General features: G+C 37.0%; 1 long non-coding RNA gene and 1 pseudogene across 1 annotated transcript; one reads left to right on the forward strand and one right to left on the reverse strand.

Annotated features, from left to right (window-relative positions):
• The first annotated feature begins 134,887 nt into the window (after positions 1 to 134,887).
• Positions 134,888 to 135,553, forward strand: LOC149148303 (uncharacterized). The gene is made up of 2 exons (XR_016262315.1): positions 134,888 to 135,084; positions 135,218 to 135,553. It is a non-coding gene; the product is annotated as an uncharacterized LOC149148303 (long non-coding RNA).
• A 12,724-nt stretch (positions 135,554 to 148,277) lies between these two features.
• On the reverse strand, positions 148,278 to 151,928 carry LOC149148304 (F-box protein At2g02240-like; annotated as a pseudogene).
• Between the last annotated feature and the right edge of the window lie 136,430 nt (positions 151,929 to 288,358).

The raw sequence follows: 288,358 nt of genomic DNA on the forward strand, positions 1-288,358 counted from the left end.
GATGTACCATTCACTTCGCACTTCTTCACTAGGTTTAGAAGTAGTAGGAATTTTATTCAATAGTTTATTAAAACTCAAGTTAAAATATTTGATAAGTTCCTTTGACTCAGCCCTAAGGTTAGACAGGTCATTGATTAATGTCGTAGTGGATTAATGTCGTAGTGGACCTGTCATCACCAAACTTAATCAAGAATCGTTCTTGGAAGATATCCCAACTAGTAATAGACCCGGATGGTAGTGAGAAATACCATGATCCGGCTACTCATTGCTAAGTGTAAGGAAAAATCCGAACGACAACGTCTTCATTAGTGACCCCATTGAGATTTATGGATAACATAAAGTTATTTATGTGTTCTTCTACTATCATGCCTGCTTCAGGATTAAACTTAGCCAGCCATTTTTCGGGATGGGCTCGTAATTGAATCAAGGGCACAGGAATTAAGACTGCCCCTGGGTTATTCCATGGCATTTGGGCCATCGTTGAACTACTAACAGAGGAAAGTGCATAATATGATCCCTACGGTTGGGAAGATGAGGATATTACAGTTCCAGATGTTTGAAAAGGATATGTTGAAGTTCTAGTGGTTTGGTGGACGATGATTTGAAGTGGAGGAGTGGATGGTTGGCTTCGCGGTGGAGAGGTTGAGATGGATGATGACGATGAAAGAGTCTCACTATCAGACCCTTTAGGTGATTTCCTTGCTCTCTTCCTTGTAGGTAGAGGTAACTCGGTTGGCTCAATACCAAACTTTTCGCTCTTTAATCTGGTGGGAGGATGAGCAGGGTTATATTGCAAAGTCACGTTGCCTTGAGATTTATCAGATTTTTGAGGAGATATTGAAAATCGCTGAAGTTTATGAATCAAAGATTCCACTTCAGGAGGTTCAATAGTAGATTTGTCTGAAATGTCAGGGTTTATGGTAGTGGTTGTTGTTCTTTGGACTTCTTGCTCAAGATTTAAATATTCTAAGTGTGACGGAGAAGTCGGGGGAGATGGTGAGGGCGATTTACTCTCAGAATGGTATTTAGATTTAGACTTACTTGCCATTCACAGTTCGAGGCCCTCCTTCTAGCGCCAAATATGTTGAAGCCCCGAAAATCGGGTCTACAACAAGGGGGATACCCACACGGTTCGAACCTTGGTTAGCAGCTCCTTTTACATTTGGTATAGTGGGTCCGACTGGGGATATTGGACTAGTTTCCCAATATATGTGTGTGTGTGTTGAGAATTGATATTTCTTTCTTAATGTTTCCTAAGTAAAATCCTTTTTATTCTAAATTTAATCTAACAACATGCAATTGTATTCTAATAAATAGAAATATCTAATTCTAAACTAACTCGAGATATAATCTTTCCGTTATGCGATCTAAAATGATTTCAAACAATAGTCGGTAATAAAGATCATTCAACTGCTATGAGAAAAGAATTCAATAAAGATAAACCATTTCATATAAAAAGTTAGACGAAACAGTTGCGAAAAACATATCGCATAATAAGCTACTCATATACTAAGCATAAATAAATAGTTATCACCATACAAAAGTGCCAAATGATAACTCAAGCATTTAAGCATTCATATATAAATAACTGAACATGAATATCACCATAACACATAAGAAGAAATAGTTAAGAGATAAAAGTACCATTTATAACTAATTCTACTCATGAGCTCCAACAATAATGATCTATCTCTTCTTAATCCAACATCCACTAAGAGTACAAAAGTGCAACATCAGTAGTAGATATTAAACCCAGATATCAATAAATCTTGTTCCATCCATTCATCAAAACCTCCTCGGAGGGTGCAAAAGTGCATGTTCTGAGGACAAGTTTTTGATAAATTTCTGGACCATTCTCTAAATTCATGAGAAGGGTTTAAATACTACTAACTAATTCTAAAAATAATTTATTACAAAAATGTAGGATGTGATTTAAATGACCATCCTCATTTCAAGCAAAAATAAAGCAAAATTAAAACTAAAACTAAATCTATAACTAAAACTAATAACTAACTATCTATGTATCTTTTCCTTGAAGTCGCAAGCGTTCAGCGTTTGCTTGAGGAGAGTTGGCTGGCCGACTTACGACTTTAGCTGTCCTACGAAAACCGAATCGGTAAGAGCTGGCGCCATTTTCTCGGCAAAATTGATGATACATTTGAGAGTCATGCACTGGCTGTGTGGTTTTACCAAGTATGTCCAGTAAGAATCCCAATTCAACTTGGTTAACCTTTAGATTGACTCTGCCCTTTCTTGAGCCTTCTGCCTCCAGCTTGTTTGTAGATGCTTCCATCTTTAGCACCTTTTTCCTACAAATTTCTGAGCTTACAAGCGACTGAGCAATTTGAGGCTTTCCATCTCGAGGGGTTTTGCCTGGCATCGTGCATTAGAAACTGCCTCCGTTTCACTATCTGGGCTTCCCTAATGCAATTTTAGCCTCTTGTTCACTTTTTGTTAGAGGATATAAAGCTTAAATTTTGTGGAAAGAACGACTTATACGTTCTTGGTTCTGAGTTTTGAATTGTCTATTTGTGATATCAACACTATCTAGTATCCATTTAACCATGTCCGTGTATGGGAGAATTTTGGGCCTCGCCGCTATCCTGTGCAAGAATGAACATGCTAGATCTGTAATAGATTCCTCAGAAGACCCGTGTGAGCTTACAGTAGCCGTAACCTCCATTACCTTGGGATCTTCTTCCTGAAGTAAACTATACATGCCGTCCTAAGTAGTAATACCAACATCTTTGTTACAGGTGGTGTCTGTGTACAAGGGAGTCTTCTCTTTATCTTCAATACTGGGAGCTTTACCCTTATTTCCCATAATATCTTGAGCTCTACTCTGTATACTTCTCTGCTCTTCGCTCCTGTAGTTTACAAATGAGGTGAGAACGATGATAAGAAAAGATGATAAGAAAAAGGTGACGGGAAAGCTTTAAATGTGGAAAACATATAAAATATACCACCTTACGTGAACTAGCTCCTTGATAAGATCAAAACCATATTTTATTAATGATTGCCAAATAACTCATTAATTAACATAAATGTGCATAACTGGGCCTTGGTTTTATGAAGAAAAATTTCTCGAACAACGGGCCCTGCAGATTTGCGATAAGACGATTTTGCAATTTGCTTCGCAATATCGTAGATCTCAGTATCGCAGATCGCAATATCGTAGATCTCAGTATCGTAGATCGCAATATCACAAATCGCAATATCGCAGATCGCAATATCGCAGTTCTGTTGCGTGTGGTAATCATCCGTCAATGTGTTTTCTGCGAAATACGATTCACGAGATGCGCCATCGCATATTGGTGGTTTAAGGCATTTTAGCGTAAGTGATGTTTGAGGCATGCAATGCGATGAGGATCTTCTGATGCGTGATTTCGCATCGCAATTTCGCACTTTTAAAATTCCGCTTGTAGGAAGGCATCCATTACCCTTTTTGCGATGCGACATGTTTTAAGGAGTGATTTTATTCTAACTTATCATAAAACTTAAGTCTTTTTAGATTTTTTGAGAGTATTCTCCTAAGTTTATGATAGTAAGTTTTAATGAAAAAAGGAAATACAAGCATTAATTGACTTTTTAAATTTTTGAATAAGGGTCCCCACTTATTTAGTATTAATGATAAAACTAAATAAGAAGGGGGGATGTTGCTGGCCATAATAGAACCCAAGACAATAATAGTCCTAGAAGGTCATACTCAGTGAACACCTGGGTGGGTATGTACCTTGAGAGACAATCATGAAGGTGTCTATAAATCATTGGTCTCGCCAACATTGTAACTCATGGTCTCGTAGAGAGATGGAGCTATTAGTCAAGGCCTTGCACTATGACAATGTTGATGGATATGATGTTATAATAGATGGATTGCTAATCTGATTTCTCTTATGTGAATTCTTCAAGATTGATAATAGCCAAACACCTTGTAATGTTGTATGAATACTTCCCTAGTTAAGAGGTAGTGTTGAAGGAAATGTAACTAGGTTTGGTCTTCATAAATGTACTTTTGATATTTGTATTTAATCAAGAAAAGAAATATTATTTTTATAATATATGTCAATGAGTTTCTTACTCATTGAAATAGGTCTAGCACAATTTAAAGTGATATAGGTGAGTCAAATAGAAATGTTGAAGGCCTTAAAGGCATGTTACACCATGTATAATTATATATTGATTCAAAGGGAAAAAGATCCAAGAAAATTCAAGTCTACTCCTATGCAATGGCACCATCAAGAAGCTCCTTCAAGCATGCTACATCACCATGGAAACTATTCGAAGTCTGCTCAACAAATCAGCCTCCTAGAAGTCCTCAAGTTGGCCCTCTTGACAAGTCGGCCTGAATGTAGGGACATACCTCTATATATAGAGGTTGTCCGCTCCTCTATAATGCTATCATTCAAGCTCTGAAATTAGCAAAGAGACATGATAAGAAATGAAGTGAAAGGAAAGTCTATAGGGTGTCCAAGGGCAACGAGGAAGAATGGTATAGAACCAAAGTTAAGGAGATCAATTCTGGAGCAGCTACAACCACACATGCGAGGTTAAGGAAGGCTACCTCCGGTTATGACAATAGTCACTAGCAACTCACCAAATCTCATTGCTTAGGGCTCAATTCAAGCCTACAAGACCACTCTCTCAAGCGAAGGATCAAGGAGGAAAAGCGAAGGAAAGAGGGCTATTCTAAGGTCCATTACAGTCACACGTGAGAAAGAAAAGGAGGCTGCTTATGCTATCATAACAACCCTCCCATTATAGTCATCCAAGTTAGTTGATTGGTGACGAGAATAAAAGGAACCATCATAGGAAAAGGGTCTCATCAAAGTTCCCTTCTCTAGAGCAAGTACAACAAGGCTTACTAAAAAGTTGAAAGAAAAATGAAGTGTTGGAAGAAGGAGGAAGAAGTGTCGAGAAACAAAGTGTTGAAAGAAGTGCTAGAGTATAAGGTGAAGAAAAGGAGGGAAGACTTGACTTGTGCTTGGAGGATTCTCTTGTCAGGGGTCTAGGGTTTCGCATTGATCGATAGAAGCTTCAATAAGATAAATTCACTAAAGAGCTTTCCTCTCAAGAGAAGAGAGGTTTTGGCCCTGGCAAAGAGGCAATATCTTTTGTTCTTGTTTTTATGTTTTGGTAGCAGCTTTATGAAGTAATCACATATGAACTAATAAGAAGAAGAAGAAGAATAAGCTAATAAGGAAAAGTAAAAATACTCCAAAAATCGTTATCAAGTAACCAAAGAATCACACTACACTACTTTGCCCTAGATTCTTCAACGTACCCTGTTCACAACGCACCACTAGGGAAGGGTGAGTCACCCTATGGTCACTTATTGATCCAAGAAGTACCCCAAGCCCCCCGGAACTCCCAAATCTCACTATCCATCTTATATAGGACCATCATAAGAGGGTCTCTCCACGACTTCGAGTTATTCACAAAAGGTTAAGAATTTGACCTTCTCGAGGGGCTTCGTAAGAATACTGACGACCTGCTCATCGGTCCCAATATAATGGAGCCTTATTGCTCATTGTCTTACCATATCCTGGATAAAGTGGTACCTGATATCAATATGCTTGGAGAAATCATGAAACATAGATTATCAGAAAGACAAATCCCACTCTAGCTGTCATAGAAAATGACACATGTTCAAACAGCTCACTAAAGAGCTTCCTTAACCAGTTTTAATTTTAGGTATGTTCTTGCTAGAGAAATTTATTTAATTTATTTTCCATATTAGCAATCACATCAGCATAAAGTAAACTGCATATATTACATAAATATAAATCGCAGAAGACATGCCAAGACAAGAGGACACAAGATGTGGCACTAGCCAGGGACAAACCCCATAATGTGTGGGGAAACCCTTCATCAATTCTTCTTTTATGTTCTTCAAAGTTCAGCAGAGAAAGTGAGAGAGATAATACATTTACATCAAAAGTCAATACTTTGACTTATCTAGATCTGAGCATAGATCATCTCTTATAACGATGATACATGAGATCAGTTGAAGACATTCTGCTTCAACTAATTCTCTGAGGTGACGTCTTCACCTATCTGTTATGAATCCAGCTCAAGAAAAGATAGAAAAGATAGATCAACACCTTAGAATTCAGCCTCTTCGAGGGGGAAACCTCCTTTACATTACATAAATGAACAATTCTTGGATGATACAAATGAAAAGACCTCCTTTCTATATATAGGAGTCTAAGGGGTCATAACATAATCAGAGCCGACATAACAATAATAATGTAAGGGCACGATAATAACAATAGTGGGCTTATATGGGGCACAATAGTAACAATATGGGCACTACATGGGTACATCAATATAATAAGTGGGTTATACTAATAACAATAAGGGGTTAAACTAGTAGTATAGGGGCCTAACATGCCCCTCTCCTTCAAAAAGCGTTGTCCTCAACGCTTGAGTAGTTCTTTATGCTTCTGTATAAAATTCTTGTCCTCCCATATGGAATATTCAACAGGTAAGTTCTTCCACTTGATGAGATACTCTGAAATTGATCGATTTCGTAGCTGTTGGGTTCTTGTTTCTGTGTCTGCTCCAGGTTCCAATATGATTTTTCCTTCCTCTTCAATTTCTGGCAATATTGTTTGAATTGGAATCTTTTGCAACTTTTGAATAAGTGTCCATACTTCTTCATCCTTCTTCCATTCATCCCTTGCTTCGTTTATCCAATCTGGTTTGATAATATAAATAGCACAAAACAATGCTTCCACATCCTCATCCTTGAAGAGTCTTCCCATTCAGTAAGGTCGCCATTTTTTAAGTGCATGTAGTATTGCCAACATTTCCTTCTCATAAATAGCTTGCTTGATATGTAGCAGTAAAAATACCCAATCACCTACTTCAAAACATTTTTCACTACAATATTGATCTACCTGTTGTTTAGTTTGACTTTTCACCAAAGTGGCGTTATCCTTTAAAAGTTGGAGAAATTGTTGTTGATGCTCAATGTGATCTTTCACTGCTTGAACCTTTTTCTTCTTGATATGTCCTTCTATCTCTAGAGCTTGAGGAGTGGTAATTTCTTCCAATCCTTTACAAGATATGGTCGGATTCATTTCTTGATGCTCGATGTGATCTTTCACTTCTTGAACATTTTTCTTCTTGATACGTCCTTCTATCTTGATAGTTTGAGGAGTGGTAATTTCGAACAATGAATTACAAGATATGGTTGGATTCATTTCTTCTTTCTCGATGTGATCTTTCACTTCTTGCACCTTTTTCTTCTTGATATGCCCTTCTATCTTGAGAGTTTGAGGAGTGGTAATTCTTGCCAATGCTTTACAAGATATGGTCTGATTCATTTCTTCTTTCTCTGGGGTGGGGTCCTGGCATATATCTTCTTCTTTTAATGTTTCTTGATCCTTTTCTTCCTCCTCTTCATATTCTATGTAAAATAGTTTCTTCTCAGCACACTTATGACCTTTAGTGCATTTGCTATCACAATTGTAACAAGGCCCTTTTTCTCTTTTTTCTTCCAATTGTTGTGGTGTAACCCTTGCAGGTTGTGGAAGGCTAGGAGAAACAACACTTCCATCTTTATAGTTGTGAGGGATACGCTTCCTTGTTTCCATAATTTTGCTTTCCACTATGTCACAAAGCCCTTTTACTCTTTCCAATTGTTGTGGTTTTTCTCTAAAGAAGGTGTTGCTCTTTGTATCCTCATAATGTGCTATCATTTCCTCTGTGAAAATTGACCATGTAACAAGTTGTTTACGAGAACAAAGCCCTTCGTACCATAAAAATTGATCTGGTTCCAAATATGAAGATGCAATACATACCTTTTGTAACAATATTACACCATGTAGATCAAAATATTGCTCCATCTGAAGTATTCAATTTACCGGATCCTTGCCATCAAACTTCCTCATCTTGCGTTTTCTTGATTTTAGGAGCTCGACCTTGAAATGACTGTAACTCTGTACTTTTGGATCTTTAAGTTCTGAAATTGTGACCTATAGTATCCCTCTATGTCCTCTTTCCAATGCCACTAGTATGATCCAAATTGGATTCTCTAAGAAAGAGTTATGCACAATCTCCCAAGATGACCTGATTATAGACCTTTCCAGAAGAGCGAAATTATATGAAGTGCCACGTCTCACTGTTTCTACCTTTGGATTTGAAAAATGCATACATTAAACTAGAACCCATCCTCTTTCTGTACCTTGTTACGAAATTTCAATCTGATCCCCAGAGAGAAAGTTATGACGATTTTCCCCAGGTCACCTGTTTGGAATGTAATTTAGGAGTCTACAAAAAGACCAAACTTCTTAGATCATATATCCGCAAATATAGCGCAAAAATCTCTGAAATTCAGATCCAAGGTTCAGCACGATTTCTTCTCAAATGGGTTTTTTTTTCGACTTCTGAAACGTCACAGAAAAAAAGTTATAGTGAAAATGCCACGATGACTTGTTTGGAGCAGCGAAACCCTAGAATCCAAAGCTCTGATACCAAATGTTATGAAACCAGCTCAAGAAAAGATACAAAAGATAGATCAACGCCTTAGAATTCAGCCTCTTCGAGGGTGCAACCTCCTTTACATTACATAAATGAACAATTCTTGGATGATACAAATGAAAAGACCTCCTTTCTATATATAGGAGTCTAAGGGGTCATAACATAATTAGAGCCGACATAACAATAAACAATGTAAACTTTGAAATGGGAACTATAAACTCAAAACGGGAACTCTGGCCCAAAAACCCCAAAAAAACCACAAAAACAGTGCTCAAAACGAAAAGTGTGTATACTGGAACGATGTTTTTTTTTTAGGTGTCAATTTTGCGGCTGTTTTAAAAATGGCAGTGACTACGAAATTTTCTACGAAGTTTTCCTGCAAAATATAGCTTCAGAACGAAAGTGTTGATACTGGAATAATGATTTTTTTTTTAGGGTCAATTTTCATACTTTTTAAAAAATGCTAATAAAACCAATTTTTTATGTCTCAAACAAAGTTAAATTTTAAGGAAAAAACACATTAATGTTTCTGGTAGAATATCATTTTTCTTTCCTAAGTATAAATTTAACATGTTTTCAACCACAACATGCTAGATACAAAAGAAATTGAATTTTTTTCAACTGTAAAACTAAAAAAACATGACATTATGAACAAATTATATCACTGAATGAATTCAAAAGTCTTTATTTGTACACTGAATAAAATAGACATTATATCTCTAATTTGATATTGCATTGTAGATATTTAAACAATAAAATTTATCATACTTAAGACATAATCCAACAACATAAAAATGCTTCATAACTTCTCATTTAACAAAATATGGAAAACATTAATTTTACTTGAAGATACGATGCATACATCAGTTATATAAACTGTCTTAAACAATTATTCAAAATCACTCATATTTTCTTGCACACCATCAGAATTCACATCTTCAGATGAGTGACTGGATGCTGAAGAAGATGTTCCATATTCTTCTCTTTCATCAACTAGTGCCCCATCTGAGTCCACATGCATGCCCAAGATTCCAGGTTTCAAAAGTCTTCTAGATCTACGACTGGTTTCAACAGACTCCCATGTCAACACTGTTCCTTCTGGTAACAACCTTTTCAGAATCTTTGTCGTCTTAAGGCCTGAGATTCTATCCCCATAATATTTCTTGGGAAATGAGACTCTTTTTTTCTCTATACTAGACCTTACTTACATGCATGTATCCTACTCCCATGGTAGAGGTTCCATATAGATGCCTTGTCTCATGGTATATGTCCCCATTCATGGATCATTCTTTCACAACAACTCCTTTCCAATCCAAAACACATTTTGGAAGAGGGGGTCATGACATAGTTCCAATAGAGGTAGTTTAGTAATGGAACTAACCAATAGTGTTTGTCTATAAAACATGTTTCGAGAAATAATACCCTTTCACTAAGGTGTCAAGCCTCATAATAAAGCTTGTATTATATTAAATCCAATTAGAGAACCTATTTTTATGGTCTAGGGCCCCATGTATAGCCTATGAACTATAAAAGTTTTACCTTTAGGCTTAAGCCCTATAATTTGGTCTCAAATCAAGTTCTCGATGAGGAGCCCATTTCCCAATATACTAAACTTTAGAATGAAAACCATATCATAGTCTTAGAGTAAGTAGCCATTAGAAGATATTATTTCATAGTGTAGGTCCTCATCCATGCTCTATGTTATTAGGAAGAAATTCCTTTAATACCCAAGCCCTTGGATTTCGTGCTCAATAAACGTTATGTGAGAGAAAACCATTTCCCTAGTGCCACATATCCCACAGTTCCATGATAGGTTTTTTTATGACATAAAAAAAGTGATGGCCTTGCCACAATTAATTAGGTCCACTCAAATACATCATGAGTATGAGTTTTACACACTAAAACCCACTTTACATATTAGGAACTAGTTTTCCTAAGTTATTTCCATGTGTTAATTTACCCACATGAGAATAACTCATAAATTCATTAATTTGATATGTTAAACATCATCCTTAATATGTTAAACAAGTCTTTGTAGTTGAAAAGTCATCCTTAATATGTTAAACATTGAAATTATGGCTCTATATTCATATTGATGATGCTTGTACCTTATTTTTCTTTTAATATATTTCCAAAATTTCTACACTATTAAATTCAAGGTTCTTATTATATAACAATTTGATATATCTTCTCCAAAATACCACATACTCAATTTAAATATAATAATTAAAAAAATATTTAATATACAAACAAAAATCAATATCACTCTTCTCTCACAAGTTTGAAAATTATATATATAATACATTTTTCTCTCCATACAAAATTATATATACCTCCTCTAATCACTCTTAGATTTGTTTATGATTACCCTTTTGTAAAAAATAAATGAAAATTATAAGTACTTAGTTTAATCACTCTTAAATTGGCTTATGAATATCCTTTTGTAAAATGTAAATTATAAACTTGTTTTTTAATCAAAATTTTGAGTTATGCTATAATTTAATTTGAGTAACAATATTGCCGTAATTTCATTTACATCTCCCAATTAATAAAAAAATATGCATTTTTTGGGTAAGAGAGAAGTGATTTTTAAAAATTATTGGTTTTTATTCACTTGAGTGTCTATCAAGTGATAGCTTGTGCTAGCCGACTCCTCTAGAACAGGCCACACAACAACATTGTACAATGTCGTATATAAGTGAAAGTCAAAAGTAAAATACACTCGGCAAAGATTTCGCATTCGATTAATAGAATGGATACTGCGAACTTCGTAATGGATTCTAAAAGTGATAGTGAATTTCCAGAAGAGTATGTTGATGCATTGTTTGGAGAATTTGCTTGTGATCCAATTCGTTTACCGCTTCCTAAAGACCGTGCTCAGAATGTTTACAACCGTAGGACATTGGAGAATATTTGGGATACAAAGCACGATGAAGCCGACGACCCATTCACCCGCCAGCCCTTCGATATTAGACATGCAATTCCCAGTCTGAACTGAGGCAACAGATGCAGCAATACATACTCCACAACACAAGCTCAACACTAAGGCTACAGAGACTAGAGGTCATTCCCGACTATACTAGAATCCTTAGCGAAAGAGAGATGAAAAATCTGTTGAATAAATTGATTACAGATTGTCAACGTATAGTTAACGAGCATTATATCAACGGAAACGGAACTCTCGAGCGATATTGGAAGGTGTTGAGAATATTAATTTGATAAGAGTATCTCTTGGTCGATTCTGGGAATCGACCCGCCGCCGGTCAGGCGGGGCGGGGCGGCCTGGGGGTGGCGCTGCGGGGCGGGGCGGCCCGGGGGTGGCGCTGCGCACCCGCAGCGCCACCCCCAGGCCGCCCCGCCCCGCCCGACCGGGGCCCCCGGGGTGGTGCTGCGCCATAATTGAAAAGTCAAGATAATTGTAAAATGTTATATGAACCATACACTTTGAAACATCTTGTTACATTAGGAACTCAAGATAATTGTAAAATGAATCAGTGTTACAATTACCAATATTACGATCTCACCTCATCTTAACATAAACGATTTGGAGGAAGGCATTACCAAATAAATTAAAATATTAATACATCTCATTTATTTAAGTTAGATATTTCACTGAAGTGTGTAGGTTATTCAAACTCCTAGAATAAGCTATAGTCGTCCAAGAACCAAAAACTTGTAGTCGTCAAAGTATATCAGTGAAACGTGTTTTCAGCCCAGAAATTCGAGAATTTCAGCGAAATTTCAGAGGGAAACATTTTTTCTACCAAGATTTTCCAGAATTTCAGCGAAATTTCAGAGAAATTCCGAGAACTGACAGAATTTACAAATTCTACCAGAAATATTTTTGAATGAAATGAATGTTTTTGCAGTGATAGCACGGCACTGGTTATCAATCATATGATGAAATGGCTGATTTTACGGCGAATCGCGAGTAACTTAGCAAGAATGTTATAAATAGGTAATAAGTAGTGCCACTTTTCATTGAGGAGTCGAGTCGAGTCAAACTATAATCCGGAGACACTGTTTTGCCTTTGTTGTCTCTTCTCTGTTGTGTGCATTGTGTGTGTGGAGAGAAATGGGAAAACTCATGGGCGTGTCCATGAATGTCAAAATGTTATTGGGCTTCCTTGCCGTCATTTTCTTGATTTTCGCTGCCCATGGTAACGTTCATCTTCTTCATTTGATTTACTTACTATAAGTGTGTCATTTAATGAATAAACGTTAAATTGTTCGTAATAACATTTAATTTCATGATTTTTGCAGGCGGTGAGGGTGTGACAACGACGAGTGTGTTAGACTACCATTGTAATACGAATGCGCACTGCAATTCGGATCCGGACTGTCCAGCAGACACACCTCGATGTGAACTTGCAGCTAATGGTGGTATTTGCTGCAGTAACATACCGCCCAAGATGCCATGAGGGAGCATTAAATGTTGTAACAGAGCATGTTGTGTCTATTTAAATAAATAAATAACAAGTGGTTGCCCATTTTCAATTACATGAGTGTCTGTTTTGAGAGGAAGCTATGCACTTTCATAATATATATTTTAAACTATCACTATGATGGAGAAGAAATTTCATTAAAACTAAAAACTTTTATATTCATTTGATTGGAAGAACATATATGTTGTTGTTTTTATTAGGTGATTGTTTGGAATCTAATTAAAATAAATTTATACTTGTACTTTTTATATTGAGTATTCTATTCTATTTTATTCTTTTATTTTTTTTAAATAATTCTATCTTGTTCGTTTTGGAGAGAAAAGGTTTTCCAGCCGAGCGTGATAGGCTTTGGTGCGTAACGAATTTACAATGGAACTCAACTGTCCACGAGACGTCGATTTGAGTTTAGTGCTACTGGTGGTGTTTGCTGCACTTATTCGTTAGTGAAAAGCATTTCCCATTTCACACTATGGTCCTTGTATAAATAATAAAAATGTGGTTAACCATTTTTAATTAAATGAGAGTTTTGAGAACGTTTCTAATTTCATAGAATATATTTTACTAATAAGTATACAGTAAAGGAAATGCTTTAAGGCTATAGCATATAGAGTAATAATAAAGATGAAAAATGATGTGATATGTTATGTGATCTAGATGTTGTCAAGTTTGGAACTTTCCTTAATTACTTATTAAGAAAAGGTAATAAATAAATTTAACTTTACTATAGGAGCCTCATGAATGGAGACCCCAATTCCATTTAATAATTATTAAGTTTTAATTTATAAAATATTTCCAATCAAGGAAATAAATTAAATTAATGAAATTTAAAATGTAAACTTTGAACTTTGAATTGATAATTGAATCTTTACAAATATGAAATTTAAAACAATTATCTTCTTGGTTGCTAAGAGAGAGACCCTTGACTTTATACTTTTTGAATCCCACCTTGCTTTTGCACCTATTTTATCCATAGGTTTATTATTATTTTTTGACATGAAATTCATAAAAAAAAACTATTATTTGACCATTTTTAGTTAATATTTTTGTATAAAAATTGTGATTTTGACATGTTAATTCTAGCAAACAATTATCAAAACGTTTAGTTTTTTTGTTATATTTATGTTAAAAATGGTTATTTTTTATGTCCATTATTAAAAAATGTTGTTTTTTAGAAACAATTATTTCATGTGGATTGAAAAATTAATTAAGGATGTCTAAATATGTAAATTATCTAAAATTCAAACTATCGACTTTCTAATTTAAAAACGCAAAACAATAAAAACCCCACTAAAAAAAAAAAATTAAGATAGAGAACAAGAAAATATGAATACAATGACGACTTCAAAAACTATCAAATTTAGAAAATAATTTTTTACATTTCACACACTAGAAAATTTAAAGTCAAAAAATAGGTCTTTTAAAAAAAGGGTGTGATGCAGAATACTCACTTTTTAAAATCAGGATGAAAATCACTACCATTCACTACCATTCTAAAACTTAATGCACATGAAAAAAATTAAAGTTCCAAAAACCATGTTCTAAAAAAAACATGTGTATTCTGCATCACCACTTTTGAAAATCGGGTCATTTTTTTGCCACCTCTACAAAACGGGTAACAGTATCAGTTCCCGTTTCAAAGTTTACATTGTTTATAATAATGTAAGGGCACAATAATAACAATAGTGGGCTTCTATGGGGCACAATAGTAACAATATGGGCACTACATGGGTACATCAATATAATAAGTGGGTTATACTAATAACAATAACGGGTTACACTAGTAGTATAGGGGCATTTGCTGCACCTTACTGTGTAGCACCATCATGCTGCATCATGCATCATCATGCTACTCATGATCACTGTGTTGCCCATACATCAAGTTGTCCATGACCTCATACTTCATGATGCTTCATGATTTCATCATACTGCCCATACTTATGATTATATTTATCATGATACTGTCCATGCTCCATGTATCATACATCATGCTGCTCATAAGGCTGCCCATGCTATCCTTCTGTTGCTTCATCATGGAGTTCATACACATATCAGCCTTAGCTGCTTATTATGGCTTGCAGCCTAGCAAAGCAGTTAGGCTATGGTTCCACGCAAAACTTCACGCAGTCCCATTATTTCCGTATAGGGTTTGATCAAGGATATGACTGTCTATATGACTATATTCCATACATTGAACTGGACAACGTATTCCGCGTGTTTCTTCTTACTTTGCTGCCTTGACTACGTTTCATCACTTGTGACTGTGTTCCATATATTGGACTAGTTAGCGTATTCCTATGTTCCTTCATTCCCATATTACATATTATATGACTGCGTGATATATTATATGACTTTACAACATGTAAGTCTCCAGCGTTGATTGCATGATATATTATATGACTGTCCAGTGTATATATTTATGAATGCCCAACGTATATATATGTAATGCCCAATGTATATATATAATGCCCAGAGTATGTACAACCATGACTACGTTCAGCGTGTAAGTCTCCAGTGTTGACTATGTGATATATTATATGACTACCCAGCGTATATATTTCTGAGTGCCCAACATATATATATATATATATATATATATATATATATATATATATATATATATATATATATATATATATATATATATATATATATATATATATATATATATATATATATATATATATATATATATATATATATATATATATATATATATATATATAATGCCCAAAGTATGTAAAACCATGACTGTGTTTACCTTTACAACGTGTAAGTCTCCATAATGAATAGCATGTAAGTCTTCCTAATCTTACATATATTCATGACAATGTATAGAGTATGTGCGTATAGGTCTCCATTGCCAATAGATTAGAGATTGTTGTGCATATAGATGATAGTGTATCTTTTCATTTTGGATATAGTGGCTGCGTACTTTTCCTTTGTTGTGTTTAGGGCTTCACGAGACTGTAATTTAGGGTTGCATTTAATGCCTTCTCCTTTACTGTGTTTTTCACTATGGCTAGGGCATTGTACTGCTGTTAGGGCATCATTTAAGGCCATTGAATTCTTTTTTGTTCTCTCCTCCAAAAACCCAAGACATGGAGAGGAGATCACCTGAAGAATACATATATAAAATGACTTCAAGTCCTCACCAATTTATACTAAAATTTATATGATGAATAGTCATGATGTTTGGGCTTCTTGAGCCTACGTAAGAGCTAGTTGGCTAGATAATAAAACCATAATCTAAATAAATTCATATCTCCATAAATACATATCGGAATCGGATGATCTTTGGATCAATCCTACACCTCTCGATGAGAGGGATCCAATAAAAATATCAGCTTCTATAAATAAGCTGACCCACATGGAGTTTGGCCCTAGTTTCCAATTTAACACTCCCTCTCAACTAGGGAGAACTCCATCTGCTGATCCATATGTCTGACTGTACTATCTCTACCATTAGTGCCCTGCGTTGCACTGTCTAGCTCTGCTGTCTCAGCTGGCTATGCTCTGCTCTGCTCAGCTCTGCTGGCTCTGTTCAGCTCTGTTAGCTCTGTTTAGCTTTATTGGCTCCGCTCTACTCAGCTTTGTTGGCTCTGTTCAGCTTTGCTAGCTTTGCTCTTCTCAGCTTTGTTGGCTCTGCTCTGCTCTTCTTAGTTCTGCTCAGCTCTGCTGGCTTTGCTCTACTCTGCTCAACTCTGCCGGCTCTATTCAACTCTGCTCTACTGTGTTGAACTATGAAGAAGAAGAATTGATTGAGAATGTCTCATACCATTCTCCATTGACCCGAAGTCAGTCTCAGAGTGCGTACCACTGGTCCGAGACCAGTCTCAATGACCCAAAGTCAGCATCATAGTGGGTACCACTCCTCCCACTGGTCCTGGACCAGTACTACACTGACACGAAGTCTATCTCAGAGTATGTACAACTGGTCCCAGACCATTCTCAACCAACCCAAAGTCAGCGTCATAGTATGGTACAACTCCTACCACTGGTCCCAGACTAGTATCGCAGTCTGAGAGAGTGTACCACTGGTCCCAGACTAGTCTCAACCGGCCTGAAGTCAGTGTCATAGTATGGTACAACTCCTACCACTGGTCCTAGACTAGTATGATTGATCCCAAATCAATGGAGGCCATCCTAGCATAGGGAGTATGATAGATATAATGATGCGTCCATCGGTACTACTATGGTCCCTAACTTCATTTCCCTGCTCATTGATCAAATGAGAGGTACTTCCCATGAGTCCCAGACTGCATGGGTAGGATGCCTTAACTGGAGAACACACCAATCCTGATACAATCACCATGGAGAACACATCAATCCAGGCCTCACAGGAGAACACATCAATCCTGCTACAATCTCCATGGAGAACACATCAATCCAGGCCTCAGAGGAGAACTAATCATCCTGCTACACAGGAGAGCGAATCATCCTATTCCACAAGAGAGCAAATCATCTTGTCTCATAAGAGAGCGAATCATCTTGTCCCAGTGCGCACCACCATGGGAGGGTGAGTCACCTGTGGTCGTACATTGCTCCAGTAATAACTGCAAGCCCCCAGAGCTCCCAGGGCTCAATGTATGCAATATGTAGGACCTTTGTACAAGGGTCTCTTGACGACTCCAAGTCGTTAAGGAAAATCATAGATTTGATCTTTCCCCCGGGGCTTTAGTGACCTATACATCATCTTAGTGTGATGGAGCCTCCTTGCTCATCGACTTACCATATACTAAATAAGGTAGTATCTGATGTCTATCTACTGGAGCAATCATCGAATACGGGATTCCTCAATAATCGAATCCCACCTCTAGTTGTTACAGAAAATCACAATGGTATGTGATCAAAACGCTCACTGAAGAGCTTCCCCAACTAGGCAGCTTCATACGAGATCATACTCGTAGATATGTATCCGGTCTTGGTGGTGCTTATGGCAACCAAGTTCTGCTTCCTTCTCATCCATTATATCGAAGCAGAATCCAAAGAGAAACAACACTAAGAAGTGCTTCAGTGATCCTCCACACTACCTACCTAATCAAAATTCGAATAATCATGCAATTTCATATTTCTAGCAGTGTATCTCAATCCATGAGAGATTGTGTCCTGAAGACATCTCAGAAGATTCTTGGCACAAATCTAGGGAGGCTCAACCAAATATGATCTCACAATGCTAACTGCAAAAAATATGTTCAGACAAAGGTTCACCAAGAACATCAATGCGAATGAGTTTTCTTTTTGAAACTCAGAGGCATTTCCCAAATCTGGTTCGACATCACTACCATATAACTTCTGAAAGTTAAGATCCTCGAGGTAGTCACAAGCTAGCAATTTATCTTTCCACATTCGGAATCCAACTCCCTCTGTCTTCTACAAATGAGAGGGTTTGAACCTATCAGACATAGGTGTCGGTATGAGAGGTCTTTCATCCACAACCTTCAAATGGTTTGGATCGATTTCACTCCTAGTGAATCTCAGCTTCGTCAGATAGTTGCTGATCCTCTCATACTATGATTGGGGTGTCTTACTTCAAGCCATAGAGGGCTCCTCTTGCATGAGATTCCCGATCATGAATCAAACTCCTCGGGTTGTTCCAAACCTGTGGACCTGTGGAATGAGGGGGATGGTCCCCTTATAAGATTTTCCTTCGGTACATATCAGACATGTACCTTCATTCTCCTTTTGAATTCAGGCTTCCCTGTCACCATCTGACTCACAGACCTCTGGTGCTATGTGTAAATGGACTTCCTGTAACTTAATACAACCCTGAACTCAAAAGCATCTTTGAAAATTTTATTTTAAACACATACCTTTTCATCGACGAATGCCACCTTAAAACCTTCAACTTCCATTCTTAGGGTTCCTTTCTTCCTTTGAGAGTCGGCCATGTCCTTAATGACCTACATCTCTGCCTTTCAGACACTCCTTCGCATAATGGCTGAACTTATTGCAACTAAGGCATCCGCCTTTCCTTCCACCCTTAGATCCGAACTTCCCAATCAAGTGATTTTTGGGTAGGCCATCAGAAACTTCCGCTGTGCCATTCTAATAATATTCTCTACTTCGACTTCACCCTTAGTGAATTTGAAGAGGGATGAGGAATCCACTGATCCTTTTGTCCTTTCCCAATTGTCTTCGGTGATTGCTCTTTCACTTTTGCTTGGGCATTGTCTTCACCTCAACCCTGATACCATGTTAAGTTTAGGTATGCTCTATGCTAGAGCAATTTATTTAATTTATTTTCCATATTTGCAATCACATCAGCATAAAGTAAACTGCAGATAGAACATAAATATAAATCATAGAAGACATGCCAAGACAAGAGGACATAAGATGTGGCACTAGCCAGGGAAAAACCCCACAATGTGTGGGGAAACCCTTCATCAATTCTTCTTTTATGTTCTTCAAAGTTCAGCAGATAAAGTGAGAGAGATAATACATTTACATCATAAGTCAATACTTTGACTTATCTAGATCTGAGCATAGATCATCTCCTATAACGATGATACATGAGATCAGTTGAAGACATTCTGCTTCAATTGATTTTCCTAGGTGACGTCTTCACCTATCCATTTCGTTCATCTGCTGCACCTTACTGTGTAGCACCATCATGCACCATCATGCTGCTCATGATCACTGTGTTGCCCATACATCAATTTGTCCATGACCTCATACTTCACGCTGCTTCATGATTTCATCATACTGCCCATACTTATGATTATATTTATCATGATAATGTCCAAGCTCCATGTATCATACATCATGCTGCTCATAAGGCTACCCATGCTATCCTTCTGTTGCTTCATTATGGAGTTCATACACATATCAGCCTTAGCTGCTTGTTATGGCTTGCAGCCTAGCAAAGCAACTAGGCTATGGTTCCATGCAATACTTCACGCAATCCCATTATTTCCGTATAGGGTTTGCTCAGGGATATGACTGTCTATATGACTGTATTCCATACATTAAACTGGACAGCGTATTCAGCGTGTTTCTTCTTACCTTGCTTCCTTGACTGCATTTCATCACTTGTGACTGCGTTCCATATATTGGACTGGTCAGCGTATTCTCGTGTTCCTTCATTCCCATATTACATATTATATGACTGTGTGATATATTATATGACTGCCCAGCGTATATATATAATGCCTAGAGTATGTACAACCATGACCGCGTTCAGCGTGTAAGTCTCCAGTGTTGACTGCGTGATATATTATATGACTTCCCAGCATATATATTTCTAAGTGCCCAGCATATATATATATATATATATATACATATAGATAATGGCAAAGCATATATATATAATGCCCAAAGTATGTACAACCATGTTTGCATTTACCTTTACAACGTGTAAGTCTCCATAATGAACAGCGTGTAAGTCTTCATGATCTATAAGTATATGCATGACAGTGTATAGAGTATTTGTTGTGCGTATAGGTCTCCATTGCCAACAGATTAGAGATTGTTGTGTGTATAGATGACAGCATATCTTTTCATTTTGCGTATAGTGGTTGTGTACTTTTCCTTTGCTGCGTTTAGGGCTTCACGAGACTATAATTTAGGGCTACATTTAATGCCTTCTCCTTTACTGTGTTTTTCATTGTGGCTAGAGCATTGTACTGCTGTTAGGGCATCATTTAAGGCCAGTGATTTCTTTTTTGTTCTCTCCTTCTCTAAAAACCCAAGACATGGAGAGGAGATCACCTGAAGAATACATATATAAAATGACTTCAAGTCCTCACCAATTTATACTAAAATGTATATTATGAATAGTCATGACGTTTGGGCTTCTTGAGCCTACGTAAGAGTTGGTAAGCTAGACAATAAAACCATAATCTAAATAAATTCATATCTCCATAAATACATATCGGAATCGGATGATATTTGGATCAATCCTACACCTATCGATGAGAGGGATCCAATAAAAATATCAGCTGCCATAAATAAGCTGACCCACATGGATTTTGGCCCTAGTTTCCAATTTAACAACCAGACAACTTCATAGGAGGCCAAACTAGCAACAATGTATTCAACCTCAGTGGTGCTTAAAGAAATTGACTTCTTCTTCGTGCTCATCCATGATATTAAAGCAGAACTTAGAGAGAAGCAACATCCTGATGTGCTTTTGCGATCCACCACACTTCCATCTCAGTTTGCATCAGAGTAACCATGGATCCTCACATTCCCGAAAATGTATCTCATTCCGTAAGTGATTGTTCCCCGGAGATATCTCAAGAGATTCTTGGAAACAATCCAATATATATGATGAGGCTTGACCATAAACTAACTCAATGTGTTCACTGCAAAACATATGTCTAGACGAGAGTTCACCAAGAACATCAGGGCCCTTATGGGTTGATGATACTCAGAAGGATTTCTCAAATCGGGCTCGACAACACTTCCACATAACTTCTTGAATCTAATTTCCATCAAAGTAGTCACGGACTTGTAGTCCACCATCCGAAATCTTTCAAGTAACTTCACAACATATTTTCCTTGAGAAACGAAAATCTCCCCTGGCTTTTCCCAGACCTCCAACCCTAGGAAGTAATGCATCAATCCTAGGTCTCTCATATCAAATTTCGAAGCCAACTCTCTCTTACATTGATGAATAAGAGGGTCTGCAACTGTTAGAAAGACATCGTCCACATAGGAGTACCAAGATGAGAGGTATATCATTCTCAACCTTAAAGTAAAGGTTAAGATCAACTTCAATTGTAAATCCCAGCTTCACCAGATAGCTATTGATCCTCCATACTAAGCTTGGGGCACTTTCTTCAACCCATAGAGGGATTTCTTCAACCTACATACATGTGTCTGGAAATCATGAACTTCAAACCCCTCATGTTGTTCCACATAGACTTCCTCCTTAAGTGAACCATTCAGGAATGCAGTCTTGACATTCATTTGGTGCAGATTCCATCCTTGCAAGGTAGCAAGGGCTATATCGAATGGATGGTGGTGTAGTGAGCAACGGGTGCAAATATCTCATCATAATTTACACCTTCCTTTTGAGAGAAGCCTCGAGCAACAAATATGGCCTTGAACTTCTCAACACTTCCATCAACACCATGCTTGATCTTGTAGAGCCATTTAGAGGTGACAACAAATTTGTCTTGGGGTCTAGGGACCACATCCCGAACATCATTCTTCATAATTGACTCGTACTCTTCATTCATAGAATCCTTCCATACTTGTTGCTTCACAACTACTTCAAATGAGCAAGGATCAAACTGAATAATGGTGATCATAGCAATTAAGTACCCTTGGTACCTATTAGGCTTCTTGCTTTCACGAAATATCCCCCTCAATGAAACTCTTGTCATCTTCGAGAGTTTCCCTTAGCCATGAGGGTCTACTTTTGGAGGAGGAGGGCTCATGAGGAGGAGGATCAATGGGATCCATTGGTTCTTCAACATCGGGCATCGACTCATCTTGCGAATCTCCCTGACTTCCCATATCTTCTTCTTTTCCCTTCCTTGGAATAGGAAGGTTGCTAATCTTCCTTAGGGAAACATCCTCATCGAAGGTGACATCATGACTCGATTCTACTTCTCTTTGACCAGGCACATAGATTCTATATGCCTTAGAAGTTTCACTATAGCCCACAAAAGTTCCTTTCTTCCCAAATACTTCCAATTTACTTCTCTTTTCTTTTGGAAAATGAAAGTATATGAAACTACCAAAAATTCTAAAATGAGAAACATCGGGTTTCTTACTGGTGAAAACTTCTTCGGGAGTTTTTAAGTCCAATGCTTGATGAGGGAATCGATTTTGAATGTACACAGCAGTGTTGGCAACTTCTCCCCATAGGAACTTTGGAAGTCCTTGATCATGAAGAATGGAACAAGTGGCTTCTATAATGGAACGATTCTTCCTTTCAACAACACCATTTTGATCATGAGTATATGCGTTAGTAGTATCCCTCTTAATGCCAACATCCCTGCAATAGTCATTGAATTCATTTGACTCATACTGGGTTCCATTATCAGTCCTCAGTATCTTGATCTTCTTCCCTGTTCGATTTTCCACCAAGGCTTTGAAGGCACAAAACCATGAGAATATTTCTTCCTTATTCTTCAAGAAATATGTCCAAGTTTTGTGAGAGAAGTCATCCATAAAGACATCATAATATAAATATCCTCCTAATGATGTCACATGCAACATACCAGATAGATCAGAAAGAACTAATTGCAAAATGTTTGTGGCCTTGCAATCACTTGAGGGGAATGGTCCCCTTGAATGTTTTCCCTCAACACATCCCTGACATACACCTTCATGCTCTATTTTGAATTTGGGCATACCTATAACTGTCTTCCTTTCATCGGGTAGAGCCTTGTAGTGAAGATGAGCAAACCTCTGATGCCATAGTTCGGATTGAAGAGATGTGTCACAAGACATGGCTCACAGTGGACTTCCTCCAACATGATATAAACTGTCAACCCTGAATCCAAGAGTAAATTCTTCTTTGAAATTTCTTTTCCACACATGTACCTTTCCATCGACGAATGCTACCTTGAATCCTTTGTCTTCCATTGCTGAGATAGACACTAGATTCTTATTGATATTAGGTACATATAGTACTTCTTGAATATGAACAATGTTACCTTGATTCAATTGAAGGGTAACATTCCCAACTTCCTTCATGGGATAGGTGGCATTGTCTCCAAGTATAATTTCCAAATTTGTATCCTTCTCTATCAAATTTGAAAGAGCTTCCTTGTACCTGGTGAAGTGCCTTGAGGCACCACTATCAACCAAAAAATTTCCCAAAGTATCCGGAGGAGAGGCAGTAGAGAGGAAAATATAAAATAAAATTCCTTTTGATTAGAATTTACAACATTAGACTCATCATACCTAGAGTTTCTTGTTCTTTTAGAAGATCAAGCATTTCCAAGTTGAGTAGCAGAAGCATTCCTTTTCCCTTTGATGTTGAACTTGCCATTCCTTTCATTGTTGTTGTTTCCCTTGGAATGATTGTGATCATCATCATGAGATGTGTCCCTTCTATTTGGACACTCCCTGAAATAGTGACCAAACTTGTTGCAAACAAAGCATCTTCCCTTCCTTCCATTTTTGAATCCCAATCTTCCTTGACTTTTCTTCTTTGAACATGCATTTTTCTTCCTCTTGGAATGAGCGGAGAATGCAGTAGGATTATTTCTATTCGAAGGCATCACCAATTCCATCATCCTTGTTTCTTCTTGAGAACATCTATTCAACAATTCTTCACATCCTGGAATTTTGTCGTTATTGAGAATAGTAGTGTTGAACACATGCCATTCAGGAGGAAGACCTCCAAGGACAATGAGAGTGAGCTCCCTATCAACAATAAATTCACCAATCGAAAGAAGATCATTTTTTATCTTGGTAATCCTCATGAAGTAGGGTTGAATATCCTCACATTTTCCCTTCTTTATATCCTTTAGCTTGTTCTTGAGGAGAATAATTTGATTTGCATTGCTAGATTTGAACATGCCAACCAAGTTGTCATATATCTCCTTTAATGTATTCAAATCGGATATGTAAGCAACTAGGTTCTTATGAATAGAATCCATGATGATCTTCTTGGCTTTGAATTCACCTTTCTTATACTTTGTCTTAGTAGCAGTAGGTGCATTTGAAGGAGCTTCCAAAATCTTCCCTGCATATAATCGATGACATCTTGCTCTTCTAAAGTCAAATCAAGAGACATCTTCCATGCATGATAATTAAACTTATCATGAAGCTTATCATTAGACTTGAAGTAGGATGTGGAGGCCATTGAGACTTGTTCTTGATCAGTGATTTCTCCTCTTAGTGATTGCTCTTCACTATTGCTTGGGATTTGTCTTCACCTCAACTTTGGTACCATGTTAGTTTTAGGATAACAATGGTACGTTCTATGCTTAGAGAAATTTTACTTCAATTTTCTTTATTAGCCCAATATCATATCCAGTATAGAAATCACATCAACATGATAGTAAAATGCAGATAGAACATAAACAATAACAATAGAAGACAAGCCAACACAAGAAGACACAAGATATGGCACCAGCTAAGGACAAACCCCAATGTGGGGAAACCCTTGATCAATTCTTCTTATAATTCTTCAAATTTAGTTCAATAGAGAGAGAGAGTACAATTTACAATATTCACTTGCCCAAATTGATCAGTCAAAACAACAGAAACAAAAATCCCTAACCAGAAAGTCAATGTTGGTCAACAGGGTTGAAACTGACCTTTGAAACATCTCGGTCAACCTTGGTCAAATCAACCTCCAACAATAAGATAATGTAGCCCAAAACAATCCAAAAATAACCAGTCAAATCTGGTCAACAAAAGTCAATGCAATAACCTAAATTAGGGTAGTCAACACTAGTCAACACAGGGGTCAAACTGACTCGATTTTTGTGCCTAGAACAACGGCCTGCCCAAATAGAAGTCTCCCTCACAAAACCGAAATCAAACAGGGTCAATGCTAGTCAAAATTAGTCTTCTGAAATTTCGGCCTCTTGAAATTTTGGCCTCCTATAATTTCGGTCAAATCTGGTCAATGCAACAGCTATCCTTTCGCACATGTGGAGAGAAAGAGGCCCAGAAATCCGTACGAAATCAAGATGAGAGAGAGAAATATGAATGAGATGATATGCCAAAATGAGGAGACACCTTGTGTTTATATGCAAAGTTGAAGGCTAGAGGAGGCTAATTTGATGGCTGGCCGACCTTGACAATTTTTCCATAATCAAAATAAATTCATAACTTCATTTATGTCAGAATGGGATGATATTTAGATCAATCCTACACCTCTCAGAAATAGGAATCCAAGAAAAATATTGGCTGCCTCATAAGAGCTATCCAAAGTGATATTTGGCCCTATTTGCCAAATTTAATAATCATCCTGCATCAATAGAAGACAAAAATCATAGTCACTCAAAGGAGGCGAAGTTTGGGTCAAAGAAGGTCTATTTAGAAGGCCGAGTTGACAAGAGAATAATTCAAGGTCAAGCGATGTCAAAAGAAGGAAATTTTTTCCATATTTCAGCCACACGTGTGACCTAAGGTATCTAGAGAAGGAGCCGAAATTACATATTTGCAACAACTAGCAGAAATTCTGTGTTAGGGTTGAAATCTGAAACTATAGTACAATTTTGACTAGTGTTGACTTGGAAAAGGAGAAGCTCATTGAGAATAAGCATTGACTTGGTCATGGAGGGGTTGTTGGTCAAGGGTATAGGTCTTGGAATTCGTGAATTGAAGTTCCTATAAGAAGAAGAATTCATTTGGGTTTTCCTCTCAAGATTGGAGAGGTTTTGGCCCTGGTTGATTGCCTACGTCTTGTGTCCTATTGTCTTATTGTTCTTTTGGTTTTGGTAGCTGGTTGATGATAAAATAACACAAATAATAATAAGGAAAAGAATAATCTAATCAAGTAAAGTAAAAATACATTACAATCAGTTGTCAAGTAAGTGAAATCACTTATACTTGTTGCCCCTAGATTTCTCAACATGGTATCATAGCTAAGGTGACAAGTCAAGGAAGGGAAGCTTAAAGAAGGACACTCAAGGATTGAAGCATTAGAAGATCATCAAGGCCATCAATCATCAAGAATCTAGACTCATCTCAAAGGCTCCTCAAGGACAAGGAGTACATCATCATCTTGAAGGCAAGTCACTAAAAGAAGAATTTTTCACTTGAAGCATCCTTGGGAATCTCACATAATCATCACCTTGAAGAAGAATACCTCAAAAAGACCCTACCCCTTCTAATGGAGAACTATACATTGAATCATATTGAAGTCTAAATATTCAAGGAAAGCAAGAAGAAAGACACCATCAAATATTCAAGGTAATCTCCCTCTCATTAAGTCAAGGACCACTTTTGAAGGAAATTATCTTCATCAAGAAGACATCTTCCACTACCAATATCATCATCAAACTCAAGAAGGAAGCAAATTGAATATAGTGTTATCAAGGAGTACCTTCACAAGTAAGTATATTTATGTCCACATATGAATCTATCAAAATGTCTTTTTGTAAGGAAAACAACAAGTTGGTTGGGGCATCAAACATTCTTGCTTGGAAGAAGAGGACAAATTTAATCCTCATAGGAAATGAAGTTGTGGAACATGTTAATGACTCAATCACTAGACTTCCAAAGGAATAAGCTCAAGCTCTTGCAAAGTACATGAAAGGGGAAGTAAGGGCTCAATGGATTCTCATAGAATCCATCAAAGATCCCCTCATTCCCTATGTGTCAAAGTTAGAGGCATCAAAATAAATATATGACAAACTAGTAGAATTGTTCTCCGTAAGCACAACTCAGGAAGTGATATCTTTGAGACAAGAACTATACAAGATGAAGATATCGAAAGAAGAAGGAATAACATCATACTTCATGAAGATATCTGAAATAAGAGACCAACTACAAGAGCTAGGAGAAATAATGTTTGGTAGAGAAATGACTACAGTTGTGCTCAATGCACTACTTAAGGAATGGGGCAACTTTGTATCTAGCATATATGTAAAGAAGGAAGCTACTCCATTCAATGAACTTTGGTCACTATGTAAAATTTAAGAAACCAAGTTAAAGTCAAAAAGTGATGTAGGATCAAGTAACTAAGCACAAGCATATGCTGCCATGGCTAAAAGAAAAGGAAAGTTTGGAAAGTTTGGTCCTCAGAAAAAGAAGAGGAACATGGAAAAAGTTCAATGCTATAGCTATAGAGAATATGAGCACAACAAAAGAGGAATGGAAGAAGCCCATCTCATTGAAGAAATGGAAGAAGCTAAAAAGAAGAAATCCAAAGAAGAAGTAAAATATCTTTACTATGATTGAGATAATCTTTTTCACCTAGTTATTTTCAAGTCTTTGCTTCAATTTTTTGGTAAAGTATAACTATCATGGTAGAAAATACTAGAAACATGATGATAAGAACATATGGTTAAAGAAATAGCTCATAACTGTTATCATAATAAGTTTGAAAGATAATTGAAGTAGAAGTCTATGGAAGTCATCATAGAAAGTAGGTAGCCCTTGGTAACCTCATTAAAAGCGTAAGAAGTACTTATGGGAAAATAAAAGTCATCTAACATAGAAAGAGCCCATCATCATCATTAGGAAGGAGCATTTGCAGGATGAGGATAATCAAGATCATTCATTGGAATCTTCATTATAAGGTTCACCTCTCTTGGAAGAAGCATCTCACTAACAATTCCATATTGTATGGGATTCATGGGATGATGGCATGATGAGAAAGGAGTGTAGCGGGTCAAGATGGTTGAAGTACTTTCAAATCAAGGAAGCTACCGAAGGAAGTCTAGATGACCAAAAAGAAGAAATGAGGTATGGATGCATGTATTTGATGAAGATTAAGTCATGTCATCATAAAGTTGTAGATAGCATGGGTAAACACTCTACCTCATGAACATGATCAAAGAAAAGGGATCTCTTACATTGGAAAGATGCACAAAGGCATGATTCACATATTGACTAGATGAAATCAACATAATATTTCCTCATATGGAATATGAGGTGGATGAAAAAGATGAAGGAACAATGGATGGAAGTTCCTGGAAAGCAATATGTGAAAGAAGAAAGAAGAGATCATGAAAAATGTAACTATGGTCACATAAGAAAAGGAATCAACATCTGATGACGAGAAGGAACCAATATGACATCTCCATAGAAAAGGTATGAAGACATTGATAAGGTCTATAAAAGAAAGGAGACCTATTGTAGTGGATACAACCACCCTCCAAAATTTTTCCATAGCTTCGTTTTGGAGCCTCCCTACCAACCTTTCACAACAGCACGTCTTGATTCGTCAAGTACACAAGCTTCAGTGTTTTTCTTGTAGAAATGGAGTGTGTCTATCAGATCTTGATGCATTCCCCTCACAGGCTATTTCTCTAGACTTGGTCTAGCTATAGGTTGATTAGCTCTTCCAAGAAATTGCGCAATTCTGGAGGGTAACTACCCTTCCCTCCAAAAATTGCACAATTCAGTCTGACAGCCTGCCGGGCTTCAAAATTTTGCAGTTATGCATGTTAGGCTTCATCCATAAAATTGTGCAATTCTTCTGAGTAGGGATGCTCAGCACATGAATTGCGCAATTCTGGGCAACAGTCAGCTGCTCTGCCCAAAAATTGCGCAAAACTCTTGGGCAGCCAGCCCAACTCCCATCTAGAAATGTGCATTTTCTCCCAGCAGTTGAGTAGCCTCTTGCATGTGTAGTTGGGTTGACCAGTTCCACCCGGGACCAAGGAAACTTGACTTCCATGCATGGCTCGCTTTTCCCGAATAGCAAAAGGAAACATGCAAAAAGCATCCCTTGATTCAGGGAGCTATTTTTAGCAGCTGGAGGTTACATGCAAAGATCGTTTTAGAATCTTTCCTCCAAGTGTTGCTTTTCCTAGATCTGTGGCATGCGCGTCATGAGCCCAAACTTATTTATTCGATGCATCAAAGCTTATTCTTTAACATTGATCTTGGAGCTCTGACATCCCACAACAAATCTAAAACTCTTTGACACATCCAGCTCATCTATTCATGGGTAAGTGGTATCAACTTGTATTTTTTAGCATTTCTATCGCTTTTTGTGTTTTTTCTTGTGTGAGTGTTGTTTTCTTGATTTCTTTGAACACTTGCTAGCATTTACATGCATACTAGCTTGTACTAGTACCGTTTCAGTTTTCATTGCTATCTCACTGTTGTTGCATGCATGAAAGTGTTTTGCATGAACGGTCGCCGATTCGGCGACTCGCTTCAACCACATGCATGTTGTTCTGGTTTCTAAATCTTTCATTCAATGTTTGCATGCATGATCATTTTATTCTACTTACACTTAGTATCGCCATGCATTCACTTTCACATTTGCATTCAATTGCTCGTTGGTGGGTCTGGGCAACCTTGACTCGGACTGTGCCACACCAAGACAACATTGCACAATCCTGAGAGGGAAGGCTCATCCTTCCTCTCCAAAAATGCGCATTTCTGCCCAACAGTGCTTCTCCAAGCCCGCTTTGTGCAATTCTGAGGGACAGTGGTTGCTAGCCCAAAAAATTGTGCAATGCATTCACTGAGCCTATAGTCATTGCCAGCTGGAATTGCGCATTGTGCAATCCCAACAGTCAGCAGTTAGTCTAGATTTCACATTGCACAAATCTAGTAGCTAGTCTGCCTTCCTAGATAGCCCAAATTGCCTTTTGCGCAGTTTTGGCAGCCAATCACCCAACCTCCTAGAAGAAATTTTGCAATCTTTGCCTATCAATCCCCAGGTATGCGTTATGTTGTTCCTAAATTTGATTTGGTTTTTAGTGACATATTTCTTTCCATGCATGTCGCTTTGTCTCCAAATCTTTTAGGTGTTCATCTGCCTCTTAGCAGTACAGGATCAATGGCCTCCAAGAGAGCAGGATCAAAGGACACTGACAGAAGTGCAACTGGAGCAATGGTTGAGCGAGTGTCCTCAAGTCTACCGATTTATGAAGATACCAAGTTGTTTCTCGACAAGGACATCAAGGTGAAATGACAAGAGGCCAATGATGCATTTACAACCACATTTGGGGGAGACCTTGAAGACTGTTAGGTGTACGTGAACATTCACAAGTCTGACTTGTACCGGATTTCATGCAGATACCCTGTGCTCCCATGCGTGGACATGATACATTAGATCGTCTCACACACTAATCCCGAGACAATGACCTTGAGCAGTGTCATTGGGACAAATATTGCAACCTTCAGGGTAGAGGATTATGATGAGATGTAGCAGATGTTAGAGCCTGTGACTATCATGGAGACTCCCTTCAGCTTACCCAGCAACAATGCCAACCCCAAAGACATTCTAAAGAATTGGGTAAAGGAGCTGGCTACATTCAGGATGACACCCAACTAGATCTACAAGATGAAGATACTACGAAATGCGTACCGATACTTGGTCATATTTGCATGTTGACTGTATGGCCAAGAAAGCACGAAAACCTTCCCACTGAGTTGGGTGATAACACTGGACCAAATGGATAGAGAAGGAAAATCATGTAACTAGTCTGGCATGTTGGTTCATCGACTGAAGGAACAATAAAAGAAGGATTGACAGTCACCTGAAGGTATGCAAGCAAGAATCTACATGTCCACTACATCTTGGATGCAGTCTGTGCTCGATAGGATTTCCCGGGCTTGAAGTGGGCATGGTCATTGGCGGAGATTGTTGTTAACACCTATTGTAAGATGTTGTTTGAATGCAGCTTCAGAGGAGTTATCACATGACTGTTCGATCATTTTGTCACCTTGTTTTACAAGATGATATTTGAACAGGATCCACCTTGCATGTCAAAGGCAGCAGTGGAGGCACTGATATACATAGCTGATTGGTATGCCTCATCGTCTGACACCTTCATATGAATGTACAGTGTGGGGAAGCCTCTGCATGTTCTATCGAATTTTTCCTTGGACGTGCTCATCATGTAGGAAGTAGCATATCACATCTCGATAGGATTGACAACTAGGTTGCACTGGAAGAAGAAGGCACCTTGGCCCGCTCTTCCCGCTGTGCATTGGGTTATATGAGATCTGAAGTTTCAAGCCTGTAGATGTCAAAGCAGAGCAGATGAAGAAGTATCCATTTGACCTTCGAAGTTACAATCCGTATGACCCACATGGTCTTGTGAAAGATCGCTTCATGAGAGTACAGTTCAACTGGATCCACGGGGCATTTCATTGGGTGGAGGAGGACCCATGGAGATATTGCTGCAGTTTCTCCAGACCCAATGAACAGGTCGGCTTCATTGTGGAGTGGTTAGTGATGCAACGTGAAGCAGCATCTCGGAGAGCACAAGAAGCAGCAACAACAACAAAAGTAAGCATACCAGTGCATGACAAGGGCAAGAGGAAGATTGTTGATGGCATGGAGGAAGAGAAAAGTTGTAAGTTCCGAGAAGATCCACTTGTGGAGAAAGAAAATTTTTCTATAGAGGCAAAGATGCAACAATGCCACAAGTGAATCACACAAAGGCATAAGGAGAAGAGAAAAATGGATGAAACAGAGATGGAGTTGCATGAGTTGAAGGGGAAACTCCAGAAGGAACAAGAGTTGCACAAACATGAGAGGGAAGTGTAGCAACAACATGTACAACAGGGGGTGCAACATGTGAAAATAAATGAAACAACACCCGTACAGGTAGTGGACTCATCAGAACAACTGGCATCAGGGAGACAGGGTGAACCATCGCAAGAGCAAGACTTCACTCCTGAGATAGAGAAAGCACTTCAACAATTGGATACGAATATGGAGCAACATGAATCAGAACAAGACATTGACCTCATGCCTCATCACTAAGAGGTCGACTTACCCACTTCACCACATCTAGAAGATGAGCAAGTTTCAAGCAACTGAGGAGGCCCTGAGATCCTTGGGGATCAACTAGAAGGAGAGATGCACAACATCTCATTCGATGAGTCTCAACATAGAGTTGTGCAGTCTCGTAGAGTGTCAAATCTAGATGATCATACATCTCCTATGCAAGTTGAGGAACGAGTGATTGTGTCTGACGTGTGCAAACATTCAACAGCCTTGGCCGATGCTACCAAAGTGTATGTCGAAGCCACTAGCTCAAGTGTTCTCTTTCTAATAGCTGAGAATGAGCGAATGGCTAAGGAACTACAGATAACCAAGCAAGGAGGAGAGTTGGTGACAACGTCTACCTAAGCTGAATTGAAGAAGGAAATACTAGATGAAGTATTGTCCCTTTACATATTTTTTAGAGTGTTGTACTCCAAGTTTGGTACTGTGCATAAGGCAGTCGTCCATCTCAACAGATGGCAACAATGATGTGCTAGAAGAACATGTATCTTGGCAAACTTGCATGTTGTTGTTGATTACATGCAAACATGGATGACGAGATACAAGGGAGCCCTACTTCACTTTCCTAAGATGATGAAGGCCAAAGCAGTCGAGCTGAAGGCATGCATCCGAATTTAGTTCCGAAACTATGAAGAGCTCCTACAGTTCATCACTAGTATACAACCTTCCCATGCATGTGTATTCAAGAGTATGGATGTTGTGGTGCACGCACATGCGATCCCATATATTGGTACTCTCACCCACGGGAAGACAAAGGCACGGGTTCGACTAGAGCTTGACTCGTACTTTGACAAGTTGATGTGCATTGCCACCAACCCAGGCTTGCCCATCAGTGCAGACATCATGCACAGTATGTTGCTATTCCGGCTGCAATGAAGACAATGATGCACATGCTTTCAGACGAGTTGGACAGAGGAGCCCGAGCAATGTACCTGAATTCTATGGAGGCAAGAGTCAAGTTCCAGAAAGATGTCACCTTGGAGCACACAAACACCATTGCAGACTACCGATTTTGGCATCAATATGTTATTGTTGATCATCACGAGGATGTTTAAGAGTTGAACTTCCATGGTTGTCGAAGTCATAGTGATGTCTAGCATGGCTTGCTCAAGCCATTTTGTCTCACATGGGTACATTTGCATTGTAATGTAATGTCTTGTCAAGTGTAAGTCAAGTGTCGATAGTTGGATGTAACAGTCATAGAGTAGATGAAGAGTCATGAGGGTAGATGAACTGTCACAAAGGGGAATTTCAAGGGTCACCCCACCCTTTGCTATAAATAGTCCCTCATAACTCATTGCAAAGGCTTTTGGTCGGCCAAGCTTCTGATAAGACTATCTTAGAGAGAGCTTGGATAGTATTGTAACGAGCCTTGGCTTCTCCACTGCGTAGAGCTAGTACATCTCTTTGGAGGAGTAGGCAATTGTGGCTGTAATGTTCTGCTATCAGAACTAGTGGTTGGACATGGATGTATTGTATGATTGGAACTTACACTTCTTAATATAACAAAGCCATCACATTTCATGCATATGTCATATTGTATTCCAACTATCTTGTTTACTCTAAATGGTATATATATCAATTTGCTTACGCATGCATGTATGAACTATTCTGTATAAGTATGTATGAATCTTACTGAAATGTGTTGATTGGTTTAACCATCACTTTGGATTGTTAGCTAACTTGCTTTCCAGTCTGTGATGCACCTTCGCTCGTGTGTTCCCTAAGCCGCGTGCTACCACAGGTTTCCAAGGGGCACACTCACCCAACTCTTCGTGTGTTAGAACCATTCATGCACCTTCCTTGTCTCACTCCAAGTGTCACATCCTTACCACCAACCAAGTTATCTTACTTGCCTCTGTATGAAATCATGGTCAAGGCATTACCATACAACCCATTGTTGGGACTCTTACACCAAATGGTCTAAGGTCTAATTGGGACTTCTTATCGGAGAGATCCCTTGACATATTGGCGGGTCCAACACCGTCAACATTTTTGGCGCTAGGAGGGCCAGATGAGAAGCTGTGTCCTTTCATCCTGTTTTGAACCTTTTCATATGTATCATGGATTCTTGCACTCTTCTCCTTCCACAATGTTTTTTGAATCACGAGGATGTTACCATCATGAGGGAGCTTTTCGATCACTTGTCCACTTACACGTATGATGGTAATGGCGAAGTGGCCTGGCCTAATTTCTTACATGAATTTCTTTCCATGCTTCATAAGGAAGATGGATGTTTTGACGAACATTCCAATTTTCTGCTTGCATATACACTTCACGAATCTCCGCATTGGTGGTTGTGTAGCATACCGGCTGACAGTGTGCACTCACTTAAGCACTTATGTGATCTCATTGAAGACACTTTATATCATTTTGATATAGACCATCTTGACCAAAAACATTTACAACAATGGAAGGCTCAACATGAATCAATTATGGATTTTTGGAGCGCTTATGTGATTTGCAGTTTCAAGCTCTGAAGAGCCAGATGAATTTTTTCTATCTTTGGGACCAATTCGAGTACTGTGTTAAGAAATTTTCTTGTCCCAAGAAGAAATTTGAAATCAATCCTCGCTTAGTATTCTTTAGTGATGGAGTTGTACAATTACAGATGGATGCCATCACTATCACAAGTGATTGTCCACCATCCCCTCATCAAACAACTCCACCACTACAGAGTGATGTGGGAGAACATGCTTGCACATTTGTTCAACTGTCACATTCTCCCAACATCACTTCGCTTAATTTTCACGCATATTTGGTTGTGAGTCCATCGAGTTGTCATATGCATTTTGTTCCACAACCTCCATCTTCATACTCGGTTGTTCCTCTGGATGATATTATCTCGTGTTCTTCCATCTCAGACTCTACACTTGTTATGAACGACGGACAAGCCACTGACGGAGTTGGTGTTACAAAACCAACATGCGCTATCATTCATGAAGAGTACGACTGGGAGCTTCATCATTGACACTAGGCGAAGGATGACTCCCTTTCGTCCAAGCCTCCTCTGTTCCTTCCTGACATCTTTGGTGAACCTGCCATCCATTCTTTCGCATGTGTATCCTCATCTATGGATGCACCCATTGTTGATCACTCACAGGACACACCGAATGTTAGTCCTTCATCTGACAATGGAGAGGATAAGTTATTCATTGAAAATCCACTTGATCTTTCATCTGCCTTTTCCGAAAACATTTATTCGCTTCTCATCTACCCCTCCGTTTGATTCATCATATCATGAGGATGCCAACGAAATCATTGAGTTTTCTAATCATTGTTGTCGTGATCCATTTACTCCCATATTTGATCATGATCATGATTCTATTGCAGTCGATTTTTCGAAGTCACCGGTTTATGATGATCTATCTGATGATGAAGTAGAAACACCCAAGACTGTCGAGGCACTTCAGCCTGAGATGATGGTTATGTCAGGCCCTCGCTCTCTTGGGGTTGGTTTCACTTCCGATCAGGAAATTATTCAATCACCCAAGGCTCCTCATCACTCATCTGTATGCATTGAAGATCCATCTCACACATAGATCATACTTCCTCCACTCGAACTACACGATCCCATCGCTCATGCATTGGAGGAATCTTACATTGCAAGCACACGTGCACGATGCAAGTTGTCTTTGTTTCTTTCATTTTCTTGCTTGTCACAGTCAAGAGTGTGCTTATTCTTGCACACTTGTGACCTAGGGCTTATGCAAAAGGAGACAAAATTACAGGTGTGCAACAACAAACCAAAATTTTGAGTTAGGGCTGAAATTTGAAGTTGTGGTACAAGTTTTACTAGTGTTGACTTTGAAAAGGAGAAGCTCATCCAGAAGAAGCATTGACGTGGTCATGGAGGGGTTTTTGGTCATGGGTCTAGGTCTTGGAATTTTTCAATTGAGTTTTCTATAAAAGGAAGAATTCATTTGGGTTTTCCTCTCAAGCTTGGAGAGATTTTTGCTCTGGCTGATCACCTACATCTTGTGTCCTATTGTATTATTGTTCTTTTGGTTTTGGTAGCCGATTGATGATAACAAAACAAAAATAATAATAAGGAAAAGGAGAAGCTAACCAAGTAAAGTAAAAATACATCACAATTAATTATCAAGTTAGAGAAATCACCTATACTTGTTTCCCCTAGATTTCTCAACACTACCAATACGAGCCCAATACACCTTCCCAATTTAGAAAACCCCTAATTTTAATGGATTTTGTAGGTATTCATTTTTTCATTAACATTATTTATACCCCTTTATATTTTTTCATTAACTTTGAGCTCCATTTTTTATACCTGGAAATATAAAAACCCTTTATCGCCTCGTTGACGGTGCTGGAAATCCATCAACCAAGGGGGTCTCCCCGATGTGAAGTCCCAACTAGACCTCACACTATTTGGAGTAGGAATCCCAACCAGAAACACAGTTGGTTTCCATTGTCCTTAGGAATTTTCCTTGGTTGCAATTATTAACGTAAGAGGTTACACAACATTCTTCAGAAAAAACAAGTAAGTTGACACTATTAGGCATACAATTGCAATGTGTACAAAGTACTTTCGTGACAAGGGGAGAGAGAGTGAGCCTCTAGAAGAAAAGTAATAGTATTATCCTAAAAGAAACATACAAGAGAAAAAGAGTATTACAAGTTAGTCCACAAAGTATTTCACAAGATGATCGTGATCATAAAGCCAATTACAACACACTTTCAAAGATAAGTACCAATGCCACCGAAATAGTTCAATTTCATTAATAGATGTGAGAAAAACATATACCACAAACATATAAAGAATAACTTACTATATTTATGATACATGCATGAAATTTTTGGCTCGTCGAGCTTCATATATTAAGTGGAAGTGCCAAGACATAAAAGTACAATGATACCACACTAGCCCCAATAGTGGAACACTAATGTAGAAATTCCTTGTAGATTTAAACTGCTAATTGTAATTTACCAAAACAATAGACTTGAATCTACTCTACTCATCATCAGAAACAATTAAACAATCATGAAATCATGAAGCATACAACAGAAAGAATTCAATTGACACATTACATAACGATTTCCTTGGGAAAGCCATAGCTAAAAACACATGTTATCTATATATTGCATTACTTAGAAAATATGAGAAGATTACAATGCTTTTCTCAAGCCCGAGCAACCTTTGCACTATCTTTGTCTGTCTCACTTCTTCGTAGACAATCCCATGCCAATACTTAACCAATTTTCTTCTTTTCAAAGTCCTTATTTCCTTGCGTTGTTTCCTTGGGAATTAGCCCCTGATTAATTAGAGAAATTCCTCAATTGAAATTGCCCAATCCTCATAGGCCTTCCTATGACTGCATGCACCACCTATACAATTCAGATGATTATACAACTGATAAAACAATGTCCCTGAACTCCAATCTCAATTGGGTCTCTAAGATTTGACATGCACGAGTTATTTATGAGTGAGTCATCATTTTACTGGTTGATCAATGTAGGCCGCACCACACTACATTGCAGGTAACACCACACTACTAGACCTCCCACTAATTCCTCCAACAGTTGAAACTAGTTTAACAGAATTTAACTCAGTTAAACTGAATTAATTAATTACAACTCAAAATAAACTCAACCAGGGCTCCTATAATGTAGGAGACACTCTACATGACTCAAGTTATACCCTCAACTCGAATTAACTGAGCCAACTATTTCAAATTAACTTAGTTAACTAATATAAGTTGTCATGAGATGTGGAATTACAATTTTATTCCCAATTTAATTTAAGGACAAAATTAAATTAGGATTTTCTTGTTGCATTTTCAACAATTAAGTCACCACTTTCTTCTCCAATGAAAGATATTTTCTCCTGTGCCAATGCTAGAGAAGCCAAGGTGAAATTTCAAGTCCCAAAAGTTCCATTTTCTTGAGTTGTGAGGGTGTATTTATACAAATGAGGTGACTCTTAACCTCCCATGTGACTCTATACCTGCCTCATGACTCTTGGGCTTCCACATTGACTTTTTGAATTCTTACATGACCTTTAAGCGACTTTAGAACTCACTAGTGACTCTTCACATTCCATGTGGGACCCTTGGTCTTCCACTCATTTTGCATTACATAATTACTTTCCACAAATGATGTGGTAAGGCACCATGACACATGTGACTCTTGAGAGGGCTCTTGACAATAAGGACATGGATCTTCATGATGATGTAGCATTTCCAAGCTCCTCCTTTTATTTCTTTCTTTGCATCTTCGTGATGGATCTTGCATGTCCTTTATATTCACCCTCCAAGGGTCTGATTGATACAAAGTCTTCATACGATCATGATCTTTGATCTTCTGTCAGAGCTATTGTCTTTTGATCTTCTTGCTTGATGGCTTCTTTAGTGGTCAACTTCTCTTCGTAGCCACATAGGGGTCTTCTAGCATAGTATCCTTCTTCTTCTCCTCCATCATCATCCTGTCATGACATGATATAATACCTACAGATGAAATCCACTCATGACAAGACAAGATCAATTTGAAAACTCCTAGTCTATCATGCTTCATGAAAATCGTCGACTGAGCTGGAACTGGGTGTTGGACTGAGAGGCGGGCTCAGGGATTATGCAGTTGTGCAGTTCAAGAGGTTAAGGGCCATGACTAAGGCTTGAAGCTACATAGTTCATAGTTCTGGAGGCCTAAGTAGAGAGACTACACAATGGAGGGGCTCAAGAGGTCAAGCCTAAGGCTTGAGGATTGAAGTTTCCCATTTCATAGTACAAGAGAGAGAGAGACCCAGGGATTGCATAGTTGAGGGGCTCAAGAGGTCAAGCTTGAGGCTTGAAGTATCCTAATGCATAGCTCTTGAAGGAAAGCAGGCTAAGTGACTGCACAATTGAGGGACTCAGGAGGTCAGGCTTGAGGGTTGAAGTTTCCTATTGCGTAGTTCTGGAATGCCAGGGTTGGATGACTACGCATTTGAGGGTTTGAGGGGGTCCAGCTTGAGTCTTGAGGCTTGAAGTTTCCTAATGTGCAGTTTTGGAGCGAGAACAACCTTAAGGATTGCACAGTTCAAGGAGTCAGGATGGAGGCTTGTTGCTTGAAACTGCGTAGTTGAGGTTGACTGGAAGGAAATGATTGTGTAGTTTTGGAGCTCAAGGGTCAAGGCTAGGCATTATGACTGCACAATTTGCAGTTCCAAAAGGAAAGGTTAGGGATTGAGGGCTAAGACTATGCAATGTGCAGTTCAGGAGGGCTAAGTGAGGTCAAGTTGGTTGGGAGTGTATTTTATAGATGAGGCTAAATGTGGGATTAATGAGGCTCAAGTGAAAAAAGGAAAAACTATATCTTGATCACATGCTCCGAAAATTCCACGACACAACATTGATCACTCAAAAAACAAGAACAACATAATTCCTTGAATGCAACAAGAATATAGCTTAGCTCTCCAAGTTGGACGTTAAAGGTACACTTTGAGACGACAATGATGACACTTGTGTGACAATTCATAAAACTTTGGGGATGATTATAATACATGCCTATATGATTAGTAGGACTCATTAACACCAAAGTTACCCTTTCAAACAATCCAAAACTCCTCTTATATGATATGCGACATTTCACATGCCAAAAGATAACATTTGTGACAACACTTGCAAAATGCGAACGGCATTGAAAGTGACACATGCCAGAGCGAAGATAACATGAAAGTGCCACTTATCGAAGTGAAAACAAGTGAAAGAAACAATCATAAACATGAAAGAGACTCTTGCAAAAGTGAAGGTGTGCAAAAGTGGCGATTGGAAAAACTCATTGAAATAGAAGTACGATCACAACCAAAAGTGAGAGACTATCAACTGAAAGTGTGCACTGACTGTTGACACAAGTTGAACATCACACATACATTGTCTTGATGGACTTGTGCTATTCTTGTTTAAGCTTGCATAAATGAGTGCACTCATGAATTTGTGGCGAAATGAGCAAGTGTGAGCATGCACCTTTGATGTTGTGGAACAAACGATCACAAGATCCATAGTAGACTCTAAAATTCAAGTGTAGACCAAATTTTGGAGGATGTTTGTCCCAACGAAAACACCCCTATATATCCCCCAATATATTATGTCATTTTTTCCTCAATATATATCCCCCAATATGAATGCACATGGTATGGTATTGTTCCCTAGTGAAGCCCCCGTGTTGATATCTTCCATCATTTGAAGTAGAGTTTTCTAGTTTTGAAGAGTCACAACTTTGGTTGGATGTCATGATGGATGAGTACAACTCCATCATGAAGAATCATGTGTGGGAAATTATGCCTAGAAAATAAAGAAAGTCAATTATTGGCTCCAGGTGGATGTACAAGGTTAAGTTTGTAAGAGATGGTGACATAGAGAATTTCAAAGCTCGGTTTGTCATTAGAGGGTTCTCCCAAAATCAGGGTATTGACTATGAATATATATTTTTCTCTTGTTGCCAAGTATACCTCCATATTATTTATTATGTATTTAACATCAACCTTTGGTTGGACTTTATATCAAATGGATGCAAAAATAACATGACTTAGTTATCTAATTAAGGAGGAAGTGTACATAAATTAACGAAGAGGATTTGAAGGGCATGGGTATGATACCCATGTTTGTAGGCTGAAGAAAATTTCCATATGAGTTGAATTCGATACCACATGCATGATACTCTAGGATTGACAAGTATCTTCCAAATTTGGATTTCTTTATGATGTATATAGATTCTAATGTTTACGATATGGTTGATGATTCTAACATGCTAATTTTATCCCTATATGTAGATGATCTTATACTTATAGGAAGTTCATTAAAACTCATGATATGGTGTGATTTAGAGTTTCCTAGGAAATTTAATATCATAGACATTAGCTTGATGCATTAATTCTTAGGTATAGAGTTATCACAAAGTCCAATTGATGTTTTCCTTGAACATGTTAACCATGTAGTTGAGGTTTTGAAGATATTTTGAATGATGGATTGTAAGATCATGACTACTTCTATGGTAGTAAATATAAATTTATTTACCAATTTGAATTTAGATTTAATTGATCCACATTTATAGGTACCTAGGTTTGTTAAAATTGGAAAATAGGGAAAAACTTCATGTGGTTCATCTTATTCATGGCTGATAATATTTTTATTAGATTCCTCTCGTCTAGAGGTGTAGGATTGATATAAAGATCATCCAATTCCGATAAGTATTCATGGAGATATGAATTTATTTTGATTATGGAATTATTATCAAGCCAACCTACAACTCATGTAGTCTCAGAAGCCCAACAGTCGCATCTATTCAAACACCAACGTTGTGTATAAATATTGGAGGAATTTTCCTCATTTGTACTCACTCATCACCTCACATCTCTCTCTCTCTACTGCGCAGAAAAGAGTCTCTTCTTTACTATGCAGAAAAGGGTTTCTCCCTCACACATGTGAAGTTGGAAGCTACTGAAATTGAAGTTGCAACTGCAGAAGTAAAGATTGACATACGTGGACTAGAAGATCTCCTCATTTGAACTACACTGTAGGTTCATCTAAACCTCCTTTGAAAGCCGCAACTTTTGGTGGTGGAATCAAGCCAATCCGACGGACGGTTTGCAAGATATCGACTGCCCTAGTTTGAAGCTGGAAGCTGCCGAAACTGAAGCTGCAAATGAAAAAGTAAAGATTGACCTATCTGGACTAGAAGATCTCCTCATCTAAACTACGCTATAGGTTCATCTGAACCTCCTCTGGAAGCCACAACTTTTGGTGGTGGAATCAATCCGATCTGACGGTCGGTTTGTGAGATATCGTCTGCCCTAGTTTTGATGATGAAGCCGCTAATGCTAATGCTGCTGATCTAAGGTTTGCTATTGTTGATATAAATCAAATTTATTGTACTATTTCTCTCTGCTGAATTATTGAAGATAAAAGAAGATTTGATCAAAGGGTTTCCCCACACATTGTGGGGTTTGTCCCTAGCTAGCCACCACATCTTGTGTCTCTTGTCTTGGCTTGTTTTATGTCGATCGTTTAATGTTCTATTTGCACTTTACTTTATGTACATGTGATTGCTAATCTGTGGAATATAATAAGGAAAAGAAGTAAATTTTTATAAGCATAGAACATACCATAACTTAACATGGTATCAGAGCTGAGGTGAAGACAAAGCCCGAGCAAGAGCAAGAGCAATCACCGAAGAGAAGATTCGCAAGGCTATCCTAAAAGAACGATGGGGTCCTCAACACTCTTTCCTACAGAAGAAAAGCTCCATGAGAAAGCTGACTATCACGGATGAAAGATGTCTATTGATCTAACCCTTGAGGATCAAGGAGTGTTGGATCATGTGAGAGGAAATATTGTTGAGCCTTTATCAAATGCACCTCCTACTGCCAGGAACAAATGGAAGAATGGAGAAATTAAAGCGAAGAAGATCATCCGGGATTCTATTGACAAGCGCTTGGTGGCCTACATCTCTGAACTGGACACCTCCAAGGAAATCTACAATAGATTAGTGAGTTTATTTAAAGTTAATGATGCAAATCAAGTTTTGTTTCTTAGAAATAAGCTGAGCGAAATCAAGAAGGGTAAATATGAGAGTATGCAAGCATACTTCTTAAGAATCACTGAGATCAAGAACGATCTCCTATCTATTGGGGAGACTATTACTGATAGAGAAATGGCACTCACACCTCTTGGAGGATTACCATCCGAATGGTACGTGTTCAGGACTACTCTCCTGAACAATAATGTAATTCCTGGTTTCCAAGAATTAATGGCTAGATGCATTCAAGAAGAAATAAGGGTAGAAGAGCAAGATATTCCCATGCCTAAAGGTCCTCCTACTGCCTTTTCTTCTCATGCTAAGAAAATAAATAATTCCCGGACTAAATCAAAAGGAAAGGCTGGACGTAAGGGTGGAAGAAAAGGACGATGTTACATCTGCAATAAAGCAGGTCACTATGCAAGGGAGTGCCCTAATAGAAAGGACTCACACCGGGATGATGATCAAAATCCCTTTGATGGCAATCAAAGGAATGACAAATTCAATAGCAAAGGTAAGAGGAGAGTTGGGAATCAAGGAAGAGGACAACCATTCAAGAAGGCTAGAAATTCCAGCATGTATTAAATGCACGTGACCTCAAAATGAACCTATTGTCCATCTCGACAATGGAAGACAAAGGCTACAAGGTAACCTTCAGCGATGGCAAGGTATGTATATGGAAAAATAATGTTAAATATGCCTTTACTCTTGGGTTTCGCGTTGATTCATTATATCAGGTCGATGGAAGTCTGCTAGGTGTCATATCTTATGACACATCTCTTCAGTCTGAACTTTGGCATTGGAGGTTTTCCCACCTTCATTATAAAGCTCTACCCGGTGTAAGACAAATGGTGACAAGGATGCCCGAATTCCGAGTAGAGAAAGAAGGTGTATGTCTAGGATGTGCCGAAGGAAAGCTCAAAGGGAACCATTCCCCTCAAGCCAAAGCAAGACCTCTGATATATTATAGTTGGTTTACTCAGGCATATCTGAGGCTGGCATTAAGAGGGAGGCTACTACACCACATACTGCTGAGTAGAATGGTGTGGCGGAAAGGAAGAACTGTACGACTGTGGAAGATGTCTCTATGGGTAGATGATGTAACAATGCATGATGTGGGGGAACCCATGGATCTTATTTATCCACCTAAGCCTTCCTCTTCTAGGAAGAGGCCTTCATGGCTTAGGGGGATACTTGATGATGCTGAAGGACATGCTGCACCTCGAGGAACCTTCCGTGAAAGTAAGAAACCTAACAGGTATCAGGGATACCTGACCATCATAAGCATGATCATACAAAATGAGCCTTCATCATTCTCAGATGTCGTCAAGCATCAAGTATGGAAGGATGCTATGACCAAAGACTATGAGTCTATTATGGAGAATGATGTCTAGGAAGTAGTTCCTAGACCCCAGGACAAGACAACTGTCACTTCTAAATGGATTTACAAGATAAAGCATGCAGTAGATGGAAGTATGGAAAAGTATAAGGCTCATTTTGTTGCTCGTGGTTTCTCCCAGAAGGAACGTATAGACTATGATGTGATATTTGCACCTATTGCCAGATATATGACCATCCGCTCGATCATAGCCCTTGCGGCTTCACACGGATGGAACCTACATCAAATGGATGTCAAGACCGCGTTCTTGCATGGTTCGATCAAAGAAGAGGTCTATGTGGAGCAACCTGAAGGATTTGAGATTTATGATCGAAAATCTCATGTATGCAGGGAAGAAGGCTCTCTATGGGCTGAAGCAAGCACCTCGAGCATGGTATGAGAGGATCATTAGCTACCTGATAAAGCTGGGATTCACTAGGAGTGAAGCTGATCCTAACCTTTACTTTAAGGTTGAAGATGGCAAGCCTCTCATACTGGTGTTGTATGTGGATGACCTCTTTCTAATAGGTGCATACCCTCTCATTCACAAATGTAAGAGGGAGTTGGCTTCTAAATTTGAAATGAAGGACCAAGGACTTGAAGTGAGGTAGAAGCCAAGGGAAATTTTCCTATCTCAAGGAAAATATGTGGTAAAGATATTGGAAATATTCGGTATGATGGACTGCAAGCCTGTGACTACCTCGAGGATCTTAATTTTTAGAAGTTATATGGTAGTGATGTCGAACCAGATTTGGGAAATGCCGCTAAGTTTCATAAACTCATTCACATTGATGTTCTTGGTGAACCTCCGTTCGAACATATGTTTTGCAGTTAGAATTTTGAGCTCATATTTGGTTGAGCCTCGCTAGATTGATGCCAATAATATTCTGAGATATCTTTGTGGCACAATTACTAATGGGTTAACATACACTACCGGAGATGTGAGACTACTTGGATATACTGATGTTGATTGGGCAGGAAGTGTGGTGGACCGTAAGAGCACTTCTGGGTGTTGTTTCACCTTGGGATCTGCTTCGATATCTTGGATGAGGAGGAAGCAGAAGTCGGTGGCTTTGAGCACCACCGAAGCAGAATATATTGTTGCTAGCATGGCCTCCTGTGAGGCAGTCTGGTTGCGAAAGCTCTTCAGTGAGTTGTTTGGATTTATATTGGATACCACTGTGATTCTCTGTAACAACTAGAGGTGGGATTCGATTATTGAGGAATCCCATATTCGTTGATTGCTCTAGCAGATAGACATCATCTAGGATATTGTAAGTCGATGAGCAAGGAGGCTCCATTGCATTAAGATGATGTACAGGTCGATACACCTTGTCAAAGCCCTGAGGAAAGATCTAATCTGTGATTTTCCCAAACGACTTGGAGTCATCAAGAAACCCTTGTACAAGGGTCCTACATGTTGCATACATTGAGCTCTGGGAGCTCTGAGGGCTTGTGGTTCTTACTGGAGAAACATACGACCATAGGGTGACTCACCCTCCCCTGGTGGTGCGCACTGGAACAAGATGATTCACTCTCTTGTGGGACAAGATGATTCGCTCTCTTGTGGAACAGGATGATTCACTCTCCTATGTAGCAGGATTGATGTGTTCTCCTGTGAGGCCTGGATTGATGTGTTCTCCATGGCGATTATAGCAGGATTGATGTGTTCTCCTGTGAGGCCTGGATTGAAGTGTTCTCCATGGCGATTGTAGTAGGATTGATGTGTTCTCCATGGCGATTATAGCAGGATTGATGTGTTCTCCTGTGATGCTTGGATTGATGTGTTCTCCATGGCGATTGTAGCAAGATTGATGTGTTCTCCTGTGAGGATAGGATTGATTAGTTCTCTTGTTGAGGCATCCTACCGATGCAGTCTGGGACTCATGCGAAGTACCTCTCATCCGATCAATGAGCAGGGAAATGAAGTTAGGGACCATAGTAGTACCAATGGATGCATCGTTGTATCTACTGTACTCCCTATGCTAGGATGACCTCCATTGATCTGCGATCAATGATACTGGTCTGGGACCAGTGGTAAGAGTTGTACCATACTATGCCACTGACTTCGGTTCGGTTGAGATTGGTCTGGGACGAGTGGTACATACTCTGAGACTGACTTCATATCAGTGCAGTACTGGTCTGGGACTAGTGAGAGTGGTACATACTATGACCCTGACTTTGGGTTGGTTGAGAGTAGTGTGGGACTAGTGGTACACTCTCTAAGACTACGATATTGGTCTGGGACCAGTGGTGGGAGTGGTACTTACTATGAAGCTGACTTCGGGTCGGTTGAGACTGGTCTGGGACCAGTGGAGTTGTAATCACTATGACGCTGGCTTCGGGTTGGTTGAGACTGGTCTGGGACCAGTGGTACATACTCTGAGACTGACTTTGAGTCAATATGATACATCCTCGATCATTTCTTCTTCTTCATAATTTGGACAAAAGTAGAGTAGAATAGAACAAAGCAGAGCAGCACATAACAGAGCAGAGCCATACAGATCAGTACAGGGCAAAACAAGACAAAGTAGAATATGCATAATAGAGTATAGCAGGGCAAGGGTCAGGCTATACAGGGCAGTGAATTTGATGGATGAATAGTAATGACCGACAGACAGATTGCAGATGAAGTTCTCCCTAGTTGAGAGGGAGTGTTAAAATTGGCAACTAGGGAAAAAATTCATGTGGATCATCTTATTCATGGCTGATAATATTTTTATTAGATTCCTCTCATCGAGAGGTGTAGGATTGATATAAAGATCATCCAATTCCGATAAGTATTCATGGAGATATGAATTTATTTTGATTATGGAATTATTATCAAGCCGACCTACAACTCATGTAGGCTCAAAAGCCCAATAGTTACATTTATTCAAACATCAACATTGTGTATAAATACAGGAGGAATTTTCCTCATTTGGACTCACTCATCTCATCACATCTCTCTCTCTATTGCACAGAAAAGAGCCTCTTCTCTACTACGCAGAAAAGGGTCTCTCCCTCACACATGTGAAGCTGAAAGCTACTGAAACTGAAGCTGCAACTGCAGAAGTAAAGATTGACCTACGTGGACTAGAAGATCTCCTCATCTGAATTGCGCTGTAGGTTCATCTAAACCTCCTCTGAAAGCCACAACTTTTGGTGGTGGAATCAAGTCAATCCGATGGATGGTTTGCAAGATATTGACTGCCCTAGTTTGAAGCTGGAAGCTGCCAAAACTGAAGCTGCAACTGCAGAAGTAAAGATTGACCTACGTGGACTAGAAGATATCCTCATTTGAACTACGTTTTAGGTTCATCTGAACCTCCTCTGGAAGCCACAACTTTTGGTGGTGGAATCAAGACAATCCGACGGTCGGTTTGTGAGATATCGTATGCCCTAGTTTTGATGATGAAGTTGCTAATGTTGATGCTGCTGATCTAGGGTTTTCTACTGCTGATATAAATTAAATTTATTGTACTATTTCTCTCTGCTGAATTATTGAATATAAAATAATATTTGATCAAAGGGTTTCCCCACACATTGTGGGGTTTGTCCTTGGCTAGCCACCACATCTTGTGTCTCTTGTCTTGGCTTGTTTTTTGTCGATCGTTTAATGTTCTATCTACACTTTACTTTATGTACATGTGATTGTTGATCTGTGGAATATAATAAGGAAAAGAAGTAAACTGTTATAAGCATAGAACATACCATAACTTAACAAGGTTCCTTTATGTATCTAGTAAAGATAAGACTTGATATTTATTTTGTAGTTAATACTTTGAGCCAACTATGATGGAGCCCATACAAGTTCATTTTGTTACTACAACAAATGTGCTCTAGTACTTGAAGGGCATAATGCATTTTGGTTTGAGGTATGTTGGTGATGGAGAGTTGGTATTAAATGGCTTACAAATTTGGATTGTGTAATTAGTGCTAGTGACAGGAGAAGCACTTCAAGGTGTTGATTTAATATAGGTTCTTGTATACTTTCCTAGTTCAATAGGAAGTAAGCTTCAATGATACTTAGCTCAGTACAAGAAAAATACATGGTAGGCAATGCTACTAGTTGTGAAATAGTCTTACTTCACAAGTTATTAATACAGTTATTAGATAAGACTTTGGACAAGACCATGATTTTACTATGACAATCAAACTTGTGACAAACTCTTTGAGAATATAGTATTACATGATCAATCCAAGCATATGGAGATCACACACTACTTCATTAGAGATAGGATACAAAATGGTGTGGTTTTTCTTCAATACTTTCGTACATATCAACAATTTTCATATATCCTAACCAAGCCTTTGGCAAAGGGGGATTTTGAGATGTTTAGGGAGAGGCTTCTTGTGGTGGAGAGCACTTTCCTAACTAAGAGGGAGAGAGTTAGCATTACTTGTATGTAGCTCAAGTTGTGTTCTAGCTATTTCACTTTCCTTCTTCGAGCATAGTAGAGAACAACAATGTAATGAGAACGCTCAAGGAATTTATGGAGGAGAAAAAGATAGGGAGCACATGCATGTCAAAATCATACATGCACCATCCTCTATTCATTTATAGTTTATATGCTTTTCTTTATTTTCTAGTTTAGTCCCCATTCTCAATTTTATTTTATTTAGTTTTTGCATGCACAAATAAAGGGCGTGATTAGACGGCATATCTCCATGGTTAGACTACACGTCCATGCATGCTGACTCCCACCGTTAGTTAAGGGTGTAAATTTGTAGGAGAATGCATCATTTCATCCCGTAGAACATCTCAAGAAGATGTGCACTTTATGTGGCTCAACTATCCATGCAAGGAAGGCACACTAGATTAGTTGAGGTGGTGTTGTGCATGTGTCTAGATTAATCATGACCATATCTTCTTCCTATTCTATGAAGGAGAAGCAGGGTGCACTATTGTGATGGTTTGAAAGTTTGAGTTTTGGGCTATAGCATTTACTTTATTAATTTTAGAATTAATACATAAAAGTGATGTTATTTTTAGGGTTCAAATTTGCACGCTTCTTGTTTTAATTATTAACGACATGTGCTTTCAATACTTTGTAGTAGTAATATTGATTATTGTTTTTAGTTTTAGTTATATAAGTTTTTAGGTTAAATTTTGTAGTGTATAATCTACTTACAATGATTCAATTTTTGACATCTACAAACTATGCATTCCCCTTGTTAGTATGAAGACAAAAACAATGTTTTTTTTAGAAAAAATCTTGATTGGGAAATTCATGGGGGCATGGATGAATAAAAAAGTCTTAAAAGCGTGGATAAAAAATAAATGCATCCCTTATGTGAGGGTTGGGGTTCAATTCTACCTCAATGACAAGGGTTACATTTCTTTTCATTTTCAATTTAAAGAATACCATGATACCATTTTTTAATGGTCCCTAGTCCCTTAGAGCTAATGCACTATATTTGAAATATGGTCTTCGAAATTTGGTCTAGAGGAGGAGCTACCCTTAATTATTTCATTTTCATTCATAGTACTCCTCCCCTCCCCAGACCTCTAAGAGAATGAAACCCTTGGGAAATCAACAATAAATCATGGGTATTTTTGTAAACAACTAAACGAAGATGAGGCACATACTCATGCACTTGAATTTATACTAAATTTAATCTTGAAGAAGTATTTTCTAATGAGATAAAGCTTCAAATCGAAAACAAGATCCATGTGCAACAATTGGCTTGTCAACAAATTCCATTTAAGTGTAATGGTTGTCCCAAGAATGGGAACTTTGAGAAAATCGCTTCAGAAATATACTCACCCTAATTGAATGAGGGATAATTTTAGTAAGAATCCAAAACTTAGAACAAAAAGAGAAGATAACCTCAAGATACTCCTCACTCCAATAATAATAGAAAAACTAATTTAACCCCAAACAAATTTTGAATGTTGAATCTCCCATGAAACAAAGTATTTCCTAGATTAGACACATAAATCATTCCCCCTTCCTCCCCTAAGCAAGATAGAGAAATCCTAATATAGGAAAATAAGGGACTTCCTATAGTGACTCTAGAGAGTGAAGGGCCTCAATAACATGGGAATCCACCCCCATTTCAAGTCAAGGGGAGGAAGAATATCCTCTAAAAGATCAAAATATCTTGAAAAGAAGTTTGATCCTTTGGAATATCTGGTGCTCCCCCCATCATTCTATTAAAATTCAAATATGGGACCTTCTAGAGGCATCCCAAAACGGATAAGGAGGCTATGAAATGAAAATCCTTGGGATCCCTCCTTCGATTAAGGTGTTTATGGTAACATTGACCTAAGATGGACCTAACAATTGACTTAATTCAAATAATAACAAATTGGGAGCAAAGTTGAAAAGTGGATGCTTGGCACCGGAATGCATTTTCTAACTAATATAGGGGCCCCGCCTAGGTTTGAAATTTGATTTACCTATCTAGCAAGGCTTGTGTACAATTGTGCTAGGATTAAGAGTATAATGGCAGTCTCATTGACTCTATCCCAGTTCTCCTCGATGATAGGAAACAAGTCTATAGATTCTCTAGATTTAAAAAAATGGAGGAGCATAGAAAGTGAAAAGTGTTTGAGTTGAAGACTTTGGACAACATCCTAATAAATTTCCATTAGAATTCAAAGAAGTTCTCAATAAATATCCCTTCATTTTGATGATGGCAACCAATAAAAATCTCAACTCTTCCCTAGATTTTACAACTCTCACTTGAGAAAGGAAATCCAAAATGTAGCTTAGAGAACAAGAAGTAAAAATAAATTAGGGGTCCCACTACACTCTACACAGCTCCACATAACCCAATTTTTGATATTGATCTCATAGTGAATGTTCATTTACTATGTTTTCTTATGCAATTAGATTTAAGGTAGCATTCTCTTGCCTTTGGAAAAAACAAAACTAATTTGTAAAAAAATCTGTAGGATTCAACCCTCTCCCCATATTTTTATGGGTGTGAGCACCAATGAATAAAGAACTCATGAATCTCACTATAAATTGTACTCATACTATAGAATTATATTCGTAAGTTCTTAAGAGCTAGGCTAGATCCATCTTAAATCCAAATTTATCAAGCACCATGAGGGATCAAATTTCTTCAAATATGTAATTTTTTTATCATTTAATTCTATGTTACATATTAATTCCTTTATACTAAAAAATAATACATGTTTACAAATGTGATCCCTGTGGATACTTCATAAATCCAGGCTTAAGATGTACCTTATCTTATTTAATTAATGTTAAGGTTTTCGGGTTTTAGGGAAGGTCATCCAATTAAAAGAAAATTTCTAGTTTTCAATTGTTGTGGTTAAGGTTACAGAGATCCCAAGCTTTTCAATATTTTTCTTTTCGTTGTGCTCCATCTTTATTCAAAGTGTGTAATATAATATGGAAGTTTACACATAGAGCTCTCCAAATTGTGTAAATTGTGTAATATGATATGAAAATTTACATATAGAGCTAACTAAACATCCATGAGAGAGTTCCACAAACAATGTGAGAAAAACTTCCCTAAACTGGTTGTTGTGTTGTTTGTTTTCAAGTTAATATTTGTTGTTAGCTTTCATAATTTCCTCAATCCATATTGTGATTTTCTTCAATTCCATCAATTATATGTCTATATAGTGTGTAATGTGTAAGGGTGTGTATAATTTACTTGCTTCTTCTTCTTCTTCTTCTTCTTCTTCTTATTTAATATTTTTAATTGAATTGATTTTAATTTCATTATTTATTTTAACATTATTGAGTTGAGAGGTACATTCTATAGAACAATATGAGATTGATGTGTAATTGTGTTTGTGCTCAAAGTGGAGTTGACACTTGTCCCTTTTAAAATAAAAATAAAATATTCTTTAAATTAAAAATAATGTTAGCTATAATCAAAATAAAAAACAAATATACATTTTTTGTTGTTAGTTTAAATTAGTCTCGCTCTAACTATGCTCGCTTTATTGGTTGGTGATATTACAACCCAATAAAAATGAGATATGGTAAAAATATTTCACCATCTCTTAGTTATAAATAAAATATTTCCATGTTTTATATCAACTTTTAAAATCCCTTTGAAGTAATTAAAATAAAAAACAATTAAAATTGATATTATTTATATTTTCATATTTCAACTAGATACATAAATAAACCATTTAATATTTATTTTAATATCTAATTTAAAAATATTAAGAAATCAAGGCTTGTAGCAATTAGGGTTTAATTCCTCTTTCATGATAATTACTTTTGAATTATGTTGGCTTCTTTTACTTCTTTATTAGTTAGTCTTTCATCAAGAAATTACCAAATTATGTATGTATGAAGATCACAAGAACATAAGGCACAATATGTAGGCACTCAGCTAAGGCAAAAACCCTATCTAGGGGAAAACCCAGTCAAACACTTCCATTAATATCTTTAGATCAAGATGAGACTCCAAGACCTCTTAGAACTAGACAAAGACCTCCTCCAATGACCAAGTCAACCCTTCCTCCTTGAAGACGTCCTTTGCTCAACCTTCCAAGTTTCAACTCTTCAAGGTGCAACTTCATATCAAAATTTCACCCCCCAACAACAGATTTTCGGTAGAAACAAAATTTCAGCCCCAACTTCAGCCCAATATCTTCACACATGTGAGAGAATGGTAGCCCAAAAACTTGATTTTCTTCTTCCTATTTTCTCTCCTTATTCTCCAAGAACTTCACACTCTTTTCCAACTACTTCTTCTTAGAGATCAAACTTATTGATGATTCTCTCCAAATGAAGTCAAGTTTCTTGATAAATAACCTTCTTGCGAGGTCGAATTTCCCTAATCTAGGCCGACTTGCTGAAGACAGGGCCGACTTGGTGTGGAGGTGACAAATGACAATTTCGACTCAAAAATAAATATTTTTACATGGAACAAAATCCCAAGAAGGCTCTAATAAATATGACGATGACTTTAACGAATCATGAAAAACCCTAGAAGTATTCAATGGAGACTTTCATCTATAAAAACATTGACCAATGCATGAAACCCATGCTTTAATAAGTCAATTACATCAATAATAAAATTTCTTTTGATGAATACAATTATGAAGACCGAAACTAGTTACATTCTTCAACACTCCCTCTTAACTAGGGAGGTATTCATAATTACATACATATGAAGGTAAATGGATGGTATCAAAATGAAATGAACTATGAAGAGCTTAGCACATGCAATTCTATAGACTATATACCTGACCAGGGTAACCTATCCAGGTGGGACTAAGATGGACTCAAGCTTTCAACCACTCTAGGTACCATCAAGCTTACTTGTTAACCATCAACGCAGGGATCTAGGTGTGTATCCAAGGTCAGGGCTCCATGACCAATGCCACCGTCCCTCTTTGGGAACTAGACATCAACACATATGCCAACCAAATTCCTCCCAAGCGTCTTGCCATAAGATGCTTCAAGTCTCCCTCCCAACCAGATTTGTAACACCAACCAATCCAAGCATGCTGTTGAAATATTCAAACTTCTTATTCGAGAGAGATTTTGTCAGCACATCCACAACCTTTTCATCTATTAGAATATATTGCAAATTTATGACTCTATCTTGAACCAAACTTCTAATGTAATGGTACTTGTTGTTCATATGCTTCGTCCTTGCATGGAATACGAGGTCTTGAGACATATTGATGCTACTTTGATTATCACAATTTATCACTATAGGATCCAGAGGCTTTCCAAACAAATCTGACAAGAGTTTCCTTAACCGAACAACTTCCTTTCCTACTTCACATGCAACAACATATTCGACTTCAACACTACATAACGCAACATGATCTTATTTTCTACTCATCCATCAAATCATTGCAGATCCCAAATTGAAACATCCACCAATAGCGCTCCTTCCATTAGTCTCACTGCCACCCAAATCAGAATCTATAAAAATTGTTAACTTGACTTCCTTACTATCATATTTTAGGCAGTGATGTATTGTGCCACATAGATATCTCAAAATATGCTTGACAACTATCCAATGGTCATGACAAGGCTCCAACTAAAATTGACTAAGAACATTCACAACGAAACGTATATCGGGTTGTGTATTCACTAAGTACATTAGAGAGCTCACCAACTTACGATAACTAGTAGTATCAACAATACTAGATTCATAGATTCTCAACTTCTTGAGGTTAGTGATCATGAGAGTAGTCATAGGTTTGGAATCCATCATACCAAACTTCTGCAACATATTGATTATGTATTTTTCTTGACCAAGATATACCTCACTAGGTTTCTGCAAGACTTCCAAACCTAATTAATACTGCATGAGTCCCATATCTTTCATTTCAGATTCCACTGCCAACGTTTTCTTGCATTCTGGATTTTTTCTCTCCACACCTGTAATAAACAAATTTTCCACATATAGTAGTATAATGACCAGTTCATCCTTCACTATTTTGATGTAGAGATTTGCATCAACAAAACTTTTGATGAACCCAATCCTTAATAGACATGCATCGATTCTTGCATACCATGTCCTTGGAGCTTGCTTCAAGCCATTTAGGGCTTTCTTGAGTTCGCAATGTTGAAGAAAGTGTAACTAGGTTCAGTCTTCATAATGACATGTGATTATTACTGATGTAAATAATGTAATAAAGAGAACAAAATTAGTTTTTATATGCCTTGTTGTGTGGGTTTCATGAGCAAGAGAATTGGTGATGAAGATATTGGTGCAAGGAACTCCCAGTCATGCACAGTCCACATTTCTCTCTAGACATAGGTACAATATCGGCATGATTGTGACCTAATCGTTATACACTCTTGGCATATCAAACAGTCATGATCTCAGTAAAATAGAAATCATGATCTCGATCATAATGAAGACAAGGTCATGATCCATATCTTGGTGCAACTCTCATGTAGTATAGAGACCTCGTTGACATAATGATGATCTCAGTAAGAGTGTAACAATTATCTAAGTGAAGATGGAGCTATGGTGCAACAGTAATGATCTCACCGTTATGATGAATATCTCAATGAAGGTGCAGAATGATGAACTCAGTGAAGCAATGGTAATGATGATGATCTCAGCATTGACGAAGAAGAGAATTAATGTCTTGGTCTTGGAGTCGCCTAATAAGTCAAGGGTCATGGTCTTGGTATTCATCAGTTGGAATCTCTATAAGAAGAATTTTGTGCAGGTTTTCCTCTCAAAGAGTGAGAGGTTTTGGCCCTGGCATAAAGCCAACATCTTGTGTTCTTGTCTCTTTTGTTTTTGGTAGCTATTTTATGAACTAAAATGACACACTTTAATAATATCAAGAGAAGATCATGCTAATAAGAAAAAGATAAAAATGCCTCACAAATAGTTATCATGCAAAAAGAATCTCATTAATCTTGATTACCCTAAATTTTTCAACATGGTATCAAAGCTAAGGTTCTGAAGTCAAAGGAAGGGCAAAAAAAATACACATTCAAGGATCAAATTCAAGAAGGGCATCAAAGAAAGTTGAAGGTCTTTGTCAAAAATTGAAGGATCAATCTACAAAAACAAGGGTTTTTGTTAAGGAGACAATTTATAACAGCAAGACAATTCAAGATAATTTATGTGCCAAGATCGAGTAATCTCAGTCAAAGTAGAGTCTCAATGCTAGTGCTCAGAACTCAGATCACAGTCAAAAGAAGAAAAAATAGAACCTCCCTCAGTTTCGGTGCTAGCCACAAATTGGGTGTCATTACAATATCTTCCATACCATAGAGATCTTAATAACTTATAGTTTGGAGTAGTTTCAGTGTTTGGTGTTGGACAGTGCTAGAAGGTCTCAAAGGAGATCTTTGAAAAAGGGATTCTAGTTTCTCATGCTAGTCAACTCAAGCAAGGATCAACAAGATTCTACACCAACAAGGAGCATCACAAAACGACCCCAAGGATATACAATAAAATCACATCAACTCAAAGATCACATGGAATAAGCATCAGTGCATACTCAACATGATCAAGGTGAAGATTTTATCTTCACTTGTCAAGTAAGTATTTTCCTTAATCAATTTGGTAAAATGAATTCATAATTGCAAGGAGATATATAGGTTGGATGGGTCATCAAAAATCCTTGCATGGAATAAGGAGGATTGTGATTGTCATAATGCTCATAGACAAAAGAAGTCAGTGAACATATCAAGGAAATGGGTCTCCTTTGAATTCATGGGAGGGAAATCTTAAGGTCCTCTCATCCCTTTGTAGCAAGAAAGGGGACATAAAAGAGATATATGAAATTTTATAATATATACTCTCTAAAATGCAGTGAAGAAGGTCATATCACTTAAACCTGATTGAAGGTATCAAAGAAAGAAAGAATATCTTCATGAGATCTCAATTGGGAAGATCTAGGAGAGATGATAAGAAGACAATCATCATTTTTCTATATGATGGGCAAGGTAACAGTATCCATGAACAAGAAGGTTACCTCATTCAACAATTTATGGTCTCTATGCTAGATATAGAAATACAAGTTGATGGCAAAAGCATTGAAGGACTCAAACATGTGCAGGAATGAAAGGGAAGTTTGGTCCCCAAACAAGACATAATAGTATAACTAAGATTCAATGCTATGGAAATATTGAGGAAATAAACTCATATTATCAGAAAGATGGAGAAAGCTAAAGAAAAGGGTCAAGGAAAGAGGGAGTAACAAATCTCTACTATGATGGTATCCCTCACAAAAGGGTCCTATCATAAGCTCCTAAATCTTATAGATATGACCATAATAATAAGATGCATTGTGGCATCATGGAAGAATTAGAAACAAGAGCTCATGACATCACCATGATAATCATGAAGGGCATAATCTATGGCAGTCAAACATGAAGGATATAGCTCTTATGAACCTCAATGGACATTGCAGGAAAAGAAGAAGTCATCTAGGACAAGGGTCATCATACATCAAGTCAAATAGGAAACATTTGTCAGATGAGGATATGCAAGATCCTCAAAGTTCTCTAATGGAATCCTCATTGGAGGGTTCACTAATCTAGAGAGGAAGTGTTTCATCAGAAACTTCAATTTATGGAATTCATGGGATGATGGTGTGATGACATGAATTAGGTCAAGGGATTGAAGATCTTTTCAATCGAGGAAGCTTCTGGAAGAAGCCTCGATGACCTAAAGGTAAAATAAGGTATGTATGCTTGTGTTTAATATTATAATGTCATGTCCTATTATTGTAGGTAACATGGACCATTACTTCTATCTTAAGAATCATGATCAAGAGAAAAAGGATCTCCTCCTCTGAAAAGATGCAAGAAGGCATAGGTCAAACTAGATGAAATCAACATAATATGTCCTCATATGAAGTGTGAGGTGGTTGACTACAATTAAGAAAATTTGATTGAAAACTCCTGGTCATGGAATACGTGAGGAAGGAAGAGACCACAAGATATGCAACCCTGATGAATGCAATCAACATCCAAAAGACCAAGAAGACTTGACTAGGATATCTCCCGGAAGGATATGAAGACTATGGTGAAAAAGATGAAGACCATTGACAATGGATATCTTTGGGAGATGTGTTAACAAGTATGTAGGATGTTGATACCTATAGGAAGATGTCATGATGAAAGGCCATCTCAAAAGGTACAATTTGATTTAACGTTATGATTTGATTTCTTGAATAATATCTCGATGAGTTCATGCAAGGCTACTGGAACAAGAATTGTAAGTACAAGTAAAACTATCATTCATGAGGTGAATGGAAACTCCTAAAAGAAACATGATGAGGAATAAGTAGCCATATGACGAAGGTTCCAGATATGTATCAAGAAGGCCTTCCATGAAGAAAGGAATGACATGAAAAACTAAGAAGGAAAGTGATTGATGGTTGATGCCTTACAAGGAAGAAGCTCAATTGAATTTCATGACATCAAGGAAAGAATTTGATCAAGCAAACGAAGGGCCCATGAAGAAGTAGTTGTTGATGAAAAAGGAGAGTCCCTTGTTAAGAGGAAGCTTGGATTGGATCACCCCTAATTAAAAGGGAGTGAAAATTGTGTTTTTCTATTTCATGTGTCATGCACTAGACTAGGACTAATAGCCGTAAGTCTTAGTGAAGGCCATGAAGAGAAATGTAGACACATGATGGATATATCCTCCCTAATTGAGAGGAAGAGATAGAAACAACATTCTTGTCTTCACTTTGGAAGAAATAATGGAGGATTGGGTAATCATTTGGCATCTGATTCTCTTTGATGATGTATAGGGCATCCAAGACAAGAGTAGGCAAAAAGACTGATACTCTTTGAGGGTTGGGAACCCAAGATAAGAATATTCCTAGAAGGTCATACTCAGTGAACACTTGGGTGGGTATGTACCTTGAGAGACAATGATGAAAGTATCTATAGTCATTGGTCTCGCCAACATTGTAGCTCATGGTCTCATGGAGAGATGAATATGTTAGTCAAGACCTTGCATTGTGACAACTCTAGTTGATATGATGCTATATATATGGGATTATCAATTTGATTCTTCTTATGATAAATTATTCAGATTGAGAATGCCCAAGTACAATTATGAATACCTCCCTAGTTAAGAGGGAGTGTTGAAGAAAGTGTAACTAGGTTCGGACTTCATAATGACATGTAATTATGGCATATGTAAATGATATAATAAAGAGAAAAAAAAATATTTTTTATATGCCTTGTTGCATGGGTTTCATGAGAAAGAGGTTTATTTATTAGTGGCTCCCATTGAGAGCCTTAGGATTTATTATTAAGTCAAAGAATCAAAGTAATGTATGAAGAGCTCTTATTGAGCATATATAAAATGTATATGAGTCAACCTAATGTCTAGATCAGCCCTCCAGGACAAGCACAATCCTCTTGGAGAAGTCGGCCAACAAAACGATGTAAAAAGTAGTCATGAAGGCCTTAGAATGTATATAAATATCAAGTCGGCTCACATATGGAGACACATCCTTTCAATGGACTTGATGGCTCAAATATAGGGACAAACAACTATATAAAGGAGCCAGTACCCTCCCATTTTCACAGTGACATCTTCGCATACATATCTAAAATCTAGGACAAGAAAAGTGGTACAAGAATCCGACATGAAGACAATAGTTCAGTTTTTCAGATGGAGAAGGATACCTAGAATTTTTGGATGGTACATGAGGTGAAAATTCTTGGATGAAGTACAATGGATCTGTGTTTCTTGGATGGTCATCATGATCACTGTCTTGGTATAAACAATCTCGACAAAATTGGTGCAAGGAACTATTAGTCATACACACTCGACATTTCTCTCTAGACTTAGGTACAATATCGACATGATTGTGACCCCACCATTATACACTCTCAGCATACCAATTACAACCATAATCTCAGTAAAATAACAGTCATAATGAAAGCAAGGTCATGATCCATATCTGAGTGCAGCTCTCATGCAGTATATAGACCTCGTTGACATAGTGATGATCTTAGTAAGAGTGCAACAACTATCTAAGTGAAGATGGAGCTATGGTGCAATAGTAATGATCTCATTGTTATGATCAATACAATGAAGGTGCAGTAATGATGACCTCAATGAAGTAACAGTAATGATGATGATCTCAGCAGTGACGAAGAAGAGGATTAGTGTCTTGGTCTTAGAGTGGCCTAATAAGTCAAGGGTCATGGTCCTAGTATTTGTTAATTGGAATCTCTATAAGAAGAATTTTGTGTTGGTTTTTCTCTCAAAGAGTGAGAGGTTTTGGCCCTGGAAGAAAGCCAACATCTTGTGTTCTTGTCTCTTTTGTTTTTGGTAGCTATTTGATGAACTAAAATGATACACTCTAATAATATCAAGAGAAGATCATGCTAATAAGAAAAAGATAAAAATGCCTCACAAATAGTTATCATGCAAGAAGAATCTCATTAATCTTGATTGCTCTAGATTCTTCAACACCTAAACATGTGTGTCCCTACTATTTATTTCAAAGCCTTCCGATTGTTCAATATAGCTTCTTCATCAATGGTTCCATTCAGAAATGTTGTTTTGACATCCATTTGATGGATTTTCCATCCCATAGTGACAACTAGTGAAACCAAAGATATTATAGTAGTATACCTGGAAGTATGTGCAAAGGTTTCTTCATTGTTTATTCCTTCCTTTTGAGAGAAACCCCTTGCAACGAATCTTGCTTTGTATTTTTCTATACTTCCATCAATGACATGTTTGATCTTATAATTCCATTTGGAGGTGAAAACTATTTTTTCACTTAGTCTAGGAACAATTTCCCAAACTCCATTCTTCATGATGGATTGGTATTCTTCTTGCATTGCCTTCTTCCATACTTCTTGATGAGAAACTTCTTCAAATATAGTAGGTTCAACTTCTATCAATTTTGTCATGTATGTTGCATACCCTAGATATATCTTTGGTCTTTTAATTTCTCTAAAGGTTCATTTTGTTGATCCATGTCCTTCGACATCTTTGAGTGTAGCTTCTAACCAAATTGGCCTCTTCCTTGTTTTAGGAATGATTATAGGTTGAACAAGCTCGCTTGGTCCTTCATCTTCTTCTTCTATATTTGTAGTGGCCTTCTCATGAAGTTCTTCTTCTTAAAATAATGGCACATCTTCTTCGTCATAATCAATTAGTATATCCTTAGACCTTGGATCTTTTGTAGACATGAATTTTATCAAATATAACATCCCTCCTAACTTCAATTTGTCTATTTTCCTTGATGTATATTCTATAAGCTTTTGATGAGAGACTATATCCAATGAAATATTCAAAATATGCTTGTAGAGTCCAACTTCTTTCACTTGTCTTTTGGGACATGGGTATATGTTAGACATCCAAAGATTCAGAGGTGATCCACACTTGGATTCTTTCCTGTGAATGCTTCCTCTGGTGTCATGTGATCAAAGATTCTATGAGGACTTATATTGTGTATGTATAATGTTGTCATTGCTACTTCTCCTCATAGAAATTTTGGTAGATCTTGATCAAATATCATATTCCTTATGCATTCTTCAATGATTTTATTCTTTCTTTCTATAGCTACATTCTGTTTGGGGTTATAGGGAACAATGACCTCTCTCTTAATACATGCTTCTTTACAATATGCAGTCAACTCTTTTGAAGTGTATTCCCCTCCATTGTCAGATCTGAATGTTTTTATTGTTCTACCAGTTGATGTCTCCACTTCGGATCTAAATTATTTGAACTTCTCAAATAATTCATCTTTTGTCTTAAGAAGATAGAGCCATGGCTTTCTAAAATGATCATCAATGAAGGTTGCATAATAAAGATGGCCTCCAAGATATTTTTTAGACATTGTACCACACACATCAGAGTGAATGAGGTATAATATTTCCTTAGACCTTGTATCACTACTTGTAAAAGGTTTCCAACTAATATTTCCCAAAGCACATCCCTTACACACTCCTTCATGATCTTCCTTGATGTTGGGGATTCCCTTTACCACTTGACTAAGTGAGGGTATTATCTTATAATGAATATTCCCATATCTTCTATGCCATAGTTCAATAGGATTGACCTCCATGTGAACTAGGGCTTGAGGAGATGGTTTGATGACTCTATATAAACTTCCTTCACGAATTCCAATAACTTTTTCCCTTTCGATACTTGAGTCTTTTCCACAAACCAAAAGCTTTACATATACAAATGAAGCCCTTTCTCCTTTATCCTCTAAACAAGAAATGGAAAGTGATTTTGTTTCAAACCTGGAAAATAGAGTATGTTGTTTAGATGCAACTTTTCTCCACTTTCCAGCTTTAGTGATGTAGATCCAAGGCCCTTGACTACATAACTATTGTTGTCTCCTAGCTCCACTGCATGTGATGATGGTTCCCTTGATAGATTTTGTAGTTGTCCACTTTCTTCCATCATGTGTCTTGAAGATCCACTATCATTGATCCATGCATTGTCATCGCTAAGTGTACTTTCAGGTGTAGCCAATAATCCTTCTCTCTTGACCTTCCTAGATATATTGTAGAAGATCATTTCAATCCAACTTCTTGCAATTTTCATAATATTGAATCCCATCTTCAAGTGTCTTGCTATAGAGGAAGTAACCTTTTCTTCCAAAACTGTTTTTCCTTTCTTCAAGTAATAGTCAACAAAGTGATATCCAACCTTCTTTATCCTTAGCTCTGATACCATGTTGAGAAATCAAGACTTGTAGCAATTAGGGTTTGATTCTTCTTTCTTGATAATTACTTGTGACTTATGTTAGCTTCTTTTACTTTATTATTTAATCTTTCATCAAGTAATTACCAAATTATGTGTGTATGAAGATCACAGGAACAAAAAACAAAAGATGTAGGCACTCAGGCAAGGCAAAACCCCTATCTACGGGAAAACCTAGTCAAACTCTTCCATTGATAACTTCATATCAAGATAAGACTCCAAGACCTAGACAAAGACCTCCTCCAACCACCAAGTCAACCCTTCCTTCTTGTATATGCCTTTTCTTCAACCTTCCAAGTGTCATCTCTTCAAGGTGCAACTTTAAATCATAATTTCGGCCCCCAAATTTTGAACTCCGAGAATTTCGAACCCAACTTCAGCCTAGTATCTTTGCACATGTGAGAGAAATCTAGCCCAAAAACTTGATTTTCTTCTTCCCAACTTCTCCCCTTTTCTAGCAACTTCACACTCTATTATAGCTACTTCTTCTTAGAGATCAAACTTGTTGATGATGTTCTCCAAATGAACCGAAGTTGCTAAATAAATAGCCTTCTTGTGAGTTCGAAGTTCCCTAATCTAGGCCGACATGTTGAGGGAAGGGTTGCCTTAGTGTGGAGGTGAGAAATGACTATTTTGACTCAAAAATAAATCCTTTTACATGGAACAAAAACCCAAGAAGGCTCTAATAAGTACGACAATTACTTTAATGAATCATGGCAAACCTTAAAAGTTTTCAATGGAGACTTTTTATTGACCCAAGCATGAAACCCATACCTTAATAAGTCAATTACATCAATAATAAAATTCCTTTTGATAAGCACAATTATGAAGACAGAAACTAGTTACATTCATCAATAGGAAAAAACACAAAGATATGTATATATATATGAACCACAACAAAATATTTCTATGTGCAAAGAGAAGTAATTGAGAGTAATATATATATCTATATCTATATCTATATCTATATCTATATCTATATCTATATAGATAATAGATATAAATATATATATATAAATATAAATATATATATATATATATATATATATATATATATATATATATAAATATATATATATAAATATATATATATATATATATATATATAAATATATGACAACTTAATCCATAAATAAAATATATCAATGCTCATGTTAACTAAATTGTGTCAATGCCAACAACTTACCTATTAGATATGGTTTAAAATAACAATAAAAAAATAAAAAATAAAAATTTCTACATAATTGAAAATAAATTCTTATTGTTATAGCATCTCAAGTATCATTATTTTACATAAATTAATTTTTAAATGGGATAAATATTTGTTGGAATTGCATGTTTGAGCTATTTTATTCTATATATTCAAGAGATTTTCAAAGGGTTGAATCTATTTATAAAAACATAAAACTAAAACCTTATTACAAAATTACACTTAAATATTTGTTCTTATCCTTGCAATGTTCATTTTCTTCTTAGTAAGAAAAAAATGAACATTGCAAGGATAAGAACTAATTATCATGAGTTTTGAAGTGAAACTAAGCATTGGTCTATTCCCAAGACACTATGGGATAGCGCTCAAGATGTAAACACATTCGCTTAAATTGACGGGTTCAGTTCTCATTTCCAAAACTTTTGCCACACTTCCAAAACACTTTCTCTTAAATTGACGGGCTCGGTTCTCATTTCCAAAACTTTTGCTACACTTCCAACCTTCTTGACTTATTAAATCAGTAAAACTATAATGATCTTGGAGCGTTTCTCTCTCTCCTTTTTTATCATAAACATAAAATATTAAAAAGTCTTAATTAATCTTTTACTTTAATCATCATCATCATCATCATCATCATCATCATATCTATATATATATATATATATAAAAGCATTGAGTTGTCACTAAATTAATTGTCTCCGCGATATTCTAAGATAGTTAAAATATGATATATAAAAGATATCTTTTATAAATAATAATAGGTTAATTAAATACAAATATAAATATTTAAATACCCCATACATACGTAAGAAAAAATTGATCTAAACACATACTATTAAAAATATTTGATATAAACACATAGCTTATGTGATCCATAATGAATTAAGCAAAGTCTTTTCGTAGAAATCACATAATTGAAAAGTGTTTCGAATCAACAAATGTGGTTGATCATCAGGGCCTTTTTTAACTTGGAAACCCTTACACGAAAGTTCAAAGTGATGAACTTTAATAGCAGTGACCCTTCTGTATTTGTATTCAAGCTTCTGTGATCCATAATGAATTAAACAAAGTCTTTCAGTAGAAATCACATAAGAAATTTTTGGCCAACGGGTTTCAAACCAACTAGTGTGGAACTAATAATGAAGCACACTTGTTGGTTCGAAAGGCTTTGGCCAAAAATTTCTGAATATGTGATTTCTACTGAAAAACTTTGCTTAATAAATACATACTATTAAAAAACTGTGATATATTGAAATTAGACAACACTTTTTTTCCCATGGAAAAAGTCATAATTTTATTCATATGAAAAAATTACATTTTGTAGATGCTTAAAGCATATGCAGATAGCTGTCCCTACAACAGATTTTCAAGTTTCACACAATTTTGACTTTGTCTTCGCAGGCTTTGGAGACATTTCTGGCGGGAGATGCGATTCTGACGTTGGATCCAAAGGTTACAGCAAGTGCAGCAGCACGTCTAGCGGTGGAAAGAGTTCTAGAACTGGCATTTCGATGCACTTCTCCTTCTAGACAAGACAGACCGAGCATGAAGGAAACTGCCAAAATGATATGGAATATCCGCAAGGATTACCGCGAGCTAGAGCCTTCACCTTCCGTACCTCCCCCTGAGTCAGCGATCGTGGAAGAACCGACTGTTGACCTGGAGGAGGTTCTTCAAAAGATACAAGCTCTTCGTTTCTGACAGAAAGCAAAGGCAAGGTAAAGCTAAATGAATGCCTGCGTCGGAAATCTGAAGGGAAGAGAGAGTCCCGTTAGCATGACCTGTGCTGTAAATTGTTGTGTTGTGGATGCGTGTGTATTTTCCGTATTTTGAATTAATGAGATTCGAACCGATGTCCGCCGGGGTCACAACCTGTATGTCATTGGAAGATTTCTAATAAGAGTTATAATAACGATGAACGGTTAGATGACTCCTATAAGTGTGTGTGCTTTAGCTGCATAGTTAATAGCACTTTCAAAATTTTAATTGCGTTAAGAAAGAGATGGAAGGAATGGAAAGAAATGTATAATTATTTATGTGTGTGTGTTTTTTTTTTTTTTAATATAAAATTTAAATTATTTAATATCAATTCAAATAAATTATTTGAATATTTATATTAAGTAATTTATTTCAATATTAATTTATGGTTAAAATTAAAATTAAAATATTTTAATATTTAGAAAAAAAAATCAATTGCTTCTTAATACAATAAATAAATAAATAATGTGATTATTCAAATCTTAATATAAAAAGATATATTAATTATAATAATAATCAACATGGATCATAAATAAAATTATATATATATATATAATATGTGATATATAAATAAAATATGTAGATGCATAAGTTCAGTAAAATATTTTAAAGGAACTATGTATATATTATTTATGGTAAAAAAATTATTTAGATATATAATATACAGTGATTGAAAAAATGAATTGTTATGATTAGAACATTTTAAATATTTTTATTATTTTACATTTAGATCTTTTTTAGGTATATTTTTTAATTAATTTGGTTAGAAATCCAATAAAGATTTGTTTTGATTGAATTGCAAGCTTAAATTGTGTAATTTACACAATCAAAGTTCCCAAAAAAGTTTTCAAGGCTTTGAAACCGTTTATACATTTACATATAGGGTATATCTATATATAGAAAGAAAAAATAAAGAAATAAATTATTTTAACGTTCATGAGGCTGAAGATAGCCTATGGCACAGATTGCTTCTTCATCTGCTTGATGTATTCGACCCTTTTCCTGTGAAGCTTCAAAATAAATGCTCTTAGCTTCTCAATGAATCCCTCGCTAAATAGATTATCCCAAGAGCTAGATGCCAACATATCTGCATGGATCCATTTTAACTACAAATCTATCAAGCTTCCAAAGTGATCAAATGTCTTTAGGTGGAAACATTTTTTGCATTCTAAAAAAGGTTCGTAACTCAAGGGATTTGATTTTTTGAGCACATCCTAGATCCATGTTTAAGATGCTTCTATACTTGTTTAATTATCAATAATTATTAGACACCCTCGAGGTCAGATGGTTGAGTTGATAGGAGGGTCAGGACATGCGCTCACAGGATCCGGCTCCATGGTTGAGGATCCAGCGGCTCCATGGTTGAGGATCCAGCTCAACCATGAGCTCATAGGATCCTTTTGGTAGATCTTTTATTTACATGATCCTTTTGGTAGATCTTTTATTTACATGATCCTTTTGGGTAGATCTTCCTCGGACAATTATTCCATAGAGGTAGTGGTCACCGGTAGGGGAATATGAATCACATAGAAAAAAAACATTTATAATAATATACACAAATCAAAGGCTACCATTTATTTTCAAAGTAGTTATGTTTTTTTGGCTCTTAATGTCATATGAACAAGTATCATATGAAATGAGTTATGGTTTTTGGAGCATGTGGTATTGATAAGCCATGGTATTGACTCATAGTATTGTAACAAAGCCTATTTACAGAGGATAAAGTGAGGGTGAAGAATTTTGTTACATGCTTTTGTAAAATGTATATATCTTTAACTTATATGTTAAATTACCTTTGGGGCATTGGATTGACAATAAAGAGGTTCATTGTTAAGGCACTCCATGTGGAAAGGCCCAGTTGGTGTTTAATGTATATATCTTTAACTTATACGTTAAATTACCCTTGGGCATTGGATTGACAATTAACAGATGCATAGTTATGGTACTCCATGTGGAAAGGTCACCCAGTTGGTGTTTACCTCCCCCCGCCCAAAAAAAATAATGTATCCCATGGCTCTATGTGGTGTAAAGGTCCTTTGTCTAAAACTCAATGGGAAAAAAACTAGTCATGCTAAGGGCTAGTGTGCCCCTGGTTGTCTCTACCATAGGTTAGGCTTCTGAGTGATCTCAAGACTCACATTACTTAGCAAATGAGAAAAAAAACTTATATCTTAATTCTTTTTTATCATTAACAATAACAATAATTATTTTAAATAAAGTTATAGTTAGTTATTCCTTATGACTTTTTAAATTTTACCAATTTGAGATGAATGATGAAGTATTTTGATGTATAATATGGATTGATACAACATTTACTAGCCATTTAATTTGTATGGTTGTGTAAGTAGTATTTAGTTTTTTTATTTGTATAAAAAGGTAATGAGTTTTCTTTAATTTTTTGCCTAGATGCGCTCTACATCTTAATATGAGAGATGTTTCATACCATTATACTAAAAGAAATAAAATAATATCTACATTAAAAAAATAAAAGTGTTTATAACAAAAATATCTTTGAGTAATGAAAATTAATACTAATAAGAGATAAATATTACAATGTCCACTATAAATACAATGCTTCAATGTCCATCTTATATAATATGATTTTACATCAATTTATATATCAAGAGAGAATGTATAGTAAAACTTTTCTATTTTTCCTTTAAAAGCTTTTTACTTTTTACTATGAGTGAGATGTTTATTTTGAAAAGCACTTTCAAAATTTTATTTACCAGTGGATGATAGGGATTTAATTTCCAAAAATATCCTCAAATGTTTTTAATATTGTACACAAATCAAAGGCTAAGATTTATTTCCAAAATAGTTATGCCTTTTTTGCCCATTTAATGAAATTCATTAATTTAAAAAATGTCATATGAACAATTCTCGTATGAAATGAGTTGGTTTTTGGAGCATGTGGTATTGATAAGCCATGGTATAGGCTTGTAGTATTGTAACAAAGTCTATTTACAAATTAAAAATTTCCATGATAAAGTGGGGGTGAATCTTCATGGTTACTAATCTTGTTACATGTTTTTGTAAAATGTATGTATCTTTAACTTATATATTATTTTATTATTTTCTTATCTTTTATTTTGTGGATTTAAAATTGTCTTACCTTTTGAACATGAGAGAACATGAAAATATAAGAAATTTGGATTATCAGTCACTAGGGAAACCCAACCAAATCCAAAACCAAAATACAAGCAAACTTGAGATTGAAAATACAAAAACATAAACTGAGATTCTGGTCTTTGAGGCTAGGAATAATCATGGGGTTTTCTGAAGGTCTTTTCTTCCGTTTCCTTACTGACAATAATATATTTTAGGAAGTTTCTAGGAGCACAAGGCATGGAGATATTAGTTGCATTTCCTTAAGGAAATTCCATTTCCAAAGGGTTTGCAACCATGTATGCTTCCTTATTATTATTTGAGTAATCTAATTCATCAATATTTGTGCTTTCTCATGGAAGAACCCAATATCATGGATGTGTCTCTTTCTTCTCCAATTGAGGGATGAACCCCAGAGTCCAAGGGAAGAGATGTCGTTGTGTGGGGTTGAACGACTTGGTTTGGCTACAATGTTTTTTCATTTTTGCATGTTGTCTTGCTTGTGAGTTGAAGAATTCTTAGATCCTTTTGGATCTTTTGGGTCTTGCCATACTCACCTCTTTTTCTTGGCATATGAGGGGTAAGAGTGCCCTTGAGAAGAAGGGCAAGAATTTTGGAGATGACTTGGTTGTTGATAGGTCATACAATAAAAAGTTGTTTTTTCTTAGTCCATTGACTGTGAAAAAGATAGACCATTCCAATTATTGAGGATTTGATTAGGCAACCCTTTGCTGAGATCTGTTGATGCAGACCCAATTTTGAGCTGCGTAATTCTCATAGTGCCCAGATCTTCTCCCTTAAGGGAATTCCTTCAACCCTTTCTCATAGTTCCTTTGTCTTCGCAGGCTTTGGAGAAATTTCTGGGGGGAGATGCGATTCTGACGTTGGATCCAAAGGTTACAACAAGTGCAGCAGCACGTCTAGCGGTGGAAATAGTTCTAGAACTGGCATTTCGATGCACTGCTCCTTCTAGACAAGACAGACCGAGCATGAAGGAAACTGCCAAAATGCTATGGAATATCCGCAAGGATTACCGCGAGCTGGAGCCTTCACCTTCCGTACCTCCCCCTGAGTCAGCGATCGTGGAAGAACCGAATGTTGACCTGGAGGAGGTTCTTCAAAAGATACAAGCTCTTCGTTTCTGACAGAAAGCAAAGGCAAGGTAAAGCTAAATGAATGCCTGCGTCGGAAATCGGAAGGGAAGAGAGAGTCCCGTTAGCATGACCTGTGCTGTAAAGTGTTGTGTTGTGGATGCGTGTGTATTTTCCGTATTTTGAATTAATGAGATTCAAACCGATGTCCGCCGGGGTCACAGCCTATATGTCATTGGAAGATTTCTAATAAGAGTTATAATAACGATGAATGGTTAGATGACTCCTATAACTGTGTGTGCTTTAGCTGCAGAGTTAATAGCACTTTCAAAATTTTAATTGCGTTAAGAAAGAGATGGAAGGAATGGAAAGAAATGTATAATTATTTATGTGTGTGTGTGTGTTTTTTTTTAAATATAAAATTTAAATTATTTAATATGAATTCAAATAAATTATTTGAATATTTATATTAAGTAATTTATTGCAGTATTAATTTATGGTTAAAATTAAAACTAAAATATTTTAATATTTAGAAAAAAAAATCAATTGCTTCTTAATAAAATAAATAAATAAATAATGTGATTATTCAAATCTTAATATAAAAAAATATATTAATTATAATAATAATCAACATGGATCATAAATAAAATATATATATATATATATATATATATATATATATATAAATATATATATAAATGTAGATGCATATGTTGAGTAAAATATTTTAAAGGAACTATGTATATATTATTTATGGTAAAAAAATTATTTAGATATATAATATACAATGATTGAAAAAATGAATTGTTATGATTAGAAAATTTTAAATATTTTTATTATTTTACATTTAGATCTTTTTTAGGTATAGTTTTTAATTAATTTGGTTAGAAATCCAATAAAGATTTGTTTTGATTGAATTGCAAGCTTAAATTGTGTAATTCACACAATCAAAGTTCCCAAAAACGTTTTCAAGGCTTTGAATCCGTTTATACATTTACATATAGGGTATATCTATATATAGAAAGAAAAAATAAAGAAATAAATTATTTTAACTTTCATGAGGCTGAAGATAGCCTATGGCACAGATTGCTTCTTCATCTGCTTGATGTATTCGGCCCTTTTCTTGTGAAGCTTCAAAATAAATGCTCTTAGCTTCTCAATGAATCCCTCGCTAAATAGATTATCCCAAGAGCTAGATGCCAACATATCTGCATAGATCCATTTTAACTACAAATCTATCAAGCTTCCAAAGTGATCAAATGTCTTTAGGTGGAAACATTTTTTGCATTCTAAAAAAGGTTCGTAACTCAAGGGATTTGATTTTTTGAGCACTTCCTAGATCCATGTTTAAGATGGTTCTATACTTGTTTAATTATCAATAATTATTAGACACCCTCGAGGTCAGATGGTTGAGTTGATAGGAGGGTCAGGTCATGCGCTCATAGGATCCGGCTCCATGGTTGAGGATCCAGCGGCTCCATGGTTGAGGATCCAGCTCAACCATGAGCTCATAGGATCCTTTTGGGTAGCTCATAGGATCCTTTTGGTAGATCTTTTATTTACATGATCCTTTTGGTAGATCTTTTATTTACATGATCCTTTTGGGTAGATCTTCCTCGGACAATTATTCCATAGAGGTAGTGGTCACCGGTAGGGGAATATGAATCACATAGAAAAAAAACATTTATAATAATATACACAAATCAAAGGCTACCATTTATTTTCAAAGTAGTTATGTTTTTTTGGCTCTTAATGTCATATGAACAAGTATCATATGAAATGAGTTATGGTTTTTGGAGCATGTGGTATTGATAAGCCATGGTATTGACTCATAGTATTGTAACAAAGCCTATTTACAGAGGATAAAGTGAGGGTGAAGAATTTTGTTACATGCTTTTGTAAAATGTATATATCTTTAACTTATATGTTAAATTACCTTTGGGGCATTGGATTGACAATAAAGAGGTGCATTGTTAAGGCACTCCATGTGGAAAGGCCCAGTTGGTGTTTAATGTATATATCTTTAACTTATACGTTAAATTACCCTTGGGCATTGGATTGACAATTAACAGATGCATAGTTATGGTACTCCATGTGGAAAGGTCACCCAGTTGGTGTTTACCTCCCCCTGCCCAAAAAAAATAATGTATCCCATGGCTCTATGTGGTGTAAAGGTCCTTTGTCTAAAACTCAGTGGGAAAAAAACTAGTCATGCTAAGGGCTAGTGTGCCCCTGGTTGTCTCTACCATAGGTTAGGCTTCTTAGTGATCTCAAGACTCACATTACTTAGCAAATGAGAAAAAAAACTTATATCTTAATTCTTTTTTATCATTAACAATAACAATAATTATTTTAAATAAAGTTATAGTTATTTATTCCTTATGATTTTTTAAATTTTACCAATTTGAGATGAATGATGAAGTATTTTGATGTATAATATGGATTGATACAACATTTACTAGCCATTTAATTTGTATGGTTGTGTAAGTAGTATTTAGTTTTTTTATTTGTATAAAAAGGTAATGAGTTTTCTTTAATTTTTTGCCTAGTTGCGCTCTACATCTTAATATGAGAGATGTTTCATACCATTATACTAAAAGAAATAAAATAATATCTACATTAAAAAATAAAAGTGTTTATAACAAAAATATCTTTGAGTAATGAAAATTAATACTAATAAGAGATAAATATTACAATGTCCACTATAAATACAATGCTTCAATGTCCATCTTATATAATATGATTTTACATCAATTTATATATCAAGAGAGAATGTATAGTAAAACTTTTCTATTTTTCCTTTAAAAGCTTTTTACTTTTTACTATCAGTGAGATGTTTATTTTGGAAAAGCACTTTCAAAATTTTATTTACCAGTGGATGATAGGGATTTAATTTCCAAAAATATCCTCAAATGTTTTTAATATTGTACACAAATCAAAGGCTAAGATTTATTTCCAAAATAGTTATGCCTTTTTTGCCCATTTAATGAAATTCATTAATTTAAAAAATGTCATATGAACAATTCTCGTATGAAATGAGTTGGTTTTTGGAGCATGTGGTATTGATAAGCCATGGTATAGGCTTGTAGTATTGTAACAAAGTCTATTTACAAATTAAAAATTTCCATGATAAAGTGGGGGTGAATCTTCATGGTTACTAATCTTGTTACATGTTTTTGTAAAATGTATGTATCTTTAACTTATATATTATCTTATTCTTTTCTTATCTTTTATTTTGTGGATTTAAAATTGTCTTACCTTTTGAACATGAGAGAACATGAAAATATAAGAAATTTGGATTATCAGTCACTAGGGAAACCCAACCAAATCCAAAACCAAAATACAAGCAAACTTGAGATTGAAAATACAAAAACATAAACTGAGATTCTGGTCTTTGAGGCCAGGAATAATCAAGGGGTTTTCTGAAGGTCTTTTCTTCCTTTTCCTTACTGACAATAATATATTTTAGGAAGTTTCTGGGAGCACAAGGCATGGAGATATTAGTTGCATTTCCTTAAGGAAATTCCATTTCCAAAGGGTTTGCAACCATGTATGCTTCCTTATTATTATTTAATCTAATTCATCAATATTTGTGCTTTCTCATGGAAGAACCCAATATCATGGATGTGTCTCTTTCTTCTCCAATTGAGGGATGAACCCCAGAGTCCAAGGGAAGAGATGTCGTTGTGTGGGGTTGAACGACTTGGTTTGGCTACAATGTTTTTTCATTTTTGCATGTTGTCTTGCTTGTGAGTTGAAGAATTCTTAGATCCTTTTGGATCTTTTGGGTCTTGCCATACTCACCTCTTTTTCTTGGCATATGAGGGGTAAGAGTGCCCTTGAGAAGAAGGGCAAGAATTTTGGAGATGACCTGATTGTTGATAGGTCCTACAATAAAAAATTGTTTTTTCTTAGTCCATTGACTGTGAAAAAGATAGACCATTCCAATTATTGAGGATTTGATTAGGCAACCCTTTGCTGAGATCTGTTGATGCAGACCCAATTTTGACCTGCGTAATTCCCATAGTGCCCAGATCTTCTCCCTTAAGGCAATTCCTTCCACCCTTGCTCATAGTTCCTTTACGAGATTAATAATCCCTTTTATATTTAATTAACAGTGGGAGGATTAAAAGCGTGTGGCTCAATCCTTTTATAAACCATCAGAGTCAATATCATTTCCAAATAACTGTCGAAGCCAAGGTCTCACTATAAGTAAAAAAAAAATACCCATTATCTTGTCATGTTAACCTCCTCTTCATTCTTCTTACGGCCGTTCCTTATTCCTATGCGCTCATTCATTCTTCCCAGCCTCAAATCCCTTTCTTTTATGTATATTTGGCAATCACTGGGTTGTAACCTTTCGGGCTGACTCACCTGCATACTCTGCATGGCCCTTCCTCACGCTTTTGTTGTGCCGTTAACTCCACGTAAGCCCCCTCGTTTAAGCTCGACCCTTTATGGAAGATGTGACTATAAATAACGCCGAATAGAGACCTTCGAGGTAGAATCCTTTGGGTGGGGTCCACTTCGCCACATAAGCCCGATCCTTTATGTCACTGCTCTACTTGTTTATCAACAAATGGGAAGTCCCGTTGACAAGCCTCCAACCCGTTTTCAATAGCCCAGCGCGATAGCACAAGGTCGTTACAAACAACCACCACGATGGAAACCTTTGGTCTAACACCATTAAATGACACCTTCCTTCCGACATAACTTTAACTTCTATATCCCGACACCGTTAAATGACAAATCCTTGTCATTTCAAAAATATCTAAGTGGTGTGCCACTCCTCTATGTTCGACTCCTATTCTGGCTTGCTCTGTGAACGATCGGTTTTATGAAGGCTCGTTCCCGGCTCGAATAGGCTCAAAATTAAGTCTTGATATTTCTTGGCTATAGGATTTTGTCTAATTTAAGTTCTCCTACAAGGCTCTAGATTCAAATTTTCCTTTAATCTCATTGCCTTCAAGTTGGCTTGCATAAGGCTCTAGATTCAAATTTTCCTTTAATCTCATTGCCTTCAAGTTGGCTTGCATAAGGCTCTAGATTCAAATTTTCCTTTAATCTCATTGCCTTCAAGTTGGCTTGCACTTTTTTGCATCAACTTGGAATTCAAGTTGATGGATTGTTGGTCCTTAGTTGACCAATGCTCAAAGCTATCTCTCTTGACCTTCAATTGTTCCAATTCTATCACAGTTCATATTTAGATCTCTCCTGGATCTGAAAGCATGAACCATTCATGAGGTTAACCTTCCTTGCAAAATCCAACCTCACACATATAGTCATAAAATATACAAATACATAGGTTATTGAGGAGAATATAATATTGTTGAATAAATACAAAATTTAGAGAAGGCCCACTCTAGCCTTATTTACATCAATTGGCCCATTCTGGCCCTAAGCCAAATCTTGGCTTTACAAGCCTCTCGCTTGCACACTCTCTGCACTCACACACTCTAACTTTTCTCTATATTCATTTTACACAATGCAATACAAAAGGATATTAAAGTAATTCAGTTCAGATCCATAATTCCTCACCTAAACCTCTAATCTAAGACTTCTAAATCCACTATATCCTCTAAGAGATCCAACTTCCCTCATTTTTGTATAACTCTCTTAATATTCTCAAGATCTATTCATAGGAATAAATCTAATTACAATTTCATTCCTAAATACATATTTTCTAGAATCTTCTCACAAACTTAAGAAAATAAAATAATGAATCCATTACATTTAATTACTTGAATTAGGCAACCAAATCCCTTGGTAAATGAAATAACCCCTACATATAGTCAAAAGGATTTTACTTGGAAGTCGAATGCTCCTGCATCAAGCTCCCAAGCTAGAAAATTTTCATGGTCTCCTGACAAACTTTAGTTTGTATCAGATCTCTCTCTAGGTTGTGTTGATGCTGCCTAGTTCCCCGAGCTTCCAAATTTTGTGTTGTTATTGTCCACTTGCTCTTTCGATGCAAAGTTCATATGCCAGCTATTCCTCTTTGTTATTTCTTATTTTCTGCATTACTTTTCTAATTTATGCATTTGTCTGCATTTTTTTGTTGCTCCCATCTTCTAATTCTTGCACACCTTCCTTTTTCAAAAGAGTAAAAATCGTATCCCTTTGTTGCTTACAGTTGGTAAATATTTCTTTTTCTTCTACTTGTGCTTTTGCAATTTGAATGTGAATTCTTTGGTCTTCTATCCTTTGCTTCAATGAATTTAGCTCCTCATACAATTAAAAAACACTCTGAATTGTATCTTTGTCATTTCTGCATCCTTCATCACTCAAATATTCTGCTAACTTCACTTGTGTTTTATTCTTCTAGCACAAGGTTTTCTTTGGACATGTCTTCACTTGTTACTTTAGATGATGCTATTTCATCCTCCTTTATAATAGAAATTGAAGTTTGTTTCATTTCAAATTCCTTTGGTATAACAACTCCATCATTTTCCAAATCAGTAAACAAATGCACATAAAAATATTCTATATCATCTATTTCCTCTATTAGCTTCAATTCTTCTTTTACCTGTATAAGCACTTCATTAGATTGTTGGTCTTCACCTGTCAAACATGTAAACACAAACCAGAAGTCAAATTTAAAAATATAAGGTTCCTTATTTTTTGATGCCTCAGCTACACCTCTTCCAAACTGATTTGAACTGGCTTCATAGTTCATTAAGTTGTTATTAAACTTTTCTTCAATATCTCTGCTCTCTTCTTCATTAAAGAACCAACTTTGTTAAAAACTTTCTGCTTCAAGTATGCCTCGGGTTTCTTGACCTTCTTCCACAATTGCACAAGTTTCTATCTTTTCATGTGTTCCTCTTTCATCCTTAAAACTATCTCCTTGTCCCAGTCTTCCTGTAGCCTCCTCTAAGTCGTATTCTTGGGTTGGATTGTTCTAACCAATTCTTTTTATATCATCTGCATTATGCACACCACACCACTTTTTCCTTTCTATCTTCCAAAAAACTCCCATTCCTTAAAAAATAACTAAAAATACAATTATCAAAAGAAAACAAATTAAACCAATAATTCCTCTCATTTTCATCTTACATAATTGAAGAGATTTATCATGAACCCTTCTATAGTTTCTTCCTCCTATGACAATTTCCTGGAACTATTCATCTCCAACTTCCATTTCCAACTGTTGTCTTCCACTAGCATGGTTTTGCCTCTGTGGCACTTCTGCTCCTACAAATAAACCACTACATAAATAATTAAAACCAAAAACATGAGATTGTCTAGTATCTAGCATAACTTCTTCATCCTATTCCTGTCTAAGGATCGGTCATTTCTCAAGTTCACAAATGGATTCTATGACTTCACACTTAGTTTCTCTGAGTGCCTCCTCTTCCTCCTCTTTCTGTATTATCTTTTCACAAAATAGTTCTCCGATAGGCTACTTTACTCTTTTCCCCACATTAATTCCTTTCTTGAACTCTTTCATCATCCTTCTCGTTCTTTCCTGTAACTTCCTTTTTAGGTTGTTGAGTTCTGCCTTTATCTCAACTAACTCTCTCTCTCTTTCTTTAGCACTCATCTATTGTTTTGTAGTATTTGTTTTGATATCCTTTTCTTTTTTGTTCTGGCTCCTTCCTCTGGACTCTTCATTTCATTTTCTGAAGACATTTCTATCAATCTTTCTTCTATGAGATTCTATATGCCCACTATGAGTTGTAATCAAAATCTGCAGTAGCAATTTTCCCTTCCTTGCCACATGATACCTCACTAATCTTCTTCTCCTCTTAGTCTTTTGGCACCTTCTTGGTCCTCTCTTCTAAAACCAATTGAGCACTCCTCGCTCTAGGCTATTGCAAGTCTTCTCACTGCCCTCTACCTTGTTTCCCTTTAGAACTCTGATTGTTCCAATATTTCAGTCTCAAGCTAAAGTTTCCTTGTAGTACTCCTGCTGCAATCCTCTTTCTGCTAGAACTTCCTTTGAGAGTTGTATCTACTCTATTCTTCCTCTGTCACAACTTCCTTTAAGAACTCTATTTTTTTCTACCTTTGTTACTATGTTTAATTCTTTCACAACTACCTCACTTGTCATTCACTTCTTCCAACTGCCTCTACAATCATCAATCCTCTTTACTGGATCATATCTCTGTATTTTAAATCCTTGGAAATCCAACATTTAATTTATGTTCTTTTGCAATTAATTTATTCTACAATAATCCATCACTCAATTCCTATGTCCAATTACTCTTGCTAAAACAAATTCTTTTTACCAGACCTCTTTAAATCTGCATTTCAACAAACCTACAATCTCATTCAAACTCTTCCAGATTTGATCCTTCTTCTGGAGCTTCTTAGTTGCTGCTTGTGTGGGTTCTTTCTGCTCTCGTATCTCCTTCTTTTGGCTTCTTTATTTTAAGATTTTAAGAGCTTTCCAACTCTGATACCACTTGATGCAGGCCTAATTTTGACTTGCATAATTCCCATAGTGCCTAGATCTTCTCCCTTAAGGAGCTTCCTTCAACCCTCGCTCAGAATCATTTTATGATATTAAGTCCCTTTATATTTAAATAACAGTGGGAGTGTTAAAAGAGTGTGGCTCAATCCTTTTATAAACAATCAAAGTCAACCTCCTTTCCAAATAGCCCATGGAGCCAAGGTCTTACTATAAGTAAAAAAAAAAAACCCATTGTCTTGTCGCTTTAACCTCCTCTTCATTCTTCTTGTGACCATAACTTCTACCTATGCACTCCATCATTCTGTCTGCCTGAAATCCCGACCTTTATTTTTATATATATATTTCAATCAATAGGTTGTAGCCTTCTAGGCTGACTCACTTGCATCCTTCGCATCACCATTCCTCACGCTTTCGTTGTGCTGTTAGCTCCACATAAGCTTGCTCACTTAAGCTTGACCCTTGGTGGAAGATTTGACTACAAACACCACTGGGTAGAGACCTTTAGGGTATAATCCTTTGGGTGGGGTCCTCTCCGCCACGTAAGCCTAGTCCTTTATGTTACTCCTTTACTCATCTATCAATGAATGGAAAGTCCCATTGAAAATCCTCCGGTTTGATTTTAATAGCCCAACACGATAACACAAGGTGGTTACAAACAACCACTAGTATGGAAACCTTCAGCTTCACACTATCAAATGATGCCTTCCTCCTCACAAAACTCTAACTTCTGTCTCCTGGCACCGTTAAATGATGGATCCTCATCATTTCAAAAATTTCTAAGTGTTGTGTCACTCCTCTTGTTAATCTAGGTTGTCATTGATGTCAATATGGAACTAACCGAGATGGAAAATATTGTTGAGATGCCTGGTTCCAAATGATGATGTCATAACTCTTGTTTCATAAGAATGTCATCAATTAATATGTCAAGTCATTAATGAAGAAGTCTTAAGAAGTGCCAAGTGCCATGTATTTAGAAGCCCTTGATAACATATGGAGGACTACATTTGATGATGTCATATTCTTGATGAATGACCACTATTGATGATGGAACTTGATGAGGTCTTGATAACATAGTTGGAGATCATTTGATGGTTAGAAGATTATTTTGGAGTTATCCTAATGATGTTGCACTATGACTACACTAGTATATTATGACATTGTTCATGTGTCATGCTACATGGACGTTTCACTCCTACATAATGACTCTATGATCCTATGATGACATTGATAACAATGGAGAAGCCAAAGAATGAAGAAGCCACATTGTACCAAACTTTTTATGCATAAAATTTAAGGAAAGTCACAAAGAAAATTTATTTTGGATACCTTGGAGGCATCCTTTGAAAATGGATCCTAGAGCATCTTAAAGAAGATTTTTTCCTCTTTCTAACGAGCCTTTATTTTCCTCGAAACTACCAATAGTTTGTGAGATATTGAATTTTTAAATTAAGGAAATTATTCCTAACAGTGAGCTGACCTACACTCAGTTATACAAGTTGGCCTCACTTCAAATAGATGTGTCCCTTCAGTTATAGTTTATGAAACAAGCTCACAAAAACATAGAAAAGATAGATCAACACCTTAGAATTCAGCCTCTTCGAGGGGGAAACCTCCTTTATATTACACAAATGAACAATTCTTTGATGATACAAATGACTAAACCCCCCTTCTATATATAGGAGACTAAGGGGTCACAATATAATCAAGCTGACATAATAGTAATAACATAAGAGCACAACAATAACAATATTGGGTTTCTATGTGGCACACTAATAACAATATGGGGACAACAGGGCACAATAATAACAATAAGGGCTACAATGACAATAGTAATGGGGGAATCACTAGTATTATAGGGACTTAACATGCTCCTCTCCTTCCGAAAAGCGTTTTCCTCAACGCTTGAGTAGTTTTGGATGCTTCTGTATAAAATTCTCATCCTCCCATGTGGAATCTTCAATGGATAAGTTCTTCCACTTGATGAGATACTCTGAAATTTATCGATTTCGTAGCTGTCGAGTTATTGTTTCTATGACTACTTTCGATTCCAATATGATTTTTCCTCCCTCGTCAAGTTCTAGAAATATTGTTTGAACTGGGAGCTTGTCACCTATAACCTTCTTTAAACATGAAACATGGAAAATTGGGTGCACTAGGGAAGCTACAGGAAGCTCCAATTTGTATGCCATAGTACCAATATTTTGCAACACCTTGTATGGAACATAATACTTTGGTGATAATTTATTATCCTTCTTAGCTTGCTTGAGGGACATTTGTTTATATGGTTGTAGTCGTAGGAATACTCGGCCACCTACCTCAAAACTTCTTTCGCTGCAATGTTGATCTGCCTGTTGTTTCATTCTATTTTGCGCCAACGTGAGGTTATCCTTTAAGAGTTGGAAAACTTGTTGCTGATGCTCGATGTGATGTTCCATTGCTTGAACCTTAGAATTTTCTCTTAAATACGATGTGATGGATGGTGGATGATATCCATAAAGTGCCATAAATGGGGTCATTTTTGCTAAAGTATGGAAGGAAGTGTCATACCACCATTCAGCCAGAGGCAACCATTTGAACTATTGTGTCTGTTTATCAGATAAAAAGCAATGAAGATATCCTTCCAAATTTTTTTTTACTATCTCAGTTTTCCCATCAGAATGAGGATGATAAGATGAGCTATGAGCTAACTGAGTATCGAGACAAGAAAATAATTCTGTCCAAAAATTTCCAGTGAAAATGGGATCTTTGTCGCTTACAATAATCTTTGGGTTTCAATGTAGCTTTTGAATTGTTTCCATAAATGCAGTAGAAACTGTACTAGCTTTAAATGGATGCGTTAATGCACAAAAGTGTGCATACTTGGTAAGTCTTTCAGCTACCACCACGATGACACTCTTTCCTTCAGATTTGGGTAAACTTGTGATAAAATCCATTGAAACCTCCTCCCAATGTTGGCTTGGAATGGATAAAGGTTGTAATAGACTTGGGGTCTTAATTGTTTCAACTTTATTTTGTTGGAAAACCAAACATTCCACCACAAACTTTTGAATATCCGATTTAAGGCCATCCCAAAAAAATTCCTTCTTAACTCTGTGGCAAGTTTTTAAAAATCCTGAGTGCCCTCCTAAGGGAGAAGTGTGCAATTCCATAAGAATATTTTGTTTGCGTTGGGAGCTCTTACATAGGTATAAGCGATCTTTGTACCATAACAAATCATTTTTCCAGCTAAATGTAACTTTTGAATGAGTGCCCACACTTCTTCGTCATTCTTCCATTCATCCCTTGCTTCGTTTATCCAATCTGGTTGGATAATAGAAATGGCGCACAACAATGCTTCCACATCCTCGTCCTTTCTTGAGAGTGCATATGCCACAACATTTTTCTTCCTTTCTTTGTAGATGATTTCAAAGTTATAACCCAACATCTTTGTGACCCATTTTTGTTGCTCTTCAGAGGATAATCTTTGTTCTAAAAAGTATTTAAGACTATCATGATCCGTTTTAGCTTGAAGTGTCTTCCCATTAGGTAGGGTCGCCATTTCTTAAGTGCATGTAGTATTTCCAACATTTCCTTCTCATAGATAGCTTTGTGTAAATACTTTCTTTTGATTGGATGACTTTAGAAAGCAATGGGTCTTTCATCTTGCATTAAAACAACACCAATTCCATTTCCCAAAGCATCATATTCCACAATAAAGGTTTTTGTGAAGTTCAGCGTAGCTAAGACCGATGCTTGGCACATTGCCTCTTTAAGATGTTCGAAAGCCTTTGTTGTTTCTAGAGTCGATGAAAATGCATCTTTCTTCAATAATTTTGTTAGAGGTGCTGCTATTCTCCCATAATTCTTAACAAACTTGAAATAATACCCTGTCAACCTGAGAAATCTTCGCAGATGCTTTATGGATGTAAGGATTTTCCATTCCTTAATGGCTTTAATTTTGCTAGGGTCTACCTTAACACTTTCATGAGATACAATATGACCCATATATTCCACCTCTTGTACTCCAAAGAAACATTTGGATATTTTTGCATATAATTGTTTCTCCTCCAATAGTTTGAGCACCCTGTCAACGTGTTGAACATGATCCTTCGAAAACTTGTTGTAGATTAGTATATCATCAAAAAATACTAACAAAAATTTTCTAAGGAAGGGTTTGAAAATGGAATTCATCAAAACTTGAAATGTAGAAGGTGCATTAGTAAGGCCAAAAGGCATGACCAAAAATTCATAATGACCCTCATGAGTTATAAATGTTGTTTTCAGAATGTATTCAGTCTTCATTCTGATTTGATGATATCCTGAACGAAGATCCAACTTGGTGAAGTAAATTTATCCATGCAATTCATCCAATAATTCATCAATGATAGGAATGGGAAATTTATCTTTAATAGTGAGTTTGTTGAGCTCCCTATAATCCGGACACATGCAACATGATCCATCGTTCTTGTGCACCAATACTACTGGAGTAGAGAAAGAACTTTGACTAGGTTGAATTCTACCAGCCTCTAGAATTTCTGCAACCATACGTTCAATTTCACTCTTTTGGGCATAGGGATATCTGTACAGTCTGATGTTTGGAGGAACACTTCTTGGAATCAAATGAATAGCATGATAATAATCTTTCAATAGGTGGGAGGCCTTTGGGAGTCTCAAATACCTTGGAATGATTGTCCAAGACTTTTTGAGAGCTAGAGAAATAGATGATTTCGATGTGGGAACCTCTAGCGAACATAATTGTGAAATTATGCCTCATTGTTCCTTCTTTAGAAGCTTTGTCATACTGCTAGAGCTGATTATCTTTCCTGGTTTCCCTGCAATACCCCTTAATTCAACTTCCTTTCCTTCCGCACAAAATTTCATGAAAAGTTCTTGAAAATTAAAAGCTGCTGTACCCAAGGATTGTAGTCATTGGACTCCTAGTACAACATCAACAACACCCATTGGAATAGAAAGCATTGGGCTATTCAATACATATTCTCCCATGGATAGCTTGATATCATGGCACTTTCCAGAGAAATTTATGGTTCCTCCACTTGCAACCATCACTTGACACTCTGGTGCTAGATATAGGAAGCAATTCAATTCCTTGGCTATCTGACAATGCATAAAATTATGGGTACTTCCCGAATCAGTCAACACTATTACCTTTTTCTTCTTTATATTTCCTTCTATCTTGATAGTTTGAGGAGTGGTAATTCCAGCCAATGCATTACAAGATATGGTTGGATTCATTTCTTCTTTATCTAGGGTTTTTTCCTGGAGTATATCCTCTTCTTTTGACATTTATTGTTCCTTTTCTTCCTCCTCTTCACAATCTATGTAGAATAATTTCTTCTCGGCACACTTATGACCTTTAGTGTATTTTCTATCACAATTGTAACAAAGCCATTTTTCTCTTTTTTCTTCCAATTATTGTGGTGTCAACCTTGTAGTTTGTGGAAGACTTGGGGAAACAAAACTTCCATCTTTATAGTTGTGAGTGGTAGGCTTCCTAGTTGCCATAATTTTTCTTTCCATTTTTCTTGCTAACCTGAATGCCTTCTCCAATAAATCAGGTTCCCAAAGGCGAATCTATTGTTGGATATTATCCTTTAAAGTCCATATGAACACATCAATTCTATGCTCCTTGTTGTTGGGAAAAGTATCCAATACGAAATGACCCTATCCCACTCTAAGGAGTGATAGTACCTCAGCAACAAACAAGACAAAACTATCTAAGTGTTATTCTTTATGAAATGTAAATAGAGGAGAAGGATGTAACTAACCGATGTCTTCCGCTAGTTTGTTGATCCAATCTCACTCTTTGCTGCTTGCTTCCAGTTGCTTGCTCCTTCACTGGCCCAGCTATGCCAAGTTCTTGCAAAATGGCAAGAGAGGGAAACTACAAGAAGCATACATTCATAACTAGTTCAAGGATTAGAATAAACTAAATATGCAAATGCAAAAAAACATCATTGAGATACATGCATATAGAAGAAACTCAAATGGATTTATTGATGAAGAAGTAAAGTTCAGGAAGTGATACAACCATATGAGGCCCAATCCAGCATCACCTTCCCAGCAGAAAGGAATCTCCTCTTCACCTCCTTCAAAGTAAATCACCCAATAGCTCTAGTCTCAAACCAACAACAATTCTTTGCATTAACAAAATTCCAGCCTCCAGATCTCATGGGGGAGAGATCCATATATAGATGTTTGGAGAGAGGATGAGTCAGCTTGAGATGTGACTAGTGTCCTCTCCCTCTATCAGTTCTTGATTCCACTTGGAGGTTCTTGCTTCCACTTGGAGATTTGGAACCTCTTACTCATCACCAGTCGAATTCCCTGAGGCAAGTGTCATTTTGGAAGCTTCCTGGGTTCTGACACCTTGAGAAATGAACTTGCCACTTGTCCAATCTCGCTCAGCGCAGGTGGCCAGTGTTGCCTTTGACATTCAACGCAGGTAGCCAGTGTTGGCTTTGACATTTAGCGCAGACAACTAGTGTAGCCACTAAAATGATCCTGAATTGACTTGTTTTTGAGAAGTTTCTGGTGGAGAACTTCTGTGAATTGTTGTGGTTTATTGGCCTTGTTCCTCTAGGGGTAGGAACAACATGTTTAGGGACTTTGGATCCCTTAGATTATGGACATTTCATGCTCAATGCTGTAAGGCACAAAAATGTCTATAACAGTTTCCCCCTAAAGTATGAGGCCGTTTATTGGGTGAAATGCTTTATCAGGAGGATCCGAAGTTCATCCAATGCTGGGAGGAGACCTGTAATAAGATACAATACAATACATTATTTTTCATACTGCTTTCATGATCTGGCTGGGGCGGGCATTCCCATGCTCAGCTTTATAAATTCATTTTTCTGTACATAGAACAGACAATCGTCTGATGGTAGACTGATAATTTTTATGAAATTATCATCCTTTGTGTAGGATGATCATTTGTAGTACATGTCAATGTCTTTATTTCCTGAATATATATCGCAGCCCGGATGGATGAAACTAGATCCGGGGTCTTCAATCTCGTCTGATCTTCACTCTAAGTACAAGTCTATCCACGTGAGAATTTTTTGAAGTCGAACGTGGAAAGACATCGCTTGATTACCAGTCGATGATGTAAACTGTTAACAAGCGCGAGAGGAATCACCGATAATGATGATGACCCTCAAGGTACTGCAGTACAATTCACGTGGTGTGAATAAAGGACTTGGTGTCGAACACCATGCAAAATCTTTCGGTCGAAGGTCATTGATGTATACCTGTCGCCGGAAGTGAGAAACTTGCCATTGAGGCATGCAAGCTTCAAAGTACTGAGGGGGGTGTTCCTAGATCAACTTCTTGGATAATGACCTGATGTCGACAAGAAGCGATCCGTCAAAGGAGGGCCTTAATGAATCCCACATCAGTGACACGGAACGGAGCTAATGATTGTGATGGAGGTGAAAACGATCTGTGACATATGATTCAGGGTGGCGGTCATGAAAGGATGAAGGATAATGTATGGTAGTGGATGGGACACGGTTGACTCTTTCTGAACAACATCTATTGAACATATGGCGACACTGATGCGATGGATCGATAGCATTACCCCAAATATGGATGGTATGGCGAGACCATGGTGATGTGACCGGTGAATGAAACAACCCAACCCGATTGTGGTACGGAGGAAAAGTGTCATGTTCAAGAGCGACTTGCTACCATCAAAGTTTCTTTGAGTTTCTCCCAATTTTTCCCCAGTCATTGCTGACCAGTACCTCTTTATTTTTGTCAAGCTTGAGGAGGATAACATATGCTTGTTCTATAACCTGCCCTTCAGGCAAGCCCATCGCTATGTTTTAATGAGCCTAGCGATAGGGAAACTCGTTCTCGTCTAAAGACAAGTTTGTCGTTATTTAATGCATTTAACGAGTCTAGCGACAAAGACAAATGGGTCCTTTTAATTTTTAGAGAGTCTGAAAAGGTACATAAAGTTAACTCCAAAAGTCCTTTTTTGTCATCTAATCCCTTAAGTCCGAAAAAGTATAAAACAATACAGAAGGGATGAATTTTCGATAGTTTTAACGAGCCGAACTAAACAAGCGCTCGATCTTTTTGTGCAATAATCCCTCAGGTCCAAAAAGATTAAAATCTAGAGGAGGGATAGCTCTTCCGGCCGCTTTAACGAGATGGAAGGCCAAAACTCGGCAAACTTTTCATATTTTACGAGTCAGTTGAAAAGAGCTCAAAGAAGACACTTATTTTGAGGAACGAGTGATAAACAGGGATAGCAGCTGATTCCAGGTACAGGTTGGAATTTTCCAATCACGGCAGTGCCACAAGGAGGGCTAGGTGAAATCACTCTTCGCAGCTGTTTCTCAAAATGGGTAAACAATCAAATGGAGGTGAATGATCGGCCAAATGAAAAGTGGAGGTGACGATGCAAACACGACCAAGGCTTTTAATGGCTGATGAATTTACGATCACAGTGGTTATTTACCGGTTCATTTTTTCTGGATGAGCTTGAACTCTAGGGGGAAGCTTGCTCACAATTGCTTTTCTATTTTTTAACGAGCATAAATTCCACGTTAAAACTGCTCGGATCTTGCGTTTATTTTTTAACGAGCATGAACTCTTTGCTAAAACTGCTCGATTATACCAGTCATAAGATAAGAATGTCTCCTTAAGATTCTATTTTTTACTGGAGCTTCATCTTTAAAGCTTTGCTCCATATCCTTTCTTTATGCAAGTTAGGAAACGGCTAACCCAAAAAATAGATAAATAACTGCTCTTTGCTTGCACTCCAAAAGGTTTTCATGCCCCCAGGAATAAAGTACGATTTCAAGGTTACCTCTACTTCACCTCCGCCAAAACATTTGTCTTGCCGAGAGAGGCCTACCTCTTTCAGGTTACCTAGAGATTGTCTCGTTAATATTTCAAACAAAACATTTCTTCGACAATGTCTACCGAAATAGACAAAGGTGAGTGACCTTGTTCCGTCAAACACATAACTTTGACAAAAGAATCCTATTCTAGAACAACCCCTATTCCTAGACGGACGGGGTACGGACTAGTCATATTCTCCCGCGGAAACCTACTCTATACCCAAAGTTTTCTCTGCCCGAAGCAGACCAGGATGCATGCCCCCTGGGTTCCAGTCACATCTTTCCGAATCACTCGCACTCATCGGGAAGAAGGACTGGGGGTGGAGACATTTCTTGATTTAACAGACCAATTAGGGTTGGTATATGACTATTTGCGATGCGTGATCCCGGAAATGAAAGTTGGTCTACGAGCTTGACCATTCTTCCTTCGTGTGGAAAACACATTACTCTAAAGAGTGAGGAGACGACGGCTCCCATGAAATATATATAGTCTCGTCCAAGGAGTAGGTTATAATCCAAGGGTCCTTGAACGACCATCACGTTCATTTGAACGACCTTCCCTTTCAATGTTATGGGCACATTGGGGAGGATCCCTAAAGGTCGACTGGTTCCTTTATCAAAGCCCGATAGATTTCTCATCTTAGGAAAAAGCGCTGGGGAACCCAATGCTTTCCAAGCAATTGAGGAAAGGATACTCACAAATGCCCCCTCATCAATGATTGTGCCAGCCATTACCATTCTGTATATTTGGACGATAATTCTGAATGGTATACTGGCTGGCAACCAGGGTCTGCCTAGTTGGTTCCAGTCAAAGGACACAACCAGGTTGCTTGGTGGTGGGACCGAATGCACGGCTGGATATGACCCTGACGAAGTTCCTTCCTGCGATAAAGGAATGGGCACATTGCCCCCATGCTTGTCAGAGTCTGTGTTGATGAAAAGAATCTGGATGGTGTCATCCTTATTCTCTTCAGTGACAATGTCATTCGAGGATGAATCCTCTGAAGGCAAGATCGGGTCAACTGCCGTTTCGACCTTTGGACTTTCGTCTGATCTGGATTCAGTAGGTTGATTTTCAATGACTGACGCTTCAGCCGACCACTTGAGCGGGCCAGCTGTATTCTCAACTAACGAAGGACTTGGCACGAGTTTTTTATATCCAGGAGGAAGTCGTGACGGTGAAACCGGACGATCTTCCAAAACTCTCTTCGCCTTGTCTAAGAAGGGACAACGGTGGATGGCGTGATCGCCTTCACACAGTCTGCAGGGAGATCCAGCTCTCCCTCTTTGTCTTGGACCTTCACTTTCGCTGGTTGACGGTAAGCATTCAACATGGCTATCAGAGGTTGATGCTACCGGATTGTGCAAACGAGGAGACCAGTCCCTCATTATCCGGGGAATACAGGGACAATCCCTATGGAAGTGGTCTCCTCTACATATGACACATGGCGATTTAGGCCCGGTCAGTGCTGTGTGTGGATTTTTGTCAGATGCCTTTTGCTTCCCCCAGTCGCCTTTGGCTCCTTCTTCTTCTTCTCTCTCTTCTTCTTCTCCTTCTTCTCTTTGGGAGCTTGGCTTTTGCAGGCTCTACCTTGCGAGGAGGAAGGAGGAGAGGGAGAGTTATAGGAAGTGGAAGGCTGGTGGGCAGCTCTAGACTGATCTAACTGTTGACTCGACTGTTCAGGAACCATGGTGTTTTGAACTACATTGGTTGAGAAGAGCCAGACTGGCAGGCCAATTGTCAGTCCTGGAAGCGACAATGTGGTCATATGGGGCGCACCAACATCTCCCCAAGAGGAGAAGGGACTAGGATTTCCATCAAGGGGAATTCCTTGGTTGGTGTGTTCCATTTCCTCAACCTAAAGATCAACACAGGAATAGGAGGTGATTTTGTTCCGTTTAAAATAAATTTTAACGACGCTTTAGACACAACTTGCTTTTTCACTTTTAAAGAGTCGAGAAAAAGCTAAAGATGACTCTAGTCTCCTTCGATGTTTTAACGAGCCTGAAGTGACAAATGCTCGGATGGACTTTTTCTGTTATAGAGTCTGAAAAAGGCCAAAAGGAACTTCTCTGGAGTTCTAGGTAGAGGGTGTGCCAAACTTTTCGCAAAACCGCAGAATACTTTTTAGGGTACGGGCGGTCGATCTTCCTGAATGCTGTGTTCAGTGCATTGCGATCAGTAGGGCGGCCGACACGGCTTCCTATGGATAAAGGCTTTATTCCTATAGGGGTCTCCCAATATATACGCGACGGTACGTGGGAGCACAGTCCATACTGATACTTATCGCTTCACCGTGGAGGAATCACCCAACCACTCAACGGTAAGATATCAGGCTTAACGACGCCGGAACATGTCTCTAGCCTAGACCTCTATGTTGTGCGTTATGTTACAAAGCGTTGTTATGTTCATTCAATTTATTTTAGGTTGATCTTATTTAGAAGTTTGCTTTTTTGGATCACCACGAGATGTATGGTACAACTCCTAAATGCAGTCTAAAGATGATAAGCAAGCTTTTTCTATCTTTTCAACATATGAAAATCCTAACTACTGAGGGAAAAGAAAGACATCATCTTTTCTCACAGAGCATAGAGCACACAGTAATGCACTTTTTCCTAAATCAACATGCAAGCTGTTAAAATGCAAATGCACAAATGCAGGTATTTCTTTTCTCTTTCTTAATATTGATGTTTATATAAAGAAAGTTATTGTATAACTTTGAATTCGATTTCAAGTGAAAACACAAACAAGTTCTTTTTCCAAAATCAAAAGACACCTTATGATTTACTTGTTTCAACACTAGAAATACATAAATTCAAACCAAACAACGAAAGTAAAAGCTAAATCAACTGTGAACAGCAAACAAACTTGCTCCTAAGATCAAAACGACACTTACGACAGGTCTAGATCTAAGGGGTCACAGTAAGGCTAGTTTACTTTCGTAATGGGAAACTGCAAATGACGTAAGAAATACACAAAGAACAAATACAATTTCTTTACACAACCGAGGCGGAATTGAGGCAAAGAAAGGTGGTTTCAGATAGGTACATTGACTGATAACAGGTTACAAAAAACAGGGATAAAAACTGAGCAAAAGACACAGGGAACCACAGCTGCACAAGGCAAGGACTGTTCAATGCAGGTCTAACACAGAGGTTTTGAAATTCAGCGCAGGTAGCCTTCACGGGACCTGCGTTGAAATGCAGAACCTCTTCACTGGGTCTGCGCTGAAGCAGAAACGAGAATTGTTTCTGGGTTTTGAGCTACGGTTTGCAGTTAAAATCACAGTTTTTGGCCAAATCAAAGCTAGCAATCAAGTACAATCTAAAGGATGACTCAAAGGAGGATAAAGATCTATCACTAAGAGCTATTAGAGCACTTGTGGATCAGCTCTTCAGATCATAAACAGGCCCAGTGATTGGACTAGAGTAGCTGCCCTCTACTTTGCATTTGAAAAAAAAATGCAGTTCGATTCGGTACTTTTTGAGTTTATGACATGAATAGCAAAAACACAAACAAACCAACAAGATACGATCCCCAGTGGAGTCGCCAATTTTTTGTTGGGAAAACTATCCAATACGGAATGACCCTATCCCACTCTAAGGAGTGATAGTACCTCAGCAACAAACGAGACAAAACTATCTAAGTGTTCTTCTTTATGAAATGTAAATAGAGGAGAAGGATGTAACTAACCGATGTCTTCCGCTAGTTTGTTGATCCAATCTCACTCTTTGCTGCTTGCTTCCAGCTGCTTGCTCCTTCATTGGCCTAGCTATGCCAAGTTCCTGCAAAATGGCAAGAGAAGGAAACTACAAGAAGCATACATTCATAACTAGTTCAAGGATTAGAATAAACTAAATATGCAAATACAACAAAACATCATTGAGATACATGCATATAGAAGAAACTCAAATGGCTTTATTGATGAAGAAGTAAAGTTCAGGAAGTGATACAACCATATGAGGCCCAATCCAGCATCACCTTCCCAGCAGAAAGGAATCTCCTCTTCACCTCCTTCAAAGCAAATCATCCAATAGCTCTAGTCTCAAACCAACAACAATTCTTTGCATTAACAAAATTCCAGCCTCCAGATCTCATGGGGGAGAGATCCATATATAGATGTTTGGAGAGAGGATGAGTCAGCTTGAGATGCGACTAGTGTCCTCTCCCTCTGTCAGTTCTTGATTCCACTTCGAGGTTCTTGCTTCCACTTGGAGATTTGGAACCTCTTACTCATCACCAGTCGAATTCCCTGAGGCAAGTGTCATTTTGGAAGCTTCCTGGGTTCTGACACCTTGAGAAATGAACTTGCCACTTGTCCAATCTCGCTCAGCGCAGGTGGCCAGTGTTTCCTTTGACATTCAGCGCAGGTAGCCAGTGTTGGCTTTGACATTCAGCGCAGACAGCTAGTGTAGCCACTGAAATGATCCTGAATTGACTTGTTTTTGAGCAGTTTCTGGTGGAGAACTTCTGTGAATTGCTGTGGTTTATTGGCCTTGTTCCTCTAGGGGTAGGAACAACATGTTTAGGGACTTTGGATCCCTTAGATTATGGACATTTCATGCTCAATGCTGTAAGGCACAAAAATGTTCAAAATCTTTTACCCTTAGTTCCAGTGGACACTCCTCTAGAATATCTTTTACCCTTATGTCCAATTTTTGGAAGTCGCCAATGTGCTCCATCATTGAACCCTTTTGTTTGAGATTTATAAATTGGCTAAAAAAAGTGTTGCTTTTTGTATCATCATAATGTGCTATCATTTCTTCCGTAAAAATTTCCCAGGTGACAATTTGTTTACGAGAGCAAAGCCATCGATACCGTACAAACTAATTTGGTTCCAAATATAAAGTTTCAATACGTACCTTTTGTGTGTTTTTCACATTATGGAGATCGAAAAATTGCTCCATCTATAGTATCCATGTTTCGGGATCCTTGCCATCAAAATTCCTCATATCAATTTTTGGAACATGGTGGGTCTTCAATCTAATATTAGAGTCTATGAAATCATGATTAACATTTCTTTTGTTCTCATCATGAATTTCCTTTACTACCCTTTCACCATTAGTAACCATTTCTCGTAGCAACTTATTCAAATTTATCTTCAATTCTTCCATCTTAGCGTCCATGCCATTCATCTTAGCATCCATGCCGCCATCTTAGCTTCCACGCCATTCATCTTGGCTTCAGTTACCTTTTGTGAGAGTGAAATTTGTTGTACTTGGTCTTATAAGTTTGATATATCATGTTGCATTTCCTCCTCTTCTTCACGAGTCATGCTAGAGCTTTCAGGTTTCTTACTAGGTGTTTCCATTTTCTTTCTTCATGGCATCAATTAATGCTTTTTCTCACTATGTAAGAGATCAATATTGAAACCATTGTGTCTCTGTAACTACGAACCTTGAATATCTGAAATCGTGTCTTGTACTAGCCCTTTGAGTCCTGTTTCTAACCCCACAAGTATGATCAAGATTGGATTATCCAAGAAAGAGTTATGCCAAATCTCCCACTATGACCTGATTATGGACTAGTTCAGTAGAGAGAACTTGTGCGAAGTGCCGCATGTCACTATTTAGACCTTAGTACTTGAAACTAATAAACAAAAAACTACAAGCCGTCCTCTTTCTGAAACTTCTTACAAAATTTCAATCTGATGCTCAGAACAAAAGTTATGATGATTTTCCCCAGGTCACCTACTTGGAACGTAATTCGGGAGTCTGCAAACACCCTAACTTCCAAATCATATCTCAGAAAATATAGTGATACAAGCTCTAAAATTCGGACCCGAAGTTCAAAACGATTTCAGATCAAATGGGTTTTTGTTTGAGCTTATGAAACATCACAGAAAAAAAGGTTATAGTGAAAGTTCCACGATGACCTGTTTAGAGCAGCAAAACCCTAGAATCCAAAGCTCTGATACCAAATGTTATGAAACTAGCTCACAAAAAGATAGAAAAGATAGATCAACGCCTTAGAATTCAGCCTCTTCAAGGGGGAAACCTCCTTTACATTACACAAATGAACAACTCTTGGATGATACAAATGACTAAACCTCCCTTCTATATATAGGAGTCTAAGGGGTCACAATATAATCAAGTCGACATAACAATAATAACATAAGGGCACAACAATAACAATAGTGGGTTTCTATGGGGCACACTAATAACAATATGGGGACAATATGGCACAATAATAACAATAAGGGCTACATGACAATAGTAATGGGGGAATCACTAGTATTATAGGGACCTAACATTATAAACGAAATCTCTATAAACAGAGGTCTAAACACTTAATTTTGATCACCAATTTGGCCAAGAATTCAAAGATGCGAAGTACAGAAGAAGACAAAAGGCCAAGGAGAACAAGGAGACTATTGTTTAGGACAATAAAAGGATAATTTTGTTTGGGAATAAAATCTTGGTCAAAGCTGCCATCATTGTCATGGTCGAAGCTGCCATAGTTGCCATGGTAGAAGTTGTCGTAGTTCCCGTGGTCAAAGCTGCTGTAGTTGTCGTGGTTGAATAGCTTCTATAGTTTCCATGGTAGAAGTTGCCGTAGTTTCCGTGGTTGAATTTTATGTAGTTTACGTGGTCGAAGTTTTCGTAGTTGCCGTGGTCGAAGCTACCGTAGTTTCCGTGGTTGAAGCTGCCGTAGTTGCCATGGTTGAAGCTGTCGTGGTCGAAGTGTTGTCGTGGTCGAAGTGTTGATTTATTGGGATTGGACAAATAGAGCTTGTTGAAGTCTTCTCTTGAGAATATAATAGGGAAGAGTTGGAGAACTTTGTGAAGCAACATATTGAAGATTTGTGGAGATCATTGAAAACCATGATGCATTGAAGTCATTATGAAGTGACCTTGAAGAAGTTTTGTTTGGGTAACATGAAGAGCAATGGTGACACCTTCATGTGAATAACAAGGTTGTCATTGATGATGTGACATGGGGACTAAGTGAAGGCATAGCTAAAGATTGATAGGGCTTGTTGAAGAAAACATTGGGAGCCATGAAGTATAAGCAAACATACCTTGACAATGTGAAGCTATAGGGTTGGATCCCTTGGGGTTGGTGCCTTGGATAAGATAGGGTTGGAGCCCTAGAGGATCAAAGTCTTTAAGAAACCAAGTTGGAGCCTGAAACAAATATAGGGTTGGATCCCTTGAGGTTGGTGCCTCAAAATTGACAAGGTTGGATCCTTGGAAGTCCAAGTCGGTGCTTGGAAAATACAGGTTGGAGCCTGGGAGATTGAAGACCGGTGTCTTAACCTAGGGTTGGAGCCCTACATATATTGTAATTGATTTATTGAAGAAATTAATAAAAACATTTATTCTTATTGTTCATTTTGTGTTCTAAATATAAGTGATCTAACTGGTAAAAGTAACAATTGAAAAGAAATACTGATTCATCCCCCTCTCAGTATTTCCAACAATTGGTATCAGAGACAATACCTTCACTCAAAGCATAACAGCTTGAAGGTTGATCATTAGAACACAAATGGCGAAGCCAAGGAAGAAAGTCTCCAATCCTCCTAAAGATGTGTCTCCCTCAACCACTGAAATTGAAGTCAATCAATTTATGAAGGCTCCATTGCTCAATGGAAACTTTGATATATGGGAGGCAAGAATGAGGAATTTCTTAAAGACTCAAGGCATTGCAGTATGGAAATCGATGATTGTTGATATCATGATGGATGGAGAATCCAAGGAACATAATACGAGAGCAATGAAAGCAATCTTGAATGGGCTACTTGATTCTATGAAGGCTAATTTTGAAAAATGTTCATCAGCAAAAGGAATATGGGATAAAATTCATGATCTTCACTCAAAAGGAGCATTGACAATAATCTCTAGTCAAGAAAATGATGGAAAACAAGAAGGAAATCCAGAGCCCATCAGGGAAGGTGAAGATAAGAGTGATAACATCAAGGTTAAAGAAGACCTAGAAGATGAAGAGAATGAAAAGATTTTGAAGAAGATCTCCTCACCAAACTTATGGCTACCATGGAAGAGATTAACAATTTGAAAAAGGAAAATGAGGAACTTAAGAAGAAAGTGCAAGTTGGTGACCAGGACAAGACAAGGAATGAAGTTGACCTTGTCAAGCTTCAAGTACAAGAAAGAGATGCGGAGCTCGCCAAGATTAAGGAAGAATTTCATAAAAACAAGAGAAAGCATCATGAAGAATTCATATCCATGACAAACCAATTGGATAAGGTAAATAAATGGGAAGATACCTTGTCAAGCCACCTTGAACAAAGGCATAAAAGCTTGAACAAATTTGAAGCAAAGATTGGTCAATACAAGGAAGATGTCTCCTCCCTTAGCTCTCAACTAGAAGAAGCAAGGAAACAAGCACAAGGAGCTGAGAAGGTTATGGAAGATTTGACATTCATATAAGGACAAGTTGATGAAGCAGAAAAGGAGAGAAATGCCATGATAGGCCAACTAAAAGAAAAGGGTGATGACATCACCAAGTTAAAATAAGAAATCACTTCTCTTAAGGCCCAATCATGTGAAGCAAACAAGATGATGGAAGAAATGAAGAAGCAACTAGTTATGAAAGATGAAGATTGTGAAAAGTTGAAAGGAGAAATTGTATTTCTTAAAACGGAAGTTGACTTGCTGAATAAGAACTTGAAAAGCTCTCAAACCCTAGATGACATCTTAAATTATCAAAGGCCTTCCCTTGATAAATCAGGTCTTGGTTATGCAGGTGAATCCTCAAGAAAGAATGATGCAAACCCTAATGCTTCAAACAATAAGGATGTGAGGAAGCCTGGAAGAAACGTTGATGCTCCCAGTTCCAACAAAGGAAAGGAGAAGAGTCAAGACAACTATGGAAGAAACCTTCCTCCAAGAAGAAATGCAGATGGTGTCAAGGATGCAAGAAGAAATGGTTATCATCAAAGGATCCCAAGGAAAAAGGACTTCAAAAGTACATCAATGAAACCTTCTTCTCCCAGGTACCAAAGTATATTTCTTGGTTATTGCTATTCTTGTACAAACTTTGGGCACATGGAAAAATATTGCAGGGCATATCACAAAGATAATTATAATGTTCCTTGTCAATATCCAAGAAGCAATTTTACAAGAAGTCATCAATTCTTATTCATGAAAAACATGAGTGATTCAAGTGTCATAACATTGGACATATGTCACGTAATTGTAACTTGACTTGGGCACCTACTCAAGATAGAACTATGCCAGAAAATAAATTTACACAAGTATGGAGAAGGAAGAAAATACAATCCGAAAATCTCTTGAACTCTCTAAGCAACAACACATGTTGTTGACCTGATCTTCAACAATCTAAGAATTTGATGGGGAAACTCTACCAAAAGGAAGACCATGCACACAGTTAGGGGGAGCTTATGATTATTAGGAATTCTTATAGAAGCCATCTGTGAATGAGTCTTATGAAATCCTTGATGAGCTATATGGACAATCATTCTTTGATAGATCATCTCTCAAGAACACTCGAAGAATATAATCCTTATTCATCCGATGGAATATTATTGAAGATCTCTTCCACTTGATCATTAGTAGTTAATCTTTCATGATGGCGAGTTAGTTCATCACATGAAGGAATTTAAGCACATATATCATGGACCACATTGCCAGAAAGAAGAGCACCATGACAGGGGAGTAACATACCTATGAAGAACTACTATTCATAAAGAAAAGAACCATCTTGACAGGGGGAGTACTTGGGCACCCCGTTTTCCATTGATGTCAAAGGGGGAGAGAATGTTGAAAGGGAAAGAATATTTCCATCAATGACAAAGGGGGAGATTGTTAATCTAGGTTGTCATTTGCCATTGATGTCAAAGGGGGAGAGAATGTTGAAAGGGAAAGAATATTTCCATCAATGACAAAGGGGGAGATTGTTAATCTAGGTTGTCATTGATGTCAATATGGGACTAGCCGAGATGAAAATATTGTTGGGATGCCTGGTTCCAAATGATGATGTCATGATTCTTGTTTCATAAGAATGTCATCAATTAATATGTCAAGTCACTAATGACGAAGTCTTAAGAAGTCCCAAGTGCCAAGTATTTAGAAGTCATTGATGACATATGGAGGACTACATTTGATGATGTCATATTCTTTATGAATGACCACAATTGATGATGGCACTTGATGAGGTCTTGATAACATGGTTAGAGATCATTTGATGGTTGGAAGATTATTTTGGATTTATCCTAATGATGTTGCACTATGACTGCACTAGTATATCATGGCATTGTTCGTGCGTCATGCTACATGGATGTTGCACTCCTACATAATGACTCTATGATCCTATGACGACATTGATAACAATGGAGAAGCCAAAGAATGAAGAAGCCACACTGTCCCAAACATTCCTCATGCTGTCCCAAACGTTTTATGCATAAAATTTAAGGACAGTCACAAAGAAAAATTATTTTGGACACCTTGGAGGAATCCTTTGAAAATGGATCCTAGACCATCTTAAAGAGGATTTTTTCCTCTTTCTAACGAGCCTTTATTTTCCCCAAAACTCCCAATAGTTTGTGAGATATTAAATTTTTAAGTTAAGGAAATTATTCCTAACAGTGAGCCTACCTACGCTTAGTCATACAAGTCGGCCTCACTTCAAATAGACGTGTCCCTTAAGTTGTAAACAAAATCTCTATAAATAGAGGTCTAAACACTTCATTTTGATCACCAATTTGGCCAAGAATTCAGAGATACAAAGTATAGAAGAAGAAAGAAGGCCAAGGAGAACAAGGAGACTATTGTTTAGGACGAAAAAAGGATAATTTTGTTTGGGCATAAAATCTTGGTCGAAGCTGCCATATTTGTCGTGGTTGAAGCTGTCATAGTTGCCGTGGTAGAAGTTGTCGTAGTTGCCGTGGTCGAAGCTACCATAGTTGTCATGGACGAAGAGCTGTCGTAGTTGCCTTGGTAGAAGTTGTCATAGTTGCCGTGTTCGAAGCTGTTGTAGTTGCCGTGGTCAAAGCTTCCATAGTTGCCATGGTTGAAGCTGTCGTAGTTTCCGTGGTTGAATCTATTGTGGTTGAAGTTGTCATAGTTGTTGTGGTCGAAGTGTTGATTTATTGGGATTGGAAAAACAGGGCTTGTTGAAGTCTTCTCTTAAGAACATAATAGGGCAGAGTTGGAGAAATTTGTGAAGCAACACATTGAAGATTTGTGGAGATCATTGAAAACCATGATGCATTGAAGTCATTATGAGGTGACCTTGAATAATTTTTGTATGGGTAACATGAAGAGAAATGGTGACACCTTCATGTGAAGAACAAGGTTGTCCTTGATGATGCGACGTGGAGACTAAGTGAAGGCATAGCTGAAGATTGATAAGGCTTGTTGGTAAGGCTTGTGAAGTGAGCCCTTGGGGTTGGTGCCTTGGAAAGTCCAAGTTGGTGCTTGGAAAATATAGGATTGGTGTCCTTGGAGTTGGTGCTCCTAAACTCAAGGTTGGTGCCTTGTATAAGATAGGGTTGGAGCCCTAGAGGATCGAAGTCCTCAAGAAACCAAGTCGGAGCCTGAACCAGATATAGGGTCGGAGCCCTTGAGGTTGGTGCCTCAAAATTGACAAGGTTGGAGCCTTGGAAGTCCAATTCGATGCTTGGAAAACATAGGTTGGAGCCTGGGAGATTGAATATCGGTGTCTTCACCTAGGTTTGGAGCCCTACATATATTGTACTTGATTTATTGAAGAAATTACTAAAAGAATTTATGCTTATTGTTCATTTTGTGTTATAAATATAAGTGATTTAATTGGTAAAAGTAATAATTGAAAAGCAATACTGATTCACCCCCCTCTCAGTATTTCCAACTCCTCTGTGTTCAACTCTTATTCTTGATCTCTCCGTGAATGATCAGTTTTATGAAGGCTCATTCCTAGCTCGACTAGGCTCCAAATTAAGTCATGATCTTTCTCAGCTATATGATTTTGTCTCATCTCAGTTTTCCTGTATGACTCTAGATTTAAATTTTCCTTTAATCTTGTTGCCTTCAAGTTCTCTTGCACTATTATGCATGAAATTGGAATTCAGGTTGATTGATCGTTGGTCCTTTGTTGACCAACACTCAATGCTATCTCTCTTGAGCTTCAATTGTTCCAATTATTACACAATTCAGATTCAAATCTCTCGTGGATCTAAAAGCATGAATCCTTCATGAGGTTATTCTTCCTTGTAATATCCAACCTCACACATAAAATCATAAAATATACAAATACACATGTTATTGACAAGAATACAATATTGTTGAATAAATACAAAATTTGCAGAAGGCCCACTCTGACTTGATTTACATCAATTGGCCCATTCTTGTCCTAATATAGATATTGGCTTTATAAGCCTCTCACTTGCACACTCTCTACATTCACACACTCTAAATCCTCTCTATATTCATTTTATATAATGCAATACAAAAGGATATTGAACTAATTCAGTTCAGATCCATAAATTCCTCACCTAAACCTCTAATCTAGGACTTCTAGATCCACTATATCCTCTAAGAGATCTAACTTCCCTCATTTTTCATTAACTCTCTCAATATTCTTGAGATATATTCATAGGAATAGATCTTATTACAATTTCATCCTAAATACATATTTTCTAGAATCTCCTCACAAACTTAGGCAAATAAATAATGAATCAATTACATTTAATTGCTTGAATTAGGGAACCAACTCCCTTGGTAAATGAAAAAACCCCTAGGTTTAGTCAAAAGGATTTGACTTGGAAGTGGAATGCTCCTACATCATCTATTTTGAAAAAGATGCATCCAAAGTTTATAATACCCCTCCCAAGCTTGTTTGTATATATATCTTATTAAAACAACTCAGTGATTTTCCTGTTGAAGCTAAGATATCTAGATTTAACAAATGAATAGCCATATTAGGGAGTCTTACCCAAAATCGGGTGGAAAGAGTTGTCATGGATAGAGGGTTGAATTCAAGAAACCATGGTTGAATGGAGAGCCCAAAGTGATCCCAAAACCAAGGTCCTTGATAAAAAAACCCTTTGATCATCCTCTTAATTTCTAAAATAAACCTCAAAGAAATCCTTCGAACAAAAACTAAATTCCATGTTTGACGAAAAGGTTTGATTCACTCAATATAGAGCATAGATTCCAATGACCAAAGCCCATTAAATAAAAAAATAGTGAGATTATGTTCATATGCCATGCAATAAATATTGAATTGGGTGTTATCCACCTCTAGAGTTAGAATATCTTCTGCTTGTTTGACAATGAAGGCTGGCCCTCATAGATATTTTGGAGTTGGTTGTGAGAGCATTGGATTTGGAGCATCCTTAAAGGATTATGATTGAGAGGAAGAGGGTGCACCCCAACCTTTAGCTCCTCCATTCAATCATGATACGAGGAGGATTAAAGTGTCCTTGGCTATACTATAGTCTTTGAGTAAATCCCCTTCCTGGAGCCACCTACACATGTGTATTCTCATATATTTATGAGCAAGAGAAGGAACCAAAAGAAAGCTTGACATAGGTTTCATTTTTACACAAGCTCAAATCAAAGAAAAAACTATGATTGAGATAGGTTTCATTTTTACACAATCTTGAAATAGAGAAAAAAACTATGCTTGAGATAGGTTTCATTTTTACACAAGCTCAAAACAGAGAAAAACTTATGCTTGAGATAGGTTTCATTTTTACACAAGCTTGAAATAGAGAAAAACTTATGCTTGAGATAAATTTCATTTTTACACAAGCTTGAAACAAACAAACAAAAAAAACTATGCTTGAGATAGGTTTTATTTTTACACAAGCTTGAAACAAATAAAAAACTATGCTTGAGATAGGTTTCATTTTTACACAAGATTGAAATAGAGAAAAAATTATGCTTGAGATAGGTTACCTTGCCTCCAACTTGACTTGCAAAATCTCTTGGCTTAATTTCAGCATGATGACCAGAGGCACATGCCCCCTAGACTTTATGGAGGAAGATCTATTTCATTTTTTAATGAGCTTGACACAGGAAAGCAACTATGCTCATGGTGATCTGTTTTATTTTATAATGAGCTTGACATAGAAAGGGAACTATGCTCATAACAATTTGTTTCATTTTTTAACGAGTTTGACACATAAAAGGAATTATTCTCATATGTCTTATTTTATTTTTTAACGAGCTTGACACAAAAAAAAAGAATTATGCTTGTGACACTTACTTTTATCGTGGATTCCAAGAGGTCTTCATTGGATGGAAAAAAAATCCTATGGAAGGAATACATGTCAAGGGACTCAATAGGGGTAGGAAGGCCAAGCCCCAGTGTCCCCATTGAAGGGTTCACCATATCCATTACCATATCTAGGTGAAAATAAGTTGAGCATACAGTAAGAGGTTATTTTTCATTGGCAAGTGAAGACATGGGATAGGTTTCCACATAATTAACTTGTTGCAGGGGGATACCACTTGCATATAGGGAACATTTAGGGAGGTTATATGTTTGGAAATCAATCAAGACCAATAAACAAAAGTTGTTCAATAGTCACAACGTTTCCATTATGAGGGAAATACATCACTCAAAAAAGTGTGGAAACGAGAGCTTTCATGGCATAGATGTAGTCTCTCCCAAGGAGAAAATTGAAATCCAAGGGGCCTTGGACTACCATAAAATCAATACAAACAATTTTTCCTTCCAAGGTAATGGGCAGCTAAGGAAGGATCCATAAGGCTTCACCAACTCTTCTGTTAAAAGCTAATAGATTCTAAGTAATGGATAGAAGTTGACGGGAACCTCTAGATTATTAAGCAATCGAGGATGTAATGCTAACAAAATCACTTTCATCTATAATAGTGAGACTATGTCCTTATCACAAGCACGCACAAGCATTTGGAAAGGCATGAAAGAAGGGAGACAAGGGTCAACCAGACTACTCCAATCAAAGAAAGTGACTAGAGTACTTAGAGGGGGTTTTGTTGAAATGGGTGAGATTCCCCCTAGACGAGAAATACATGAATTGATCAGAAGAAATTGAATGGTATGGGATTCACTCTCCAAGGGTAGAATATGATCAACTGAAGATGGAATCGAGTTGACCACTTCATCAACCAATGGTTCATTAACCTGAGTGGTATGGGCTTCACTCTCCAAGGGGAGAGTGGGAACGATTGAAGATGGAATTGAGTTGACTAATTCATCAAACAATATTGGGTTGGGAGAGAACTTATTGTGACTAACTGGAAGTTGTTGTTGAGAAATAACAAGGTTTTCTAACAATTTTGAGGCTTCATCCAGACAATGGAAAAGGTGAGTTCGATGAATCCCTTCACATAACCTATAAGGAAACCTAAATTTACTCTTTTTCTCTAGAATGTTATAATCAATGGTTGATGGACCAATAGGAAGTTGATGATAATCCTTAGACCACACTTCTAAGACTGTGGGAATACCGGGGAAATCCTTAAGAAGGTGGTCACCCTTACAAATCTTGCAAGCGAATTTGGGCTTGTGGTGTATGTTGTAACGTTTCTTAACATTTTCAACACTCACAAAAATGGTTGGTTGGTTTCCCCCTTTCTTATTTCGCTTCTTCTTATTCTTCCTTTTCTTCTTCTTCTTAGCTTCCTCATTACTAGCATCAAGACTTTCACTAGGTGACGAAGGAAAAATGGGAGATAACACAATGGGTGAAGAAGGAAAATGGTAAACCTGAGTTTGGTGTTGTTGAGGTGGAGAAACCGATGGAGGAGTAGCATGGGTGTTTGGGACCAAAAAAGTTGAGATCAACCATACTAGTAAATCTATCGTGAATTTGGGAGGGGAGAACATAGCCATATAAGGAGAACTAATATTTCCAATACAAGGAAAAATAATAGGATCCCTGTTAAAATGGGTTCCTTGATTAGTAAAATATGAAACGTTTTCCATCAAACTCAACCTAAGGTCTAATAAACGTGGGGAAAAATAACACACGCTAGCAAATTTAAGGAAGCAAACATACAATCCAATATAATCATGAATGAGAAAGCGGGTGGATCAATTACAATGGTGACCTGCTTGATAGTCTATGCCTAGTGCAAGTACCCTCATATATAGTTGAGCACCCTCCAAGAAGGCCCAAGTGAGTTTGACCAACGTTTTTTCTAGGTACATCGAGGATCTATAACAACCCTGGTGAAAATTCCATGTAACAAAAGTTAAAAACAATAACCATGGATGATGGGGCACTTATTCCAAGCTGAATGTTGGGAAAAATGCTAGTGATGGAGATCACTTGTGATTGTTTATGGCTAAGGAAATTGGAAAAGGAAATGGATAAGGCTTTGAAAAGGAAAAATGGTGTTTTTGGCGAATTTATTTATGAAAATAATGGAAATTAGGAGAAAAGGGAGGAAACAGGCCACGGGTTGCATGTGAGGAGGAAAATGATGGAAATTAATGGAAAATGAAGGAAATAGAGGACTCATTCATAAAAAGGCTTCACAAGATCAGTTGTTAACCTTTTGTCAGTTCAGTGTTGGAGTTCTCTTCTATTTTCTCTTTCTCTCTTTCTCATACTCTTGGAGACTTAGAGTTTTCTTGGAGCACTCTTGGAGGGTATGTCATACTTGGATTTTGGAGCTAAAAGGCAAAGGAAGAGCATGAAAGTGCAAGAGGGCATCGAGATCAACAACTACATCAAATTTACTTGCATATACCGAGTTGCATGAATGTTTCCTTCACTAGTTTTGGCATGCATGTGGTTTCTTGGCTATGATCTGTCATTGGCATGGAGGATTTCTTGGATTAAAAGTGGATTGCCTAGCCTTTCCATTTCCTGGATAGCCATGGTGATTGTGGGTTTACTTTCATTGTTTGTTTTTGGTTGGTTCTCATGTTTCCTTAGCTTGGGTTGAGTTACTAGTTCCTAGATCCTTGGTTGGACAAACACTCTGGAGCCCTGCAACATCTTGGGTTGAGTTACTAGTCCCGTAGACTTGGTTGGAAAAACATTCTTGAGCCCTTGGTGGTTTGAGTTACTAGTCCTGGAGCTTTGGTTGGACAAATGATCTGGAGCCCGACTACAATTGTGGGTTGTGTTACTAGTCCTAGAGCCTTGGTTGGAACAAACTCTCTAGAGCCCTGGATGGCTGGGGTAGAGACCGATCAGATGATGGTTTTGTGATGTTCGACCATAAGGTGGAATAACTATCTGATGGGTTGAGGTGGATGGCCTTTGGATGCCCTGGATGAGTTTTGATTGATGTGTTATGTGAGATCCCACATTCATGCTTGGAATATGGCACGAGGCTGAATTGGTGAAGAGAGATTTGGCTCAACCTTTCTACGATTGGGTGGAATGTGGAATTCCCATCCTGGGTTTGGATTTTGTATCACTAATGAAAGGTTATTTCTCCTTGAATTTATATGAGAAATTTGATGGATTGTATGTGGTCTATATGGATGTAATTTTATGAGTATTTTCGTCCCTATTATGTTGGTTCTCTATGTGTTTTATGACAGTAGCCATGTATGGATTTCCTCATGTTTTTACTTGTAATTGAATGATCAATGCATCTGTGACCTAATGGACGGAATGGAATTTGATGTGTTGAGGAATCAATGGTTCTTAGCGATTCTTAGCTAAGTATGAGACCCTTATGCTCAAAACTAATAATTACACCTGTAGATTACACATTTGCAATATGTTTGACGAAATGCCTATCATGGCTAGTAGGGGTCCAGTCAAGGTCTTGAACAAGTATTTTCTTTAGTACTGTCATTTCCATGTTATTTTACTGAGCTGAAGAGATGGTTCAATTTTTGGCAGTGGCCTAGGCTATGGGCTTGAAAAAGTGGCTCAAATCTTGGAGTTGCTAGCATAGCACTAACAATTTTGGTCTTTGGTCACTGGCAGGCAAGCCTGCAAGAGCGACTTTGGGTTGCAGGTCACACTCATTCCTATAGAATGGGAGTGACTGAGCCTTAAATTGTCCAAAAGCTCATTGGGACCCTAAGGCAAGCTGTCTAAAGTATTGGATTGGTTCCTGAGGGTCCTGTAGCTGATAATTAATGTATGTATGGTGTGTTTTCATCAGTTCGACTTCCTTAATGTGACTTAGGAGGTCAAATCATTTCAAAGTGGCCTCTCGTCGCACTTTTACCCAGGATGGTAGGTTGCTTAGGTAGATGTGGGAGGAGGGTGTTATAAAGTGGTATTAGAGCATGGTTCACCCCTCGGACTGGATGAGTTATGTGTTGGTCATGTATGCATGTCAGTTTCACGTGTGCCTCTCACCCTTGGATTCCATGTGCTTGTTTCATTTGCATGATGTTGTTCATGGTTGTAGTGATGTCGTCATGTGAAATTTGAGGTGTGATTGTGGAATGCATCATTGTGAGTGTATAACTAGTTATATGTTGATTTATTTCACTTACATGTATCATTGTAGTATGTTTGGTTACATTCTTGTATGCTTGGTTGAATGTATCATTCTTGCAGGTTTGATTTCAAGTATTGTTCATTCACGCTTGGTAATATATAGCTTGAGTGGGCCTAATGGTTAAGAGCATGTGTTTCCTCCTAAGAGGTCACAGGTTCAAAACCAGAGGGGGGTAGAGTATGTATGCCTTCGTAGACTTAGCAGTCAGATCGCTGCGTGGAGGTGGGTCCCTTGTCCCACAAACAAGGGGGTCTCATACACCAATTTGGTGTCTGGCTTGGCTGTGACCTTAAAAATGGATATTATTATTATGTGATTATGCATATGTGTGGATGGTTAAGCATCACTTATGCATGTTCATGTTTCCATGTGGTCAAGTGTATAGTGACGTAACAATGGTGGTTGTCATGCATGAGGTCGTGGTGTGTGTTGTTGTTGAGGTCATGCATTGATGACTGGACCCTAGCTAGAATGGCGATTGCATGGTCATATGCATATGTTTTATGTTTCTATATGATGTCATGATTATGTTATACATGTATCACGCTGATTTTTTGATCTTGCAGACAAGGTATCCTCCCCGAGCTATACTAAGGTACGCTGGTTTATTATGATTTGGTTTAGATAACATGATACACCTTGCAACAAGAAATATCAAATGGCTAGCAAGATGGTTGAATACAAAGACTCTCCCTATGAATCTAAAGAGTAGTATGGTGTTGGGAATCCTTCTGATTTGGTAGTTTCACTAAGAATATTAAAGGAAGAAATAATCATTTGTAAGGAAAATAATGACAAAATCATACAAACATAGGAGAAACAAGCAAAGGTAAATGCAGTGATACTTCAGATTTTGTCAGATTTGCAGCGACGGGGACCACGTCGAATCAACTATGAGAAGGAGGATAGAACTAATGGGGCATATGGTAGTGGGTCGAATGGTGGTCATGAATCAGATAGAGATGACACAATTAGAGACAAGAAATTGTTGGATACTCCAGATAGGATTGGGCATAAACATAGGTATGATTCTAGTTCTGATTCAGATAAGCACTATGATCATCATCAATATCATCCTTACAAGAGGAGTGACAGGGGATATTTTCTAGATGAATTTAAGAAAGAAAAGCCATCAACATTTGATGAAGAGATGAATAAACCATAGGATGTAGATGCATGGGTGCTTGGCATGAGGAAGTTATTCAAGTTGCATGACTATTCAGAGAACATGAAAGCTAGAGTGGCTACATTCAGTCTCAAAGGTAAATCAAACATTTGGTGGGAAGATGTGAAGAATGTCATATGTATTCATGAGGAAGATTTGACTTGGAGTGAGTTTGAGCGATTATTCAAGAATAAGTATTTTTCAGAAAGATATTTGAGGATAGGGTGAAAGAATTTTATGAGCTAAAGATGGGATATATGACATATGATGAGTACACTAGCAGGTTCTTGGAGTTACTGAGGTAAGTGCCTTATCTCACAGAGGAAAAGGCCAAGATTCAGAGGGTCATTAGTAGGTTACCAGTTTCACTTAAATATATTTGAGTTTGATGAACCTATATCATTGGAGGAGGCCATTCGGAAGCTAAGGCATTGCTATGAACAATCGAACAAAGAACAAAGAAAAATGGGACAAAAAGAGAGAAAGGTCTCAAGATATAGGTAACAAGGAGAATGTCGCACCACCTAAGAGGTTTAATGCATCAAGAGAGGACAAGGACACCGACCTAAGGAACAAAATAAGGAGCCCGTGCGGTGTTGGACTTGTGGAGAATATCATCGCAGGTGAGATTGTCCAGAGTACCCGAGTGGTAGGACTAAGACATACAGTGGGAAGGAGGCAAGAAATATTGGAGATGTTGGTCAGAGTATTCCATGTATCTATGCAACATTGGATAAAAGAATAGGCAGAGCATCAGACATCTATCATTGAAATGGATGGTAAGACTTGTGATCAAGTTGTTTCTATTTTGATTGACCCTGGATCTAATTATAGCTATGTTAGTCCTAACTTGGTAGATAAGTGTAGTTTGAGTAAGGAATTGCATGCAGAGTCTTAGTTAGTGTAGTCGACTACAGATACGAAGAAACGAGTTCATCATTGGGTAAGAGCTTTTACATTTGACTTGAATGGTATGCCTACCGCAAAACATTTGAATGTATTACTATTGGGTTCATACAATATGTTGTTGGGCATGTACCTGTTGTATCTTCATATAACTAATGTGGATTTTTATGAAAAATACATTGAGTGTGTTGATGACAATGGGGAACCAAGATTCCTACAGGGTAAGAAGAAAGATACATCAATTAGGATGGTGACATATATGCAAGAAACGCTTAGCCACAAGAAAGGGTGTAAGTTATTTGCAGTACACATTTTTAGTGATATGGGTAAGGAAGTTGAGGATATGGATGTGTTGAGAAGGTACCCAGTTGTATTTCTTGAGGACATTGCAGAGTTTCCACCTCACAAGGAGGTAGAATTTTCTATTGACTTAGTGCTAGGGTCAGCTCCAACACCAAAAGAACCTTACAGGATGAACACACATGAGTTGGTTGAGTTAAAGTTGTAGTTGAAGGAAATGTTGGACAAGGGATACATTAGGCCAAGTGTCTCACAATGGAGTGCACCGATATTGTTTGTAAAGAAGAAACATGGAACACTTAGATTATGCATTGAATATGTTGTCACTCACTGCTTTATAAGGTTATTAGTTGCATAGAGTGCAAAAAATCGGTGAAGGTTGAAGCCATTTACCAAGCCACATCAGCTATCAGAGCTTAATTGGAACCCCTCCATTGCAAAATGCTTGGAAAGATCTTTCCAATGGTATATGGAAGTCCCAAAATGGACTCCTGGAGCAGATGTTAGATCAGGTTGAAGTTACCCTTGGGAAAGCTGGAAAACAAAGAGAAAACACTAAAGGAGAAAGACAAATCACAATCGAAGATCCGGGGGAAAATCACAATCACAATCAGCCATCGACGAGGCCCCGGGGCATAGACTTAAGGTTATCGGTGGTTCATGGTGCCGAATGCCAATATCACAATCCGACAATCTCACATCCCGCAACATCACAACAAATCCTGCATTCCCATAATCCCGCATATCGGCCATTACTCCGACCCCGCGGTCCTACAAGTCCCACAATACCGCGATCCTGTAGTCTCATAGTCCTACAATCCTGTAGTCCCACAGTCCTGTAGCTCCACAGTCCTGCAGTCCCACAGTCCCGCTGTCTTATAGTCCCATAGTCCCATTGTCCCATAGTATCACAATAAATCCTGTATATCAGCGATCGACGTGGCGGTGATGTTCTAACTTTAAGATCCTTGAGATATCGCTGATTTGTGATACAATGTTAAATTGTCAGGGAAAGGCCTAAATCATTTAACAAAGGAAATGCATGCCAAACCAAGGCTAGACAGACTATTTTGTCTCTCCTCCAAGGGGCCACGTGGCTCAATCCCATTGGCCTGGATGTATGACATGGAAGATGACGTCATCAATGACGTGGCAATACAGAAGTGACGTGCTAGTACAGAGGACATGTGGCATTAAAATTTGGCATATTCAGGGGTCCTATAGGGGCATTTATGGGTGACACATGTCATCACTCACAGGGTGACACATGGCAACGATGATGTCACCCCCCCCCCCCCGTAGATCAGAAATCGGTGATCACACACAACGAAGTTCATTCTTCCACTAAAGTTCCTTCCTGGCCCGCAACTGCAATATGTGGGAACTCCCCAGATGTGATATTTTATACACTGGAGTTATAGCGATGTCGGTCCCGGCCCTTTCAAAAGCCTTATGCTCATTCAACACTCTATCCCATAGATCAACTATTGCAAGTGTCAAGGGGAAAAGGCTAAAGGTAAAATGCTATCAAGTATCGGGGTGCCGGATTCCAAGTAACAAAGGAAAAAGGCCCCTGGGACGGGAGCCTGAAGGCCTTAGCGCCCGAGGGCTAAGCCCCTGGTCATAGCCCCAATTCATATGAAGGAAGTCATAAAAAGAGGCTTAAAGCATGAGGGCTTAAAGGGAAGTCATAACTCGCTTGTTTCATCTTATTTTTGTGTTAAAGGCCCGCAACTGACAAACTTTTTATTACATCATAAAACGCATCCCTTGGTGTAGCAAAGCGCTAGAAAGGATTGTGCAGAGCTTTAAAGGATGTATGGGTCGGCAACTGGGGTGTTGAATGGAAGTATGGAGCATTCAAGCCAGGTATGGATGCATTTAAGATAAGTCCCTCTCATAGCATGCATCCAGAGTCGGCGCCAAAGGCATTTAAGGGAGAATGGATAGTGAACCACCACAAGAACATAAAAGAGCATGATGTTAGAGACGTGGCTTGATCAGAAGCCTTCACATGAACCGAAAAGGACCTCTTCCTTCATCTTCCTCCTATTTATTATTATTTCCTGTAGTTTTTTATTTCGAAGAAAGGGGGGAGATCCCGATTGTAATCTTTGGGCAACAGAGCCTTACATTGGCCGAGACAGCTAGTCTAGCAGACAGCTGGAGCTCCGGCCAAGATATTTGTTTTAAATGTAACTCAAGCTCTTCCTCTCTTCTTATAAATAGGGTAAAGCAACATTATACAAGTGTTCCGAAATTTCTCACCTAATGGGTCTAAACTCTACGATACAAATTTGGCTCGTAAATCTGTAAGTAAATAACTTGTATTTTAGATTGTATTACTTTACATAGGAAAATCTTTCATACTATCAAATAAATGGTGGTGATTCCCCCTTCTTAGTATTACAATATATTATCCTCCTGTTTAATTCCATTATGTTCATATTCTTCTCTGCATTCATGCTATAATAGCTGCTAGAAATTATTTCATGCTTCCTTACAGATCCACGTGTGTTTATTTATTAATTCATAATGTTTGTATGAAGGGTTGAAGTTATATATTCAAACTACTCTATATGAATCATAGAACCCATCCTCTCTTTAGTCCATTATCTCTACTTGTAACTCAAACAAGTGTATATTTTTGTATTTCATTTCATTCCTGCATCAATCTAGATCATTGGTATCATAGTGGTCTTATGATTCTCTTTCTTTTGTGCATGCCCCCAATGAGGTCAGGGTATAAGGAGTTAGGACATGAACTAGTTAAACCCTTGCATGATTGGCCTCACCGACCTAGATGACATCCTATGGTGGAAGAAAAGAAAGACGAGGGAATAGGATATCCTTTCAAAATGTTGCTCAAAGAAGCCCTCGAATGAAAAATAAATGAGATGATGGATAGATTTTCCTAAATCCTTCATTGGGTATCAATGGGTGAAGCATCTTCATTCAGCAGTCACTTTAGAGGCATCACCCCCTTTAAGGAACAAGTTAACTTTGGCGTTCCAATATTTGAAGGCCAGATAGACACAAATGTCGTAAATAAATGGTTAAATTTGTTGGAAGGATATTTTTCGATCCAAAATTTTTCCAATAAGGAAAATATTAATTTTTCACTTCTCAAAGCCTTCCTTATGTCAAGGACTAGTGGGAAACCTACTGTGAATAGAGGGTGATAAGTAACCCTTACTATTTTCAACCGCACCCACTTGGAATTATTTCCAAGAATCGATCAAGGAACAATATTACCCTGTCGGGAACTATGAAGATAAGTACATAGAATGGACCATACTGCAGCAGGGAAGGGACCAATATGTGTCAAAGTTCACAAATTTTTTTCATACCCTTGGCATGAATTTGGGTATCAAGGATTCTGAGTAGCATCTAGTACTCAAGTACCACAATTGTCTATACAAATACATCTAGGCTAAGATGGAGTTCCTAGACATCTCCTCACTTGGCGTCGAATACATATATGTTGTTAAGATCGAGAAAATAAATAAATAGAAGAAGCGAGACTTTGTATCTGTGAATCTAAAATAGGGATATGAGCTTTGAAATTGTTGAACAAAGGATGGAGTCAAGGTGGGGTGAACCAGGACAACCCATCAAAGCCATAAGCAAATAATAGCACCACTAAGAGGAAGAAGGACATAGGAAAATGGCGTGATCTCCACACATTAGGGGAATTTTGAGGTCTAAAATGGGCCTCCTAAGGAATTTATAAAATAATAGTGGAAATAATAAAATAAGATTAGATTACATCATCAAATTTTAGAGGGAAAAAAAGAAAACTATTTTTTTCAACTCGTATTTTCAACTTGTCTCCCTATGGGTTTACTCAAATTTTGAGCAGAAACATTCATTGGATGTAGAATTTGATTCCTCATCCAAGGAGTACCCATGTTTCATACTTTCGATGGACCCATCTACACGAAAAATGAGAAAGACATGAAAAACATGATTGCAATCACATTTTTTCATGTATTTCTCCTTTTTCATGTAGCAAGGTCCATGGAAAGTATGCAACATGGATACTCCTTGGATGAGGAAATAAATTTTGCATCCAATGAGTACTCCCCCCCCCTTGAAAATTGAGTAAAACCTTAGGGATATAAGTTGAAAATACGAGTTGAAAAAATAGTTTTATTATTTTTTAATCTATTTACTTTTTTACTCCAAAAATGGTGAATCATCCCCCATGATTGACATCATCATCTTGAATCCTATTGGTTCTTATAAATTTTATTTTGGTTGTACATTTTTCTTAGGAGGCCCATTTTAGACCTCAAAATTCCCCTAATGAGAGTTCCACTCACAACACAAATGAGTGTCGCACCAAGTAGTCACTGATGGTCGAGCTTAAAGCTTCAAAGTCAGATGCATTATCTAACTATGAGTCAGAACCTGACAAGGGGGTCGATAAGGGGAAGAACATTATCGATGCATAACCCAGTGCCATCGTTGCCACCACCAAGGTCCAAAAGATTAAGCCCAAAGATCCAAAGGAGGGGGAGCATATCTTCCACTCACAAGTGTGGGTGAAGGGTTCTATGATGTAGTTCATTGTTGATGGTGGGAGCCAAAATAACCTCATCTCAGATGAGGTTGTAAAGTGTTTGGGCCTATCGATGAAACCACAGCTACAGTCATACACCATCAGATGTCTCCACCAAGGGCGATATCTTCGCGTCAACGAGCAGTGTCACCTACCTTATAGCATCAAGCCCTTCATGGATGAGGTATTATGTGATGTTTCCCCCCTTGAATTTTGTGATGTATTATTAGGCCAACCTTACCTATGGAAGTATCAAGTTGTGTGTGATTCTATGCCTTACATTATTATTGTTATTATGGACAATGAACTATATAGGATACCAAAGGTAACCCTGCCTATATTTTTTTATCTCTACTAGGTAATGTTGTAATATCATCTCCTAGACTGAGAACTTTGTTTTATTTCTGATTCACTCTCAAAGTAAGGGGAATATCATGGCCACATCATGGCCCCCGGGAAGGGTACCTCCATGCAACAAAAGTAGGTGGATAAGGTCGTGGAAGAATATAGGGACATCTTCTCCTAACCCACATGGGTTACTTTTCACTATCAGGTCAAGCATTCGATTGATCTGAATCCTAGAGCACATCTACCCAATGGGCTGGTATACCACCTCTCTCTTTTGGAAAATTAAGAAATCAAGCAGTAGTTCTAAGATTTGCTACAAAAGGGAACATATGACTAAGTTCCTCACCTTGTGGGAGCCCAATTGTACGTGTGCAAAATAAAATTGGGACTTGGAGACTCTGCATTAATTATCAGGCACTAAATAAAATCATTGTCAGGAACTGGTATCCAATCCCACGGATTGATGACCTTCTTAACCAGCTTAAGGGGCCAAGTACTTTAACAAGATTCATTTTAATTCTAGTTAACACTAGGTTCCAATAGAATGCACAGATGTGTGGAAGATCGCCTTCAAATTCAAGGAGGGCCTTTATTAGTGGTTGGTCATGCCTTCCGGGTTGAAAAATGCCCCTACAACTTTCAGGAGGCTGATGTATGACATCTAATGGACCTTCACCAACTCATTCAAGGTTTTATATCTAGACAACATCCTCATCTTCCGCAAGAGTTGGGAAGAGCACTTGCAACACATTCAACAGGTCCTTCAAACCCTACATCAACACAAACTATGTGCTAATTTGGAGAAATGCACCTTTGGCATGAACCAGGTCCAATATCTAGGCTACATTATTGATGAGAAAGGTGTGCATGTGGATCTAGCTAAGATCCAAGTCATTTGGGATTTGTCGGCCCCAACCACTCTAATATGGCTTCGCAAATTTTTGGGCCTTGTTAATTTCTATCGAAGGTTCCTGTCGAGGTTCTCTGATATCACTTGGCATTTGAGTCAAGTTAATATGGGAAGAGATAAAGAAAAAAAAAATTGGTCTGAGTCCCAATATAAGGAATTTGTTGAGTTGAAGCACCGCCTTTACTCTGCAGTAGTACTCACATTACCTGACCTGCAACAACCATTTGAAATCGAGACAGGTGCCTTTGATTACTCCATAGTGCAGTCCTCACCCAACAAGGGCATCCAGTGGCCTATCACAATGAGACACTCTTTCATACAATTCAGAAATACCCCACATATGATAAAGATATGTATTTCATCATGTACGCTTGTCGATAGTGGAAAAATTACATTATGGAGAAGGAGATAATCATACACATAGATCACTGACCTATTCATTTTATACAGACACAAGGGAAGTTATAAAATGGCCACCATTAGAAATGTTCCACATACCCGCAACAATTTCATCTGAACATTAAGTACAAAAAGGGTAACAATAGTAATGTTGCAGATTGCCTCAGTTGACCACTAGTTGTGGCGTTGAGCATGGTTCTCGACTCTTATGAGAATGAGACTTCTGGATGGTTGCAACTTTACCTCCAAGTCGCATTGTTGTGCCACCTGGGACACCTTTTTGTTCTTTCAAGGGAGCATGCCAAGATGATTTGGGAGGTGCACTACAGTCAGGTTGTAGGACACTGGCATAGAAAATATAGTGGCGTTTCTACAAAAGTACTTTTAATGGCCAAATCTATGACAAAATGTTGGAAAATATATTAGATCAAGCACTACCCATGCCATAACCAAACCAACTATTAAGAAGCAAGGCCTGTACACTCCTTTACCTACTCCTAGCCATCCTTGGTAATCCATATCCATGGACTATATGTCTGGCCTTCCTTCTACCAAGCATGGTAACAACTATGTATTTGTGATCATTGATAGATTTTCTAAGATGGCTATATTGATGGGTTGCAAGAAGAGCATCATAGTAGAAGACATTGTAAAACTCTTCTTCGAGCAAGTCTAGGTACATCTTGGCATCCCGCAAACCATTATATCAAATTGGGATAGTAGGTTACTGAGTATATTATGGTTGAGCTTATGGTCATTGTTGGACACTAAGCTCACATATTTGACTGCATTCCATCCTCAGACTGATGGCCATATAGTGGTTGTCAACAGGATGATATTGCACATACTATGCATGTACAAATCCAAGCATCCACGAACATGGGATGAGATTATTCCCTATGTACAACAAAACTATAACATAGCTCTCCATAGCTTGATGATCTATTTCCCATTTCAAGTGGGCATAGGATTTCAACCATTATGTCACATTGATGTTGCAATGTCTCTTGTGACTACACATATAGAATGTGCACATGTTCAATCTGAAGCTGATAAATCCACCAGGTTTATTGAATGCATCCAACATATCCAATAGTAGGTTCATGACATCTTAGATAATTCCAATTCTAAGTACAAACAATGCCATGATCAACATCAGGTGCCACACAAGTTTTAATTGGGCAACAAATTTTGGTTACATTTGTAGAAGGAATGCCTTACTAGAGCCCATTGAAAGCTTCAACCAATCTGATATGGGCCTTACACCATAACCAATGTTGTGGGCAACAATTCTTTTGATCTTAAAATTCCCCCATTCCCTGGTTTGCACCCAGTGTTCAATGTGGACTGCCTGCGGCCATACTTTCCATCATCTTTGGACACATCAGATATTATTGAGTAGATGACACCAACATCGCTTGACCTAGAATACATTGAAGAAGACACGATTGATCCGATCATGGATAAAAATATTAAGAAAACTCACCAATAGAGGATCCAACTATATAAGGTTGTCAAAGTTTGTAAGCTCATGCACCAAGGCAAGTGACTCACAAGGGACTAAGTTCAAAAAAGGTTTCCCCATCTCATGGAGGCACTCAATGCAATTGGGATAGTTGCTTCCTAAGGGGGAGGAATGATATAGGTGGATATTGGTGGCCACCTTCCTATTCCAATTAGACCCCTAACACTATTTCCTTTCAGTTTCCTAATTTCTAGCATAATTTACTATTTTTGGCAGTTTTTTGGGACCTGAACTTTTAGAGTTTTTTTGAGGCCCTAAACAATGTTTCTTTTGGAAAATCAGAAAACCAAAAGCTTACAACAAGGGTTTTCACTCAAAATTTGTTTTCCTTGGATAAATATTTCTAACGAGGTATCGTGCGCGTCAAACAGAGATCGTATGCAAAATTTATGACTCCGGGAAGTTGATGTACCAACTAACCCTAATGGGGCCCGCAAACTTTTGTCGCTTCATCTCCTAGGGTTAGGTTTTTTTATGCTTAGGGTTTTCCATTGTTTCTCAATAATAAAAATTCTTTTGAGCCTCATTATAACATAGTTCAAAGGCATGTAGCCATCACATCTCTTCTTAGAGATAAGCCACCATCGCCCGAGCTAACTTATTTCCATTATGCAAGTAAACATTTTTTAATATTTGTTATTAATTAATCGAAGTTCAATTTTCATTTTAGCTTTGTTTTTTTGTTTAATTATGTATTTCATTTCGTTCCTGCATAAATATCGATCAGAAAATGTGTGCCACTATAGTCAACCTTGTACTATACATAGGAACTGACAAAACAAAAGCTCTCAAAAGCTATCATTTCTCATACTAGTGGAAGCCATAAGAGAAACAACAACATTATTAAGGGATTGTCATTACCCAAGAGATAACACTTGTATGTATGTATTTTAATGCTCAAAAAAGTTGGTACAGGAAGAATTGATAATGAATTTACTTAGAATATGATAAAATAGTTTGAGGAAATCTCAGAAGAATTCTACAATCAAATTCAACGACATGCACATTAGATTCTTGATTGTTGCAATGCGAGGTGCCAATAAACAATGGGAAATTAAAAACTATTATAAAGTTTAAACTTTATTACATTATATTTTTCCAATATTGAATTACAGATGGCATTGCCAAGCTAAAATATAACTAAGATTCAAAAGAATTATAGATTACACTATTAAACAACTTTTTTAGTAGGACTTCTAATTGAAATGAAGTGCATTTACCTACATATAATTCTACAAACAAAATGAATTTGATTATCATGTATTTGGAGAAAATATAACATTCAACATGCATCAAGGATACCCTAGCAGAGATGCTAATTAGCTTAATTGTGTACACTGGTAGGGTTTGGCACAACAAAAAACCAAGACCAAACTTATTTGGCTATAAGCCACAGTACTAAGTTATTTTTGTCCCTTTTTTAAATGGGAGATGATGAAGATGCAAAGGGAAGGGTTGCTTGCATTTTGATGTAAAGTCTCAGTGACATACATAAAGTATAAAAAAAGTAATAGCCATAGTACTAAGTTATTTGTGTCCCTTTTTTTTAATCGGAGATGATGAAGATGCAAAGGGAAGGGTTGCTTGCATTTCGATGCAAAGTCTCAGTGACATACAAAAAGTATAAAAAAATTACACTTACCTTATACAATTGTAGAGGTGTCATAAATGACTAAAAATTGGATTGTATGTAAACCATCCAAGCATTTTAAATAAATTTTTTTGTATTTCTCCATTCAAATGAGCATTTCAAAGTAATAGTCATGTCTAAATATATAGGGAACAATCCACCGTGTGCACTGTTAGGAAGGGAAATTTTCCCCTCTACAAAGTTTTAGCCAACACAAAATCCAACTCTAATTGTAGATATGTGATGATTATATAATAAGAGAGTAGCTGATCAAAGTTAAAATAAATAAATAAAATTATATTAAAAAATAATTTGTAATGTTAAACTATGGAAAACCTGTAAAAAAGAATTGGTCAAACATAAATAATTGATAGTCAAACAAAAAATTGAATGTGTAATACTATGCCTACATGACACATATCATAAATAAATAATAGATAAATAATAGAAACTTGGGAAAATTTATAAATTTTATAACTTCTAAAAGAATTAAACCACTTTTCACTTTCTTAGATGATGATTAGATTATATAATTTATATATTGTAAAAAATCATTTATAATTTCATATAAAATAATGAAAATAATCTAATAAGTTGACCAACTACTAGAACTATTTTGATAAATTTATTTATTAAATTAAATTTTAATTAACTTCATATTTTCTCTTTTAATTGGGTCGAGGATTTCCATATGGAAGAGATGTTGTAAGGTTATGTTATGTTATGTGATGTTATGTTATGTTATGTAAACATTTTGATATGGTCAAAATAAAATAAAATAAAAATAACCCTCTTAAAAAAAATTATGCTAGTTTTTTTTTATTATCAATTTTTGTTGAGTAATGGTAAATTTGAAATAAAAATAAAAATAACCCTATGCTAAAATAACATTTCTAGATTCTTATTTTTTAAAATTATTTTTTATTGGGTAGTTAAGGTAAACTTGACTTGGTCTTAATTTTATTGGGTATTTAAGGTAAACTTGACTTGGTCAACTTACCAGTGGTTTTTGAGCTCCAGGTTCATGGTATTTCCCACGGTATTCATGTACAATATAGCCTATTTAAAGGAGGTAATTAAACCAAGCTAGATCCAACATCAGTCTGGATCTACCAAGGCTGAGATGGATCAAATATTTTCATATTTTTTGCATATTAAGATATTTGCATCCAAAAATATTTGGAAAAATATACGAGATATTAGTGTTATAGCATTGTATTATTATATAAAAATAAAGTCTAGTTATTTATAATAATTATGTTGCTAGGCATGTTTCTCGAGGAATAGGATTTCCAGAATTTAAATTTAATTATCAATAATTATAAATAAAATTAAAATATAATTTTTATGATTTCTTAAATTTTAATAATGTGAGATATATGTGTTTTGATATTTGTTCTGGATTGATTTCTATTAGTATTTACCATCCATTTAATTTTTATGGCTATGCTAGTTTATTAGTAACTGATAAAATGTTTAATGTATAAAAATTGAGTCACATATTTTCTTAGATCTAAATTTATATAAAAAAAATTCTCTTCTATATATATATATATATATATATATATATATATATATATATATATATATATATATATATAATCATTTATATAATTTAATCAAAATATAAAGTTTATGGTAGGACGTTTTGTTGTCCATATAAGTTTGCTATTATTACTAGATTGTGATTATAAATATCTTATTAGTAATATACTAGTTATTATTAATATAATCATTTTAAATACAAAATCTAGTTGTATATTAATTTAATGAATTCTTGTCCTTCGATGATTATTTAAGTGGTATGTTTCTTTGCGACAAGATGCGACAAGGTCAAGGGGTCTTCTGCCTCACCCCCCCCGGGTCAACTCTAAACATTGAGGCCTTCAACAATCTTATAGCCAATGCGTTTATATACCAGAAGGTGAAGCCAACTCGCCTTGTCAACAAAGTCGAGGAAATTCCCAATGTGGAGGTATACACCACCCATGCGAGATATCAGGATCTATCACTTGTTGAGCATGGCCTAGTTGGTCAGTTCATGGGGATCTAGCCTTCCCCGTGTTCTATGAGGATTTGGGTGGAAAAAAATTGGAAGCCAATGATCAAGGGTTTTGTCTTGTCTTCTTTTTATGGGAATATTTTTTTACCTTCTTTGAAAATAAGGCAAATCAGAACTTGATTTTCCAAAGTGGGTCATATTTTATGGATGCTCAAGGGTTATATCTAGATCGTCGGAGTCCACATTTTAATCCTGAAAGTGATGTGTCAGCGACTGTTCTCATTTTTGTGAAGCTTCCTTTTTGTCCTCTGCATTTTTGGAATGACATTGCCTTCAGAAGCAATGGTAATGCCTTAGGAAAATATATTAATCGAGCCAAGCCTCATGGGTGTTTATTTGCCTATGCATGGATCTGTGTGGGAGTGGATATAGATAAGAGACTTCTAACAACCATAAATATAAACTTGGATAATTATTCTCACATGCAATAGGTGGACTACAATCAAATTCCAGTTAAAAACAAGGTGTGTCATGAATATGGCCATTATCAGAGAAGTTGTAAAAAAAATAGGAGCAATAGAAAAACGTCAAGGATGGGGTACCAATAGTAGAAAGCCAAAAGAATAGGAGCTCTAGCAAGGAAAAAAATAACTATCATAGGCAACCTGATCATAATGAAAACAAAGGGAAAGGGTCTGATTCCCCAGAAAAATTTGGCCCAGTAAATGGAGAAGTAACTAGCAAAATAAACTGGAAGAAAGAGAGTAGTAAGAGTTATGAGGCATTGAATATGATGAATGGAGAAGGAAAAATACCGAACAATAATCCTCCATCCCCATAGAAAATTAACCCCAAATCAGCAACTGATCCAATAATGGAATGAAGTAATGAGAACATTCCACCCCTAGAGGATGACCCAATCCCTGCACAACTTGAGTAGGAGTCTTCTTCAAATGATGACAAGTTCCTTTCTCCTAGAAATATTAAGTTGGGGCCTAAATTTGTTATCTCTATATATGATAAATAAAAGGAAGAGAAGGAAAATAGTAGGATCAAGTTCATACGAAGGTTGGAAGGAAGACTAATCGAGATATGTAAGTAGAGATAGCTGAAAAAAACAAAGAATTGGGCACCCCATTTTTTTTGGACCCAAAACTAAAATGGCATACGAACACTAGGAAAGGAGGAAACTCCGCCCCTTCATAAGGAGGCCATTCACAAAGGGATACTCATGCTAGTAGTAAATAATGAAGGTTATATCTGGAATTGTAAGGGATTAGGGTAAAAAAAAGTGGAAGATGTGAAATCCCTAATAAATAAGGAAAAACCCTTAGTCCTCTTACTTCAGGAGACTAAAATGGGAGATCAAGAGATCCTTCAAAAGAAGCATAAAATATAACATGGTAGCGGGATCCTTTCCATGAGCTCACATGGGGCCTTTGGTGGAGTTTTCACATTATGGGCTCAAGATTCACTAAAACTATTGGACCAATGATTACCCACTCATTCTAAAGCAACATAGCTCATACATATCCCTTCAAATCAGGTGTGTTCTATTGTCAATCTATACATGTCGATCCATTTCCAAGAAAAATCAAAGTGTTGGGCTTCTTTATTAGATCTTGGAGACTCCCCTTTTGGTTCAAAGTGTATTTTTGGAGGATATTTTAACACTACTTTGCATCAATTGGAGAAGAAAGGTGGACTTTAGTAAGGTATCAATTTCAATAAATTATGGAAGACTTCATGTAAATCCTAAACTTTTTGGATGTTAAACCAATCTCTAACAAGTTTACTTAGATTAATAGGAGAACATGCCTAGGCCATATAACCACCAAATTGGGGTGCTTTATAAATTTTGATATTTTTCTGACAAAAAATATCATGGTATCCTCACACATTCTCCCTTGGAATAGTTATGACCACAACTCGATTAAGATGAAAATTTCAGAAGATGAGGATTATGGCCATTTAGTGTTTCACTATAATGCACTTTGGCATAAAAAAGAAGGTTTTAGTGACCTGTTAATTTTTTTTGGAGAGTCTGGGTTCCAAGAAATTCGATTTCAATATGGGAGAAGAGGATAAAGCACCTCAAGGAAGCCTCGAAGTAGTGAACCCATGAACAAAGGATGGGAGGGAATTTTGTTATACGAGCACATCGAATGGGAATGGAGTCCCTCCAATCAAAAATAGATGGAGTTCCAATACTTATGAGATGCTAACCAAGGAAAAGGAAGAATCTGGAGCCTTTCATAATGCTTTGAAAGAAAAGGAAGAAGAATGGAGATTAAAATCTAGGAGGCTGTGACCCTAAGTAGAAGATATGAATTCAAAAAAAAATCATAATCAAGCATGACACAATACATGCAAATATAACATCAAGGAATTAGTGGTCAAAGGTAATAAAAATTTGAGGTTTCAACAAATCAAAGAGGTTGCATTATGCCCCTATGTTGAGTTGTACAATGACATTGGTCCCACTAGTCTTGAGGTAGAACAATAAATGATAGAACATGTCCTTGAAATTATTTCTCATGCAGAAAATTTAATGCTCATGAAGGAAATTTCATAGGAATAAATCCAAAAGGTGGTGTTCTCATTTAATCTGGACAAAGATCTTGGAATGGATGATTTTTTTTCTCACTTTTGTCATCAATTTTGGGAGGTAATTAAATATGATTTTTTTAGAATGATTGGTTACTCATTTAAACCTAATTGCATGGGTGGAGGAATCAATCTTTCTTTCTAGTGTTGGTCCAAAAGGAAGTAAATCAACTGCTTTGTAGAAAATCCAGTCCTCAATCTAGCCCTCGGCCTATGTAGAAACTATGCTTCTTCTGCCACTTGGATCTTGCCTTTCCCTTTACCAGCTGCACTCTTACCCCTCACTGGTTCCTTCACTGTCTCTTCAGCCTTAGGTTCTTCTTCATGTTCTTCCATTGAAGAAATGTCTGCATGAGCCAACAGACCTAAGGTTGAAAAGAAACCATCCCGAAACATCTTCCTTTTCCCTAACTCATGCAAAACCAACATTTTGATCAGTGCAAAGTGGAATAAGTTAGGCAAGTGTTTATCTCCCTTAGATTGAACCCTTTCTACCATGTTGCCCAATATTTTGAATAGGTAATATGGTAAGTTTAGGTTCCTCTTACAAGTGAAGTGCATAAGCAACCTAATGTGAGACTGATATACCTTGTTGAAGCGGCCTTCACATGTAAAATATCTTTGTATTACCTTTAGCAATTGACTGTAGTGATTCAACAAGTAGCTCCTTGCAAATGTGGTGTCATATTTGTCCTTGTATTGAGGTTTTACAAACTCTTTAGAATAAGATGCATCTAGCTCCTTGCCTTTGAACCAACTCTCACCTTGTAAATGAATCTCTGTAGCTTGAGAAATAGTTTCTTCAGACACTATAAACTCTAGACCACCAATTTTGACCTTGTCACCCTTAAAGTTTAGGGAAAACATGCTAGCAAGTTGGAAATGATGGCCATGTGTTTGAAATTTCTCACAAAATGATATGCACCCTGATCTTTCGAATTCCACTCTGATTGCAGGGTCAGATTTCACCATTTCCAAACTCCTAGGCTCAACATGAACTACCTCCCCTCCCTTTGATTTGCCTCTGCTCCCTGGACTTTTCATCTAGATTTTTGAAAAACTATAGCACAGAGTTTTCAAATATGTTTTCGTGGCACTCACCAAGTTTTTGGAGGACAGGTTAACTAACAACACATTGGATAATGGAAAGGATGAAAGCGTGAGGTAAAGAGGTGACTAATAGGGTTTTAATAAGAGTCAAATGACTTTAGCTTTTGGTGCCCTGACAACCGTTTTGAAATTCCATGTATTTGAAAAGGAATCATGTCAATTAACATAAGTTTTGACATATGCACTATACATAGACACACTTTCGAATTCATACAAACTGACACATAAACCCTCAGCACTTCAAAACATCTCAAATATAGGCTAATCAACAGGCATGTTTGCGCAACGATTATGCAAAAAATGCACACAAACTTTACCAATCATTGTCTAACTGATTTTTAAAGGGAAAACTATGACTAGAAGAGTATGTTTCTACCTATGAAAACAAGCAAACTCGATTGGAAGTAGTGGGATACCTTTGCGAGGAGATTGAAGCAGTTGCACAACAGTTGTGCAATGACCTTGTAACTCAAAACTTTGTGTAGCTGTTGCGCAACAAACTTCTCACAATTGAAAAAAAACTAATGTTGACCCTCTGCCAAGCTGATTTTGGTCTTGTGCTATGCAAACTATCAAATATTTTCAGAGAAGAGTGAGAACTATAAATTGGAGAGAAAATGAGGGCAATATGAACATAAATTTGGAAATGTGCACCTCATATGTTTTGTTTGGTCATGGGTATAAAATTTTGGTAAATGTTTATTATGACCATGAAATATGAATGATGGTAATGAGTTGTGGAGGGACATAGTAGCAATGATGATGAGAGGTGAGTTAAGGAGGGGTGTGTGCATATGATGCTCAATTTAAATGAAGGGGGTCTATGGAAGAGAGTATATGGAAGGAGTAAATAAAAGGGGATCATGAATTATGAATGGTGGAATGGGTGCAATGATTGACACCATCAACAACATTCCCAAAAAACTTTAATTAATGAAACCTGACTTGTGATACATACCCTTTGAACCCTAAATGACTCTACATGAGAAAATTACCTTATGACCTTCTCATAGACTCAAACTCTCTCAAATTCAATCTTGTCTTTAAGGACCCTCTATGAAAAACTTATAGTGACCCTAGACAATGATTCTTTAGACTATGACATCAATAGTTCATAGGCTAAACAACTATACAAAATCCCAAAATGAATAAAAGAGGCAAAGGCATTTGATCCCTAAACCCTAGGATCCTAACAAATATCATCTACTATTTCTTGATAACAAAAAGGTTCCCCATCATCACAACTAAATAAATATATGAAATAAAATTGGTATGCCTTTTAAAAGGATTTATCTCCTGCATAAATCTTCTTGGTGTTGATTATGGAATTTCCACATTTTTTTCAATATCTTCAGCATCTAAAACTTCTTTATCATATGAATATTTTTTGCTTCGTTGTGTCTATAAATGGTTTAGTATCCAACTAAATGGTTTAATAATATGACTTCCTTCTTTAAAATTCTATCTACATTGCTTTCCAAATATACAATGTTTGCATAAAATTCAAATTCAAATATTTTATATTTGGAAGTAATTTACAATTTATTATTACATGTATCACTTTATCTCTCATATGTTGCAACCATTGATATTCTAAATGAATATATTCATTCTCCTTATAAAATACCATCGTTGCTTCATTTATTTATGTACTTCATTCCAACTTGTAAAGGTTTCCAATGTTTTTATACTTCATAACCACCAAAGCTTGATGTTCCACCTTAACTTGTAAAATTGTAACCTCCAGAATCCAAAGCTCTTAAAGAAATTAAATTCTTCTTAAGTTCAGGGACATGTCTAACCTATATTAATGTCCTTATAATACCATCAAACATTTTAATTTTTATGCTTCTAACCCCAACTTTGTCATAAGAAACATTATTTCCTATAAGAAAAATTCCACCATCAACACCTTAACATGAAGGCAACCAATTTATATGTGGACACATGTGATAGGAAGCATTGTAGTCTAATAACTAGTCTTCATATTATTGAGAGATTACAAATATATGAATTTTCATCAACCATACCTAGAATTTGTTCAACTAGATGTGCCTCCTTTTTGGAGTCTTCCTTGGATTCCCACTACTCTTTTAACAATCCTTCTTGAGATACCCTAACTTCTTACAATACTAACATGTTAGTTTACTCTTGTTGTGTTTTGAATTTGACTTAGATGCACTTATCTACTTCTCTCTATTTTCTTTGGATTGACCTCTAGCCACCATTGCTTATGGTGTAAAGGTTTCAATACTAGATTTGCTCTACACTTCTTCAATCAATAATATTTGAAAAACATAATTGTATTCAAGAGTATTCATCGTACTAAATATAATGGAAGTGAGTAAACAATTCCACGATTCAGGAAATGAACACAATAATGTAAATTTCTTCTCCGTCGATTTTAACATCCATACTAGTCAACTAGTATATAAGAGTGTTAAAACATTAAAATGATTTGCAATTTTTGTACCCTCTTTTGTTTGTAGACTGTACAATTGCATCTTCAAGTAGATTTGGTTTGTTAAGGACTTCATCATATAAAGGATTTCCATTTTGCTACATAAGTTTGTTTTTATTACTTCTCCAATAACATTAAACCATACATCATTTGCAAGATATAACCAAATTGTGCTAAGGGCCCTGGCATCCAGGTGTCCCCACTCTTAATTGTTTATATTTGGAGGTTTCCTCCTCTTTCTATCTAATGCCTCATGCAATATTGCACTAACAAATATCACATTTTCACCTTCCATATTTCAAAGTTATGTTTAAAATTAAATTCTTTCACCTCTAATTTGGTATTTGTCACCTTCACCATTTACACACACACTCTCCCTCTAAATCATTTTTTTTGAAGTCGTCAGTTTGAAAATATGGAATAAAAATATATGTATACCAAAGAAAAAAAAATTGTGGTCTTCATCAAAATTTTCTTAGTTTATTTTATATCTCCACTAAAATAAAATATATATTTTTCACCTTTAAAAAAAGGTTATATATATATATATATATATATATATATATATATATACTAGCCAAGGTTTACATCTGCAATGGCGATTAGGGTTGTTCGCTCCACGAGGTGTGAATTTTTCTTCCAACAAAACTTGGAAAGGTCTTGAATCCAACTCCACAATCATTTTCTTTGCAAAACTAACTTCTTCTTGTCATGATTGATCATTTCTTTGTGGATCAATCTTTCACTAGCATCAACTTGCTTCAAAAATATACAATGGCTAGGGTTTCATTGTTGAAAAATGCAACAAGAAATTCTCAATTTGATTTTTCCTTGATTAAATTGAGAACGTTCAAATTTCCACATCAGCAGTTAACTTGTGTGACATAGCTTGTGGCACCTAGTTTACTCAATAAATTCGAGTTGGAGGAATTAGAGTTCAGTTAAGCATGTTTGATTGTTAATTTGTAGCAATCAAGGTCAGTTATCGAAGGTTGTTTTCAATTAAACTAGTTCCAAATGTTGGAGGAACTAGTGGAGGGTCAATTAAGAAGTGGGACTTTAGTCAAACTCGATGATCATCCAGTTAACTAATCAATCAACCCAAAATAGCTAGTGCACGTAGAGAATTTGTGTTCCCAAGACTTGGTGGAGATTCCAAGACAGTGTAACATCAGTTGTAGGCTAGTCTTAAGTGTACAAGTGTTGCATGCAATCATATGATCATCCAAATGGAATTGCGCAATCAATTTGAGGAATTTCCTAAATAATAGGGACCTAATTAATCAAAGGAAAAACACAAGGAAATAGGATCTCAAGCAGAGGCAGAAATTGACTAATTTTAGGTTAGAGATTCTCAATGAGTAGAGAGATAGGTTAAGCACTTGCAGGTTGTGCTTAGTTGAGAAAATCAATTTTAATACATCTCTATTCATTTGATTAATGCAAGAAAGCATTGGGGTATTTAGCAAATTGTTTTCCCCAAAGGAAAACACTTGTTGCATGTGTGTGATTTCTTATTGCATGTCTAAGATTTTTTGCTCTAAATTGTGAATTAATGTCCGCAGAGCAATAGAATAGGTTTCTGTCTTGCGATTTTGATTAAAACTTCATGAGCGACTGCAAATCCACATCGTAATTTCTACATGGTCACACTCTCCTCTCACATCTACCCAAGCAACCAGCCAGCCAGGGTAAACATGCGACGAGAGGCCACTATGATATGATTCGACCTCCTAAGTCATATTAAGGAAGTGGAACTGAAGGAAACACACCATACAAACATTCCACATCAGCTACCCTCAAGAACCAATTCAATAATTTAGACAACTTGCCTTGGGGTCCCACTGAACTTTTGGAAAACTTAAGCCTCAGTTGCTTTGATGCTATAGACATGAGGGTGACCAGAAACCCAAAGTCGCTCTTACAGGCTTGCTTGCCAGCAACCAAAGACCAATTTGTCAATGCTATGCCAGTGACTCTGGGATTTGAGCCACTTTTTCAGGCCCGCTGCCCATAATTGAACCATCTCTTCAAATCAGTGAAATAACATGGAAATGACAGTACTAAAGCAAATACTTGTTCAAGACCTTGACTGGACCCCTACTAGCCATGACATGCATTTTGTCAAACATATCGCGAATATGTAATCTACATGTGTAATTAACAGTACTGAGCATAAGGGTCTCATACTTAGTTGAGAATCGCTAAGAACCATTGATGCCTCAACACATCAACTTCCATTCCATCCATTAGGTCATAGATACATTGATCATTCAATTACAAGTAAAAACATGATGAGAGCCACACATGGTTGTTGTCATAAAACACATACATAACCAGCATAATAGCAGCAAAAACACTCATGAAAGTACAACCATATAAACCACATATAATCCATAAAAATTCTCATAGAAATAAAAGGAGAAATAACCTTTCATTAATGATGCAAAATCCAAAACCAAGATAGGACTTACATGTTCCACCCAACCATAGAATAGCTGAGCCAAATCTCTCTTCAACCATTCACCCCCATGCCATATTCCAAGCATGAATGTGGAATCTCATAGAACTCATAAATCAAAACTCATCTAGGGATTCCATAGGCCATCCACCTCAACCCATCAAACAGTGATTCCACCTCACAGTAGGACATCACAAAAACATCATCAGATTGGTATCCATCCAAGCCTTCGAGGGCTTCCAAAGCGTTTGTTCCAACCAAGGCTTCCAGGACTAGTAACTCAGCCCACAACTGCCGCCAGGCTTCCAGAGAATTTGTCCAACCAAGGCTTTCAGGACTAGTAACTCAACCCAAGCTGTTACAAGGCTTCCAGAACATTTGTCCAACTAGGACTTCTAGGAACTAATAAATCAACCTAAGCTAAGGAATTATAAGAACCAACCAAAAAAACAATGAAAGTAAAACCACAATCACCATGGCTATCCAGGAAATGGCAAGGCTAGGTAATCCACTATCAACCCTAGCTATCCTCCATGTCAGTGACAGATCAAAACCAAGAAACCACATGCATCTACCATGCATGCCAAAACTAGTGAAGGAAACATACATGCAACTTAGTACCTACAAGCAAATCTGATGTAGGTGTTGATCCTGATGCCTTCTAGCGCTTTCCTACTCTTCCTTTGCCTTCTTGCTCCAAAAATCCAAGTATGCCACACCCACTAAGAGTGCTCCAAGATCTAAGTCTCCAAGAGTATGAGAGAGAGAGAGAGAATAATGAGAGATCTCCAAAACTAAACTGACAAAAGGTTACCAACTGATCCTTAGAAGCCTTTTTATGAATGAGGCCTCTATTTTCTTCATTTTCCACTATTTTTCCCTCATTTTCTCCTCACATGCAACCTATGACCTTTCACCTCCTTTTTCTCCCAATTTCCATTATTTTCATAAATAAATGTGCCAAAAATTCCATTTTTCCTTTCCAAAGCCTTAGCCATTGCCTTTGCCAATTTCCTTAACCATAAACATTCACAAGTGATCCCCATCACTGGGATTTTTCCCGACATTCATCTTGGAACAAGTGTCCCATCATCTGTGGTTATTATTTTTCCTTTATTTACTTTTATTACATGGAATTTTCATTAGGGATATTACATTTTTTGTTCTAAATTGTGAATTAATGTTCGCAGAGTGGTAGAATAGGTTTGTGTCTTGTGTTTTTTCCAATTAAAACTTCATGAGTGACTGCAAATCCACATCGTAATTTCTACATGGTATCAGAGAAGGATTCACAATAGAGTAGGAATTTCAAAGTTGTTTCTCACGAGGCTCGAATTTGAAGCTCAATGTAGTGGGATTTCTTCAGAGTTGAGAAGATGGCCTTCAATGCATTAAGGCTAAAGTATGCCTTAGAAGGCACCTCTAATTTTTTTGCATGGAAGGATCACATGGAGGCGATATTGGATGACAATGGATTGCTAGAATACATCAAGAAAGATGTTACGAAACCATAAGCATTTGATGCCCAGAACCTTGCTCAATGGAAGAAAGATGTAGCTAAGGTGAGGATAATAATCTTGGAGGGAGTACGGGATCACATTGTCTCAAATATTCATGAAAAAAATATTTTTTCACAATGAGGAAAGCACCAACAGCATTGTTCGATAATAATAGTGACCACAAGAAGATGGCACTCAAGGATAAACTTTGAAGTATCAAGATGCAAAAGAATGACACAATTCTGCAATATCCGAGCAAGTTTACACAATGTCGTGATGAACTTGGTGGGGTCGGTGTTAATGTCCCTGAGGAAGACTTGGCAAGCCTAGCCCTTCTAGGCCTTCCCAAAAGCTAGCATAACTATCAAGATATAGTGAATGGGAGGGAGAAACCACCAAATTGGGAGCGCTTATGGTCTGATTTGGTAAAGAAGAAATATGTGAAATACCAGAGATGGTACTTCATCCAAGGGCAAGGATGAAGAAAACTTTGCATTGGTTAGAAAGGAAAAGAAGAGAAAAGGGAAGAAATCTCAATCCAAACTAGAATCCAATCAAGGGGGAAATAAGAGATGTTTTTTGAAAATTAAATGCTTCCATTGTCATGAATTCAGGAACTATGCCACGAAGTGTCCACACAAAAAGGAAAGAAAGAAGGCCTTAGGAGGAGAAGCAGGTGAAGCCTTGGCTTCACAGTTCGAGCTTGAATTCACCCTCATTGCATTCATGGCCAACACATTGATGGGAAGCGTGTGGTACATGGAATTAGGTGCATCGTTCCACATGACGAGGAATAGAGACTTTTTCAATGACCTTGAGGAGAAAGACTTGTAGATGCACATTAAGATGGGGATGACAGAAGGTATAACAAAACCGGGGTTGGTACAGTCCTTTCAAAGGGAATTGGGCTCTCTCCTCAGGCTCAAGGATGTCATGTTCATTCTGGGCCTAAAGAAAAATATATCCTCCATTGTAGTTTTGGAAGACTGTGGTTATGATGTGATCTTCAGTGAAGAAAAGGCATTCCTAAGACACATAGCCACGTGACAAGTGAAGCAAAACAGGGTTTGGGTGAAGAACCTATATAAGTTAGATGTGGAATATTGTGCTGCATTAAGCACAAAAGCAGAGAATGTGCAGAGTTGCGATGTCGGTGATCTTTGGCACATAATACTTGGCCATTTTCATTATGGCACCCTGAAGATTATGTAGCAAATAACCACAGGCCTCCTGAAAGGAGCACTTGAGCAACATGATGTATGAAAAGGTTGTACTTTGGGGAAATACACAAAATCCACATTCCATGAGCAGAACAACAAAACACATGTAGTCCTTGAAATGATCCACTCCGATGTCTGTGGACCTTTCTCGACAACCTCCACTGCTAGGCAGAAATATTTTTTCATTTTTATTGATGACTTCTAATGGAAGTGTTGGATCTTATTTATGCGGAAGAAATATAAGACATTCTCCAAGTTCGTAGAATTCAATGCACTGGTTGATAAAGAAACTAGTAAGAAGGTGAAGGCTCTTATGAGCGATAATGGAAGTGGGTACATGTTGAATGAACTTAAAAATTTATGTGCAAAAGAAGGCATTCCACGGGAGTTTACAACACCCTTGAGAGAAAGAATTGTAGCACTGTGGGAGCAACAAGAGTGATGTTTCATGACCAAGGCCTACCTATGCACTTGTGGGCTGAGGTATGCAACACAATATTCTATTTATAAAACCGAAGTCCTCATCAAATTCTTGGCATAATTACACCAAAGGAGGTTTTCTCGGGGATAAAGTTGGATGTGTCGCACTTCAGGGTTTTTGGAGCCTTTGTATACTGCCATGCCTCCAAAGAATCAAGGAAGAAGCTAAAGTCAACAACAAAATTGGGGGTATTTGTGGGTTACATGAAAACTCCCCACAACTACTGTGTGTACTTGCCATCCCTTATTGAATGACAGTTGTGCGAAGGGGTAACAATGTAAACTTTGAAATGGGAACTATAAACTCAAAACGGGAACTCTCGCCAAAAAACCCTGAAAAACCATCAAAAATAGTGCTAAAAATCGAAAAGTGTGTATACTAGAACGATGGTTTCTTTTAGGGTCAATTTTGAACATGTTTTAAAAATGGCAGTGAAAATGAAATTTTCGTGCAAAAAAAACCTTGAAAACGAAAAAGTGTTGATACTAGAACGATGATTTTTTTTTACGGTCAATTTTCAACATTTTAAAAAAATGCTAGTAAAATTGAATTTTTATGTGCAAAAAAGCAGTTGTTTATGAGGAAAAAACACACTAATGTTTTTGGTAGAATAACATTTTTCTTTCCTAAGTATAAATTCAACATGTTTTCAACCATAACATGTTAGATACAAAAGAAATTGGAATTTTTTCAACCATAAAATTAAAAAACCATGACATTATAAACAAATTACATGACTAAATGAATCAAAATGTCATTATTTGTATATTGAATGAAACACACATTATATATCTAATTTAATGTTGCATTGTAGATATTCTAAACAATAAAAATGATCATAATTAAGACATAAAATCAAACAACATAAAAATGACTCATAACTTCTGATTTAACACCATATGGAAATCAAAAAAATTATTTCAAGATATGATAAAAACATCACTTATATAAATTGTCTTAGACAACTATTCAAAATCACTCATATTTTCTTGAACACCAACAGAATTCACATCTTTAGATGAATAACTGGATGCAGATGAAGGTGTTCCATATTCTTTTCTTTCATCAACTAGTGCCCCATCTGAGTCCACATGCATGCCCATCATTTCATGTTTCAAAATTCTTCTAGACTGGTTTCAGCGGACTCCCATCTCAACTTTGTTCCTTCTGGTAACAACCTTTTCAGAATCTCTATCGTCATAGCCAAGCCAGACACCAAATTGGTGTATGAGACCCCCTTGTTTGTGGGACAAGAGACCCACCTCCACGCAACATTTTCATTATTATGTCTACGAAGGCATACCTACTCTAACCCCTTCTGGTTTTTGAACGTGTGACCTCTTAGGAGGAAACACATGCTCTTAACCATCAGGCCTATTCATGCTCTAAGAAAGTGGATTTGATTAGCTAAATATAGTAATCTAGAAACTCACAATTATAACTCACGATCACAATATATAACACACACGTAACACACCTATAAGATTACAAATTATGATAATATGTTTGAGAATAGAAGCATAACTATTTCCTTTTATGCATCTCCAATGGGAATGTAATTATGAACTAGAACATTAGTAAATTGGTGGCAACAAAAAAGTTGGATAAAGGACTTTGGTTAACTATTATGTAGTCAAAGAAATCATTTTTAGTTAAATCATGATCATTCATTATTTAGAATATAATCTTTAACTATATATAGATTCAACACTTAAAAAAATCTTTAAATCTTTTTAACTAAAAATTTTAAACATTTTAACTAAAAATTCACAATTGAAATTTGTGATTTCAACAAATTCCTACCAACTTATAAATAAATTCAACCAACAAAATATACTTAAAAAACTCTAAACCATATAACACTAACACAACACATGAGATAACATGGATACAAGTTGCCGCAGTGATGTGACCAGGGGTGTGTACTATGTAACTGTCACTTGGAAGTTACAAACTTATAAACCATAAAGCCAAATAGTTTGGCTATATAACTAGGTTTTTTCTTTGTAAGTTTTGTTTTTGTGTGTTCTTTTTTAATTAACCCCAAGAAAATAAAGATAAAGATTAAAAAGGTAAAGAAGACCAGGAAAAAGAAAAGTGTAGCTTTTAAAAGGGTAAGATTTTTTTTTAGTTTAAGTACGTTAGATCACTTCGAGAAGCTAATTTTTTCCAAAAAAACATGAATACAATTACATTTTTGAAACAGAAGAAAAGAATATGGTAGATAAGAACAATCAAAATTACATCTTTGAAACGTAAAGAAAACGTAAAGAAAGAATAGAAATTGATTACCTCAATTTGATTTGCATTACGATGAAGGAGTTGGCTACATATTTATAATATTTTTTGGGAAATGCTAGTTGGGCATTAGGATGTGTTTTCATGTAAATGTAAAACCAAAAAATAAATTGTTTTTTAGTCATTTAATTATTTATAAGTGGAGTTGGTTAAACATAAATGTTGTTATCCATAAATGGAGTCAGTTATTAGTAAGTGAGAATTTTTTTGCGGAGAATGTAAGAAGTTTGTAATAAGTGGGCACATGGGGCGATTCTAAGAATTGCCCTAACCCCGCCACCCCGCAAAAGCATGCAAGTTATGTGATTTGATGTTGCCAGATTAATCACTGTAATCAAGTAAATGTTTAAGTAAATGTTGGAACATTTGAAATCAAGTAAATTGTTATTTATTTTGATTTCAATAATTTAATTAGTTTTCATATTTTTTTTTGGGAATTTGCATAATAATATTATGAAATAAATGTCCCATGTTGTTTTCTTTGTCCTTTTATATATTTACTCATTGCATCTCTTCATATGTTTTTCCAAAGACTGTAAAGTGCAAAAGTACATCTAATATATATATATATATATATATATATATATATATATATATATATATATATATATATATATATATATGTTTTAATAAATAAAATTGTTAGGCATTAGGATGTGTTTTTATGTAAATGTAAAACCAAAAAATAAATTGTAATCACATAAATGTTAAACATAAATGTTGTTATCCATAAATGGAGTCAGTTATTAGTAAGTTAGAAATTTTTTGCGTGTAAGAAGTTTGCATTAAAATATTCTGGAGAGAGTAAGAAGTGGGCACATTGGGAGATTCTGAGAATCGCCTTTGCCCCGCCACCCCGCAAAACCATGCATGTTATGTGATTACAATGATTAATCTCGCAACATCAAATCACATAACTTGCATGCTTTTGCGGGGTGGCAGGGCTAGGGCAATTCTCAAAATTGCCCCATTGCCCACTTCTTACAAACTTCTTACATTCTCCACAGAAAATTTCTCACTTACTAATAACTAACTCCATTTATGGATAACAACATTTATGTTTAACCAACTCCACTTATAAATAGTTAAATGACTAAAAACCAATTTAGTTTTTGGCTTTACATTTACATGAAAACACATCCTAATGCCCAACTAGCCTTTCCCAAAAAAATATTATAAATATGTAGCCAACTCCATCGTAATCCAAGTCAAATTGAGGTAATCAATTTCTATTCTTTCTTTACGTTTCAAAGATGTAATTGTAACTGTTCTGGTCTACCATATTTTTTTTTTCTGTTTCCAACATGTAATTGTATTCATTTTTTTGGACAAAACTCTCTTCTCGAGGTGATTTAACGTACTTAAAGTAAAAACATATTACCCTTTTAAAAGATACACTTTTTTTTCCCTGGTCTTCTTTACCTTTTTAATCTTTATCTTATTTTCTCGGTGTTAATTAAAAAAGAACACACAAAAACAAAACTTACAAACAAAAAACCTACTTATATAGCCAAACTATTTGGCTTTATGGTTTATAAGTTTGTAACTTCCAAGTGACAGTGTAATGTCTCCATCCAATATATATATATATATATATATATATATATTTTTATTACCACGTCAACAGTACCTACATTACCTATGATTTGGTCCTTCAGCACTCTTGAATTTACTACCTCTACGGTTTTATGGATGTAAATTAATTAGCGTAGTTAATTCTCAGGAAGATGGTTTTTGGTTTAAGAACTATACCGCTTGTATTCACATTGTTTGTAGTTTGGAGGCCGCCTCCACCACATGGCCAGCCTTGCCGAATAAGAGTGAAATTAATTACTATCTGCGCTGTCATGTACATGGTTTGGTGGACCGTCCGGTCACACCAGCGCTGCTCGGGATCCTCACTCAGATCAATGGTGTTGTACACTCCAATGTGATCCGACGATGGAACCTTTGCTAGGTTTTCCTCATCTCCAGTTGTGGAGAGATTGACCTCATTTGTTTTGCTATCCTCCCGCGAAGGTTGCTCTGATGCGGCCATTGTCTCCGCAGTGCTGTTTCGGTGGTTGGTAACTCTGTTAGGTCTGGTTTCATGGTCTGGCAGTGGGCCAAATGCTTACAGGTAAACTATTTTGGTTCTCTTTCAGCTGGTTCACTGTTCTTTTGATTTTTCCTTGTTCATTGTGACTGAAGGTGTTCAAACCCTACCAGATACCTAATCAGTTTTTTTTTCTTGTGAATGAATTGCAAAGCAGGGTGTAGATTTCTGGAGCTGGTTTGACCCGCTTGGTGGCTACATTGCTACAGTAGCTAAGTTCTCCAATTACAGGTAAGAACTTGCCTTGGTTGGAGGGAAAGACTTAAGGCGTGGTTTTGGCTCTCTGCGTCTAAGAGATGCCTATCCCACAGCCGAATTCCTAAATTTTAGAAGAGGGTTAGTTCTTTTCTTTTAATGGGATTTTCCCAAATGTGTATAATTATAAACATGATGTAATTATCAATACAAATAATGCCAGAGCTTATCTCTGCTCGGAACCTTATTCTCCTCGGTGACAATGAGGTTTCTATAGATTTATACAGGTTAATTATTCTACTGTTTGGTAAGGCTGCCATGGCCAGCAGTTTAAAGTACTATTTGCTTAAATTTGTTTCCGAAATTTTGCTATATATATATATATATATACGCCCAGTTTTGGGTTCGTGTCTTCTATTATGCATTCAGGAAAATGGTGTGATGTAATACTTGATTCCGTGCTCACTTTGGTATGCACGGTATGTTATGTTTGTCTACAAATTTGGAGGGGTTGTTTGTGTTATAAAAAGCTATAATTCTTCGAGTCAGTGATGTGGTCTCGGCCAATTCCCGGACTCTGTTTAATAATTGTAACTTGTGTACTTGTTTCATAGGTTTGATGTTTCCCTACTGTATGTTTCTTTTATTATTTCGTTTGTACATGCGGAGTCTGCTACCCAGTGTCAATATAACCGTGCATTTCTCGGTTTCTATATTCCTTTCGAGAGCTAGTGCTCCATCCCCAGCTACCAAGGCTTCATCGCCAGGAGGGCTTTCCTCATTTGCTGGGTTAATTATGGCCGCAGGGTTCTGCTATCGAGCCCTCCGATCTTAGGAACTATTGGTTCGAAAATAGCTCAAACCCTTACCCGAGGTCCACATTATTTTTTTTTTGGTTGCATTATTATCTACTTCAATTGGATCATTTCTTTTCCTTATTGTCTGTATTCATAAATTCAACAGAATCTTAATACATGTATAGAGAAATTGGATCCACAGAACCTGGTTCTTTTTCTTGGGAGTTGTCTAGCATTCAGGTCTACTGTACTTGTTCTCACCGATTTCAGAAAAAAACAAACTTCACAGATAAGTTAGTCTTGAAAATGTGGTTGCCCCACGACAGCCTATCTATCTTTCCCGTGTATACCGAGACTGTAGCAGTCTCTGTTCTTTTCTTCTTAGGTCCATGTTTTCAACTGCATGGGTCTTTTACTGATTTGTAAGTAATTTATTAGTTCACTCAGAGCTTTAAAATTACCTCATACTCTAACCATCTTTCGATGCACTAATTATTATTTCAACTTTTCCTATTTCATAGCCCTTCTACTGTTCTAACCAAATTACTTAGTAGAACTTTCAGTAGTATAGAAATTACAGCACATGATTGTCATAGTGATACTTACCTGTATCCGGTTATAAACAGTACTTGCTTTCTCTTGCTCAGAACCTGGTCACCACTGGTTCTCTGCTTGTCTTCCTCCTGTCCACGAGATTTGTCTGCACAACCAAATCTCCCCCCATCTCCCCCCAAGCTTGTCTGCCAGGTCACAACCTTCCGCAAACCTTTCCTGCACTATTGTGCCAATGCTATCTGGTCCTTACTAGACTTAGCATCATTTTTTCCAATATTGTCCCGTCTGTCCCCACAGCACGGTCCTCTCCTCCTTTCCCCACCCCCTTTCCTTGGGTGGTTACGGTTGGGAGGAACAGTTAGGTTTTTGTAACTGTTTTATTAGTAAAAGAAACAACTTCCAAATGGGAAGTTACAATTTCAAGTATGATTCAATTAAATTCTCAAGTGTAGAGTTAGCAATTACCATTAATTCAAAAAGAAAACACAGTAAATAGCACATTGTCCAATGTCTTTTAACCTATAGCAGCAAAAAAAATATTTACAACCATCTTTTATCCGGGAATATTACAGGTTACATAGTACACACTGCTGGTCACATTACTACGGCAACTTGTATCCATGTTATCTCATGTGTTGTGTTAGTGTTATATGGTTTAGAGTTTTTTAAGTATATTTTGTTGGTTGAATTTATTTATAAGTTGGTAGGAATTTGTTAAAATCACAAATTTGAATTGTGAATTTTTAGTTAAAAGATTTTAAATTTTCAATTAAAAAGTTTTAAGGATTTTTTTAAGTATTGAATCTATATATAGTTAAAGATTATATTTTAAATAATGAATGATCATGATTTGACCAAAAATGATTTCTTTGACTACATAATAGTTAACCAAAGTCCTTTATCCAACTTTTTTGTTACCGCCAATTTACTAACTTGCATGAACGTCTTAATGGAAAAGAAACATGTATGAATGTTCTAGTTCATAATTACATTCCCATTGGAGATGCATAAAAGGAAATAGTTATGCTTCTATTCTCAAACATATTATCATAATTTGGAATCTTACAGGTGTGTTACATGTGTGTTATATATTGTGATCGTGAGTTATAATTATGAGTTTCTAGATTACTATCTTTAGCTAATCAAATCCACTTTCTTAGAGCATGAATAGGCCTAATGGTTAAGAGCATGTGTTTCCTCCTAAGAGGTCACAGGTTCAAAAACCAGAAGGGGTTAGAGTAGGTATGCCTTCGTAGACATAATAATCAAATCGTTGCGTGGAGGTGGGTCTCTTGTCCCACAAACAAGGGGGTCTCATACACCAATTTGGTGTTTGGCTTGGCTATGACCTTAAAATTGGATAATAATAATAATTAGGATATAGATTGTTAGAAATTCATAATCTATAAGGGTGAAAGCATGGAGCTGGGTTACACTTTTTGGCAAGAGATGGCACGTTTGGGTGGAAAAAATGATTGTTCGATTGAGCCCTTCTTAAGCGCTCGATCAAGAAGTTTGAGCACTTAAATAATGTAACCCAATGTTATTTAGGAGCTTGATTTAGCCATGTATTTGTGGCAGTCAAATGAAGGAGATTGGGTTTTGGATTTATTTTCTGGCTCAGGTAAGTTTTATTATATGGAATTGAATTTCAATATGTTATTTATTAATTTATATGTCATTGTACTAATTTACTTCATTATTTATTTTGTGCTTGATAATTAGGTACAACACTAGCATGTTGCCTTCAAAAAGGAAGAAATTGCATTGCCATTGAAAAAGATCCAATACAATGCAATTTTATTTAGCAAAGAATTAATGCTCTTCAATTTCTTCCAGATGCAATAAAAGAAATTGTGTTGAAGAAAGGGGACTTTAGTGAGTCACATGTGGCGAAAAAGGCAAAGGAACCCCAACCACCATTATACGGAATGATTGGAAAGGCATACATTGGGAGATTCACAAACATAAAAGATCAATTAGAGGAGGAAAATGATCAAAATGAAGCAAAAAATATTGTGGAAGTAGACAATGATGAAACTCCAGAGGACGAAGAGTTTGGATTATGTGACATTGTTGATTACATTTAAGTTATGCTTGGAATCAAGCTCATTTTTGGAAATTATTAATAAGTTATACTTGTAATGTTTTGACTTTGACATTTTATGAGAAGAATAAGCACTCAATTAAGATTGTTATGTGTTCAATATTTGTATTATGTGATTTTCGCATTCATTTTTATGTTAATCATTATTTTTTGAAAAAAACAGTGATTATTATTATTTTTTGACATGAAATTCATAAAAAAAACTATTATTTAACCATTTTTAATTAAAATTTTCCTATAAAAATTGTGATTTTGACATGTCATCTCTAGCAAAAAATTACAAAAAAATTATCAAAACGTGTAGTTTTTTAATTATATTTATGTTAAAAATAGCTATTTTTTGTCAATTGTTAAAAATTATTGTTTTTTAGAGACAATTATTTCATTTGGATTGAAATATTAATTAACGATGTATAAATATGTAGAATATCGAACTTCTTTAAATATGCAAAACAATAAAAACCTCACTACAAAAAAAAAATATATGAAGAAGAAGGCCACTTCAAAAAATATTAAATTTAGAAAATAATTATTTACATTTCGTACATTAGAAAATTTAAAGTCAAAAAATAGGTCTTTTAAAAAACTGGGTTGATGCAGAATTACCAATTTTTTAAATCAGCATGAAAATCACTACCATTCTAAAACGTATTGTACATAAAAAAAATTAAAGTGCCAAAACCTATGCTCTAAAAAAGACGTGTGTTCTGCATCACCCCTTTTCAAAATCGGGTCACTTTTTTGCTATCTCTACAAAACGGGTAACAGTATCAGTTCCCGTTTGAAAGTTTACATTGTTGGGTGTAAAATTTGATTAGGAAAAAGCAATACAATGCTCTCTTGAGAGGGAGCTTCAAATCCCACCAAAAGAAGGGCTTTTAGCTCCAAAAGAGGAACCTCAAGAAGTTGTGGAGAAACCACAAATTGAGGAGTAGAGAGTGGAGACAACCACTTAAGCAGAAGCATCTAGAGAAGGTGGAAAAATGACCAAGGAAGCTAAGAGACTTGTGCAGGATGCAAGGGAGAATGCGGGTGTTCCTTTAAATCAACACAGGAAAAAAGGGTCACCAGATCAATACATTGGCTACATGGCTCTAATGACTGAGCTTGTAGATATTGAGCCATCATATTTCGAGGAAGCAGTAGAGTAAAAACCTGTATGGGTTGATGCAATGGTGGAGGAACACAAATCCATTGTAAAGAACCGTCTTTGGGAAGTGGTCCTAAGAATAATAGATAAATCAGTTATGGGTTCACAATGGATCTTCAAGGTAAAACATGCAGCATATGAAAGCATAGAAAAGTACAAGCTCATATTTTTGGCCAAGGGGTACTCTCAAGTTGAGGTGATTTATTACTAGGAGACCTTTCTCTTATTGTAAGGTACTCATCCGTTAGATCAATTATTGCTCTGGCTACGCAGATGGGGTGGAAGATCCACCAGATGGGTGTAAAAATAACGTTCCTCAATGGAATTACTGAGGAGGAGATGTACATCGAGCAACCAGAAGGCTTCGATACTTCTGATCGAGGTGTAGACTCAAGAAAGTGTTGTACAGTCTCAAACAAACACCTCATGCTTGGTACACCAAGATCGATAACTATCTCACTGATTTGGGCTTCACCAAAAGTGAAGTGGGTGCAAACCTATAGCATATCTTGGTAGAAGGTAATTTGTTGATTATTGTCTTATATGTCGATGACTTGATTTTAAATGGTGATGAACAAATGATCAGATCTTGCGAGGAAGACCTTGCAAGGGAGTTTGAAATGAAGGACATGGGTCTCATGCACTACTTCCTCGGATTGAAAGTATGGCAAGATGATGGGGAACTATTTGTGTCTCAAGGCAAGTACACAAATGAGATACTACAGAGATTCCACATGGAGAGTTGCAAACCCATGGAGACACATCTAGCGACCAACTAGAGGAAGGAGGATGCCACTTCAGGTGAGGAAGTGGGTGCTACTGTTTATCGACATCGAGTGGGTTCACTGATGTATCTTGTGAACACACGATCAAATATGTGTTTTGCAATCAACCAACTGAGCCAAGCTATGGTTAGGCCAACCAAATTATTTTGGAAGGAAAATAAGCATGTTTTACGGTACCTTAGAGGCACTACCCAATTTGGACTATGATACAGACAAACATAGGGAATGAATTTGCGTGGCTTCAGAGATGCAGATTGGGTGGGGAGTCCATCAAACCAAAAGAGTACATTAGGTAGAACTTTTAGTGTTGGTTCCACAACGGTTCCTTGGTACATCTAGAAGCAAATATTTGTGGTGCTCAGCTCCGCATAAGCAGAATAAATGGTTGCAAGTGAAGCAACATGTGAGGCAATTTGGATGAGAAAGATACTTGTTTGATTGTTTAGTCAGATGATGGATCCAACTATGATCTACTATGATAATCAGAGTTTCATCAAGTTCTCTGAGAATCTTGTTTTTCATGATTGATCCAAGCTTGTAAATATCTGGTATCACCATTTACGGGATTGTGTATAAAGGTGGATAATGATGTTGCAGTGCATTCTGACAAAGGAACAAGACACTGAAATTTTGACAAAAGGCCTTGTCAAGAGGGAATTTCAAGGTCCACAGATGCATGATAAGGGTGGTTGATAATCCCTTTCTTGCTAAGAGGGAGCGTTGAAAAATGAAGCAAGAAATTCTCAATTTGATTTTACCTTGATTAACCACTCTGACTTATTCACTCATTTGATCCTGATGATGAACCAAAGAGGTTGGTTCAAAACGTCAATTACAAAAAACATGAATGTGATGACTCTGGAAGATATAACCACACAAAATATAGATCGCAGAAGCCTCAAATCCATAATTTTCAACCTATAAGGGAGGGAGAAATCACAAGAAGTTCGTGCATTAGAACGATCCAGAGCACATATTGCAATGAAGAAGTCAGACCTTACCTTTATTATAAACTTTCAACTCTATCCATTCCCATCCTAGCCATCTCCTCTATTTATTACCCTATTCATCTCTGACTTATTCACTCATTTGATCCTAGTGATGAACCACAGAGGTTGGTTCGAAATGTCGATTACAAAAAACATGAATGTGATCTCCAAAAGACATCACCACATAAAATACAAATCGCAGAAGCCTCAAATCCATAATTTTCAACCTATATGGGAGGGAGAAATCACAAGAAGTTTGTGCATTAGAACGATCTAGAGCACAGATTGCAAAGAAGCCAAACCTTACCTTTCTTCTAAATTGTTGGCTCCATCCATTCCCATCCCTCTCCTCTATTTATTACCCTATTCATCTCTGACTTATTCACTCATCTGATCTTGATGATGAACCACAAAGGTTGGTTCGAAACGTTGATTACAAAAAACATGATTGTGATGACTCTAGAAGACATCACCACACAAAATACAGATCGCAGAAGACTCAAATCTATAAATTGAGAATATTCGAATTTCCACATCAACAGACAACTTGGATGTAGTTAACTTGTGTGACATGGCTCGTGTCACCTAGTTTACTCAATAAATTTGAGTTGGAGGAGTTAGAGTTCACTAAGCATGTGTGATTTCTAATTTGTGGCAATCAAGGTCAAGTATCTAAAGTTGTTTTCAGTTAAATTAGTTCCAACTGTTGGAGGAACTAGTGGAAGGTTAGTTAAGTAGTATGAATTTAGTCAAACTCAGTGATCATCCAATTAATTGATCAATTAGCCCAAAATAGCTAGTGCATGTAGAGAATTCGAGTTCCCAAGGCTTGGTGGAGATTCCAAGGCAGTGTAACATCAGTTGTAGACTAGTCTTGAGTGTACATATATTACATGCAGTGAGATGACCGGCCATAAGGAATTGTGCAATCAATTTGAGGAATTTCTTGAATAATAGGAGCCTAATTCCTCAAAGGAACAATGCAAATAAATAGGAGCTCAAGAAGAGGTAGAAATTGACTAAGTCTAGGTGAGAGCTTCTCAGTGAGTAGAGAGATAGGTTATGCATTTGCAAGTTTTCCTCATTTGAGCAAAGAAATTGTAATACATCTCTATTTATTTGATTAATGCAAGCAAATATTGTAGCTTTTAGCAAATTTCTTTCCCCAAAGGAAAATACTTGTTGCATATGTGTGATTTCTTATTGCATATCTGAGATTTTTTGTTCTAAATTGTGAATTAATGTCTGCATAGCAATAGACTAGGTTCGTGTCTTGTGATTTTGATTAAAATTTCATAAGCAACTGCAAATCTACATCGTAATTTCTACATTCATTATAACAAGAGAGTTTTCGTTTAAAGAAATTAATGGCTTTCAACCAGCTAGCATACTCGAATACATTGTGGCATTAACCTTTTTCCTCTGTGGTTAACACTAAAGGTTAAATATGTAGCTTTGACCTGTCACTCTCTTCGTGTCAATTGATTATAGAAAAGTTATGGATTTGGCTCTCTTCTCTATAAGATGGCCCCACAAACTAGTTGTGGTTTCTTCACACATTAACACATTGCAACCATCTTTTAGTATGCAATTGGCTCAACTTCTTCTATGCACAACTCGTTCCATATGCATTTCTCCTACACATACATTAAAATTTTCATACTCTTTTTTCCTTTGCTCTAATTCCACTTTATTGGCATTTGAGAGCCTAAACTATACATATCACCAATAGAAAAGTAAGAAAACAAATGAAAATAACACACAAAATTTTATATGGTAAAATCCTGACCTTTTATTAGGAAACATTTATCAATTTGAGAAACTAAGGCAGTTAAACAAACAACCAACTGTTTATCTAAGTACTTTTTTCATTTTTTCTTTCTTGGGTTGTTTTAATATATCTATCTTGGTACCATTACATTCATTATATAAACTATTATCAATTTGAAAAACTAACACAATTAAATAAACCACAAAATATTTACCTACTAAATTTTGGATTTTTACAAATTTTTAAATTAATTATTGTTACATACTAACAATCTCTAACACTAAACCTCCATAGGAGTTATATTAGCACAATCACATTGGTGAATGTAGTTCATATACATTGAAAGACATTGTTTATAAACCCACATATTCATATGATGCCAATTTTTACTTTATAATTTGTATGGTAATTTCATAGTAGTATTAGGTAAATATGATTCATATGATGCCAAATGTTACTTCATAATTTGTATGGTAATTTCATAGTAGTATTAGGTAAATATGAAAATGTGAATGTAGATTTAGAGACGAAAGCTAGTTAGGCTAATAATCATGTGTATTTTGGAATAGGAATTTCATAACTTTAATTTAATTATCATAATTATTAGGTAGATGTTTCCACCAAATATTTTAGAATATTCTTTAATAATAGTCACAAATCAAAGGTTGAGATTTATCTCAAAAATGTTATGTCTATTTTACCATTTTAATTAAATTGATTAATTAAAAAAAATGTCCTATAAACAAGTGTCATATTAAATGACTTATGGTTTTTTGGAGATGTGGTATTGATAAGCCATAGTATTGGTCCATGTACGTTAAGAATCTCCCTGATTAAGTGAGAGTGAATCTCCACAACTAAAAAATTTGTTACATGTTTTCTTTCAATGTATATATTATTACCTTATATATTAATTATTTTATACTTAATTGATCCAAATGGATCCTATAATACTCTTTAAGTCTTCGAAATCTTCTTAAAATCTTTTGAATTGATCGGAGAATCCACAGTGTAAACATTTTTGAACCAACGTTTCGAATCCCAAGTGGGATCCATCATCAGGGTTGAAGAATGATGATAAGAGAAGAGCAAGCAGGGAGAATAAATACTAACGAGGTCAACCTTATCTAAGGAGAAACAAACAGTCGGCTAGAACCCTAATTTTTAATATTATTTATTATTATTTTAATTATTAATTATTAATAATAATTATCACTCACATAAATTACCATAATAATAACTTTATACATTAATTAATATAATATTAATATTAATATTCTTATCATAATAAATTATTATTATATAATAAATAATTAACTATTACTAAATAATAATAACTAATTTTTTTTTTTTTTTTTTAATTAATAACTAAATTAATAAGAACAAAATAATATATTATAAATGAATAATATTTACAGCTAATCAAATTAATATATTAGTTTAAATCACTTAAAATATCAAAACTATCGCATAAGGGGAACCTTCAAAATGGCAGAAAAACACTATCGGGAGCGAAAACACAAGAAAACAGTGAAAATAGAGCTATCGGCGGCTTGAACAGTGAATACACAGGGGCCGTTGGATCTAGCCGATCAACAATCTAGATCCAATCTGCAAAGGCTATCAGAGGTTATCGACAAAGACCATATGGAACTTGCGATGGTAATCCGCGGAGTCAACGAGGACTGTCGATCAAGCGTGCAGATCGACGGCCTACATTGCATCATAGAATCATAGTCGGCGAATACGAAGAAGTGCTTACAACGGCCTAGGTATGAGCGATATGCGATTAATCGCATTGCGATATCGCAATCGGAAAACATATTGGAGCGGGGCTATATATATATATATATATATATATATATATATATATATATATATATAGCACGATGCGATTAGCCGGACCTGATGGAAATATAAACTCTATTTCATAAGGTTTGAGATCCGTCAAGGCATTTTTAATGTATTTCCGTGTAATTCGTTTATTAAACAAAATACAGAGGGAAGCATCGATGCGATAAAACTCGGACTCGAAGGAGTTTGGGAATGAAAATGTATATTATTTCTAGTCCGCCCAAAGCCATTTTTATGGGATTTTTAGTGTTTTAACATATTTTAAAATACAAAGGGAAGCCACAGAGAGGGGCATTGCGACATGAGATAGCGACTTATAGGCAGACCCGATAGGAAAATAGGGCGCAATTATGAATATTTGAAGTCCAGATGAACAGTGTTTTAGCGGTTTTTTCTGTGTTTAAACACATTTCTCTGTGTAAACAGAGAATGGCCGTTTCAGGGATTTCAAAGGCTCGATGCCCTCATCCGTTGTAGATTTGGTGACCACCTCTCCTGAATGCATTATGCAATGATTATTTAACACTAGAAGAGGGATTTGAGTGGACAAAGGCCAGGAGACAGAAAGCCGAGAAGGGGAAATGAACAGACAACGCAGATTGGCTTTAAAACCATAGAAAACACAGGCAAACAATGCCGAGACAGAGCAAAGACAGAGAGAGTATGTGTACTCAGAGAGGCTTGAGAGGTTCAAGAAAAACTCTTGCTGTTGTATCTGTTGTGTGTTGAGACTCAAATTGAGCTCATACTTTTGTAAAACTCTATTCTGAAGACATAATAGAGAGGTCACCACTGAAGGCTGGACCAAGGGATGTAGCCCAGGAGTATTGGGTGAACTCCTTATTAAATTTGCTGTGTTTATATGTGTTTGTCTATTATGATCTTTTATTGCTTCATTGTCTATGTATTTCGCAATTTTATCGATCTATTGCATAAAGTAACATAGGCATATCCATGCACATGAGTCTGTAATACCTTATTAATTATTAAGATCTCATTTTCAGATCATTAATAATAATAATGATTAAAATTAAAATGATTATTTAATTAATTTATATATATATATATATTTTATTTTTAACAATTTAGAGTGTATTAAGAATGTATCAACATCTTTCATTTGTAACTATGAAATAAAAATTTAGACTAGAAACTATCAACATAGTCATACTATGAAATACAAATTTAGACTAGAAAGTATTAACATAATCATTTTTTTTTTTTGGGGACAATGCAACCCTTCAGATAGCCACCATCTAGTGCATATACACGTTAAGTTGGATGTATGTGATTGCAAATTCTGAAAATATCCTGAAATTGATAAAGAAATAAGTCAAACTAGATTCCATAATATTTCTGAAATCAAATAAGCAATCAACTTAAAAATACCCCATATACAGACCTAATCCCTCACTCTGTTTAAAAAAAAATGAAGTGGATAAAAATATAAGTCAAACCAGATTCCAAAAATTTCTGAAATCAATAATCAACTCAAAAATACCCTATATACACCCTATACACCTAAATCCCTCACCGTGTTTCAAAAATGAATCCCTCGCTGTGTTTAAAAAATGGTTCCGAATTTGGTTTACTGCACCTTCCTTTGTTCTCGTAATGGGCTTTCACCATCCCCTTGAACCTTGGGTGTGTCCTTCCTGCCTCACAGTATAGTGTCCAACCGCTCTCCACTACGGTTAAAATACGAGGTGAATTGGATGGCTTAGTACTACGGTGAAAGTACGATGTGAGTTGGATAGCTCAGTAGTTCTCTTCTACTGAGTGGGTCCTTGGAGGCGACTTTTACATGGTTGAGTGAGATGGGCATTTCCGTTTGATGAACGCAAATTTGAAATGGTTGCAAAAGGATGGTAGGCAAGCAAAAGACGTAGAGAGTCTAATAAAGAAATGGGCAGAAAAATTGTATTCAATTTATAAGTCAATTATGGCATATTGGCCCTAAAGCGTGAGAATAGTATCACAACTTTGGTAAGGAACCTGTTACAAATTACAACTCATTCTCTTCTTTATTCAGATAAGGAATGTCGACATGGTGTACAAAAGGATTTCAAGACATGACATTCAAACCCATTAAGGTCAATTTAGCGGTTGATGCAAAGTATTAAATAAAAGAGAAAAATCAATGTTGCTAAAAAGCATATCTGCTGTCGTGTATATCTTGATCAATGCGAAGCAACCATTTCATATAATCTAGAGGTATAAAATCCTTGCTCCATGAAGCCAAATTCTAACCTCATTGCTAAGTTTAATTCTAATCTCATTTCTCTGTCTTGATTCTGATATCATTTTTCAATATTTTTGGCCGCCTAGAATTTGATATTATCGCTAAATCTAATTTTAGTTTTACTTTTGATACGATTGCTAAAACTTTGCTATAACTATTTTTGTACAATACATGTATTAGACAAATACATGCAATTGAACATAGTGAAATGACATGAACTCTATTATGATAGTTCTGTTCATTGAATTTATTCCACTAATCCAATAGAGATGCATAAATTTGAACATAGCCAAATGAGAAACCTACATATTCCATGGAACTTGTTCAAATTGATCACAGTGAAATGAGAAATCTGCATATTTCATTGAAATGGTTAGTTTCCAAACCCCCAAAAATGCTGATTACAAGCTTTCTATATACAACACCACCCCTATACTCATTACTATGGAAATTGTTTGTTTCCAAACCACCCAAAATGTTGATTACATGCTTTCTATATACAACACCGCTATACTCATTTCTAGTTAGGAAACTTCCGGAAAAGGATAGCATTATGCTAAGAATTGTGTAGAGGATTATTTTTTTTAATGTTTCTTAGTAAACACCTCACTCATTATTTATTGTGGAGTACAAAACTAAAATCAAAAAATGATGATGAGTGGAGTGTTCACTTGAGCATTGGATGGACTAGTCTTCTACACACTTCTCTCCCAAAAAAAATATTATCAACATGAATAACTATTCATGAAAATTATCACATATATCATTCAGTTCATTTCTTACACGAAGAAGTAGGTTGAATCTTTACCCCATCTAAAATAAGTCCACCTTTCTAAATCCTACCTTCCCAATCTCCCATGCAGAAATCTACTTTTCCTGGATTATCCCCCTCTTCATCCACAAATAATCTACCTGCATCAATCTCCATCCAACCCTCCTCTACATGTCTCGAGGTAGCCATCTGGTACCCATCATCTACAACAGGTTTATCTGTGTCACTCAAAAACAGGGCATATATCTGGTGGTCACCATCAGCAGTTGTAACTGAGAATTTGACTAGCTTATAATACCATCCATATGCCAGAGGCCGAGTCGAATTGGGAAATGTGACTCTACATCCATAGGGAAGACCAATGGGATAATGTCCCTCATTGAGTTTTAGCTTGAATGAGATGGTATATTCCGTACCAAGAGACAAAACCTTGCAGTCAAATAGACCTCGTACTTCAAACCAGCCTACATTATGTAGTTCAACTGCCTCCTTGAATCTGCACTCCAAAGGCAAAACTGTGTTGTTAGCTTCTTCTTAACATTCCTTGTATCCAATCTGCATGGAGCAAAGTCAACTGTTGACTATACTCCACTCACAAAAGGTTTACCTAAAATGTGTTCCTTGTAAGAAAAGTCAACTGTTGACTTCAACTGTTCACTTTGTTAAAAGTCAATTGTTGACTTGTGAAAAAAAGACAATTGTAAACTTTGTCCAAAAAAAGTTAACTGCATTCTAGAATCTAAAATCATAAGCTGAGGTAAAAAATTGAAAGAATAATGTTGGATTACCTGGAGTCATCCCGAGATCTACATAGACAATTCCCAACTTCATTTCCCCTGGTTATATGTAACTCTCTTGGGGACACGATAAAGCACAATTTTCCAGTGGCTCGCTCTATCCAAAACTTCTGAAATTGTAAGAAAAAACATTCATGTCAATGGGGTCAAACATAAATATTCAACCACACTGAAGAAACTAAGATATTTTGAATGAAAACTAAACTAGTCAACCAGAAAATACTTGTTAAATCAAATAGATCAAACTATGGTGATGGGACATTTGTAATGTAGTATACAAGATACAAATTGAATAACTAACCAAACCTAGAAATATGAGGGTAAACTGACTTCATCATAAGTTATGATTAGGTGCACATTATACTTTGAAATGACATTGATCATCGTTACTTAAATTGCATGACACTGGCCAAGGGATGTGTAGGACAGGTGGACCTGAGTGTGCGGAACATGACTTATTGACTCCTTAACCAGAAGGAGGGTATATATATGAGATATAGACAAGATTCATTTCCTAAGAAATTAGGATATTTACTCACTATAGCTATGTAGCAAAGCCATTCAATGCATATGCCATATTGACTCTACAAGAATATGACACTAACTACACCTAAACATAAGTACATATTTGTATATGTTTAGATATTTGGTTCTAGCTAAACATAATTGATAGTTTGCTTATGAGAATCATAATTTAGCAAACTATAAATTCTATAAAAAGTTTCCTAACATACAATCAAAAATGTAAGACAAAGTGTACTTCAACCATTCGCCCAATACATATGACATATTGAATCCAAACGTTCCACCTAAAACTAAATCCATGTTTAGGATTATCAATATATTTTATTCAAAAATTCATATAATTATCTTAGATTCATCTTAATTTACTTTTTAACAAATATTTTTGTATAATTAACCTAGATTTATCTTAACATAGGTTCTTTTTAAATACTTTCAAGATATTAATGTTAATGTATTTAAACTCTTTAGGAATACAAGAATATTTTGAACCAGCTTGACACTCAATTTGAACAAACCATTTTGAACCACCCCTTCTCTGTGCTTGGGCAGAATTATGCCACTCTAGATGCTACATTCTTTAAAGTCAATTTTTTCTATTAAATTTAGAAAAAGGAGTGTTTGTAGCCTAATCTATCTGATGTTTAAACATTAAAATAACTTCGAAAAAAAAACAATTTTATAAATCCATAGATGGAAGAGACCGTTACAATTTTCTGAATGAAAACCCAGTATCTGTAGCTTAATCTGTATATTGTTCAATAAAGCAAATAATTAAAAAAAAAAAAGCAAAACCAGAAAGAGTGAACCATGAACAGAACTTGGGCCACGTCCACATACATTGGAAGTATCTCAACATAAAACAAACCGGCTTAACAAAGATGGCCATTCAAAAATAAAAACTAAATGTACTGGCATATATACGCCATAACCTTGGAACTATAAGATGTTAAGCAAAATTAGTAAATTGGTTTTTGAAGGTGTTCACCTTGAATGACCCCTCTGGGTAACTAATAAATTTGGATTAAATGACCCCCTTGCAAACTAATAAATTTGGTTTAAGATGGATATATAACAGTCTGAGTAAGAAATTTCAGTAAATTTGGATTAAGATGGATATATGACAGTCCTGAGTAAGTAGTTTCAGCAAATCCTCTTAAACGTTTAATTATATTGTAATGATGAGACAGTCTGAGTAAGTAATTTCAGCAAATTTGGATTAAGATGGATATATGACAGTCTGAGTAAGTAGTTTCAGCAAATCCTCTGAAACGTTTAATTATATTTTAATGATGAGATTGCAATCTGTGTCTTGAAATGGCTTGTTGACAAAATTCACAACAATGATCATATGATGACTATTAACTTCAGTAAGATAAAAAATGATCTATTCGACCTTATTAAGGAGGTGGAATATTTCCAATAAGATTGAGACTAAAAATGATCTATTAAGGCTGGTTAAGAAGATTAAATTGGAAATCTTTAAAAAAATATTCCTCTACTGTAAGATATAAAGATATAAATTATTGTAAATTAGTTTGATGTTTTAGTATGGATGTTTCAATAGTCAATAAATTATTATGATTAATGTACATTTAATAAATTATTATTGTTAATAGACATTTATGGAAAAATTGTGTTACAATAAACATATCATAACAAAACACACTTCTCCAAAAATCTTCACTCAACACGCTTTCCAGAAATCTTCACTCAAGAACAATTTGATGTTGATGTTAACTAGAAATCTTTAGAAGTTTACTAGAAAAGCATTAGTTTTATATGATCATCACAGCAAATTCTCTGAACTAGTCCTTAGATAGAAAATTCTCTGAACTAGTCCTAAATCTAAATCTAAGGTACAATATTCTAGTAACACAGGCAAACTTGTTATGATAGTTTTGAGAATAATTACATTTTGGAATCATTTTGCAACCAGGTGGATTAAGTAGACAAAGAAAACTGATGATGAAGTCTGCATCTATAATTTACCATCCCTGCTGTAATTCAGATTGAAAGAGATTAAAAAAAGAAATATCAGTTCCATAGTTACCTTTTTGCTACAGTCGATCAATTGGGGATGCCAGAGTGTGAAATACAATTCTTTCTTGGAAGAGAACTGCAAAGGCGAATTGAGTCTTGAAAGAAGATGGCGATACTGAATTGGGAGCATTTTTTCCCATACCGAGTCCGAGTAACCGGCCAACCTGAATGTGTTGCTGACGGCGCTGAACCTGCAAACATCTCTGGGTGTGGTCAAGCCGAGTATAATCGACATGCAGCTCTTTAGCAAGTTTCCCAAACCCATGAACCCTGCCTCATGCTCATCCATAATCTTGCAACAACAATGACTAGAAACTCAAATAGTGTTTCACACCTACCCAGTACCCGAGGTTATGGCAACTCAGCTTCCAGAATCCATTTTATAGTGGTTTTGATGGGGGACTTTAACCTAATTCAATCCTTGCTTCGCTGGGAAGGCATTTGAGGGGTAATGCATTTTTGGTGTGCTAACCGTCATCGTAGGGATTGTTGCCGCAAAAACATTGCATGCGCAATGATGGTGACGTGTTTCAGCTTTTAAAGGAACCGTTTTAAAGAAATAATGATTAAAAAAAACACACAAAAATATGAACACGAACTTTATTTTATATATATATATATATGTTAGTTGACTTGATCATGGAACTAATTATTGTGTAGTAAAGCTGAGAAGATGTGATTTAAAACTAATAATAATAAGGATTTTTTAATTTGGTAATTAGTTTTATGTTTTACTCTAGTTATATGAAGTTAATTTTAATTGTGTTAATATAATTTCGGATGAGATAGAAATAATTCTTCTCATTACTATGATTATAGAGAAATTAGATATATATAAAGAATTAGTAATTAGGTCGATTTCATATTTTAGTAATATAGAGTGGATTCTCACCCCTTTCACTATAATTCCGAGGTGAACCAAAAATATATATAAGGTTGATTCCTATTGGTATCACTATAAGCTTTAGTTAATGGTTGAACAAGTGAGACACTCAACGAGTTTGGAACCAATAACCATTAATTTAAAAGTACCTTAACAATGCACTATTTATCGATTGTTTCACCAACAATAATTATAAATATTAAATCAACCTAAAACTACGTTAAATTCAAATCTATTAATAATCAAATTTCTTAATAGATGACATGGAATTAAATAATTAAACATAACACATTATTTTCAAAAGGTTATTTTGATGGTTATATTCAAATGGTTATTTTGATGGTAAGAAGAGTATCAAATTATATAATTGTTTTTATTTAATTTATTTATAGATATTCAAAATTTAATTTTAATGTAATTTAAAATAAATAAATATTATTTAAATTTAAATATCATTTTTTTATAAAAAATTAAAATGGATATCTAATTTATAAATGACACTGTTAAAACATTTCATATTAATTTAATTAAAAAAATTATTATGAAATATCTTGTAAAAATTCTAATTTTAAGATTTCAAATAATTACGAATAACTAAAAAATTATACGAAACTTTTTCAACAATTATATAAAACTTTTTCTATTGAAATATCTCGGTATATTAACCATAATATAATTTTATAAATATATTTAAAAAAAATCTAACAACTAACATATTCATGTTATTTTTGGGATGTATTTAATCTAATATAGCAAGTGATCATTAGAAGTGGTTTGATCGAATAGTTTTTTTATATAATTTGGAGATTGGTTAGTGGTGATTCCATTTGTAATTTTAATATTGGTGAAGTTAGGGTTATTGTAAAAATATAAAATTATGTTTTGAAAAAAAATCAATTTTTTTATAATATTATTTTAACAATTATTTATAATTTATTATAAATATAATATATGGAAAAATTCAAATCTAATTATTCAAAAAAAATTATTAAGTGGAAGTTTTTTTTCCACTGAAAAAATCGTAATCTTTCATTAATATTGAAAAATTACATGTTGTAGATGCCTTCGGCATATGCTGTAAACAAATGTCAAAAATGTTGCATTTAAAAGGTGCAGTGATCCGTCAACACCGCGCAGGGTGTACGAATACAAGGAAATATCATGTTATGAAGATATGATTATGTACATGTGGGGGAAAATCATAGTTTTCGCCCCTTTTCCTTCTCAACTTTTTTCCAAACCCCCTGTGGCTCTGTTGGACTTATCAGTGCAAGTGCAGTTTCAGCCATAGGTTGTGGGATTTCTTTATCAGAGTCTGACGAATCTGAAATGTGATGTCGTTTGTTTCTGCCCATGTCCATAGTAACTGTTGAAATTGCCTGTGTTGTTTCTAATTTTTCCTGTGGTATCTTGTCTTCCGATGTTGGTTCTTTGTTCATCTCGCTGGGCTGTTTGGGATTTGTAAACTCCATCTCTTCTTCTTCCTCGTCATCTGAATCAGGTGGGGAAATTGCCATCCCTTCACTTGTTTTTCTGTTCTCTTCTTTCTTCGATTGTCTTTTTTGGCTGTTGGACATGTGTTTTGTAGGTGTCCTGCTTGTCTACATATTCGACATATGAAGGCAGTATTTTTGTAGTCTAAACCTTGAGTCCAGCTTCTCTGTCTATGCTTCAGCTAAATCTGGTCTGGCAGGCCTTTGCTGAGGTCTACTTCCACACATATCCGAGCATATGTGTAAATTCTTTCCTCCAATCGCTGTGTGTCCCATTTGATGTAGCGTCCGATGGTATTTCCAATTCCAGCTAGTACTTGATCAGTCCAGAGATGTATTGGGAGGTTGTGTAGTCGCACCCAAACTGGCATTTTGGTAACAACCATTGTATTTGCGTCAAATTCTGGAAACCAAGGTGTGATGAAAAGTCCTGTAGATCCCCAGAACCAAGGTCCTTCCTGTATTACTGAGTCCCTGTCAGCTGCTGATAGGAAATTTACTATAAAAAATCCTTTGGAGCAGAGGTGTATTTCGCATTGCATGGTCCAGTTCGTGAAGATCCAGTGGAATAAATCCACTGGTTTGGGCCAAAAGCTGTTAAATCTGCATATTATTTCTTGCCTTTCATAAGTATTACAGTAATCCTCTGTTTCTGGTGTGTCTATGTTATATATTGGGGTATGATCCAGCTGTTCCACAATATATGGCCTGGCATCCATCCCTGTTTGTTTTGGTGTTGTTCCTTGTTTATTTTTCGCTTGTAGGACGTCTTTGAAGGAGGTGTTACTTGGTTTTTTCCCTGCACCTGTACTACTCCCTTCAGCTCTGTTATTATTCCTGCCATTGACAGATGCTCCCCCTCTCATTCTCAGATTGAGTATGATTGTGGACAGGGGTTCAATCAGGTATTCCTAGATATATTTTGTATCTTGAAGAGCTCTGCCTTCATATATCAGATTTTGTGATCTGATGGGGTATCCTAGTTGTTTCATGATCATTTCCCGCACTTGCTTAACAGTATCCGATTCTTTTACCCAGATAAATTTCGATTTTCCTTCAAGTAGTTTTATAAATACTTGGAATCCTCTTGCCGGATTTCCAACCCTTGTATTCGATGGATCTGATGTAGAGATTTTGTTCTGTGGCTTTTGCATGTCCCATATCAATGGATGGGCGTCCAGATCTGACAGGCGATGAGTCTGATTTGTCATACGGGACCGATCTGCCATACGGGGATCTAGTTCGAAGAGCCCAGATCTCAATCTGTGCGTATTCCCCTGGATCGGGATAAAATAGGGTCGATTTACCATAAAAAGGTATAGATCTGATTGTCTAGGGTTCGATCTGAACAGGGTGTCGCGGAGCGATGGGAATGACTCCCATGCAAGGCTCCATGGTAGAAAGGAAGCCAGATCTATGCCAAAAATATACAGATCAACGTTCTGATACTCAATGAAAAGAGTTTTTCCTCCATACCTTATACAGAGTCTACGATTTTCCATCCAGCGAGTTCCATTATTGCTGAAGACCGCTTCCTCGCCAAGCTTGTTCTCGTTGTCAGCTATGGCCTGTTGGCAACCTGACGAATAACCGTTTGAACCGTTTATTTCAACCCAAAGATTGTCGGCGATCTTCGTCTTCTGGGTGTTACCCGTATTTGTCAGATCTTGGCGGACAGGGGGTTTGTTTAGATCTGAGTTCGTTTGAACAGGGGGTTGCAGAGGCGGTCGATCGACGATGGCTCTGGCTCCTCCATGCGCCAACAAACCCTCTAGAGAACCCAAGGAATAGGAAACGCGAACAACCGAGGTCATCTCCGGAGTCGATCTCGGATCTCTCGACAACTTTCAGTAGTCTTAAGTGGAAGTTGTAATAAATATTGAGTAAAATATAATATTTTAATATTATATTTCATGGAAGATTTCTTCTTATTTTATTTATTTTTTATTAAAAAAATTATATTTGAAATTCATAAATAAATTTAACTCTTATATAAACATTTGAATCGAGTATAACAAAGATGTTGTAATTTTAAATATTTTTACTTGGTCAAAATAAAATTAATAAAATAATATAAAAGACATAAAATACATAAAATTGATAATTATATTTATAATTATAGTTATAATTAATTATGCCTTAGGAGTAGCTCAATTGGTAATCGGATATATGTGATCATTGAAACTCAAGGTCAACCAGATTCAAATCACCATGTTATGATCCAGACTATGAGGAGGAGGACATATATAGCCCCCTAGAGGTTTACTGGTAGTTACGTGTCAGACAGGTTGTTGGGTTCATAATTATAATTATAATTAATTATGATTAATAATTAAACCAGCCTAGATCCATCTTAACTCAGGATCTACCAATCACACAGAAGGATCAAGTTCCTTGAGATTCAAACCTCTTTTAGAGTGAAAAAAGATTTCTAGGAGTTTGGTAGATCCAAAGTTAAGATAGATCTAGACTGGTATAATTTTGAGATTGATTAGTAATAATTGTATTCACAAGGTTTTTATATAATTTTAATATATATGTGAAGTTATAGTTATTAAAAAAATATAAATTTATGTTTAAAAAAATGACCATATTTTATTTTATTATTTATAATTCGCTATAAATATAATATACTAAGAAATTGAAAACTAATTATTTTTTTTGTCGTAATTTCTATTAATGATGAGAAATTACATTCTGTAGATGCCGTAGCATATGCATATTGAGGCTGGTTGGCCTCACCATCTATTTTTCAAAAACAACAACAAAAAACTGGATTCTCCACGCAGGGAGTTCATTTGAAAGTCTCAAAATTGTACTGTCACTTATCGGTTATAGCTATAAACTGTCAAAACTATCTTTGTGGAGAGAGTTCTTATAGGACCATATGTTCATAAATTAAAACAACATACATAATACTAGTAAAAACAGAAATATAAACAGAGTACTTATATCCCCTATGGCATATGAAGATCTATGAACGGTCTGTGATAATACTGATGGAAGGTTCCATCAATTTCTTCCTGAATTAACCAGTCCTCTTCCTGCCAGTGCGTTGCCTCCTTTGATAGGAAGTCTGCCCCTGTGTTGCGCTCCCTGTAAATGTGATGACAGACAAAATTATCAAAGGATGATATAAGTCTGTGAGCCTCATCCAAAATGTGCCTCAATGAGAATGCAGAGCAATGAGATGTTCTATTTAAGCAATTGCAAACTAGTTTGGAATCCCCAAACAGTTGGAGATGAGTGCAATGTTTTTCGAGGGCAAAGTAGAAGAGATGTTTGGAGGTGGCTAGCTCAACAAAGTTGTTTGTGCCCCTTTCCAGATTCATTTGGATTTTGAAGCAGTGGGATTCACTCAAGAAAATAATGCGCCCCCCCCCCCGCCACACAGCCCTCCTCTTGGGATGATCCGTCAAAATAGGCCCAAGGGATTGAATTATCAATATGCTTCGGTTGAATGTCCCTTGGGGGAGGTTGAGATTCTTCCTCAGGTAATAGGTCAAAATATGCTATAACTCTGGTTCTAATGGAGAGCCAGTGGGGATCCTTGAGGTAAAAAATGGCCCGGTTTCTAGTTGTCCAAAAAGCTAGCACATCAGTAGCGGAAAATTTCTGTCCTTTCCCTTGTGGTCATTGAACCAGCTATTCCAGGCCTCATGTAAGGTTCTCCCTCACCAGCCTTGAAGTGTGGGTTAATGAGCAAGGATGATGTTCTATTGATCTGTGATGATGGGGAAGTCCAAGAAAAGGTGCTCAGTACTCTCCTCGTTGCTTCTTCATAAGTGACACCAAAAGGGTCCATGGAAGGATCGCTTCATCAGATTAAGACCTGTCAGGGTTTTGTTGAAGAGAATTGACCACATGAGTAGACATGTTGTGGGGGCCGCTTTTAGCTTCCAGAGAGCTTTCCACCAAGGCTCTATATGCTCTGGTTTTGCAAATTCCATGAGCTTCAGATACCCATCCTTAGGCTAATATTTTCCATTTTTTGCATGAGCCCACACTAGATCATCATCTCCTTCTATTATCCAAATATGTGCCTGAGTAAGAGCCTCTGTAAAGTCATGCCAGGCCTGATGCCATTGTACTGGAAGGTAAATGTCCAGGGCCAATTTCCAGGCCTACTGAAAGAGAGAAGTGTTTGTAGAGTCAGCAATATGATTGAGATGAGTATAGCCTTGTTTAGCTAAAAGACGAATCACTTCAGCTGGAAGCCTGTGAGCATTTCTGCAACCAATCCAGGGGTCAACACCGATACGTACTACAGTTCCCTCATGAATTATCCATGTTAGGCCTTCTCGAATGAGGGGGATAGAGTTTAACAATGCCTTCCATATGATGGAGATACTGTTGCTGTTCTGATGGTCCAGCCTAATCCAATCCATAAAATTTGTAGGGGAGATATACTTAACATAGGCGACCTTTGTCCACAGCCTTTGGGACGTAATTAGCTGCCAACCTAGTTTTGCAGCTAGTGCTTTGGCGAATATGTCCAACTTTTTAATGCCCCAACCCCCCCATTTCTTGGGTCTTGCAATAGTATCCCATTTTACCCAAGCAAAGAGACTTCCCTATTTGTTACCTTTCCATAGAAATCTGTTGCGAATGTTTTGTAACCTAGCAAGTATTCCCCTAGGGATCCATGCCAATGTCAACCAGTACACAGGGGTTTCTTCCAAAACTACTTTAATGAGAATAAGCCTGCCTGCTCGAGAGAGGTATCTATGGTACCATATGTTCAAACATTTTTCAACCTTTGAGATGAGCCAGGTCCAATCTGTTATTTTGTAGCCCCGGGGCTTCAACCTGAAACCTAGATATTTCAGCCCATCCTGCAGAGAGTGGAGGGTAAATGGAAACCGACGTAAAGAAAATTGCACTTCAGTCTAGGAGCAGCTAGCTGCTATCAGAGTGGACTTATGAAAGAGATCAAAAACGTTTTGTAGGGCAGTTGTGTCTCCAATACTTTCATTCAAGAAAATGAGGACATCATCCACAAAAAGCAAGTGGGTTAAGAAATAGTTGTCCATGATCTTAATTCCCACTATTCTGCCCCTTTTGTGCTCAGCACTTATAATTCTACTCGAGCCTTCCATGATGAGGAGGAAGAGCAAGGGAGAGAGAGGGCAGCCCTGCCTTAGTCCCCTCTCAGCTGAGAAGAACGGAGTAGGGGCACCATTTAGAAGAACATTGTATGAGACATTGGTAATACAGCTCATGATCCATTTGATATATGTAAAAGGAAAACCCAAATGAGTGAGCAACAATCTAATGTATAACCAATTTTCCCTATCAAAAGCCTTAGATAAATCCACTTTTAGGATCATACCTTTCAGTTTTGTTAAGTGCACAGAGTGAAGGAGCTCTTGTGCAGTTCCAATGGCTTCATGAATTTGGCAATGTTGTAGGAACGCAAATTGCTCTAGGGAGATATGTGCCGAGAGGATGGGCTTGAGCCTATTTGCAATGATTTTGGCCATTATTTTGTAAAGGCAGTTGCACAACCAAATGGGGCAGAAGTCCTTAAAGGATGAGGGCTTGTCGGACTTGGGAATGAGAGCTAGGAATGTAGACTTGATTGTCGGAGACATCCTCCCAGAGATTCAACAGTCCTCCACCACCTTAAGTAGATCATGCCCCAGAATGTCGAAGAAAGCAAGGTAGAATTCTATGGTCCATCCATCAAGGCCTGGGCTCTTGTCTTTTTGGAAACCCTTGATGGTGGCTTCGAGTTCCCCCATAGTTACCTCCTTGGAAAGCTCCTCTGCTTCCTCCAACTCAACAAACCGAGGAAATAATTCTGCTATACGCATGATTTCCAGAATGTTGGCTTCTTCAGGGGCCGAATAAATGCTTTTGTAATTTGAATTGGCTAATGATGCCAACTTTCTAGATGTTTTAACCACTTGTCCCTATTCATTCTGGAGTTCCCAGATAGTTTTAATAGTCTTTCATCCATTTGCAAACTTATGGTAAAACTTTGTGTTTTTGTCTCCTTCCTGTAGCCAGATCGCTCTGCTCCTGAGTCACCAGCTTTCCTCTCTGTCTTTAAGAATTTGGGATCTTTGTTTTATGAGGAGACCGTTGTGCTCTTTTTGCTCCAATGAGGTGTAAGTGCCTACAGAAGATTCTTCAATAGCTGAGATGGCCTGTTCCGCTTGTCTTAAGTTAATGTCATCAAGTTCCCTCTTCTTATGCGCCCACTCTCTAGATATGCCCTTAAGTTCCTTAAGATTGCGCACAAAGCCTCTGGCAGGGTCCTCCTCCACTGAGATCGGGTGGGATTGCCAGAAGTCAGTGATCAGCTTGATATAGGTGGGGTCCCTGAGCCAAGTTGAATTGAATTTGAATGGAGCAATTATCATGTGCGAGCTATCATCTAGCTCTAGATATATATAGGATGATGGTCCAAGATTCCACCAGTGCCCACCCATTTCCTGGAATGAGAATGATGGGCGTGAAAGGCTTCCTTGACAAGGAAGCGGTCCAATCTCCTAGCCAGACTTTGGTTTCATGTATGGTTGTTTTTCCAAGTGTGCTGGATTTTGGCAGATGGGATGTCGATCCAATTGTGATCCTCTAGCATATGCACAAAAACATCAGATAGCGAATCTATCTGAGCCATATGACCCCAAGATTCCATGAAGCCCAAGGAGAAGTTTAGATCCCTCCGAGCATAATATTGTCTGCCTGTAACAAAGAGTTGTTGAATATTCTTCTCCAAAATGTCTCCCTGTTCTAACAGGGGCCATAGACATTTATAACCCTGATTTCAACCTCCAAGTCCTTGGAAATGATGTCAGCTCCTATGAAACCTCCTCTGCCCCAGATGTTCCTTAGGTCAATTGTCCTGTTCTGGAAGCCAATTGTGACCCCCCCCCAGAGAGCCCAGAGGCATCTAGAGCATGGAAATTTCAGCCTGGCATCCATGATTGCAGTAAGGGTATGATCAAGTTAGTCATACATAGGGTTTCTTGTAAGAATATCACATCAACCATTTCTGTCAGAAAAAGTCTTTTCAGGGCTAATTTTTTTCAGGGCTAGCCAATCCTCGATAATTGAAAGATAAAAGCTTCATGGAGGGGGAGGGGGGAGGGTGTCTTTTTCTCTAAGAACCCTTTCAATGGTTTTCTATTTTCCCTGGACAACCTCTTCTCCAAATTGAACAATTGCTTTATTGAGGTTGGAGGGTCTACCTTTGATGTTTTGGGAGTAACCAGGGGAAAATCCATAGCTAGGCCGAGTGCATTCGACTCTCTCTCTTTGGTTTTGGAACGGGTGGAGTATCGTGAGGCAGAATTAACCGAGAGGGAGGGAGGAGGATGTGAGAGGATCGGGGTGGAGGAGAGGAAGTAGGAGGTGAAAATAGGAAGGGGCACTGAGAGGGAGCAGGACATATAGGATTGTCCTACCAGAGGGGGAAAGAGGGGGAGCCTGGGGCCAGGGAAAGGGGCAGAGGGAGGAGGGGGAGGGGAGACCAATGACTGGTGGTGCAAATGTGAAGAAAGAGATGAAAAATATGTAGAATGATGAGATGCAGAGACATTAGAATAAAGAGACATACCCAATGAGAAGATATCACCCTTGGCAGCCCTGGAGTGCATCAGAGGAGGGGAGGGAGGCCGAATAGTAGATTTGCCTCGCCTCTTCTGTGCTGGTGCAGGAGGCACTTCAACTGTATCCGAAGTCTTGATGTGTTCCGCCGTCTGGGTCTCAGTTGCAGGAGGAGGAGGTTGTTCTGCAGGTGGAACCTGTTCCATATCTTGAGAGTTCTGTTTGTGCTTCTTTAGGAGGGGACATGCCTTATAAAGATGGCCCACTTGATGACACCTTCTGGGGACGCCTTCATAGTCAAGCAGCTTCTTGCATGAGAAGGATCTCCATTGTATAGTGATGTATTCCTGTAGACCTCCTTTGGTGTCCAAATGAACAAGAATTCTTGCATATGCCATCATGCCCGTAGTCTGATAGGATTTATCATACTCCATTTATGTGCCCAGGGAATTCCCAATCTTTCGGAAAATCTCTTCAGACCAGTATTGCAGAGGCAAACTAGGAAGTATAATCCAGACAGGGCCGACTCCAATTTGCTCAGTCTCGGGGTCAAAAAGAGGTGTCCAATGCTTAAGGAGCACTGGAGCATGTTCAAAGTGCCAGAAAGATGAGAGGACCCAACTCGTGTGGTCATCCCTAGCAAAGCGTAATGCGAACCAACCTTGTACGAAGGTCTAGACAAAGGGAATGTCCACCAGGTGTTGTCCCCAAATTTCCATAGCCCATGTCTTCAACCGGGTAGCCGAGTAGTTCCTTCCTCTGATTCTTCCTACCAAAATTCTGTCAGGATAATCCATCGTGTCCCCCCACTGGATATCCTCTTCAAGCCGAAGGATGACGTCTGCAGCCTGAGACTTGAAACACCTCTGTTTCTCCAGGGGATGGGATGGCAGGATGCTAGGGTTTGTAGAAAACCTCACAGCTTCCGGGGCTTCGGGGGAGGGGTTAGGGTTAGAGGGGAAATCAGGAATGGCATCAGAAAGAGGGGGAACAAAGGAGAAACAACCTGAGGGAATAGCACGAGCGGAGGACGAGAGGGGGTTGATGGGCGTGGGGGCATCAGACGGGGCTTCTGATAGAGGAACAGATGAGAGGCCCAACGGCACAGAAGATGGACCCACGATATCAGGAGAAGGGATAATATAGTCCGAAAGAAAGCCCAAGGTAGCTAGGGACAGCACGAAGAAAGGAGGCCAGGATGAGGGTTCAACAGCAGCCCAAAAGCGGAGTGAATAGGACCAGAGGACTAAGGAAAATTTGCAAAATTACCAGAAAGACCTTCGCTGTAGGGTAACATACCTTCAGAGGCTGCATACGTGAAGTACTAGATGGAGCCCTCCTCTAATGGATCCTCTGAATAATCCATAGCGTCAATGTCCATGCCGACAACTGCCCAAGCAAATGGTTAAACGCCTCGCAACGAGCTGGATGACAGAAAACTGGCACCAACAGTAGTGGAAAACGGTAATAGTCGAAACAAAAACCCTGGGGAGCAGGGTCCAGTGCGGGTGCTTGGAGGAGGTAATAGGCGGAAACCATTGTGGGAGAGTAGGGAGAGTGAGAGCAACTTGTGAGTGAAATCTCCCCAAACGATAAAACCAAAGCAAAGTAAAAACCCTCGTCCGTAACAATTGTTGAGGTAAAAGGGAGGAGGGTGGTTCGGGTTCCAAGGAGCTGACAGGGGTAGCTACAGGTTAGGTGGCTAACGGCTGCAGTACCCCGTACCCTGCTTCCATCTCGTTCAACCGTTGTCCATTTTCGTTCTGTTCAGTGGACCTCCATCGATCGCCAAAAACCTAAGAAATTGAAAACTAATTATTTAGGAAAACTTTTTTTTGTATAAATGTAATAGTTTACAGTCATTAATCATTATAGATATAAAAATGCATCTCTAGAAATATATTTATTTGTCACAAATGTATTGTTGACACCTAACCTTTGGGATTAGGTAAATCCATGTAAATATTGTAAATAGGAAAATAAAGAGAATTAGAAGACGAAGAGACATTGGGAGTGGACAATGACATGCAAAGTCCTTTAAAGCATTCATCTCTCTTAGGAAACAAATGAACATTGTCACCACCATCTTGGTGTGGCATATCATCCTCTAATGATTGATTTGCCTCAAACCGTTTAGAGCATTCTCCAAATTTACTTTGACCATATCCAAATCCTTAATATTTTGGTCTCTCTTGTACCATGATTGGATTAGTGATCCCTTGGCCATTGATGTCGAGGCCTCCTCCTTGATAACCCATTTTAGATAGAAGGTTCATACCAATGCCTCTAGTATGTTGTTCAAATGTTGCAAAAGAGTTGTTCTGAACATAAATAGAAGGATTTTAACTTGAGATGCTTATTAGCTCCTTGAACTTGCAATCCACATTTTCTGCTTCAGATGATGATGATGACTTTGTAGATGACTCTAGCCACCCACTCTCACCAAATGGAATATGATGCGAAACCATGAGATGCTTACAAAATGCACATGCATCATTTTCCTCATATAGTCCATAACCTTTGTTTGAACCATGCTCACATATTGGCTTCACTTTGGAGGTTTCCTTTACTGTCACGGGAGTGTAAATTTCAACAACTTGTACCTCATGCACATGCTGCAACTGAAGGTGAATATGCCTCTTCTCCTCTTCATCAATTTCTAGAATTCTTCTCAATTCAATGTTTTGCATTCGAAGAGACAAATTCATCTCCTCGAGCTCTTGGAAAAGCTTCTTGCCCATTTTTGCAACTTAGTCAATCCTTGCTCTGATACCAATTTGATCTGGACTCTTCTTGAGCTCCAAAAGGCTAAAAACTCTCCAAGTTATGGCTCCAACAAGATTTGAAAACTCCTCATCTGTTATTCATCCTACAAATTAGATAAACAGTTTAACTGAGTGACAAATCTGCCTTGTTTTTCACTACAGATATGATAAATTCACATTTTGAAGGTGTAATTTGTTGGACCATTAATTCATCCAATAACCCTTAGGTGCAGAAACTGTGGCCACATGTGCCACGTGGCCGTGGGTCGAGGCTAACCACCTTCCTCCTTCGGCATAGTCCCTTAATTTCCGTGTCAATGGTCTTATAGTGCCCATAGGGCCGACGACCCACCCTTAACATCATAGCCCCCTCGCACTTTTCCATGGTTACATTGTGGTAACAAAACTAGGGTTTGGTCCCCATTTACCTCTCCCTCCACTGATGGACTTCCATCACAGTCCTATGGAGGTTCATGTGATCAGGGCCAGGGCCAATCCTTAGCCCCCTCCCCATTTGCGCTCTGGTGGCTCCATCTATGGTCACATGAGAGTCTTGTGACCGAGGGTCGAGCTAGATCTTGAGCCCCTCTCCTTTGTGCCCAAGTTCATGTGGTGATTTGAGTGACCACATTAAATCGGACTGAGATGAAAATTGTGTTGTTGGATTCCGAACAATGAACACTTCGACTTGATGCTAGTTTCTAAACATTCTTGGTAGTTTCATTTTTTAGCTAAAATTGGATCACTGGATCATCTAGGAAAGTAGAACAAACAATGTTTTCATGATTCTCATTCCAGAGCACATAGAAAACTTGAACTCATTCATTTTGATTTATGTGGACCCATTCATATTCCTTCTACAAATGGTAATAAATATATGATGACATTTATCGATGACTACACCAGAATGTGTTTGTTGTTGGGAAAAGTATCCAATATGGAATGCCCCTATCCCACTCTAAGGAGTGATAGTACCTCAGCAACAAACAAGAAAAAACTATCTGAGTATTCTTCTTTACAAAATGTAAATAGAGGAGAAGGATGTAACTAACCGATTTCTTCCGCTAGTTTGTAGATTCGATCCCACTCCCTTCTGCTTGCTTCCCGCTGCTTGTTCCTTCACTGGCCCAGCTACACCAAGTTCCTGCAAAATCACAAGAGAGGGAAACTACAAAAAGCATACATTCATAACTAGTTTAGGATTAGAATAAACTAAATATGCAAATACAACAAAACATCATTGATATACATGCATATAGGAGAAACTTAAATGGCTTTATTGATGAAGAAAATAAAGTTAAGGAAGAGATACAACCAAGTGAGGCCCAATCCAGCATCACCTTCCCAGCAGAAAGGAATCTCTTCTTCACCTCCTTCAAAGCAAATCACCCAATAGTTCTAGTCTCAAACCAACAGCAATTCTTTGCAATAACAAAATTCCAGCCTCTAGATCTCATGGAGGAGAGATCCATATATAGATGTTTGGAGAGAGGATGAGTCAGCTTGAGATCTGACTAGTGTCCTCTCCCTCTGTCAGTTCTTGATTCCACTTGGAGGTTCTTGCTTCCACTTGGAGATTTGAAACCTCTTACTCATCACCAGTCGAATTCCCTAAGGCAAGTGTCATTTTGGAAGCTTCCTGGGTTCTGACACCTTGAGAAATGAACTTGCCACATGTCCAATCTCGCTCAGCGCAGGTAGCCAGTGTTGCCTTTGACATTCAGCGCAGGTAGTCAGTGTTGGCTTTGACATTCAGCGCAGACAGCTAATGGAGCCGCTGAAATGATCCTAAATTGACTTGTTTTTTATCAGTTTCTGGTGGAGAACTTCTGTGAATTGTTGTGGTTTATTAGCCTTGTTCCTCTACGGGTAGGAACAACATGTTTAGGGACTTTGGATCCCTTAGATTATGGACATTTCATGCTCAATGTTGTAAGGCACAAAAATGTCTATAACAGTTGCCCCCTAAAGTATGAGGTCGTTTATCGGGTGAAATTCTTTATCAGGAGGATCCGAAGTTCATCCAATGCTGGGAGGAGACCTGTAATAAGATACAATACAATACATTATTTTTCATACTACTTTCATGATCTAGCTGAGGCGGGCATTCCCATGCTCAACTTTATAAATTCATTTTTCTGTACATAGAGCAGACAATCGTCTGATGGTAGATTGATAATTTTTGATGAAATTATCATCCTTTGGATAGGATGATTATCTGCTGCAATGATGTACATGTCAATGTCTTTATTTCCTGAATATATATATCGCAGCCCGGATGGATGAAACTAGATCCAGGGTCTTCAATCTCGTCCGATCTTCACTCTAAGTACAAGTCGATCCATGTGAGAATTTCTCTGAAGTCGAACATGGAAAGACATCGCTTGATTACCAGCCAATGATGTAAACTGTTAACAAGCGCGAGAGGAATCACTGATAATGATGATGACCCTCAAGGTACTGCAGTACAATTCACGTGGTGTGAATAAAGGACTTGGCGTCGAACACCACGCAAAATCTTTCGGTCGAAGGTCATTGATGTATACCTGTCGCCGGAAGTGAGAAACTTGCCATTGAGGCATGCAAGCTTCAAAGTACTGAAGGGGGTGTTCCTAGATCAACTTCTTGGATAATGAGCTGATGTCGACAAGAAGCGATCCGTCAAAGGAGGGCCTTAATGTATCCCACATCAGTGACACGGAACGGAGCTAATGATTTTGATGGAGGTGAAAACGATCTGTGACATATGATTCAGGGTGGCGGTCATGAAAGGATGAAGGATAATGTATGGCAGTGGATGGGACATGGTTGACTTTTCTGAACGACTTCTCTTGAACATATGGCGACACTCATGCGATGGATCGGTAGCATTACCCCAAATATGGATGGTATGGCGAGACCATGGTGATGTGACCGGTGAATGAAAACAACCCAACCCGATTGTGGTACGGAGGAAAAGTGTCATGTTCAAGAGCGACTTGCTACCATCAAAGTTTCTTTGAGTTTCTCCCAATTTTTCCACAGTCATTGTTGACTAGTACCTCTTTATTTTTGTCAAGCTTGAGGAGGATAACATATGCTTGTTCTATAACCTACCCTTCGGGCAAGCCCATCGCTACGTTTTAACGAGCCTAGCGATAGGGAAACTCGTTCTCGTCTAAAGACAAGTTTGTCGCTATTTAATGCATTTAACGAGTCTAGCGACAAAGACAACTCGGTCCTTTTCAATTTTAGAGAGTTTGAAAAGGTACATAAAGTTAACTCTAAAGTTCCTTTTTCGTCATCTAATCCCTTAAGTCCAAAAAAGTATAAAACAACACAGAAGGGATGAATTTTCGATAGTTTTAACGAGCCGAACTAAACAAGCGCTCGGTCTTTTTGTGCAACAATCCCTCAGGTCCAAAAAGATTAAAATCTAGAGGAGGGATAGCTCTTCCGGTTGCTTTAACGAGCTGGAAGGCCAAAACTCGACAATCTTTTCATATTTTACGAGTCAGTTGAAAAGAGCTCAAAGAAGACTCGTCTTTTGAGGAACGAGTGATAAACAGGGTTAGCAGCTGATTCCAGGTACAGGTTGGAATTTTCCAATCACGGCAGTGTCACAAGGATGGCTAGGTGAAATCACTCTTCGCAGCTGTTCCTCAAAATGGGTAAACAATCAAATGGAGGTGAATGATCGGCCAAATGAAAAGTGGAGGTGACGGTGCAAACACGACCAAGGCTTTTATGGCTGATAAATTTACGATCGCAGTAGTTATTTACCGGGTGGTTCATTTTTTAACGAGCTTAAACACGGATGGAAACACTTGCTCGATCTTATGTTTATTTTTTAACGAGCATGAACTATGCGCTAAAACTGCTTGGATCTTGCGTTTATTTTTTAACGAGCATGAACTGTGTGCTAAAACTGCTCGATACCCAGTCATAAGATAAGAATGTCTCATTAAAGATGCTATTTTTTCCCGGAGCTTAGATCTCATAAAGCTTTGCTCAAATCGTTTCCTTATGCAAGTTCGGTTATGACTAATCCTACGAGTTTAAAGGGTTAGACCTACAGGTTTAAAGGGAGGACCTAAAAATTTAAAAAATAAATAGCCTCTCTTGCTTGCACTCCAAAAGGTTTGCATGCCCCCAGGTATAAAGTACGATTTCAAGGTTACCCCTACTTCTCACCTCTGCCAAAACATTTGTTTTACCGAGGGAGGCCTACCTCTTTCAGGTTACCCAAAAATTGTTCCATTAATAGCTTAAACAGAACACTTCCTTGGCGGTGTCTACCGAGATAGACAAAGGTGAATGACTTTGGCGCCAAACACGTAACTTTGACAAAAGAATCCTATTCTATAACAACCCCACTTCCTAGACGGACGGGGTACGGACTAGTCATATTCTCCCGCGGAAACCTACTTTATACCCAAAGTTTTCTCTGCCCGAAGCAGACCAGGATGCATGCCCCCTGGGTTCCAGTCACAACTTTCCGAATCACTCGCAATCATCGGGAAGAAGGACTGGGGGTGGAGACATTTCTCGAGTGAACAGACCATTTAGGGTCGGTATATGACTATTTGCGATGCGTGATCCCGGAAATGAAAGTTGGTCTACGAGTTTGACCATTCTTCCTTCGTGTGGAAAACACATTACTCTAAAGAGTGATGAGACGATGGCTCTCATGCAATATATATAGTCTCATCCAAGGAATAGGTTATAATCCAAGGGTCCTTGAACGACCATCACGTTCATTTGAACGGCCTTCCCTTTCAATGTTATGGGCACATTGGGGAGGATCCCTAAAGGTCGACTGGTTCCTTTATCAAAGCCTGATAGATTTCTCATTTCAGGCAAAAGCGCTGGCGAACCAAGTGCTTTCCAAGCAATAGAGGAAAGGATACTCACAGATGCCCCTTCATCAATGATTATGCCAGCCATTACCATTCTGTATATTTGGACGATAATTCTGAATGGTATGCTTGTTGGAAAACGGGGTCTGCCTAGTTGGTTCTAGTCGAAGGACACAACTAGGTTGCTTGGTGGTGGGACCGAATACACGGCCAGGTATGACCCTGACGAAGTTCCTTCCTGCGATAAAGGAATGGGCACATTGCCCCCATGCTCGTCAGAGTCTGTGTTGATGAAAAGAATCTGGATGGTGTCATCCTTATTCTCTTCAGTGACAGTGTCATTCGAAGATGAATCCTCTAAAGGCAAGACTGGGTCAACTGTCACCTCGACCTTTTGACTTTTTTCAGGTATGGATTCATTAGGTTCATTTTCAATGACTGACGCTTCAGCCGACCACTTGAGCAGGCCAGCTGGATTCTCAACTAACGAAGGACTTGGCACGAATTTTTTATATCCAGGAGGAAGTCGTAACGGTGAAACCGGACGATCTTCCAAAACTCTTTTCGCCTCGTCTAAGAAGGGACAACGGTGGATGGAGTGATCGCCTTCACACAGTCTGCAGGGAGCTCTAGCTCTCCCTCTTTGTCTGGGGCCTTCACTTTCGGTAGTTGACGGTAAGCATTCAACATGGCTATCAGAGGTTGATGCCACCAAATTGTGCAAACGAGGAGACCAGTCCCTCAGTATTTGGGGAATACAGGGACAATCTCTATGGAAGTGGTCTCCTCTACATATGACACATGGCGATTTAGGCCCGGTCAGTGCTGTGTGTGGATTTTCGTCAGATGTCTTTTGCTTGCCCCCAGTTGCTTTTGGCTCCTTCTTCTTCTTCTCTCTCTTCTTCTTCTCCTTCTTCTCTTTGGGAACTTGGCTTTTGCCGGCTCTACCTTGCGAGGAGGAAGAAGGAGAGGAAGAGTTATAGGAAGTAGAAGGCTGGTGGGCAGCTCTAGACTGATCTAACTGTTGACTCGATTGTTCAGGAATAGTGGTGTTCTGAACTACATTGGTTGAAAAGAGCTAGACGGGCAGGCCAATTGTCAGTCCTGGAAGTGACAATGTGGCCATATGGGGCGCACCAACATCTCCCCAAGAGGAGAAGGGACTAGGATTTCCATCAAGGGGAATTCCTTGGTTGGTGGGCTCCATTTTTTCAACCTAAAGATCAACGCAGGAATAGAGGGTGATTTTGTTCCGTTTAAAATAAATTTTAACGACGCTTTAGACACAACTTGCTTTTTCAATTTTAAAGAGTCGAGAAAAAGCTAAAGATGACTCTAGTCTCCTTCGATGTTTTAACGAGCCCAAAGTGACAAATGCTCGGATGGACTTTTTCTGTTATAGAGTCTGAAAAAGGCCAAAAGGAACTGCTCTGGAGTTCTAGGTAGAGGGTGTGCCAAACTTTTCGCAAAACCGCAGAATACTTTTTAAGGTACAGGCAGTCGATCTTCCTGAATGCTATGTTCAGTGCATTGCGATCAGTAGGGCGGCCGACACGGCTTCCTATGGATAAAGGCTTTATTCCTATAGGGGTCTCCCAATATATATGCGACGGTATGTGGGAGCACAATCCGTACTGATACTTATCGCTTCACCATGGAGGAATCACCCAACCACTCGACGGTAAGATATCAGGCTTAACGACGCCGGAACACGTCTCTAGCCTAGACCTCTATGTTGTGCGTTATGTTACAAAGCGTTGTTATGTTCATTCAATTTATTTTAGGTTGATCTTATTTAGAAGTTTGCCTTTTTGGATCACCACGAGATGTATGATACAACTCCTAAATGCAGTCTAAAGATGATAAGCAAGCTTTTTATATCTTTTCAACAGATGAAAATCCTAGCTACAAGGGGAAAAGAAAGACATCATCTTTTCTCACAGAGCATAGAGCACACAGTAATGCACTTTTTCCTAAATCAACATACAAGCTGTCAAAATGCAAATGCACAAATGCATGTATTTCTTTTCTCTTTCTTAATATTGATGTTTATATAAAGAAAGATGTTGTATAACTTTGAATTCGATTTCAAGTGAAAACATAAACAAGTTCCTTTTTCAAAATCAAAAGACACCTTATGATTTACTTGTTTCGACACTAGAAATACATAAATTCAAACCATATGACGAAAGTAAAAGCTAAATCAACTGTGAACAGCAAACAAACTCACTCCTAAGATCAAAACGACACTTATGACAGGTCTAGATCTAAGGGCCACACTAAGACTAGTTTACTTTCGTAATGGGAAACTGCAAATGATGTAAGAAATACACAAAGAACAAATACAGTTTCTTTATACAACTGAGGCGGAATTGAGGCAAAGAAAGGTGGTTTCAGATAGGAACGCTGACTGATAACAGGCTGCAAAAAATAGGGATAAAACTGAGCAAAAAGACACAGGGAACCACAACTGCACAAGGCAAGGACTGTTCAGTGCAGGTCTAACACAGAGGTTTTGACATTCAGTGCAGGTAGCCTTCACGGGACCTGCGTTGAAATGCACAACCTCTTCATAGGCTCTGCGCTGAAGCAGAAACGAGAGTTGTTTCTGGGTTCTGGGCTACGGTTTGCAGTTAAATTCACAGTTTTTGGCCAAATAAAAGCTATCAACCAGGTACAATCTAAGGGATGATTCAAAGGAGGATGAAGATCTATCACTAAGAGATGTTAGAGCACTTTTGGATTAGCTTTTCAGATCATAAACAGGCCCAGTGATTGGACTAGAGTAGTTGCTCTCTACTTTGCTTTTGAAAAATCCAAATGCATTTTGATCCGCCACTCTTTGAGTTTATGAAATGAATAGCAAAAACACAAATAAACCAACAAGATACGATCCCCAGCGGAGTCGCCAATTTGTTGTTGGGAAAAGTATCCAATACGGAATGCCCCTATCCCACTCTAAGGAGTGATAGTACCTCAGCAACAAACAAGACAAAACTATCTGAGTATTCTTCTTTACGAAATGTAAATAGAGGAGAAGGATGTAGCTAACCGATGTCTTCCGCTAGTTTGTAGATCCGATCTCACTCCCTTCTGCTTGCTTCCCGCTGCTTGTTCCTTCATTGGCCCAGCTACACCAAGTTCCTGCAAAATCACAAGAGAGGGAAACTACAAAAAGCATACATTCATAACTAGTTTAGGATTAGAATAAACTAAACATGCAAATACAACAAAACATCATTGATATACATGCATATAGGAGAAACTCAAATGGCTTTATTGATGAAGAAAATAAAGTTCAGGAAGAGATACAACCAAGTGAGGCCCAATCCAGTATCACCTTCCCAGCAGAAAGGAATCTCTTCTTCACCTCCTTCAAAGCAAATCACCCAATAGTTCTAGTCTCAAACCAACAGCAATTCTTTGCAATAACAAAATTCTAGCCTCTAGATCTCATGGAGGAGAGATCCATATATAGATGTTTGGAGAGAGGATGAGTCAGCTTGAGATCTGACTAGTGTCCTCTCCCTCTGTCAGTTCTTGATTCCACTTGGAGGTTCTTGCTTACACTTGGAGATTTGGAACCTCTTACTCATCACCAGTCGAATTCCCTGAGGCAAGTGTCATTTTGGAAGCTTCCTGGGTTCTGACACCTTGATAAATGAACTTGCCACATGTCCAATCTCGCTCAGCGCAGGTAGCCAGTGTTTCCTTTGACATTCAGCGCAGGTAGCCAGTGTTGGCTTTGACATTCAGCGCAGACAGCTAATGGAGCCACTGAAATGATCTTGAATTGACTTGTTTTTGAGCAGTTTCTGGTGGAGAACTTCTGTGAATTGCTGTGGTTTATTAGCCTTGTTCCTCTAGGGGTAGGAACAACATGTTTAGGGACTTTGGATCCCTTAGATTATGGACATTTCATGCTCAATACTGTAAGGCACAAAAATGTCTATAACAGTGTTGGGATTATTTCTTGAAGAAAAAATAAGGAGGAGAATTCAATCTCAAAGAAGCAAAAATATATATCAACAATAGCCAAGGTAAGGCATATGATCCAGTTTGGAAAAGATTGTGGGTGTCAGCCCATTGGCCAAAAGTAAAACCTTCATGTGGCTGGTGATGCACCATAAAGTCCTCACTTGGAAAATTTGATCAAAGCGAATTTATCGGGGTCTCATGCTGTTGTCTCCATGAAATGACGAAAGAAAACCTAAATCATTTGTCAAATTCTTGCATATATATGTATGAATTATGGGATTGGAAGAGACTTTTCATGGAAAAAACCGTTCCTGACCGTGGAGTGTTAACCCTTTGTTATCCTCGAACCTCTTAAATTGTAAATATAAGATTATAAATATAAATGTGAAAGATAATATTTTTTTCTCTACAACTTTTATTAAATTTAATTAATGACCATTCATGGAGAAAACCATTCCTAACTTTGGAGTATGAGAATCTCCATGGGTATCAGATATTCTTGTTGTGCTAACAGTCCATCACAAAGCTTCATTGTCATAAAAAAGCAGTGAGGTACTCTGCGACCAAAACTCTATATACAAGTCCAAACTTTAAGTGGCATTGAAAACCAATGATCTCATGGACGAATAATGTTACTAGGAAGTTATAAGAATGAGGAAGTGACATTAAATCTGCAAATTTATCTATAGAATTGTGATGAGAATTTTTTCAATTGTCATCTCGCTATAGCAATTTGTGTGGAAGGAATAGTGACAATGGATCCAAACGATCTGCCAGTGCCCAAGTTGGTCCAAACCAGGGACTCCTCGTCCTGCTCTTTTTCATCTCCATCTCCATCTGCCTCCTCCATGGGTTGGTAGCCATACCCTTCAAAATGCCTTCATATACAGATTTAAATCCACCCTTCCTGAGCTTTCAGCTGAAGTTATAAGTGACTTCCTTGAGCCCGTGATACATGAATTTTAGCAAAAGCCCCTGCAACGTCTTCAATTCTAAGCACACCTTAGCAATTTTGTTGCATGGAACAATGCCTTATGCTTATTTCTCGCAGCTCAGTGGTAGTAATCCATCCCACCCATTATAAGTTCATTTCAAATTATCTTTTCAAAATTTTTGAGCAAGAGTGCTTAGTTTCAAATCTTGAGCACCATAGTGAAAGTGTTCCTACATTAACTACATATTCACTAAAGTATTCAGGGTGGTCTTCTCTACAATTTGTATTAACTACATCAACTACAACGAGTTGTTACCCTGCAAGAATAGGAATGGTGGAGTCGCCAACAATTCACCGGGAATCAGGACTATGGAAATGGTGTATATTATGGGCATGGGCATGGGCATGGTGGAGCTATTATCGGGTGCATTGAAGGCCTGATAGCAGGCTGGTTATTTGTTGCCTTGACAAAGATGCCTAATCAATGGCTCCGACAGAATGTGGATGTAATCGATGGTTGTGGAAGCACATCTTCAATTATTCCTTTTTTTCATTTCAGAGAAGGTTCTAAGTAAGCGTTATATTGTGTCCCTCGCTCTTATATGTGTATATTCTTTCCATAGGTGCAGTCAGACAAATCTAAAGGTTTTTTTGCTGGTAATTCTTCATCCCGTCGAATAATAGCATTCTTAATGTTCACGAGATTTGTAACATTAGAGGTTAATTTCTTGGTCTGTCTCTACAAGTAATTTCAGTGTGAACTCCATAACTTTTGTTCACTTGAATGTTGGGTCTGAAGTCTGCTAGTTCCAATGGCTTATGATTTGATTGTCCTTTCCAGGTGCAAATGCCTAAGTTAACTATGACTAGGGTTTTTCCTCACATAACTTTTCCACAGTTCTCTAGTTTTAGACTAGGGTTTTCCATGTATGGAGCCTAGACTAAGGAAGGATTGCATTTATCCACTTGTGTGTACAATAAGGATTGCTTATTGATGCCATAAGGTAGTATTGTTTTTTTCTTTTTTTGAGGTCTATTCTCAATATGTTACCTTACTTTATGGTGTTGGTTCCAAACGGTCGACTACCAAAATTATGTTTTTACACAATTTTCTTATTTTTAAGAGAGACCAATTTGGGATTGGGCCATAAATGAATCACTCTGTGTTTCCACACCCTGTATGGACACTGTTAATATTGGTTATAAAAGAGTGTTTTTTTAATGGTATTTAATTTACTCAACTAGTTAAATTATTGTCTCTTTCATGTTTTTATGTGCATTACACATTTTGAATACAGTAAAAGAACTGCTACCACTTAAGCTTTACTTCAATCTAACATTTTTTTGGGTTCTAGACTTGTAAATGGTTATATATGTTTATATTTTCCTTAGCATAGATATTCAAATCGTATTGAACTCCTTCTGTTGACTCATGCGTAACTACAGGTAATGACTCTCATGTTCTGGGTATTGTAATATTTCGTTTGTTGAGGGTCTATGGAGATACAGGACTATTCCAATGGTTGTTGGTTGCCTAGCATGACCCTAAGAACTAACTCAATCACCCCATAGAGATTTAAATTGATAATCATCACATGCCCATCTAAATATACACCATCTACTCTGGTTACTTTCAACTATGTGTGTATTTAAATAATAATAATATGCATTCATGAGGCCATGTACAAATTCTCTTTTGCAAGAATAAGGACTGCTCCAAGGCTGTCAAGCTTGTTGACCTGGCCTAAGAGCTAACCCTTATTTCCTTGTTGAATGGTTCAACTGTAATAATTCTGTTACAATCAGATTCTGCAAGGCCAACCAATACCTATACTTACAAATTTGATCATTCTATTTTCGAATAGGACTGATTCAATTTTCCCAAACCATTTAAATTTCCATGGGTATTTAATAAAGGATCTTTATTATATTATTAAATCAAGACAAAACATAGGTATGGACAGTACTTATGTGTTCTTGACTTGCTCACTTAATTACTAAGCCACAAAGTCATAAGAAATTGCAATGCTCCTCCCAACCAACAAGACCAGTGTTTCACTACGTCTCCCCCCGAGCTTGCTTCACACCCAGAATAGTTCTGGAATAGTAATCAGTACAAGTTGATCTTCCAATGACCATCTGATCCCAACCAGACTTGGTCAAAATTCATAATTTGAGCATTCAAGGTTCAAATGGACTCCACTAGCCAACCAACTCTGGAATCCTGTGGTAATAATAACCTATCCTTTAGTAATAATAACCTTTCATACTTACGCATAGAAAATATCACAAATTGTTAATGGATAAAAAAGACATTGCAAGGTTGTGTAAAATAATGTGACGAGGATAGAGAATGGAATAAAATAGCACCAAAAATATTATATAAACAACTTCAATAGAGATAATAATATCAAATAGATATATACAAAAGTGTGAGACTACTTAAAGTTAAATAAACTTGTAATATCAAAACTAAAAATCAATACAAATAGAATGAAATGAAAAATTAAAAAACTAAAATCATTGTAAATAGACTTATAAAAAATTTAAATATGTGAAAATGAGGAAATAGAAACTAAATACTATACAACATTCTCATGGATTAAAAAGAGATCAAATTTACATCTCAAAAACTAAAAATCTATATTTTATAAATTTTTATTATTAAATATATAGAAAATTGATTTAAATTTATAAAACATATAATTGAAAATAAAATAAATAAACCATTTACATTTAATCTAAATTCAATTAAATAATTGAAATCTTTGACTTAAATTTATATTTTATAACTTTTTATTATTAAATATATAGAAAATTGATTTAAATTTAAAAAACATATAATTGAAAATAAAATAAATAAACAATTTATATTTAATCTAAATTCAAATAAATAATTCAAATCTTTAACTTAAATTTATATTTTATAACTTTTTATTATTAAATATATATGGAATTGATTTAAATTTAAAAAACATATAATTGAAAATAAAATAAATAAACAAATTACATTAAATCTAAAATTAAATAACTCAAATCTTTGACTTAATCACGATTGAAATTTAATGTGTTATGTTTTATGTGTTAAAGCATTAAAATGATAAAAAAAAAAATGTGTTATGTTTAATTCTATGTCATTTATTAAGAAATTTGATTATTAATAGATTTGAATTTAACATAGTTTTAGGTTGATTTAATATTTATAATTATTGTTGGTGTAAAACAATCGATAAATAGTGCATTGTTAAGGCACTCCTTAATTAATGGTTATTGGTTCCAAACTCGTTGAGTGTCCCACTTGTCTAACCCTTAACTAAAGTTGATAGTGATAGCAATGAGAATCAACCTTATATATATTCTTGGCTCACCTAGGGATTATAGTGAAAGAGGTGAGAATCTACTCTATATTACTAGAGTATGAAATCAACTCAATTGTTAATTCTTTATATATATATAATTTCTCTAGAGTCATAGTAATGAGATAAGAATTGATTCCATGTCATCCAAGATTATATTGGTACATTTAAAATTAACTTCATATAACTATAGAGTAAAAAATCAAATCAATTACCAAAGTAAAAAATCATTATTATTATTTTTAAATCACATCTTCTTACTACCCAATACTTAGTTCCACGATCAAGTTAACTAACAATATATATCAAAATATATATATATATATATATAATAAAGTTCGTGTTCATGTTTGTGTGTGTTTTTTTTAACCATTATTTCTTTAAAATGGTTCTTTTAAAATTTGAAACATGTCACCATCATTGCGTGTGTAACGTTTTTACGGCAACGATCCCTACAATGATGCTTAACACACCAAAAATGCACCAAGCACAAAAAATGCATTATTCCTCAAATGCCTTTGCGACGAAGCAAGGATTGAATTAGGTTAAAGTCCCCCCATCGAAACCACTATAAAATGGATTCTAGAAGATGAGTTGCCACAACCTCATGTACTAGGTGGGTGTGAAACACTATTTGATTTTCTAGTCGCTGTTGTTGCATGATTATGGATGATCATGAGGCAGGGCTCATGGGTTTGGGAAACTTGCCAGAGAGCTGCATAGGTTGTGTAAAATCGACATGCAGCTCTCTGGCAAGTTTCCCAAACCCATGAGCCCTGCCTCATGCTCATCCATAATCCTGCAACAACAACGACTAGAAACTCAAATAGTGTTTCACACCTACCCAATACATGAGGTTGTGGCAACTCAGCTTCCAAAATCCATTTTATAGTGGTTTTGATTGGGGGGGGGGGGGGGGGGGGTTATAGTGGTTTTGATTGGGTGGGGGGGACTTTAACCTAATTCAATCCTTGCACCTAATTCAATCCTTGCTTCGCCACGAAAGCATTTGAGGAGTAATGCATTTTTTGTGCTTAGTGCATTTTTGGTGTGTTAACCGTCATCGTAGGGATTGTTACCGCAAAAACATTACACGTGCAATGATCATGACGTGTTTCAAATTTGAAAGGAACCGTTTTAAAGAAATAATGGTTAGAAAAAACACACACAAACATGAACACGAACTTTATATATATATATATATATATATATATATATATATATATATATATATATATATATATGTTATTTAACTTGATCATGGAACTAAGTAATGGGTAGTAAAGCTGAGAAGATGTGATTTAAAACTAATAATAATAATAATGACTTTTTAATTTGGTAATTGTTTTGATTTTTTACTCTAGTTATATGAAGTTAATTTTAATTGTGCCAATATAATTTCGGATGACATGGAATCAATTCTTATCTCATTACTATGACTATAGAGAAATTATGTATATAAAGAATTAGCAATTGGGTCGATTTCATACTCTAGTAATATAGAGTGTATTCTCACCCCTTTCACTATAATCCCTAGGTGAGTCAAATATATATATAAGGTTGATTCCCATTGGTATCACTATAAACTTTAGTTAAGGGTTGGACAAGTGGGACGCTCAACGAGTTTGGAACCAATAACCATTAATTAAAAAGTACACTTAACAATATCATAAAGATCCTTTATTAAATACCCATGGAAATTTTAAATGGTTTGGGAAAATTGAATCAGGCCTATTCGAAAATAGAATGATCAAATTTGTAAGTATAGGTATTAGTTGGCCTTGCAAAATCTGCTTGCAACAGAATTATTACAGTTGAACCATTCAACAAGGAAATAAGGGTTAGCTCTTAGGCCAGGTCAACTATCTTGACAGACTTGGAGCATTCCTTGTTCTTGCAAAAGAGAATTTGTACACGGTCTCATGACTGCATATTATTATTATCTAAACGCACACATAGTTGAAAGTAACCATAGTAGACGGTGTATATTTAGATGGGCATGTGATGATTATCAATTTAAATCTCTATGGGGTGATCGGGTTAGTTCTTAGGGTTATGCTGGGCAACCAACAACCATTGGAATAGTCCCGTATCTCCATAGACCCTCAACAAATGAAATATTACAATACCTAGAATGTGAGAGTCACTACCTGTAGTTATGCATGAGTCAACAGGAGTTCAATACGATTTGAATATCTGTGCTAAGGAAAATATAAACATATATAACCATTTACAAGTCTAGAACCCAAGAAAATGTTAGACTGAAGTAAAGTTTAAGTGGCAGGAGTTCTTTTACTATATTCAAATGTGTAATTCACATAAAAACATGAAAGATACAATAATTTAACTAATTGAGTAAATTAAATACCATTGAAAAAACACTCTTTTATAACCAATATTAACAATGTCCATATAGGGCATGGAATCATAGAGTGATTCGTTTATGGCCCAACCCCAAATTGGTCTCTCTTAAAAATAAGGAAATTGTGTAAAAATAGAATTTTGGCAGTCGACCGTTTGGAACCAACACCATAAAGTAAGGTAACATATTAAAACTAGACCTCAAAAAAAGAAAAAAACAATACTATCTCATGGCATCAATAAGCAGTCCTTGTTGTACACACAAGTGGATAAATGAAATCCTTCCTTAGTCTAGGCTCCATACATGGAAAACCATAGTCTAAGACTAGAGAACTGTGGAAAAGTTATGTGAGGAAAAACTGTAGTCATAGTTAACTTAGGCATTTGCACCTGGAAAGGACGATCAAAATCGCAAGCCATTGGAACCAACAGAATTTAGACCCAACATTCAAGTGAACAAAAGTTATGGAGTTCACATTGAAATTACTTGTAGATTCAGACCAAGAAATTAACATCTAAGTTAACAAATCTTGTGAACATTTAAGAATGTTATTATTCGATGGGATGAATAATTACGAACATAAAACCCTTTAGCTGTGTCTTACTGCACCTCTGGAAAGAATATACACATATAAGAGAGAGGGACACAATATAACCCTTACTTAGAACCTTCTCTGAAATGCAAAAAAAGAATAACTGAAGATGCGCTTCCACACCCATCGATTACATCCCCATTATGTCGGTGCAATTGATTAGACATCTTTGTCAAGGCAAAAAATAACCAGCTTGCTATCGAACTTCAATGCACCCGATAATAGCTCCACCATGCCCATGCCCATAACATACACCATGTCCATAGTCTTGATTCTTGGTGAATTGTTGGTGACTCCACCATTCCTATTCCTGCAGGGTAACAACTCGTTGTAGTTGATGCAGTTAATACAGATTGTAGACAAGACCACCCTGACTCCTTTTGTGAAGATGTAGTTAATGCAGGAACACTTTCACTATGGCACTCAAGATTTCAAACTGAGCACTCCTGCTCAAAAATTTTGAAAAGTAAATTTGAAATGAACTTATAATGGGTGGGATGGATTACTACCACCGAGCTGCGAGAAATAAGCGTAAGGCATTGCTCCATGCAATGAAATTGCTAAGGTGTGCTCAGAATTGAAGACGTTGCAGGGGCTTCCAACAAAATTCATGTATCACAAGCTCAAGGAAATCACATATAACTTCAGTAGAAAGCTCGGGATGGGTGGATTTAAATCTGTATATGAAGGCATTTTGAAGGGTATGGCTACCAACCCATGGAGGATGCAGATGGATATGGATATGACAGATAGTAGGATGATGAGTCCCTGGTTGGGAACAACTTGGGCACTGGCGGATCGTTTGGATCCATTCTCACCATTCCTTCCACAAAAATCGTTACAACCAGATGACAATTGAAAAAGTTCTCATCCCAATTCTATAGATAAATTTGCAAATTTAATGTCAGTTCCTCGTCTTATAACTTCCTAGTAATATTATTCACCCATGAGATCATTGGTTTTCAATGCCACTTAAAGTTTGGACTTGTATATAGAGTTTTGGTCGCAGAGTACCTCACTACTTTTTTATGACAACGAAGCTTTGTGCTGGACTGTTATCACAATAATAATATCTGATACCCATGGAGATTCTCACACTCCAAAGTTAGGAATTGTTTTTCTCCATGAATGGTCATTAATTAAATTTAGTAAAAGTTGCAGAGAAAAAAATATTATCTTTCACATTTATATTTATAATCTTCTATTTACAATTTAAGAGGTTCGTAGATAACAAAGGGTTAACACTCCACGGTCAAGAATGGTTTTTCTCCATGAAAAGTCTCTTCCAATCCCATAATTCATACATATATATGCAAGTATTTGACAAATGATTTGGGTTTTCTTCCATCATTTCACAGAGACAACACCATGAGACCTAGATAAATTTGCTTTTGATCAAATTTTCCTAAGTGAGGACTTTATGGTGCATCACCAGCCACATGAAGGTTTTATTTTTGGTCAATGGGCCGACACCCACAATCTTTTCCAAACTAGATCATATGCCTTACCTTGGGTATTGTTGATATATATTTTCGCTTCTTTGAGATTGAATTGTCCTCCTTATTTTTTCTTCAATAAATAATCCCAACACATTTTGGTGTAGTCATCGAGAAATGTCATCATATATTTATTACCATTTTTAGAAGGAATATGAATTGGTCCACATAAATAAGAATGAATGAGTTCAAGTTTTCTATGTTCTCTAGAATGAGAATCATGAAAAGACTATTTGTTCTGCTTTCCTAGATGATCCAGTGATCAAATTTTAACTAAAAAATGAAAGTGCCAAGAATGTTTAGAAACTAGCAACAACTCGAAGTGTTCATCATTCTGAATCCAATAACACAATTTTCATCTCAGTCCGATATCATGTGGTCACTCAAATCACCACATGAACTTGGGCACAAAGGAGAGGGGCTCAGGACCTAGCTCGACCCCCGGTCACAAGACCCTCACGTGACCATAGATGGAGCCACCATAGTGCAAATGGGGAAGGGGCTAAGGATTGGCCCTGGCCCCGATCGTATGAACCTCCACAGGATAGTGACTGAAGGCCATCAACGGAGGGAGTGGTAAACGGGGACCAACCCCTAGTTTTGTTACCATAATGTGACCATGGCAAAGCGTGAGGGGGCTATGATGGTAAGGGTGGGTCGTTGGCCCTATGGGCACTATAAGACCATTGACACAAAAATTAAGGGACTAGGCCGAAGTGGGAAGGTGGTTATCACCAATCCCCGGCCACATGGCCCATGTGGCCACAATTTCTGCACCTAAAGGTTATTGGACGAATTAATGGTACAACAAATTACACCTTAGGAAGGTGAATTTATCACCTCTGTAGTGAAAAACAGGGTAGATTTGTCACTCAGTTAGACTATTTATCCAATTTGTAGGACGAATAACATATGATGAGTTTTCAAAGCTTGTTGGAGCCATAACTTGGAGAGTTTTTAGCCTTTTGGAGCTCAAGAAGGATCCAGATCAAATTGGTATCAGAGCAAGGCTTGATTAAGTTGCAAGAATGGGCAAGAAGATTTTCCAAGAGCTTGAGGAGATGAATTTGTCTCTTCAAATGTAAAACATTGAATTGAGAAGAATTCTAGAAATTGATGAAGAGGAGAAGAGGCACATTCACCTTCAGTTGCAACATGTACTTGAGGTACAAGTTGTTGAAATTTCCACTCCTGTGACAATAAAGGAAACCTCCAAAGTGAAGCCAATATGTGAGCATGGTTCAAACAAAGATTATGGACTGTATGAGGAAAATGATGCATGTGCATTTTGTAAGCATCTCATAGTTTCTCATCATATGCCATTTTGTGAGAGTGGGTGGCTAGAGTCATCTACAAAGTCGTCATCATCATCTGAAGCAAAAAATGTTGATTGCAAGTTCAAGGAGGTAATAAGCATCTCAAGTTAAAATCCTTCTATTTATTTTCATAACAACTCTTTTGCAACATTTGAACAATGTACTAGAGGCATTGGTATGAAGCTTCTATCTAAAATGGGTTATGAAGGAGGAGGCCTCGACATCAATGGCCAAGGGATCACTAATCCAATCATGGTACAAGAGAGACCAAATTATCAAGGATTTTGATATGGTCAAAGTAACTTTGGAGAATGCTCTAAACAGTTTGAGACAAATCAATCATCAAAGGATGATATGCCACACCAAGATGGTGGTGACAATGTTCATTTGTTTCCTAAGAGAGATAAATGCTTTAAAGGACCTTGCATGTCACCGTCCACTCCCAATGTCTCTTCATCTTCTAATTCTCTTTATTTTCCTATTTACAATATTTACATGGATTTACCTAATCCTAAAGATTAGGTGTCAACACATTTGTGACAACTAAATATATTGCTAGAGATGCATTTTTATATCTATAATGATTAATGGCTATTAAATATTACATTTATACAAAAAAGAAAGTTTTCCTAAATATAGTTTTCAATTTCTTAGTATATTATATTTATAGCGAATTATAAATAATAAAATAAAATATGGTCATTTTTAAACATTAATTTATATTTTTTTAAAAACTATAACTTCACATATATTAAAATTATATAAAAACCTTGTGAATACAATTATTACTAATCAATCTCAAAATTATACCAGTCTAGATGTATCTTAACTTTGGATCTACCAAACTCCTAGAATTTTTTTTTCACTTTAAAAGGGGTTTGAATCTCAAGAAACTTGATCCTTCTGTGTGTTTGATCCTTCTGTGTGCTTGGTAGATCCTGAGTTAAGATGGATCTAGGCTGGTTTAATTATTAATCATAATTAATTATAATTATAATTACGAACCTAACAACCCGCCTGACACGTAACTACCAGTAAACCTCTGGGGGGCTACGATATGTCCTCCTCCTTGTCCGGGTCATAATAGGGTGATTTGAACCTGGGTGATCTTGAGTTTCAATGATCACATATCTCGGATTACCAATTGAGCTGCCCCAAAGACATAATTAATTATAATTATAATTATCAATTTTATGTCTTTTATATTATTTTATTAATTTTATTTTGACCAAGTAAAAATATTTAAAATTGCAACATCTTTATTATACTCAATTCAAATGTTTATATAGGAGTTAAATTTATTTATGAATTTCAAATATAATTCTTTTTTAATAAAAAGTAAATAAAGTGAGAGGAAATCTTCCATGAAATATAATATTAAAATATTATATAATACTCAATATTTATTACCACTTCCACTTAACAATTGTTTTTTGAATAATTATATTTGAATTTTTTCATATATTATATTTATAATAAATTATAAATAATTGTTAAAATAATATTGTGGAGAAATTATTTTTTTTTCAAAACATAATTTTATATTTTTTTCAATAACTATAACTTCACCAATATTATTGGTTTGTAGATTTGTGTGGAGTGATTTTTGATAGCTTGAATTCAGATATTCCACAGTGTTCATCTTTTTGTTTGTGTTCACCAATATTAAAATTATAAAAAAACTTATAAATGAAATCACCACGGACCAATCTCCAAATTATATAAAAAACTCTTCCATCAAGCCACTTCTAATGATCACGTGCTAGAGTAGATTAAATACATCCCAAAAATAACATGAATATGTAGTTAATACAAAATTATATTATGGTTAATATATCGAGATATTTCAATAGAAAAAGTTTTATGTAATTATTGAAAAAGTTTCATATAATTTTTTAGTTACTTGTAATTATTTGAAATTTTAAAATAAGAATTTTCACAAGATATTTCATAATAATTTTTCCTTATTAAATTAATACAAAATATTTTAACTGTATCATTTATAAATTAGTTATCCATTTTATTTTTTTTATAAAAAATAATATTTAAATTTAAATAATATTTATTTATTTTAAATTGCATTAAAATTAAATTTTGAATATTTATAAATAAATTAAAAAAAAAATTATATAATTTGATACTTTTCTTACTATCAAAATAACCATTTGAATATAGAGTACTCATTATTTTTTTTAGAAAATAAAGCCACTCACCAAGTCCACTTGGACCCCACCATTGTTTCTTTTAGCGTTTTAGTTTCCTTAATTGTAAAACAATTTACTATTTTTAGCAGTTTTTTGGGTCCTGAACTTCTAGAGCCATTTGAGGCCCTAAACGATGTTTTTTGGAAAAACTGGAAGCAACATTGGTCCTTCCCAAAGTTGTAGTTCTTGGATAGATCTTTTTAACGAGATACTATGTGCGTCAAATGGAGATTGTATGCCAAAGTTATGACCCCAGGAAGTTGATGTACTAATTTACCCAAATGGGGCCCACAATTTGGCGTTTTATCTTCTAGGGTTAGGTTTTTGGATGTTTAGGGTTTTCCATTGTTTCTCAACAATAAATAGGCCTTCGAGCCTCATTGTAAGACAGTTCAGAGGCATGTAGCCGCCACATCTCTTCTCAGAGATAAGCTACCATCGCCCTAACTGGTTTCTTTCTATTTCTATTTGTAAGCATATTTCAGTATTTTACAGTAATGAAATGAATTATTATTTCCACTGCATATCTGTATTTATGGTTATCTTTGTAATTTGTTGTGTTCCTGTTTAAATCCGGATCAGTGGTATCAGAGCGGTCTGCTTTTTCTCTATTTTTCTTTGCATGTCCCCAACGAGGTCAGGATATAGGGAGTTAGGGATTGAATGGGTCGAACCTTTGCAAGACCAGCCTCGCATATTCCGACGGCCTCCCATGGTGGATGAGAAGAAAGACGACGGGGCAGGAGATCCTATCAAAATCTTGCTCAAAGAAGCCCTCAAGCGACAGAGGAACGCGATGATGGACAACTTTGCATAGATCCTTTAGTGGCTACCCAGAGGCAATGCATAGGCTTCCAGCAGCTACTCTGGAAATGCCATGCCCTTTAAGGTACAAGTTAATTTTGAAATCCCCATTTTCGAGGGTCAGATAGACAGAGATGCCATAAATAAATGGTTAAATCTGCTAGAGGGTTATTTTTCTGTTCATGAATTTTCGAGTCGGGAAAAGATTGTTTTTGCTCTTCTCAAAGCAACCCCCCATGTCAAGGACTGGTGGGAAACCTACTGCGAGCAGAAGGATGAAAATACCGGCTCACTATTTTTAGCCACACCCACCTAGAATTCATTCGGGGATGCCATCAAGGAGCAGTACTGCCCTGTCAGAAGCTAGGAGGATCAATACATAAGGTGGACCACGTTGTGGCAGCGAAAGCACCAAGAATTTACCAATATTTTCCATACCCTTCGCACAAAGTTGGGTATCAAGGATTCAGATCAGCATCTAATACTCAAATACTGTGGCTACCTGTACAAGTACATCCAGGAAGAAATAGAATTCCTGAACATCTCCTCGCTCGGTACGACATACCGATATGCTGTCAAGGTCGAACAAATGTTTAAACAGAAGAAGCGAGACTTTGGATCTGCGAAGTCGAAGCAAGTGAAAGGTGCCCCCAAACTGTAGAACAAAGGAAAAAGCCAAGGTGGGACAGCCCAAGACAACCCGCCAAAGTTGCAAGCAAAGAACAATGCCGCAAAGTCGAAAAAGGACACGGGAAAATGGTGTGAGTTCCATAAGAGCTCCACTCACAACATAAATGAGTGTCGGGCCAAGCAATCACTGGTGGCCGAGCTAAAGGTTTTAGAATCAGATGCATGTTGCGACTCTGAGTCAGAACCCAACAAGGGGAATGACAAAGGGAAGCAGATTATCGATGCGGAGCCCAATGCCACTGTTTCCACCATGAAGATCCAGAAGGAGGAACCCAAAGATCTAGAGGAGAAGGAGCGTCTCTTCCACTCCCAGATGTGGGTAAAGGGATCCCCGCTACAATTCATTGTCGATAGCAGGAGCCAAAAGAACCTCATTTCGGCAGAGGTCGTGAAGCGGCTGGGCTTACCGACCACAACACATCCACAACCATACACCATTGGGTGGCTTCACCAAGGACAGGATCTTCGCATGATCCAGCACTGTCGCCTTCCATACAACATCAAGCCCTTCACGGATGAGGTATTGTGTGACATTGCTCCCCTTGAAGTTTGTGATGTACTATTAGGACAACCATACTTGTGGAAGCGACATGTGTATGAATCAAGGTCCCGTGCTGTTATTATTACTTTGGGAAATAAGTTGTACATGATACCATAGGTAGCACCGCCTACTGCCATCTCTTTGGTTACTGCAGAACAATGCAGTAAGCTCATTTCCAAAACCAGGAAATTTGTTTTCCTGATAATATTCCCTCAAGGAAAGAAGAAGACGGTGGCCACGACCTCTAGACAAGGCCCCTCCGCACAACAACTACAGATGGACAAGGTCGTGGAGGAGTATGAGGATATCTTCACCTCCCCGCAGGGGTTCCTCTGCACTGTCAGGTCAAGCACTCCATCGATCTGACCCTAGGTGCACCACTGCCCAATGGACCAATCTATCGGTGCTCCGTTCTGGAGAACAATGAAATCAAGAGGCAGATTCAAGAGCTACTGCAGAAAGGTCACATTCGTTCGAGTTCATTGCCCTGTGGAAGCTTTATCGTGCTGGTACAAAAGAAGGATGGGACTTGGAGACTCTGTATTGACTATCGGGCGCTGAACAAGATCACTGTCCGTAATAGGTACCCGATCCCACGGATTGAGGACCTCCTAGACCAACTGAAGGGGGAAAATATTTCAGTAAGATCGATTTGAAGTCAAGATATCACCAGGTACCAATTGAACCCTCCAATGTGTGGAAGACTACCTTCAAAGCCAAGGAGGGCCTTTTCGAATGGTTGGTTATGCCTTTCGGATTGACGAATGCTCCTGTAACCTTCATGAGGATAATGGATGACATCTTGTGGTCATTCACCAACTCATTTGTAGTGGTATACTTGGATGACATCCTGATCTTCAGGTAGAGCTGGGAAGAGCACCTCCACCACATCCGACAGGTACTCCAAACACTACGGCAACACAAGTTATGTGCCAATTTGGAGAAATGCACTTTTGGCATGACCCAGGTTTAGTATCTGGGATATATTATTGATGAATAGGGGGTGCATGTGGATCCAGCCAAGATCCAAGTCATTCAGGATTGGCCCTCTCCAACCACTCTAAGAGAGCTCTGCAGCTTTCTAGGTCTTGCCAACTTCTATAGCAGGTTCGTGTTGGGATTTTCTCATATCACTTGGCCTTTGAGTCAAGTCACCAAGGGAGGAGTGAAAGCAAAATTCTTTTGGTTTGAATCTCAACAGAAGACATTCATAGAATTGAAAGATCACCTTTACTCGACACCGGTGCTCGCATTGCCAAATTTGCAACAACCATTTGAGGTCGAGATAGATGCCTATGACTATGCTATTGGGGCAGTCCTTACTCAACACGGGCATCTAGTGGCATATCACATTGAGACACTTTCAGACACAATCTGGAAGTATCCCACTTATGAAAAAGAGATGTATTCCATTGTACACGCCTGTCGACAATGGAAACATTATATTTTGGGGAAGGAAACGTCATCCACACAGATCACCGACGCCTCCAGTTCATACAGACCCAAGGGAAATTGTAGAATGATCACCATCAAAAGTGGTCCACATACCTGCAACAATTCCATTTGAATATCAAGTATAAGAAGGGCAACACCAATAATGTTGCAGATTGCCTCAAACTACCACCGATCATGGCATTAACCACCGTGCTCAACTCCTATGGGCACGAGACTTCTGAATTGCCACTTCTCTACAAAACCGACCCAAAATTCAGCCACACATACCAGACACTCTTGAAGAGTCGGCATGTTTAAGATTTTCACCTCCAGGATGCCCTGTTATGTCACCTGGGTCACCTTTTTGTTCCTTCAAGAGAGCGTGCCAAGATGATTTGGGAAACACACTATAGTCAGGCTGCCGGGCATTTCGGGGTCGAGAAAATAGTGGCAGTACTGCAGAAGTATTTCTATTGGCCGAATCTTCAACATGATGTCGAGAAATACATCTGATCATGCACTGCCTGCGCCATTGCGAAACCGACTGTCAAGAAGCAAGGCCTCTATACCCCGCTGCCTACCCCTAGTCGACCTTGGGAATCCATCTCCATGGATTACATGTCAGGGCTTCCTTCCACTAAGCATGGAAATGACTGTGTTTTTGTGGTCGTCATCAGGTTCTCAAAGATGACCATTATGGCAGCGAGCAAGAAGAATATCACAGCAGAAGCCACCGCTAAACTCTTATTTGAACGGGTGTGGGTACACTTTGGGATCCCACAGTCTATCATCTCAAATCGGGACAACAGGTTCCTCAGTACATTTTGGTCCAGTCTCTTGTAGATGCTGGACACCAAACTCACTAAGTCTGTGGCCTTCCATCCTCAAACTGATGGCCAAACAGAGGTTGCCAATAGGATGATTGTACGCATTCTGTGCATGTACAACTCAAAGCATCCATGCAAATGGGACGAGAGCCTCCCCTATGTTCAACACAGCTACAATCGGGCTCTCCACAGCTCGACTGGCCACAACCCTTTTCAAGTCAGCTTGGGATTCCAGCCACTATGTTCCATTGATGTGGCCATGCCACTTGCAGCTACTCACGCAGATTCGGCTCATGTCCAGTCTGAAACAGATAAGGCAAACAACTTCATTGAGCACATCCAACATCTTCGCCAACAGGTCCATGACATTCTGCAGAAATCAAATTCCAAGTACAAGCAGCGACATGATCAACATTGGGTGCCACACAAGTTTCAGGTGGGTGACAAAGTCTGGTTGCATTTGCAAAAGGAATGCTTACCTTGTTTCTCAACAATAATAGGCCTTCGAGCCTCATTGTAAGATAGTTCAGAGGCATGTAGCCACCACATCTCTTCTCAGAGATAAGCTACCACCGCCCTAGTTGGTTTCTTTCCATTTCTGTTTGTAAGCATATTTCAGTATTTTACAGTAATGAAATGAAGTATTATTTCCATTGCATATATGTATTTATGGTTATCTTTGTAATTTGTTGCGTTCCTGTTTAAGTCTGGATCATATCACCATTAAAAAAAAGGTATTAAATCAAATATTTCACTCTTCAAGTCCAACACTTTAAATTTGATACATGTAGGTATGCATGATTCTATTCATCATATCAATTTCCCAACGGTACCAATGCAAGTAAAGCAATGGATAAAGGTGGATGTCTGTCCTGTAGTAACATTAGAGCAGATATTACTAGTGTACAACACTTAGAAAAAAAGATAGATGATGATTGATGGGCCTCTAAATTAGACATAAATTAAGGCCCATGCCTCTAAATTAAACATAAATTAAGGCCTGTGACCATCATTCAACACATTAAACCTCTCTTTCTACATTAGACAATGTATTTTTAACTTTAATATATTCATTAGGAAGGTTTATGAATAATTGCATATTTGTGCCTAATATTATTTATTTTTGTGGAATATTATGAGAATATTGGGCATATTATTGAGATTTGGAGGAGGAGATAATTTATGGACTTGTTCCCTACTACAGAATGATCAATAATAAATAATAAATCAACAAGATATTATGGAATTATGACACAGATTGTGGAACTCCAATGATTGAGAAAATCTAGGAATGTGTTCCCTGTCATTTATTGCAGATAACTGGTATTGGGGACCAGATCCACTAATCAAGGGATTTTGGTGGGGAAAGCTTCCTCCATTCATGGGAAATGATTCCTAATCATTTTGTATAAGTACCAAGTCGAATTTTCCTGTAGGGGGAGATTTTCATTAGTGTTCTTATGGAGAGAACTCTTATTTCTACAGCTCCATTTTATTTTCTTGCAGGGATGTAATTGTATTGATGAAAATAATGAAGATTGGTGTCATGTTCAGCTTTTAAATCTTGTTCTTCTCCATTGGTCTCTAAGTTTCCTTGGGCTTGGTCATCCCATGAGTCTCAGAGCCATTTTGTATCATTTATTTTCTTCTTTTCACTTATTATTCACATGCATCTCTTGTTTTTATTTCTTTCTATTTCTGCATTTAATATTAATTATTTCTTGTTGTAGGATTGAGTTAAATGGTTGATGTAAGTTCTTTTGAAAAATCACAAGCATTATTTCATCCTTGGAAAAGATTTGGAAGTTCATAGTAATCACTGAACTGCTTGGATTAGTCTTCTTATTCCCAAACTTAGATTTATGGACCTCCTTTTTAGCAAAAGAACAATAAATTTATGTTATTTTTCAGTGCATGCTAACGAGATTCAATCAAGTTGGTTCCAATTGAATTAGATCACAAAATCATTCTATTTCATGACAAAAATTACCCAATTTGATTTTCACTTTATTAGGTTAGGCATTTTATGGATTTACTAGCTCACTCATTGTTATATTTCTAGATTTTCGACTAGTAATTTTTCACTATTTTTTAGCATGCATTAACATAGGTATTTTTGAGTGATTCCACTTGGAATGGGGACCTATAACATCCTAGTCAATAACAAAATTTGTCCCATCCAATTTGGATTTGATTTGCTTGGTCATTCGATGAATTATAATTTCATATAGTAAATTTGTAACATCCTGTAGTAAATCAGGGGATCTTGTAGGAAATCCTGTAGCATCCTGTAGGAAAGTCTGTTTTGAGCCCGAATTGAGAAAAATCATCATTAAAGCTAGGATTAGGCCTCTACTTGACCTCCATGCCATCAAGACCATTTTAACCCTCTTTCTCCACACTTGTCTCCCCTGCCAAAGATCAAGGAAAGATTAGCATTTGCATTTATAAAGAAAAATGATTTTAAAAATGAGTTCTTTTATATTTACACATGCATATAATAGTTAGTACTCTCTAGATCAGATTTCATGTTCAGTTAGTTTAAATCATCACATGTGATAAATAGGTTTAAGCTAGGTTTCTTTTACATTTAGTTCATGATCTTTATGTAATTAGAATAAGTTTCTTTCCTTGTACTTTCTTTCTTGCAATAGGTTAAGTTTCCATTTCGAACATTTAATTTTTTGCAATTAGTTTAGGATTTGAATTTAGTACATGCACTCCATTACATCATGACAACAAAGGAAAGACACATTGTATGTTGCACATATAGTGTTGATACCTCTTAAGTTTGTGTGAAGCTCAGGTTGATAATTAAAGTCGGTAGGCTTGGGAGTTGCAACAATCTTATTACAATACCGAGGATCATCACTTTTTGGCACCGTTGCCAGGGAGGTGTCAAAGTATGCATTATTTTCTTCCCTAGTTGATTCATTTCTTTTTACTTTTTTCAAAAACAAAAAATAATTGCACTAGGCATATTTCATTTCAAAAATACAAAAGTGCATCGCATTAGTGTTTTCATTCAATCATCAAAACAAAGAAATCTCCAACACAAACCCACACCCCATTTGATCACGTCGTGCAGTAAGAGCAACATCACCATTCAATTTTGCATGTAAAAGAAAAAGATGGCAAAGAATGTAAAAGAATGGATGGAGATGATGACAATGAGGAAGATCCTCTCGGATTTCCCATTCAAGATATTGATGATAGTGTGCACATGAAGAACATCACTCCATCTTTTTTTCCAAAATTTCATGGTCTAAGGTTAGAGGATCCAGAAACCTTTCTCTTTGAATTTGAAATTGTTTGTAGATCTTATGGTTACTTATTAGAAACTCAAAAATTGAGATTGTTTCCGGCAACATTGAAGGACAGAGCTCTTAAATGGTTCATGACTTTAGAGACTAATTCAATAAGATCATGGAATGATATGCAAAAGATATTTCTAGAAAAATATAAATATCATGATCTTAAAGAAGAAATATTTAGAATGAATCAAATAGAAGATGGGAGCCTTGAGGATCTAATGGAGAGGTTCATGTACAATGTTAAGAGGGCAAAAATACATCATTTAGGATCTGACACTAACAACCCTCTTACTTAGAATAGTTAGGGATGAGTGGATTGATCTCCTTGATCTCATGTGTAGAGGTGATGTATACCAATTATCATTTGAACAAATTTGTGAAACATGCAAACACATATCAAGAGGAAGGGCAAGAGTAGGTAAATCAACATCAAGATTGGTAAGTCAAGCTAAACTTGGAAATTCGCTTGATAACTATAAAATATAAATTCTTAGCAATCTAAGTGAACAAGTAGAAATGTTAAGAATACAAAATGAGAAAAAAAGAAGATGTTGATATTTGTGTTGTCCATGTAGAATCACATGATGTTAAATATTGCTCCTCATTACCAAGGTTGAAGGAAGTTAACCAAGAGTACAATGGAGCAAGTCAATTTTCAATGCAACTATGTTATGTAGTTCCAAGATGACCATGGCAACCTATTCAATCTGACATGATGCAAGAGCCTAATTCACAATTTCAATAATATGCACATACATCTCAAAGTAATTAGAACATGCCCTTTCCTTGGAAACATTGGCCATCTCAACCCCAAAACCAATCTTGGCAACAAGGTTTGCAAGGAAATTATGGGAGCCATCCATAATATCCTCAATATTTTCCTCAATATCCTCCATATCCAACTCCATGTTATCCCTACCATTCACCTCCACCACAACCACAAGCCCAACCACATCAATCTAAAATATTCATTCCCACTCAACTACTTGTACCACCATTTCCAAACCCACACATTGAAGTAGCTCAGGCCACTTACAATGCTGAGGTACAACACTTCCAAACATATCCTCTTGAACTTAATGGTATTCACCATAGCTCAGGAAGAGTATTGCAAAAAAGAGATTATCTTCATATCATTGAAGGACCACATCCACGAGAAGAAGATTCGAATGAAAAAAACTAAAGAATCATGGGCTGCACTTGATGAAGAGTAGACATAAAAATTAGAGATTAAGAAAGCTCCCTCATGGTTACCATCAAATCGTCCATGTATTTAAGAGAACAATCAGCAAAAAGAGGAAGAGAAGACATGAAGAATGATCCAGATAAGCAAGAAAACCAAGGAAATCAAAGTTATATTGAGGTTTGGTTCTAGAAAATCAACAAGATGGAGCCTCACTCTCTTCTTCAACTATGCTTGATCCTTTCAAGGTCAAATCATTTGGTCTCTGAAATCCAGGTACATGTCAAAGCATACATTTCAAGCCTATACATCATTTTGTCTGTCATCTTGATGTGCACAAGATTTCATTGGAAGTATTCTTATACTTGAAAGTGATTTTGTTTTTCAAGTAGGGTAGGGTGGAGGAACCAAAAAAAAAAAAAATTATCAGGTGAAAACCTCCATGAGGCAATCAATGGGTTGGGAAAAAAGAAAAAAGAGAAAAAATAAAAGATCCTAGGTGAAAACCTCCTTTGAGGCACCTAGGCAGACCAACTAGTTGAAAACCTCCTTAGGGTGGCTAGTAGGCCTAGAAGAAAAAAAATAAGGAAAAAGATAAAAAAAAAACCTTACTCCATGTATCTCTTTGATGAATGTAGGTACTCTCCAACATCTACAAGGAACAAAAACAAATTTCCACCAAAGAAAGAAAAAATAGGTCAAACCTAGTCAAAAGAAGTCAAATTTTGACTTTATCCTCCTTCACTCAAATTTTCCAACAAGACCAAGGCCATGACAATCCATCACCCTCATCTATTTCCACCATCCACCCATCATTCTCAAGCTTTTCCCATTCAGTTTTCTTGCTATCCTAAAAAACTACAGGAATGTTATGTTTTACTACAGGAAATACAAATACATAGAGCAGAAATTTGCCAAATTGTTTTAGGGGCAGATGCATATGGATGATGGTAACATGCCCAAGAAATTTCAACAAATTCCAGTGCACGGTTTCCAAAAAATTGACCTCCATCACCTTCGTCCCTTTTTTGTTTTTCTCAAGATCCATGCATCCATTGACCAATTTTTTTTTATGGGGAGGTGCATAATGATGATGGCAACATGATAAAAAAGGTTCAGGTCAATCCATTCTACCATTTGGTAGATATGGACAAAACAAGTATGCTACAATAGGCTACCCTAAATTTTTAAAATATTGTTTGCAGGAAGAGGATTAGAGCAACAAGAGAGGATCAAAGGGGACCTATACAGTTCATGTTTTCATTTCTCCTTTCCACATCCTTCCTCATTCCATCATTCCCCCCATTTTTCTTCTCATTTAGCTCAATTTGCAAGGGTTTTGTGTTTTCTACATGATTCCCTGTAAACCTATAGGATTCCCTGAAAGCTTATAGGGTGATCTTGTAGGAATTACAGTGGCTTGGGAATCCCAAAAAAAAATTAACCCTAGAGCAAGGGGATGACCTACTTATGTAAAAAAAAAATGTCTACCTCACCAAATCATCACCATGCCTCTCTCCACCATGATCACCCCTGCATTCATTCAATAAAGTCAGTTTCAAAAAACTTACAGTTAAAAAAAAAACAGACAAAAGAGGATGAAGACAGAGAACATGGGGACAACACCTGAAAGCTATACCTCTCATTCACCAATCCTTAGACCCCTTCTCTACCCATGCCAACCATCCTCATGCTCCAGAAGTGAAGAAATGATTAAATTTTTTCGAGGGAGAGGTAGCTATAGGACATCTTGTAGGAAATCTTGTAGCAGCCTGTCCCACAAAACAAAAAATCACAGGTTGTAGTCAGCTTCAACATGGAGATCCAGAGGTCAAAGTAGCTCCTTCAAATCTTAGCAGTAGCATCAAAATCATCAACATCACAATACAATACCTACACATCAAGGAAAAATATCAAAGGAAAAAAAATAAGAGAAAAACACATGCAACAAATACAAGCAATGACTTCACTCTCCAATAAACATCATCTACAACAAGGCCGAGAAGAAGCTACAAGAGGAAATATGATGGAGAAATGGGTCAGATATTCTTTATGAAGGTTGATATAGGTCCCCCAACACCTGCACGTCAACATCAACTTAGCAACAACATGCATGTCTCTCCAACAACCATCAGGTAGGTACAGGTATGCAATATTCTTGACCTCTTCTCTTAAGCATATTATAGTTAGAAATTTGTTTTCAATGCATGAGAGAATGAGGTTTTATAAGCTAAGGATGGGTCAGAAGTCTTAGACGCCTTCAACTAGTTAATTGTAGCTCACTCCTTCACTCATGCAATGTTGAAAAGTCAAATTATGAAGGGTGATGATTTTAAGGAATGAGGACAACAGTTAAAAGAAGAAATTTTTGTAAAGGCCAAGTCACCACAGCACTCCAAGCCCTCCATCCACTTCATATTCACTATCTATTCATCATTCATCCATCCCGTTTCATTCTTGAAGAAAAAACAAATAGAGCATCCTCTCCATTTTCACAAACCTACACTACTCCCTTTGAGCCCTAGCATCATCATCCAATTCCTCTTCATAATTTCTCATCACTCCCATACAGTTAGAAGACCCTGAAAGAGGAGGAATGACTACTATAGGAAGGCAAAATGTTGCTACAAGAAGGAAGAAATAAACAAATTATGCTAACCCCCAAGATGGTAGAGCTTAAGAGAGACCTAATCAAAAAAGAGAACTTCAAGCCCATTAGGCAGTCATCTAGGCCGCAAGAGAGAAGAAGAAGGCAACAAAATGAAATGAGACATTCACAATCAAAATAGAACTCAAACTGCAGTGATGAAAAGATGTTTTCCAAGAGGTCTCCAATCCCTTTCTAGCTTTTGTCCAAGGCCTAAAAGTGAGAAAATTTCATGAGAGTCAAGTTGAGGGTTTGTCCTAGGCTCAGACTATCATTTATGCTCAAAAAGGGTTTCTTGTAGTTTTAATAGGGTTTCATGTAGTTTTGATAGGAATTACTACAGGATGTCCTAGTTCTCATCTAAAGGAATTTTGAAGGTTTTAGAGGTGTCCAAATGGTGGAACAAGGTAGGAGAAGGTTGATAAGGATAGGGAAGACCTTGCTAAACTGAAAAATATTCAAGAACCCATCTTGAAAAAGGGAAATAAAACAAGCTAATGGTCTCAAGAAATAATAATTTTTCTTTGCACAAATATGTTTTTGGGCTTGTCCTTGCAAAACTTACAACCAAGATTCTTAATGCACAAGAGAGAGGCCACCAGGGCCATGGATGAGGCACAATGAGGTCACTAAGTTGCTCAGAGGATGAGCAACACTTTCAGTAGGGGGGTATGATGAGCCTCTAAATTAGACATAAATTAAGGCCCATGCCTCTAAATTAAACATAAATTAAGGCCTATAACCATCCTTCAGCACATTAAGCCTCTCTTTCTACATTAGATAATGTATTGTTAACTTTAATATATTCATTAGGAAGGTTTATGAATAATTGCATATTTGTGCCTAATATTATTTATTTTTGTGGAATATTATGAGAATATTGGGAAGATTATGAAGATTTGGAGGAGGAGATAATTTAGGGACTTTTTCCCTACCACAAGAGGATCAATAATAAATAATAAATCACCAAGATATTATGGAATTATGACACAGATTATGGAACTCTAATGATTGAGAAAATCTAGGAATATGTTCTCTGCCATTTAATGCAGATTCCTAGTATTGGGGACTAGATCCACTAATCAAGGGATTTTGGTGGGGAAAGCTTCCTCCATTCATGGGGAATGATTCATAATCATTTTGTATAAGTACCAAGTCAAATTTCCTCTAGGGGGAGATTTTCATTAGTGTTCTTGTGGAGAGAACTCTTATTTCTGCAGCTCCATTGTATTTTCTTACAATGATGTAATTGTATTGATGAAAATAATGAATATTGGTGTCATGTTCAGCTTCTAAATATTGTTCTCCTCAATAGGTCTCTGAGTTTCCTTGGGCTTGGCCATCCCAGGAGCCTCAGAGCCCTTTTGTATCATTTTTTTCTTCTTTTCACTTCTTATTCACATGCATCTCTTGCTTTTATTTCTTTTTATTTCTACATTTAGTATTCATGATTTCTTGTTGTAGGATTGAGTTAAATAGTTGATGTAAGTTCTTTTTTAGGTTCACAAGCATTATTTAATCATTGGAAGTTCATAGTAATCATTGAGCTACTTGGATTAGTCATTTTATTCCCAAATCTAGATTTTTGGACCTCCTTTTTAGCAAAAGAACAATAAATTTCTGCTATTTTTTAGAGCATGCTAACGAAATTTAATTAAGTTGGTTCTACTTTCATTAGATCAAAAAAACATTCTAGTTCGTAACAAAATTTACCCCATTGCATTGTCACTTGATTAGGTTAGGCATTTTATAGATTTACTAGCTCACGAGTTCTTGAATTTCTAGATTTTCGACTAGTAATTTTCCTCTATTTGTAAGCATAGGTTAACAAAGGTATTTTTGAGTGATTCCACTTGGAATGGGGGTTTGGGACATCCTAGTCAATAAAAATATTTGTCCCATCCAATTTGGATTTGATTTTCTTAGTCATTCGATAAATTATAATTTCGTATAGTAAATCTGTAACATCGTGTAGTAAATCAGGGGATCCCATAGGAAATCCTCTAGCATCCTGTAGGAAAGCTTGTTTTGAACCCAAATTGAGAAAAATCATCATTAAAGCTGGGATTAGGTCTCTAATTGACCTCCATGCGATTAAGACCATTTTAACCCTCTTGCTCCAAACTTGTCTCCCTTGCCAAAGATCAAAGAAAGATTAGCATTTGCATTTATAAAGCAAAAAGATTTAAAAAATGAGCTTTTATATTTACACATGCACACAGCAGTTAGTACTCTCTAGATCAGATTTCGTGCTCAGTTAATTTAAATCATCACATGTGATAAATAAGGTTAAACTAGGTTTCTTTTACATTTAGTTCATGATCTTTATGAAATTAGAATAAGTTTCTTTCCTTGTACTTTCTTTCTTGCAATAGGTTAAGGTTCCATTTCGAACATTTCATTTTCTGCAATTAGTTTAGGATTTGAATTCAGTACATGCACTCCATTACATCATGACAACAAAGGAAGGACACATTGTATTGATACCTCTTAATTTTGTATAACCCCAGGTTGATAATTAAAGTTGGTAGCCTTGGGAGTTGCACCATTCTTGTTGCAATACCGAGGCTCATCAATGATCAACAAGAGACTATGAATAAAATTAATGAAGAGATTCAACATGGCCAAACATGCACTAACACCTCAGGTGTACTATATAGTTATATTTCCAATTTCTTGTTAATGGTTGAACATCTCCATAAGTGCAATACTCCGATCCAGTTGACATTATATAAAATCATATGAATCCATAGATCCAATAAGGGTAGCTAAGTAGTAATATGCTAGGCACAACAGATAGTAGTATTCTTGATTTGTCGTAATGTGTCGATGAGCCTCTCCTTGAAGGAAACAAATAACGGGCATGCATAACAGATATAAGGCTTACTTTATCACTATGAAACATTTCATACACACAAATATAAGTTCAACAAACCAACTGATTAATGCCGGATGCTTGACAGACAAATATTTACAAGGAAATAATAGTTGATGGAATCAATAATGTGTTTGAGAGACAGATATTCATAAGGAAATAATAGGTGATGGAATCGATAATGTATTTGATGAGTGATGGTGATTCCCTGTATTGTTGGAGCATTCAACCCCCTCATTCTTGATAGGCGATAATACTCCAGTATTTTCAATTCCTTGCATTGGATGTGTAATCAATCGCTTCATTCCTAGGAGGAGACAACCATTCACTCGTGATTGGTGGTAAAATGAATGGGGTAATGTGTTGTGCATATGAAATGAGATCATGTCTGATGCTGAAATGAATGACACAATGTGCAATACACACAAGAGGAGATCACACCTGAGCAATTCTCTTGCATGGAACAACATCTTCCGCTTATTTTTGCAGTGCTCGATGGTAGTATTCCATCCCACCTATTTACGCCGTACGGCGTTCCCTCTGAAATAAACTTTCCTAAAATCTACGTGTCATCACTATATGCCGTTAGATTTTATGTGTTAGACGATTAGATGATTTTTAATCGTTCGATCAAGGGAAAGGAAAAGCAGCAAAGCGTTACAACTCTTCCTCTTACCATTCTCATCAACATCGTTGCCTTCCTCGGCATTTGCTCTCCGCTAATCTGTTCCGATGTGATCCGTTACTGTTCCTCCCTGGCTATCTTCATGAGCTGCATATGTCAGGGAAAAAAGACTTGTCCATGTTAGGAATGTCTTTCCCCTTACCATTCTCATCAACATCGTTGCCTTACTCGGCGTTTGCTCTCCGCCAATCTGTTCTCATGTGATCCGTTACTGTTCCTCCCTGGCTATCTTCATGAGCTGCATATGTTAAGGAAAAAGACCTGTCCATGTTAGGAATGACAAAGACAAAGGAGCAGGACACAGTAGGCATTGGCAAAGACAATGTTCTTGGAAACAGAAAAGATGATTCAGTAGAGGAAGAAAGAGATATGCCATCCAAGAAACGCCACAAGTTACATAAAGGAGATGCTGCCCATGCCCAGCTTACAGAGGATGGAAATTCCGAAGCCCATTTACCGATCTATGGTGAGAGAGAAAGTGTTGTTGGTCGTATGGTGAGAGAGAAAGTGTTGCTGGTCGCAAAGAAGCTTTTGTCAAAGCTCAAGATGAAGGGGCAAACTAAATGTTCCAAGCTTTCAACCTGTTGAGCGTAAAATGGTCTGTGTTTTAGGTTTTGTGCACATTAGATTCAAAATTTTCTTGAAGGTTTTGTGACAGTTGAGACACTTCAGATTGCAGAACAGAAATCCCTTGAATTTCGGAAATTTTGATGTGATTCATAAAAAAATGTTTTTGAACATGCTGGAATTAAATATTGCTTAGGGTAGGATTTAGAAAATATTGATGTGATTCTGAACTTTCCATATGTAAACAGTTCTTAAGGTGGCTGTGATTACGAAAGAAATTGATTAACCTCTTTGCAAGTTAATTCGTTTATCCTTTCAACGTTGAAATGTTTTTAGAGAAGGTTCTCTGTAGCAAGGGGCCTCTGTAAAACTGAACGGGGATCAACGAACAGAGCGGGATGTTTCCATTTGTGATGCTAAATTGTCTTCTGAGAAAATTCATCTGTCTAAACTTGATGGAAATATCGCTTCTCCAGGTACTCAGTGTTCAGTTTACATTACAGTCTCCCATGCAACATTTTTTGCAAATGCCTAGACGGGTAGATTCACGTGTTGGCTTCAGAAAAGTTTAGTTTATTAATGTGGACTAACTTCTTTTGTTTCAATTTTGATGTAATTCAGGAACAAATGACCGAAAGAGGAACAGCAATAAATTTTAATATAAATATCAATAAAATCAAAAATAAATTTACTCAAAAACCATGCTAACCTGTACCTCATTAACTTACCAAGTCAAACTGTGAAGCCTCACATGGAATATGTTCAACTCCAGCAAAATATTTTTCTGAAATTTTACCTCGGCCGAGAAGCGTGACTATTCTAACTGAGAGTGAGATAAATTTGTCTAGAATGGATTACTTTTAAGTAATATTTTCGATCGATATGACTTTATAGGTTAAACTTCTCAAGATATAGTTTCATAAATTTTGAATATTCTTAGAACCATTGAAAATCCTAAAACAATTTACAGACTCTGTGGATTGTTTGTTTCACCCAATTCTAATAAAAATGATTACATAAGTAAAGATAGTTTTCTGATTTTATAGTTTTTGTTGGTTGTTTTTAATAAGTTTTATTTAAAAAATTGAGTAAGAATTATTGAAATAGAATATTAAGTTGTAAAGATTTAATGTTTTTAAATTCAATTATATATTCGAAAATACATTTTAACTAGGGTCGGCGCCGCCCCACTGGTGTCTTTATTAAAACTTAGTCAACTGCGTCAGAAAAAACGTAATTTGGATACTGAAACTATAGAGAAACACAGCATATTCTTCATATATATGTTTTAGACAACGATCAAATATCTGTTTACGGAAGACAGAACCAGCTCTCCTGTGGGGGCGAAAGGGAGGTAATGGTGGAAAAATCCCGGGATTCGTGTGGAGAGGAGCGAAAGGAAGGATAAATCCAATGAGTGGTAGTAGTTGCAGATGCTCCCAAGCCTTAAATTCATTGGGCCGATAAAAGGAAAAGCGGGTGATTGATTGATTTCATAATTGTATATGGTATGTCGTGAATTGAATTCAATGACTTGGAGAGTAGGCCAAGCGTACGTTTGGTTAGCTTTTAGCTTTCAGAAAAGTGAAAATGAATGTTGAGGGTGATTGGTAGATTGATTTCATGTCTTTAAGAATATGTTGTTGAAAGCGATTCAATCATTTGGAGGCAAGTTAGCCAAAATTTTAGCGTAGCTAAATTTACGGTTTGCTAAAGAAGTAAAAGTAATGGTGAGAGTTCAACACTGGCAGAACCATAGTTATGAGGCTGATTGATAGCTTGATTTCATGTCTTTAAGAACATGTTAAAAGAGATTCAATCATATAGCCGCAACTTAGCAGAAATTTTTTCTTACTTAAATTTAGGGTTTGTTAACCAAGTAAAATCTATGGTGGAGAGTTTATTTTTAGCAAAATCATAGTTATTATCATAAATTATATATATACATTTGTAAGTTAGAAGAATTGGTAAATGAATTGGTATTATTATAATTTTCAACTCTGTCTTTTTTTTCTTAAATTATTTACGCCGTAAGGCGTTCCCTCTGAAATGAACTTTCCTAAAATCTACGTGTCATCCCTATATGTCGTTAGATTATGTGTTAGACGATTAGATGATTTTTAATCGTTCGATCAAGGGAAGGCAGCAAAGCATTACAACTCTTCTCCTTACCATTCTCATCAACATCGTTGCCTTCCTCGGCATTTGCTCTCCGCCAATCTGTTCCCATGTGATCTGTTATTGTTCCTCCCTCGCTATCTTCATGGGCTGCATATGTCAAGGAAAAAAGACCTGTTCATGTTAGGAATGTCTTTCCCCTTACCATTCTCATCAACATCGTTGCCTTCCTCGGCGTTTGCTCTCTGCCAATATGTTCCCATGTGATCCGTTACTGTTCCTCCATGGCTATCTTCATGAGCTGCATATGTTAGGGAAAAAGACCTGTCCATGTTAGGAATGGCAAAGACAAAGGAGCAGGACATAGTAGGCATTGGCAAAGACAGTGTTCTTGGAAACAGAAAAGATGATTCAATAAAGGAAGAAAGAGATATGCCATCCAAGAAACGCCACAAGTTACATAAAGGAGATGCTGCCCATGCCCAGCTTACAGAGGATGGAAATTCTGAAGCCCATTTACCGATCTATGGTGAGAGAGAAAGTGTTGTTGGTCGTATGGTGAGAGAGAAAGTGTTGCTGGTCGCAAAGTTGTGGAAGAAGCTTTTGTCAAAGCTCAAGATGAAGGGGCAGACTAAATGTTCCAAGCTTTCAACCTGTTGAGTGTAAAATGGTCTGTGTTTTAGGTTTTGTGCACATTAGATTCAAAATTTTCTTTAAGGTTTTGTGACAGTTGAGACACTTCAGGATTGCAGAACAAAAATCCCTAGAGATTCATAAGAAATGTTTTTGAACACGCTATAATTAAATATTACTTAGGGTTGAATTTCAGAAATTTTGATGTGATTCATAAAAAATATTTTTGAACATGCTGGAATTAAATATTGCGTAGGGTAGGATTTAGAAATTTTTGATGTGATTCTAAACTTTCCATATGTAAATAGTTCTTAAGGTGGCTGTGATTATGAAAGAAATTGATTAACATCTTTGCAAGTTAATTTGTTTATCCTTTCAACGTTGAAAGGTTTTTAGAGAAGGTTCTCTGTAGCAAGGGGCCTCTGTAAAACTGAATGGGGATCAACGAACAGAGCGGGATGTTTCCATTTGTGCTGGTAAATTGTCTTCTGAGAAAAATCATCTGTCTAAACTTGATGGAAATATCGCTTCTCCAGGTACTCAGTGTCCAGTTTACATTACAGTCTCCCATGCAACATTTTTTGCAAATGCCTAGACGGGAAGATTCACGTGTTGGCTTCAGAAAAGTTCAGTTTATTAATGTGGACTAACTTCTTTTGTTTCAATTTTGATGTAATTCAGGAACAAATGACCGAAAGAGGAACAACCCCGAGGATCAACCAATAGAGCAAGATGTTTCCACTTCTCGTGGTAAATTCTCTTCTATACAGATTCATGTGCCCAATGGAGTGTCCCAAATGGATTACACAGAGAATCATGGCGGTGCAAGGGATCCTTTATCAAGGTTATCTTCAGGACACACTTATTACACACTGGAATCTCTGCAGGGCTTTACAACTCTTTCCCCTTACCATTCTCATCAACATCGTTGCCTTCCTCGGTGTTTGCTCTCCGCCAATCTGTCCCCATTCACATGGGAGGCAGGGCAATGCCACCTACCCTTTCTCCTCGATTGGTACCAATGACCTCAGAGACACGATGATTAGGGATCCCTACAAGCAACCCATTACTGACAGAGAACCCACTTTGAATATTATGAATTATGAGGCAGAGCCTATTGGATATTCCATTGGCCATTTGCAGAGCTTGAACCGGTCTGTGAATCCAACTCAGCAATATCAACAACAACCCATTAGTGACAGAGAACCCACTTTGAATATTATGAATTATGGGGCAGAGCCTATTGGATATTCCATTGGCCATTTGCAGAGCTTGAACCGGTCTGTGAATCCAACTCAGCAATATCAACAGCAGGAATTTGTTAATCAAACTTCACCTCCACCTCCACCTCAGATCTATCAACATCAGTCACGCCAACAAGAGATATCTATTTTTTTTCAAATTTCCATTCCAGATTGTGCAATGTATCCATCCTTTTTCATTCACTTCTTAGCCTCTCAACTTTGAACTTTTTTTTCTGATTCAGTAGTGTATCCATTCTTTTTCTACCGTTTCTTATTGTGCCAGAATTTTTTTTTACTGTTTCAGTAATTTGTCCATTCTTTTTGTTTACTAATTCAGCAATGTTTGATATTGTGGGAGCCTTTATCACTGTTTAGGGCAATACCACATTCACTAGGCATTAAAACAACCTCTCTGTTGTCTTTCTGAGGCTGGGATAATGCAAAGAGGTTGATCTTCATATTGGAAATTATAGAGTATACTATTTTTATTACTAACATTGGGTTTCCGTCCAAGGAAATCATCTTATCTGGACTACTTTAGTACAATAATTTAGCACTTTTATGTTAAAATGAAATTAGGTGTCAAGGAATGAATCACTTTAGTATAAAAATTTAACACTTTTATATCAGAATGAAATTAGATATTGAAGCAAAATTTTTATAGTAAGCCAATTACAAGATTTAAAACTCTGATATCATAAGAAAGGCCATCAACAAACATATCATTTGTCCCACTTTGCTATGAAAAAAATGAAGGCATGATATAGATTGAGCAGAGGAAGATAAATTCTTGTTTATGATTACTTGATCAACTTTGTTCTTGAGTATGATTAGTTGATTAGATAAATTCTTGTTTATGATTAGGCACAACCTCGATCCAGTGAATTAATAGGAGCTTCTGTAAAGGTAAGTACAGAAAAACTTTCAGTTAGATTGAAATGGGCGTGTTCAAAGATGGGCTGGGAAGCATATATATGATGATCCAGTTGTTAGTAGTAAAGTTTGTTGTTTCATTAGTGTGGTTATCTGCTATTGCCGTACCACAGCTCGAATTAAGTGACACTGTGACAGGATTAGTTAATTTAAGTGATGTGGGACTGGCCTGCTTAGGCAATCTAGCACTCTTTATTACAAGCTTGTTAAGAGGAAGACTTTATTTGGAAATGGGTACCAGGGATCTCATGGCCACCCTCACAGGTCCCAAAATCAAAGACATAGATAAGTTTGGACTGACCATCACACATGAATTTAGTGAAGCTTCTGTTGTAATGTTGTCAATGGATACATCAATTCTTCCATCCATCAATTCATGAAATATATATTCAATACCCATGATGTGGCCTCCATACTGCTCCAATGTGCTCCTTTAAACGATGCATTAACATCTCCTTCAATCCAAATTCCATCCGAATGTGCAGGTGCCATTCAAGAGATTTGTTCACATAACATCCCTGGATGCAATTGTAATTGCATTGTATTCAAGACAGTCAGAAATATCACAATCTTACTTGGTAAGAGGATGCCTGGAACACTACACCAAGTGTCGGATACCCTGTGCATACTGCCATCTCTGCAATGCATAAGAAGTGGCTGCCATTTGTTCAATCATATGGGGGACATTTCCAGCGTGGAATTCCCTGCAGTCTGTGAAATGCTTAATTTTGAATTTAAGCCACCCATCCAATAAATCCCTATTTGTATCTGCATTCCACTGCATCCTGCAACCACTGATGACTGGACAAGCCTGCTGATGAGATCTTTCAAGTCTAAAGATCAGGAAGCCAGAGGAGCCATAATCATGGCTTTTGATGCCCTGGAAAATGCAGAGAGGTTGATCTTCATATTGGAAATTGTAGAGCATACTATTTTTATTACTAACATTGGGTTGCCGTCCAAGGAAATCATCTTATCTAGACTACTTTAGTACAATAATTTAGCACTTTTATGTTAAAATGAAATTAGGTGTCAAGGAATGAATCACTTTAGTATAAAAATTTAACACTTTCATATCAGAATGAAATTAGATATTGAAGCAAAATTTTTATAGTAAGCCAATTACAAGATTTAAAACTCTGATATCATAAGAAAAGCCATCAACAAACATATCAATTGTCCCACTTTGCTATGAAAAAAATTAAGGCACAATATAGATTGAGCAGAGGAAGATAAATTCTTGTTTATGATTACTTGATCAACTTTGTTCTTGAGTATGATTAGTTGATTAGATAAATTCTTGTTTATGATTAGGCACAAACTCGATCCAGTGAATTAATAGGAGCTTCTGTAAAGGTAAGTACAGAAAAATTTTAGTTAGACTGAAATGGGCGTGTTCAAATATGGGCTGGGAATCATATATATGATGATCCAGTTGTTAGTGGTAAACTTTGTTGTTTAATTAGTGCGGTTATATGCTATTGTTGTAGCAAAACTCGAATTAAGTGACACTGTGACAAGATCAGTTAATTTAAGTGATGTGGGACTGGCCTGTTTAGGCAATTTGGCACTCTTTATTACAAGCTTGTTAAGAGGAAGACTTTATTTGGAAATGGGTACCAGGGATCTCATGGCCACCCTCACAGGTCCCAAAATCAAAGACATAGATAAGTTTGGGCTGACCACGACACATGAATTTAGTGAAGCTTCTGTTGTAATGTTGTCAATGGATACATCAATTATTCCATCCAGCAATTCATTAAATATATATGCAATGCCCATGATGTGGCCTCCATACTGCTTCAATGTGCTCCTTTAAAAGATGCATTAACATCTCCTTCAATCCAAATTCCATCCGAATGTGCAGGTGCCATTCAAGAGATTTGATCACATAACATCCTTGGATGCAATTGTAATTGCATTGTATTGAGGACAGTCGGAAATATCACAATCTTACTTGGTAAGAGGATGCCTGGAACACTACAACAAGTATCAGATACCCTGTGCATACTGCCATCTCTGCAATGCATAAGAAGTGGCTGCCATTTGTTCAATCATGTGAGGGACATTTCCAGCGTGGAATTCCCTGCAGCCTGTGAAATGCTTGATTTTGAATTTAAGCCACCCATCCAAGAAATCCCTATTTGTATTTGCATTCCACTGCATCCGGCAACCACTGATGACTGGACAAACCTACTGATGAGATCTTTCAAGTCTAAAGATCAGGAAGGCAGAGGAGCCATAGTCATGGCTTCTGATGCCCTGGAAAACTACCTAGATCATAGGAGAGGAGGTAGACTGGAAGAAGTATTCTACAGAACTACATCCACTTTGACATAATACCATACGCCCTGTTATTATTCCTTAAAAAAATCGAAATTTGAAAATTCAAGTGTCCTAACCATAAATTCCAAAGAACACTATTTACTTCCTTTGTCGCATTCAAACTATGTGAGTTGCTTGAATAAAAAAGGGCTTGAAAATTATGTCTTCAGTAATTTATTCTCTTGCTATAATTTCATTTTTAGTCAAGTTATGCATGAGTGCACATTCTTTATTATCAAATATTAACTTTTAGTTTTTCTCCAACATCTATCCCATATAAAGTATATTCTTCCTCAATGTTGATGTTGGCAATTTGCCATGGATAAGCTTATTTTCCACATGCAATGCTACAATTGCAACTATACCTTTCCCTTTCACTTTTAAGACACTATCATCACCAAATATGGTTCTACCATAATAAGTGTCATTAATTATATTAAACAACTCATCCTTAGATGTCAAAAGAGTTGAGGGTCTCGAATCAATATATCATGCATAAGTTTCTTGATTGTGTGCCATCAAACTTTATATGAATAACTTATCATTTTTAATTTACTCAACAACTATGTTAACACCTTTATGTTCATTATCTCTCAGTTATTCATAGAAATCTTCATCAAGCTCACTAAATTTGTGATAATAATAATACTATGGTCCTTGTCTTTCTTGATATCCATTTGTGCTCCCATCTCTTTCTCTTATTTTTACATGAGATCCTTCTTTGCTTCCTCCTCTAAATTGACTTGAACTTCTTCCTCTACCTCTTGAAATGAATTCATATTCTTGTGAATTTTTATTATTTGTATTCTAATTCTGAATCAATTGATTATGAACTTATCCTGTACTTCTTCCTCGTCCCCTATTACTTTTGGAGAATGCATTTTCCATGTTCTCGTTTGAAGAAATCTCTTCAAGAACTAATAAATATCCACTTAATTCATCAATAATAACCATCAACTACTAATTCCCATAGATGTTTGTTGATAAGCATTGGTTCCATTCTTTTTCTCTAGTAAAAGTACTTAAAACTTGTGAGCTTTGAAGAACTATATTATTTGTCACCATAAAAAAGAATGAAGAAGAGAAAAAAAGCAAAGAGAACACATATATTGTCCCACTCCAGCTGAGGACATAAACAACTATAAAAAAAAAATGCGACTCAACCACCACCAAAAAGAGTTTTTTTATTAAATAGAGAATACAATGAAGTGTGTTATTCAAGCTCCATTAGTTGCACATCCTCCATGCTTTCACAGACAAATCCACTCGCTCAATCAGTATCATCTTTTTTTCCCATCCTTTGAGTCTCTCGTCCACATAGATACTCACACTTCCACATAGTCACGCACTTCAATCTTACGCACCACAAAACGCACAACACTTTGGACGCAACTTATTTTCAATGCGGACCTTAGAAATTTATATAGGTTTTCACACAGTCTAGTTCTATCTCTCATATAATGGTCATATCACACCGTGCTCTAATACCAAAATGAAGTAATATTATATCAATAAAATGGAGCAATGCAAAAAAATAACAATAATAAGACAAGCTCAAATAGCCTGGAACACTACAACAAGTGTCGGATACCCTGTGCATATTGCCATCTCTGCAATGCATAAGAAGTGGCTGCCATTTGTTCAAACATGTGGGGGACATTTCCAGCGTGGAATTCCCTGCAGTCTCTGAAATGCTTGATTTTGAATTTAAGCCACCCATCCAAGAAATCCCTATTTGTATCTGCATGCCACTGCATCCTGCAACCACTGATGACTGAACAAGCATGCTAATGAGATCTTTCAAGTCTAAAGATCAGGAAGACAGAAGAGCCATAGTCATGGCTTCTGATGCCCTGGAAAATGCAGAGAGGTTGATCTTCATATTGGAAATTATAGAGCATACTATTTTTATTACTAACATTGGGTTTCCGTCCAAGGAAATCATCTTATCTGGACTACTTTGGTACAATAATTTAGCACTTTTATGTTAAAATGAAATTAGGTGTCAAGGAATGAATCACTTTAGTATAAAAATTTAACACTTTCATATCTGAATGAAAACAGATATTGAAGCAAAATTTTTATAGTAAGCCAATTACAAGATTTAAAACTCTGATATCATAAGAAAAGCCATCAACAAACATATCACGCACTTTGCTATGAAAAAAATTAAGGCACAATATAGATTGAGCAGAGGAAGATAAATTCTTGTTTATGATTACTTGATCAACTTTGTTATTGAGTATAATTAGTTGATTACATAAATTCTTGTTTATGGTTAAGCACAACCTCGATCCAGTGAATTAATAGGAGCTTCTATAAAGGTAAGTACAGAAAAAATTTTAGTTAGACTAAAATGGAGGTGTTCAAAGATGGGCTGGGAAGCATATATATGATGATCGAGTTGTTAGTGGTAAAGTTTGTTGTTTAATTAGTGTGGTTATCTGCTATTGTCGTAGCACAGCTCGAATTAAGTGACACTGTGACAGGATCAGTTAATTTAAGTGATGTGGGACTGGCCTGTTTAGGCAATCTGGCACTCTTTATTACAAGCTTGTTAAGAGGAAGACTTTATTTGGAAATGGGTACCAGGGATCTCATGGCCACCCTCACAGGTCCAAAAATCAAAGAAAGATAATTTTGGACTGACCACCACACATGAATTTAGTGAAGCTTCTGTTGTAATGTTGTCAATGGATACATCAATTCTTCCATCCAGAAATTCATGAAATATATATGCAATTCCCATGATATGGCCTCCATACTGCTCCAATGTGCTCCTTTAAAAGATGCATTAACATCTCCTTCAATCCAAATTCCATCCGAATGTGCAGGTGCCATTCAAGAGATTTGTTCACATAACATCCCTGGATGCAATTGTAATTGCATTGTATTTAGGACAGTCAGAGATATCACAATCTTACTTGGTAAGAGGATGCCTGGAACACTACAACACGTGTCAAATACCCTGTGCATACTGCCATCTCTGCAATGCATAAGAAGTGGCTGCCATTTGTTCAATCATGTGGGGGACGTTTCTAGCGTGGGATTCCCTGCAGTCTGTGAAATGCTTGATTTTGAATTTAAGCCACCCATCCAAGAAATCCATATTTGTATCTGCATTCCACTGCATCTTGCAACCACTGATGACTGGACAAACCTGCTGATGAGATCTTTCAAGTCTAAAGATCAGGAAGATAGAAGATCCATAGTCATGGCTTGTGATGCCCTAGAAAACTACCTGGATCAGAGGAGAGGAGGTAGACTGGAAGAAGTATTCTATTGAATAAAAAAAACAATTGTGTAAATATAAATAACACACCCTACAAAGTGATGTCTTCTTGACTATTTATCAATATGTATGATTTTCCTTTCACAGTTCTTGTGTTTTGATTCTTTATGAATAGGAATTGATTCATTCAACTAAAATTGGTATTGTTGATTTTGATGGTACTTCTGTCCTCCAACTTGATGATTGGGTGTTGTGCCCAATTTACAAGAAAAATGGTCATTCTCAGAGAGTACAAGGGGTAGAACAAGATGAATCACCAAGTGCAGATTAAGTGATGGCTTCTTTCCCTGATATTGATTAGCGAAACAAACTGCAACTGCCCAAAATTGCCTCTTTTAGTGGGTTGTTGGAGAGTGACGATCCTTTCATAGATGGTTTTTTAAACAATGAAGCCATGCATGGCAATGGAAACAGCAATAGACTACCTCAAGTCCATTCCTCCATCCTCTCTCACAACAATTTCAGCAATAACAATGACAACAATAGCGATTTCCGATATGAAGTTGCCCCAAAACAAGAAGAGTTAGCAGTGGAGAATGACAACAAATTCAATTCTCTCAAGAGGACCCTCTCCTTAGCATATGGGGATGATGAAACCAACCCTGCAAAGAGATTCAACAACATGCAGAACAACTACAACTACAACGTCAAAAATAATGTTTCAGCCTTGCTTAATTCAATGCAGCCCAATCAAACTTTCCAACAACAGAACTTCCTAAGCACATTGAATGACAGTCAACAGAATTTCAGACTTCCCTACATTCAGAACATGCATTGGACCACCTAAGCAACTGCTCATCACAGAGATTTTGAATTCTTTTCAACATAACTAAGATTGGTATACGTCAAAAATTTCTGGATACTAACTCAAAATAGATTGTTCTTTCTACAACTGATCTGTATAATAGTTTCTACGGTATACATGAAAATTGTCATAATTTGTGCATGGAATGAACAGTAGCAGCTTGCTATATTCTGTGTATAGCAATAGGTATATACAATCAGTGTATCAGGTGCAAAGAAACTGTCTATGGCTTCAGGCCTTTATTCGTCGGACTATTGTATAGTATTTGGTTCTCATTGGTTGGCCACAGGAATCCACAATATGGTACAACAAGTTTATTGGACGTATACTAATATAAATAGTGTACCTTTTCATGTTTTTGGCGACGATAATCCTTGACTCTTCATGGTTCCAATTGGATTTATGGTTTAGCCAAGGTTACACCATTTTGGGTTTCGTAATATACTCGCTAATCCTAGAATGTTCATGGTTCCACTTGGATTATGGTTTAGCCAAGGTTTCACCACAATCCAAGAGATTTTGGCTTTTGTAATATAATCAACATTAGAGAAAATACAAACGACCTGGAATATCAGAGAAAATACAAATGACCCAAATCTATCAAAACCTTGAAAGTTTGTTCATGAACTCTCCGAATCTGGTATAAAACGTGTACTGTATTTGAAACTTCAATTTTCCATTAAATTAATGGGACATGAATTCCCACAAAGGAGTTCAAAAAGGTCAAATTAAGTTGAGCTTTCAACTTGTCATTCAATTGATGGACACTGAATATTAAATATAAGATAAATATATAGGAGTAGCATATGAGTGTCAGTTTTATAAAGAAGATTCTTTTTATTATTAATAAAAATCTAGATAGTTTCATTTTAAAGGGTTATAAATATGAGTTATAAATACAAGACTTAAAGGGTTGTGAATATGAGTTACTAATTGTTTTTATGCAAAACCTGATAAATAGCAATTTAGCAATTTCTTTTTAATTGAGTGACTCAAATTCATGTTTCTTTAGGTTGAAGGTAAAGCCACTAAAGTGGAAAAATTTGTGATGCCAATAATCAGAGGGATTGTGATAAGAAATTTAATATTCCAAGAAGAGGAGGTAGTAGTAGATTCTAAATAAATTAGCAATGCAACAACATAAATGTTTGCAACAAATTTAGAGAGATCCACCTTGTTGAATAATGCACACACTACATGGATAATGGATTTCTGCACTTTATGCCTTACGACGTTTCCTTTGCAACATCTGGTGCAAATGCTAGTATAATTTCATTTGAAATATTCTTTTCAAAATTTTCAAGCAAGAGTGCTCAGTTTGAAATTTTGAGCACCTTAGTGAAAGTGTACCTGCATTAACTACATATGCAATAAAGGAGTTAGGATGATCTTGTCTACAATCTGTATTAACTGCATCAACTACAACGAGTTGTTACCCTACGAGAATAGGAACGGTGGAGTCATCAGGAATTCATCGGGAATCGAGACTATGGACATGGTGTATGTTATGGGCATGGGCATGGTGGAGCTGCTATCAGGTGCATTAAAGGCCTGATAGCAGGCTGGTTATTTGTTTCCCTTTGTGATTGTCTCATTTTGTTTGTGGTAACCAATGAGGGTGTGCCATGTGGCCCAACTAGAGGCTGCCACGTGGTACTCCATGGCTGGGTAAAATTTTGGTATGGGTTAGACAACCTCAGCAAGGTTCAAACACCCGACCTCTCATCCAACAGTCAAGCACTCTACCAATCTTCCTAATGATGTTTCTTAACATCTTATGGTCCTCGACTCTATTTGAATATGAAATTGGCTCCAATTTTGGAAAAGGGGTCAGGCGCTCAGCCTCAGCCCTCGGTCACCTATCTCACCACACGACCTTGGGTGCAAAGGAGAGGGGCTCAGGAACTTGCTCGACCCTCGATCACAAGACCCTCACGTGACCACAAACAGAGCCACCGGAGCGTAGATGGAGAGGGGGCTAAGGATTGGCCCTGGTCCCGATTGCATGAACCTGCACAGGACCGTGACAGAAGGCCATCGGTGGAGGGAGCGATAAACATGTACCAACCCTTGGTTTTGTTACGACAACATGACCATGACAAAGCGTGAGGGGGCTACGGAGGTAAAGGCAAGTCGTTGGTTCAACCCTCGCCCCTATGAGCACTATAAGACCACCGACCTAGAAGTTAAGGGGATAGGGCGGAGGGGGATGGTTAGCCCCGACCCTCTATCACATGGCCCATGTGGCCATAATTTTTGCACCTAAGAGTTATTGGATGAATTAATGGTCCAACATATTGCACCTTCGGGGGGCAAATTTGTCGCCTCTACGGTGGGAAACAGGGCGGATTTGTCGCTCATTTGTTTTTCTTATATAATATTTTCTTTCAAAACTAAACAAATTAATTTAAAAAAAAACAACCATGTAAAAAAATCATGTAAACCAATTAATTGAAAAAAAAACAACTACCATACAAAAACCACAAAAAAAACCCTTCAAAAAAACTTTTAAAATCATAAAACCAACCAAGAAAACCATAAAAAAATAAAAGTAATAAAACCTTCAAAACAACTTAGAAAACCACAAAGCCAACCTAGAAAACCATAAAAAAAAAACCCTTCAAAGCAACCTAGAAAACACTTCGAAACCACCAAAAAAACTATAATTTAGGTTTTAAATTTGTTTCTTAAGTTCAATGTTTTATTTATTAAATGCATATTTTCTGATTTTGAATGATAAAAACATTTTTTTTTTCTAATTATTTTAGGTTTAAAAGTTTTTCTTTAAGAATTTTGTGAAATACATTTTCAATTCTTTTAATTTTTTTGTTATTTAAAATGCATTTTAAATTTCTAGCAAATTTGATCGAAAATATACCCCAAAAAACTCCAAAACAGAAAACAACCAAACTATAACCAATAAATAAGTAAATTAGGAACTTGATATTGACATGATGAATATAGTTGCTCATAGTGAACCTTTATTTATTAAATAAGAAATTTTATTTTATTTTATTATTTTAAATTTAAATTAATTTATATTGTAAATATTTTTAATAAAAATTATATTACATTTTAGTTTTAAAAAAAAAATATTACTCTTTAAAATTAAAAACAATTTTTTTGTTATGTGTGTGTGTGTGTGTGTGTTAAAAACTAGGGATATCTTACATCCTGGCCTTGTTGTTCTCACGGTCTCAAAGAATGTTGAAGGAATTGATAAAGGACATAACATTAGTCCAAAAATCACCAAGGTTGGATGTTTTGGCAATTTGGAGAGGTCATCTACATATACATATGCAATTCTTTGAAAGTCCAAGAGTGGTGGTAGAAAAAGAGTTTGTTAGATATGATCACTCCCATGAATGGAGCTAGAAGAGTTACTGAAGACATTGAGAGTTGACAACTTACATAGTCAATCTCAAATTGGACCTTAGAGGTTAAAGCTTACGAGACCGGGCTTGTGCATGTTGAGACTTTGATGCATTATCAATTTTTCTCTTATGCACAACTTCTCCCATATAGCTTCACTTGTTTTTAAAACTTGCAAAACTTTGGGAGAGGGAGGGCATTAGAGTGAAAGACCATTTCGATTTGAAATTGAGCCATGAGTAAGAAATCTCAAATGAGATGTTCCAAACTATAATAATGAAATAAAGTATTAGTAAAAAACTTATATAGTTCTCTGGTTGATGATGCACAAGGTTATCAATCCTAACGTACATGGATTCCTTTAAGGCTTGGGAGAGGTCAACCCACACACATATGTGATGTTGATGTCAAGGGTTGAAAAAGTTTCAAGCCTTCACAAATAAACTCCCCCACCCTACCCAATGGAGAGGTGATTCATTGTAGGGGTAACCAAAATTGCATGGCAAAGCTTGGGCAATCTACCAAAATTTGGGAAGGCAAGTTGTGCTACATATCTAGGGGTTGATTCCTAATCTAGGGATTTATTACATATCTAGCAGTTGATTCATAATCTCCTTCACATAGAAAGGGTTTCTAAACTAGAACAAGAAGATCACTTAGTTAGACCATGTGTGTGAGTGAGGTGCTGTTATCACCCCAAGAAAATCTCCTAGGTTGTATATTAGAGATGCTCGGGAACATTACAAACTCAACGAAAATGTTGGAAAATGGTGGATGAATGGAAGAAATGCTACATATTCAAGCTAGATAACCACTTCTACTGTTCTTGACCCCAGACATGGGTGAACACCCCCAGACTACAAGGCTTTAGACCACCAATTACTCACAGTTTGAGGATAAGGTGATAATGGAGAAGACTGACCACACCAGCAGATGCACAGGATTCTGTGATGGTTGGCTGCAACTAGTTAAAATGTTTATAAATCTGTTTTCTAATACACAGACAGGATGACAGCTCTCTGGCACTAAAAGAACAGAAACTTGCATACAAATTCAATGATACATGCTAAATCCTAACACAGAGGTGGGATGACAGCCCCTCTAATGCTAACATTAACAGCACATGAATAAATGCAAGACAAGCACAACCTGGAACAAGAAGAAGAAGTGGACAGTGAGCAATTAACAACAAAAGAAGCTTGCATTAGCTGAAAATGAAGACCAGACGCTGCAGGTATCACAACAGTTACAATCTCCATAAGTTGAACCTTACAGCAAAATAACACTCATCTAACACTCATCAACCTGATTACATTGTGTCTTTGGATATATATAGAATCTATTTACAAATTTGCTCTTCTAGGCTATGTGTGGAGCTGTCAATAAATTAACACCAACCACATTTACAATATGAAATGGGCCTCTGCTACAATTCTCAGAGCTTTAATGGACAAATCGGCCTATTTAGATTGTCTGATGTCCTTCTCTGGCAGTTGGAATGAATTATGGATTAAACTCCATGCCTGATAAATGTTCTTCACTGCTCGAAGTCACCTGCTTGTCCTTCGGCCATTCTATTGTTTAATGTGGTTGTTGGAGCCATTAACTATGCAGGCACCAGATGATGGCTTCCTCCCTCCTTCGTGAGCTCGAGATAGTCAAAAGGAAATGAGATTTCATGGCGGGAGTAAGAGCAAGCTGGGGATAAATCTCAGCCGTTGGATCACAGAGATCAATGGCGGAGATCGCTGGTGGGAGGAATCGAGAAGAACAGACGGAGTAAATATTAGCTGTTGGATCTTAGAGATCAACAACGGGATTTGATTAGGGGAGATATCAGGAGCAATTGTGGGCGATTGAATATGGGCTGTCGGATCATAGGTGGGATGATCGGACAGTGATCGCATGCAGAAGATGCACGATACTTAAACGGCAGGAGAATGGCGGTTTTATTGGTGGGAGATTTTCCCCGCACCGCCTATCGCAGGCGGGCGGTTTCCATATAGCGGGAAGCGATCCTGTAAAATGGCGTCGTGTGGCAGGCAGGTCCGGCGGGAAACCGCCTTCCCCGTTGCCTAACGAATGATCGGTTTATAGGGAGAAGACTTGCAAATAGCGTTGGATTATATTGTGGACGCAATCGGACAGCAAAAAAGGGTCACGGGCTAATAGGATTGATGTGACAGGTATGGCTCCTGCGGTTAACGGGTGCACAGGTTGTCCGATCGGGGGAAGCGACTGCCATCGATCTCACGATGAATGGTCGGATGGTAAGGGAAGAATGCAGGGTTTAACACACGAGCTAGGGTGAGGGGGACCATTGGATTGGGACGATCAACGGTCGCGATTTCAAAAGCGACAGAGGGCTAAAATGGCGCGGGTCATATGATTGGGTTATATGGGTTCAACACTATAAGCGCCTGGGGCTAAAGTGAAATGGGGCTCCGATGGATTTCGGGGTTTATGGAGAAGATTCAGAGCAAAACGAAGGAAAACAGGGGCAATGGAATACAAGAGAATAGGCGAGAGTGACAGGGGATATAGGTTTAGGAAGGATTTAGAGGAAAATAGTTAAGAGAGTGTAAGGAAACTGAATGAGAGGAAGGTGAAAAGACTGCTGCATGCTGCTTTCTCGGCAGAAACCAGCCACCAAACCTGCATTTAACCTTTAAGAACTGAAGATTGTAGCAGAGCTAACATTGGCTCCTTCTGGGGATGAGATCCTCCCTATGAGGTCTCAAGAACCTGCAGACCAATGCCTTCGTACAAAACCATCTTAAAAGAATTTGCCTAGTATCCATTGGGCATGGAGTCAAACCAAGTCTATACTAAAAAATGAACATGAAACTGTTTACAATCATTAAAGCCTGAAAACTCAAAACTTCAAAAACTACCCATCTGTTGGGCCATCAAAATTGCTGCTTGTCATTTGGTTCATCATATATCAGCAAGACAGGATTTATTTGATCCTCCACCTCAAACAGTTTAGGACATTTGAGCTTGATAGGCAGATATGGATCAATTTTCATTTCCCTTATTTATATTTTCCTCCTCGGATGTTCTTCACGGGAACACTTACACACCTGCTGGATAACCATTGTTGCTGTGTACATGTCTGTGTCTTCTTTGGCCTGCACAATAAATATAAAAGATGCACCATTGTATTCTTGTGCAGGGGACACAGAGACATTATCTGCTCCTGAATTTTTCTTTGAACGATCCTCATCCAAGGAGGAATCCCACAATTGTACACCCTCTTCCTCCGCTATCTGATAAGCTACCCTTTCATTCTGTGTGGAGGCCACCTGAGCAGGTTTCAAAATATCAAGATTGAGATGATCAGCTTCAGCCTTGAGCATTGAATTATGTTCTGCCTCAGTGTTCAAGGGGAAACTGTGAGGGATTGTCACTTGAGTAGACGGAGGGACAAAAGATGATGGGGAGCTTTCTTCTCCCCCTTTAATCACTGGATTGGGGACCAAAGCAGGCTGGAAAATTGGTAGATTTTCATAGCCATGCGAAGATGTGTTAGCCTTAGGCTCGAATTCTTGGAGGAAGGGATCAGCTGCTCGCTGCCACTGCTGGTCAACTTTTTGTTCTGCAGCTACAACAAATTGTTGAGCAGTGCCTTTGGATATTGCTTTCTCATAAGCAGCCCTTGTTAGGAAAGGAGTGCCTTCCAAAACATGGGCCTTCTCCTCTTCTTTAGGCTGCTCTTCTTCCATGACTATATTTTGACAAAGGGTCTTCACCCTTTGATCCTTGTTTGCTTCTCTATTTCTCTATAAATTCTGCAAATGCTCATTTGCTCCTCTGCATGAATTTGGAGATGGAAAATAAAATGAACAATGAGCTCCTACTTCCTCAGAATACTGCTCAACTTTTAACTTGGAAACTTCAGAGGCCAAAAGCTCAACCATCCTAGCTAATTCATCTATCTCATGCTCTGAGGATGATGAGGATTCACCCCCCTGTCTTCTGTTTTCATCATCACCTTCAAGTCTCTCTACAGCAATGATATTCGATTCTACTTCAAAGGCTGCAGTTTGCAAATCAGCCAAAGAAGTACATCTTCTTTCTCTTAACAGTAGGCAGAACTGAGAATCGAAGGCATTAGCATATGTGAGCATGGCACAAGCAGGGGTGGGTCTTATTTCAGCTGGCATTCTGCTGTACATATGATTGAATCTGATATTAAATTCAGACAGCAGCTCACCATCTTCTCTCTACAAGTTCCCAAATTCATCATGATAAAAGAGCAGATCTTTATTATTCTCCCAGTGCTTTAGGAACACACCATCTAAAGCCTCAATGTTTGCAATGAACCTAGGGGGTAAATTTCTAAACCATTTTCTAGCCTCCCCATCTAGGCTTTGGATAAAAACCCTCATCCAGACATCCTCTTCATTCATATCCAGGTTATCAGCATAGCAATAAATATATTCTAAATGCTCTTCAGCTGATACTCCTTCTTCACCAGTAAACTTAGGCATAAACTCTTGATAATCCCCTGCAGGCATGGCATTCAGAGGGGTAGGCAAGACTAAGGGTCCATACCTAGCAGCAACTATTCATTCTATCTTTGTGAGGGCTTGCTGGCCTACCATGACTGAGGTATAAAAAAGGGGTACTAGTGGACCGAGTGAAATGAATCAATGAAAATGATGATGGAGACAGAGCAATATGATGGACAACATGGTGCTACTTTCTGTGAACTGAGGTCCGAAAGGGAAATGAATGACTAAGGAGCTGTATGAATCTCTGAAGGTATTTCTACACTAGCAAAGATACATAAAAATTTCAAGGCTTACCTGATCTTGATGCTCCTTTCTGCAATATTTTCATCTGCTTAACGGTCTTCTCAGAATCAGGCACTGGTTCAGCTGATGATTTCTAAGGATTTCTATGAGCATGCTTCACCAACTGCGCCAGAACTGCAATGTGGAGTCACCAAATGATGGTCTTCCTCCAATGGAGTCGCCAGATAGATGATTACAACCAAAATATGTGTTCAAACCTTGTCTATCATCAAAGTTTGAAGCTGTGTCGTTCTCCCAGGGAAGCTGAGCTTCGATTCTCCTCTCCCCGGCAACGGCGCCAATTAATGTTATCACCCCAAGAAACTCTCCTAGGTTGTATATTAGAGATGCTCGGGAACATTACAAACTCAACAAAAATGTTGGAAAATGGTGGATGAATGAAAGAAATGCTGCATATTCAAGCCAGATAACCACTTCTACTGTGCTTGACCCTAGACATGGGTGAACACCCCCAGACTACAAGGCTTTAGACCACCAATTACTCACAGTTTGAGGATAAGGTGATAATGGAGAAGACTGACCACACCAGCAGATGCACAGGATCTTGTGATGGCCGGCTGCAACCAGTTAAAAGGTCTGTAAATCTGTTTTCTAATACACAAACAGGATGACAGCTCTCTGGCACTAAAAGAATAGAAACCTGCATACAAATTCAATGATACATGTTAAATCCTAACACAGAGGTGGGATGACAGCCCCTCTAATGCTAACATTAACATCACATGAATAAATGCAAGATAGGCACAGCCTGGAACAAGAAGAAGAAGTGGATAGTGAGCAATTAACAGCAAAAGAAGCTTGCATTAGCTGAAAATGAAGACCAGACGCTGCAGGTATCACAACAGTTACAATCTCCAGAAGTTGAACCTTACAGCAAAATAACACTCATCCAACACTCATCAACCTGATTACATTGTGTTTCGAGATATATATATAGAATCTGTTTACAAAGTTTCTCTGCTAAGCTATGCGTGGAGGTGTTAATAAATGACCACCAACCACATTTACAATATGAAATGGGCCTTTGCTACAATTCTTAGAGCTTTAATGGACAAATCAGCCTGTTTAGATTGTCTGATGTCCTTCTCTGACAGCTGGAATGAATTATGGATTAAACTCCATGCTTGATAAATGTTCTTCACTGCTCGAAGTCACTTGCTTGTCCTTTGGCCATTCTGTTGTTTAATGTGGTTGTTGGATCCATTAACTGTGCATGCACCAGATGATGTCTTCCTCCCTACTTCGCAAGCTCGAGACAGTCAAAAGGAAATGAGATTTCATGGCGGGAGTAAGAGCAGGTCGGGGATAAATCTCAGCCATTGGATCACAAAGATCAACGGTGGAGATCGCTGGCGGGAGGAATCGGGAAGAACAGATGGAGTAAATATTAGTCGTTGGATCTTAGAGATCAACGGCAGGATTTGATCAGGGGAGCTATCGGGAGCAATCACGGGCGATTGAATATGGGCCGTCGGATCATAAGCGGGATGATCGGACGGTGATCGCATGCAGAAGATGCGCGATACTTAAACGGTGGGAGAATGGCGGTTTTATTGGAAGGTGGTTTTCCCCGCACTACCTATCGTAGGCGGGTGGTTTCCGTATAGTGGCCAGCAATCCTATAAAATGGCGCCGTGTGGCAGGCAGGTCCAATGGGAAACCGCCTTCCCCACTGCCTAACGGACGATCGGTTTATGGGGAGAAGACTTGCGAATAGCGTTGGATTATATTGCGAATGCAATCAGATGACGGAAAAAGGTCACAGGTTAATGGGATTGATGTGACAGGTACGGCTCCCGCGGTTTAACGGGCGCGCAGGTTGTGCGATCAGGGGAAGCGACTGCCATCGATCTCGCAATGAACGGTCGGATGGTAAGGTAAGAATGCGGGGTTTAACACGCGGGTTGGGGCGACAAGGACCGTTGGATCGGGACGATCAATGGTCGTGAATTCAAAAGTGACAGAGAGCTAAAATGGCGCGGTCATATGATTGGGTTATATGGGTTCAACACTATAAGTGCCCGGGGCTAAATTAAAACAGGGCTCCCATGGATTTCAGGGTTTATGGAGAAGATTCAGAGCAAAACGAAGGAAAACAGGGGCAATGGAATACAAGAGAATAGGCAGGAGTGACAGGGGATATAGGTTTAGGAAGGATTTAGAGGAAAATAAAAGTAGTGAGAGGTTAAGAGAGTGTAAAGAAACCGAATGAGAGGAAGGTGAAAATACTGTTGCGCACTGCTTTCTCGGCACAAACCAGCCACCAAACCTGCATTTAACCTTTAAGAACTGAAGATTGTAGCAGAGCTAACAGGTGCCAACCGTTTGACTCCCATAACTCACAAATAATTTTTTTGAATAATCACTTTAAGGTCAACTTGTTCTAATATTGAAGTAACCAAGAAAGGGGCATGCCTAAAATCAAAATATTAATTATAGGACGAGGATCATTACCTTGTGGCACACCTCAAGAATTTTAGGTGACATCATCAGTCATTATTCCAAACTCGTTGTTGTGAATGATCATGGAAAATTAATGCGAGGCCAATATGCCTAATTATATGAGAAAAGAATATTGGCTTGAGAAACCAACAAAGTCTAGATTTATGAAGAAAATAAAAATCATATCACACATGATCAAAGATGACAATCTTAAATCCATCTATAACATACTTAAAAATGCACATTTGAAAATAATATTTTATTTGAATTGTTTTTATATATATTTTTAAATAATTTAACAAATATTCTCTAAATATATTATTGATTACTTAGTCATGATAATTTAATATTAATAATATATTTGGAAAATTAAAATTAATTAAAAAATAATAATTTCATACCTTTTAAAATTTAAACATATTATTTTATCAACCTATAACATAAAATAATTAAAATAAGATATTTTATAAGAGATATTAATAAATATAAGATTATAAATATAAATTATGAGAATTAATTTTTTTACCTCCAACTTTTACTAAATTTAATTAACAAATATTATCATTTTACTAAATTTATCTATTGTGTAAATAAAAATAATTTAAAATTTACATTTAACATCATATATGTATTATGGATTTAAGATGTCTGTGGTTTATATCTTTTGACTTAGTTACTAGAGAATCCACAGTGAAAACCATTTTTTGTCAACGTTTCAAGCATTCAAAAAGCCCTGATGATGGATCCCGGTTGGGATTTGAAACGTTGACAAAAAATAGTTTTCACTGTAGAATCATATATGTATTATTAATTTTTTATAATTTATGCATTAAATCGATTTTGAGATTTTAAAAATTGTAGTTTAGTAATGAAGTTATTATTTGCTATTAAATTTTTACAGATTTAAAATTTTTATAAATTGTGGTTGAATAAAATAACCATATGCCTATCTTATATCTACATCACTAATTTCTAAACTTGGGACATGAATTTGGTAATTCAGAATATATCGAAACTCTAAATTCAAACTAAGTCAACTAAGTCTCGTTGCAAGATACTTTTCATAGAGAAAAACTATTCTTGACCGTGTCAACTAAGTCTCGTTGCAAGAGACTTTTCATGGAGAAAAACCATTCCTACTATGGAGTGTTAACCCTTTGTTATTCCCAAGCCTCTTAAATTGTAAATATAAAATTATAAATATAAATGTGGAAAAAAAAAAGTATTTCTCTACAATTTTTACTAAATTTAATTAACCATTCATGAAGAAAAACCATTTTTGACTTTGGAGTGTGAGAATTGTTTGTTTTTGGTAGCATCGGATGTGTTCTAGCCATGAAATTTGGTGGAGAGTCTAAGACATATGAGTCCTAAAAAACCCATAAACCCTTTGGTGAAATTCCACCCCCATTGTATTTTATTAAAATAATTAATATTTTTAATGGGGTTCCTAAGTCTAAACTTAGGAAAACTAAAGTATTAATGAGTATTAATTAAAATATGGATGAAAATGTTCTAGAAAGCGGATCAAGTCAAGTTTTTAATCTTAGCCCTTGATTAGAGACTTAATCTCGGCTATTGAAGTCTCAATGAGAAAAGTATAAGAAAGAGGCTTAGGGTTCATTCAGGAATACACCGAGAGAATAAACTGATTTAGAGTTCGAAATTTATAGGGCTTGGAAGCTGAGAAATTCGAACTAAATGATAATTTCTGCAGCAGAGGGGCATGGATAGTTTAGGAATATTGGGCAGAGAGGCAGAGAGCCACCAGTGGAGGCAACGCAACACCTAGAGGGACTGACGCTAGAAGAGCTTGGGCCCATGCAGGCTTGACGCAGAGCCAGAAGGGCCAACACAGAAGGGAATTTGCCTTCACGCATAAATCTAGAATTATCGGGGAGCTACTAGAATAGGCGGGAGAGGTTGACGCAGAAGCTCCAAGAGGCAGAAGAGACAGTGCAAGGCTGACGTAGGGCTGATGCAGAGCCTCTGAGGCTAACACGGGGCCTACGCAAGGCCAATGCAAAGATAGCCAGGGGTTTGCCAGTTCTGTTGTCGGATTAGTCGGAAACTGTTGGGTGAAGTGAGGTAATCTCGCTCAGTTTTCCGCCATTATACTTTTCTCTGTAACTAGATTTTCGGGATGGCATTCAGTTTTATATTTAGAACTGTTACTTAATAATATAAAACCCTCAGAGCTACTTCACTGGTTTTCCCCCATTGGGTTTTTCCGGGAACTATTTTGTCCAAAAATAACGGTGTCCTATGTATCTTGTTCTTTTCTCAGTTTCTTGTTTCATGTAATCAAATTAAATTGGTGTAGGCTGCATAAGTAATTTACTTCAGTATTTTTCAGAAAAATAATTTGATAATGTATATTAAAATCAAGTAGGAGAAGTAAATTCAATTTTTCTGCAGTAAGGGTTCCTTGAGTATAGGAATTTTCACATGGTATCAGAGAATTGATCTTGAAATAGGAAGAGCAGATCCAGCGCTAAGTAGAGAGGCCAATAGCTACATTTGCTAGCAATTCGAATCTCCTTAAAGGGATTGTGCAATGCTTGTCGGGAAAGCATAGATTCCGAGGAAATCTCTCTCTGAGAGAGTCGACAAAGAGGTATGATTTCTGGTTCGTAAGCTTACAGAGGCAGAGGGAGTCACGTAGAGCCTCAACGTAGTGCTTGAAGGGCGTAGTTTTTTCCTGGGAAAAAATCCGTCAGAAAAGAGCGAAGACACATAGAAGGGGAATTTTCTCCTCAGAGGACTTTTTTTGCCAAAAGTTCGAATTTTTCACTTGCTGGGTAGCAGAACATTGCTGCGCAATGGCTAGAGGAGTCAATTCAATTGTTTGGGTGAGATGGCATCACATGGGCTCAGAGATCATGACAGGTTGGAAGGAGCTTCCAACTATGTCATATGGAAGACCAAAATCTTAGCAATTCTTGAGTAGTACGATATCGAAGTTTACGTCAAGAGTGTTGTGGTTGTTCCCATATACAATGATCAAAAGAAGAAGTACAAGGCTGAGTAGGACAATGCAAAGTGCTACATAATCGATAGGGTTTGAGATCATGTGGTCTCACACTTGTAGGGCAAAGATACATCCCAATAAATGTGGGAAGCTTTGTCTCTACTGTATGAAGGTTCTTTCGAAAAGTAGAAGATGTACTTAGAACAAAAGTTGTAGCGGACATTGATGCATAAGGGAGAAGGGGTTAACTCCTATCTTCAACTTCTTCAAGACACTAGAGTCCAGCTTGCTGTAGTGAGGTCTACTCCTTAGTCTACCACGATGGTAAGGAAAACCCTGAATGGAGTCTCGAATGAATGGAAAGTCTTCGTCCAAAGTATATTGGGTAGGAAAAGAATACATTCATGGGAGAATGGATCTGGTTAAGGTCAACTGGAAGTAGTGGGAGTGGCATGAAGACCAAGGAGGAGGAGGTGAACGTAACTCTAGAATCAAAGGGACAACAAAAGTAGAAGCGGAAGAAAGACATTTCCAAGGTGAAATGTTTCATATGTGGTGAGATGGGCCACTTTTCATCCTAGTGTCCTTTGAAGCAAAAGCATAAGGATGAGAAACATGACCCTAAGGTGGATCTAACAAAAACTGACGAAGATGAGTTTCCCATGAGTGCCCACACATCTCTAGGAGGAAAATGGGTTGATATAGAATTGTAGTCAGGAGGACTACATGTGAGCAAGATCTTTGAGGAACCCACCTCTTGGATCAATTCCTTTCTACGGGTTCCCGAGATTCAACAATAGTGAGATGGACTTAGTGTCAAATGATGTAGTGGGTTGGTTGGAGAGATAGATGCAGTGGCCTGAGAACAGAGAGTGATCAACGCAAAGCAAGGTTGGCAATAGTGCAGAATTCAGGAGCAACGCAGAAGATTCATAGGGTCAGAGACTAGTAGTAGTCAGATTCCAACACTCACATGGTATTATGCTGAACATAGTTAGTTCAGTAATTTTGGGCATTTTTCAGTTGCTTCTCTTAGCAACTGAGTTGCAATATGAATGCAATGTTAGCAGTGGCAGTGTTAGCAGCATAACAGATGTAACATTTGAGAGGGAGATGTAGTACAAATGCAGCAGTCACAGTGGTAGTGTCATGGGAAACAATACAGTAACAGAAGTAGCACAGTGTTGATGGAAGCAACCGTGTGGAAAGGAGATGCTTCAGAGACAAAGCAGCACGCAGTTGGACATTGTTGCTAGAGCACATTCCTAGATAAGAGGGAATGTTAGTTTTTGGTAGCATTGGATATGATCTAGCCATGAAAATTGGTCGAGAGGCTAAGGCACATGATTTATAAAAAACCTAGAAACTGTTTAGTGAAATTCCACCCAGATTATATTTTATTAAAATAATTAATATTTTTAATGGGGTTCTAAGTCTAAACTTAGAAAAAATAAAGTATTAATGGGTATTAATCAAAATATGGGTGAGAATGTTCTAGAAAGTGGATCAATTCAAGTTTTTAATCTTATCTGCTGATGAGAGACTTAATATCAATCGTTGAAGTCTCAATGAGAAAAATATAAGAATAAGGCTTGGGGTTCATTCAGGAATACACCGAGAGAACAAATTGATCTAGAGTTCGAAATTTCTGGGGCTTGGAAGCTGAGAAATTCAAGCTAAGTGATCATTCTATAGCAAAGGAGCAGGGATAGTTGGAGAATATTGGGCAAAGAGGTGGAGAGCCACCAGTGGAGACAGTGCAACACCTAGAGGGACTGACGTTGGGCCAACTTAGGCCCACGCAGGCTTGATGCAGAGCTAGAAGACTAGTACAGAAGGGAAGTTGCCTTCACGCAGAAATCCAGAATTGTTGGGGAGGTGCCAGAACAACCGGGAGAGGTTGATGCAGAAGCTCCAAGAGGCAGAAGAGACAGTGTAGGGATGACACAGGGCCAGCGCAGATATAGCTAGGGTTTTCCAGTGCCGCCAGATCAGCTGGAAACTGCCCAGTGAAGTGAGGTAATCTCACTCATTTTTCTACCATTATAGTTTTCTCAGTATCCGGATTGCCAGGAGGGCATCCAACATTGTATTCAGAACTACTGCTTAATAATATAAAACCCTCAGAGCTCCTACCCCATTTTCCCACATTGGGTTTTTCCGGGGACTATTTTGTCCAAAAATAATGGTGTCCTATGTATCTTGTTCTTTGCACAATTTCTTGTTTCATGTAATCAAATTAAATTGGTGTAGGCTGCAAAAATAATTTACTTCATTATTTTTCAGAAAATAACTTAATAATGTATATTAAAATCAAGTAGGAGTAGTAAATTCAATTTTCCCGCAGTAGGGGTTCCTTGAGTATAGGAATTTTCACAAGAATCTCCATGATTATTAGATATTCTTGCTGTGTTATGGAACCAATAGTCCAGCACAAAGCTTCACTGTAATAAAAGAGCAATGAGGTATTCTGCCACCAAAACTCTATATACAAGTCCAAACTTTAAGTCAAATTGAAAACCAATGATCTCACGGACGAATAATATTACTAGGAAGTGATAAGAACAAGGAAGTGACACTAAATCTACAAATTTATCTATATATTTGGGACGAGAACTTGTTCAATTGTCATATGGATGCAACGATTTGTGTGGAAGGAATGGTGACAATAGATCCAAACGATCCACCAGTGCCCAAGTTCTTCCCAACCAAGGAATCCTCGTCCTACTCTCTGTCATCCTCCTCTCCATATGCATCCTCCATGGGTTGGTAGCCATACCCTTCAAAACGCCTTCGTATACAGCTTTGAATCCACCCATCCCGAGCATTCTATTGAAGTTATCAATTACTTCCTTGAGCTCGTGATATGTGAATCTTGGCGAAAGCCTCGAAAACGTCTTCAATTCTTAGCAGACCTGAGCAATTATGTTGCATGGAACAACAAATTCCTCTTATTCTCATAGCTTGACGATAATACTCCATCCCACCCATTATAAGTTCATTTCAAAATTTTCAAGCGAGAGTGCTCTATTTGAAATCCTAAGTGCCGGAGTGAAAGTGTAATTTCATTAACTACATCTACACTAAAGGAGCAAGGTGGTCTTGTCTACAATATGTATTAACTACATCAACTACAATGAGTTGTTACCCTGCGGGAATAGGAACGATGGAATCACCGGGAATGGGGTCTATGGACATGGTATATGTTATGGGCATGGGAATGGTGGAGTAGCTATCGGGTGCATTAAAAGCCCGATAGTACGCTGGCACCTGATAGCAGACTGGTTATTCGTTACCTCTTTGTCAATACCAAGGAAGTGTCAAACAATTGTAAGCTGTCGAAAGTTTGAGAGAACTTCCAAAGCCAACTTAAAGTAAACCAAATGACAACCAACATATCCAAACCTAATAATTACCATATTCAATGTCATAAGGTTGATTGAAAATAACCAACATATCCAAATCTAATAATTACCATATTCAATGTCATAAGGTTGATTAAAAATTAACAAACATTGCATAAATGAGTGTTTATTATAGCCCACGTGTATAATACCTAATTCTTAGCCGAAAAAAAATTGAGAGCTACTATTAAGGTATATTACACCTTCATTTTTATATCATCTTGGTTAATATTTTTTTTCAACAACAAATTCCATATTTTATCCCTGCTTTTCTTACTATCATTTTCTATTTTTATATTTTCTTAGTATTTTTAATTTTATCAGTTATAATTTTATTTTAGTTACGAGTCCCTTAAGGGGATTTGTACTTTATTAGTAGATAATTTGGTGGACGGGATTTTTCATTCATTTAATATAGGTTCATTTTTTTTAATATTTTTAATTTTTATGTTTTATATTTATATAAAGATTGCAAATTTTGAAAAATTGCCATTTCGTAGATCGGGATTTTGCATTTATTTAATATAGGTTCATTTTTTTTCATATTTTTAATTTTTATGTTTTATATTTATATAAAGATTATAAATTTTGAAAAAATACTTATAAAATTGTTTTAGTGGTTTTTTTCAGGACAATTTTATTGGTTAACTTTAATCAAAATCTACATATATTTTTAAAATCTTGAGTTTAAATTAATCAAAGTCTACATATATTTTTAAAATTTTGAGTTTAAGTTGTTTAATCTGCATAATTCAAGTGCCCTAGAGGTTTTCCATGGTGTTGAATCCATTTATGCATTCAAAAATACATTTCAAACACAAAAATGCTTGAAATTGTATTACTAGATTTTGGTGAAGAAGACTATTTTATCTATAAGTTAAACTACACCCATAAAATTTTCTAAGACTAAACATTTATACGAGACACTTCTATTTTTTAACAAGTAGAATAGTATTTTCCATATCGATAAATTATTTTAGCATACAAACGTCCCACCTTAGTGTCTCATAACTTTAATTACAAATGTTTACTTTAGTTACAAATATTTAATATATTAAACTATTTCTAATAATAATAATCAACGATTTTTAATGTTGATTTGTAATTTATTTATAATATTAAATTATTTCTAATAATAATAATCAACCATTTTTAATTTTGATTTGTAATATTTTTTTTAAGATTAGATCTAATTATTAACATTATATTGTTTTCAACAAAATATTTTTAATATTTTAATATTCACTTTCTTTCCTTAAAAATAAATAAATAGCCAATATCACTTTGATTTGCATGAAAAAAACTTATCCCCTTCCTCTCTATATATACACCTTAGAAAAGGGAATTGAAAGCATATATATATATATATATATATATATATATATATATATATATATCTATCTATCTATATATATATATATATATATATATATATATATATATATATATATATATATATATATATATATATATATATATATATATCAGCGTTAAAAAAGAACTGAAAATAGATTTGTAAAATAAGTATTAAGCATTTTGTTTTTCTTTGGCATTTTAATATGCATTTTGTTGTGTGAGACCAAATAAATAAAATAAAAGCATAATGTATTGATTTCTTGAAATTTTTTGAAGAAGACTATAGTTGTGCTTTTGGGTATGTGGCTCTGGACCTATGGTTTTCATAGCACATGATATTGTGTTAATAATATTTCTCTAGATTATTCTATGATAAATTATTTATATGTACTCTTGGTTAAACATGTGTGTGGAGTGAGAAGGCAAGAAGATTGAAGTTGAGGAAATGTTGTAAGTTTTTAGTTAATGAAAAGTTATAGATCTTTCCTCATGGTTTTTCCCTGTAGGGTTTTCCACTTAAATCTATTGCTCATTTTGGTTCTATGAATTGTTTCATATTTTTCAAATCTGGGTTTTAAATTAACATGCTTTTACAAATCTATTGCATTATTTATAGATCTGATAATTATGTTATAAAGTTGTCACTAGGGTTTTCCACTTAAATCGATTTCTCATTTTGGTTCTACAAATTGTTTCATATTTTTCAAATCTGGGTTTTAAATTAACATGCTTTTACAGATCTATTACATTATTTATAGATATGCTAATTATGTTATAAAGTTGTCGCATTATTCATAGGTCAAAGTTGTCACATTATTTACAGATCTAGTTTATTTTATACAGATTTGATAATTATATTGGTAAATAATTTGTTGGTTGTTTTAACAAGTGGTATCAAAGCATGGCTTTTGTTGGAGATGATTTATTTATAGGTGGCTGGAATGGAATCACTCATAAGTATTGAAAAACTTATATGTATTGACATTGAAATATTTGCACCAAGCGATTGAGCATAAATCAAAGAAATCATCATCCATGAATGATGAAGTTTGGGAAAAGCAATTGCCACTATTCAACAATATTTCACAGACATGATATATTTCCATGATTTATATGAACGAGATATGACCCACAAATTATTTTTAATGAAGAGACTTTTTAATATCAAAATGAAGGGATTCTAGTAGTTGAACATTTAAATGAGTTGCATATAATATTAAATCAGTTCACTTCACTAAAAATTGTATTTGATGATGAGATCCAACCCTTGTTACTCTTGAGGTCAATGTTAGATAGTTGGAAAAACTTAATTATCACAATAAGTAATGTTGTACCAAAAGGTAAATTATGTTTTGAATGTTGAAATGTGAAACCAATGTAATGTAAATAATGTAATTATGGGTAAAATTTGGTTTCTTACCCGTCAGTCAGTTGTATAACGAGAAGGATTTATGTAAAGAAGTGAGCCCATATTAATTGGGATTACCTGAGAGGCTTGTATGATGGAGAAACATTCTTGACAAACAAGTTTCTAATCCCTTGCCCCATGGAGGTTTCCTTGTTAGTTGTATAATGAGAAGGAGTTATGTAACGAAGTAAGCTCATATTAGTTTGGATTACCCGAGAGGCTTATATGATGGAGAATCATTCTTGATAAATAAGTTTCCAATTCCTTGTCCCATGGAGGTTTCCTTCATACACTGTCAAGGTTTTACCACGTAAAATTACTTGTGTAAATGTGTGAATCAGTTTCTGTTTTATGTTTTTTCTTGTTCAGTTATTAAATTCTTAATACTCATGAAAGCCATAATCAACATTGAAGATGTTTCTAATAGTTTATTAAATGAATAAACACGCAGGAAATCTATGAAGGAGGAAATGCCAAACATGGATCCATTAACACCTGACCGAGGAAGACAATCATATAGAAGGAAATCGAGGAGTTCCATCTCTAGAGGAAAATCAAAGTTAAGGCAGGGAAGAATAAACTTATACCATTGTGGAAAACCTAACCATATCAAAAAATATTGCAAGACATTAAAAGCAAAGAAAAATGAGCAAAAGATAACCACCAACAACAACAATGAAGAAACTATAGTTGTTGCAATAGATGGTGATGTATTAATTATTGTTTCCGATGAAGATGCATGCCTTTATACTTCTTGTCATGATGATGATTGGATTTTAGATTTTGGAGACCCTTACCATGCTCCCCCAAGTAGAGAAAGTTGTATTTCTTATAAATTTGGAATTATGGGAAAGTTTTGCTTGGGTAATAAAATCCTTTGTAATATTGAAGGGGTAGGGGATGTACTAGTAAAGACAGAAGATAGTTATAGTTTATAGCTTAAATGGGTTAGCTATGTACCAGATTTAGGAATCAATTTGATTTTAGCCAAGGAGTTAGATGATGATGGTTACTTTACGGTGTTTGGCAAAGGAGATTGGAAAATTGTGAAGAGCTCACTAGTTGTTGCAAAGGGGCAGGAAATTGAGACTCTCTACACATCAAAGTCAAAACTACAAAACTCTAATATTGCTTTTGTTAAGGAGTTTACAATAGATTTATGGCACAAAAGGCTTGGGCACATGACTAAAAGAGGACTGAAAATCCCTGTTTAGAAAAAAAATTTGCCTAGTATAAAAGGTACAAAATTTAAATTTTGTGAACATTGTGTTATGGGTAAGCAAAAGAGGGTGTCATTTATGAGAGATTATCCTAAAAGAGATGCAAAATATTAGATCTAGTACATTTTGCTGTTTGCGGTCCAATCAATATAAAATCACTAGGAGGAGTTGCTTATTTTGTTACTTTTATTGATGATGCATCAAAAAGGGTGTGGGCTTTCCCTATTAAAAGCAAGGATCAAGTTTTAGAAATTTTTTAGAAATTTCACATGGTTGTTGTTATCACTCAGGTTGTTCCCCAAAAGTAGTGAGAAATGGAATACGACCGAGGTAACCACTAACCAATCTTTTAGCTACAGATTCTAGCCAATCTGCAACCAGAGAGGGCACTCTCTTTATGATTTAGCTTTGTTTATCTATATGTTAGGCTAGTTATGAAGCACAAGTATTTGTTTGAATTGTGGATGGTGGCATTCAATAGAACGGGGCTGAAAAGTATGAGAAGTTTAGACCATTGGGTTAATGGAGCCAATGAAAATGAATTTCTGGGCATGGTTTCTTTGGTAAAGGAGGAACTACAAAGCAAGATAATTAAACATGGAACAATGTTCAAGTTGGAATAGGATGAAATGGAGTTAGGGGATGAAAGGAAATCAAGAATCTTTCATCATGCTAACAGAGGGAAAATGGGTGAATATTACCAAGGAGAAATGAAGAATTCCTTAATTGTATTCAAGGTGTAAGAACTAGGGAAACATGAGCAGTTAAGAATTCCTATTTATGTTAGTCTTGAAGAAAACATCAAAATTGACAGGAATTGAACACAGAGTACAACAAAGCAAATTTTGGGCTATTCTTTTTTCCTGCAATTTAGAGTATAATATGTAAATGATATATAAAACATAGAAACAACAAAACATGAGTTAGAAAAGACTTATTGATCCATGAGATAATCCAAGAATTCTGTAACATGGGTTTCTGCCATTAATTCCATAACCAGCGAGTTCACCAGCAAAGCATTCCAGCAATCTTTTTTCAGAAGAGTTCTCAAATTTACAATGCAGTTCCAGAATGATATTCACCAACCAACAATACATCTCTAGGGGAGGTATTTATACAAAAAGAGCTACGAAATTTCTCATAGAGAAAATATCAAGCAATAACTTTATCCATCTACTTCTTCAAAGGAAGTAAATGACATTGAAAACAGAGCACAATGAATGCAGGAGTAATTTCCGTTGTACTGGCTGCCTTAGGTGGTCAGATATATTTGACTTTTTAACTCAAAAAGTCGGCTGGTAGCTGTCTCTTTATTTTGCATTCCTGCGTTGCTGTCCCGACCCTTTCATCTATGCCTGATTCCGTTTTAATGCGTTTTGGCATGACTTCCTTCCTCTATTGTTTTCATTTTTATGATATGTGGCACGTGCATTGAATTTGATTAAATGTAGATGATCAGAAAGAGAACTACAACTACATTGGTAAAACCTCTAGCATGCTCTGCCACCATTGGTCTGTTGGTAACTGGTGTCTTTGTAGTTTTATCAACATTTCGTCAGCTTTGGTATACCTGTAGAAATTGGGCCGGATTTCATGCTCAATATAGAACAGATTTTCCAACTTGTCATATAAGCTCTGTCCAGAGGGAGTTACTATGTCTTCTGAAGTGCTTGATGATGCGGTGATCTGATTGGTAACATATGTGTTCACCCTGTGAGCATATTGTTCATGTGTCAACAGTCTCTGACTACTGGTTAACAAACTGGGTAGACCCTTTTGCTGCAAGACTGTAAACTTTTCTGTAAAAGCATTTATTTCTATCTGCATTTCTTGACACTTTCTCTCCAGATTTTGTATAAAATTCTTCATAGTCAACACCTTTTTAATTGTCAAAATGGTACTTGTTCTGTCCCTGATATCTAGAGCTGCTAGTTGTTCTTTGGTATGAGTATTCAAAAAATGAATTAGTCTATTGGCCTGTTTGGGCATGTTCTTCAATAATTCTCTGGCCTTTTGAATCTCTACTTGGGCCATTTCTATCAATTCAATTTGCTCATGGATAGTCTGTATTGATCTCCATTGATCAGTGATGGACTGGCCAATTTTAGTCCACAAAATTGTTTTGATTTCTGATAGAGGTTTATGAAGAGTGAGATCTTTCTCCATGGATTTTACCTTATTTTCCGAGGACTTTACCTCTCTTGTTTTTTCAGCCACAATTATATTGGATTAATCATAGCTTACCTCTAACTTAGACAGTTTTTCTTTGGCTTCCTTCAGTTCTACCATTTGGAGTTCTAATTCTTTTATTTCCTTCATCATATTTTCCATGCTCATGTTGGTATCTGGTACTGTTGTTGTTGCTACTGAAGTATCTGTGACTGATGTACCTGTTGCTGGGATAGTAGGAGGTCCAACTGTTGTGGTTGTAGGAGGAGCTATTTCTGGTAGCTGGGAGGTCGACACTTCCTGCTTCTCTTTCATTGCTTTCTCCAATACCTGCTCTATTTCTGCTAATCTCTTATTCACCCTCATCAGTAAACCCATCATGTCCTCCTTTGCTTTCTGCTGTGCAACTTCTGTGGTTTGTGGATGCATTGTAATCGGTAGCTTTAATTGCTTTTTGAGGGCTGCAATGTCTTCCTCCTTCTTTCTTATTAATGCTTGGATGCCTTTGGGATCCTTGGGATCATGTCCCAGATCTATGATGATTTCTTCTAAGGATTTAATTCTGTTATCCTTAGCCAAAGAAGAAGCCTTTTCCAATTCCAATTGGGCAGAAGTATTATGTAATGAATTTTGCAATTTGTGAGCTAATAATGCTTTGCTGCCAAGGTGGAGTACACCATTTCTCCGGTTTGTTTATGCAATTCAATCTGGTCCATTGGGTGGATGTCTTTAGAGAGAACTTCTAGATTTGTCCTGATATAATCAGTCACTGACTGTGGTTGCTGCATCGTGGGCTTGAAGTGACTAAGGGTCATTTTTCCTTCTTGTATATCGTATGCTGCCATTAACCTTTGTTGATATGTGGGGATCATTCTCAGCAATTGGTTACAAAGTTGGATCCTTATTGGCTCATTTCTAGCCTTTATTTCAGTAAATGCTTTCTTGATATCCGAGCCTTACTTGCTCTGTTGTTTTCTTTATGGCCTGGTGGATGTAACCTCCACCCCATGCTGCCTCTCTAGCTCTTGCTAATATGAGCTAATTGATGTTTCCAAAATTGGAGGAGTCTGTTGTTCAGTTCTTCACTCACCTCTCAGGTTGCCTGTTGTCTCTTCCAAGAGTTCCTCTTCAGAGTAAGGATTTAACCTTAGCCTCTTTTCCCCTTGCTGTTCTGCTGGTCCACTTATAGATGTGTCTTCTTACCTGTCTCTTTTCTTGCCTCTTTCCTCATTAAGAGGAGTTTGTAATACAGGGATTTCAGGTACCTTTGTTTGTGTTGAAGGACCTTGCCCTTGGCTTTGTTCCTTTGATCTATCTGGCTGGTCTGCCATTCTATCTTGCTGCTCTGAATGCAACACTTCTTTGCCTTTGGATGTCCCTGCAGGTGGAATACTTTCTTGGGCAGGTTGTTGTGAAGTTGTAGCAGATGATGTGCCCGCTCCAATGTGTCGAGGCAATTTGAAAGGGACATGTCCAAAAGAGTCCAGGTCAAGTGTTTTTTTCAAGCTCTTTCATTGCTTTTTCCAATTTCTCTTCTTCAGTTATCTCTTCAACTAATGTGCCTTCTACCCATTCTTTTTGGTTAGCATATTGTTGAATTTCAGGGATTTTGTGGTGAACATATCCTGTAACCTTGTTTTTTACTTTTCTATAACTTATGAAATGTTCAGGGTCATATGGTGCCCAATAAAAGCTTTGTTTCAACATAAGTTGATCCCTTAAAATCTTATCTGCCTCCTCCCAGGCTTCCATTTTGTTGAAGATAAAGGGCCCAATTGATTTCTTATCTTGAGTTGTGCCTTTTTCCTAGCACCATAGAAATGAGTCAAATCTGAACTAATAAATTGCCTAAAGTATTCCAGGGCGAACAATCCCATAGGAACATACTTTGGCATCTTGTAGGGGGATAATTCACAGCCATAAATCCTGATCACTGTGTGATTATGGTAAAAGTACCAGTCACCAATACTGTAGTCTTTTGAGAGATGCAAAATTTTCTGCATTTCAGCAGAGAGTCTGGCAGGAGGAGTTATCAATAATAGAGAAGTAGCTGGATATATGAACAGGTCAATGAACTCACAATATGTATAAGGAGAGTTATGGACTTCATGGAATACTGAGGTCCAGAAAATTACAGACCTCCTTTCTCCTTTGAGGTCCAACTTTCTGAGAGGAATTTGAAAACTATCAAGTTGATTGTATAGCAGCAAATGATATATGTAGGATGTGTATTTGAACACTCTTTCTCTGTCCAAACTCATGAATTGCTCATGGATGTTATTGGCTATGAAGGTGGCATAATCATATTGGACAACAGGGGGCTGTCCTGGAGTGAATATGGACATCAACATTAAGACAGTTTCATCAATATGCTCACTAGTTTTGAATCCCAAGATATAAGAAATCATGTCAGTAATGAATATACCAGCTTCATTGAACCATACCTGATTGAAAGGAGGTGGTTTCCTGGGCTGGCGATCTGGTTTCATGAATAATTGAGCTATTCTGGTTATCTCTGTACTGGGCAATTTGGCACCTTGGTCAAGCAAGAATTCCATGGTGAGAGGGGCCAAAGGCTGAGTTGGCTTAAAATGCAACATCTCATTTATGGATTGAGGAGTAATATATAAGAGGACAGTCCCAGATGGAGCCATAACTGCTCTTTGTACAGGGTCATAATTTGCACATCATAAATGGATGAGATCAGGAAGCACATTTACTGAAGGGAGGTAGTAGATGAGCATGTTGGATTCCCAAATTCTAAAGACATCGGTATTGCTTCTGTAGCTATTCCTGATTTCACAAAAAGCTTGAAGGTGAGGCTTGTCACCCATCATATCCTTAATTTCGAACTCCCTGTCAGCAAGGCGCATCCATTCCAATTCCTTATGTGGTGCATTCAAGGGGGCAACATTCAGGGCCACTGGAGCCTCCATTTTCAAGTTATTTTATGACTTTTTTAATTGGAGTTAGGGCTTTTGTAGCAATAGTAGGATAAAATGACAATTTGGTCTCTTCTGTGGAAATTGCAGGGGGAAATAAGCTTAAATTTAGCTTTGATGGGAAAATTTGTAGAGGGAAACACAGTTCACATGATTTCTTTGGAAAAAATGGGTAAAACAGTGACTATAATGCAGAGGTGTAGAGGCAACACTGTGATTTCAATTCAAATTCTGGTTCTCCGGGCGATTTTTACAGAAAAATTTGGAAAAATAGGGTTTATGAGCGGGTTTCGGGTAAATACCTGTTTTATGGATGCTTGGTGCGAAATGTGGGTGGCAGACCGAGCTGAGGAGCCAAGCTGTGGAGCGAATTTAACTGGGTGGCAGACTGTGCAGCAAAAATGGCATTTTGAATGTTAAAAACCATGAAAACATCGCACAGAAGAAACAAAGAGAAATAAACGAAAAACGACATTTAACGGCTTTTTAACAAAAATTTTGATTTTGGCGGGTTTTTGGTGCGCTTTGGTCAGGTGATGTCAGCATGACGTCATCTTTGTCAGGTAGCTGGGGTACGGAAGCTGACTTGGCTCTAACGTGGCGGACACGATAAATGATACACTCGTGAGGTGGCAGAGGATGTGGGCGCCGACGTGGGTGTTGACATGGGCGATGACGTCAGCGGTAGGAAAGGAGGGCAGTTTATGGTTTTATCGCACTGCTTATTGGGCAATGGCAGTTTTGGGTGGAGCGGACGCGATAAACTGTGGAGGCGACACGTGGACTTTGTACGACGGTGAAACCGCCAATTTCCCGGAGCCTATCGTTCGGTCATCGGGGGGCTTCCGATATCGATGTGGGTCGTTGGATGGCGAAGGCGTGATCCAACGGTCAGCAGAGATCTGAGTTGGCGGAGGCTTATGACAAGGGGCCCGCCCATTTATTTCAACGTTTTATAAAGTCTTTGGGGTATTAAACTTTGGTTTATCAGGGTTTTGCAGGCGCGGTTATTTATTTAACCAGGTGTTAGATAAATCCCATGATTTTTGTATGCAGAGGGGTTATTATAAGGTTCCAAGTGAACCTATAATTCCCGAAATTCTACGGTTTATGGCTATAATTGCCGGGGCAGGGAATATTTAAATATTTGGGGGTTTTTATGTATATTTTTATAAAATAGGGGCGGGGAAACATTATAAAGGATCTATACAATAAAGTTAACGTGTTAATATGGTTTTATGAATGGAGAATGCTGAGTTTATAAGGTACAAAATTAGGTTTTTAGGGAAATGAAAGGATTTTCTTTTACACAAGAAATGTGGCTTGTTTTGGCTAAGTAAACACAGAGTTCCACTTAGTACTTTTCAAAAAATGAAGTGAACTAGGAACAATGAACAGATCTCGATGTCCTTGTGGGGAGGTTAGTAAATTATTTTTGGGGAAATGAGAAGGGAAATTAGTCATGCTCCGAATGTTTTGCAGCCACTTTGCCATGGTACCTGTGATAGCCATGAGATAGATCATAAAAAAAGACAAAATTGTTCATGAACTTGCTTCTACAACATCCAATTGCCTACCCAGCCTAACACACCTAACATATTTTCTTCTTTTCCCTTGGGTGCATTTGAACTAGCAAACCCTCTCTCTTTTGTTTTCTTTTAACTGTCCTCCTATCCAAGTCTTCCCTTATTTCTTCCAGGGCCTCAGATTTAACTGTTGAGCTCCCTTGCTTCTCTACCTAACCAATGATCTGTCAAGCTCAAACTGTTTGAACAAGCCTCATTCTCTAATGCTAAAAACAAGAAATTTAAACATGGACTGGCCAAGATTGAGCTGTTTGGCCATCCATCAAGTGTGACAGAAGTCACTGATTGCATATTTTAAACTTCTTTGCAAAAATAGGACAGTAGTGGCATTTTGACTAGCACACTTTCTTGGTCTTTCTTTGGGGTTCATTTTCTTTGTTTCTTGACCAATTCATTCTTTTTTCCCTTTGATTTTTCTTTTAGGGCATACCCTCTTTACATTTTTTAAATTTTTTTGTTTTTCTGAAAATATGGAATCTTTGCAGCATGGAAAGGATGATCATATTTGGCATTTCCACAGTCAATCATGAAATATGACACCTATTGGTATAGGAACCTAATAGTGGCTCCACTTAGGGATGGATTTTCCACATGAAAAGCCAAGAACAGTAGGTCATATGGCTTTATATTCAACTCTTGCTACAATCTGAATTTTCCTTTTGCTGGAGACAACCAAAATTCTATCTCTACAACATATATGTCTTTCCCATAAGCTGGTTTGAACAGAATTACAGCTCTGTCTTTGATAGTTTGTCTGAATATTTTCCATCAGATTTTAAGCTCCCAAGTATTTTTTCTTCAAGTCTTTTGATAAAATCAAAATGTAACACACAAAGGTGGCACAATTCTTTGATTTTTTCTCAAAATTAGCTGCATCTTATTCCCTATCTTATTGCTGTAATAAACTGCAGAAAATAGACACTATTATGTACAAAATACAGTCCTATCATCTCAATTAAAGTGGATCAAAATAATGTTTGAGCATCCGATCATTGACTGGCCCATCCGCTACTTCTATACCATCTAGGCTTCTCAAAAAATAGGTGTTGTTTCCTTGTACAACATGAATGACAAAAGGTCCTTTCCATAGGAAATCAAATTTTCCATGTTTTCCTTTATCTTCCCTCCTAGAGTCCCACTTCAGCACTCTGTCTCCTATGAAAAAGTCCTCTGCCTTTGTCCTTTTGTCAAAAATCTTCTTAAGTTTCTCTTGTAGAATCTGAGTTTTGTGATACACTTTCTAGTCTGCTGTAAATGAATAGTTTGATTGATTCTTCTTTGAATATCATTGGGTTTTGCTTGTATTTCTTGCAGTAACTTTATCACAGGGATACCCAAAGATGAAGGGAATACTACCTCCATTCCATAAACCAACTCATAGGGGCTTGTCCCAATGGATTTCTTTGTAGTCAACCTGTCTGCCCAAAGTGCATTAACAAGCTTTTTGTGCCAATTCTTCTTGTTTTCTTCCAATACTTTCTTTATGATGTTGAGCAAGCTCTTATTGGATGATTTAGCTAGACCATTACCTTGAGGGTAATAGGATGTGGAATGGCCTAAGGTAATATGGTATTTATGACAAAAATTGATCATTCTTTTGGATTTAAAGGCAGCAGCATTGTCTGTTATAATCTTCTCCGGACAACCAAATCTAGATAGGATATTGGTTTCTAGGAATTGCATGATGATTGAGTCATTGGCTTGTCTACAAGGGATGGCCTCTATCCATTTGGTGAAGTAATCTGTGGCAGTCAAAATCCACTTATGCTGGCCAGAAGAGGGAGGGTGAATCTCCCCAATGAAATCTAAACCCCATTGTTGAAATGGTCTTTCAGTGGAAATGGGTTTTAGGGGTAACGGTAAAAGTTTTCTCTTGCCTTCAAAGATTTGACATTTATGGCAAGAAATTACAAATTTATTTACATCAGCAAATAAGGAGGGCCAATAAAAACCAGCTCTTAAGATTTTATCAGCTGTTGACTTCCAATACAAATGTCCACCACAGTCTCCTACATGAAATTATTTCAGCACTTTGTCAATTTCATCCTTTGTTAAGCAGCTTAGTAAAATGCCTTCATGATTTTTCCAAAATAAAACATTGTCTACTATACAAAAATTTGAAGCTTTCATTTTCAAGAATCTCTTTTTAGTTCTGGAGAGCCCTAGAGGAGCTTGCAGGTTTAACAATACATAGACTATATCAGCATACCAAGGTGATTGTAAAAAGGCTTGATTGATCTGTGGAGTTGCCATCTCCTGTTCGTTATCCAGTTCATTGATGTCAAGGGCCTGAAGATTGGTTTCAATCATCAATTTGGCTAATCCTTGTCCTTTTATCAGCTTTTTTGGTTTGATTTCAATGTCATATTCCAAAATGTTGGCTATCCATTTACCTCTTTTGCCTTCAATTCCTTCTTGAGTTAGAATGTCTTTGACCACGACATTTGGGACATAAGCTATTACATGAGAGTATAGGATATAAACTCTGAAATCATTGATGGCCTTTACAAGGGCATAAGCTTGTTTTTCCATGATTTGATATTTGAGTGGAGCATCTCTAAGTGCTTTGCTGAAAAAAGCAATGGGCTTCTCACATCCTTGATCATCCTTTTACAATAGGACAATAGCAATAGTATGCTCAGATGCAAAGGAAAATATTATGAAGTCTCTATCAAACTTCAGGCTTGTGAGGACCGGTGTTTTAGTTAAAGCTATTTTGATTTCCTCAAAGGCTTGTTTAGCTTCGATTGTCCATTTGACTTTGGAATCTTTCCTCAGCGTATTATTCAACAATCTTATTAGTTCAACCAAGTTGGGAATGAATCTTCTTAGAAAATTGATCTTTCCTAGAAAAGCTTGCAATTCTTTGATATTTCTTGGGTGAGGCACTTGGAAAATAGCTTGTATTCTGTCCAGGTCAATTCTGATGCCATCTTTTGAGATTATGTGACCTAAGAATTTGCCTTCTTCTAGGCCAAACAATGATTTCTTTGGATTCAAAGATATGCCATATTTGCTGCAAATTAGGAACACTTGTCTTAAATGCTCTAAATTTTCTTGGTCTGATTTGGAAAAAGTAGTGATATCATCAAGATATATGACTAGAAAATCGTGAATCTCTTTTTCAAAGGCTATGTCCATTGCTCGTTGAAATGTTGCCCCTGCATTTTTAAGTCCAAAAGGCATTTTTACATACTTGAAAGTTCCCCAAGGTGTTGCAAAGGCAGTTTTGTCTTGATCATCTGGGTGAACCAGGATCTGATTAAAGCCTGAGAATCCATCTAACAGTGAAATTCTAGAAGCTCCCACTACCTTTTGTAAAATGTGATCCATCTTGGGTAAGGGGTAGTGATCTTTGAGAGAAACTTTATTCAGATTTCTTATGTCAACACACAGTCTTATTTCTCCCGTTTTCTTCCTAGTAGGCACTAGATTTGAGATCCATTCTGAGAACTTGATGGGTGCAATTATTCCAGCTTGGTACATTCTTTTGACTTCCTTTTCAATCAAGGGGAGGAGGACAGGATTCACCCTCCTAAGTTTTTGTTTAAAAGGCTTTTGATTCTCTTTTAAGGGTATTGTATGTTGAATGACTGAAGTATCATATGACTTGAGGTATTCATAGCTCCATGCAAAAACATCTTGAAATTCTTTAAACAACTCAATGTATTTCAGTTTTTGATCGGGAAGCAAGGCTTTGGACAATTTTACCATCTTAGGATTTTCTGCAGTTCCTATATTACATTCCTCGATTTCTGTGTTTAATGGCTGCATTTTTGGCTTTCTTGGAATATCATTTGAATCAAATATATCTTCCAAAGGAGCCAGGCCTGTGGGCAAAAGGTGATGAGCCCCAAAAATGTACAATTATTTGGGCTCATTCAACCTCCTAATTTGGCTTAGTCCACTATTCTCATTTGTTTATTGCATGTTTTCGATTATTTTTATGTTAATAGAGTGAATTTGGTTAGTCATTATGCCAACAAGTCTAATGGGTGCTTTGTGTAGCCTTGTTGGTCAACTTGGAGACAAAATTGAAGGTCTTAATGAGCACTTGGCAACCAAATTCGTGGGAGAACAAGCTAGAGGATTTGTAGGAAGGTGTCCCCCTCATTTATGGGCCCTTACCTCGAATTCTCCACCATCAGCTCGGAGTTCAAAGGCCACCAAATTAATGAGCACAAGGGCAGCCAAGCAAGTCAAGTTGGACTGCTATTAACTCCAAGTCTTGGGCAGCCAAGTCCCTAACTTTTAGGAGGACTGTTGGGTCCTCAAATTGTATAAATAAGAGGGCTTGGGGCCTCATTTTGGTTAGCTAGTGGTTGGTCATTTCTGATAGCTAGTTGGTAGTCATTTTTGTAGCTAGTTAGTCATTTTGTTTTAGCCACTAGTTAGCTAGCTTGTAGTTCGACTTTTAGGCCATGGATTAGCTTTGCTTTCAGCTCATTCTCGAGCTCTCCTTATGGATAGTTTTGATGTACCTTTCATTTCTTGATTAATAAAGATGGATCCAGCTTTTCACCAGCTCTAACTCTCTCTTGGGAGGCTGTAGTTCTTGGGGTTGGGCCCATCTCAAGCGCCCAATACCTCCCTTGTTTATATTTATGTGTGTTTGTTGCATTCTTGAAATAAAATCTGCTCTTTAGATTTAATTCGTGCTTTGTTACTTAGGTTTCTTTTGATGGTTCAAGTAGCTTCTCATGTTTATAATCGATTGGTAGGAGTTTGTATGCATTTAGATCTTTCAGCATGTTCTTTCTCATGTGATGTATATGGTTCTCTTTTCAAACAAGGCTGCTGTTTACTCATTCATTAACAGTTGGATTGAGTTAGCTAGGACTTGGTTTGTTTGCAAGAATTCATTGATTTGTTTGAATAAGCATTGTGCAGGGCATCTCTATCACCTTCATCACCTCCTCGTTCATTTGAGCCTCGTTCAGATCAGCTACTCCATCACCAAGTCTGCTCCCTCATCTCCCATCTTCTCTTTTGCCAAGTAACCTTACCTTCTCCCCCATTGTTGTCTCAACTACCTTCAAGCCAAGTCAGCCTTCCACCTATCATCTCATCACTCCATCCATCAGTTCCTAGGTCACTTCAGACCCCCATCCTACCTCCATAACCATCCATGCATCTTCCATCAACCATCCATCCTCAAAAATCCAATTCGTAAACATCCTGTAGAAGACCTACAGGACTATCCTGTAGAAAACAGAGTATCCTGTAGGATCCTCCACAACCATCCTGTAGAAGGCCACTCTCTCGGTTGCTGAGCATCTGAATGCGAGGAACCTCTGTGGATGGATGCTAAGGATCCCTAGGAACCTCTCCTAGCCTCCCCAACCTATCCTACGCTTTCCTTCCTTCTCCATCCCATCTGCACAACCAAACCCTAGTTAGCACAAGATCACAATCATTCCATTCACTTAAAGGAAAAATACAAAAACATAACTTTCATAATGCCAGTAGTTTAGATCCATGCATTTTCATTTATTAGAGGTAATGCCAGAATTGGTAGAAGTTGCATTTACATTCCTTGCATTGTAGAGTTCAGACTAGTTAAATTAGGGTTTCCTAGGTTTACATGCTTTGATTTGCTTTCGGTTCATTTTTGTCAATTAAAGTAGCCTTCCTTTGAGATTAGCTTTCATCCATCAATTAGCAAGCTTCTTCTGAGAGCCTATAGAAGTTGGCTTGAGCCCTAGCGGACTTGTGCCAGCTGACCAAGTGACAGCTGCGACAAGAGCTAGTACTTGTGCATATAGCACCGCCGCTTCCAAGTTTGTACGAACTACCAGGTTGATAAAATTAAGAGACAGGAAGCCCCAGGAGTTGTAGCATTATTGCTACAATACTGGAGCCCACCATCTTTTTGGTGCCGTTACCGGGGAAGCGGCAGAGTATTGGTGATTGTTGCTATTCTTCTATCTTCTACTACAACCTTCTGCTAAGTAGTTTATTTCATTTCCATTATGCAATTTCATTTATGCAAAAGTAGATTAGCATTTCTTGCTTTCATAGATTAGCATTTCTCGCTTTCACAGATTAGCATTTCATGCTTTCCTAGAATAGCCTTTCAATTCCGCATTTCAATTCTGCAAGCGTACATTAGTGTTTCAATTTCGCAAGCGTAGCCTAGCATTTCGTTCTTGCAATTTCATTTGTGCAAAATAGATTAGTCCTTTCAATTTCGCAAGATAGTTAGTTGCAGTTCAATCTATTTCATGCTTTGTAGGAGTAGAGATAAGTTAGAAAAATGATTGCACAACACCCCCACTGCTTCACACAGCCAACGTTCTTCTTCGATGGCTGTGATGAAAGGACCCCTGGGTGGACATCAAGACATATCTGAAGAACCTCTAGGGGAAAAGAAGAAGAAACATTCCTCTGAAGCAAATGGCTACAAGCATAAATGTTGGGAGCAGTCCCTTATCCAAAGATGGATTTGCAAATCAGATCGAAGATTTCAAGAGTGACATGAGGCAGTTTCTTGCCATGCAACTGGATACCTTGCGGATCCAAAAGAAGCAAGAAGAAGCCAAGAGGGCTTTGGTCATTTTTTGTCCTAGGTGCCTTAAAAAGCATCCTAGGAACGAATGTCCAATGCACTCCCTAGAAGTGTGTTTTGTATGTGAAGAATACCATCCTACAGATCAGCGCCCTTCCTTGCCCAGAATCAAAGCTACATATCAAAGAGCCAAGAGAGCCACTGAATCACTCTATTATATGAACCAAAGGAGGCCACATGGACCCATACCCTACCAGCAGGAACTACAAGAGACACCCGAGACCTATTATGACCCTTACCAAGCCACTTTCATGCCTTCTTGGGATCCCCCTGCTCATCCTTCCTGGTCTACACCTCCTCCTTGGTCATATTCTCCTTGTTCCTTCACAGATCCATATTATGCCCAACCAGTTGCTCATTCATTTCACTCTTATGCTCAGCCACAACCTCAGTGGGATGCACCTTATCAGGAGTGGAGACCCCAGTACAACTCTCATCCCGCTCATTTTCCTCCACCACCTGCTCATCCACAACCAACGCCTCCTCCTCCACCAAGGCAACCCCAAATGCCTACCCAACCACAATGCCATCCACCTCCATCTCAAATTCACACCTCCACTCAGCTACCCATACCTCCATTTCCAAAACCATGCAATGGAGCAGCTCAACCCAATTGCAAATCTGAGGCACAACATGTGCAAATGATTCCTCGTGAGCTGAATGATGTTCACCAAAGCTCAGGAAAGGTAATGCAAAAAAGAGATCATCTTGAAAGCATTGAAGGACCAAAATCAAAAGAAGGTTCAAAAGAGGAGATCAAAGAACCATGGGTTGCATTTGATGAAGAAAAGAGATCAGAATCAGAGATCGAGAAAGCTTCCTCATGGTCACCATCAAATCCTCCATGTACTCAAGAGAAAGATCAGCAAAAAGAGGAAGATCAGAAGGTCATGATAGAAGGTGACATGAAGAATGATCCAAATCAGCAAGATGACCAAGGATATCAAAGCTATATTGAGATATGGTTTCAGAAGGTCACTAAGTTGCAGCAGTACTCTCCTCCTCAGCTATGTTTTGTACTTTCAAAGTCATATCATTTTGTCTCTGAAAGTTGGATAGTTGTCAAAGCATGCATTCCGAGCCTTTACATCATCTTGTCTCTAATCTCGATGTGCACATGGCTCCATTGGAAGTATTCTTATACTTGAAAATGATTTTGTTTTTCAAGTAGGGTAGGGTAGAAAAAAGAGAAAAAAGAAAAAAAAGAAAAAAGAAAAAAAGAAAAAGAAAAAAAATGAAAAAAGGAAAATAGAAATCTAAGGTGAAAACCTCCTCGGAGGCGCCTTAGGTTGGCTCATTGATTGAAAACCTCCATGAGGCGGTCAATGGGTTGAAAAAAAAAAGAGAGAAAAGAGAAGAAGATCTTTGGGTGAAAACCTCCCTTGGAGGCGCCCAAGGCAGGCAATTAGGGTGAAAACCTCCATGAGGCGCCCTAGTTGTTTTTCAAACAAAAAAAAAAAGAGAAAGAAAAATAAAAATAAAGCTAATCTCCATTTCATGTTGCAGCAATGACATTGCAGGTTAAAGGAGGATGTTTCATGATAGGAGGAGCACTCAAATCAAAGACAAAGGAGTTTTTGTGTCTTCTACAGGAAGCTTACAAAAAAGCCAAATTGATCTCCAAAGAGGACCTGAAGGCTTGGAATATGTCCATGAGGCCTACACTCATCTATGTGTCCACTCCTCACCCCTTTTCCATCATTCTTTTCATGACATTATGCTTCTTTCCTCAAAACTGTGTTTTCTACAGGATGCTCTATATTTCTACAGGAAACATCCTGTAGAACCTTTGGACGAGCCAAATTCAATCTCAAAAATGAATCTAATGGTGGGAATCTGTTGATTAGGCCTACAAGCACTTGTGTGTCCATCCCTTGCCTTCATCCATCATCTTTTCACCTCCTTGTGCCTCTCATTGTGCTTCTACAGGATCTTCCTGTAGAAATTGTGGGAAACTAGGCATGCATTTCAAAAAGTGGTTTTGCAAGCATGGTAGCTTCCTCAAAGGTTCGAGAGTCCTCCTACAGTCTTCCAACTCATCCTCCATCATCTCCATACCTGCATCACAGCAAAAATTCATTTTGTCATACCATGCAAACACATGCAAAATGCCTTGAAGCCAAAAACACATAGAGCAGAATTTGTTTTTGCCATAACTTGAGAACCATGCTTCCATTTGAAAAACCATTTTATGGGGGATTGTACAAGGTCGATGACAACATGCCTGAGCAGTTTCATGCAATTCCGGTGCACGATTTCCAAGAAATCAGCCTCCATCACCATCAGCCAGTTTTTCATTTTCTCCATAACTGTGCATCCGTTTCAAAACCTGTTTCATGGGGAGATGCACATGGATGATAGTAGCCTACCCAAGCAGTTTCAGCCAATTTCGATGCACGTTTTCCGAGCAATCGAGCTCTGAAATCTTCAGCCATTTTCCAATTTTCTCGAAATCCGTGCATCCATTGATCACGAATTTGCTATGGGAGATGCATCATGATGGTAGAAACATGCTCAGCAAGTTTCAGCTCGATCCGCTTTGGCGTTTGGGAGAAATGTCGAAAACAAGTTCTGGTTTGGTGAAGAGGCAGCAACAGCAGCTTGGATGTGCAGACTTGAACGTGGAAACAATCGTCTGGAGCTTGGATCCGGCAAGAGGACACCTGCACATGAAAAACACAATCAAAGATTAGTAGCCCAGCCATCATGCAACCATAAAATCAAATGCATGCAGCAATGACAGCCCACAGCAGCTCACGGCAGCCATTCAACTTCGAGGTATGTGACAAACCCATTCTTCTATTGCATAAAATTAATTTGGAAACTGCATGAATGAATGAAATGGTGAGATTAAGCCACGAATGTAGCAAGGCTCAACTAATTGTCTGCTTCAGAACTCCGCTGGCAGCCACGCAGTGCACGTGGACAATGGACTCACGTGAAAATTAAAAGATTGTAAAAGAAAAAACAGTGAGCAGAAGTTTAACTCTAGTGCAATTGATTAACAAATAGAAGACATGCAGTTCATCTTCTGTTCAAAAAGGCCAGCGTGCATGTGTTTTGCCACCTCATCACAAATCACGGAGAAACTAAAGACGACTTGGCTGAAACTCGTGAACCACTTTCCATCTGCACTTTCCACGTCCTCCACTGAAGTCTGCACAATCTATTAACTTGACATCCTCCACCAAGCTTTCTCGGCCACATTTTTTTTAACCCACCTATGCACATGTCCAATCTCTGTTTTGAAATAGGTTACATGGTTAGTGTAAAAATCAGCTCTGCACTATGTCTGTGAGAGCTTAATTCTTGTTGATCAGTCGAGTTCTGGGGTAGCAGCAGTATTATGACCCGAGAATTGGTCAAAGGAGAGGTCTACACAGTGATGAAACTCTGTCATAAGAACCAAGAAGAAAAATCACAGGAGCACTGTTTCGTTCTACAGGAAACGAGAGCTGCCTACAGGATGTCGTCTACAGGAAGGGCAGAGAATAGCTCTGCAGAATCAAAAGCCCGAGTTCTCTGCGTTAAATTTGGAGCCTGAAGAGAGATATGTAGCACAAGGGAAGAAGATTTCGTGGCCTCATCATTTATTAGATGACTAACAGAGGTATTGGGAGAGAATGATGAACTTCAAACGCTCAAAGAAGGGCTATTTGGAGATGTGTTAAGACACAGGAGGACATCATTCTTCCACCATAGATTTTCCTTGCAGTACGACCAAGGTCTGGTATATGGGATTATGTCCATGTGAAAAGTTGATGAACTGGTTGTTTAACAACTTTCTGTGGCTGAATATTTGGAATTCAAGGAGCACCTTGTGGATGAAAGTGTCAAGGATAAATATGCATTGAAGCTAGACCGTGAGCCCTTCAATGAACCTTTTCCTCGCCCAACACGGCCATCTTCCATTGGTAGTGGAGTTCAGTTTCTCAATCAGCAGTTGTCCTCAAGATTACTCCATGATAGAGAAAGCATGCAGCGCTTGCTTCATTTCCTTCGAGCACATAGCTACAGAGGCCAGAAGCTGATGATGAATGAGAGCATACAAAGTTTGTCCAAGCTACTCTCAGTCTTGGTAAAGGCAGTGGAATCTCTTAAAAAGTTCCCCAAGAATACACCACATACAGAGTTTGAATACAAATTACAAGAAATGGGATTGGAAAAGGATGGGGAGACAATGCAGAACCTGTCTCGGATATGATTCATTGCTCTTGGAGAATTTGCAGGCCCCTGATCCAGCAACTTTAGAAACATTTCTGGGAAGGATTCCTATGGTCTTAATGTTGTGATTCTTTCACCTCAAGGTTATTTTGGGCAAAGCAACTATTTTAGGAATGCCAGATACTGGTGGACAGGTTGTGTATATACTTGGTCAAGTTTGTGCATTGGAGAATGAAATGTTGTTGAGAACAACACATCAAGGATTGGACATCAGACCTGAAATTATTGTGGTGGCGCGGTTGATTCCTGAGGCCTATGGTACAACAGGCAATCAATGAATTGAAAAAGCCACAAGCAAAGCAAGATGAAAAGGAAAAAATAGAGAGGAAAAGGAGAAATGGGCCAAATTGCTAAGCCTAAAACTGTGGGAGGAGCAATGGCACCAACACCTTGGAAAAGGATTGCAGAAGAGAGTAGAAAATATTGAAAAAGGCCAAACAAGTAGGGACACACCCAAGGCAACCACAACACAGGTCAAGGAGAAGGCACCCTCAGCCGTGCAGACCCAAACGGTGAAGACTGTTTCTACAGGAAGACAGAGGGTTGTTTCTACAGGAAGCCAGCGAACTGTTTCTACAGGAAGTTTGAAAGAAGGAATCCAAAGGAGAAATCGGACGAGATGATTAGCCAAGGAAGCCACCAGGGCCATCAGAGACAAGGAGAGAGATTGGTTGCTCAGAGGATGAGCAACACTTTCAGTAGGGGGGTGATGATGAGCCCCAAAAATGTACAATTATTTGAGCTCATTCAACCTCCTAATTTGGCTTAGTCCACCATTCTCATTTGCTTATTGCATGTTTTCGATAATTTTTATGTTAATAGAGTGAATTTGGTTAGTCATTATGCCAACAAGTCTAATGGCTGCTTTGTGTAGCCTTGTTGGTCAACTTGGAGACAAAATTGAAGGTCTTAATGAGCACTTGGCAGCCAAATTCGTGGGAGAACAAGCTAGAGGATTTGTAGGAAGGTGTCCCCCTCATTTATGGGCCCTTACCTCGAATTCTCCACCATCAGCTCGGAGTTCAAAGGCCACCAAATTAATGAGCACAAGGGCAGCCAAGCAAGTCAAGTTGGACTGCTGTTAACTCCAAGTCTTGGGCAGCCAAGTCCCTAACTTTTAGGAGGACTGTTGGGTCCTCAAATTGTATAAATAAGAGGGCTTGGGGCCTCATTTTGGTTAGCTAGTGGTTGGTCATTTTTGATAGCTAGTTGGTAGTCATTTTTGTAGCTAGTTAGTCATTTTTTTTTAGCCGCTAGTTAGCTAGCTTGTAGTTCGATTTTTAGGCCATGGATTAGCTTTGCTTTCAGCTCATTCTCGAGCTCTCCTTATGGATAGTTTTGATGTACCTTTCATTTCTTGATTAATAAAGATGGATCCAGCTTTGCACCAGCTCTAACTCTCCCTTGGGAGGCTGTAGTTCTTGGGGTTGGGCCCATCTCAAGCGCCCAGTACCTCCCTTGTTTATATTTATGTGTGTTTGCTGCATTCTTGAAATAAAATCTGCTCTTTAGATTTAATTCGTGCTTTGTTACTTAGGTTTCTTTTGATGGTTCAAGTAGCTTCTCATGTTTATAATCGATTGGTAGGAGTTTGTATGCATTTAGATCTTTCGGCATGTTCTTTCTCATGTGATGTATATGGTTCTCTTTTCAAACAAGGCTGTTGTTTACTCATTCATTAACAGTTGGATTGAGTTAGCTAGGACTTGGTTTGTTTGCAAGAATTCATTGATTTGTTTGAATAAGCATTGTGCAGGGCATCTCTATCACCTTCATCACCTCCTCGTTCATTTGAGCCTCGTTCAGATCAGCTACTCCATCACCAAGTCTGCTCCCTCATCTCCCATCTTCTCTTTTGCCAAGTAACCTTACCTTCTCCCCCATTGTTGTCTCAACTACCTTCAAGCCAAGTCAGCCTTCCACCTATCATCTCATCACTCCATCCATCAGTTCCTAGGTCACTTCAGACCCCCATCCTACCTCCATAACCATCCATGCATCTTCCATCAACCATCCATCCTCAAAAATCCAATTCGTAAACATCCTGTAGAAGACCTACAGGACTATCCTGTAGAAAACAGAGTATCATGTAGGATCCTCCATAGCCATCCTGTAAAAGGCCACTCTCTCGGTTGCTGAGCATCTGAATGTGAGGAACCTCTGTGGATGGATTCTAAGGATCCCTAGGAACCTCTCCTAGCCTCCCCAACCTATCCCACGCTTTCCTTCCTTCTCCATCCCATCTGCACAACCAAACCCTAGTTAGCACAAGATCACAATCATTCCATTCACTTAAAGGAAAAATACAAAAACATAACTTTCATAATGCAAGTAGTTTAGATCCATGCATTTTCATTTATAAGAGGTAATGACAGCATTGGTAGAAGTTGCATTTACATTCCTTGCATTGTAGAGGTCAGAATAGTTAAATTAGGGTTTCCTAGGTTTACATGCTTTGATTTGCTTTCGGTTCGTTTTTGTCAATTAAAGTAGCCTTCCTTTGAGATTAGCTTTCGTCCATCAATTAGAAAGCTTCTTCTGAGAGCCTATAGAAGTTGGCTTGAGCCCTAGCGGACTTGTGCCAGCTGACCAAGTGACAGCTGCGACAAGAGCTAGGACGTGTGCATATAGCACCGCCGCTTCCAAGTTTGTACGAACTACCGGGTTGATAAAATTAACAGACAGGAAGCCCCAGGAGTTGTAGCATTATTGCTACAATACTGGAGCCCACCAAAAGGTTATCTTTTAAATTAATTACTTCAGACTCTTCCTCGGCAATTTCATCAAGGTCCATATGTTTTAGCTCTTGTAAATTTTTGATGGTAAAATTTGTTGGATGCAAAATCTGATTTGTTGTTTTAGCTGATGTATGTTTTTCAATTTTGTCTGTTTGTTGTTCTCCACAAATGGTGCCTGTATCTATGTTTGTGCTTGAGAATTCCTCTTTCAAAGTCAAGAGATTATTGATTTGTGTGTCATTTTCAAACACCTGCCAATTTTTGACATTATCTATAACAACAGGTCTGTGTTTAATTTCAGCAGTGAAGTGGTGGTTGGGCTTGAATGGCAGCGTACAAGTGCTGGAAAATGTTTCCAAACTGTGAGCATGTAAATTGTGGTTTCTCTGAATTTTGGTTAGCTGAGATTCTAAGAAGTTGTTGAGTATTTCAATTGTTTCCCCTCTATAAGCCCTTAGCCTGAGATCGTTTGTAACAAAGTTTCCCTTCATCTGTTGGATAATCAAATCTGAGTCGCCTAGAATTGAAATCTTAGTTGCCCCTAGACTTTTAATCAGTTTGAGTCCTAGCAAAAGGGCCTCATATTCAGCCATATTGTTTGTACACCTAAAATTCAGCCTATATGCATGTCCTTCAGCATGATCATTTTTCATATTATGTATCCAATTCCCTGCCCCTGCTCCTAATTTATTCACTGATCCATCAAATTCTAGATACCATAAGGTTTCTTGATTACAACTAGGATGAGGAGTTTTAGAAACTGTCTTAGTGGGCAGATTTGGATTTTGTAAGTCATATGGTATGCCTCGTTTGTTTGTTGCATCAATCACTTCAACAATTTCTAAATCTTGAGCAGTGGATTCTTCATTTATGCTTGTTCCTTGTGCTGGTTCTAGAAGCTTGTGATCAGTTTGGGAACATATTTCAGCATTGTATAAGGTAAACGAATCCATATCAGAATGCATGGAAAAAATGGGAAAGTTTTAGGGCTTCTCTTGACTGCTGACCACATATTTCATCAATGTTTCCCGGTACAATCTCTTTGGCTGGCCAAATAGTGAAATGGTGGCATAAGACATGTCTAGCTGCAAAGATCCTTAGAGCTTGGCACCCCAAGATCTGGACAAAAGCATTCCATACTTTGGCGGGATATCAACTACCAGTACATCCATTAAAATTGTCTTGGTAGGGTATTGCACTAGAGATAGACACAAATCTTTGATCAGGCCTAAACACCTGACCTGGCTAGAATCAAATGAAAACAAGTCTTTATATGGCCTTGTGATATCTAGGTCCAATCTTTCCATTACAGACTTAGGCATCAGATTATGGGAAGCTCCTGAATCAAACATTGCATTATGTAGTACTTTGTCATGAATGTTGAGGCTTACATAGAATGGAGGAACTCCTCCATCTACTGATTTACCATTAACTTCGGGACTAAAAATCAATTCTAGTTGGTCATCTAAGACATTCACTGCATCCCTATTCTCTGATATTTGAAGTGACCTGCTGATTTGTTCTCTATATACCCCATGTTTAGCCAATTCGGACAGTGGAATGGCTATTTTTAACTTGCCTATTTCTGTTTCTAGGTTGAAAGGTTTTTCCACTTGAATTTTTGCATTCCGGGCAGCAAGGTTTTCCTTTTCTGCTGTGTTTTCAGTGGTTTTTTCTTCATCTGGAGTGATGTTATGAACTGAATCTGCTTTGAAATTATTTTTAGGAGAGCTATTTACATTCTTTCTTGGAGGAAAGGAGGTGGATGGTTGATTATTTGATGGCTGTAAGTCTGATATATCCTCAATCGTGGGCTCTTTTAGGTTGATGTCTTCTCTAGCAAGGAGTTCTGTAAGGGAAGTTTTATCCTTCGCTTTTTTAGGCTGCTTGGTGTCTTTCAGCTTGTTGGGTTCAGGAACATCTACCACTCTACTTCTCAACTTGTATTGTTTATGAACCTCATAGACAGCTGCATCATACCCCTCTCTGAAATCAAATGATTCCTCGGATTTGGTTTGAAATTGGTTGAAAGTGTGAGCCTCTTGATCATCTTGGGTTAAAAAGATTTGTTGTTCACTATTCAGACCCATTAGGTTGATTTGAGTATCCTCTGTTGGCTCACTAGAGGTTGAAGCTTTGGCATAGTTCTCTTGGAATGAAGGTCTGATATTCTGATCAGGGCTAGCCTTCTCGGTGTTAGGATTTTGATTTTTTCTAAAGTTTGGATTTCTAGTGGTGTTACTTGGTTGACCTTCCCAAGAAGATTTCCTTTCAATGGTTTCCACTCTATCACCTAGTCTATCCATTCCTTTGATAATTGCATCTAGTTTTTGCTCAAATGCAGAAGGTTCTTCTTTGAAGGGAGTCCTTCTTTCAGCTCTAGCTCGAGCTCTTTTAAAGATAAGATTCCCTCTACACTAACAACTCTGCTCTGCATGTCTTCTAAGATTGGAGGAGCTCCTTCCCTTAGTTGATATGCCATATCAGAATCAAATCCATCAGGGAATTTGATCAAGGCTAAGTCAGGTGGAGGTCTAAGGTTCTGAGGAATAGCATTGTACACATTATTGAATCTAGCACAATAGTCTTGGACAGTTTCTTGTGGTCCCCTTTTCAAGCTTTCATATTCAGACAGGATATGCAATGGGTCCTTCTTCTTTTCCCATATGTTCAAAAAGGTTTGATACAGGGCATCTAGATCAGCAATTGTGTTTACAACGAGTGCCCTAAACCAAGTCCTTACATCACCGGTTAAACTTTGGACAAAAATTTTCATCATAACATCATTATCATCAATTTCATAGTTCTCAAAATGGTCCATCATTTTCTTGGTGTGTTGTTGAGTAGTGTAGGTGCCAGTACCATCAAAGTAGGTGATTTTGCTTTGATAATCTTGAGGCATGGCCCCTGGATTTGTAGGCAACTGCAGAGGAACATATCGGTTTGCCATGTTAACAGGTATAAATGGGACAACTGGAAGCATAGGGGTAACAGCTGAGATAAGCGAAGTGGATGGAGGAGTGGAAAAAAGGCTTTGAAGTGATGATGGTGAACTAGAAGAAGTTGCAGCAACAGTAGAAAGGAATGCTACGTTTCTGGGAGTAAGCTCAGATTGGATGGGTTTCTGGTGAGGTGTATCACTGTTTAAATCGACAGATTTTTCTAGCCTTTCTTGTCTTCTAAGATTTTTAGAGATCAAGTTAGGGTTTTCAAGAATAGCTGGAGGATTGGGATCTGGATTTGATCTAGTGTAACGAGGTTTCTTCTATGGAGCCAGCTTCTAAATCTGTTTTTGGTATTTTTTGGCAGTATTTGAAGGACACTGCTTTTGACAATATTTTTCTAGGAGATTATAAATTGTGAGAACCTTAAAATTTCCTGAAGGTCCTTTAAAAACAAAAGGAAAATGATCAAATTTTTAAGGCAGTTGTTTAAAGCCTAAAACTAGACTGGAGATTGACTGAAGTAGCTTTTATTTACTACTGTAATTGCACAGCAAAGACAGTTTCAAAGGCTGCCTGGCTAACTTTAGGCTCCATCTGTAGCTTTAGAAAATAGATAGTAGTAACAAACACAATCATTCAGTTCCCCAGTGGAGTCGCAAATGATGTTATCGCTAAGGTTGTTCCCAAAAAGCAGTGAGAAAGGGAATACGGCCGTGGTAACCACTAACCAATCTTTTAGCTGCAGATTCTAGCCAATCTGCAACCAGAGAGGGCTCTCTCTTTATTATTTAGCTTTGTTTATCTATATGTTAGGCTAGTTATGAAACACAAGTATTTGTTTGAATTGTGGATGGTGACATTCAATAGAACAGGGCTGCAAAGTATGAGAAGTTCAGACCATTGGGTTAATGGAGTCAATGAAAATGAATTTCTGGGTATAGTTTCTTTGGCAAAGGAGGAACTACAAAGCAAGATAATTAAACATGGAACAATCTTCAAGTTGGAATAGGATGAAATGGAGTTAGGGGATGAAAGGCAATCAAGAATCTTTCATCATGCTAACAGAGGGAAAATGGGTGAATATTACCAAGGAGCAGTGAAGAATTCCTTAATTGTATTCAGGGTATAAGAACCAGGGAAACATGAGCAGTTAAGAATTCCTGTTTATGTTAGTCCTGAAGAAAACATCAAAATTGACAGGAATTGAGCACAGAGTACAGCAAAGCAAATTCTGGGCTATTCTATTTTCCTGCAATTTAGAGTATGATATGTAAATGATATATAAAGCATAGAAACAACAAAACATGAGTTAGAAAAGACTTATTGATCCATGAGATAACCCAAGAATTCTACAACATGGGCTTCTGCCATTAATTCCATAACCAGCGAGTTCACCAGCAAAGCATTCCAGAAATCTTTATTCAGAAGAGTTCTCAAATTTACAGCGCAGTTCCAGAATGATATTCACCAACCAACAATACATCTCTAGGGGAGGTATTTATACAAAAAGAGTTACAAAATATCTCATAGAGAAAATATCAAGCAATAACTTTATCCATCTACTTCTTCAAAGGAAGTAAATGACATTGAAAACAAAGCGCAATGAATGTAGGAGTAATTTCTGCTGTACTGGCTGCCTTAGGTGGTCAAATATATTTTTCTTTTTAACTCAACAAGTCGGCTGGTAGCTGTCTCTTTATTTTGCGTTCCTGCGTTGTTGTCCTGGCCCTTTCAATTGTGCCTAATTCCACTTTAATGCATTTTGGTGTGACTTCCTTCCTCTGTTGTTTTCATTTTTATGATATGTGGTATGTGCATTGAATTTGATTAAATGCAAATGATCAGAAAGAGAACTACAACTACATTGGTAAAACCTCTAACATGCTCTGCCACCATTGGTCTGTTGGTAACGGTGTCTTTGTAGTTTTAACAATATTTCGTCAGCTTTGGTATACCTTTAGAAATTGGGCTGGATTTCAAAAAGATGTGTTATTTCATGCTCAATATAGAACATATTTTCCAACTTGTCATATAAGCTTTGTCCAGAGAGAGGTACTATGTCTTCTGAAGTGCTTGATGATGCAGTGATCTGATTGGTAACATATGTGTTCACCCTGTGAGCATATTGTTCATGTGTCAATAGTCTCTGACTGCTGGTTAACAAACTGGGTAGACCCTTTTGCTACAAGACTGTAAACTTTTTTGTAAAAGAATTTATTTCTATCTGCATTTCTTGACACTTTCTCTCCAAATTTTGTATAAAATTATTCATAGTCAACACCTTTTTAACTATCAAAATGGTACTTGTTCTGTCCCTGATATCTAGAGCTGCTAGTTGTTCTTTGGTATGATTATTCAAAAAATGAATTAGTCAATTGGCCTGTTCGGGCATGTTCTTCAATAATGCTCTGGCCTTTTGAATCTCTACTTGGGCCATTTCTATCAATTCAATTTTCTCGTGGATAGTTTGTATTGGTCTCCATTGATCAGTGATGGACTGACCAATTTTAGTCCACAAAATTGTTTTGATTTATCATATAGGTTTATGAAGAGTGAGATCTTTCTCCAAGGATTTTACCTTATTTTCCAAGGCCTTTACCTCTCTTGTTTTCTCAACCACAATTATTTTGGATTTATCATAGCTTACCTCTAACTTAGACAGTTTTTCTTTGGCTTCCTTCAGTTCTGCCATTTGGAGTTCTAATTCTTTTATTTCCTTCATCATCTTTTCCATGCTCATGCTGGTATCTGGTACTATTGTTGTTGCTGCTGAAGTATCTGTGACTGATGTACCTGTTGCTGGGACAGTAGGAGGTACAGCTGTTGTGGTTGTAGGAGGAGCTGTTTCTGGTGGCTGGGAGGTCGACACTCCCTGCTTCTTTTTCATTGCTTTCTCCAATGCCTACTCTGTTTCTGCTAATCTATCATTCATCCTCATCAGTAAACCCATCATGTCGTCCTCTACTTTCTGCTGTGCAACTTCTGTGGTTTGTGGATGCATTGTAATCGGCAGCTTTAATTGCTTTTGGAGGGCTGCAATGTCTTCCTCCTTCTTTATTATTAATGCTTGGATGCCTTTGGGATCCTTGGGATTATGTCCCAGCTCTATGATGATTTCTTCTAAGGATTTAATTCTGTTATCCTTAGCCAAAGAAGAAGCCTTTTCCAATTCCAATTGGGCAGAAGTATTATGTAATGAATTTTACAATTTGTGAGCTAATAATGCTTTGCCTGTCAAGGTGGAGTACACCATTTCTCCGGTTTGTTTATGTAATTCAATCTGGTCCATTGGGTGGATGTCTTTAGAGAGAACTTCTAGATTGGTCCTGATATAATCAGCAGCTGACTGTGGCTGCTGCATTGTGGGCTTGAAGTGACTAAGGGTCATTTTTCCTTCTTGTATATCGTATGCTGCCATTAACCTTTGTTGATTTGTGGGGGCCATTCTCAGCAATTGATTATAAAGTTGGATCCTTATTGGCTCATTTCTAGCCTTTATTTTAGTAAATGCTTTCTTGATATCTGAGCCTTGCTTGCTCTGTTGTTTGCTTTGTGGCCTGGTGGATGTAACCTCCACACCATGCTGCCTCTCTAGCTCTTGCTGATATGAGCTAGTTGATGTTTCCAAAATTGGAGGAGTGTACTGTTCAGTTCTTCCCCTACTCTCAGGTTGCCTGTTGTCTCTTCCAAGAGTTCCTCTTTAGAGTAAGGATTTAACCTTAGCATCTTTTCCCCTTGCTGTTCTGCTGGTCCACTTATAGGTGTGTCTTCTTGCCTGTCTCTTTTCTTGCCTCATTCCTCATTAAGAGGAGTTTGTAATACAGGGATTTCAGGTACCTTTGTTTGTGTTGAAGGAACTTGCCCTTGGCTTTGTTCCTTTGATGTATCTGGCTGGTCTGCCATTATATCTTGCTGCTCAGAATGCAGCACTTCTTTGCCTTTGGATATCCCTACAGGTGGAGTACTTTCTTGGGCAGGTTGTTGTGAAGTTGTAGCAGATGATGTGCCCACTCCAATGTGTTGAGGAAATTTGAAAGGGACCTGTCCAAAAGAGTCCAGGTCAAGTGTTTTTTCAAGCTCTTTCATTGCTTTTTCCAATTTCTTTTCTTTAGTAATCTCTTCAACTAATGTGCCTTCTACCCATTCTTGTTGGTTAACATATTGTTGAATTTCAGGGATTTTGTCGTGAACATATCCTGTAAGCTTGTTTTTTACTTTTCTATAACTTATGAAATGTTCAGGGTCATATGGTGCCCAATAAAAGCTTTGTTTCAACATAAGTTGATCCCTTAAAATCTTATCTTCCTCCTCCCAGGCTTCCCTTTTGTTGAAGATAAAGGGCCCAATTGATTTCTTATCTTGAGTTGTGCCTTTTTCCTAGCACCATAGAAATGAGTCAAATCTGAACTAGTAAATTGCCTAAAGTATTCCAGGGCGAACAGTCTCATAGGAACATACTTTGGCAGCTTGTAGGGGGATAATTCACAGCCATAAATTCCGATCATTGTGTGATTCTGGTAAAAGTACCAGTCACCAATACTGTAGTCTTTTGAGAGATGCAAAATTTTCTGCATTTCAGCAGAGTCTGGCAGGAGGAGTTATCAATAATAGAGAAGTAGCTAGATATATGAACAAGTCAATGAAATCACAATATGTATAAGGAGAGTTATGGACTTCATGGAATACTGAGGTCCAGAAAATTACAGACCTCGTTTCTCCTTTGAGGTCCAACTTTCTAAGAGGAATTTGAAAACTATCAGGTTGATTGTATAATAGCAAATGATATATGTAGGATGTGTATTTGAACACTCTTTCTCTGTCCAAACTCATGAATTGCTCATGGATTTTATTGGCTATGAAGGTGGCATAATCATATTGGATAGCAGGGGGCTGTCCTGGAGTGAATATGGACATCAACACTAAGACAGTTTCATCAATATGCTCACTAGTTTTGAATCCCAAGATATAAGAAATCATGTCAGTAATGAATATACTAGCTTCATTGAACTAGACCTGATTGAAAGGAGGTGGCTGCCTGGGCTGGCGATCTGGTTTCATGAATAATTGAGCTATTCTAGTTATCTCTGTACTGGGCAGTTTGGCACCTTGGTCAAGCAAGAATTCCATGGTGAGAGGATCCGGAGGCTGAGTTGGCTTAAAATGTAGCATCTCATTTATGGATTGAGGAGTAATATAGAAGAGGACAGTCCTAGTTGGAGCCATAACCGCTTTTTGTACAGGGTCATAATTTGCACAACATAAATGGATGAGATCAGGAAGCACATTTACTGAAGGGAGGTAGTAGATGGGCATGTTGGATTCCCAAATTCTAAAGACATCGGTATTACTTCTGTAGCTATTCTTGATTTCACAAAAATCTTGAAGGTGAGGCTTGTCACCCATCATATCCTTAATTTGGAAATCCCTGTCAGCAAGGGGCATCCATTCCAATTCCTTATGTGGTGCATTCAAGGGGGCAACATTCAGGGCCACTGGAGCCTCCATTTTCAAGTTATTTTATGACTTTTTTAATTGGAGTTAGGGCTTTTACAACAACAGTAGGGTAAAATGACAATTTGGTCTCTTCTATGGAAATTGCAGGCGGAAATAAGCTTAAATTCAGCTTGATGGGCGAATTTGCAGAGGGAAACACAGTTCACAGGATTTCTTTGGAAAAAATGGGTAAAACAGTGACTATAATGCAGAGGTGTAGAGGCAGCACTGTGATTTCAATTCGAATTCTGGTTCTCCAGTCAATTTTTACAGAAAAACTTGGAAAAACATGGTTTATGAGCAGGTTTCGGGTAAATACCTGTTTTATGGACGCTTGGTGCGAAATGTGGGTGGCGGACCGAGCTAAGGAGCCAAGCTGTGGAGCGAATTTCACTGGGTGGCGGACTGTGCAGCGAAAATGGTGTTTTGAACATTAAAAACCATGCAAACATTGCGCAGAAGAAACAAAGCGAAATAAATGAAAACCGACTTTTAATGGATTTTTAACAAAAATTTTGATTTTGGCGGGTTTTTGGCACGCTTTGGTCGGGTGACGTCAGTATGACATAATCTTTGTCGGGTAGTGGGGGTACGGAAGATGACTTGGCGCTGACGTGGTAGACACGGCAGATGATACAGTGGTGAGGTGGCAGAGGACGTGGGCACCAACGTGGGTGCTGACATGGGCGATGACGTCAGCAGTAGGAAAGGAGGGCGGTTTATGGTTTTATCGCACCGCTTATTGGGCAATGGCGGTTTTGGGTGGAGTGGACGCGATAAACCATGGAGGCGACGCATGGACTTTGTACAACAGGGAAACCGCCAATTTCCTGGAGCCTGTCATTTAGTCATCGGGGGGCTTCCGATATCGACGTGGGTCGTTGGATGGCGAAGGCATGATCCAACAGTCAGCGAAGATTTGAGTTGGCGGAGGCTTATGACATGGGGCCCGCCGATTTATTTCAACGTTTTATAAAGTCTTTGGGGTATTAAACTTTGGTTTATCGGGGTTTTGCAGGCTCGGTTATTTATTTAACTAGGTGTTAGATAAATCCAATGATTTGTGTATGCGGTGGGGTTATTATAAGGTTCCAAGTGAACCTATAATTCCCGAAATTCTACGGTTTATGGCTATAATTGCTGGGGCGGGGAATATTTAAATATTTGGGGGTTTTTATGTATATTTTTATAAAATAGGGGCGGGGAACATTATAAAGGAGCTACACAATAAAGTTAATGTGTTAATATGGTTTTATGAATGGAGAATGCTAAGTTTATAAGGAACAAACTTAGGTTTTTTAGGGAAATGAAAGGGAATGAAAGGATTTTTTTTTACACAAGAAATGTGGCTTGTTTTGGCTAAGTAAACACAGAGTTCCACTTAGTACTTTTCATAAAATGAAGTGAACTAGGAACAATGAATAGATCTCAATGTCCTTGCGGGGAGGTTAGTAAATGATTTTTGGGGAAATGAGAAGGTAAATTAGTCATGCTCCGAATGTTTTGCAGCCACTTTGCCATGGTACCTGTGATAGCCATGAGATAGATCATAAAAAAAGACAAAACTGTTCATGAACTTGCTTCTGCAACATCCAACTGCCTACCCAGCCTAACACACCTAACATTTTTTCTTCTTTTCCCTTGGGTGCATTTGAACTAGCAAACCCTCTCTCTTTTGTTTTCTTTTAACTGTCCTCCTATCCAAGTATGCCCTTATTTCTTCCAAGGGCTCAGATTTAACCGTTGAGCTCCCTTGCTTCTCTACCTAACCAATGATCTGTCAAGCTCAAACTGTTTGAACAAAACTCATTCTCTAATGCTAAAAACAAGAAATTTAAACATGAACTGGCCAAAATTGATCTATTTGGCCATCCATCAAGTGTGACAGAAGTCACTGATTGCATATTTTAAACTTATTTGCAAAAATAGGACAGTAGTGGAATTTTTACTAGCACACTTTCTTAGTCTTTCTTTGGGGTTCATTTTCTTAGTTTTTTGACCAATTCATTCTTTTTGCCCTTTCATTTTTCTTTTAGGGCATACCCTCTTTACATTTTTTAAATTTTTTGGTTTTTCTGAAAATATAGAATCTTTGCAACATGGAAAGGATGATCATATTTGGTATTTCCACAGTCAATCATGAAATATGACACCTATTGGTATAGGGACCTAACAGTTGTTGAAAGGGAAACTAATAAATTGTCGAGATTTTTTAGAACAGATAATGGTGGGAAATATTTCTCCAATGCATTTGAATAATATTGTAGGAGACATGGCATAAATCATGTAAAAATAATTACTCGCACTCCAAAACAAAATGGAACAACTAAGAGAATGAAACGAACAATAATGGAGAAGGTTAGAAACATGCTTGCAAATTATGGTTTGCTTAAATACTTTTGGACAAAGGTTATCCAAGCAACTTGCTACTTAATAAATCGGTCTCCTACAACTTCATTGGATGGTGAAATTCCTGAAAAGGTGTGGATTGGTAAATATTTATGTTATTCTCATTCGAAAATATTTGATTGTGAAGCATATGTGCATATTCCTAAATAACAAAGATCCAAGTTGGATGAAAAGTCATTAAAATGAACATAAATATGAGATCTATGAATAATATGGAAAATTTATAACATAGGTATATGATCTATCATAATGCAATAGATTAATAAAAGCATGTTAATTTAAAACACAGTTTTGAAAAATATAAAACAATCTGCACAACCAAATGAACAATAGATTTACGTGGAAAAACCTACAAGGAAAAACTTCACTAAATAAAAACTTACAACAATTTGCTCAACTTCAATCTTCTTGCCTTCTCACCCCACACAATTCCTAGCCAAGAGTACATATAAATAATTTCTCATAGAATAATCTAGACAAATATTTTGGCATAATACCATGTGCTATGAAAACCATGGGTCCAAAATCACTCACGACAATGAAGGAAAGGAATTGAATCCTTGACTTCACATCAAGCAGTGACTTAACAGATCAATGGATCATCATCTATCCAAAACCCCATGGACAAACTTAATTTTATATTACTTAAGTAAAATTAATGATTAATAACTAAAACACACACACATACACATATATATTTCCTAAGGGGATTAGAGAAAACAGTGATAGAGTGTTCTGTTAAGGTACTCCTTGGTGAAAAAGTCACCAACTCCATGGGAAAAAATCTAACCATTCTAAGGGCCGGTGTGGTCCAGGCCAAGTGCCATCCTTGGGTGATTTTGACAGTTTAGATGCCCTTGGGTTGAGGCTACTCAAGCCACAAGTTATGTGTGTCAATCATCTCAGGATTCACATAACCTAGCAAATTAAAAAATTTAAAAAAAAAGAAGAAGAAAGGAGGAAAATAAAAAAAAGGAGAATAAAAGAGAAGAAAGAAAAGAAAGAGAGGATAGTACTTAATTGATAAATAATATTTAACATTATTAATATTATTAATTAAATAGATAAAATTATACATATTTTAATCATATGGAAATATATTTTTATTAAAAATAAAGTATGAAAAAAATAATTTTTAATAAGTCACTAGGAAAACCTAGTGTTCCACAAGGACACATTCCCTAAGGTAAGGGGTGCACTTCCCATGTTTCACACAATCTCGAGACAGGGGGGAAGTCTTGGAAAATGTTTCTCCACATTCCCCTTTTAGGGAAACTCATGGAGATGCAAGGGGGGGATGTTTCCCCATTTGAGGGACGTGGTTCCCCAAAAGGGGTGCTTGTGAGCATCCCCCTTCAAAAAGTGATGGGTTTCCCACTTAAAAATAATTTGAAAACAATAATTTATGAGTGGGGAAGACTAATATTCAACCCTATGGTCATATTAATGCTACATGGTTAATTACAATGTTAAATTTTTAAAGGAAAATTGACATTCTCCTTTATGTTTCATTTTCACCATTTTACTTAATTTTTTAACATTTTTTTCAAAGTTTAATTGACGGGGAACTATTAAGCTTCCCAAATATATGCAACAATCCACAAACCTCATATATCAGATACTCATAGGTCATCCTAGGATGAAGACATCCAAAGACCACTGAAAATTAGAGTCGCGATCCTAGACTTGACAAGCCATGGTGTTCCCCCATGGAATTTGAAAATAGGTGGAGGGTGGGATGAGGAGGTGGTTGTATTACTTAAATTTGTAACATTACTATTAGTTGAATTAGGATGTTTGATAGTGGTTCTAACCTCATTAGATTTCATATGAAGAAAGTAGAATTTTATATCCCACTTAAAATCTAACAAACTTAATAGTTTTTAGGATTTTAGGACTGGGGGGATTGCAAATTTTCCATTGGATTCTATCACACATGAGGGTATGGAACTAGCACTTAAGCAAGAAAACTAGGCCCTCTATATGTCTAGGAAAATAGGAGTAAATTGGATAATAAAGTTAGAAACTCTATCATTATTGGTTATAAAGATGGTATTAAATGACATAAACTTTGTAAACCAATAACTAAGAGTATTGTTTATAGTCAAGATGCTACCTTTAGAGAGGTTAAATATATTCCCAAAAATGAAGTCCTACCAAAAAAATGTGAATCATAGGTAATAGAATTTGAGTTTGAGGATGAAGAATATAACTCAATAGAAGAACATAAATAATAATAAGAAGAAGAACCTAATACTTCAACATTGTGGAGATCAATTTGAGAAACATGGAAACAAAAAAAGTATACTCCACTTGGAATTCTTTCTATTTTTTATTTATCTATTATTAATGATGATCCAACAACTATTACGAAGTGGCTTTATAGGATGATATACTATAGAAGAAGGACATGATTGAAGAAATGACTGGTGGGTCTTGGAATAAAAGCAAGAATGCTACCCTTTAACTTACTACTTTAACTATCAACCCAGGGTTTATACAAATTTTTGAGGTGATATACATTGTATATGAAAAACACTCCTATTTACTTTCTCATGCACCTATCTAATGCTTTATGAAACTATCTATTGATTGCGGCTTGTAATATCCTAGGTCTTACTTTGAAAACTTCAATAAGGGAAAAACCATTACATACGGGGAGTAATCTATGACTTAAATATACATGACAAGAATTAGAATAAATATTGAATGTTGTAAGGAAATTGATTCTAAAAAATAAAAGTACTTGAAGGAAATTAACATGATTACTGATCAAACGAGAACTATTACCTCAAAATGAGAACTCTAGCAAAAAAATCCTAGAAAAAACATGAAAAAACAACCCGAAAACAAAAAGTGTTGATTCCACATCACTATTTGTTTGTTTTTTGTTTGTTATTTTTTTATTTTGTTTTTTTTGTTTTTTTTTTGTTTTTGTGCAAAAAAACCCCTTGAAATTGAAAAGTGTAGATGTTAGAATAATGTTGTTTTTTTTGGAGTAAATTTTCAACATTTTTTAGCAATGGCATTAAAGATAAAATATCAAGACTCCAAAAAACCTTAAAATTGCAACAATTTTCAAGCATGACATTAAAAATAAAATATCATGTCTCTCAAATGCCTTAAAATTCCAACAACGTTTAGTCATGACATTAAAAATAAAATACTTCTGATTGTTTTCAACAATAACATTAAAGATAACATATCGTGACTTAGAAAAACCTTAAAATTTTGACAATTCTTCAACCATGGAATTAAAACCAAATATCATGGTTGCAAAAAACCTTAAGTTTTCAATATATTTCAACCATGAGATTATCGAAAAATTATATGACTAAAAAATATTTAAAAATGAACACTTGAATGAAAGAGTCATTATACCAAGAATAATTTCTTTTTAAAATGCTAAAAGTATATCTATTTTAAAATTTTAGCCTAAGACAACTTGACACATTGCAAAAAAATATTTAAAAATCAACCATCAAATTGACATGTGGTGTATGAGAACTTGACCTATTGCAATGAAATCTTAAAAATCAACCATGAAATTCATACAATGTGGGGCAGACTTGTCCATTATAATGATAAATTTAAAATCAACTATCAAATTGACACATAATGAGGTCGAATTGCTAGTTGATGATCGACATGAATCCTACAAAAAAATAAAATAAAACAAAATAACAAATAAATAGATAAATAAATAATCCTTGATGGGGGCAAAGAACAGAGAAGAGGATGTTCCCAAGGGAACACATGGGCATCTATGGTAAGCACATGGCTACAGGATGGAGGGTTGGCCTCACGACCCTCCCATATTACCTTGTGTATGAGAGGCAGTAAATACTGGCATGGGAAACCTCAAGTCACATTGGGTCTTGCAGAGGGTGGTGAGCACATTAACATTATAGAGGATGGCGGGGGTATTCGATGGTCATTTTGCGGTGGAGAGAGTTTTGGAGCATGTGTGTGGAGTGTTGGGAGAAGAGGAGGGTGTTGCAGAGGTGCTCCAGGCTGATCGAAGGGTTAACATTGTCAGAAAAGGTTTTTCCCCCACTGGTGGGTGTGGGTAGCAGTCAATTGCCAAATTGGGCTTGGCAGGAGCAAGTTTGCAAGGAATGTGGTGTATGTGCGTCCAACGGGGGTAGTTTGCAGTGGCTTCTGGTTTGTTTGGTGCGGTTTTAGTTTGGGATAGTTACAAATTTGCCTTTGGTGGAGTGGAATTATTGAAGTGTGCATCCCCAGATAGTTCACAGGGTCCTGGGCTGCGGGGTGGTGGCATTGGTGAGCTTGTTGTGGGTTTTGATTTGCTGGAATTGTGAGGAGTCGCTTTAGGGTGGGTGTATGTTGTTGGTTCGTGGTGGGAAATAGCTTTGTAAGTTGTGGGTGCCAGACACCAGAGGGAGAGGAGGTTCACCCAAAGCTTCTGGTCTTGACCCCTGCATGGATTTTTTGGGAGCTATTGGAAGGGTGGTCTTCATCTTGCTTAGGTGGTGTCGGGGTTTTAATCATGTAATCAGTTCCTCGCTTAGGGTAGTCCTCAGCCCAGTTTCTAGCTAATTTGGGCAGGCCAGGCATGGTTGAGTCTTGGCCTCGGCTTGAGCTAGTGTCTCGCAATGGTGGAGGGAGTCCGGAAGGTCTAAGTGTAGAGGGTTCAAGCCGCCAGGTCTCAGGGGGAAGAGGTGGTGGGCGATTGGGGCATTCAAGATGCGTGGGGTCAGCAGCTTGAGGTGGTAGATGCGAGGGTTCAGCTGGGAGTCAGTGCCGCATCACTCTGCATGTTCTACAACGAGGGGGTTTGGTTCTTAGTGGTGGTTCCAGGCGTCGTGTGTCAGTGTGTCAAGGTAGCCGCAGTCAGCGACAAGGCTGATGTATGGAGCACTGCCAAGATGTGGTTCATTCAATTCTGGATCATCTAGAGAACTCAAAGTGGGTTAGACAGGAGGAGCACACCAAATTGATAACAACTCTAAACAAAATACATTATTTTCAATGTCATACCCGAGAGCGTGTTATGGTGGTATGGTGCGGCTAGAATTTGCTATCAGAGAAGGTCGATAAACTAGAGGCTTGGATGGCCCAAGTCGAGGAGCATGTCCAATACTCCTTTCGTCCTCCACCACCTTCTGGTATAGCTGTAGACAACCTAGCCTCGACCACCTTTGGCGAATAGCATGGATACATGTATTTTATATGTCCTCTCTATTTATTAGGGCTTATGGCCTTTGAAATTGTAGGCCGTGTTTCTCTTTATTTTTTTGTTTCGTTGTCATATGCTTTCGATGGTAGTCAACAAACTTGGTCAGGGTGAGACTACTTGCGTTTTTTCTCTGATGTATTTCCTTTTGAAACTATGACCAGAAATTTGACTTACAAAAAAAATTAGATAAATAAATAAAAATGAAAAGTATAAAACGAAGCAAAAATTAAAAGATTGAAGAAAATTAAAAGTAAAACAAAAAAACAAAAAGGTTTTAAAAAATAACAGTGAATAAATAAAACAATATATTAAAACATAAAAAATAAAATAAAAATAAAAAGAGAAAAAATGACCAAAACAAAATCAAACATAAAAAAATAAATATAAAATATCTTTGTGAAAAATTATCATAGAGACTATATATATAATATATATATATATATATATATATATATATATATATATATGATGATGATGATGATGATGATGATGATGTTAATGTCCACTTAGACCAAACTTTGGTCTATTGGACCTAAAGAAAACAATTTATTTAGTTGGATTTAAGATTTTATTCCTATGCTCAAAAAGATTGGAGAGAAGCCTCCTGAGCTCACTATAATTTTTGACATCGTAAAAGGCTAGGAAGGTCAATATTGAAACAAAGATTATGAAACTAAGATCTAATGTGGTTGTATGCGGTGCACTCTAAGAGGAAGTGATTTTCATCCTCGATGTTCATATTCTCACACAAATGGCAGATTTTTGTTATATATATAATTCAAGGAAAAATATTTATATTTTAATTTAAAAAACAAATAAAAGTGAATTAGATAATTAAAAAAATAAACAAATAAAAAAACTAAATAAAAACTATTTTTTTCCTAGATAAATAATAAAAAATATATTAAAAAAACATTTAAAAAAAAATAAAAAGAAACAAAAAACAATTAAAAAAAAATTAAAAGAAAATGACTTAAGAAAAGAATAAAAAAAAAATACACACACACATATATAACGTCTATTTGGTGTAGCTCAATTGGCAATGGCTGTGGAAATGAAGTTTGACAGAACCAAAAGTCTTGGGTTCAAATCTTGTGCTATCCCCTTGATCAGGATAAGAAGTTGGACATGATGAAGATGTAGTCCTACCAAGGTTTATAGAAAATTGTATATTTATATTATAATAAAATATAAAATATATAACAAAATAAAACAATTAAAAAGATATAAATCAATTAAATTAAAAAAAAAAATCATTTTTTTTAATTATAATTTAAATTTTTAAAAATTGTAATATAAATTTATTTAAATAAAAAAATTAAAAATTTAAATTTAATTTTTTTTATTAAAATTAAAAAAAATATATTTTTATTTTTATTTTTTTATTTAAATAAATTTATTATATAATTTTTTAAAATTTAAATGATAAAATTTTTAAATTTAAAAAAAAACAAATATTTAAAATTTTAATATTGTTTTAAATAATTCTTAATTATTTAATTTATTTCATAAATTTAATTTTAAATATTTTTTTTTTTTTATTTAATTTTATTTAAATATTTCGACGGTTTTAAAAAAAGGTTAATTATCAAGTTTTATTTTAATTTATTTATATAATTTTTTAATTGTTATATTTTTTACCAGATTTATATTTTATATTTTTTTACCATGTTTTTTAATTTTATTTTTTAATTTTAATTTTAATTTTATTGTTAATTTTTTTTTTCAATTTGATTTTTTTAACTCATTTTTTAATTTTTTTTTTTAAATATATATATATATATATATATATATATAATTTAAAAAAAATAGTTTTTAGTTTGTATTTAATTTTGTATTATGTAATTCAATTTTATTTAATTAAAATTTTCCATATATATATATATATAATAAGATTTTTATTTTTTTTGCTGGTTTTTTTTTTTGTTTTATGATGATGATGGTGGTGTTGGTTAACGTCCACTGAGACCAAATCTATCGGACCTATAATTGAGTTTTTAATTGTTTGGCTCCTCGTCTTTCTTGGCAAGATTGGTGCTGTAGCTTTCTTATTTTTCTCTGTGGTCTTCCAACTTCTTTTATCTTGCATCTCTTTCATCTCTTCTGGTTTTTGGGACATTGGTGTCTTAGCTTCACGATTTAATGTGTTCGTCCTTTTGAAGATAGTCGAAGAAGAAGTTTGGTCTAAGAAATCTGCTTTACTGTTAAATGACGATTTATTTTGTGCAGTATTCGAATCCTCATAACTATTGATGCTTGAGGGGTTGTCGAGTTCACTTTTTTGTTCTTTGGTGGGGCTTTCCTTCTCTTTGTCTTGAGAGTTGTTTCTTTCTTGCTCGATTTCTTGTGATTCAGAGTTTTCTTGAGAGTATTCGTCTTGGATGATAGTGTAGTCTTCTTTTTGTGCTCCTTCCCACCATGTAGATCTGTGGTAATTTTTCTGGGAGGCTTTTGAGCAATTTTTGGCTAGATGGCCTGTCTCAAAGCAGGATCAACATCTGAAGAGGACACTTTCATAATCAAGTTGCTGGTTCCACACATAGTCTTTACTTGTTAGGTTTATTTCAACTGGGAATCCGGCGATGAAGTCCATTTCCACACAGATGTGTGCATAGGTGGTTTTGGCATATTCCTTTGTTTCTGGGCAGCTGCAGTAAAATTTCTCAATTGCATTTCCAATGGCTTTTAGCGAGGAGAAATTCCAGAGATGGAAGGGTAGGTTTGGCAATCTCACTCAAATTGGTGCTGAGGTTATGACTGATGTTGAGGGATCGAATGATGGGTTCCATGGCTTCATGAATAGGCCTGAGTTTTCCCAAAACCAAGGGCTAGAATCTAGAATACATTGTTTGCTTTCAGGGTTTTCAAAATCTACTATATAGAAACCCCTAGCACAGGGGTAGATATTAATTACATCAAAAATGATGGGCTTCCATACCTACGAGATCCAATTATGGAGAGCTGTCAGCTGCAGCCAAAAACCATTGAATCGACAGATTAGGGCACTTTTAGAAAACTTTAAAGCCTCATCGAGTGAGGTCTGGACCACCTGGACAATGTGAGCTGGGGCTTCACTGACGATATGGACTGGAGCTTGCCCCCTAGAGGCGGACCGAACTGAGCTAGCAGCTATTTTCGCGAAGCTAGGAGCCATCTGGAGAATGCTCTCCTTTTGAGTATAAAATGTTTCTGAAGAAATGAAGTCCGCAGAAAATTAGGCCACATAAGATTAATGACAATAGGAAACAGTATGCAATCTAATATATTAAATTAGTATATTTTAGTAACAATTAATTTTTGTGTATTGAAGTATTAATTAACTATATATAAATTTATAAAAAGTCTCAACCTCAAAATATTAATGTCATTATCTTTTTTAAATTGTGCAAAAATAATTAAAAATTTCATTATAAAAAGACATTGCAAAAAAAAAAAACAAAAAACACATAATTGGAAATCCCTTAAAAAACAAACTAACAAACATCTTAGGATGAGAAACAAGAAGATGAATAAGATAACTTGAACAATTGTTAAATAATCAGCATTTAAAAAAAAATTGTGCATACTTAGGACATCGGACAATTTTAAGTTTCAAAAATATGCCTTAAAAAATGATGGTTTTCAAAATTCGCATGAAAGTCACAAACATTTAAAAAAAAATTATCCACACTCAATACATTAAAAAACTTAAAGTGGGAGAAATAAGCCCTCTAAAAAAATGGGTGCATCAACACTTTTCAAAATCAGTATGAAAATCACTAACATTTAAAAAAAAAAGTTCATACTTGATACATAAAAAATTTGAAGTGTTGAAAATATGCTCTAGAAAGAAAAGGGTTGATGATGCATCAAAATTTTTCAAAATCAACATGAAAATCATTAACATTTAAAAAAAAAAATTCACAACAAAATTTAAAGTGCTAAAAATATGCTCCAAAAAAAATGTGTATTATGAATCACCAATTTTCGAAATCGAACGATTTTTTGCTACCTCAAAAAAATGGGTACTCCGTAATTTTCTCATTTAATAGGTAACTATGTTAATTGAGAACAATGTACTTTTTTACTAGACTATTGCATAAAGAAAATAGAGTAATTGAACTATTGTAGAAAAAAAGAGCACTTACCAAATTGAAATTTGAGCTATTTGCAGAATGGTTTAAGGATCCTAATTAAGCTCCTATCCTCTTATGAAACACCATAACTCAATATCATCATTGGGACACCTAGAGGGCATTAGTCATTAAGTTAAAATGAAATAAAATGATGAGACTGTGTTATTCTACATGAACTTTAACAGTCTTATAGGAAAGCTTACAAGACTACAAGAAAGTGCATAGTAAATGAAAAAGAACTATAGGAAGAGAATAATTCCTTCTTATCCATGTAATACTAATAAAATACATTAAATCAAACCACATGTGACATGCTCACACCATAAAATAAGTAACCATTCTATGAGAATGTTGATAGAAAAGTATTATAGGAAATTAGAGAATCTAACTAGGAATATTTTTATATAAACAGAAACACTAAAAATGATAGGAGATGAAAATCAAAGAGGTTCCTAAGAGTGTCCTTGGGTGGGCCCTACTCAAGGTCCTTAAAGAACCTAAGAAAGCTAATAATAACCATCTCAGAAAGATAAATTTTCCATTAATAAATCATCAAAACAAAGTTATGGTATATATTTCTCTAGGGACCAACACTATTGCTCGAATGATAGGACTAAAAATGATTATGGAAGATAATTTTTGAGCAAAGCCTAGAGTTCCTTTTTATAAAAACAATCATGAACACAACCCTTTCATTCACCCCTTAGATTGAAGCGTTGTGCTTTGCTCTAAATATTGAGATTTTAGTGCCTTGGCTCTAGGAACCAATCCCTCTAGGAGATTTTGTCTTCTAAATGTGGAGTGTATTGGAGTGGATTATGGATGGCATAGAATATGTGTCAACTTCAACAGGAGGTTGAGTAGGAAAATATACATGATTCATTTCATAGCTATTGGGTAGAGGTGTTCGTGAATTTGACATGTAGGGTTAACTTATGACATATATTTTTATAAATAAAAAATATAGATCAAGTATACTTACCTAATTAACTACTCCTATTCACCCATATTTAATGCATAAATCACACTTTTAAATTGTATGTCGTAAAAAAGGTCGGTTTTCTATTTATAAAAATGGGTTTTCGATGGGACTTATGATTTACATTATGTGGACCCATCATGACCCCCAAACTTAAGATTTTTCATACCATTGTGCAAAAAAATTGTAGTTGAAGTCTCTCTAAGATTATTGTTTCTAATTTTTGCAACATTACTTATCTTTTGGTGAAGGATGTAGGAGGAGAGAAGGGTTGAATCTTATCTCAATATAGTTTACTTTTTATTTCTTGAGGGTCTCCTTGTAGAGGGTAGCTCTAAATAAGGATGATTTCATGGTACCTGGTGGATGTTACTCCTTAATTTGAAATCCATAAGGGAGTGAATTCCATCTCTTTTGGAATTCTTGAATGAATTCATCCCCCAATTACTTCATTTCTCTTGGTTTTGGTGACTCAATTCTAATCCAAAGAGATTCTCCTATGTCTTCCTCTGAATACTTCTCTGGCTTAGTTGCTCTCAATTCCTCATGGTATAGAAATGATGCCAAGTCCATGAGGTGAACATACCCAACATATGGATTTGGACTCTAGTTGTATAGGTGTGGGATGGAAATATCATGTAAATAAAACTCACACATATTGTCCTCACATCATTACTGTTGGCCTGACATACATCAATGAGCTCTCTTGGGGTTGTTCCCTAAAACAAACTTGATGGTCCAAACTGTCCATTTAGAATTTGTAGCATTTTACTTTAAGGAAAATATGCAAGTATAGGATGGCCTCCTCCAACCCAACATTCCTTGTGCAGTTATGCTAGTGTGACTATTTCCATCTCTATAACTTCCACATTATTTAGATTCCCGTTGCTACTATCTAATTCTTACCTTAAAGACTACTTTTTTTATTATAGCTACATGTTCTCATCAATCCATTAAATCTTTAGAATATGCAAATTTTCTTGTAGATGTTGCATTTATTGTTCCATATCTTCCTTACTATCTTTTTGTTGTTTTCCTTCAGTCTGCTTGCCTTCAACTATCTTCCTCCACTTAAGGGATTCCACCCTTGATTCTTCTAGTTATTTTAAGGTTTCCTATAATGCTTCTCTTGTATCTATTGTATTTTCTTATTTTAGTACCTTTGTTGGGATGCCTGTGGGATGTAAGTAATTCTCTACATGAACTATTGACGAAGTAGTTGGAGTTACCATCTTGGGAGTGGCCCGGATCTAGGCTTGGACATATTATGAACTTGATTGATTTTCTCTTGTGTTATATACTTGATTTTAATCTTAAGGGGGGTGTTGGTCGGCATCCCCAACTTGATCAAGGTGGTGGCTACCTCCTTTTCCAAAAGTGTGAGCTTAATTTTCTTTTGGGAAGATTTCTTCTTAGAGGACTTGGTTGTACTTTCTTTCTTTTTCCCTTTTATATCCCTCTCAAGGTTGTGTTATCTTATATCTTTCTATAATCCTAGATAAGGTTACCTATCCATGTCAACAAAGTTTCCCCAATATATTTTAATAATTTGTTTTTCCAAAATTTCATAACACAAAAAGTGATCACCTAGCCAAAATTCCTAGGTTGATTGAAATACATCATGTTAAAATAGGTTTTATGTATTAAACACCACTTTTAGCTAAGAAAATACCCTAAATAACCACTTTTCCTAACTTATTTTCATTAATTCCCGTTTACATGAAAATAACCCATAAATTTGTCAACTGGGGTTATCTCGAGTGGTTGGGAAGAATGGTTTTCATCTCCCCCACCTAGGTTTAATTCCTTGTAAGTGACATGATGAGGAGAAATAGTGTTGTAATGGATACATGCCTATGAATATTGTTGTATTGACCCTCACTCTTGCCTTGGAGCTGAGAGAGGATGATTTCCCTTGAAAAAAGGAAAGTAACCCATAAAATCATTAATTTTATGTTATCTCAATTATATATATGGAAGTAATTTAATTATTTTCACCCATTTTATTTGTTCACATGGGAATTATTTATTTATGAATTATTTGCATGGATTTTACACATTCACCTGGAGGTAATTTAATAAATTACTGATTTATGAATTATGTACACACATTTTATCTAGTAAAATGGAAATAATTTAATGTTTCATGAATTATGAACAATCTTGATGTTGCATGAAATATTTGAAGATTTTTTTCATGGAAATGCTCATATATGTTGCTTGACAAAGCCTACTTAAGAAAAAACAAATTTCTAATGAAGAATGATAATGTCCTGTTGTCGTGGATGGTGGTTTGAATTTGAAAGGACTGAGAAGTTTTGAGTGCTTGTGGGTGTTGGTGGTTTGAATTTGAAAGAAATGAGAAGTTTCAAGTTCTTGTGGGTGTTTCTCATCTCAACACAAGCCTACACATGCAAAAAGTACTAGCATTTGTTGAAGTATTTGCTAATGTATTTTGTGTAAATAATAGCAGTTTGTTGTTTTTTATTGGAGTTGAGGATATCCACATGTCAACAAAATACACCGGAATAATAATAAAAAAAAATTAAATAATAATAATAATACTAATAATAATAATTTATTTTCCATTTTCTCTCATTGTAATGGTGTCATTATTGATTTTCACCAATTTCCTACCATGTAAAGCCCATGAAGGTTTTCTTGAAAGATTTATTATCTATTGCAAACCTAGAGCTTCCTTCAAGGAGCTTTCCAACAAAAGATTTGTCTCATGTGTCTCATGGATGTTTTCACTTGTGTATTTTATTTCTTTTTCCTTTCCTTTTGTCATTTTTCTTTTTATTTTTTCATTTCAATTTTTGTATTAGGATCATAGTTTCTCTAATAATATCCAAATTATGTACTTTCTCTCCCTTGGTAAAGGGCTTGTTGTACACTTTGAATTTTAATCCATTCACCAAAAGTGAGATCTGTTCCTCACATATTGTCTTGATTTAGACTAATTCATCATCATAATATATTTCAATGATGTATGATATTGGCATTCCATTTTAGGCCCTTGTAAACGTCATCACACATTATATTAAGATATTAGTGTAAGTATAATGATATAAGTGTAAATGTAAATGTAAATGGTAAATGCATGAAATAACCTAACTAATGATTAGTTGGAAATAAGTACAACCACTCTAACCATTTATCCTATGTATAAATGCTCATAGAGATGAATAAGGAGTTGGTTGGATATCCTTCTCTAAATATTATCTTTTCTTGAGTTATATGTTTTCTAGATGTTCTTGCTATAATGTAATCTCTTGTTGAATGTGTGTTCTTGGTTCCATTGTTATTGGTAAGAAATCCATGACTTCAATAACCAAGACTTTAATAAAAATGAGGTGATGTGAACATGAAAAATATCATAAAATTCTTTTATGTACTCATTTTATTGCTCATGGTGAGATTTAAGAACAATAGTTTTGCTTAAGGAGATGCTCATGCAAATGATGATTGAAATTTTTTATTGAACAATCTTGATGTTGCAAGAAATATTTGAAGATTTTGTTCATGGAAATGATCGTATATGTTGCTCAAAAAAACCTACTTAAGAGAAAACAAAAGTCTTATGAAGAATGATCGTGAACTTTGGTGGTGGATGGTGGTTTGAATTTGAAAGAAATGAGAAGTTTTGAGTGCTCGTGGGTGCTATTGATTTGAATTTGAAAGAAATGAGAAGTTTCGAGTGCTCGTGGGTGCTAATCATCATCTCAACACAAGGCTACACATGCAAAAAGACAATGAGAGTGTTTTTGACCCCCTTTCATGTGGGCCTTTCCAAACTATGACACTGCTTCATAAATATTGTAATATCCCAAACTGAAAAATTTGGGAATTTAAGTAAAAAATTTGGGAATTTAAGTAAAAAATTCTCCACGTAAAAATTTCCCATGCATTTTAACAAAGCATTGCCATGTAAAATAAAACTAGTAGAACACTGCAATTCAAGAACACAATGAACACAAATTTTCTCATCTTTATTTATAATAGATAACTAGGGTTTACATGCTAATACAACCATATGTAGCTAAGATGGGAAAGATGGCCTCAAGAACTGCTCCAATGTTGCACTAGAGCTAAAATGTAAACTGGAAACAATTTCTAGGCTCGCCTGTGAATTCTAGATGAATTCACTAAGGGGAGAGACGAGTTCTCACCCCCTCTCACAGAATCACCTTATGGTTTTTGCCCTGGGGCTATTGAAGTAGAGAAATTCATCCTCCGACTCTCACCAAAGAAAAATGCTCAAGTCTGAGATGTCCTCTAATGGCCTCCTCCTCTTTTTTATAGATTTAATGGACTCCTCTAGAAGCTCCTATTTTATTATTATTTTAGTCATTCAGTGTATTTCCCTCTTTTTAATGTGGGAAAATGGTAAATTGGTCATCATGCCTCCTCAAGCCACTGAAAATCCCCACTAACTATCCCATCATGTATATCTTCTTGTTCTAGTTCCAATGAGTTATTACACTAAGGTGTTATGTCAAGTATTCCTCTCGGAATGCCACCTTAAGCATAATTAATTGAGTTAGGCACAATAATAACCCCATTTTATAGGAATTAATAGAATGCAATGGAACGAGAAGCGAGTTGTGCGGAATCAATCCTGATGATAGAAGATGGCAAATGAACTCCTCCAGACCCCATAAAACATCTCCAAAAGCCCTTGGGACCTCTGATGAAGTAAACCTGCACCTGTGACCTATCTGCTTCCAACCTTGAAAGTCCATCCTAACCATGCCATAAGGAACACTAGAAAAAGGAACATCACCAATCCTCTTGCCCTAAAATTGCTTGCCCTTAATAAATCCAAACCTATGGACTAGTCTAGTGGCCCAATGCAACTGAGACCTAATGCTCGGATCCCATACAAACCATTGGATGATGTTATGCCTCTATGTCAACCCACCATGAACGGACCCCTCAATGCCCCTATCTCAGACGAATCTCTCGCTAAACCTATCATCAACAAATATTTCTGGATCCCAATAACTCCAAGAACAAACATCAATGCTCCATGGATCTTGTTGTGCTATAGCTTTGGTTATGAATGCTACTCCATAAACCACATACCAACTCATTACCTCTCTCTAGTCCAACCCTTGGCATAGGCCAAGGTTAATCCCATTGTGTAGATGCAGCCTTAAGATGTTGGGAATTTGTTGTCCTACCTCCCACCACCAATTAGAGCATGTAGTAATCCTCATGTCTAATGGTCCCAACTGAGAATATCATGCCACCAACAGGATACCAACTCATGATCTCCCACCAATACATCCCATGGGAAGGATCGAATGCATGTGAACCTATATATGATACGAGTCCACTATGATCCACCATGCTCAACTCGTGAATCTCTTTCCAACTAATCAACTGAATATGTCTAAGAATCCCTGCCTCTCTCCATATAAGTGGGCAACCCCTGCTACACTCCCTGTTTGTGTACTTTGAGAGGGTTGTTGCTTGGAAATACTGTGGCTTTGCAAGATGCCACTGCATCTACCTGCACCTCCTCAATGGGTATACCCAAATATAGATGCATCACTACCTCCAAAAGAGCCTCCCTCATTTGACCGCAAACTTCATGCTCCATCGGTCCACTCATCACCTGCAAAATTGTCCTGTCAAGTCCCAATGCCTCCTCATGACTAATGTTTGCAAATACTACCTTCCTGATGGTAGCTTGCACATCTATAAGCCCCTCATCAATGGATGGCCCCAGGGGTTGTTGCTCATCCTTCTCCACCATGGGATCAACATGAGCCATTGGCTGACTCTCCAAAAATGGCCCATCACACGTACTATGCTCCATTATGTGCTACACATGCTAAATCATCGAACATGGATGTACATATGCGATGTTGTCAACAAATCTACAGGTTTTCTCAAGCTCCTCTATGTGCTCACCATGCTAGATCTTCACTGATAGCTCATCTCAATGTTATCCTCCTCGCATGGGAATAATATGCTACTCATCAAAGCTATCCACCATATAGTTATGCATATCATGACTAGTGCCATCATCCCACATGCTTGTTGGTGGTCTTGAGAAGAATCCTCATGTGGAAGGTTAGACTGAGTTCCCCCCTGATCTACCTTTGTCATCCTCTCTATGTCACTCAAGCATGAGTGGTCAAGTCCCCATGGTTCCTTGCAGATAAAAAATACCCTTTCTCCTTAACTCATTCCTAGTGCATATCCCATCAACTCTCATTCGCTCCTCCCTTGTCAACTGCCTGCTGAGCAGATTTATGTTCTACTCAACCAACCTTTCAACTTGCTCATAAGCAACAGGTGAGACCAATTGTTCTCTCCTCCAAACAAACAACAATCGAGACTGCAACTCCCAACAAATGGCACCAAAAACTCCTATACATGATGATAAGATGGATTGCATGTATGTTTTGAATGGGTCAGGATGATGTCTCCTAATGTTAAAAAAACATTGGAACATTTGCATCAAGTCATCACACTCTAGATCAAACATGATTTCATAAGTTCAGAGCTTGGTCATATATTCCAAAATCTGGAGCTTGTTCCCAGGGGTAAGACCCACGGTGTTATCTAAGTTCTGAAAGGTATCTACTATCAATATGAAAACTTTCCTCATAACATCATCATTGTAAGGAAGTATAGGTGTGGTCAAACTCATAATGTTACTAAGATAGGAAGCAATTGGAAGTTAGACCCCTTAACAAGGTTCCTCCAAGAGCTTGTGTTGTATGAGAGTAAGCATAGCTAGTTTTAGAGCCCAAATTAGTTTCTCCCCTCTAACTGGTTCAGTTTGGAAATGAGTGCATCCAATTCATCTAGTTTGAAAAGGGCTTTCATTGTGACCCTTATGTGTTTCAAATATGTCCCAAGTGCAAAGATTTTATGTCCTATTTCCTACCCTTTATGCACATCTCTTGGTTTTTCTTTCTAAAGGATGGCATAGAACCCCTTTGAGAAGGGTTTGTTGTTTTGTTTTGATCTGCAGTCCATCGATGTGTTATGTTGATTTAAGAGGTGCTTGAGTACTCCATCATTCAGGAGCAACAAGACATGAATATACAATCAATTTGATCTATGTTGTGGCTTTGGCAGCAATATACATGGCATTAAGACATAAGAATCAAACCCTCATTCAACCATCACTGTTAAAACTCTAACAGTAAACATGACACAAGACTAACCAATAGTACAACAAGGACAATATGAATATGATAGTGCTTGCACCCACAACTGTGTTAATGTTGTGATGCAAACAAAATGTTAAACCCCATAAGTTAGCATACTCTCACATGTTCTTTTTGGTTGTCAACTCAGTGACTCAATCTTACTAACATACATGCTCAGCTACATAGAAAACAGCATAAAACTTAACTCAGCCACACATTCACTGTGATGGTCAACTTAACATAAGACTGGCTAATTCTAAGAGTTCAGCCCTGACACTCAAGACAATCTACCCTTTGAAGACCTTGCTCAACAATTCTACAGGAGATTTGGAGATATAGGTTGTTGTAGGTGTCAATTTCTTAATGATTTAGTGCAATACACATACAGTGATTGTTACATGTCATAAGAGAGCCTCAAAGTATTCTTGACTAGTATATAAAGGACTCACGAAAATTTACAATGTTGATTCATGTATTAGGGACCATAAATCTAAGCGCAAGAAGCTTATAAATCACTTAACAATAATACATACAGAGAGTAATAGGAACAGGGGAACCCGAGATATTTCCTTTTGCAAAGCAACTCTCTAAATATCAATATTTTTCCAAGAGAACACAACTATATTTTCAGTCCTTGGTTACAGAGCTTGATTTCAGAGGTGCATTCAGCCCAGAAAATGGCCGCAACACCGACAATGTGTAGACTCAGGGTCAGAGTGAAGATCATCTCCTCCGGGTAGCCACACAAAGATGATACCCCAGCCACTGAAATCTGTAATGAACTCGGCCCTTGATAGCTCAGAACTCAGTCTTCAGTCTAATCGCTCTTATCTATGTGCATAGACTCATTCCCTGCAGAGAAGATGCACCATATCACAGGTATATGAGGGAGCTCCACTCGCTGCAATGCACAACATATATCGATCTCTGTTATCAAGTCACACTTTTTTTAATGCATACTTTCTCACTATGACTCAATTACTGGCACATCAGTACAAAATCTGAGAAACTTCAACATGCTCCATTAATCGCACTGTCAGTATGAGATTAGTTTACATTTGTTTTCACTGTTATTTGCTTGCCGTGATTGCACACGTTCTGTGATGCACTGCTCTAGAGTGCGCTCCAAGATACCACTGATCAACCAACCCACGACTAGACTATCCACAATCTGACCATTGGGTTGGAGATGAAGGGTCGCTTCACTACAAAACATGATCCCCTCGTGCACAACTATCATGCGCACTGAGTTAACACGTATAGGAGCCAATACATTTGCGCCCTCAATCCCCGATCTCACACTCTGCCTCTCTCAATCTGTTACAACAACTATAATCTGAATCGCCCCAGTAAAAGATGCTCTGTCAATTTAACTAATAAAATTGATTATGATGAATAGAAACACTCCATGTGTGACCGACAGTTTGGATTTGATAAGGGTGATTGACACAACCTCTGATCCTTGTCAGTTATGTATTACGTCCCTCTTGGCAACGATTCGAGCTACCAACCAATTTTTCTGTGAGAGACTACAGAGAATATAATTAGTTCCATACAATAAATACAATAATTGCAGATGCCCAAGACTGACCCTTCTCTACGTGGTGTTCACGATAACATAAAAAGAAACATTGCTTCAATCCCCAAATAATTTGTTTTATTCCCTGCTTCTAATTGCTGAATTCAAGGCATTGACTTACGATGCTAAGGGTGTTCAGAAGAAAATATTAATGCAATCCTAGAGCATATAACAACAGGGTTGAATATTTGCAAAGTGGAATCTCAATGAAAGGATTGATGATCCCCCGTCACTTGACTTGCCAATAAACTTCACCCAACTCGCTTGATTGAGGACTCGGCCCAAAGCTGAATAAACAGATTGATCTCAACGCAGAAATTTTGTCTTAGCAATCATCTTAGCCTCTGGCAATTATCTTTGCTCCGGCAAATGAAGTTTAATTCTGACAACTTGTAAACAACTCACTTAAGAACAATCTCAAAGGAATGCCCCTGTCTTCCGTAGAGATAAAAACCCATGAACTTGACTGAATTGATTTTCAATAAAAATACCCTCACGTTGGAACGATGCACAACTCTAATACCACTGTATTATCTCAAACTGAAAATTTTGGGAATTTAAATAAAAAATTCTTCACATAACAATTTCCCATACATTTTAACAGAACATTGCCATGTAAAATAAAAACCAGTAGAACACAACAATTCAAGAAAAGGATGAACATAAATACTCTCAGGTTTATTTATAATGGATAAGTAGGATTTACATATTGATACAACCATATGTCGCTGAGATGGAACGCTGGTATCAAGAATCTGCTCCAATGCTACAATGGTCCTCAAAATTGAACGGAAAACAACTGCTAGGCTCGTCTGTGAATTTTGGATGAATGCACCAAGGGGAGAGATGAGTCTTGCCCACTCTTACTGAATCACCTTAGAGTTTTCTTCCTAGGGCTATTGAAGTAGAGAACTTTGTCCTCCAACTCTCAACAAAGATAAATGTTCAAGTCCCACATGTCCTTTAATTGCCTCCTCCTCCTCTTTTTGTAGATCTAATGAACTCCTCTAGAAGTTTATATTTTATTATTATTTTAATCATTGAGCACATTTCCATCTTTTTAATTCAATTAAAATATTTTTTTAATGTGGGAAAATGGTAAATTGGCCACCATGCCTCCTTAGGCCACTGTAAATCCCCACTAACTATCCCATCATATAAATCTTATGGTTCCAGGTCCAACGAACTATTACACTAAGGTATTCTGTCAAGTATTCCTCTTTGAATGTCACCTTAAGCGTAATTAATTGTGTTAGGCACAATAATAATGTAGTTTTACGGAATTATTAGAATGTAATGGAACCAAAAGTGAGTTGTGTCGAATCAATCCTGATGATGGAAGATGGCAAGTGAACTCCTCTAGACCCCATAAAACATCTGCAAAATCCCCTAGGCCGACTAATGAAGTTGATGAAGTAAACCTGCACCTGAAGTTGTTGAAGTAAACCTGCACCTGTGACCTCTGTATGCATCCAACCCTGAAAGTCCATCATGACCATGCCATAAGGAGTAAACGTGCACCTGTGACCTTTGTCTACCTCCAACTCTAAAAGTCCATCCTAACCATGCCATAAGGAAGACCAAGAAAAAAAATCACAAATACTAAAGAAAAAGCAGTAACAAAGAACGATCATGTTGGAAAAAGAACAATTACTCCAAAGATTTATTTTGAAAATTATACGTTAGATCATTGATGATTAGAAAATGACTTATTCGACTAATGATGGTCTAGAATAATGAAATTGATAGAAAAAAGGAATTAGTAACAATATTCTCATAGATCAACTTGATTGCGATCAAATAAAAACCAAGTGTTAAATGTGACCAATCAACCAACAGATTCAATTGGCCACCACATCTGACTCTAAAGGATTATATTCAAGTGTATTTGTATGTAAGTTCATCGACAATTCCCTACATCTCCTTCATATCCCTTTTTGGCCCTTTATTCAGCCAAGGTGAGAAACCCTAATTTCAGTGGTTACATGAGATTGAAATGCAAGCTATAGTGCGAGATGTTCTCCTATTTTTGCCTCTACAATGTGTGATATTGTTGATACTAATGCTGAGGACATTTGTATCAGCCTCAATTGGTAGTTCCCAGGACCATATTTCTCTTGACCTCATGTAGGATGATGCCTCTCAATTATCCTACATTGGTGCCATTCTTGGCCTGAAAATGACTGAGACAATGTGGCTCCCAAAGATTATTTCATAGGTCTACGAAGGGAGGGATTGTGCCCTGCTTAGTCAATTTAGTGTCCTAAATTGCTACATAAATTATCAATCCAGGAGTCATAGACTGATGAAGTGTAGTGCACTATATGTGCTAGATAACCTTTGTTTTACCTCACTATTTTCAATTTTATGTCGTTTTGGGGTTTTTGTTCTGTTAATCTCCTAAAGTGCTATAATGCAATTGAAATCCTAATTTATTGCTAGAATGAGAGTTTAAAAGTTCTTTTAGATCAAATTTGGATGTGGAGTTGTTAAGAAGATGAAGACAACGTTGATTCTCTTCCTTCTTGTAATATTTCCCAAAAGTATGAGCTCAAAAGACTCTTAAACTATTGTCTATAAAGTCAGAACTTGAATAAGAAAGTGGATGTGCAACTACATAAGTTAAACTAAAAATGAAGTAGTAGAAATGAAACTGCTACCTTTGTTGTCCATTCTAACTGCGAAATTAAATTCTAATAAACTACTGCAACTGAAATTAAAGACAAGAAACTTGAAAACTTCTTTTAAACTAGCCAACCATCTCATTCATAATCATAAAATTTCGCCAATGTGATGAGAAAGTGACACTAAACTATCTAATGCTATACTAATGGAAAGCAAGTTATCTCATTCATAATCATAACATTCCGCCAATGTTGGCTTTCAAAACATCATCATGTAATCATGAGAGAACAAAAGACTACAATAAGCAGAAAGGAAAGTAAACAATCAAATCCCAATCATAACTTCACATATCGCCAATTTCGTTCTTAAGGAACTAGAAAGACTCAATGAGACATGAACTTATGTAATGAGTACCCTACTAAGCAAACTGAGCAGCAAATAAATCAAATCCCATTCATAACTTCACATATTGCCAATTTCGTTCTTAAGGAACTAGAAAGACTCAATGAGACATGAATTTATGTAATGAGTATCCTAATGAGCAGAAAGCATAAACAACTTTGAATTGAAAACTAAAGTACAACAGAAGGAGTTAGTCCCAAAAATGCAAGTTAAAAACTACAAATAAGCTCGAGCATAAATTAATTCAAGACCTACTGCTACTCTGAAATGCAATGCATCTATTAAATTAGTGACAAGCTGCAAAACCTGTACAGGGTTAGAACGATTAGAAACATAAATAAACACAATCAATATACAACTGAAATGGAAAGAAACATATAAAAAATGTACAGAACGAAAAGAAAGAACCTCAGCTACACAGGGGCCCTCTGTACAACTTCAGTTTAACACACAAAGCTTACTTTAATGCACTCAAACAACCATGTGAAAATAGAGTCTTGTATTATAAAAACAAAGTATGATATGTCTCATCTACAAAGCGGAATTACACTATGCAAATAACATTAACAATATTCACTAGTCTGCATTACAAAACACTCGAATTTATAGAGGAAATTGCTAACTGTTCTAAGAGGAAATTCTTCAGTGTTGGACACATAAACAGAACATGTATCCATAGGTTCAACCTCCCGGTTGCTATAGGCAGTAAATCTATGCGTGGTGGATGTTGGATTTAGTTACGCAGGTGGCATGCAGGTGGAAAAACGAGTCCACAAGTTCAGGAACAGTTTCAGATTTCTCTTGCGTGTAGAAACAGAGTTCTAAATGGCATAGAACACCTTTGTTGACTCCCCTTTGACCAAGTGGATAGGACCCTGTCCATGTGTCAACATTTCCTGAGCTTCCCATGTGGATCATTCCTCTACTGGACACCTGTAACCTGTAGGAGTATCAAAACGGCTGTGGAATTGCCAGTTAGCTGCGGAAACTGGTTACATTCCATAGCTGAAGAACAAAATCTAATTCAAACAACACGCATAATGACATAATTTGAAAATCACTTAAGATACACTCCTGAGTTCAACATGCAATGATTTTTGATGACTTAAGATGGACTGGTATAGGAAAACAGAGGAAAAAGGGTTAAGAAAATGCTTGGAAAAGAGGTAGCTTTGGGGCTCAACATGCCCAGTCTACGATCAACATGGAAATGGTGAATTATCCACTACTCCAGATGCCATTAGAGGAGGCAGAAAGGAACATGATTTTTATTTCATGGGCATAGTGTTGAGGGTTCCGCACCTTTGATTTCTATGGAATGAATTCTATCTGTAACCACCATGTGTGAACGAAATTATTGTCCACAAGCTTATATGCATTTAGATTGTTCAATGCTAATGACTTGTCCACAAGTTGATATGCATTTAGATTGTTTAATCATGATGACTTCTGGGGAAAGCATTTTCAAAGACGATGTAGCGGTAGTCTAAATATTTTAGAGATATTTCCCTATCAATACAATGATATCCAATCAACTTGACTCAACTTCTTTATGTTAGTTTATGTTAGTGCACATGAGGGAATAATGAGTATACTTTAACTGTTTTGGAATTTTTGGTAGGAATTGGGTGATTTTTTTGGGTCAAATATTCATTTTTGTTATTTAAATTGGTTTTTGCATGTATAAATGAATTCAGTATGTTGAAAAAATTGTGTTATTGTGAAGAGTTCAAAACTCAAACTTATAATCCTAACAAATTTCTATCCTATTCCTGACAATTTTAACAGGAAAAAATACCAAAAAACCTTTCAAAACATCTCACACATAAAATACTATGGTATGAGCCTGTAGAACATGTTAAGATCCATGGAAGGGAAAAAAATCA

Source organism: Pinus tabuliformis, chromosome 9 (genome assembly GCF_031772625.1).
Source record: "Pinus tabuliformis cultivar Carrire ecotype Pingquan chromosome 9, CPIR1, whole genome shotgun sequence".
NCBI classification, from domain to species: domain Eukaryota; kingdom Viridiplantae; phylum Streptophyta; class Pinopsida; order Pinales; family Pinaceae; genus Pinus; species Pinus tabuliformis.